We start from the raw sequence: 274,382 nt of genomic DNA, 5'->3' as shown, positions 1-274,382 counted from the left end.
AATCCCTTAAAATATGTAAGTGTATATTTATATTTTTCCTTTTTAAAATAATGTTATTATTATTTTATTTTATTTTTACATCTGAGCATGTTTTTCATTATTTATTTCTTAACTTTTAATTACTTTTACAAATTTTCTTCATTTTTTTACTTTCAATTTAATTTTTAAATAACTTCTATTGATGTTTATTTTCCTTCTCTTTTTTGTACTTTAATTAATAACCTTACATTTAATGACTTTATAATATGGAAACTTCACTGGTCCATTAGAGTTAAGTCTAACTGTGTAAAATAAAAAAAAACTATGTAACTGTACTGTGTGTTTCCTAAATAAAAGAAAATAAAAATAAATAAAACAAAATATGGTGAAAATGAACGGTAACGTGAGACGAGGACGACCAAGGAAGACGTGGCATGATCAGATAAACCAAAATCTCAAGTCTGGTCATGTCAAAAGCAGACAGTACCGAAGGGCATGTATGACAAGATGTATGAATATGGAAGAAGCTAGGAATGTATGTCAGGATAGACGTGTGTGGCGGTCCATTCTCTCTGCCTATCCCTACGGGGAATTGGCGTGATGGTAGTAGTGGTAGTAGTAGTAAATAAATATAATTTTGTACTTGAAAGCAATTTTTTTTAAACCGCTCTCATCTAAAGTTGAAGAAAATCACATGCTTGTTCTACGATCGTAACGATCTATCTAGGTAATTCGGAATGTAGAAGGGGATTCATAAAAATATTAACAATGTTCAGAAGAGTTGTGTTTTATCTTGTAATAGTGTTCAAGGTTCGATTACCAGTTCATCGAGCAATAAAATTACTTTAAATAATAATACAATAATGTCATTATAATATGTCAATGAAGAGTGTAGATATATCTATTTTTACTTAAACTGTAATTTTTTTTGCCATCAACGACGTCTACAAAAATGCACCTAAAAAAAAATTGCTCATAAAACTAAAAATTTAGCTAGTGCGCCTTCTGTTTTGCATTAAAAATTACGGCAAAATCACATCGTAATCGGCTGTTATTAATTTAGTTATTATTGTCGTTTATTCAGATTATATAGAACCAGCTCAGAGTAATAATGCGTAACCTAGAGAGAAGCCCTATTACTATATTTCATAGAACGCAAGCGATGTTGGTTTGTTGGTTAGCAACCATTTTGTTTTGTTCGACAACAAACACATAACGGTTCTGTCGGATGCTTTTGTCGGTGTACTTGGCTTTGTATGTGAATAACTTGGATATTTACGTTATAATAAATATAAATCGACTATGGTGAATTGCAGTATGTTTGGTTGCAGCAGTAGGAGGGTCAAGAGTGTTCAAGGAGTCAGTTTTCACAGGTAATTGATTCCGAATATTTTCCTATGATTTACATTGATTTTTGGCGTTTATTGTCCCGACACGTGTATTATGTTGCCTAAAAACTTTCATATCATATCAATGTATTTACTTCAGATACATTCTTTTTTCAGAACACATTTGTGAATTAAAGTATGTTTACTGTTAGTAATGACAGTTGATTAAGGGTAATATGTCAGGGCCGCACTAGACATCCACATAAAGTTTGAGTCTTTATCGAGTAGAGGTTGATTCAAATTTTACTCGAAAATAGCAACGTTAACCTTGAAATCGCATCTTAAATGACATGTTCAGATTTCAGGCCGCTACGACTCGCTGTTTCGGAGATGTGACGGACAAACAAACAAACTCAACATCGGACTTTGGTTCCATGGAGCTGGGATTCATGTCTCAATAAATGTAACATAAGTATATTGTGAATAAAATAATAAATGAATAAAAAAATAAGCACACGCGTGTATTTTCAGTTTTATAAAATAAATATAGGCGAATTATAGAAAAATAAATTGGAACAACCCTGCAATAATAAATACACAGGTACATAATATGCAAAAAAGTTTGTATTTAAAAGTATTTACAATGCAAATTAATATCCATTTGGCAATTTTTGACCCGAGTACGGCCCATTGTTTTGCTGCGAACTGTAGATAACTTAATACCCAATAGTCAAAGAATGGTTTTTCTACGTTTGGGCTCCTCTATAGCTTGGCGCATTATTACTCTGAGAGAACCAGCTTGTCTTCGTGTTTTTTTTCTGTGGAAAACGTAACATAATTTCCATGGATAAAGTATTATAGCTTTTTGGTATATTTATATAACTTAATAAATGCATACTCCTACGATCTACGTATAAATGCCAACCTTATACCCAATAGCATAAAAATGATAACACGACATGTAATTTAAGTCTACAAACACGAATGTTTACTGACGTACGCGAGTAATATTCGTCATCATTATTATTGATAGCGAATGTCTACATTGTACATGATTTATATATCTGCTCGTGTGTGTTTAATATTTACGATCCACTTCGGTACTCGGTACAGACTACAGTGACGGCCAAAATAATCAAGTGTGTTGTATGTTGTAGGTAATCTATATCTCGGTTCGCGGCTGAAACAGCTGATTTGTGCCTACGAGCCGAAGCTTATTTTAAATACTTCTGTTGATAATCTAAGTGCCCCCAGTATAATATGTCCGTGTATTGCGGCTGGCATATATTAAAATATTTATCAAGTGTCCCGAGTACCTACTCAGAAAAGTAAACCGAAAAAACACGTATTCAAATCTTCGGAGGGACACACTTACACGACACCCGTGCGCGCAAAAGAGAAACAACACCAGAAAGCAGTCCACGTGGACTCGAGGAACAAATTTCATACAAAACCGACCAATAGACAGTCACTTTACTAATGTATTTCTCACCTCTTCCCATGAAAGATAAATATGAGTCTACGTGTGTCGGAGCGAGACGCCACTTCTGGGAAGAATGATTTAATGTAGGCACGGCAGAAAGAGACGGAAGATAATCCTAAAGACGTCTCTACACGTTGGCCAGTACGCTGGCGTGCGTAATGGTAATGAAATAGCTAAACTGCTTACACGTTGGCGAGTTATATAAATATGTAAATATATATATATATAGAGTTGGATAATTTATATAGCGCCATTTTTGTGAAAATCTCCTCAAGGGCGCTGTACAATTAATAAATATCCAAGTACGTCTTGCAGCTACAGAGCGCATGGACGATTGGGATTCTAGTTCCTCGTTTTCAATTAAGATCAATAAAAAATTATAACAGATAGGAGCTAGATTACAGGACGTCTTGTAGCTACAGAGCGCATAGACAGTTAGAAATTTAGCCCCCATTTACACATTTAAAAAATTGACAAATATATTTAGTGTATTAATGATACTAAAAAAATGATAATATGAATAATAAAAAGTTGTTAAGTATCTCTCGGTGCGGTCAATAGCGCGCAACAAATCACGTGCGCAGTTCGTAGCGTACTAAAAGTTGAGCCAACGTGTAGATGCGATGACATGCGTGTGTTGAAAAACCGACAACAAACCGATCGCGCGCCAGGTTCGCCAGCCACAAATTTAATAGCCCCCACTGCACGCTTGCCATGGTATTTGCCGACGTGTCGGCCAGCGTGTAGAGGCACCTTACCTTCGAGTAGCGTGAGTGCGACGGAGCAGGGGGATATATTTTTCCTTGTTGCTCAGGTTTATAGTGTATGCTTTTATCTCTTTTTTACATGGAAAGAGGGCTCCCACCTTAATTATATAGCATTTAATGGTTACCCCGCGCCCGGCATGGCTATTGAAATTTCTTCACGGAAATGTTTTTGTTTCCTTTTTTTCCCCGAGCAGTAAAAGGGACTAATAGTCCCGCCATAACTTATCCTGTTTTCCTGAGAAACTAAAATCTCGATATTTATCTTTAAATCCAAATTTCTGAAAACATTAACGAAAAATTACTCCTATATTATTTGTATCCGTAGATTTGTCACACGCCACGCAATAAATTTACAAAAATATATTTTTTAAATTTTTTAATTCATAAATTTCATAAAAAGTACAAGTTTTTGTAAAATTCTAAACATAACTACTTTTACACATCTAGTAAATTTATCACTGTAACTCTCTAAAAAAAGGGACTAACTCTGAGGCTTGGAGAGTGACTTACACTGTTTTAGTTGTTTATTTATAAGATTTTATATAATTTTAATACGAGTACATGAAAAGAAAAATAATAACATAGGATATATAAAGAATAAACATAAAACAATAATACATTCATACTAATTAAAATTTAATGTCGTGTTTACACGAGTTCAAAAAATTTCTTCAGATTAACATTAAATTGATTTATTGATATATTATTTTTAATAGTTTTTAGTTCATTAGGAAGATTATTATAATCTTTTAAGAACTTTTTTTTTTTCACCTTTGAAGACAAAGCTATTTTGACCATGACTTGTATGGAAATTAGGAATTTTGATATTATGTTGGTATCTGAGTGACTTATTCATTTCAAATTCTTTTAATTTTTCTTTTTTATATATTTTTATAATAGAATTTATTTTATAAAGAGTGTCTACTGTATGAACCTTAAATATTTATTTATAATTTTAAAACTCGTTGGGGTTAATAAATGCGTTTGTAGTGTGAGTCGATTATTATAATGGTATCTACGCAGGTCTACAAATGAATAAAATGACTAGCTTACAGTCTGTATTGAATACCGCAGCGAGATTCATTTTTGGAATCTCTAAGTTCAGTCATATTACTCCACTACTTCGGGAATTACGCTGGCTACGCTTACCACAGAGGGTGGAATACAAAATCTGTTGGCATATGTATAAGTCACTGCACAACTCTGCTCCAGAATATCTAAGGGAACTCTGCATTCCAGATGAACTAGCTGATAGACGTCTTACGCTTAGATCAGTTACATCAACGTTGAAAGGAAAAGTTATTATACCTCTACGCAAACAGCGCACTACATTTGGCGAACGCGCATTTGCGGTCGCAGGCCCTACGGCATGGAATGCTCTCTCAGCAGAAGTCCGAAACTGTGAGAGTGAAGTGATGTTTCGGAAGAAACTTAAAACCCACTTGTTCTCTAAATCATTTGAATAAATTCTTAGCATGTGGTGACAAATTCATCAACATTTTCTTGTATACCCACGAACAGGCCATGCCTTTGTGGGATTTTTTTTTGTTTACTATTTTTACTATAAATATGTATTTCATTGCTATGTAATTATGCTTTATTTTTTAAATACTCTGTTTCATCATTTATGTTTATTGTAAAAAAGTACATTATTTTTCTTAAATTTAAAAAGTTAAAATTAAATTTATATGTTTATATAATCACTTTGTAAAGCGACCTTGAGGTATTATATTAAGAAAATGGCGCTATATAAGTTATCTATAATTATTATTAAATAAACATATTGTAAGGCCAAGTCATGTTATCTGGTCTGGTTAGTGTAGTCATCATGTATTGTGCTTTTTATTGTTGATTTTAATTTTGTCTCTAAAAAAATTGATTTGTAAAAAACTACATTTTGAATTCTGTATCATCACTTTTTGAAAATAGATTCAGGTAGGCAGTGGGCACCTACTATTCAAATTTTATAAAGTTGCAGCACATTGCACTATTTTAAAAATATTTATTTAGTAGCGTATAACGAGGATGGCCAAGGAAGACGTGGCATGACTAGATACATCAAAATCTTAAGTCTGGTCATGTCAATAGCAGACGCAACCGAAGGGTAGGTATGTGTGAGAAGATGTATGAATATGGAAGAAGCTAGGAATGTATGACAGTATACGCACGTATGGCGGTCCATCCTCTCTGCCTACTCCTACAGAGATATGGCGTGATGGTAGTGGTAGAAGTTTATTTATTTCAAGATTACTGAACGTTTAATAAACCTAAAAAATAAATTCATTTTAATAATTTAAAAATATTTATTTATTTATTTCAATGTTTTATTAGTATAAAAATAATTGTACTTAGGCGGGCTTATTGCTAATAACCAACCAACCATTACCAACCAAAAACAATGTCATGAAAATTCGTCATGGTTTGTACTTTTCTTTGTTTTACATTAATATATTTTTTTTCTTTATTTTTTTTTTCTTTATTTTTTTTTTTCTTTATTTTTTTTTTTCTTTATTTTTTTTTTAGATTTATTTATTTTTGCATCACAACAGGCCAGGAGGGAGGCCCAATTACATTGATGAATTACATCACAGAACACCCAGTTTTGGGAAAAATCACATATTATTTTTTGTGTTCTCACCGGGAATCGAACCCGGAACCTTCCACATGTGAGTCAAGCGTGTTGACCACTACACCACGGAGGCCGCCACATTAGAGTTGGCACTAGAACTCCATTGTAAAGTGCTAGTTTAGCCTCGTGCGATAAACATTTGTTTGCCAAAGTAGATTTCAGTGCACCGTTCACCCTGTTCCTGGCACTCACCCTCCTTTCAATATCTTTGTCGGTCTTCCATCCCTAGTAAACATTCTTCCCAGATACACGAATTCTTCTACCTGATTCAGAATATCTCCGTTCACACTGATCTCACATTTAGTTATATTTTCATCCCTTTCAAAAACCATCACTTTCGATTTATCAACATTCATAAGCAAATCGCATATAAATGACAAAATTCATATAGCCTATTAGTAAAATAATTTTCCCAATATTAAAATACGCCTCCAACTTTTTTCCTTTATATAGTTATGAATATTTTGTATCTTAACGTGACATTTATTTAATAATTTGTTTTTGCGTGCATCTGATTCGATTTGTTGTGTTGCGCGTCTAATTTTCGGTTGAAAGTTTTTTTTTTAATGCTACATAATTCCGTTCGATTGGTTGATGGACATGGTTGACATGAAATATTTATTTCAAAGGGGTGTTTTTACACAAGGATATTTCATAGTCCCAGGACTGACATCTGAAGCGTAAGAATGATCATATGACAAAATGATCAAGATACGTTGCGATTGGTGTACCAATGCAATGCCCTATGCACAATGAAGTGCGAAAGGAATGATAATAATTATCATTAGATATTTAAAATTACAATTACCTGACGAGGAAGTTCAGCGCTACGGGAAATTAGATTTAAAAATGCTTTTTTACACGCGGTAAAAATAAGAGTAAAATAAAAATGGTATTGTAGGATGGGGTGGTGCATATGCAAATATATTGAACCCTCTTAAAATAGTACAAAGATTAATTATCAAAGACATTTTAAAGAAACCCTCAACATTCAATTCGGAAAGTCTATATAACATATTTAAGGTTCATACAGTAGACACTCTTAATAAAATAAATTCCGTTGTTCAAATTTATAAAGAAGAAAAAATAAAAGAATTTGTTATGAATAAGTCACTCAGATACTAAAATAATATTAAAATCCCTAAATTTCACACAAGTCACGGTCAAAATAGCTGTGTCTTCAAAGGTGTCAAAAATTAAAATAATCTCGCAAATGAACTAAAAACTATTAAAACTAATATATATATCCATAAATAAACTCAAAGAAAATTTAAAGAAATTTTTTGAACAAGTGTAAAAACTGAATTAAATTTTAATTAGCATGAATGTATTATTATTTTCTCTTTTTCTTTATACATCCTATGTTTTTTTTTCTTCATGTACTCGTATATGAAAAATTATATAAACTCTAATAAATAAATAACTATAACAGTATAAGTCACTCTCCAAGCACAAGAGTTAGTCTCTTTTATTAAAGAGTTAGAGTTATAACATTTACTAGATGTATAAAAGTAAATTTATGTAGAGTAAAAAAAAAAAGTACTATTTATGAAATTTATTTATTTACATACAGAAGTTTAATATTATTAATATCATGAATAACTTATATAGCGCTATTTTCGTAATATAATACCTCAAAGGCACTTTACATAGTGATTCTATAGATAAATAAATTTAATTTATTTAATTAAAACAATTTATTTTGTTGTCACAAGCTACGGATTTTTTTATATTTTTTTATTTATTTATTGGGGATATCAACAGTAATACATGTAATACAAATATAACAAATAACATATACAGAGAATAAAACCAATGACAGATATCCACAGAAATACATTAAATACACGTACAATACATACTAGTGTGTTTGTGTGAGTGTAAGTGAGTGAGAGGGTGGGTGTGTGGGTGTTATATTGGAAAGAGGGTGTCAGGTATCGAAAATATAAATATATATAAAATATTAAGAAATAGAGATAAAATTTAATAAAATAAAATAAAACTTTATTATTGAAACTAAGTATAAGACAAAAAAGTATGTTTTAAGACGCGCATTTTAAATGTTATTTTTTTACAATCAAATGGATCAATAAGGGGAAAGTTCAAATTATATTCACTAGCAAAACGTATAAGTGGAGAGTTCTGGGCATAGTTCGTACGAACTGCTGGCACATGAAATAGAGAGCTCGACGTGTGACGGGTGCGGTAGCTGGGGACATTTAATGATAACTCTGACAAAAGAGCCGGACTATCAAGGCGTCCACTGAGTATGTCATGAAGCACCCCCATGTCCAACAGTAGACGGCGATCTTCTAAAGTAAGCAAGTGGTGTTTTTTGCAGGAAGACATATAATTGAGATCGGTATACCTGCATCTCCAGTTAAGATGTCTAAGAAATGTCCATTGAATTTTCTCAAACTTTTCTTTATGTGTGACATATTGTGGAGATCAAACAGAAGAGGCATACTCGAGCAAACTGCGAACATGAGCAAAGTAGACCATTTTAATACACGCGATATCTTTAAATACCTGACATGTACGAAGTACAAAACCAAAGTTTCTATGTGCACGGGTCAGTATGTCATCGAAGTGATTCTCAAATGTAAGTTTGCTATGAAGAATAACACCCAGATCGCGTACGGTATCAACTCTCTGAACAGGTTGGTTTGATAATATATAATGATATGGGATTGGATGTCGACCTCGCGAAAAAGAAATAAGCAAACACTTTGATACATTGACGTTAATACGATTTTTCAAATGATTTAGAGAACAAGTGGGTTTTAAGTTTTTTCCGAAACATCACTTCACTTTCACAGCCACGCACCTCTGCTGGGATAGCATTCCATGCCATAGGGCCTGCGACCGCAAATGCGCGTTCACTAAATTTAGTGCGCTGTTTGCGTAGAGGTATAATAACTTTTCCTCTCGCCGTAGACGTAGCTGATCTAAGCGTGAGACGCCTGTCAGCTAGTTCATCTGGAATGCATAGTTCCCTTAGATATTCCGGAGCAGAGTTGTGCAGTGATTTATACATAAGCCAAGAGAGTTTGTATTCTACCCTCTGTGGAAAACGTAGCCAGTGCAATTCCCGAAGCAGTGGGGTGATATGACTGAACTTAAAGATTCCGAAAATAAGTCTCGCTGCAGCATTCAATACAGACTGTAGGCGAGTCATTTTGTGCATTGGTAGACCTGCATAGATACCATTACAGTAATCGACTCTAGACACTACAAACGCATTTATTAATTGACGGGCGGTATCAACCGGCAAATTTTTGCCTATGCATTTGATTTGTCTAAGCTGGTAGAAGCAGAAGATGATAAAGTGTATTGTACATTATTTGAAACATAAGTCCTAACTCCATGGGACTAACAGTCCTGTGTTGAGATGGGACTAAAAAAATATATTATTAAATTATATAATAAAAAAAACCTTTACTGATTGAAATATTTTATTTTATTTTATTTTATTTTATTTTATTTTATTTTATTTTATTTTATTTTATTTTATTTTATTTTATTTTATTTTATTTTATTTTATTTTATTTTATTTTATTTTATTTTATTTTATTTTATTTTATTTTATTTTATTTTATTTTATTTTATTTTATTTTATTTTATTTTATTTTATTTTATTTTATTTTATTTTATTTTATTTTATTTTATTTTATTTTATTTTATTTTATTTTGTTTTATTTTATTTTATTTTATTTTATTTTATTAGGTAATTCAACAAAGATACATCCTAGAAAACGCACAATTTGAAAGCATTCGTCGATACAATTTAACATGCATATATATCTTTGATTATAGAATTACACAAAATAGATTTATACATTAAGTTGTAATACATATTTTTAAATATTCTTTTAATACAGGATACAATGCAATAAAAAATAAATCGTACGTGTGTTCTTATTGAATGAGATTTATTCCTAAGAGATTATTCGCAAAAGCTGAGAGAGTATCATGAAAAATGTCAATTTTATTGTTTCGGCAGTGTATATTATATTCCCGACGCATGCGGGCCATAGGTGTGTGGTATGTAGCATTATTTGAAATCAAAGGCAGTTTAAATATTTCCCGATGTCTGAGTGTTCTCAATCCCGCATTTATTTGTATTTTATTTAGGAGGTTAGTATCTACTTTGTAGTTTAATATTTTATACAGAAATTTTATATCGAAAACAACATTTCACCTGCATACTAGGGCAGCGCCTGAAAATATTACTTAAACCAGTCAATGACAGCTCATAAGCCATGTAGATACCTAGACTTCTATACTACCTTCTCTAAAATGTTCTCCGTCTATGTTGTCGTATGTTAATATCAACAGCTCCCTGAGGGGTTGAATCCAGTTCATGTCTACAAAATTTGGACAAACTCAAAACATTGTTGATAAATTGAATCACTTAGGTGTAGTTATTAATGTTCAAAAACATTTTTTCTCGTTGCATCTGGCGCCATTAAAACTCACGCTATAAATTATTGTAAGCATTCCCGCCGATACCAAATATTGATACAGAATTTACAAAGCGTTTATGTTTTATACCCGCTAATTATATTTTATTAATGTCTCTGTCATGTTTTAAAGCCGTGCCTTCGCGTCGCCGTGTGGTATTTTCAAGGAATGGCGGGAAGAGAAGATCGTATTACAAGCAAACAATGTCATTTTTTATTATTTTTTTATCGATATATGCTACATTATCTAACACTAAATCACTCGAAAACAAAATACATAGCATTTAAAATTAATAATAAAACTATATGTAATCCAAATATTTCCTTAACTATTCACAGCTGTAATTATAATAACCAAATTCCGAATATTGAATGTATTTGTAAATCGTTGGACAGAGTAGATTCAATTAAATATTTGGGAATTTATATAGATGGGAATTTAAGATGGACTCATCAAATTAATCATATTGAAAATAAATTGAAAAAGCAAATTTACTTTTTTAAAACTATAAGAAATATAATTAGCCTAAAAGAACTTGTAAAAATATATTACGCCATTACTCAATCAGTTTTGGAATATGGGATAATTGGATGGGGATGTGCGAATGACACACTGATCAAGCAAATAATAATTGTACAAAAAGCTTTAATAAAAATTATCCTAAGAGTCCCAATCAGAACTAGCTCCCTCGGTATATTTGAAAATCTCAATGTAAATTCTATAAAACAACTTTATGTAAAAGCTTTACTATACGCACGTTAACATTATTCTCTACCTTCCGTTACAAATACAATAGTTACTAGATACTCCACCCTGATGCTGCAAAAAAATAAATACAACCTTTGGTCAAAGAGGATTGACCTACTACTCGGTTAAAGTGTACAATCTACTTCCATTATCCATAAGGACAATTAGTAAGTTCTCAAAATATAAAATTGCTATTAAGAAATGGATAGTGGAGGTGGGTTGCGCACGGATCGATGAGTGGATCAAGCCAAATATGTAAAATGTATGCACCGTTTATGAATTTTATTAATTAGTCTATATAATTTGGTTATATTTTTTGGGAATATTTTTGTTTTTTATTGTTTATTATGTTAATTATAATTAGGTTAATTGGTTTATTTTTTTTTTTTTATTGTTATTATTTTGTTAATTTTGTTAACTTTGTTAAAAAGCTAATCTTAGGCATGTTTCACATTTTGTAAAATGTTTCCCTCGGCACGGGACATCCCAGTGAGGGAACATTATTCTGTATAAAAAAAAGAATACAAACAATGTAAAAGTACAAATAAATAAATATTGCATTATTTTATTTAGTTACAAGTTACTTCTTAATTTATAAAAAATAGTATTTGTTCAGACCCATTCTCAATCAAATCCATATCTACCGACCTGTCCTTCCCATTTCCTAGCGCACTCCAGGTAACAATAATTCTACGTGTGAGTGCCGGAAAAAACATTGTATTATCAGTACACAATCTAACATCAACCGAGTGAAGTGCTTAACTTATCTTTCCTCAAGCGAGCTGCGCCTGCGTCCTTTTAGACCGCCAGATCCATACAAGCTGTGCCAGCGTCTCACGACCGCTAGCTTCACCAGGGTTCCAGCACACGTCACGCCTCATCATCAGCAAGTTAGTGGAGTTGCGCAACCTTCCTTTCCCAACAATACAGTCCACTCCTCAACAATATTTATACATATATAAATGCCTTGAGCCCTCAAAAATTATGACACTTAACTCACGCCCAAACGCTTATACCCGTATGCAGAGACAAAACTTAAGGTGAGGAAAGTACATTCCAATCTCAAATGTGGAGAATAACCCGAAAGTGCAAACAATAGAATGTACTTTCCTCACCTTAAGTTTTGTCTCTGCATACGGGTATTAGTCATGCCCAACGCGTATTTTGTTGTCCTTTGACCGCCAGGCGTGACGTTTGGAATCGAAACCAAAATACCTGCTTGTGTCATAAAATGTCATGAAAATATGTCAATTGAGCTAAACTGGCAGTGCACAACGGAGTTTTAGTTCCAACACCTTTGTCTGGAAGCGAAACATGGAACTGGCAATAGCAATGTTTTAAATAATCCCACTTCGCCTGTTTATCCGAGAGAGCTCTTCCAAGCTCTATCACAACACGGACTATCCCTTCGTTTTAGTAACGAGAGAACCCTTTTAATACCCTTTCGTTGCTCTGATTTTCTTGCCTCCTCTTTCACAGTAGCAGCTGCTCGATTGTGGAATAATCTACCCACTAATTTTACCCTTCTTTATTTACATTTTAGTCAAAATTAAAATGTCACTATCTAAATATTTAAGTTGTTCCTTTATCCATCTTCTTTCCTTTCCATCCCCTCTCCTCTCTTCATACTATAGCGTAAATTTTTTACATTTTTTTCTATTAATCTTTGTTTTTAATTTTGTATAATATCGTAAGATTCAATATGTCCATGTACTTACAATTTTTTCAAACTGAACGGTTTGGGTAGATAGGAAGAAATAGCCCTAAGGCAATATGCCCGCCCTTACAGGTATATTTATTGTATATTTATGTATATATAGTGTTAAATAAATAAAACTGGCAGAGGAAGGATTAAAACCGAGTGAACGCGGTTGAAATGCGATCTCTTAGACTATTGTGTGGGAAATCGATGTATGACAGGGTTACGAATGATGAAATCAGGCGAGAGTGTGAATCTGAGTCAGGTATAATCGATAAGATTAAGAAAGGGTCTCTGAGATGGTTTGGTCATGCAGAACAACGAATGGATCACAAAAGAATGGTAAACATATAGGCGAATGTGTATATTTTAAATTATGTAGTGTCCTGCCGGTAAAACAACTTTGTGACTACAAATTGATTGTAGATCACTTTGTTGATCCGGAATATAAAAAAAGAGTTTCTCACACTCACAACACTAGATTAAAAACTAAGGGCTCCCTGTTTGCTCCCCGAATTACTAATTACTTCGGAGAGCGAACATTAAATTGCGTTGTTCCCATATTTTTCAATGATCTCCCACAAACCATCATTAACACGAAAGACCTTCAAATGAAAAAAAAAGAACTGAAGAAATATCTTCTAGATACTTTATAGTGCCTGTTTATAAATAAATTTGTAAAATATAAATAAAATAAATGTAATATAAACCTGTCATAAAAATATTTAAAAAATGTGTCCCACCGAAAAGTCTTTAGACTTAGTGGGTAACAAATTCTTATGTGTATTTTTAAAAATTAAATAAATGCTGCTCTGCAGCACTGAAACTGACAAACAGATATATAGATGGCGAAAATGAACGGTAACGTGAGACGAGGATGACCAAAGAAGACGTGGCATGATCAGATAAACCAAAATCTTAAGTCTGGTCGTATCAAAAGCAGGCATAACCGAAGAACATGTATGATAAGATGTATGAATTTAAAACAAGCTAGAAATGTGTGCCAGGATAGACGTGTGTGGTGGTCCATTCTCTCTGCCTACCCCTACGGGGAAATGGCGTGATGGTAATAGTAGTAGTAGTAGTCAATAAAACGTGTAAAACCCTTTCGGATAAATATTGTAAAAAGGATTAGGTAACTTTTCATTTGTAAATATTTGTTAATGAGTGATTAACAAAGCTGAAAACAATTACGAAGTTCAGTGTCTTTTTAAATTTTTTTAATTTGTTAACAAACTATTTAACTAAGCCATTTTTTTTACTTTTATATATCGTTTTATCAGCTCTATGATTTTTTTAAGTTTTGTATTTCTGAAATAACTCCGCGTGTGACGTCAGAGGTTCTTCTATATCAGTTCTCCCGATTGGTTCATTACGGTAACCAAACCGGATATCCTTCACAGCTTTCATGTCAATGGTTGGTTCATATGAACCAATGACGTCATACAAAGTAGTGCGTTTTTATTATTTTTTTCCTACATTTTTAAGAAACTTTGCAGTACAATTTACTACTCTAATTTTTACCGCGCGCAAGAAAACATTTTTGTATCCAATTTCCGGTAGGGCTGAAGTTCCTCATTGATATTTAAATATAAGTATTATTTTTTGGAAACGTCAAACTTCGGCCAGCGGCGCAATTGCGAAGCTCTTCTTAGTAACAGTGATGCACTGATAGGAATACGTTTTTAAAATATAATAAATTTGAGTTAATATTGTTTTTACGTTCCCCGAAATCCGGTGAAAAGTAATAAATGAGTCGAAAATATTAGGAAATTGAGGAAATAATCTGATTGGGATCCACCGAAAACTAATGTTGATTTATAACATTAAAAAACAAACTTTTTTATATCCCAAAAATAAGTAACCTCCAATTTTTGGTACTATGCTCGTTGAATGCAGCTCTAGTATAAGAAAAACTTGGGAACTGTGGGTACGTTTTCGTGTCGCTAATTTAAAAAATATTTTTCTCTATTTCTCGTACGTCTATGTCTTAATATGTCAATGGTTACATATTATATTATTTTATTTAGTTACTTCTGAATTTATAAAAAATAAAATACAACATTTGAAATACTAAAACGCAGTGTTGCCAACGTCTATCAAGCGAAAGTCGCTAGATTCTGTGGCTACGATTTTCAACCGTTCTATATTTGCTGTCCTCCCAAAAACCGTGAGCGGGAGGGATGTAACTGCTTTTGTATCATAAAAAATATCAATTATTCAAAATTTAATAGATGAAATCATTGTTACATCGAAATTTTATTTTACGACGAAATGTTTAAAATTCGGCAGATCGGTAAATTGCTCCCAAAATCGGTAGATCCACCGAAAAATCGGTAGGGTAAGTAACGCCGCTCTGTAGCTCAAATACGTGCGTAATATTTATTTTATGGAAATATACAGTCAGCAATGATTAAATTACTACATATTGTTGTGTTATATTTAGTTATAAAGGTGCTAAACTTGCTTTGTTTCTTTGTTGTTCTTAATATGTGTTTTTTGTTTTAAAAAAATGATAATTTTGCTTAAACATATTACAACAGGGGTGAAGAATATTTTAGAGAAGGTAATATGGAAGTCTAGGCATCTACAGGGCTTATGACCTGTCCTGCTGCTTACTGCATAACTACGTTAAATTATAATTACACATTACTAGAAAAAAAAAAAGGCTTGTTAAAAAATAAATTTTCTTGAATAATCTTTTATTCCAAGTGATAGAGTATTGTTATGACTTAATGCATTGATACATAACATCATAGTAAGGTTCTTTTTACACGCAAAAGTCACATAATAAAGTCACTTTGTGTGACTTGTTTTGCTTTATAAAATATTTTAAATGTTGGGTTAGTAATAAATCAATAAAAACAAAGAAATAAGAAATATTAATTTTGCCATAACAATTTTACCATATAATAAAACAGAGTTTTACGTGAATATTATTCATTTTCACTCTGTTTTCATCCGATTCCGTATTGTTTTCAGGAATATCAGTATTCTTGACAAAATGGATGCAACTTTGAAAGAACCGATTCGATTTATTATATTCTAGTATGACCTATCACGAAAAATAATTTGGCCTGTAGTGTGCATGGGCACTTTTTGTAGATTAAAGAAGATTTGCTGAAAGACATCTTAAAGTCAATACAGCAAAATTTTGACATAATGCTTTTCGTAAAATGCCCACGGTATATTTGATTTTCTTTTGAAGTAGGTACCCGCTCGCGTTCATTGTCCTTTCATTCCGCTGGCAACATTATGCGAGTGCATGCTTTCCCGCAAAAAAATATGCGGACATTTTAAAACAAAATTAGAACACGCGTAATAGCGGGAACCGCAGACAAGAGATTTGTTGTTTGTTTTTTCAACATATGGGTGTTGGTTGAGTTAATAACAGGCCAGTGGCGTTGTTGAGGATTTCCGCCTCTAAAGTGCTTCGGGGTAATTGCCGCTTCCCCCATATCATCACGGAAGGGAGGTATTTTACCTTTATTATTTTATATTCTGTTAGGTTAATTTATGGGTTATCGATATGACAGATGGCTTACTCCCGCGAATTTCCAACAGTCAAATAAAATTAATGGGCAATTTATACATCGCCGTTTTAATGACAAACTTCGCTTATAGGATTTACAACTAAAATTACTGGTTTGTCTGGTGGAAAATACCTACGGAAAAAAGTAATTAATTCAGATTTTTTATAGTAATTAATACTAATATATTCAGAAAGTATGCACGGTGGCCTCCGTGGCATAATGGCTGAGACTCTAGACTCACACACAGAAGGTTCCGGGATCGATTCACGGTGAGAACACTATTTTTTTTTAATTACAACTCTTAAGTGAGGTACGGTTTCAGAATGAACTACGTTCCATTATATTTTTTATAAAAACTTTCTTATTATACTTTCTTTGAGATAATATTCAACAAAGGGGTTTTTTTAGAAGTGTTAATTGCCATCATTGAGCAAAAAAGCAGTTAGCTATGGTCACAGGTTCAATTTGTGTAGATTCTGGCGAATAGCTTCAAATAAGCGAATGATAACAAAAGCAAATCGAGGTCGAAGAATGGTCACGAAATATCAATCACGAGTTACCAACAACCAATGTTCGTGTTTAATGATAATGATGATGGGATGAATTCATCTCCAGTGCCTAATTTGTTGCATTTAAATTGTTTATGCTCATCTCGACTCTCAGATTTAAAAAAAAGATGCCGGACTCGATCAAATTAAAGAAGATATGAACTCATCATGGCTAAAGTGTCGCTGAGTACCGGAATTTAGTTACCGTGTATTTAATACGTAAATACGCGTTAAAAATGCGTTTTCTACGCGCGCTTTACCACCCCTGCGGTGCTATTCTAAACCGCTCTCGCGGCCGTAGTTAAAATATCACCCCAGGGGTGGTATTCTGGATCTTCTTAACCCCCTAGAGAGTGATTAATTTGAAGATTTTTTTATGCGACGACACTTGGCTTTATATAATGGCCACACTGATGATTAAATGTCAAATTGTGTATAAAACTGCTTTCAAACAGCAATAAAACGGATACGATTTGGCTAATTTAACCTAATTAAGTGTTTTGGGTAATGCTTAAAGTTGCAATAATGTTTTAAATGAAAATCATCATGTTCGATTTCACGTGTCCATATTTTTTGACGTTTAACAATCAGTGTGGCCATATATGAAGCAAAAATTGGTTGCATGGGAAAAATAAATATCCCTAAACTAACCACTCTCTAGGGGATAGAGAAGATTCATAATTACACCCCTGCGGTGCTGTTCTGAACCGCTCTCGCGGCCGTAGCAAACACGTTTATCTCCCGTATTTTGTATGCATATACGCGAGATAAAAGCTTTTTCTACGGCCGCGAGAGCGGTCCAGAATAGCACCACAGGACTGGTATTATGAACGCATTCATCGCCGCCTTATACATGCGTCGTAGCTTAGTTGGTTATGAGGCCGACTGTGAAACTGGCGTCGCGGGTTCAATTCCCACCAGTTACAAGAAAAAAGGATCCAACAAAGATTTTTTTATCTGTTGTGGTGTATAATTCATAACTTCCTTCCATATCCTTTCTTTCCTTCCTGGTGACAAGCTTCTAAAATAGAGGCTCCGCTGGTTATTTCTTTAATAAAAAAAATATGTAGCGCGTATTTAGTACGTAAACGTTACTGTCTAGGCAGTTCATAAATGTTTTGCCTCTGTTGCAATAAATTTCAATTCAATATTTAATTAAAAAATATTTCTCTCTCTCTCTCCGATGGCGCTACAGCCCATATCGAGCTTTGGTCTCCAGCAACTTTCGCCTCCAACTCTGTTTGTCCTCAGCCGCCGTCTTCCAATTTGCCACCAGGAGAAACTGCGCTACATCCTTTCTCACTTCATCCCCCCATCTCAGTCTGGGTGTCCCACCAATCTCTTTCCACCCGGGTGTCCGCTCATTAATCTTTTAGGGACACGTGAATCCGGCATTCGCTGTACATGTCCGGCCCATCTTAATCTAAGCAACTTCGTATGTGCTGAGATGCTCGGGGCCTGGTATATATTGTACAGTTCTTCGTTATACCGAATACGCCATTGATTATTCTCTCTCACTGGTCCGCAGATTCTTCAGAGTACTTTTCGTTCAAAAGTTTTCAGCATTTCAGCCATCTTTACTGTCAGTGTTAGGGCCTCACATCCATATGCCAATACAAGTACGTATAATTGTTTTGTAAATGGTAATTTTAGTTTTTCTGTGGACGTTACGTGATTTGAACACTGGCAGCAAAGAAAAGTATTGCTTTTTAGCTGCTGTGATTCTTTTCCTGATGTCTGCTGCATCCTCATTGTTTTCAGTAATACTGGAGCCCAGGTAGGTGAATTGCTTGACCACTTCGAAGGTGTAATTATCTTTGTATTGGACACAGCCTTTTGCTCTGTGCAATGGGTTTCTGCTCTGTGTTATCATTTTTGCTTTCTCAACATTGATTTGCAGTCCCACATCTCGTGCAGCTGTTTTCAAGGGATCAAAGACCTCTTTAATGGCTCTAATTGATCTCCCCACAATGTTGATACCATCCGCATATCCGACAAGTTGGCTACTCTTATAACAAATATTGGAGATAGAGTCTATCAGAGTTCTTCTTATGTCATGTTCGAGCACAATATTAAAAGAGATGGGGCCAGGCCGTCTTGAGTCTGACATGATTGATTTGACAAGTCTATTCCGTTTTGGGGGATTTGAAATTGTAACATTATACCGTATGGACACTCCCGATCTATGCTTTCATATGCTTGTTTAAAGTCTATGAATAGTTGGTGTATACCTATATTAAACTTCCAGAATTTTGCCAAAATATGTTTTTAAACACGTTTAATTGTAATCAATGTAATCAGGGCCCTGAGTACTGGCTACTGGGCCCTTATTACAATGGGAAGTCAACAGAGTTATCTTCAACAATCAATAAAGTAGAATCGAAATTTATGAACGAAAATGTGCACATTTGTACAAAAATTTTAAGTATCTTTGTCGTTAATCTGTAATTGAACATTTTTATAAATAATTTTATATTCTATTTTTCGCCTGAAATCTTTTTTTTTAAAGAAATATTTGCGTTCTTATGATTTACCCAAATATTTAATTTTGAGGGCCATTTTCAACGAGTTGTAAATAACTCACTATTAGAAAACGGGAATAAATAGAACGGCGTTACGAACCTTGACGTCACATTTGTCAAGACCAAACATGTCGCATTTTTGTTGTGACGTATTACCAATTTATTAAAAAAATTATTAATAAAATTATTTTTCCAAAATAACCCACATTGATTTTGAAGATACAATTAGTTTTTATAAATGCATTCAGCATATTTTTATCGGTATTCGTAGTAAGTGATATTTCCATATTATGATGGTTTAAACACGTATTACGAAGGGACAGTGAGAGATAACCTAAAAATATTTTACAGCTTATTACTCATTTTCTAACATAGATATTTACGAGTTACAGAAAATGGTCCAAAATAGATATTCGGGTAAATCATAAGACCACAATACATCTTTTTTCAACTTAAGTTGTAAATGTCAGAGAAAATCTAGACGCCCGGTAACTTGTAACATCGTCTGTCTGTGTAGCGTACATCCCTTTTATTTGTAGTTAACGAGACGTGAGCAAGGAGTAATATGTACTAATACTACTAATGTTCCGGGAAATGTGTAGGTGCAGCTTTTGGTTAGCGCGATTGATTGTGTGAACGCTGTGAACATCCAGCTCAGTGCCAAGAATTCACACTGTCATCTAACTACCGATATTAGTATCATGAGATATATCTGAACCCTTAAAATACCGTGTTAAAACTTGAAACACTCTTTACCGGCAAGTTGTGAATTTCCAAGTCTTAAAATATACAAAGTATATCAATGTATATTGTTTTTCTTTATTTTATTTGTTTCTCTTAAATACACTATAGTCCCGTTTAATAGACTCCCGTTTAACCGAATTTCATCAACTGGATAGCCGAAATACTTTTTGTATTACTGTTAAGTAAATAACAGCATTTATCAATGTTTTTTTCTGGCTAATTACCTTTCTTTCCCATCTTTCCCATGACCCATCCTTATGGTAGCTACTTAACATCAAGATAGAAGAAATTCAAAATTAGAAGATTTGGATTTCGAACAAAAACAAAACAACTTTTTTGACAGGACGTTACATTGCATAAAAAGATCGTCGCGCGTCGTTGTAAACATCGTTACATTTCATAGTGCTTTTCGTCATACGGTGCCCAAAATTGAAGAACATTCACATCATATCAAAGGTAGGTGTCCATTCCATGTTCCTATCCTTTCTTCAAATTTACCCAAAACTATCACAAAACTGAATGAAATTCGTTTTTCCATTACAGTCCGCGTTTTTGTTAACAATTACCATATATAATATAATTCTATACTGCTTCCATACAGTAAACGTCGCGAAAAATGAGAAAAGAAAGAGCCAAACCGTTCGTTGAGTCCTGGGGGTCTCTCGGCCAGCGCATAGAGGAAAGTGATTATAAATATTCCTCAGGAATACAGAATCTATGCAGATTAACGAGGGGGAAGGAGGATGTATAGACAAAGGCCAATACGTCATCCCTTACCCTCAGGATCTCCTGAATGCCTCTGTTTTTTTTTATTCAAAAATATCGATTTCTTCAAACCATTTGCACAAATATACAAAAATAATGACTTAAAACTATAGCAACACAAAATATAGTAAAAATGTGTTTTTATTTAAAAACAAAGATATTCACAATGAAAGAGCGGCTTTGAATAAAGATGGACTCCCTGGGTGATCAGAGGCAGATGATCCAAATACCACCCCCGTAAGGACAGGACAAAACAAGAGAAGGTGTGCGTTCCGCTCGGAAGGAAGCACAGTCCCAACTGTATCAGCACCATATTTTGTCCCACCATATTTTACCCACCTAGGCATCCGCGCATCTGAAGAGCTCCCAACGCGATACCCAAGTCCGGACAAACCGACGAAAAATTGTAGAATTTGTTATGTTGGCCATCATCAATACATCATTAAACAATTTAAAAAAACATCTGTAATTTTTAATAAATTAGGTTTTTTTATTTAAATTTTTTCGTTTTTTAGAAAAAAATTTGACTAGCCTATTTTTTGGTTGGCTGGATGATACTGCTTTTAGCAATAAGTACTTGAAGATTTGAAATAAATAAACAAGATAAAAAATGTAAATATAAAGTGAAAAGTATTATGCTTCAGATGCAGTCCAAAAGCAATGAAATATTACAGTTTAAAAAACTTTTCAAATCAATATTTTCAGTCACGAATCGAACCCAGGATCTCAAGAATGGTAAGCAAACACGTCAACCACTACACAACGAGGCGGACTTATTTCCTCTCGATTTCCTTATTCAGAATTTTTACCTGAGAGCAACCTTCGAGTCGAAAGCACTTGTCCTGGGTTTTGGTTCTGTTTCACATATATTATTTATTCACCTGGACGCAGAGAAAACTATCAAGTCTAGGTATATATAATCGTACAGCAACATACTATCGTACACGCAATTCGACATGCATCTAAAATTCAGAGTATCATTATGTTTTTGATATTCTGAAGCAGAATATCTGATGAGGATTTCACATTGTTGGTTTGTCAGGACTATCGAGGAATACTTGGACAGCCCTGGACAGCAGACGTTTGTGTGGATAATCCAGCCTCGGACCGCGAATTGCGGTTTGAAACACGGCTGCTATACTGCAGCCAGGTGTTCTCAACCGTAAAGAGAATAGCTTATTTATTTATCTAGTACATGTAAATTACAAATATCCCTAATTTCAGGGCCGCGATTATGAACGCTATCTTCATCGGTTCATATCGGTTCAAATAGGACCGATTCATATCGGTTCAAATAGATACCGTATTAAATAGACTTCATGAACTCGGCAATAGTTATTCCCACGTATCTGATATATTTAGTGTAGGGTATTGTTCCTATTGAACAAACCTTGTAAACTTTTTCAAAGATGGTGAATAGTTATTATATTAATTTATTCATGCATTTCATAATATATATACAGTTTTTTGTTCACTTTGCCTAGCTGTGTGAAACAGTACTTATGATTTTCTCGTTGTTTTACTGTAGAATGTTTTATTATTTAAACTTTCTACTGAATATGCTGTATAATTTTTAGGTAATTTTTTAAAATATAAATCTTGTATAATTTTTGGTTTAATTTTTTTTTTATAAATCTTGAGTATAAGGTAATTCATGTTTAAAAAAAATAAAAAATATATAAAGCTAAATATGTTAATATTATAAATGTTTGTAAAAGGCAGATTTGCCGTTTATGTTTATAAAATAAAATAAAATAAATAAAATATCGAGACGGTATAAAGTAACATCGATATTTAAATACGAAAATTTGCATATGTATTTATATGAAAATTTAAAGTATCTTCGTCAGTAACCTGTAATTGAACACAATTAGAAAAAAAAATTGTAAACATACATATTGTACTTTTCATACTGAAAATTTAATTTTACTCTGTAGATAAAATTGAAGATAAATTTAAACTTCACATTAGAGTACGGGCGAGTTTTGGCTCAATCGATTGTGTCCTAGAATTGATATCGCATTACGTTCTTAAATAGCATTGATGTATATAACTAGAGTAAGCATAGGCGTTCGAAATACGGTCCCTTAACCTGCAGCCAATTGGCATATGTTTGACAGAACAGGCTTTAGTCTGTTGCGAGCATTCCTTGGCTACTTTTGAACTTTCGTCTCTCTTCGCTATTACTAAAATGCCTACATTTACGCTAAGATACTGCACAAATCGTTCCGGAAAAGATAAAAATAAGTCGGGTTGTGATCCCGTGGCTAGTGTCTCGGACTCACAGACCAAAGGTCCGTGATTTGAATCCCACTCTACCCCAACTTGATTCCATTTTCTAATAGTGAGTTATTTACAACTCGTTGAAAATGGCCCTCAAAATTAAATATTTGGGTAAATCACAAGTACGCAAATATTTCTTTTTTATAAAAAAAAAAGAACAAGTGGTGGTATAACCTTTCACCGGTAGGTAATGTTTTTATCTTAATCAATATTTATTTAAAATAGCTATTTTTATGTTGAAAAACGTTTTATTGACTTGTTACCAGTTAGTCGTGAGCTATTTCTTGCCTTTGTCCTTCTCAGCTAGCCGGACGTAAATGAAAGTTTCCGGGAAGGGAGCGACATACTGAATAGAACTCACAGTAGACCGATAATAACAGTCCGTGCTTTTTACTATACTACGTGTTTTGCTTGCCAAAGTCTATGTGATATGATGTCATGACACTTGCGCCCCCCGCTGGCCATTCCTTATCCTTTGAGGACAACTTTTATCTCGGGTGTGTATGGAGTGTCATCTCTATATATTATATCTTAATGTTAAATACGAGTAGTTAATTTTCTAGCATAAACGCTACTTTTCTGCAGTATTTATTAGCCTCTTGTCTACCAAAACAATCCCATCTAAAAGCAAGAATTTTCTTTAGTTTGTATGGGTACTTGAATAAGTTTTCATTATTTTTTCGTGAAAACTAGTGATTTATCATCGGTACATCAGGTACATCGATCATAGTGTAACATGATATTTTTTTGTTACATGAAGGTAAGACGACCAGTTTCACGCTTCAGGTGTCAGTCCAGGGACAGGAACATAAATATCAAGTAAGAAAAAACAAATAGCTATGGCTGCCATTTCGTAAAAAGGCAAAATCACAGAACTCTTTGATACACCGATCTGTACATATATAAAAATGTAAACTAGAAGAAATAAATAAGAAAAGAAAAAGATAAAATTTTAATAAAATAAATAAAACAAAGTTGTTTTATTATAGTTAATAACCACAAAGTTAGTGCTTCAAATAAAAATAAAAAAATTATAAATTATTATTATTATATTTTATTAATTTTTGTAATTATTATTAATTTGATTTAAATTTAAGTTTTCAAAATAAATATTTGTCTAGCAAATTTTTTTTAAAACATGTAGTGTATTTATATCTATAGTTTATTCTCGTTTACTGATAATTAGATTTAAGTTTCTATTAGGACTTTCATAAATTATGTATGTACTGGTTTAAGATAACTTATATTAATTGGGTAGATATATTATGTATTGAATTGGAAATAAAATTACGCAATAACATAGTTAAGATTATGAAATAAAACAATTTGTTAAGAGTCCACTTGAATTTACTTTGATTCATACGAAATCAAACTTCTTCATTCTATAACAGTACATATTATTTAAAGTTTACTTTTCACCAAAAACAAGATTTTTGCAGTATTCATCAGCTGCTATTTTGTAAAATGTATCTAAATCTGAGAAGTTTAGAGCTGTACTTATTCATAAATTTTCGTGCAATATTTGAGAAGCGCTGTTTGTATGACCGCCGCCGGCCGTGCCGGCCACAGTGACCATGACCGCGAGTATTCACCACTCGCTGTGGACTGAGGACTGAGGACCAGACACCGGGGGATGCAGAATCGCAGAATGGTCAATAATAAATTAACTCAGCGGAGTAGTTACTCCGAAATCGCGTATGAACCTAATATTACGGAACACGATCCAAGAGACAAGCTAAACGAACTAAAATTTTAAATTAGCGAATTGCTACTACTACTACTACTACTACCATCACGCCATTTCCCCGTAGGGGTAGGCAGAGAGAATGGACCGCCACACACGTCTATCCAGGCATACACTCCTAGCCTCTTCCACATTCATACATCTTGTCATACATGCCCTTCGGTTCTGTCTGCTTTTGACATGACCAGACTTAAGATTTTGGTTTATCTGATCATGCCACGTCTTCCTTGGTCGTCCTCGTCTAACGTTGCCGTTCATTTTTGCCATATATACTTGTTTTACCATTCTCTCGTCGTCCATTCGTTCTACGTGACCAAACCATCTCCAGAGACCCTTTCTTAATCTTATCAATTATACTTGTCTCAGATTTACACTCTCGCCTGATTTCATCATTCGTAACCCTGTCATACATTGATTTCCCACACATTCGTCTAAGAGATCGCATTTCAACCGCGTTCACTCGGCTTTCATCCTTCCTCTGCCAGTTCCATGTTTCACTTCCATACATAAGTGTTGGGACTAAAACTCCGTTGTGCACTGCCAGTTTAGCTTTGATTGACATATTTTTATTAGAAATTACTGTGCTTAGTGCTCCGTTCATTTTGTTGCCCGCATTCACTCTTCTTTCAACATCTTTTTCTACTCTTCCATCTCTTGAAAACATGCTTCCCAGGTACACAAATTCTTCTACTTGCTCGAGACAAATTGGATTTCGAAATTCTGATTTGACCATCTCAAGTTTGGATTTTGCTTTATTTGTCACTTGAATCATGTTCGCAGGCATAGAATTACGAATAGTCCAGAAACCGCATACGCACATCAAACAGAAGGCGACTAAACTACTCATAAATGAGTAGGTTTACGTTTGGACCCATTCGTTTCTTTATAAACGTCACTCAGTACACAACTCGAAGATGTTGGGATTCGTTCTGCGTACTGCCAGGGTTTTTGAAAATACCCGCGTACTGAGAACTCTTTACAACTCCTCGGTGCGAAGTAGACTCGAGAGTGGCTCGATGATTTGGGGCCCACATGAACTGAAGTACTCTCTTATGATAGAGAAAATCCAAAAGAAGTTTCTGAGATATCTCTACATGAGAGATTGCGGGTATTATCATTGGCTCTACCCGACCGAGTTTCTCCGGGGTATGCTTGGCTACAACAGTTTAGAGACTAGAAGGAATGTGTATTTGACTACACATTTTTATCGATTGTTGCGCGGTATGGTCGATAATTCTGAAATGATGATGAGCATTGGTTTGTATGTTCCTAATAATTACCTAAGACAGCGTCAGCATAGATTGTTTCATATTCCGATATTCAGGACCAACCTGCCTATGATTATGCCTGTTGGAAGGGCTACCGCTATGCTGAACAACATCGCTCTGGATATTGATCTGTTCCATGTTCCATGTATCCGAAGGGGTTTTCCGGAGCAGGATTCTTCTACTACTTTGACATGAGTCTCTTTCGTGTATTTTTTTTTCTTTTTTATAATATGTACGTATTGAATATATTTTTGTAATGTATATGTTATATTTAAAATAAATTAATTGAATTGAATTGAACTTCTAAGTTGAATTCAACTATGCCGTGTTGCGTCCTTTCAAAGTGTAGAAATACTGCTAGGATCTTAAAGAAACAGGATGGTATCACATTTCATGTGTTATTAGCAAACAAATGTTTAAGTAGCAAATGCATTACTTAAAAATTGAATTATTTTTCCATCTGTCTGATTGTCGAAGAAACAAAATGGAAATTTCGTTAGTGATGCCAGGGTAGTAATTTTTTTTACACTACCTTGCTCATCTTATAAGAGAAACAATGAAAATTGGACCTCGGATTAAACAACTCTGTGGTGGACATTTGACCAACATTATCTTCAAAACATCAAATGTTATTTAACATGATATAAAAATATTCGTTTTATGTAAAATAAAATTTGTTTTATATTTTAAGTTCAAAGTTCATTAATTCAATTACTCTTATTAAATGACCCTTTACTTATCTACTCTGTTGTGTCAATCAATATTTCCGCGTGCACAATAAAATTTTTGAGAAATTAACAGATTGCTTTTTTTTTAACCTTACATTTGTGTCATGATTATTTTTTTCCCATCGTGCAACGAAAGTAGGGCATAGTGGGGGAATGATTGGACACAATCGGATATACATAATATTTCAAATATCTGCCTTCTAATAATATACAAAATGATAAATCAAACCGCTCATACACGCGTTTGTGTAATATTCATGTAAAAAAGTGAATTTGAACAGGAATGTTGCATCTCATAAAACGAAATAATACGGACCAAAATGGACACCAAGTCATTGGAACAAAAGGCATAATAGTACTACACACGTGCGTTTCCAGAAACGATCTACCAGCCAGCGGGCCACATGGCGACGATGTCTACCTACTGTCTACAAAAGCTTCTCTTCGGACATCTATCTCCCTTTGTTACATGGAGTTGAAACAGTGTTTGATTTATTTAGTTTTTTATTGCTTACTTCTTGGCATGAACACTTGACCAATTTACTACTATACTCTATTTTTTATAAATTTATTAATATTGTTTTAACTTTGCTGGAATTCCTCTCGTCCATTCGCTTTGTAGCTGCACGATGATTGGTTATCTAGCTTTCATATATCAACTTTAAAATACTTAAATTTTGTAAACGGGGTCTAGAATTCCAATCGTCTATGCGCTTAGTAGCTGCAAGGCGTGTTGTAATCTTACTCCTTTTTATTATTCATATTATTGTTATTTTTTAATACACTAAATTTATTTGTCAAATTTAAAATGTGTAAATGGGGGCTAAATTTCTAACTGTCTATGCGCTCTGTAGCTGCAAGACGTCCTGTAATCTAGCTCCTATCTGTTATAATTTTTGATTGACCTTAATTGAAAACGAGGAACTAGAATCCCAACCGTCCATGCGCTCTGTAGCTGCAAGACATATCGGGACATTTATTAATTGTACGGCGCCCTTGAGGTGATTTTCACAAAAAAGGCGCTATATAAATTATCCAACTATATATATTCAAATATGATTCTACGTTCCTTCTGGACTATTCTTAATTCTATGTTCGCAGGGTACGCAATCTTGCTATCTACATATATTATCTTCTCTCCTTTGGGTAGTCCCAATGATGTATTTGTTTATTTAAAAAAAATCATTAAAAAACTTACAGTTGATAATTATAATTATATATCATCGGGTAAGTTTATTGGTTTTTATCATATTTTTAGTTCAATTTCAAATTTCTGTGATGTCGCAGTTTTAATATTGTGAGATAAGTCATTGTACATTTTTAGTCCATTGTTTATAAGTCGGTATTGGCCTATTCATGTTTTGGCTCTTTGTATGTGCTCAGTTTTGTTATCTGCTCGTGTTGTGATTGTGTGTGTCAGTTATTCTTGTCAGTGAGATGTCATCGTCTTTGATGTGTCCTTGTGTTATTTTGTGGATTAGCTTAAGTGTTCTAGTTTTTTTTCAGGCTGTCCATGTCAAGGTGTTTTACATTCTTATATGTTTATATGCTTATGACATGTTTTTATCCTTTTACTGTGCGTTTTGTAATATAAATAATAAAGATGTACATAAATTAATAATAAACATATACGTAGTGTTTAAAACTGTCTGAACATTTTGTTATTTATCTCTGGTTATTAAGTTGGTCTTCTTTGTTTATTCTCAATGTATATTGTTAAGTGTCCTCGGCACGGGTAACCCCACCCCAGTGAGGTCACATTGTTTTTATTATTAATTATAGTTTGTAAGATAAAATATATGAATGAATAAATAAATATAGTTCTACAGGTGGCGTAAGGTAGTCTAGATTACATGTGTTTTCAAATATAAAAAAAAATTGTCGTTTACTATTGGATACTGCTTCCTGTCGCTAGGGTAGCTTTGGAACATTTTCAGTGGAAATAGAGACATTAACAAGGCGTAATTTATGGTATTTCAATTTGTAGGTAGTTAGTTGCATTCGTTGCATCTCTTTCTCACATCAATATTTGCATGTATATCGTGATTTTATATATATTATTTCCAAATTCTTGAGGGCAAAGCTATATTTGCTATATCGCGTTAGACAGCTCCACGGCCTCCATTCTTTGAGGTTTAGGTTTGTACTGTATTTCACCACTGTTGATAGTGAATGAAATATGAAAAAACAAAACGATGCGTTGCGGATTACACGAAAAGATAAATATGATGTCGGATATTTCACTAATGACAATTTAAAAAAAAAAAAATATTCGAAGCTACCGTGTCCGGCGCTGCCTCCATCCTCGCTACTACCGTCCGATGCTACCCGTATCCGGCGCTACCCCCATCCCCGCTACTACTGGTCGATGCTACCCGTGTCCGACGCTGCCTACCCTGGCTTATAATGACTGAGTTACATGTATGTAGATATGGACATATTACTACGAATATAATCATATATTAGGTACACCTTTTACAAGTAACTTATTTCAGCTTAGCCTTCAATGGGCTCACATCCATAATCCGGTCTAGGTATTCTCCCTTTTGTACGGTTTCTATTTAAATACATTATACATCCTATTTACTGAGCCGTTGTACAATAAAATAGAATCATTGAGATTTTTCTTTGTGGGAAAATTCGATTGTCAAGTCGCGATATAACAAAAAACATAATAATAAGTAAATTGCTAATTAATTCAATAGGTATCTACAAACATCATCCTCATAATTTTCATATCTGTACCCAGTGGTGCATAGGGCACAGCGTATTTTGGCAAAAGCGAGGCAATATGCCAGCCCTTATTAATTTTAATTTTAATTTTGTTTATTAAGAAAAACAACAGCAATACAAAAAAATATACACAACATTATAAAAACAGCATAAGATAAAGCCAAATCAGTTTTCCACATAAATACAATTATAAAAATCCAGTTCAGTTAGATATAATTCATAGAAATGCATGTGTGCGAGTTTTTTTTTTGTGTGAGGATGCGTGTGTAAAAAAGTGGAGTGTGGTTTAGGTAGGTATATGAATATGTGTGTGATTGTATATGGGTGTGAGGGTAGGTTTAGGGACAGGGTAAGTGTGTATTTGATATGAGTGAATAGAAACAATTTAAATTTATAATGTAAAAATATATTTTTTTTTTAAAACGAAACATATTTTTTTTCAAATAATAGTTTTTTAATTTCGGTTTTAAAAGTGAGTTTACTGTAGTTAAATATGTCTATGTTATTGAAAAATAAATTATAATTACGCGTCAAGCGAATCAGAGGAGAGTTCTGTGCATAGTTGGTGCGAACTGTGTATATAAAGTTTATATGTATATAAAGTGTTAAATAAATAAAATATTTTGATAATCTGTTAACGTAATACAGCAGAGATAAAGAACATTTTAGAGAAGGTAATATAGAAGTCTAGGCACCTACAGGGCTTATGACCTATCATTGGCTGGTTTAAGTGGCCACTTTACACACTGCGCAATATTTACCATTCTGCCAATATTTGAATATCTCTATTCCTTCAATTTTTTCATCTGTTGATGTTTGTGAAGTTAAAGAGCTGAAACCTTTATTTATGGGGGTGAGATTCATCTAATTGAATTATATTACCTATTATTTATATGGATAACTTATAAAGCGCCATATCGTATAATACCTGAAGGGCGCTTTATATAGTGATTCTATAGATAAATAAGTTTAATTGAAGAATTAAATTTGTAATTTAATTAAAACAATTTATTTTGCTGTCGCATGCTACGGATTTATTAAAAGGATTTAGAGAACAAGTGGGTTTTAAGTTTTTTCCGAAACATCACTTCACTTTCACAGCCTCGCACCTCTGCTGGGAGAGCATTCCTCGCCATAGGACCTGCGACCGGTAATGTGCGTTCGCTAAATTTTGTGCGCTGTTTGCGTAGAGGTATATAACTTTTCCTCTTGCCGTAGACGTAGCTGATCTAAGCGTGAGACGCCTGTCAGCTAGTTCATCTGGAATGCATAGTTCCCTTAGATATTCCTGAGCAGAGTTTTGCAGTGATTTATACATAAGCCAACAGAGTTTGCATTCAACCCTCTGTGGAAAACGTAGCCAGTGTAATTCCCGAAGTAGTGGAGTGATAAGACTGAACTTAGAGATTCCAAAAATAAGTCTCGCTGCAGCATTCAATACAGACTGTAGGTAAGCCATTTTGTTCATTGGTAGTATTGGGCAACGCCTGAAAAATTTATTTTTTCAATTTTTATACTTCTTCTTGGACCAAGTGGATTTATCAACAATATTTTTACCTACCTTCCTAAAATACCTTTTCTAAAATATTATTTATCTTTGTTGTTATATGTTAATGTTAACAGATCCCCAGGGAGTTGAATCCAATCATTGTCTACAAAAATTTGGACAATCTCAAAATTTTGTTGATAATCTGTTACGTGGTGGTAAGGTGATCAGTTTCGCTGTCCAGGGACAGTGAAATAGAGCAGCGCTAAAACAACATAAAAACAAATATTTCACGTCGACCCTGCCATGAACCGAACCCGGGACCCCAAGAATGGTAGACGAATGCGCCAACTACTCAACAAAGAAACTAACTTATACCCACTCGATTTACTTTTTCAGGATTTTTACCCGCCAGCAACTATTGAGTCGAAAACACTGAATTCTGATTCTATATCACACACAGAACTATACTCTTCTTCAGCCTGGACACACATTTGGTTTACCAGTGCAGCGAGTGGCCTATGAACCATAGGGCGAGAAAATGTAATAATTGTGATGATTCTACAGAGCCCTGAAGGTGACTTTCACATAAATGGAGCTTCATAAATGAGCCTATTTCAGGAGAAGTAAACTCTGCTTGTTTAGTACAATATTTCAGTAATCAGTCTTATCGAATTTTGATAAACAGGAACAGGTGATTTTTCACAAAAATGGCGCAATATAAATCAGCCAAATATGAAATATTATTGAATATGGTTTTTCTGCCACTCTCTCGCTTATGCCTCCCAGATACTGTGCGAAAAAGACAACTGCACCAATAAGATACAGAAAGCGGCTGGGTGGGATTTTAGTTACTGTAAAAAAACTAGGTTACTAGGGATGGAAAGACCGAGAAAGATATTGAAAGGAGGGTGAGTGCCGGGAACAGGGTGAACGGTGCACTGAAATCTACTTTGAAAAACAAATGTTTATCGCAGGAGGCTAAACTAGCAGTTCACAATGGAGTTCTGGTGCCAACTCTAATGTATGGGAGCAAAGTATGGAATTGGAAAAATGATGATGAAAGTAGGTTAAATGCTGTCGAAATGCGATCCCTCAGGTGAATGTGTGGTAAAACGATGTATGATAGGTGCACAAATGTCGAGGTCCGTGAACTGTGTAAGGCTGAGATATTTATTATGTCAAAAGTATCATCTCGAAGAAAAATAGCCCCCAAGAAATAAGGTTTGAAACACTGTTTTCCAAATCGAGAATCTTCAAATAGTTTTTGCAAACTTTAAGTTTGCTCTAGTAGAAAAAACCGCCACTAGATTTAAAATGATCCAAATATAGTATACTGTATACTTATTTGTTTTAAGAAATTAGCTGGAATAATTAACTAGTTCCTTGGCTCACTGCTGGCGCTGAACGCGTTTTGTTAATATTTTTATTTATATTTGTAGAAAAATACAAGCAGTGGCAATGATGTATAAGAAATAATAATTATTCGTTTGTTTTTTGGTAAATAAAAATACCGCAAAATATTATTATGGATAGCCAAATATAATGGTAAGCTGCGCATAATCGCTTCTATACACGATTCGCCCCTGCAGTATACTCGTATAATATCCCGCAGATAGAGAGATATGGAGACTGGTAGCAGTTGAATGCAATGGCCTGATATGGATCTTGCTGCCTGAATACATATAATGAGACTATTCAAGGCTTTCTAAAGAAATGTGTACCTATTCGGACGGAAAAAAATCGCAATCTTTTTGAAGAGGCTGTCCATTTCCGAGCCAAGTTTTTTCACCGTGTGTACCTAGATTTAATTGTATTTTATCAGAAACCAATCAAAACATTAAATTCCTTTGATTTTTACCACCGTTTAGATACTTGGTGAGATTTTCTGAGTTATTATGCATTGATACATGGTCTTTCAATCGGTAAAAAAATACAGAAAATCGATGCTGTGAAAATATTTCAGATTAGCAAGCTGCATAATATACAAGAGTGATTTAAATTTGTGACAACAGAGGGAAAACACTTTTGAGAAGGGAATATGGAGGTCTAGGCATTTACAGGGCTTATGACCTGTCATTAGCTGGTTTAAGTGCCTACTTTCCACACTGTGTAACATTTACTATTGTGCCGATATTTTAACATTCACATTTCGTCAACTCATCCATCTGATGATTTTTGTGAAGTAAAAGAGCTGAAACCTTCATCGTGTGGGTGAGATTCATCCGGCAGAACCAATTCACCCACTAGGCAACAACGCCTGAAAACAATTTTTATACTTCTTCTTTTACCAGGTAGTTAATTCACCATGAGTTGAGGAAAGGTGGATGTTCAAACATAGGCAGAATGGTGAATGTTACACAGTGTGTAAAGTGGCCACTTAAACCAGCCAATGACAGTCACAAGCCCTGCAAATGCCTAAACTTTCATATCCCTTCTCAAAAATGTTTTCCCTCTTTGTTATCATAAATTTAAATATGAATAACTCCCTGGTGAGGAAATTCAGCCACTCTGCAAGCATTTAGACATACTCAAAACATTGTCGAATACAAGAAGGTGTTTATATAATACGAGCTGAACGGCAATGGTTCGCTATAGATAGATTTGAGTATATAGATTAAATTAACACAATCCAACGTTTGATATCAATAATTATTGTATTTAGTTCAAATTTTTATTTTTTTTTTTTTTTTTTTCTTATTTAAATCTTAAAGTAGGGCACACATATCATACATATTGTTATGTGTGTTCTAATAATAACATTTCAAATATATTTAATTTATAAATTGTTTATCACATATGTCTTGACCATTATTTTAAATTTTGATATGTTTTTTTCTTCATAAATATTTTTTTCCATTTCGTAATACTTTTTAATTGCTTTAAATAAAATTGAATTTTGTGACTTTGCTTTTTCCTAAATGGAAGTCTAATTTTGTTCTTTTCTCTAGTATTGTGATCGTGTTCATGCTGGTTCCGATCAATTTTTTTCCAAAATTCTGTTTTTTTATTAGAGTTTATAATTTTATGAACAAATATCAATGTATTGTAAAATATTCTTTGTTTATATGTTAATAATTTCATTTTCATTTACCATCGACTTTACCCTCGTATATCTGTTTTTTTTCAAAATGATTCTAAAGGCTTTATTTGTAATACAGTTAATTTATCTATGTTTTCTTTGTTTGATAAAAATAAAATGCTACTACAGTAGTTAGTTAGTTAATTTGATATACCTACCTACATTATTATTTGTGTGTTTCGGATTACATTAATTGTGAGAATATGCGGTGACAGGGAATATGGAATTATAGGTATTTGAACATTGTCTTTCTCCCGATGCTGTGCGAAAAAGACATCTGTAAGTTGGACCTTTTATGCCTAACTAAAATAGACAAAGTCGGTGTTTCTTCGTCCTGTTTTCCGCACCTCAAAACTGAACTGAATTTGTTCTTTTTTTTAGACAAATTATCGAAGTAAAAATTTCCTTTATCAGTACGTTTTGAATTTTTCAAAAATAGTTATCATATTTTTGTACCGTGCGTCCGCAGAAGACAGCAGATAAAACTTTGCGTTTTTACGGCTTTTAGGATGGTTCTAGTTTCTAGTGCTATAATCCTATATAATGAATCGGATTGTGGTCCTGTAGCTAGTGTCTCGGACTCACGGACCAAAGGTCTGTGGTTCGAATCCCACTTTACCCCAACTTGATTCCCATTTTCCAATAGTGAGTTATTTACAACTCGTTGAAAATGGCCCTCAAAATTAAATATTTGGGTAAAATCATAAGAACGCAAATATTTCTTTTTAAAAAAAAAAAAAAAATCCAGAAAAAAAAAATGGGAATACGTTTGTATGAAGAAAGAGAAAATTAGTGTATCTTTATGATCGTTCGGAAGAATTTATCTTCAACTATGACGTCTTAGTGAAGGTATGTCACTTTAGTGCGTAGATATGTATACCGTGGCGTTCGCGTCCCCTTGGTACATTGGACTGACTGAACTGAACTGCTGGGCGTGTTACTACGCCCTGTGGTCTCTTTATAGGCCACGTTTCTTTGTTGTTCATATCTCCATGGTAGGGACGATGTTAATGTACTGCAAAACGTTGATCTCGTGTTTCGCAGAATGTAATGAATTGAATTCGATAGAAAATGCTGACAAATGATAGAAATGCCGTTTTTGTGATCGATTTATTTTCAGAAGGTTATTTATTATTACAGGTTTTTGTATGAAAGTGGTCTGGCTTTAATGTATTTAATGCTAGTCTTTGTTTGCTCTTTCTATTTGTGTTATTTTTCAATGACTGTACTATTTTATGTATTGTACTGTATCGTTTAAATTAAAGTATATTATTCATTTCAATTCAACACCAGAGTGCAGCCCCATGTAGTTGGGACTTGGATCTCAATAAATTTTGAATGAATAAAATAAATAAACATTGATAGCTTTTTAAAAAACTGTTTTCAAAGTTTAAAAAAATTATTTATTATTTTAACATAGCCGTTTGTGTAGTGATTTAGCTTAGTTTTTAATAATGTTTATTTTTCAAGAAAGCTGCGTTTGTTGAGACTTGTGGAGCGAATGGACGGCGGTGGAACGCCAAAAATTTTTTACGATGGTAATGTTGATGAATGCAGGAAACGAGAAAGATTGAGAAAGACATGGCATGATCGAATTCAACAAATACATACTTAACGATGAACAAGTTCAAAGTAGGAACAATCGGCGTGCGTGCATGAGAAGATGTAAGGATGTAGAGGAAGCGAAGTCAGTAAGCAAAGACAGATTTATATGGCGTTTTATCTTCTCCCTACCCCCACGGGGAAACGGCGTGATGGTTTGTTCGTCTGTTTTTTTAAAACTAGAACTGAAAAACGGACCTTTAAAGGGTCGCTAGGATATTATTGTAAAGGACTTAGAAAGGTCCTGCGGGTAATGTAATAACAACAATCCGTACAATAAAACCTTTATTTAATATCATTTAACCTATAATATTACCTCATACCCAGATATTATAATTCTTTTTTTTTTGCGCGACACTGAAGGGCCTATAAAATAGTGATGATTTAGAGCGCATGACATGAGAAAAATCACATTTTGATAAGAAGGTTAGTGTATTTTTTTCCTACGATTTTATAAGGCATTTTTTTTATATTCCTATGTGTTTTTGACATTATGATTTTTGTATTTCATTTTATAAATTTTTTTTATTAAAAAAAAATCAAGAAATTGCGAAAGTGAGGGGCGGCAACGGGATGAACGGTACACTAAAATTAACCTTGTCACATGTTTGTTGTTGCAAGAGACAAAATTAACCGATCACAATGGAGTCTCGGTGCCTACCCTTATGTATGGTAACGAAGTATAGAATTGTAAAAACAAGGATGAAAGTAGGCTGAATGCTATCAAAATGCGATCTTTCGAGCGAATGTACGGTCTATGTACCTACGACAGGTGCACAAATGTCGAAATCCGTGCATTATGTAAGGCTGAGATAAACATTTTCGACAAAATCAAGAAAGGAGTTCTGCGTTGGTTTGGACATGTAGAGAGAATGGACGGCGAAAGAACGACTAAAAAGATTACGATGCATGTTGATGGATGCAGAAAACGAGGAAGACCGAGAATAACACGACACGACTAAATCCAACAAATACTTGGTCTGTATGCAAAGATAGAGTAGTATGGCGTTCTATTCTCTCTGCCTATCCCTACGGGTGGTCTAATGGGTAGTTTTGTTTGTAAAATAACGCTGCAAATATATTTTCTTGCTGATTGCACAGTGGCTAAATTAATTGTTATATGTCACTCAATTAAACGGCGAAATAAACTGGCAAGACAGGCTATGAATAAATAAACTGACCGCCATCGACTCCAACATGGTCCATTGTGCTAGAAACATTAAATCTGCAAGATCAGGGGAACAAAACATTGCTGGATACAATAAAAGTTTAAAATTTAATAATTATATGCGCCTCGTGGGTTCCGTTTACAATAGGAAGTTTACAGAGTTATCTTTGACTGTCTATGAAGAAAAATCGATATTTGTGTACGAAAATGAGTATTTTTGCATGAACATTAATTTAAAGTATCTTCATCAGTAACCTATATTGAACATAGGTGCGAAGGTTTTCACGGTCACTGTTGTCAAAATGTTTCTTTTTTAGGTGATACTGTGTGTGTTGGATTTGTTCCGACGTTTCGGCCACTATTGCAGGAGCCATCTTCAGGGTAAACTGTGTGTTTTGTAGAAAAAAAAGTAAGTTTTTAAGTACTAGTAATTTGTGCCGTGTTGCAGTCGGCAAGAGGCACACTTCTATTAGTTTTTGTAGTATGTAGTGCTGGAAACCATGTTGACTTTAATTTAAGCCCGTCGTCTTTGTTTATGTTGTTTGGGTATCTGTGTATTTAAATAGTCTCTTTTATTATGTGTGCACTGTAATTACTGGGTTTCTGTATTTTTATTTTTTTTTGTTAAAAAGAAAAAAATGTACTTATACATAGTCTGCTTTTCACACAGAAAACTTAACTAAACTTTGTAAATAAAATTGAAGATAAATATTAACTTTACGCAGGCCCATGAAAAAAATGTGCAGTTCATTGTTACAATGCTCTAAAAACACGTGTAACACAATAATGGTTCAAGCGGTTTCTTTCGAGAAATTTCAATGTTTAAGATGCACCTCGCTCTGGGCGGCCCATCACAGAAAAAGTCGACAAAATAATGGAAAAAGTCTATGAAAATCCACATCCGACCACTCGTCAGATTTTTTAGGAGTTAAGCAATAGCCATGTAACTGTTTCAAACCATTTTCATTCCGCTGAATTGATCAAGAAGCTCGATAAGTGGGTGCCGTGTGAACTGAGTGCAAGAAATTTAATGGACCGAATTTCCGCATGCAATGAGCTGCTGAAAAAGTAAAAAAACAAACAACTGTTGAAACGAGTGGTCACTGGAGATAAGAAATGTATCACATATGACAATGTGCAGTGGAAACAGTCGTGGATAAAGCGATTAGAAGCTTCAGAAACAGTAAACCCAGGATTCACGAATATGAAGATAATGCTATGCGTATGGTGGAACCACAAGGGTATCATCCACTATGAGCTGCTCCAGCCTGGCAAAACTATTGATTCGGATCACTACTATTAACAACTAGTGAAACTAAGCGAAGCAATTAAGAAAAAGCGACCAGAATTGATGAAATCCCGTGGCGTCTGGACACACATCTTTAGTTATCCGACATAAACTGGAGGAGCTTGGCTGGGAAGTTTTGATCCACCCACTGTATAGTCCTAACCTTGCGCCTTCAGAATATCATTTGTTCCGGTCTCTTCAAAACTCTCTACGGGGAAAGATATTGAATTCAAAAATTGACTGAAAATCACATGTCCCAGTTTTTGCCCACAAACCACAGAAGTTCTATGAGAATGGGATCATGGCTCTACCAGAAAGATGGCAAAAAACCATCGATAATAATGGACAGTATTTGGATTGATTTTGTAAATTTGAACAAATAAAAAAATACATTTAAAATAAAATGAAAAATAAGAAATTAATTTTTAAACAATCTATTATAATACATAAATATGCGAGCGGCGCGGCGTGGTGCAGCCGGACTCATTCGGGTTTTGCCTTCTTAGTCAGTCGAACTTCCTTGAAATTATTTTGAAGTCTGATTAAGTATTAGATTACGAGTTATCAGAGTTTTCATTATTATTCAACGTACATATCGAACTTCAAATTGTGATCACTTGCGCTCGGTGTAAAATAAGGACAAACGCCCAAGATTTCACACTACGCTTTCATCCTTCCTCTGTCAGTTTCCCCTTTCTCTTCAATACTTACACTAACATCGTGATCAAGGTCAAAGCTCCTCCGATATTGTAAATAAAATAATTAGTATGGATTCGCGTGTGAAAGGTTGACGTGACTTTTGTAGAAGTAGATGTCACAAAGACCTGTCGGATACTCCAACACATTCATGTAATAAAAAAAACGTTGTGAAGTATTCCCAGTGTAAAGAACGTGCCGACGCATAACATTTTTCCATAACAAAGGCTTCTCTTTACACTAGTCAGAGGTTTCTCCTTTACCTATAATAACTTTAATATTGATTTGTAAGGTAAGTAATAATAACCATAATTAATGTTGTTAAATCCCATAATTTATACGTAATGGATTTTTTGCAACTAGATTATACAAGTGATTTAAAAAAATTAAAAAATACAGTTTTAAAATATACAGAGGTTCTTTGTTTTAGGTCCCGCCTAGCTAGGAAATTCCTGTGTTTATGCATGACCTTTTTTTTACGTGTGTTTTTTTCATTAAATGATGCTTAAAAAATTCAAATAATAATAATAATATCGATATTGAAAGGAGGGTTAGTGCCGGGAACAGAGTGAACGGCGCACTTAAATCGACCTTGGTAAATAAATGTTTGTCACAAGAGGTGAAATCGGCAGTTCACAACGGAGTCCTGGTCCCGCCCCTGATGCATGCGAGCGAAGTATGGACCTGGGAAAACAGGGATGAAATTAAGCTGAATGCTGTCGAAAAGCGATCTCTCAGGCGAATGTGTGGTATAACTGTGTACGATAGATGCATAAATGTAGAGATCCGTACTATGTAAGGCTGAGATAAGCATTATCGACAAAATCAAGAAAGGAGCTCTGCGCTGGTTTGGACATGTAGAGCGAATGGACAGCGAAACGGAAATAATATTTACAACGCGAATGTTGATGGATGCAGAAATAGAGGAAGACCGAGAAAGACATGGCATGACCAAATCCAACAAATACTTGAAGATGGACATTTCAAAAGTCGGAATAATCGGCGCGCGTGCATGAGAAGATGTATGAATGTAGAGGGAGCGAGATCTGTATGCAAAGATATAGTGTTGTGGCGTTCTATCCTCTCTGCCTATCCTTACGGGGAAACGGCGTGATGGTTTGTTGTTGTTGTTGTATATCGAAAAATGGAAAATAAATATAAACTAGAAAACATACCATACAGATAATAATAAAAATTGAAGCATAAATATAAATTAGAAAATTTACCTTTTTTAACGAAATATAAATGTAAATACTAATAATAATAAGAAAATTAAAACAAATATAAATTACAAAACATGTAAAATAAAAATAATGTATAAATAAAAAGGACAAGGCGATATTTGACAATTAAAACCAACACAATTTTTAGTAATATAAATAATTTACAGGATTTTATTGATCCACAAGTACGGTAAAATTAGTGTTGATTGACATTACTTATATTATTTGGTATTTATAAAATAATATTCAGCGTTCTCAGGTAAAAATCCGAGTAGAATAGAAATCGAGTGGAGATTGGTCGGCGTCGTGGTGTACTGGTTATTGCGTTTGCGTGACATTACATTAAAAAAGGATAAATATTATGCAATACATATCAATCCACCCTATCACTATTTCATCGTGCCGTGTGGATTTTTACCATGGTGTGGAATGAGCCGAAGAACAACAATATCCGACAATTTAGTAAATGGGGTGTAGAATTCCAACCGCCCATGCGCTCAGTAGCTGCAAGACTTGTTGTAATCTAACTTCTATTTTTATATATATATTTTTTAAATATCACTATCAAGAGTTAGCTGTTTAAGAAATTGAAATTGAAAAATGAAATTATTTTTATTAAAAAAAGTATTTGTTTTTCAAACCAATAAGAGGACCCTCTGTCTTACAAACGGATTTCGGGTATGTGGAGAGAGTGCTTTCGTTGTTGAATTAAAACATGACTGTATTGAATATTAAAAATTTTATAGTAAAATAAATAAAACAACTTTGTTTTTAACCACTAATTTAAAGCTTTAAAACCGGTCGGTAATAAATAAAAATTAGTGGTTTAAAACAAAGTTGTTTTATTTATTTTATTATAATGAATAACCACAAAGTTAGAGCTTCAAATATAAACTTTATATTAAAAATTTTATTAATGAATAAATCTTTTTTTTATGTTGTCTGTTTCCGGGCGGATAACAAATACAGTTCTGTGTGTGATATAAAACCATAACGCCAGCCTGTCGAATATTTTCGATTCGATGGCCACAAATTCTGAAAAAGGAAATCGAGTAGCGATAAGTCCGCCGCGCGGTGTAGTGGTGGGCGCGTTACCTTACCGTACTTGCGTTTCTAGGTTCGATTCCTGCCAGGGAGGACGTAAAATGTTGACTTGAAAGATGGTTTTTCACTGCAATATTTCATTGTTTCTACAGTTGTAAAGAGTACGTGGGTATTTTCGAAAACTCTGGCAGTACGCAAAACGAATCCTAACATATTGCATTTGTGGTTATGTGGATGTTTGGATGTGGATGTGTGGTTAAATTATTATTCCATAGCTATAGTCATCCTGTAGATATTTCGCATCCGCGGATGGAAGTTTTTGCAGCCAACTGCTGAATTATTCACTGCATCTCTTATTAGGAATGAATATCTAGGTACGTACCAGCAAAAACAGACAAGTAAAACGATTTTGCAATTCGTTCGACAGTCGATCGTTTTCGTTTTTGTTTTCGTAAAGTTTTTAAAGTGTTAACTTATCAAGGGCACTAGATTTTCATTTTCAAATCAACTGTTTTTTTCTCTTTTCTCTTTTTTTTGCATTTGTTTTTATTTAAGGAGGTAAACATGAACAGAAAAATATAAAAGGAAAATAGTGAAACCCACCAAACCGCGAAACCGGCTTGTCAGCAGGTTTCTTATTTTTCCTTTACAAAGACAAACATTAGAGAAATTATATAAATTTAAAAATTAATTAAACATTATAAAGAACTAAAAGCATACGAATTTTTTACACAAAAAAATAAATAGATGACTGTTAACATAAAATAATAATCAATATAAAGCCTTGTTACATATAAGTCATTTAATTATATTTTTCTTAAAAGCTTCTTCAACATTTTCTTTTAAGAACTGCTCGGGAATCTGATTGAAAATTTTAGTAATTATATAATGAAGTGTTCTTTGTATATAAACTATGTCAAAAGTGATGGTATAAGGAAAAGTGAGGTTGCTGATTACTTAATATATGTAAAAACCAAATGTCTTGACTAAGTAGAAGAATTTGTGTACCGGGAAGCATGTTTTCAGGAGATGAAAGAATAGAAAAAGATGTTGAAAGGAGAACACTCTCCTATACGGGCAACAAAATGCACAGCACACTAAGCATAGTAATTGCTGATAACAATCGAAGCTAGACTAGCAGTGCACAACGAAGTTTTAGTCCCAATAAATATGTATGGAAGTGAAACATTGAACTGGCAGAGAAAAACAATGTATGAAGGTTACGAATTATGAAATTAGACGAGAGTGCAAATCTAAGACAGGTGTAATTGATAATATTAAGAAAGTATCACTGAATTATTTTGCTCGTGTAGAACGAATGGATGACGAAAGAATGGTAAAACAGATATATATGAGGAGAGTGAACGGTAACGTATGATGAAGGCGACGAAGGAAGACGTGGCTTGATCAGATAAGTCAAAATCTTAAAACTGGTGGCAAGTGTGACAAGATGTATTAATGTGGAAGAGGCTAGGAATGTATATCAGGATAGACGAGTGTGGCAATCCATCCTCGAATTTGAGAGAAATTAATGTATGACAGGGTTACGAATGCTGAAATCAGGCGAGAGTCCAAATCCGAGACAGGTATAATTGATAACATTAAGAAAGGTTACTGAGATGGTTTGGTCATGTAGAATTAACGTATGTAGGACGAGAATGACCAAGGAAGAAGTGGCACGATCAGTTACCAAAATCTTAAGTCTGGTCAAGTCAACAAGATGTATGCATGTACAAGAAGCTAGAATGTATGTCTGGATAGACGTGTGTGGCAGTTCATCCTCTCTACCTACCCCTACGGGAAATTGCATCATGGTAGTTGTAGTTGTGATGCAGGTATTATTAGGACTGTTTACTCGTACTAACATTATATTTATTCCCTTATTTGTACCTAATGGTGCATAGGACAATGCATTTGTCCACCAATTACAAGATATATTTTTTTAACATGGAGGCATGTGGATCACTGACGAGTTTTGAAATAGGTAGCTCTAAAATCTGGAGTCCAGATGTTTATTATAGGTGTTAGTTTACGCTTCCATACACAAGATTTTTTTTAGTCTGTCAAAGTCAAAATATTTTTTGAAATTTTATTATTGCTGTCCTTACTAATTTGGAAGACTAAAAACATTGTTAAAAGTTAAATAATATTTAGGATAGGTACACAAATGTTATAAACCTTAAAAAATTCAAGGCGGAGTCAAAATTTTTAGGGAGGGGGCGACTAAATGGTTTCAAAAATTACTATTTGAATATTGTTGATGAAATTGTATTTAATTGATTGTTGAAGAGTTGTTGAAGAGACATTGTAACAAAATTATACTTTATAGGTTTGCTTTTATAAGCTTTTTTATTAATTATGGTACGGTTATCCGTACAATACTTAATAAATAAAGAATAAATAGGTATAAATCTAGTAAGAACCAGGAAGTCAAAGGCGTTACCAAATGAGGAAGTTCCGTGGTTATATTTTTTTTAATTTGTCAATAGACTATCAAAGTAAGGCAATTTCTTTTTAGAATATTTTTATGCATCGTATTACAAGCGCTATGATTTTTTTAAGTTTTTCAATTTCCCCCCGTGTAACGTAACAATTTCTCTTCGGTGAGTTCTGCTGATTAATGAATTGGCTTCCCGTAAACCGGAATGATATGATTATGACCTTAGAGTAATAATACGCCACTCGCCAATAGAGTCACTCATACTGACTATAACCATTCTATGAACCACAAAATTATCTACAGTTTACAGCAATAAAACGGGCCGTAGATAATCAGGTCAAGAATTGTAAGTGCAAACCAAAACCCTTCGTTAAACGCTTGTTGTTAAAATAAAAACAAATACAAAAAGTTGAGACGCTTTTGTTCTATGCTATGGAGCTAAAGGGCTTCTCCAGTAAGTTATTACTCCGAGGTAAGGACATGACGTTCTATCATCTCTATCTTTCCTTACGGAAAAATGGCGGGATGGTTTGTTTGTAAATAATTTATAATTTTCGTTTAAGAAAACAACAACGATATCGTTAAATTCGTAGTTTATGCTTTCATCCCAAGTTAGTACTTTGCGGTGGTCGACAAAGCAAAAAATGCAGCAAAATCTCCATTGTCCGGGAGTCTGCGCTGTTGCTGGTTGATAGTCCATCGTATTGCATAATATGGATGCGCCTACCTTATGAATATGTTATAGCCAAGTCAATATCAAATACACATAAAGATCTACGTACAAATCTAATATTGTAATGTGTAATGTTACCTCGTAGATACGCGTATTTAATAGGTTGAGTTTTCCTACCGATATGAATACTCTGGATGCTGCACTAAGTACTCGACATGTGTTCCATTCAACGTAGGTTCCGGAGCTTATCTAGTATTTCGTGGGAAATAGTGTTTTTCCTTGTATACGCTAAGCAAATGTGAAGCCGTGCTGACATACAGCTTAGAATTCAGACGACATATGCAGTTAAGCTATGGTTTCCTGGGAAAGCGGTGCTATTATCTAGGGACTATAATATGCCGTGATTCGGTGGCCGTCATAGGATGCGCGTCTTAACGGTGTCCAGAGATCTGGAACTAGCTTTTAATTTTATTTAGTTTTATTTTATTTTATTAGTGCCTGTATTTATTATAAGAAATTGTATTTACAATCGTTAGAATGGACTGCATAAGTCCTTCAAATAAATAAATAAATTTGTTAATCTTAATAACCCTTGGGGGTGAAATTCAATCTTTGTCTAAAAACATTTGGACAAACTTAAAATATCTTTTACGTAGATATTATATGTCTTTTTATGCACATGGGTTTGTAAGTAAACATATACTTTTATGAGTTTTAATCTTCGTGGTCTCATCGTCAGAATGAACTTTAATTCGTTCGTTAAATAACCAATAAAAAAAAGACATTCCGGCCAATAAAACTTAACAAATTAAAATGCATTAAAAAGGGTTGAGAACAATACCGTGACATCGCCAGAACTTCGAAACGCTGTAAATGACAAATTAAAAACCTAGTATAATGAAATAAATAAAAACAACTTTGTTTTTAACCACTAACATTATTCAAGAAAGTTTTAAAAATATGTACTTAGACAGTTAGACACGATGCGCGGTAATTTGACTTCTATGTTTCAGGGGTCAGACCGTGAAACTTCAGAGGAATATTCCTCATAGTAAACTTTAAAAAAAACCCTATTTTTTTTTCCAAAAACTCATTTCTTTTCATTGAGGTAACTCTATATTATATCTCAATGCTTTTATATTTTTATTTTTTAAATAATTCAAAAAAGTAGTAACTCCTTAATTTCTTGGTCTAATTTCAGCCTTATCAGATTGAACGAAACGTCTTTATTAAGGTATTCCTCTGTTGAAATTCGAGCCAGCCTGTTATGGTCACAGTTTACAGTACACTTACTTTCGTAACATACCTCGTATTTTAATATTTCTGTTGCAAAAAACACAAACTAATAATTTTTAACATCAGATAACAAGCGATGTTTTTTATCACTACTACCTACTGCTGTCAACCAAATGCCGCCTATATAACGCCTGCATAACACCTATTCTCATCTACGGATGCAAATCAAGATCTTTCCTAACACTCAGATTATAAGGACATTGTATAATTCCTTGGTAAGAAGTCGTTTGGAGATTAGTTCCATTATTTGGTCGCCACATGAGATTCGATACTCTTTGATGGTGGAGAGAGTGCAGAAAAAATTTCTGCGCTATCTGTATCTAAAAGAGTGTGGATATTATCCTTGGCTCTTCCCAACCGACTTTTTACTGGGGATGCTAGGCTATCAGTCATTATGGAGGAGGAGGGACGTTCATTTGGGTGTTCACTTTTTCCAGGTGATCGGTGGTCGCATACATAACTCAGAAATTCTGATGGATGTAGGTCTGTTCGTACCTGATGACTATCTTCGACAAAGACAGCATCGATTGTTTTACCAACCACGATGCAGAACCAACCTGCCAATGGTTATGCCGGTTGGTAGAGCAATCTTGCTACTTAATCGCATCGCCTCGGAAGTCGACATATTTCACGACAGTGGGTCTTCCCTTAGGAAAGCACTTTCTAACTTTTAATTTTTCTTTTTACATTTTGTTATATTATTTTAATAACATAACTATCTGCTGTAATTTGTGATCTATTATTGTATTTAGAATGAATTGGGTTTTTTTTCTGTAATGTTCTAAATATCTGAATAAATAAATTAAATGAAATGAAATCATGGCACCTCACTAGGGCCCAAAACAGATACATTCTGAGTTTCGAGAATAGATTCTTGGGTGTGCGGCTGTTTGACTTTGTCAGGAATGAAGTAATAAGAGAACGGACGCAGCAAACTCCGGAGACAACTGTCGTCAAGCGGAGGCGATACGGTTGGCTAGGCCATTTACTGCGGATGCTTCCTGAATGCCTTAACCACGCTTGCCTACTTTACAGGGCATCATATTCTCGACGCCTTAGACGTCCGTTGTCCGCTGTTATGTAAGAACTTCGGGATGAGAACCTGACTTGGGAGGACGCAAAAGAGTTGGTAGCCGATAAAGATGAATGCAGGTTCTTTGTGGATACCATGTGTTCCAACTAGGGAGCGGACATGGAATGATAATAATAATAATAATAATATAAATATATATTTGGCTGATTACATAGCGCCATTTTTGTAAAAAATCACCTCAAAGGCGCTTTACAATTGTATACCTAAACTTACATTGTAACTAAACTATAGTGATAACGCCGGATTTCGACAAGTTTTCCTCTTCCTGAATGAAATGCTGACCTAAGAGTAGATTTTCTTTGATATGTATTTTCCCTAATACAAAATTCCGATAGGTATTTTGGAGCCATTTCATGAAGGGATTTGAATACTGTCCAGCAAAACTTGTATTTTATTATCTCTGGGCTTTTTCACCAGTGCAAATCTCGAAGATGTTGTGAGATGTGAGAATATTTTTTACTCCCGTAATAATAAGGCTTGCTGCTGCATTGAAACAAATTGGAGTTTATTAGTTTGATATTTGATGAACTTCTGCTACCATTATGTCATTTCCCCGTTGGGGTTGGCAGAGAGGATGGACCGCCACACGCGTCTATCCTGACATACATTCATACATCGTGTAATACATGCCCTTCAATTGTGTCTTCTTTTGACACGATCAGGTGGGATTTTAGTGTATCTGATAATGCCACGTCTTTTTTGTTCGTCATCTTTCGACGTTATTTATTTATACATTAACGGTTCAAAGAACCTTTAATTAAAACTAAACAATTTAGTAAACATATAATACCAAAAGTTAAAAAGAAACATAACATTCATATCTTAATAAAAGAAAGCAATAACTATGAGAAAATCTTATGTACTAAATATAAATATAACACAGTAAAGTTGAGAATTACTAGAATATAATAATAAAAAAATTAATACAACATAAGTTCTTAAAAAAATAAAAGTTTTTTGAGCAATAAAACAAAAATAAAAAATAAAAATAGTTAAATTACTAAATAATAATACCTCTGTTTAGTGAAATCATCATCATCAGTTGGTTGGAAGAAGTTGCCATTTGGCAATAAATCCACCAATGTACAATTTAAAATTATGTCGAACATGTTAAATAAAGAAATAAAAAATCACGTATTCCAGGAAACAAAGTAAAATTTAATAATATATTTAAAAATAAATCCATTCATTTTCTAAAAAATAACGAGTGAGAATTCGTTTTAATTCATGAACATATCATATCATTTATTCCCGCCATATGTATACTCGTATGTACACCTGTGTTTCAATTCTTTCGAGATATTGAAGAAATTCACTAAAATTTTATATTTTTGAAACAAAATTAAATCATCTCCATGTACCTATTTAAAGCATTGTTAAAGGTCGCCATCCTGTTCTTTGCCAAAGGTTTTTTGCCGTTTTTTTATTTTTTTTGTTTGCCTTATTTCGGCGCATGTTTTGTTGTGATCGGCAAGTATCTTCGTGAGAATTTATTACAACGGAATCGTGAACGGCGTTTATGTGTGACCAATAAAATTATGCGCTTACAACTTTTCTCAATGTCGGCTAATAAACGCGGAACAATAATACTTTAAGGCGGTAATCAATCGTTGCGGGTGTCGTAAATCAAAATGGGTCATTTTTAAATCGAGATCGGTTGATTATTTTATCAATTTGAACGAACGAAAATGGAATTGGTTTTTTAAAATTTTAAATAAAATTGTTTAAAAATTATCATAAGAAAATATTTTTCTCACTCAACGAACTTACCAAACAAAAAACAAATGATACGAGTAGTTTATCGGTGAGTTGCTAAAACAAAAAAACAGGAAATTGACATGAACTTAAAAAATAATAAAATAAACAACAAAAAAAACTACGAATTTGAAAACAATACTACGAATTTAAAAAAAAAGGGAAATAATAGTTAACAACAAACCATGCATCTTCTCACGCACAAGCGCCAATTATTCTGACTTTTGACATTTCCATCTTCAAGTATTTGTTGAATTTGATCATTCCACGTCTTTCTCAGTCTTCCTCTATCTCTGCATCCATCAATATTCGCATTGTAAATATTCTTAGCCGTTCTTCTAGCCGCTGTCCATTCGCTCTACATGTCCAAACAAGCGTGGAGCTCCTTTCTTGATTTTGTCGATGATGCTTATCTCAGCCTTACAAAATCACTACATTTGTGCATCTATCGTACATAGTTTTACCACACATTCGCCCGAGTGATCGCATTTCGACAGCATTCCGCCTACTTTCATCCATGTTTCTCCAAGTCCATACTTCGCTCGCATACATCAGGGTCGAGATCAGGATTCCATTGTGAACTGCTTATTTTGCTTCTTGCGACAAACATTTACTTGCCAAGGTTGATTTAAGTGCACCGTTCACTCTGTTCCCGGCACTCACCCTCCTTTCAATATCTTTCTCAGTCATTGCATCCCTAGTAAACATACTTCCCAGATACACAAATAACTGTACTTGTTTTAGTATAATAAAAGTTGAAAACCTTTTTTCATTTTGGAGTCCTAATTTTTGGTCCTCAAAATTCATTATTTGGGTAAATCATAAGAACGCCAATATTTATTTTTAAAAAAAGATTTTGTATTAATACCCGAACATGCCCGTGTACTTCTTTTTTCTCAAATTGAACGATTAGGGTCGGTAGGAAGATATAGCCTTAAAGCAATATAACCGTATATATATATATATATATATATATGTATATAAAGTATAAAAAGACAACAAAATGAACGGCGCACTGAGCGCAGGAATTGCTAATAAAAATATGTCAATCGAAGATAAACTGGTAGTGCACAACGGAGTTTTAGTCCCAACACTTATGTATGGAAGTGAATCGTGGAACTGGCAGAGGAAGGATGAAAGCAGAGTGAACGCGGTCGAAATGAAATCTCTTAGACGAATGTGTGGGAAATCAATGTATGACAGAATTACGAATGATGAAATCAGGCGAGAGTGTAAATCTGAGTCGGGTATAATTGATGAGATTAAGAAAAGGTCTCTGAGATGGTTTAGTCATGTAGATCGAATGGATGACGAAAGAATGGTAAGACAAGTAAATATGGCGAAAATAAACGGTATAATGGGATGAGGACGACCAAGGAAGACGTGGCGTGATTAGATAAACCAAAATCTTAACACTTTGTATCCCGGAGTCGTGTAAACACGTGATTATATAACCACGCGTTGTGTTTCGGTCCCGTGTTTTCACGTGATTTACCAGCTGTTCAAAAAAGTGCATTTTATTGACATCTAGTGACTTTTATTAGTAATTTTTCGCTGCTGGTAAACTACGTGATCACGTGTTTACACGGCTCCGGGATACAAAGCACAAAAAAAGGAGTGAGACGCTGTAGGTATATGTGCGAACATTGCAATGTGGCTCTCCATAAAGGCAAATGTTGGCAAAACTATCATACAAAAGTGATTTATTAAATTGTTTAAAATAAAAATGAAGTTACAATTTATTTAACCCAGTATTTTTATAATTATGACACGTTTAAGAAACCCTTCACAAAGCATGAAATTTCACAAAAATGGACCGAGCAGAGGGTAAATTCTATGTGTATTCGGCCGGTGCTCAAAGTGTTAAGTCTGGTCATGTCAAAAGCAGGCAGAACCGTAGGGCATGTATGACAAGATGTATGAATGTGGAAGAAGCTAGAAATGTATGCCCGGATAGAGGCGTGCGGCCTATCCCTTAGGGGGAATGGCGTGATGGCCTTCACTGCGATTAAGCGCCCTATGCACCATTAGGTGCGGTCTGATGATAGTGATTATGACCTACGCTCGATATTATCTTCATCATTAGTAAATTCTCTCACGACGCTAATGCTAGCCGATCAAAACAAAACACGGACCGAAAAAAAGCAAGCAAAAGGAATTGAAAAAGTATACACACTTACACACGTATGGCAAAGCCCGGGGGATAAAAAATAACAGGCATTTCTGAATGTCGTTTTTACATTCTAAGAATGCGACCAGTCGCAGTCGCTTCCAGGAAAAGGAACCCAACAATGTGTGAAATCGGAGAATGGACCCTTTTTTACGGCGTACCTACCCAACGTGCACTGATTTGGGTCTCGAGTTCTGACAGCCTATTATGTTTTGATACGTGTGTTTTATTTGTGAATAGTTCATTAATTCCATTTACGTTTTATTTACTCGGAGTATTAATATTCGTGCCTGCCTTTCGGAACTATTCAGAGCGGATGCGTGTTACAGAAATTGAAACAAAGTAGTGATGAAGTGTTAGCCATAAATTATGATCGAAAAGAGAAAGTATAATAATTTAAGATAGGTACTCGCTTCGTATCTGACGAATGTTCTTATATTTTTTATCATTTTAAAAAATATATTTATTGAAAAAATTGTTCGCAAAATAAGAATAAAACTGCAAATTTTTTGTACATATATAATTATGTATTATTATTATTATTATTATTATTATTATGGATAACTTATATAGCGCCATTTTCGTAATTATATAGCGCCATCCCTCAAGGGCGCTTTACATAGTTATTATATTGTTAAATAAATTTAATTAAAACAATTTATTTTTTTGTCACATGCTATGTAATAATGTTTGTACCTCTCTAATACAGTAAAAACTCTGTTTCGGAACAAACTTAAAACCCACTTGTTCTCTAAATCATTTGAATAAATCCGTAGCATGTGTCAACAAAATAAATTGTTTTAATTAAATTACAAATTTAAAAGCTTCAATAAAAAAAAATTAACTATGGAATCACTATGTAAAGCGCCCTTGAGGTATTATATTACGAAAATAGCGCTATATAAGTTATCCATAATAATAATAATAATTAAGGTGATTCTAAACGAAAATACGAAATTAATTATTCATTAGTGGCGCTTTTATCATTTTTATTGAAAAATGCCATTTTTACGTTTATTTTCAATGGAAATTTTACAAAACTAAGATAATTTATTTTTTGTTTTGTACCTACACCATGTTGTGAAAAGGACCTAAATTATATTGTTATGGTATTTGTTACAGTCAATTTAGTGTAAAGTTTCCGCAAACCAAGTTTTGTAAAATTTCCATTGAAAATAAACGTAAAAATGGCATTTTTCAATAATTAGTTTCATATTTTCGTTTTTTTTTTGTTTTTCCTCTAGTTCCCGTTCATATTTTCATATTTTCGTATTTTCGTTCATATTTTCGTTTTTTTCCCTCTTGTTCCCGTTCATATTTTCGTATTTTCGTTCATATTTTCGTTTTTTTTTCCTCTTGTTTCCGTTTATATTTTCATATTTTCGTATTTTCATTCATATTTTCGTTTGGAATCACCTTAGGGAGTTCATTTTTCTTGTACATTATTAAATGTATATACTCGTCTGTGTATATATATATATATTTATTATAAATGGCCACCAAAACTTAAATATTTGGGTAAATTATAAGAACGCTGATATTTCTTTAAAAAAATAAGGATATGCATATATTTTATGTTATTTACATTTCATTTTTATTATCTAAAACAGGTTCCTTAAAATGAGATATTAAATTCTAAAATATATTTAATTTTCTACTGTATGGAGGGAGTTTAGGCTATCCTATGGGGGGTCTCGTGTATTTTTTTATTAAGATTTAAATGTTTTTATATGTGATATTGATTTAAAGATTTCTGAAAGACCATTAAAGTTTTTTCTCAACATATGTACGAGTATAATGATTTAAAGTAGCAGTTTATTGCATCCATGTAAAGTTAAATTATTTGGAAATCGAGGGTTACGAGAATTTTGTTAATTTGTGGTTTGTTTTTCTTTAAAGGTTTGTATATTAGATGCTTTTTTTAAGATGTCGTCAATTGAGGGTACAACTAGTTTTAATGGATTTTAACTTTTAGGGCGATAGGAAAAGTAATTTTACCTGTACACAACCAGCGTACTATATTCGGTGATCGCGCAATTGCCATGCCATGAAATGCTCTCCCTGTAGAGACGCGAAGCTATAAGAGGGAAATGATGCTTCAGAAAAAAACTTGAAATCCACCTGTTCTCTAAATCATTGTAATAATTAAATTGTTCTAAATTAAATTATTATAATTTTCATAGAATCACTTTCTAAACACCCTTAGGGTAATATATTACGAAAATGATATTGCATAAATTATCCAAAATTATAATTATTATTATAAAAGGTAAGGTGATAAGTCTTGCGTTTCAAGTGCCAGTCCAGGGATAATTAGAAACTAATTTACAATAAGGAAGTTCGGTGTTACGGGAGATTGGGTGCAAAAAATGTTTTTAATTGTACTGAGAAGTTTCTCTAAAATGGATGAAAAAAGTAATAAAACATTTTTTTTAATGAACTAGGTACGTTAAATGACTTTACAAGTTCTTCTAGATCGACCAATGATAGAGTGTTGTGATAGATACTCGGTTTCCGGGAAGCCAACTCACCAATCAGGACAACTCACTGAAGAGAACTAGTGACATCACTTGCGAAGTAATTTAAAACAATTAAAAGATCGTAGCGATGATAATACGATACACTTAAATAAAAAATAAACAATTTTAGCTTAGTTTATTAACCAAAAAAAAAAATTGAAAAAACCACTGAACTTCCTCATTGCGTATTTATTTTCTTTTCTTTCTTTTTTGTGATGCCGTTATTTTGTAATTTATGTTTTTTGTTTTTTTTTTAACTATGTTTAAAAACATATTATTCATATTTCTATTCCATTATAACGTGCAATTATTATTTATAATAAGTACTACATTTTTCCCTTATTAATTATTATTAATTAATAATCGTAGCGACGTAGTACACGGTCATTCCCTCAAAGGCCATACCAAAGTTCTATCTGAAAATAAATGAATAAATAAGATTTAAAACCGTTTTTCAAATTCTTTCTTTTATCTTGGCATAATAGTCCATTATGGTCTAAAGCTTTACTATCCTCCATAAATCTTAATAACAAATCTAACCATATCATAATGCATTTATATTTAACTACCCGTCGTATTTTTTAAAACAGGGTTTAAATAAAAAATGGGAAGGAAAAGAAAAAAAAGGTAGGTATACAACCTTAATTTACTTCAAATCTGTTTTTCAAGAGATGAAAGAGTAGAAAAAGATGTTGAAAGAAGAGTGGATGCGGTCAACAAAATGAACGGCGCACTAAGCACAGTAATTGCCACTAAAAATATGCCAATCAAAGCTAGACAACGGAGTTTTAGTCCCAACACTTTGTTGAGGGAATCCTTAAGCACACCACCCACCCCGGCTGATATAGTCCTGGGGTCAGCTACGCTTAGAGGAATTTTATTAAAAATATTCCTTAAGAATACAAACTCTTTGTAGATTAAGGAGGAGGGAATGGGATGTATGGACAGAGGCCTACACGTCGTCCCCACCCCCCGGGATCCCTCAATGGTGTAGTGGTCAAGACGCTTGACTCACGCACAGAAGGTTCCGGGTTCGATTCCCGGTGAGAACACAAAAATTAAAATGTGATTTTTCTCAAGCCTGGTTGTTCTGTAATATAATTCACCACTGTAATTGGGCCTCCTGGCCTGTTGTGGCGCAAAAAAAAATGAAAAAATGCTTCTGTTTTTTTAATTAAAAAATAAAGTATCTACAAAATTTACGAACAATGTCCAAATAAACGTTTACAAAAATAATGGCTTAAAACTATAATAACTCAGAACACGGGAAACATATATTTTTTTAAATGAAATTAATGCATAAAATAAAAAAAAGTACTGCACAGTTAGGAACTAAGGGATTGCCTTTTTAGATTTGTAGAATTTAGATTGTTAAGGGTTGGAGTTCCTACCCCAGTTAGAGATTGACAGAAGACACGAGGTTGCTGATTGAAAGTTATTTATGACATGGCGAATAAATAATGAATTATGTCGGACGACTGTTACGTCGACGATGGGTTGAAGAGACTGCACTTGAACTACGACTACATGCTGGAACTGAGTGACTTCATCGAGCTGGGTTGACTAACTGAAGTAAACTTGTTGGGCTGACTGACTGGCGATGCGTCCTGTGATCTCTTTATAGACCACGTTCCTTTGTAGTACATTTCTTCATGATAGGGACAATGTGAATTATCGGCAGAACGATGCTACCGATTTTATGTGCAATACTGATAGAGTTGCATTAAATGTGATATTGGATTCTATAGAAAATGATGATATTGCTTTCTTTGGTCATCACACTATTTCAGGTGAAACGTTTTAGCACGTGTTTGTCATCGATGATTATTATTATTATTATGGATAACTTATATAGCGCCATTTTCGTAATATAACACCTCAAAGGCGCTTTACATAGTGATTCTATAGATAAATAAATTTAATTGAAGCTTTAAAATTTGTAATTTAATTAAAACAATTGATTTTGCTGTCACATGCTACGGATTTATTCAAATGATTTAGAGAACAAGTGGGTTTTAAGTTTTTTACGAAACATCACTTCACTTTCACAGCCTCGCACCTCTGCTGGGAGAGCATTCCATGCCATAGGGCCTGCGGCCGCAAATGCGCGTTCACTAAATTCAACCCTACGGATTTTTTCAAAGTTGAAAGTTCAAGTCTGACTCGCTCGAACTTAAACTCTGCATTTTAGGTCAAAACTTTTGTAGCTTGCACTAATGTTACGTAGCTGATTATTTTATGCGTGAAAGTACACATTAAAAAAAAAAGTTTTTAAAAAATCCTGAAAAAACTTTCCAAAAAAAATTTTATCAAAAACCGATCAGGTAGAAAATTTTCAAAAACTTGAAAAAAAATCATAACTCGAAAACTACGCAAAATCTCGGAACACACATGCGGGTGATTCGGATACCCCGCAATATGAAGCACCTACATTTTACTTTTGGATGTCACTTCTCCGGCCAAACTGTATTACAATGATCCACAACTTTAGTGCTTCAAACATCCTAAATATGAATTATTTTTGTCTGGAGGACCATTTTACAATATGTGCTACGGGGTAAATACAAGAGATTATATAAATAACAATACAAACTCTTGTGTTAACCCCGTAACACTTTGTTAAAAGGTCCTTGAGACAAAAATAATTTAATTAAATTACCGTTATATAATTTTAAATTCTCTGTTCTAACTATATTTTAATACATGCAAGCGATGAAACCTGTCACCAGTTTTTCTACAAGTGTGGATTTAAATATTACTCGTCTTATTAAATCGTATTATTATTTAAACAAATTTGAAATATATTATATTTAGTGTACCAATGCAGTAGTAATCTACTAAAATGATTAATTTGTATCTACATATAAGTACATAATATGTAAGTAATATAATTATATATTATAAAATATCTGTTTTTTCTGTGGTTATTCGAAAATCAACTTAAACAACAATTTTTATTGACTTCGCGATATGCGTAGAATTATTCTACACTATTTTTATACGACTCTTGTAAAAAAAAAATACCACAATTATATTTAGCAGATATTTCCATTATGATTGAAATGTCAACACGGAGCAGTCTGAGCACTGGCTGATTCCTTTTGAAATGAATAATGCCAAAAACGGCCACTTCGAACGCCACATGTCCTATGTGGTACATAATATGTCAACGGTATCCTACCATAGAAAAATACTCCTTTGGAAATAATGTTCGAAATACTAGTTTCCAAATAGAGAATCTTTAAATAATATTTGTAATCTGCAACAACAACAACAACAAACCATCACGCCGTTTCTCCGTAAGGGTAGGCAGAGAGGATAGAACGCCACATCATTATATCTTTGCATACAGATCTCGCTTCCTCTACATTCATACATCTTCTCATGAATGATATGTGCGCATTTTCGGGGATTATGATCGGTCATTGGCTGATGATACATTATTATGATGACCATCATATCTGTACCTGTGAGGATAAAACACGGGACTTCTCTTTTTGCCGGTTTAAAGTAAAAAATGCAGAAATTATAAAATCACACCAAAGTCCACTTTCGTTGTAAAAATGCTTTTTTAATTTGAAATAAAAATCTGAAGTCCACTTTGTTTTAATAAAAAAAACATCAGTAGTCCAAGATCATCATCATCATTCCATGTCTACTCCCTAGCTGGAGCATGTGGTATCCACAAAAAACCTCCATGCATCTCTGTCGGCCGCCAACTCCTTTGCATCCTCCCGAGTCAGATTCTCGTCCCGAAGTTCTGACATAAACTGCCGGTGAACTGTCAGCAGTGGACGTCCAGGACGTCAAGAACCTGATGCCTTGTCAAGTAGGCAAGCGTGGTTAAGGCTCTCAGGAGGCATCCGAAGTATACGGCTTAGCCAACCGTATCCCTCCGTTTGACGACAGTTGTCACCGGAGTTTGCTGCATCCGTTTTATTATTACCGCAGTCGAAGATACAAGTCCAAGATACACTATTTTAATATGTACCTACCATTATTTTTTTGAAATCGTTATTTTGCATTGAAAGTTCTTTATAGTAGATTGAGTTTTTCTACTGATATTTCTTGGTGAAACTGCATTTTAATTATAATAATAAAAATACGTATACAGTTTTTACCAGTGACCAGGTTTCGTCGTGACTGAAATCGTCAGACTGGGCGCCACTCGATAGCCTCGAAAGAGTTGAATAAAATAGAAATGTAATAATTAATAAAAAAATTAAAAAATGAAGAGAGTGGAATAAAACTATTTACGTTTTTTTATTATTAGATATTAGTTCTTTATAGGTTGAAATTATCTCATTTGGTCAAAAAGTTATGATGTTTTGGAAATCACATGATTAAAAATATTGTTTCCTGGACATTTCGTTCAATGTCCGAGGTTCAAATTCCACTCTACCACAACTCAATTTCCATTTTTCCAGCACAAGTTATTTACTACTTTTAGGGAATGGTATGAAAATTTATGTATTTGAGTAAATAATAAGAACTCAAATATTTCTCTTTTTAATAAAAAAAATAAAATGTGACTCCCGTGGTTTATTGGATGTTATAACCGAGAAATCTGTTATAAGTAAAAAAAAAATAAGCCTACATTTTTACATGTTTTTTGTAAACTACTTTGATTCCTGCAATGAAAAAAATTAAGCCATGAAATTTTATCCCCACTTTATAATTAAAATATAACATTAATCATAATTCAGTACCGTGTGGTCCTGTGGAAGTGTTGTGGACTCGCGGTTCAAAGGTCCGAAGTTTAAAAACCACTCTTTCACATCTCGATTACCATTTTCCAGATCGGGATTAAAAAAATGGTTAATAGTCTAAACAAATTTAATAAAGTGTAAAGGGTAATAATAACTAACTTATCGGGTGACTAAAATATTTCTTTTATTGTAAAAAAGTTATGAAATATACCAAAATAACCCATAAAAACACCTTTGTATTATGATGTCCATGCTCTTTCTGCCTACTATCAAAACCGTTGTAATTTGAGAATAAATTACGTATAGATGTTATTTATATTCATGTAACGGATTATCAATATACGGTGCATTTGGTGTACCAATAAAGCGCCCTATGCTACATAGGGTGTAAATAGGGACGTGATAATATAGAAGATTTACATGCTTTTAAAATTAATTTAGGTACAATTTTTTTTTTTTTTTTAAAATACTTGCGTTTTTATGATTTACCCAAATATTTAAATTTGAGGGCCATTTTCAACAAGTTGTAAAATACTTACTATTAGAAAATGGAATCAAGTTGGGGTAGAGTGGGATTCGAACCACAGACCTTTGGTCCGTGAGTCCGAGACACTAGCCACAGGACCACAACCCGATTTAATTTTAAAAATATTCTTTTGACCAGTTTATTTTTTCAGAATGTTTAATGTTCTGAGTGCGTCCAATTTTTTGTAAACATGCTGGATTGGTAGGCAGAAAGGCCCTGTAAATGCCTAGACTTCCGTAATGCACTTCTCAAAAATATTTTCCCTCTCTGTTGCAATAAATTTAGTCTGTTTTTTGGTTAGCTGGAAAATATTGCTTTTAGCATAACCCCGCGTATGTTTTTTAAAACTAAGTTTAATATAATATAATTTAATGTAAATGAAACATGCTACATAGTACATTAACATTTTTTGCATTTTTTTTGCTTCTCCATTAAAATGAATTGATAATGTCCGTTAATAAATAAATCTTCATATTATTCAACGCACGAAAGTCATGTACCTTAACAATTCTTTTTTTATTTGAACATTAATTTTGACGTGTGGGATCACCTTAGGCAAGCAGTAATCGCAAGAGAAGGTACACGCCATCTTGGTGTCTGTAATTTATTGTAAGAGGTTTAAAATGTGTTTTATTTGTTAGCCAGTGGGTCATTAAGGACGGCCGATACGTACCCGGTACTCCGCAGCAGTGTTTTCCAACCTGTGGGTCACGACCTCCAGGGGGGAGCAAAGCCTTGCTTGGTGGGTCGCGGTCACAAGCAAGGCAAGAGTTAAGAGCAAGGGTTTTAAGGCCTCAACAATATTAAAAACAACAATTTCAGTGAGAAAGCTGTGCCTATTTATCAACAATGTTTTGAGTTTGTACAGATTTTTGTAGACAACAATTACTCCTACACTTATACACATAAACACATATCTACACTTACTCTCATACAAATACACATAAACACACCCTTTTGTTGTAACACAATTTAATAATATGTATGATTCTTATTTAGAAACTTTGCTGGTCTGTCTTTAAACGGTATTTTTTTTAATGTTACCATATCATTGTCGACTGTTTGTTTCTTTAAAATAAATCAATATGAGTCTAAGGATCAACAGATTATGACCAGTCATTGGTAACATAATATCATTGTGTAACATTCATGATTCTGCCTGTATTTGAATATCTATATTCCTTCAATTCTTCCATCTGTTCATGTTTGTGAAGGTAAAGAGGTGAAGCATTATTGATATGGATGGGATTCATCATTGAAGATAAATCCACCTGGTCCAAGAAGATATACAAATAAATATTATTTTCAGACGTTGCCTAGTATTTATGTGGGTGAAATAATTCAATTCGATCGTATATCTTTTATCGCTTCTTTCGCTGTCCATTTGCTCTACATCTTCAAACCAACGTAGAGCTACTTTCTTGATTTTGGCGATAACCCGTAATTCAGCCATAATATACGGATTTGACATTTGTGTATCTACCGTACATAGTTTTACCACACATTTATAACAATTAAAATAGTTATCTTCAATAGGGAAATATCACATTCTACGAATACCGATAAAAATTATAAAATGTGTAGCTAACGCGCTACCGGCGTCGTGTTGTGATTCCGCTGCAGCCACTAAAGCACGTCATCGACAAAAAGATGTCATCAGAAAGGCCTCTTACTTCAGGTTGAAGTTTTCAGTTCGCCGTGGTCAGGAATCCGTAAGGAAAGAAGTCCAAAACTCAAGTCCAGGGTGAAGTGAAGGTGTCAAGCGAAGTGTATTAAAGTCGAGTAAAAAGCCAGTCGGGGAGTAGCGAGTAGAGTAAACGCCAAACGTCAGAGAAGAAGTGATCAATTATTTTCAATGTTTATCCGAAAAATTTTTGGACATTTTCATGGTACAAGCAGGTATTTTGGTTTGGATTCTCATCGTCACTCATGGCCGTCGTTTGAAAAACGATTATACGCGTTGGACATGACTGGGCGTTTGGGTATGAGTTGAGTGTTATCATTTTTGTAGGCTCAGGGCAGTGTATTAATATGCCAATGGGTATATTAGTAGTATAGTAGTATTACATACCAATAATATAATTACTAGATCCTCAATGCAAAGACAACTTAAACAAATAGTAACGAGAAAATGTTCAAAAGGGCTATAAAAAATGGATAGTGGAGCTGGGTAGAAGTAAAATGGATTGTCTCATTCGCCCTAACCAATTTTGAATCAACTGCTCCACAAGTGTATAGGTTTTGTTCTTTCATTGTGCGTTTTGTAATATAAATAATATAGATGTATGTACATAAATCAATTATAAACATAAATACGTAGTGTTTAAACCGTCTGAACATTTTGTTAATTATCTCTGTTTATTAAGTTAGTCTTCTTTGTTTATTCTCATACGTAAAAGTATTTTTTTTAAATATATCGTTAAGTGGCCTCGGCACGGGTAACTCCACGGGTGAGGTCACAATATTTTTATTATTAATTATGGTTTTTAAGAGAAAAAATATGATAATAAAAAATATATTACAGTGTCTAAATTAAAACAGTTTATTAAATTATTGATTTGGGGGGCCGCCAAACATTTATAACGTCGCGTATTCACGCGACCCCTTCACGCGTTAAAATTTTTTTCACACTTTTGAATAAAAGGTTGAAAAACTCTGCTCTACAGCAATCATCGCGAAGTGGAGGACGAAGAAGGGCGAAAGCGCCCATGGCCACCTTTGGCGTTTACGCCCTATTGGTGAGAAACTTCTACGGACAAAGCTGCAACATAATAATCTTTTGAATCGAAAAATGAGGTATGTACTCACTTCATTATGTTCAGTGTGAGATACTCATTTTTCTTTTTGTGTTTTATCTGCGATCTAAACACATGTTTTAATTGATTTTTAATCTTTATTGAGATAAGATGAGCTATATCATCTTACGAGAACACCTTTCTCGGTATTTTGAACGGTGTTATTTTTGTTATGCGCTGTTCATTATTAAGGATAAGTGTACCTATTATGAACAACAATTTTATTTTATTTATTTAATATTATTTTATTGAAACAGCATAGAACAAACTATGGCCTTAAATCTCCAATGACCCTTTGTCGTATTATTAAGTCAAGACAAGATCTGGACTTTTTTGGTTTAAGTTTACAACGATTTAAACGAGCACTAAATAAATAGTCCAGATTTTGCCTTGATGTCCCTTATGTTTGTCAATGCTTCTTTTCTTTTTTCAAAATGTTTTTAACTATTCTTTTATATTTATATTTAAAACCTATAAATTGTATACATGGACAATGTGCGTTAATAAATAAATATAAATAATAATAATAAACGGCTAATTTATATTGCGCCGTTTTTTGTGAAAAAATCATCCAAGGAGAGTTTGAACCCTGTCACATCCGAAACCACGATGATAAGTATGAGCAAGAAGACATATTGGCACATCAAAATATTTTTTTGGAACGAATGAAATTTCATACAATAAAATATCAAAATAAGCAAATGGTTGCTTACTTCTGCAGGGGAGAAGGGAGGGGGGAGTCTGAGACGCCGACGACCGCACGGCCGCGCTCCCCTCACTTCTCCCCTGCAGAAGTAAGAAACCATTTGTTTTATTTATATTTTATTTTAAAAAATTTACTTTGTTTTAAATATTTTTTTTAATATGCCAGTATGTCTTCTTGTCTATACTGATCATCGTGGTTTCGGATGTGACAGGGTTTAAAGGACATCCTGTATAAATGTATATATATATTAGGATAATTTATTAAAAGGGCGCTGTACAATAAATATCCCAGCACGTCTTGCAGCTACAGAGCGAATAGAAAGTTGAGATTCTAGTTCGTCGTTTCCAATTAAGATCAATTTAAATATAAATTTTATGTTTGAAGCACTAACTTTTTTTTTCCACCGGCCGGTTTCAAAGTAAACAAGCTTCTTCGTCAACTTAACTAAACTTATTTACGTAAGCTTTTACGAAGAAGTTTGTTTGCTTTAAAACCGGTCGGTGGAAAAAAAAATAGTGGTTAAAAACAAAGTTGTTTTATTTATTTTATTACAAGATCATTTTAAATTATAACAGATAGGAGCTTGATTACAGCACTTTCAGCTGCAGAACGCAAGGACGGTAAGAAATTTTGCCCCCATTTACACAATTTAAAAATTTACCAAGAAATTTAGTGTATTAATGAAATTTAAAAATAGTAAATAATAATAATAAAATGGAGTAAGATAAGTAAGCACGTCTTGCAGCTACTAAGCGCATGGAGGGTTGGAATTCTTGACCCCATTTACAAAATTTTGATATTTTATAGTTAATGAAATTTACATATGGGCTCTGTAGCGACCTAACGTATTTTTACCAGCTCCTCAAAAAACAATAATTTTTTTAAAGAAATCAATTTTTTTTTAATCCGTATTTTGTATTAAATAATTCATTAGCTCAAAACACCAAACTTCTGAGTTTTGAGAGTAAGTGCTTAAGAAGAATATTAGGTAAAAGGTGGTTCGATTTTATAACTAACATTGAAGTCCGAGAACGCACGTAGCAGCCTCCTACAACGAGCGTCTTGAGGATGCGGCGGTGGTCCTGGCTTGGACACGTGCTGCGCATGGCTCAGGAGAACCCAAACCCAAGTTGCCTCTTCTTGGGATCACGCCGTGCTGGAAGGCCGTAAATGACGATCTTTAGACTTCGACGGAATTAAGGGGCGCTGGATTGACATGGGAAGAAGCGGGAGTGCTGGCTGGCGATAGGGTCTCCCGGAGGCAACTGGTTATGTCCACATGCTCCACTTAGGAGCGGCTGAGGAAAAGAAGAAGAAGAATTAATTAGCATTTAATAAAAATAGTATATTTTGTTTTTTACATCCGCGTATTTTGACAATATTTTAAAGTAAATTATAAAATCGCTAGTGTTAGTTTCGTTAAGCGTAATATATTACGAAAATGGCGCTGTATAAGTAATCCATAATAATAATGGAAGCTAGATTAACAATCGTCGCGTCGCGTCGTGCAGTTACAAAGCGCATAGACGAGTGGAATTCTGGCGACTTAAAATGATATCAAGTTTTACTCTATAGGTACATCCACCGCAAGTAACTGTTTCAGATCTGAATTAATTCCCGAGGACCTAAAAAAATTATATTCTGTGTACATATACCTACTTAAGGAATTATTTAAAAAATATATATTTTTAACGTTTTTTTGTCTTTTTAACATTACAAATTATTTAACGATGTAATAACTTATATTTAACTAACTAACTAACTAACCATCACGCCATTTCCCCGGAGGGGTAGGCAGAGAGGATAGAACGCCACACCACTCTGTCCTGGCACACTTCCTTTGCTTCCTTCACATTCATACATTTTCTCATGCACGCACGTCGATTATTCCGACTTTTCACATGACCACTTTCAAGAATTTGTTGTACTTGATCATGCCATGTCTTTCTCGGCCTTCCTCGACTTCTACAACCAGACACATTCGCATCATAAATCTTTTTAGCCGTTCTTTCATCATTCATTCGCTCCACATGACCGAACCATCGCAAAAGACCTTTCTTAATTTTGTCGATAATGCTTAACTCAGCCTTGCATTCTGCTCTAATTTCGACATTAGGGCTTATATTTACATTTAAGTTATTAATTTAAAAAATACGTGGTTCACTTCCACTTATTTATTTTGACAAATTAGCGCTTTCACCCTCTAATGGGCATCTTCAGACTGGTAATAAATATGTGGAAGTGTACCAAGTATTTTTTTAAATTAATAACTTATATGTAAATATAAGTTATTACATCATTACAATGGAATCTCATCAAGAATTGTCAATAAATAATTTAAATAATGTGCTGTTCCTCGATCAACACAGCACAAACTATGGTTTGCATGCACCAATGTCCCGATTGTGTCGTATTGTAAACTCGAGACAAGATCTGGACTTTTTTGGTGTAAGTCTTAATAGTTTTAAAAAATCACTAAGATATACCGAATCTTCTCTTGAGGTAGTAATTTTTATTTTTTTTGTCCTAGCTTTAATTTTATTTAGTTGTATTTTATTTTATTAGTGCCTGTATTTATTATAAGAATTTGTATTTACCATCGTTAGAATTGACTGCATAAGTCCGTCAAACAAATAAATAAATGAAATTATTTAACGTTCATTTTTTATAGACAATGAGTCTCAAACTGATATCATATATTTGTCTATACAGTGAAATTAATTTAATTGAACTGTAAATGTTTCCTTACATATTACATACTATATCATTAATTTATAAGGACCACAGGAATTCGCTCCAAAACAAACAAACTCGCCTAAATCAGCTGTCAAAGATAAAAATGAACTTTTCTGTATAATGAGGTAGTTCAGTGTCTATTTTTATTTTTTTTATTTGTTAATATACTATTAAACTAAGCTAATTTTTTATGTGCACTTATTTTATACTCGTATATCGTATTATCAGCGCTATGATTTTTTTAAGTTTTGTATTTCTGAAATAACTCTGCGTGTAATGTCAGAGGTCAGTTCTTTCGATTGGTTCGTTTACGATAAGCCAACGAGATATTATTCACAGCTCTCATATCATTGGTTGGTTCATATGAACCAGTGACGTCAATCAAAGTAGTGCGTTTTCATTACAATATGTTTAATTTTTTTTTCGTACGTTTTTAAGAAACTTTGCCGCACAATTTATTGCTCAAATTTTTACCGCGAGCGAGAAAACGCTATTTGTATACAATTTCCCGTAGGGCTGAAGTTCCTCATTCTGATTACCAACGCATACAAAAAAAGTTGTACTTAGAGGTTCCAGTAAATAAAAAATGAACCTGCCGCTTTTGAATTTCGGTAAGTACGAGAGAAAAAAAATCCTAAAATTCGGATGTATTTATTTTATTTTATTTATTTTTTAAGGACAGTGTCCATTTATACAACTCATAGGGTATTAATATAACAATGTAAGAATAGTTAAAAACATTTTTTAAAAAAAGAAAAGAAGCATTGAAAAACATAAGAAACATCGGGACATTATCTGGACTATTTGGCGGCCTCCGTGGTGTAGTGGTCAAGACGCTTGATTCACGCACGGAAGGTTCCGGGTTCGATTCCCGGTGAGAACACAAAAATTAAAATGTGATTTTTCTCAAGCCTGGGTGCTCTGTGATGTAATTCACCACTGTAATTAGGCCTCCTGGCCTGTTGTGGTGCAAAAAAAAAAAGTATTTATTTAGTGCTCGTTTAAATCGCTGTAAACTTAAACCAAAAAAGTCTAGATCTGAACACAGATTTAAATGAACACTCGGGATGAAAGGGTTAAATTAATATTAACGTGTAAAATTATTAAAAAAGAAAAAACTAAATAAATAAAAAAACAAACCATAACGCCATTTCTCTGTAAGGATAGAACCCCATTTCACTTTGTCTGCACACAGACCTCGCTTCGTCTACATTCACTCATCTTCCTATGCATACGCGCCGATTATTGCGACTTTCTACGTCCGTCTTTGATCAACAACCATCAACATTCGCGTCGTAAATCTTTTTAGCCGTTCTTTCGCCGTCCATTTGCTCTACATGTCCAAACCGACGCATTACTCATTTCTCGATTTTGTCGATAATGCTTATCTCAGCCTTACGTTACCTCCCTAAAAAATCTACTCTTATCAGTTCATGGTTTAACTCTTCGTTCTAACTCTCAAAGCACCCACTTAATTCCCACCCCCAATTGGAAGTAGTTATGCAGAAAGCAGCCAGTCCACAATTTTGGAAAATTATATATTTATGATATATTTAGGAAGGTCAACTCTATGGTCTGCCTAAAATAGCCAAGCCGCTTTCATACAGTAAAACTGCAATAATCATCATATATTTTTTTATCAGTATGTATTTATATGTATATTTATATTAGTTACCTAAGTAGTAGTTTTAAATAATAATGCATGTAATTTAAAAAAGAAAAATCTTCGTTTAGTGTTATTCAAAATTGTTTGAATTTTTTTTTTATTAATATATGTTGCTTTCTTAGTTTTTTTTTTTAAAGGTTCAAAATATTTCTATCACCAAAAATTTAATTTTTCAAGTATTTTTATAACTTGTATCTAATATTATTTTTAAACAGTGTATCTTTTTTTTTGACTCCTTCATTTGTAAATAACTGTTTAGTAATAATTTCTTTTAAATACTATATTTTACTTATTTCACTTACATGTATGTATTTTATTATATGCAACTTATATGTAAAAGGCACTAAGTGCCGTTTATTTCAATAAAATAAAATAATCAACTTCTGAAAAATTCGTAATATTAAGATGACATGAAAATGTCACATCATACATTCAGAGTTTGTATGAGGTTTAATTTAATATAAGTTCTGTCTGTTTTCTGCAAAATGCATATTTTAGGTTGTTTATTCAGCCAGATTAAAAAAATCATCGTCAAGCGGAGGCGATACGGCTGGCTAGTCCATATACTACGGTTGGATCCTGAGAGCCTTAATCACGCTTTCCTAATTTCCAAGGCATCAGGTTCTCGACGTCCTGGAAGTCCACTGCTGACTCTTTGTCGGTAGTTTAAGTCAGAACTTCGAGACGAGAACCTGACTTGGGAGGGCGCAAAGGAGTTGTCAGCCGATTAAGATTCATGGAGGAGGCTCTTTGTAGATACCATATGCTTTAACTAGGAAGCAGACATGGTGAGAGAGACAAGGATGAGGTATCATAATATTTAATGTTTAATAATATTTGGCTGATTTATATAGCGCCATTTTAGTGAAAAATCGCCTCAAGGGCGCTTTACAATTGTATACCTAAACTTACATTCTAACTAAACTAAAGTGACATTTTATATTTTCAGATTTAAAATTGAGGGTATGATTGTCTAAATAAGATTTAGGATTTTCGTTGGAATCTAAACTGACTGGGACTGTCGATGATTCGTAAATTTTAAGACAATTGGTTCCAGGCAGAGGGGCCGGCAACAGCAAAAGCACGATCTCCAAATATAGTGTTTGGGGAGCGCCGGATTTCGACAAGTTCTCCTCTTCCTGAATCAAATGCTGACCTAAGAGTAGATTTTCTTTGACACGTATTTTCCGTAATACAAAGGACCGATAGGTATTTTGGAGCCATTTCATGAAGGGATTTGAATACTGTCCAGCAAAGCTCGTATTTTATTCTCTGGGCTTTTTAACCAGTGCAAATCTCGAAGATGTTGTGAGATGTAAGAATATCATAGTTACTGGCTAACAGGCTACTCGCTGATTCATGGAAGATGGTAGATGCACATATGTTTTAATATGTTGGTTTTTTTTTCTCTTTCCACTCGGTATTTTGCTATGTTTTTTTTTTCTTTCTTTAAATATGCTTTTTGCTATACAACATACATTCATTTTTTTATTATGACTTTAAATATGTTTCTTACTATGTATTCTGTTTTTATTTCGCATTTTACTGAGTTTCAAAATATTTTTATAGACATATTTATATATTTTAATGATTTTTACTATGTTTTCACTGCATTTATTACTTTGTTTTTATTGTTTTTTTTTCTACGTTTTTTTACTACATTTTTGCTATGTTTTTACTACATTTTTATTATGTTTTTGCTACATTTTTACTATGTTTTTATTACATTTTACTATGTTTTTACTACATTTTTTACCATGTTTTTACTCCATTTTTTACTTTGTTTTTCACTTTGTCCTGTATCTTTATAGCTGTTTCTATATATTGATTACTGTTTTTTATATTTTTTTGACTGTCTTAGAACGGGGTAAATAACCCTAGTTTCCTAGTTAGACAGTCAAAGCAACTTTACATAAATTATAATTTTGTGTATGTAATATTATGATAATAAATAAATAAATAAATAATATGTGCCGTTACCGAGAGATGGGGTTCCATCCAATCTATGGACGGATCGCGCATGCTAGAGAGTGAAATCCAGCCTTGTCTACAAACATTTGAACATATTCAAAATGTTGTTAAAATTTTATAAATCACACGTTTTATTTTATTGGTTGGTTGAAAGAAATTGGCAATAACCCCGCCCACCAATGCGAAAAGTTTAATAAAAAAAATATTCGCTATTTATTTATCTTTCTCGTGCGGTTTCCAGTGTCAGTCGGTATCTGCATCACTGCTCTACCGGGCAGACTATTCATAATGGATATGGTACCTACCTGCCTATTGTACCTGCTCACCCTCCCCACCGCGACCCCTTCCAGTACTCCTCCCCTACAGCGGACGAAACGACTCGAGTCGCGCCCGATTCACGGTCTTGTCGAGGGAACAAATCATCTGGCAATAAATAAATAAAAAATAATATTTTAGAGAAGGGAATAAAAAAGTCTAGGCTTATAACTTATCATTGGCTAGTTTATTTTTAAAAAATCATACATAAATATAATAACGTATCCCTAACTCCACGAGGCCAAGAGCACTGTCATATTCAATAAAAAATCAAAATAAAAAAAGCTAAAGATGTTGTATAAAAATAGAAATAACTGTATTTGCATATAAATTACCTCAAAATAATACTATTACTCAATGGGAAGAAGGAAAAAAGAGAAAAGAGGAAAGGGGGAAAGATTAAGCAAGACATATTTTATAAATTTATTGATATAATTTTAAGTTGCTAGAATTCCAGTAGTCCATGCGCTTTGTAGCTCCAGGACGATTGGTAATCTTGCTTTAATATGTAAATGTTATCAACCATAAATTTTGTAAATGGGGTCTAGAATTTCAACAGTCCATGCGCTCAGTAGCTGCAAGACTTGTTATAATCGAACTCATAATTTTTAAAATGAGTTTTTTTTGTTTTTATTTTAATATCATTCAAACACTTTACTTCATTGTCAAATTAAAACAAAATGTGAATGGGGATTACCTACCGTCCATGCGCTCTGTAGCTGCAAGACGTGCTGTAACCTAGCTCCTATATGTTAAAATTGAAATATATCATAATTGGAAAGGAGGAACTAGAATCCCAATCGTTCATGCGCTCTGTATGTGCAAGATGTGCAGGGATATTTATTTATTGTTCAGCGCCCTTGAGGTGATTTTCACAAAAATGACGCTATATAAATTATCCAAACATATATATATAACATAATATTTATATGACTATCCTCAATAAATTCTCAGATTCTTTACTTAGATTCCAGATTAGATGCGGTTGAGAGAATGATGAATACGATTAATGGAAAAAATCTCAAACTAATTCGATGTATTGGGTCTTCCTAACATTTATCATTGATTCCCCTTTTACTACATTTGTAAAACAAATGTGGCGTATTTCGATCATCTGTTGCGTGAAGGTAAGGTGAATTAGTCCTACGCTTCAGGTGCCTTTCCAGGAACAATGAAATATTCCAGTTTTAACAAAGTTTGAAAAAGAATCGAAACCAGGACCTCAAGAATCGTAGATGAACGCGTCAACCACTGCACAACGAGTTAAACTTATCTCCACTCATTTTTTTTATTTTAGATTTTTACCAGAGAGCAGCCATCGAGACGTTTACACTCGTCTAAGGTTCTGGTTCATTTTCACACACAGAACTGTATTTTTCATCTGTCTTGACACAGATTATAAACATGAAAGCCAAAATCGTATTTAGATTAACAAATTTACAGTAAAAATATCCATAAAAATATTTTATTAAAATATTCCTTTTACCTGCATATTTTTCTGTAATAAAAATATTCTTTTTTTTTACCTGATAGACGGTTAATTAGTCAGATGTTTCAAAAGTCATAAACCCACGGAAAATCGACTGAGAAATGTGATAAAAAATGAATAGCAATAAATTAAATAATATAATATTCTGTATAACGATGCGACGAGCCATCCTAATAACCAGTAGGGAGCAATGGGCCATGTCTTTAATGTTGGCATCTATGTTCATATCGGATACTCACACATTGCGCATGAAATTGGCACACTTTTTTATTTTTGTTTTTACTTGAAATTCGAAATAATCATTATTACTGATAACTTATACAACGCCATTTTCGTAATATAATACCTCAAGGGCGCATTGCCAAACTGATTTGGTGAAGTTTTGAATTGAATTAGAATTTTCCTTCTTTTAAAAAACATGCACCATCCTGGATTCAAACTAATGATATGAACTCTTTTTTTCTATGATTTATTTTGTTGCCCTTTAATAATAAGGAATATTTTTGTGGTTTTTTTAAATATTTTTTATTTCCTTTTTTAAATTCTATAAAAAAAATACCATATTATGCACGCTAAATTCGGTGAGCTCGAATTTACGGTCGCTTGCCCTAAAATATGATATGCTCTCCTAGCAGAAGTGCGAAACTAAGTGTTTACCTTGATTACCTGTTATCTTAATAATTTTATTTGATTTTTTATTTTTTTTTACTTATTTTTTTTTTTTTTACAATAAATATAATAATAAAACAGAGTATTAAAAAAATAAAGCATAATTACATACCAACGAAATACATATTAATAGAAAAATAGTAAACAAAAAATCCTACAAAGGCATGGCCTGTTTGTGGGTATACAAGAAAATGTAAATGAATTTTTGCTCCTATAATAAATAATGGACAGTTATAATATTTTTGTATAACATAAGAAAGAAAAAATAAAAAATAATATCATCCCTTTTATCCACACCCAAAGAACGGTTGCGAAACAAACAAGTATGTAATGTTACAAATACATGAAAAAATTTAAATTTTTACTAAAAATAAATATTAGCGTCATACACAAATATACACAAATATTTCAATTTTGGTGGCCATTTTCAACGAGTTGTAAATAAATTATTATTAGAAAACGTAAGTCAAGTCGGAGTATAGTGATACGTGAGTCCGCAACAAGCCACGGGACCACAACTCGATTTGAATTAACAAAAAACATAATAAAAAGCACCTATATATAAGTTAAAAGATATACCATCAACATCATCATCCCTTTGTATATTTGCATCTTCAAATGCTGCATAAACCCTAACGTGTTTTAAATATAGGCTAGATCATCAGTCTTACGCTTTAGTGCCAGTCCAAGTACCTACTAATTCATTTTGCAGTAAAACCTTTTTAATGAACATCTCATGTCGATCTTGTCGGTAATCGAACCCAGATTATCAAGCATGGTTGAGAAAGGCACACAAAAAGCCGAAATAATTATTGTGCTTGCATAAAATGCATGAATGTAGAAAAAACAAAATATGTAAGCATGAAAAGTAAAGCGGAAGTGGAGGGGCGTTCTATAATTACTGTCAAACCTTAATTTCAACAACCTAATGCAAAATTACGTGTACGATATTACCAGTTCGACTCAATTGTTATAGTTGACTTAAAGCATGTTAGCTATTTTTCAACTCAAATGTAGTCGGGCAACTTGCACAGTTAATAAATAAACAGAATAAACACATGCGTTTGGTCAATAAGGTTTAACCAATGAATTTATTAGCAACCTGCTCTTTCACGCCTAAAAAAAATTACATTGACATAAATACGTATTAAGTGTACCAATCTATTTGTGTTATTTATTGTTTCGTCATTTACTTTGTGAATATATCGAATATATATACATATATACATTTATATAAATATATATATATCGATAGGGGGAATAGCAAAGTAGGACGAAAATGAGCAAGAATGTCGTGGCGTAATCAGATAGTCGTGTCAAAAGTAGACACAAGCGAAGGGCATATATGGCTAGATGTATGAATGTGGAAGAAGCTAGGAATGTATGTCAGGATAGACATGTGTGGCGGTCCATCCTCATTGCCTACTATGCTTGCGTGATGGCAATAGTCGCTCCACCTGTTCTCATATCAATTTACATTTTTTTAGTAAAAATTAAATTAATATTTAAAGAATCACTTTGGGAAACGCTCTTGAGGTATTATGATGCGAATATGGCGCTGTATAAATTATCTACTATGATAATAATAATAATAATAGTCAAAAGCAAACTTCGCGGAATAAAAATTGTACGCCGTAACGAAACATTTAATAAAAAATGTGCTATAAAGTTATTTTGTAATTATGTAAAAAAATAATATTAATTTCTCACGATCATTAATTACAAGAAAGTAAACGGGCATATTTTTTATTAAGTATAAAAATTAATATTGTGTGTCAAAATTGGTGCGCATCGGTATCAGCTCGTGAAACTCTATTCCCTCGCCGGCTTGTGCGGGGCCCCCACTAGATTTTATCTCTCTACTCGAAAAATGTACGTAAACACGCACACCCATTCAATCTGTAGTTGTGTGCGAGCTCGGCAATACACATGTACACACTTGTACAGTCAGCCGCCGCGGTTGTTTTTTTTTATACCATTTTTGTCGGTAACCTATACAAATTTATGTTCTGCTCGCACACGCTTCGACCCACCGTACGTTCGTGACTAGACCGCACCAACGCCTTCCGCAGAAATGCGACTAAAAGTAAAAATCGTTCTAGCCACCCAAGACCCGTGTATAAAAATGCGCGTTATTTTTACGTAATGCCGTATATTGCTTGTGTAAAGTAGTAACTCTGAGTGCGGTCGAGACGGGGCTTTCGCCCGCTCGCTCGCTAGTCCACGTGGACTGAATCGAAAACGCTACAGTTTGTATGAGAATGAAAGATTGTGCGATTTTGGACCTTCCCATTGGCTGAAAAGCGAAGAACGCTTATTAAAGGCGTGGTTTAGTCGATTTGGACCCTCGGATTGGCTGAGAGAGTGTTGTACCGTCTCGCGGTTGGTTTGTACGATTTTTGTGAGATGTTCAGTCCACGTGGACTCGTTTATCTATTCGTGTTGGGTTTGGGGATTGGTTTGAGCGTGGGGTGAGGCGAGTGGAGTGCGGAGCAGGGAGGTGGGGTCAGGGGGGAGTATAGGGGCAATCAGTATGTGCGCGCCTGTGTGGGTGCGGCGGCGCTGTGTGAGTATAGAAATGTATGGAAGCTTATAGAAGGCGACCATATTTATAGGGGTGCAATCAGGAACGCGAGAGTGAGGGAGACGCGGCGTATTTTTTTTACTCGCTAGAAAGAGAGGAGCGGTGCATATTCGCTCGGCAGCCATTTTGAGGGGGAATGTTTTTTTTTCTCAGCACTAGGCCGGGCCGCGCGCCTTTTAGAAAATCGAGTTTTCATATCAAACGTAATGCATTCAGGGTTCGGTGTAATAACAGATAAATATGGCGGCGGGCGTAGGATGGGGACGGCCCGGGGGGGAGGCGGGGGGGTGAGAATCGCGGATTGTGAGATGACTTGTCGATAATTGATTGGTCACCCATTTCCCTCCATAAGCGTCAAGATAACAAAGATCGCGTTTATTCTTAACTTGGCGCGAAGAAATGCACTTTCAAAAGACATCGATTTTGAAAATGCGTTTAAAAACAAAAAAATGGAAAAACTTATGTGTTATTTAGAGAATTTTTAAGTATTTATTAGTTCTTTGTCAAAAAACATTAAAATTGAAAAAAAATATTTTATGTACTGAATTCTATATTACCAATATGGTATCCGTGTCTTAGGTCTAAAAGGGCCAATATAGAATTTCTTTTTTTTCTGGCCAACATTTTGTAGGGGAAAGTCAATTAAAAAATACAAATATTTATTTATTTTATTTGGGAAATCAACAGTTCTACATACATATTTATAGTAAACAAAATAGTGTATAAACTCAGAACTAATAACAGATTTCCACATAGTATACAAAGATAGTAAAGAAAATATATCACATATCAAATAAATACATAAAATTTATACATATAAAAATGTTATTTTCATATAGGTACTCGTAAATATTTTTCAATAAACAATTTTTTTTAAATATTTATTTTAAGAACATTAAGTTACTGTAAATTGGGCGGGATTAGGACAAGAATGCTTGAAGAGAGGATAAGGTGGGGAAGGGAGATGTACATTTTTATTATTATAATGTCTACTAAGTTACATATTGCATTTTTAGTGTAATTTTTAATCCTGACAGAGTGATGTTTGTGTAATCTAATATATTAAACTATTTTATTTTATTTATATTATTTTTATTAGGTAATTCAACAAAAATACATACAATTTGAAAGCTTTCGTCGATACAATTTTACATGCATACCTACATAGAATTAAGAATAGTCCAGAAACCGCATACGCACATAAGCAGAAGGCGACTAAACTACTCATAAATGAGTAGGTTTACGTTTTGACCATTGTAACTTCAGGTAACTTATTGTACAGGGGATTGAAGCTGTACATTGAGTTACCTGAAGAAATAAAAGAGATAGAAAAGATCGAAATATTTTAAATTAATTTTAAAAAATATGTTATTGAAAAAGTTTGATAAAAAATTGTAATGTTATTAAAAGTTTATATTAGTTCTTAAGATGTTATGAACTAATTTAATAGAGCATAAAATAAAATTATTTCAGGGTTGTCAATAATACCGTGCAACAATCTAAAGAAAATAGGTACATATATGTTTACATATTTATTACCAGAGAATCTATATAAAACTAGTGAATTAATCCATCTTTTTCTAATTTTTCTACATCCGATCCTAATTGGAGTATGTGGACATCACCAGACCCAATCGCCAGCCAGCACTTTCGCCTCCTCGTCAATCCCGTAGTTCCGCCGAATAAAGCCGACAGATCGTCATCAACGGCCTTCCAGGACGGCGGGAGCCCGCAGGTGTAAAGAAGAGGCAACTTGGGTTTAAACTTAAGTTTCTGCGTCCGTTCTCGGACTTCAATGTTAGTCATGAAATCGAACCATAATACGTATTAACTCTCCCTAGCCGGTAATGTGTATTCAGTACACATTGCATCTAATAACTTTAATTAATCTCCATAAACATAATAAATTCTGGGTTAAGATTTTCGGTTTTCCTCCGTTATGCATTTATATAATTAAGATAATATTAAAAAAACATAGACTATTTCCTAGTAATGACTCCTTAGTTATAGAAAATTATATTTATGCCAGTGCCTGAAATATGTTCATTTAAATAGGGAATTATTTAGTAATAATTTAAATCGTACTAGCAATAGATCCGATAGTGTACTGTCAGTTCCAGGATGCAGAACTTAGTTGCACAGAGGCACTCATTACACGTTGGTCCAAGATCCTTCATTCTTCTAACTAAGGAATTACAAAACACTGGTACAGTTTAAAGTAGGTTTGAGGTCTTGGATTAGCATGCAAGGAACAGATAGACTCCTTTTTATAAAAAAATAATTAAAGATAAAATGCACACTGCAAATAAATCCTGTTTTCATAATATCAGCATTTGTTAGTTTTCTTTTTCTTTTCTTTTCTTTTTCTTTTCTTTTCTTTTCATGGTTATGTCATACCATATTTATATGCTATTAACTTATTAACAATTAAAAAAAGAATGGCCTACGCTCAGACGCTGAAGTGTTTGTGGGCATTTTTTCCAATTTGTGTTATAGCTTATTTTTAAGATGTATTTTAGTAATTAAAATTATATGTAAATATGTATTAAAAATAAACAAATAAATATATAAATATAAATTCTATCATTTTTTTAGAATAATTATTACTTACTGGTAACAGAAAATACATTTTATCAAAAATCGGAGATAAATCACCAATACATTAGAAACTTTACCTATGTGTCGCATGTTGCGGATTATGAAGTAAAAAAGTATTGAAAAAAAAATACCCTTAGAAATACTTTATTCTATTGCATCACATGTTATTATGATTTAATTTATTTTACTATGTATTTTTTATTCTTGTCAATTATTAAAGCTTAACACGGGCGCAGCCTAAAAAGTCTTAATAAGTTCATGAATCTGTAAACGAGTGTAATTTTGAATGAATAAATAAATAAATAAATTGTTACACACACTCCTTACTTTTCATTTTCGATACTACAGGTATATTCAGGAACGAGAGAGGCAATTTCACGCGTCACGAGTGCGAACAGTAAAGTTTCCAGTAATTCTGACAGATGCTAGTTAGTTCGTTCTTAATATTTGAGTTGTTCCTTTATCCTTCTTCTTTCCTCTCCATCTCCTCTCCTCTCTTCATAGTATAGTGTTAATTTTTGTTTTTAATTTTGTATAAAATAATAAGATAAAGTATAAGAATATATCCATGTACTGGTAATTTTCTCAAACTGAACGGTTTGGGTAGGTAGGAAGAAATTTCCTTAAGGCAATATGCTCGTCCTTATATGTATATTTTTTTGTATATGTATAAAAAGTGTAAAAATAAAAATTAATAAATACGTGAGTAGCTCTCAGAGTTTCATCAGAAGTGGTTTTTTCGCCCTTGCTGCGAACATGTGCTAATGTTTTTTGAATTTTTTTAGCAATAAGTTTTAAAATATTATCACCTTTGACTTCAGCTATAAATAATTGAAGCAATTGCCTATGAATATTTCATTTTTTCGATTGTAAATTTTTAATTTTTTGCATGTGTAATGAATTCACAGCATCGTAACGCGCGGATGTTTTTGGCACAGTAAGGGAAAGATTAATTAAATAAATCAATTTACTATATAAATTGGGAAATAAATACTAAAATACATAGGGTAAGCTTTTTCAATCTCTTTATCCCCCTGTTTTGTCACGCAGCACCGAACTATTGGAACCATAGTATAACTAAGTGGAAATGAACTTCAATTAGGGAGATGTAGAAAGGTACCTTATACCTAGATAGTAGATAGGTACCTTTATAAAGGTAATTTATTTCTCATTAGTCCACCAGGCTATTTAACGGACTTTTAAACCTACCCTAATGTGCCAATGCCATAATTCAAAATTTATTAAAATGCCAAGTTAAGAAAAATCGAAAGTTCACCGTCATAATCTACAAATACAAAGAATAAGTAATTTGGCGGACTTATTACTTAAAGCAATATCTTCCAGCCAGACAAAAATTTACAATATGTGTACTACGAGAGAGATGAAGTACATTTTATTGAAGGCAAGGTCATTTACAGGGCTTATGATCTGTCATTGGCTGGTTTAAGAGGCCACTTTACGCATTGTTTTACATTCACCATTCTGCCATTCTGTTTGAACGTCCATATTCCTTCAATTCTTCCTTGATCTTTCTTATATAGGTTTTAAGGTCCTGTCGGATATACAGATCTGGTTGCTTCCAAAAAGAATTTCAAGGCTTTTAAAAAGTTTTGTAATCAATTTAATTCCAGTCAGTGAAGAATTAAATTCCCTCTTTCCTCAATCCAATGAAGTGCATATTGTGTACTTCTGGATCACCTTTATTAAGCACAATGATGCTTTGGCTACTAGATTACAGAGAGCTCTTTCGGGTAGCTTTTCTCGTTCGGCAACGAGCAATTTTTTCGTGCATGTGGAATCCGCCAAGGAGACTCATGACATGTCCTCAGATACGGTGTGCGGTATGTGGTGGGCAAGCTGTTGATCTTTGTCTTTTAATCACACACGCGGATGATGGCCTTCTCTTTCTGTCAGCAGACAGTAGAAGGGGGCTTGATATCAAGAGCACAGTCAATGGTGATGGAATGGTGTGCAGAAATAAACTAACATTTTCACCACAGAAGACGATTTGCCTAATGGTAAAGGGTAACCTTGACAGAGCAAGGAATTCACCAGGATGGGTGGCCAGGGGGTTCGGTTTTTTAGGGATAAGATACCTCGACGTCCAGCTGGCTACGACAGGTTCGTTTCTGGCGCAAGCAAAATCGTTTTCTCCGAAAGCTTGCTCCCTCTTCATGAAAATGAGAAGGAAATTGTTGTATTAAAGGTCTTGACATAAGCTGCAGCAGTGTAGGTGTACCGAATCTCTTCGGGGAATGTGCATAGAACACTTTTGAGTGGACAAAGGCTACCTCTGTTAGCCATAACGTTGCCTACAAGTTCAGAACCGTATCCACTGCCACTCCATCGGTTTTAGCTGAAGAACTTCCCGCAGATCTCGAGCTGATGGAGTCAACGGCGGTGAAAGTACTGAAAAAAGGTGAGATAGTCAAATACTTTGACACAACTTTACAGTTCCGAGGGGGAGAAAGACTAACATCATTGATTCGACAAATCTAGATGAGGACGATGGAGATCTGCAGAGTAGATGGGAAGCTGCCATCACGGCAAGGTGGATATTCCTGTTTTTCCCAGACATCTCGATGATACTGAAGTTAGGTACGAGTTGCTTGAACCACAACATGGTTCAGACGCTATCAGGACACGGGAAGTTTGGTGCAAAACTTTTTAATTTGGGACAAGCACATTGTGCAGCGTGTGCTTGCGGCGAATCCCGTCAAACAGTGTCCCATATTATGTAGGACTGCCCATTTTAGACACGGAGAGGGACAATTTGGTGGTAAATAGGAGCAACTCGAGAGCATTTCCTGAGGGGTGGGATTGTAACGTGTCGGGGACCCCTTGATCTCGACCAAGGTAACCCCCTGGCCTACTATTCCTGTAGATAACAGATATACGCGAGGACTAGATCCATGCCGATCGAGGTGCGTCTGTGCCGTTTTTATCCCGATCTAAGGGATAATGGGGTAAAATAGATTCTTTACTTGATTTATTTAGAGACAGTTTTACGAAACAGTTTAATTTGTGAAACGGTTACGATTTCTGCTACTTCTTATTCCATCTCACACACATAACGTGTATGTGTGCGTGACACCACATGCGCATAACAACATGTGGTCCCTTATACAGCGACCGAAAGTCGTAAAATTGTATTCGAGTCACATAATTATTCAATTATTTTACCGTTCAGCTTGTCTCGAGACATTCCCGGGAATATTATCATGTTTTAATGAGACAGTTTAATGCGAACGAGAATTGGGTTACTTATGTGAAAAATGCGCCTATAGATGGGTACTTTCGTTGCTTTCAGCATCATAATAACTGCATGTATACGTAATTAATTATCATTAGCATCCTCTTATCCGCTCTTAAAAGTGCATAGGGTATAGCCAAAGAATGAATATACTCTTCGGGCTTAAAAGGACAATCAATCATTTGCAATTCTTAAAACTAGACGACTCTAGTCGTGAATCCTTTATTGAAATTTATTATTTTTTTCATACATTTTTTAAGAAACTTCGCCGTACAATTTAATGCTCTTATTTACTGCGTGTAAGAAAACATTTTTAATGTCCAATTTTCTGTAGTACTGAACTTCATCATTACACGAACGGTAAGAAAAATTGTGTTTATTAACTTGTGCAATCCAGTTACAAAATCCATTAGCATTAGCATTATCACTATCATCACGCAGCCATTCCTGTCCACTGCTGAAAAAAAGCCTCCCTATTATCCTCCATACGTCCCTGTCCTGCGCTTTCTGCGTCCAGTTACCAGCAATTCTCTTTGTATCATCTGACCATCGTATGGTGGTCTCTCTCTACTTCTTTTGCATTCGCGAAGTCTCTACTCAACTACCCTTTGAGTCCATCTTCGGTCTTTTAATCTGGCAACATGTTCAAATGACCATTTAAGCTAAGCTAATCTTTCGCTACGTCCGTTACTTCCGACCTTTTCCGTATCTTGGTGTTTCTTATCCTGTCAGAGAGTTTTATATGTAGCATGGCTCTTTCATGTTTACTCTATGTTACTTAGAGCTTCCTTGTAGTCAATTGGGTGAGTGTAAGTGATTCTGCTCCATATGTTAATACTGGAAGTACGCATTGGTCATACATTCTGCGTTTCAGACTTTAGGGAATGTTGCTTTCGAAGTACTTCTTCAGATTGCCATGTGCTGCCCACCCAAGACCGATTCTCCTCTGAAGCTCAGCGGTCAAGTTATCTCTGGAGATTAAAATGTTTTGGACGAGATATTTGTATTTATTGACTTCTTCTATTAGATGATTTTCGATATTTACAGCACCACTGAGGATCAGATTCGTCATTAATTAGGTCTTACTAATGTTAATGACATTAGCATTATGGTAAGTATTTAAAATAAAATTAAAAACATTATCAACAATGTTTTGAGTTTGTCCAAATTTTTGTAGACAAGGACTAGATTTAACCCCCTAGGGAGCTGTTAATATAAACATATTACAACAGAGATTAAGAAAATTTTAGAGAAGGGAATGTGAAAGTTTAGGCACCAACAGAGTTTATGACCTATCATTGACTGGTTTTAAAAAAATTAAAATAATAAAGTTTTATTTTACAATATACATAAAAGGTAAAACAGAGTATTAAAAAAAAAAAGGTTAATTACATAGCAGTGAAATACATATTAACAGTAAAATTAGTAAGCAAAAAATCCCACAAAGGCATGGCCTTTTCGTGGGTATACAAGAAGTCTTTATGAATTTTCGCTCCTATAATAAATAGACAGTTATAATATTTTTGTGTAACATAAGAAAGAGAAAATAAATTATTCTGTAAAAGATTAGAGGGTATTTTTTAAACATTTTTTAGTAATTAACTAATTAAGTTAACTATTATAATATATTAAAATGTAATTGCCTAGCTTGGAACGAGGTATGTACCCTTGTTAGCTGGGCAAAGTGAACATGGAATTGTATTTTGATAAAGAGTGTGAATAAATAAATAAATAAATTAATTAAAAAAGGAAATATAAAATATATAAAAAAACATAAAAGTATTCCTTATTATTAAGTGGCCACTTTACACACTGTGTAACATTCACCATAATGCCTATAATCGAACATCTATATTCCTTCGACTTTTCCATCTTTTGACGTTTTTGAATTTAACAGCTCCCTAGGGGGTGTAATCCAGTCCTTGTCTACAAAAATTTAGATAAACTCAAAACATTGTTGATAAATTCACCTGGTCCAAGAAGACTATAATATTTTCAGGCGTTGCCTAGCATGTCGGTAAAGTAATAATTCAATCACATGAATCTCACCGGCAAAAATAAAGGTTGTCAGCTCTTTAACTTCACAAACGTCAACAGATGGAAGAATCGAAGGAAAATAGATGTTCAAGTATAGGCAGAATGGTGAATGTTACACAGTGTGCAAAGTGGCCATTTAAACCAGCCAATGACATATCGTAAGACCTGTGGATGCCCAGACTTCTACATTACCTTCTCTAAAATGTTCTTTATCTCTGTTGTAATATGTTCATAATTAAAAACATTTATTTGGATTATTATTATCGTCACTTTGAATGATTGCTTAATGTCTTGAAGCAAAACAATTTTTATTTTTATGAGATTTAATCTGTGGAATGCGATTGACAAAACGTCATACATATTAATAATTATATATTGGCATTAGTCATCTTAGCCAAATTCGATTTCATATCATTATACCTCGTCTACTTTGTGCTGATTATATCATGAAGGTGGCCATAAATTAATTCATTCATTCAACATGATTATTAAAGATTACCAAATTTAAAAAATTAAAAAGTTACCATGTAAATTACACCGCTAGGTTGTGGAATAGGGAGCGATAGTATTCGAACCGGAACACATTAAATTGTTTTAATTATCGTACCTTGTATTAACTCCTTTAGTCCCGAGTTAAACGGTGGAGTTACCTACATTTGTTGCAAAAGAGAAGAAACACGCGTTTGAGAAGAGGACAATGGAAGTCTAGGCGTTTACAGAGCATATGACCAGTAATTTAATTTTTTTATTTGTTTATTTTTCCATACATATATATTTATATGGATAATTTTTATAGCGCCGTTTTTGTGAAAATCACCTCAAGGGCGCTGTACAGTAAATAAATATCCCACCACGTCTTGCAGCTACAGAGCGCATGGATGGTTGGGTTTCTTGTTCCTCGTCTCCAATTATGATATACAGGAGCTAGATTACAGCACGTCTTGCAGCTACAGAGCGCATGGACGGTTGGAATTCTAGACCTCACCTCCATAGAGTTTTGATTACAAAACACACTTTAAAAAAAAACATCTTGAATTAAGCTATAACATAAATTGGAAAAAATGCCTACAAAAACTTCAGCGTCTGAGCGTGGGCCATTCCTTTTTTAATTATTAATAAGTTTATAGCATATGAATATGATATGACATGACTATAAAAGAAAAGAAAAGAAAAAGAATACAATAACAAAATTAACATTTGCTGATATTATGAAAACAGGATTTATTTGCAGAATGCTTTTTTTTTTTTTTGAAAGGTGTCTATCTGTTCCTTCCATGCTAATCCAAGACCTTAAACCTACTCTTAACTGTACCAGTGATTTGATGTTTTGTAATTCCTTCCATTGGCTGGTTTAAGTGGCCACTTTACACACTGTGCAACATTCACCATTCTGCCCACGTTTAAACATCCAAACTCTTCTATCTGTTGACTTTTGTTAAGTAAAAGAGCCGAAGCGTTTATCATGTGGGTGAGATTCATCTGGCCGAACCAACTCACCTATTAGGCAACGCCTGAAAACAATTTTTTAATGTATATACTTCGTATACCAGTTAGTTTAATAAACAATGTTTTGATTATTTACTTTTTTTTTAGTGTGCACGGCACAAATGCCTTTTATAAAAACAAACATAAATACGTATTTATTACAACAGAGATGAAGAACATTTAAGAGAAGGTAATATAGAAGACTAGGCATCTACAGGGCTTAGGACCTGTCAATGGCTGGTTTTTAATTTAATTTTTTTTTTTTAATATTTTTTTTTTTCTTACAATAAACATAATAATAAAACAGAGTATTAAAAAAAATAAAGCATAATTACATATTAATAGAAAAATAGTAAACAAAAAAATCCAAAAGGCATGGCCTGTTCGTGGGTATACAAGAAAATGTCAATGAATTTTTGCTCCTATAATAAACAATGGACAGTTATAATATTTTTGTAAAACAAAAGAAAGAAAAAATAAAATATTCTGTAAAAGATAATATGGTATTTTATTTTATAGTAATTAAAAAAGGAAATAAAACATATTAAAAAAAAACACAAAAATATTCCTTATTATTAAAGGGCAACAAAATAAATCATAGAAAAAAAGAGTTCATATCTTTAGTTTGAATCCAGGATGGTGCATGTTTTTTAAAAGAAGGAAAATTTTGAATGTTTGGAATCAATGAAATATTATCAGTAAAAAAAGAATTAAAAAATTTTTGGGCCTATAAAATATGCATGTCTCTGTGCGAGCCTCGTTTTTACAATGTTTCTAACACACGATTCCTTCTTTGACTTGATCTATTTGAGTGTTTAAGTGGCCACTTTACACACTGTGTAACATTCACCATTCTGCCTATATTTGAACATCTATATTCCTTCATTCTTTCATCTGTTGATGTTTGTGAAGTTAAAGAGCTAAGAGAATTCAGTCCTTGTCTACACAAATTTGGACAAACTCAAAATATTGTTGATAAATCCACCTGGTCGATGAAGAAGTATAGAAATTGAAAAAAAAACATTTTCAGGCGTTTCCTAATGAATCTCACCCACATAATTAAAGGTTTCAGCTCTAACACAGTTGTTTATACATTGTACTATGTAATAACTTTGCGATTTTGATACTTAAAATACATAGATAAAAAAGTAATTATAACAACAACAACAACAACAAACCATCACGCCGTTTCCCCCGTAGGGGTAGGCAGAGAGGATAAAACGCCATAACACTCTATCTTGGCATACAGACCTCGCTTCCTCTACATTCATACATCTTCTTATGCACGCACGCCGATTATTCCTATTTTTGACATGTCCATCTTCAAGTATTTGATGGACTTGATCGTGCCATGTCTTTCTCGGTCTTCCTCGTTTTCTGCATCCATCAACATTTGCATCGTAGATCCTTTTAGTCATTCTTTCGCTCTACATGTCCAAACCAACGCAGCACCCCTTTCTTGATCCTGTCAATAATGCATGTCTCAGCCTTACACACTTCACGGATCTCGACATTTGTGCACCTATCATACATCGTTTTACCTCACATTCGCCCGAGGGATCGCATTTCGACAGCATTCAACCTACTTTCATCAGGTTATTATAATAAAAAAGTAATTATAATAAAAATAAAGTTAACGCAGTATATTTGAAATAGCAAAAATTATAAATTACTGATTTATTGGATTTGTTGCAATGTATATTGAATATCCTAGGTATAATACTAACTGTCCCTTGCTATAAGCTCAGGAGTTCTCAACCGTTTTTAAAAATATATATATAATAAAAAATAAAATAATAATCCTTTTAAAAAATAAAATAATAATCCTTTTACAAAAGTAAATTTAAAATTTAAAAACTATTAAAAACAAATATCTAGTTATACGTTTATATAAAATTGACGTGTATTTATTGATGCATTCCTTTTTCTCTTTTTACAAATTAACATAAATACTTAAACAGCAGTCAGAATCCTAAACTATTTCTTTAAATAAGTTTAAACTTCATTTGGCTAATTTGAAAAATGTCAATACAACTAATCTGGTTCCGACTTTGCAATCTTGGAATAGGTGAATAAATAACATAATTAGTAACAGCAATGTATATATAAAATGGCACATTATGTCTAGAAGTCTTAACAGGTATTTGGAATTGAATCTTATTAAGTCTGGAGAATCCAACGTGCCATTTACTATCTTAAATAGAAACATTAAATCACTCCAAATCCAACAATTTAGAATTTCAAAAATGTTATGAGTATGTCCAAATGCTTGTAGACAGCCTGTACCTCCTCTCTAGAGAGCTCTTTAGATCCAAATTTATTGCAACAGAGAGGGAAAAAATATAGGGCGTATGACCAGTAATGTTGAATGAATGAATGAATGTTACACCGTGTGTAAAATTGCCACTTGAACTAGCCAATGATAGGTCAGAAACCCAAAAATGCCTAGACTGCCATATTCTCTTATAAAAAAATCTCACTCTGTTGCAATAAATTAGGATCTAAATAGTTCCCTAGGGAGGTGATCCCGCCTGTCTTCAAGCATTTGGACATGCTCAAAACATTTTTGAAATATAAAATGGTTAACCCAAAAATTTTCCCGCGAGATCAAGAGGTTGAATAAATATTCCTTGTGCTAGATACTAGATACCATCAAACATGGTAACACTGAACCGCGGAGAGATTAATTCTAATAAAACTGACTAATTAAGAGATAAAAAACACTCCACATTTTTATAAATACGTATCTACAAAGCAGCCACAATTTTAATAGATGATAGCATTATCAAGCGTCCACAAAAACAATACAAAAAACATTAATTTATGTTGATAATTTTAATATTAACATCCGTTATCCACACATGTCCTCCACCTAGCGTTGCCACCTATACCGGTTTTTCGGTAGATCTACCGATTTTGTGAGCAATCAACCGATATACTCAATTCGAAGGTAATAAGAAAGTTTAGTGGTTTCTTAAAATGTTTTTTTTGTTATGTTGTATTTTTGAGATTACTCCGCGTGTGACGTCTCCAGTCCTCTTCCCATTCTTCTCGGTCAGTTCTGCCGATGTGTCAGTTGACTTACCTTAAACCAGAAATTCATCTCAACTCTCTTAACATTGGTTGATGCATAAGAACTAGTAACGTCGTTCAAAGTAGTTCGTTTTTATTAAAACATTTTTTTTCATACATTTTCAAAAACCTTTAATTCTACTGAATTTTAAACATATTGAAGAATTTGAATTTTTGTTTGTGATATATACGAAACTGTTTCTTAAAAAAACAGCAAAAAAGTTTTTAAAGCAGTGTGGTAAAATCAAATGGGGATTCGGATAATAAAAAATTCGGGTAATTGGATTTATTATAAAAAAAGGCTGTATTTTAATCAATTTACTGTATGTATGTTGAAAATGAAAATGAATGATAGAAAATGGAAAATGAGCTTTTAATTAATTCAATGAAAAGGCAACACTTTTACATGTTAAGCGTAGTTTCAAGTGCTGTACATTTTACAACTTTTCCAATTCATTTATATCAAATTCTTTCTTGTACAAATTGTTTATTGTTCAATTCTGTTTATATTTTTTTTATGTTTAAACTGTTCCTTTTTATGATTTCTAATATTTGTTTCATTGAAATAACTATGTATAAATTAATTATTTATTTTTTACTACAAATTTATTTTACATTTCAAGGTTTATATAAAAGAATTAATCTATATTATATAATATAGATTAATTTATAATACATAGATTATATTATGAATTAATAATAATAATAATATAGATTAATTCTAATAAATAGTTCATATTTATCATTATTAAAATTTTATGTTTATAATATTTCGATTATTTTATTGTAGATTAATTCTAATAAATAGTTCATATTTATCATTATTAAAATATTATGTTTATAATATTTCGATTATTTTATTGTAGATTAATTCTAATAAATAGTTCATATTTATCATTATTAAAATATTTCGATTATTTTATTGTAATTTTTCTAGTTATTGAGTTCTATATTTTACTGTAAGTTTCTCTTTTCTGATAAATAGGCGCTATCAGGTTTTGGTAGATTTTTTCTGTAAAGCTAGGGTTTCCTAGGACAGCGGTGCCCGTATCTTTACGGCCGTAGTGAACGGTGATGCGGTGGACAGCCGTCGTAGAGGTTGCTAGAGAGTGGTTTTATTTTTTAACGGTGTTATCAACACCGTTTTCCTAGGAAACAACTCTCTAGTCACCGTTACGACGGCTGTCCACTGCATCACCGTTCACTACGGCCGTTAAGATACGGGCACCGCTGTCCTAGGAAACCCTAGCTTTAGTGTCTGTTAAAATTATGTTGAAATTTTGTTAGTTTAGTTATATGTTTATTATTAAAATTATTATTTCATGTTATTCTTGTACGTGTATTTTTGTTATCTATTATTTGTATCTATATTGTTATTCCTTTCCTTTTTGTGTTCTTATATTTATTGTAAATTTATGTAACTTGTTTTTGGCCGATGTTATCATTTTTTGGTAGAAGGCCCTACTAAAGGAAAATAAAGTGCTGTACGTACCGTACTGTAAATAAAAGCCATTGCTTGCTGAACATCTCGGTCAAAGTAAGCTGTTTGACTATCATCATCCGTTTTCGGGCAGCCAAGTCGTTATTTTGCGATTTACAGTACGTTTTCGTCTTATTTTTTTTCTTTGATTCTGAAAGCGATTCAGATAGTTGGAGTACGGATAATTGAAGTTCTACTGTACTTTGAACGACGTCACTAGTTCATGTGAATCAACCAATGATAAGAGAATTTTTTTAATCTTATTTTATTTTATTAACATAAACGGAAAATCTGCCTTTTACAAAAAATTATAATACTAACATATTAGGCTTAATATTTTTTTTTTAAAAAAACGAGATTTATAAAAAAATTAAACCTAAAAATTATACAAGATTTATAAAAAAATTAAACCTAAAAATTATACAAGATTTATAAAAAAAAATATCTTAAAAATTATACAACATACTCAGTTGAAAGTTTAAACAATTTAAGAATAAATGAAAAAACAAATTTAATTATAAAATATTTTAAAGGAATATAACAACAAAATCGTAGGTACTGTTTCATACAGCTGGGCAAAGTGAACAAAAATTGTATTTATTATGAAATGTATAAATAAATAAATATAATTACCATTCGCCATCTTTGAAAAAATTCAAGAGGTTTTTTCTACAGGAACAATACCCTACACTAAATATATCCGATACGTAAGAACAACTATTGCCGAGTTCATGAAGTCTGTTCAATGAGTTGTGGAAGATTTCGGGTTTACTCACCGTCAAATGACTAATCGGCAAAACTAACTGAGAAGAAGCGAAAAAAACTTGGGTACAAAAAATGTTTTCTTGCGTGCGGTAAAAATTAGAGCATCATTGAGCTTACGGCAAAATTTCTTAAAAATGTAAAAAAATCAAAATATTTTAATAAACAAGCACTACTTTGAATGACATTACTGGTTCATATGAACCATCCAATGATATGAGAGCTTTGAAGGATTTGTCACCGGTTTGGTCACCGTAAACAACCCAATCGGAAGAACTGTCCGAGAACAACCTCTGACGTCACACGCGGAGTAATTTCAGAAATACAAAACGTAAAAAATTATAGCGCTGATAATACGATACATAAAAATAAAATAAAAAACCTTTTGGCTTAGTTTGATTGTCTATTAACTAGTAAATAAATAACAACCAATGAACTGACTCATTGCACGATATGCTTGTATGACCCTGTACCGCATTATAGACATTATCAGGTATTATAATGCAATTCGACCGCGGTAAGCGCGGCAACCTTTTACGAAATCCAACTGTCACAGTCGGTTGTGTTATTTACAAAGCAGTTCTCTCATAAACAAAGGGGACAATGTGACCGCTGGACTGGCTTCTGATTCCCGGCTGCCTGTCGAGGAATGGCGACACGGCGAGCAGCGACAACTTACATTGCCCGCGCAAGCGGCCTGATTGAATTAGCGGGGCTCGGCCCGTGTAACGTGTCGATGTCGCCTTGATTGGCCACACCTGGCGACTGACAATCGGCGATTGGCGACATCGGTTCCAATGCACCTAAAGAGGAAACTTCCGTCAACCTCGCTGCACTCTGTTCATTGACGTGATTAACCGAAGCGTAATTAGGACTGAACCCGATGTATTAAACTATTACAACGCTTCTAAATTATTATTATTCAGTAGCTCAATCATGAATAACTATCGACGTGCTTAAAAACATGCTAAGCATTTGAGCGATCACAATTAACAATAATTAACATGCTTAAGTTATCGCAGGCATAAGTCAACGCGTGTGTACTCTCTAAGTCAACGCTCGCGTCAGTTTGTTCTTTGTTTTCCTCGTAAATAAATACAGTTCGTTGGCGAAAAATCGACGTTTACTATAAAAAAGAATACAATATATTGCATTTGCACAATAGTAAGAAGTATTTAATACAAAAAAGTGAAAATTAAATTACATTTACCATGGCGACTGCTTTTCTTGACATTTGGCTCGCCAACCGCCGATTTTATCCTTCTACTTTCCTTCCCATACCCTATCCTCTCTTCATAGTAAAGTGTCCATTTTTTCTATATTTTTATTTTGTTAATCTTTGTTTTTCATTTTTGTATAAATTGTAAGATTCAATATGTCCATGTATTTGTAATTTTCTCAAACTGAACGGTTTGGGTAGGTAGGAATAAATAAGTATACAATTGTAAAGTGCCCTTGAGGTGGTTTTTCACAAAAATGGCGCTATTTAAATCAGCTAAATATTATTATTATTATTACGGACAGGGAGAAGCTTCTCGATAATTTACCACAAAATATACGGGAAGAAATAAATTACCAAAAGTTTAAGAATAAATTAAAGAAAAGCTTCCTTCCATAGTTTTAAGGTTAACTGTATTTTTATCAAAAAATGTATATATGTAACGTATGAATTGTATAAGTATGTATATATGTATATTATGAACACATATATGAATATCAATAAGAATATATAGAACACATATAAGTCAATCACACAACATAACTTCCTTCCATATCCTATTTCCTACCTGCTGACAACCCTCTAAAAAAAGAGGCTTAGCGGGTTATTCCTTTAGAAAAAATAATCCTTTCTCCTCCCTATTTCCTTACATCTTTACCCAATGCTCTCTTTATAGTATAGTGTAGATATTTAGTCAATTTTAATTTCTAAAATATATCAATGTTTTATTTTATAATAAAAATATTATAATATACCGACAATAGGTTCATATACCACTGATTTTCTCGAATTGAACAGTTTTTGTAGTTAGAAAAATATTGTCCCTAAATTGTTGTTTGTATAGAACGCTGGTTGGATATTGGGGGGGTAAGAATTTACTAAAGATATTGAACCAGTGAATATAATTTTTTTCCAGCATTTGTTTTCAGTTTTTATATTTTTATTTGCAGAATGTAAGTATTTTTCGATAAATTTATTTTTATTTTTATTCTTTAACATTTTTTTCTATTAAGTCACAATCATATCCATTGTTATTAGCTATTTCTTTAATTATATTTAATTCTCGATTATAATTGACTTTACTAAGGGGGATATTCATTAATGTGTTTAACAAAGAGTGAAAACTAGCCATTTCATGTGCAATAGGGTGTAAGGAATTTGCAGGAATTACAGTGGCCGTGTGTGTAGGTTTACGGCAAATACTAATATCTAATTTACTATTGATAATTTTTATAGAGAGATTTAAAAAAATAAGGCAATTATCCTTATTTTTTTAAAATGTAAATTTGATGTTTTTTCCAATATAAATTAATAATGATGATCTTATGTGGTAAAATTAAAAAGTGTTTTATTTTAAATAAATTCAGGAAGAAATTGTATTTGGGGAATATGCCCTTATGCATGCGTATGTAAACTGTCTGTTTATGTATATAAAGTATTAAAATAAATAATTATCTGTAAAAGGCGCCGTGGCGCAGTTGATTAGACGGCCAACCGTGTAACTGGCGTCGCGAAATCAAAGAAAGATTTTTTCTCAATTGGTCTGGGTGCTGTGATGTATTTTTCATTACCTTCTTTCATATCCCACCTGCTGACAAGCCTTAAAATAGAGGCTTAGCGGGTTATTCCTTTAAAATACAAAAAAAAATACACTACGTAATATATATTACACATCACGTTATTTTACTATTAATACACCTGTAATCTATAATCAAACCCGGAACTCCCGCGTGCTAAGAAAACGTCTTTCTCATTTTACTTGGGGGATGTCTGTTGATATACTGGATGTTAAAATAGGTTTTATCATTTTTTTAAGAAATGAAGAGAACAAAAGGACCAAAAAATATAATGCAATGAATTAGTCAATTATGTATTCTCCTTCATTATTTTACAACAAATTAATCAATAATTCACGGCTTATTTACCAAGCATTAATATCTTCGCAAGGTAAGTTTGGGAAGGATCGATAAACAAAACTTAATTTAAACATTGGACGCGTTTGTCAAAAAAAATGCCTTCACAAAGCTGCGATCCTTCTTTCACAAAACCAGCCGCCACCGACTAGGCCAAAACGTTAGAGCATGTTTAACATAAAACACAGAAAAAATATATTGCGGACAAAATATCTGAAATACAACACTTGCTTTGCAGTGTGAATTTAGTACATAATCATAAAGTTTACACGTTTAATACTACAATAGGGCCAATTTAATAGGTCACATTTGACACTTCATCGAAATTCAACAACATAACCTTGTAAGGGCCGGTAATAAAATATTATTTATTTTTTCGAATTTAGAACTGCACAATTGCGATTACATATTTATTGTAATAATGACAAAAGAAGGTAATTTTACGATTTACTTTCACTAATAAACCATTCTAAACATAATAAACTTTTTCTGTTCTAAACGTCGTTACAATGTTGCATCAGTGAACCCTTTTTCTTTTTAAACACTAGGGATGTTATCCAGAAAAATCGAATGTTGATTATTTTGTTAAATAATGTACTTATCTTATTTTGTTCCTTAAATTTACGATAGAAAATAATAATGGGACAGGGATTAGACTTATGATTTTAAAAATAAAATTACAGTACCTATGAGTACTTTTTCATGGTAACTGAATTCAATTCACATATATTATGTTTGATGTACGAATCGATTCATTCACTTTAATCGATGTTTTTAAGCAGGTCACCTCACTATGAAGCTAAAACAGACAAATGTGACCTATTAAATTGGCCCTACTATAGTACCTACTTTTCCTAAATTTCTTTAAATATCTTGAATAAACTACCTTTTTTTACAAATTTTTAAGATTTTCAATGTTAGTTATCTTAACTGGCAAATAAACGATTACTCGTGATAAAAAATCTAAGTTACAAAATCACTTCATATTCAGCCTTATTCGCGTTGTAAATGCTTCTTTTCGTCTACTTGACATTCCATTTTAAAGGATTGGAATCAAAGAAAATAATATATGTAACGTAGAAGCAAACACAATATCTTGCAGAGCAGAAAAAAAATCTAATGACGTATTTATTTATTCATATTTTTTGCTTACAAGCTATAATTAATAATGAAAATAATGTGACCTTACTGGGGTTTCCCGTGCCGAGGACACTTAACAATATACTTTTTTAAATTACATTTGACAATAAACAAAGAAAACTAACTTAGAAAAACGAAATAATTAACAAATATTTAAACAGTTTTAAAAACAAGGTATTTATGCACATCTATATTATTTATATTACAAAACAAACAATGAAAATAACAAAAACCTAACATAAGCTTTACACTTGTGGAGCAGTTGATTCAATATTGGTATGGGCGAATGAGACAATCCATTTTGCTTCTACCTAGCTCCACTATCCATTTTTTTATAGCCTTTTTAAACATTTTCTCTCTACTAATTGTTTTAATAGATAGTGGAAGTAGATTATAGATTTTAATTGAGTAATTCTCAAAATCCCTTTGTCCGAAAGTGGTTTTAGTTTGTATTTGTTTAAGTTGTCTATGTATTGAGGATCTAGTGATTATATTATTTGTATGTGATGTATTGTGGGGGTTATGTCTTTCATTTGAGCAAGAGTAGTTTTTGAATCTATAAGCGAGTATTGTATACCTTAACCGTTCTGTTACTACCATTCTGGATATAGTAGTTTACTTCCTTGTCTGTTTATTTGGTGTATCTATCTACGGAGAGTGATTAGGTATCGCTTCGAATCCTTCAGCGTGTACGAATACATCGGTGTTGCGTTTCTGAATCCAATCGATTCCGGGTTTGGCCGCGGAACGGGTCGTCGCGCCGCGTGACGGCCGCTGGATGGACACTTTGGGCGTGAAATCGGCCGGCGAGGAACAACTCACACCGTGGAACCGCGATCAAACAACCAGCGTAACGGATGCTCGAGGCATGAACTGATATACCTATTTATATTGTACAGGAGGTAGTGCTGGGTACTGGGGACTGGGTGCCGAGTCAAATGACCTTGTCAGTAAATTTGTTTCAACAGAGAGGGAAAAAACTTTTGAGAAGGATATATGGAAGTCTAGGCATTTACTGGGCTTCTGACCTGTCGTTTTATTTATTTTTTATTTATTTTATTTCATTTTTATTCATTCATTTAAAATAACACTAGTTTATATTAAACTTATTAAGGCTTTTTAGGCTATGCCCGTGTCAAGCCATAAAAATTAACAATAAAAATACGTAGTAAAATTAATCAAATGAAATCATAATGACATGTGATGCAATAGAATAGCAATCTAGAAAAAAAAGTTAAAGTAATAAATAATAAAATTCCAAAGAATACAATTCAAAAAAGATAATGAAAAATATTTTTTTAAATATACATTATACTAATTAGGATTCACACATAATCAAGTCAAATAAAGTAGAATTAAAAAAACAAAACAAGAGTGTCATTGAAATCAACAGAAAAAGAATTTATATTGGAATGATAATTGTTTAATATGTTTTCTAGAAACTCACTAAGAAATATAAGAAATAGGATTTGGCATTAGCTGGTTTTAGTGACCACTTTACACAATGTGTAGCATTCTGCCTATGTTTAAACATCCACGTTTCCTCCACTCTTCCATCTGTTTACTTTTGTGAAGTTGAAGAGTTGAAACCTTTTTCATGCGGGTGAGATTCATCCGGCTGAACCAATTTACCTACTAGGCAATGCCTGAAAACAATTTACTAATTTTCATACTTCTTTTTTTACCAGGCAGTTAATTCAACAATGTTTTGAGTATATCAAAATGCTTGCAGACTGGCTGGATTTCCTCCCTAGGGAATCATATTTAAATTTGTTGCAATAGAGAGGGAAAACCACCGTAAAACTACTGGGAGTCAGTGGCGGTATTTCCATAGAAGCCCATAAGCCGGGCTTGCCTATTAATTTTATTTCAAAATTACCAAATCTGGACCAAACGCTTAAAAATAATTCATTTCGTTGTTTAAATTTCGCGCCAAATAAGAATTAGAGATCTGTTCGACGTTGGTACTGTACGCGTCCCGAGATCCGAACCGTATAAAATCCGTGTGCGCGAACGACACCATGTCTACTTATCTCGCTCACGCATGTGGGGTTCTTATGGGGCTTATTTCACGGTGCAATTCGCATGTAAACAAACAGTAAACTCATAAAACGTTTGTCTGTATATGTTGAGTTTTATATGGGAATCTGAAGCCAGCTTCTTTAAGGTAAAGTTGGCAGTGAGCGCCTCTTGTATTTCGGATCGAACAAACTTTACGATTGTTTATTATGCTCTTTTTTACGGAATTTGATAATTTTAAACGGTTATTTTTATCTTAATTGATTGAAGACCCGTACTAGTTAAGATTTATGATAATTTACTTCATTTTGTGCAAACGTCAGATATAAAAAGAATTCGGAGATGGCCGACGTTTCTTTTTTATTTGCCTATCTACTTTCCTTTTCCTTTTCCAATATTCTATATCAATTATAATTTATCTTTATTATATTTATGTATCTATGGGTTCCGATGACTATTATTTAACTCTACGCATGCTATATTTTATTAATGTTACTTACTGGTAATGGTTGATATTTAAGGAATTACTTTATATTAAATAATATTGTGTTTTCTTTATTTGATTTATTTAAACGAACTCAGAAAGATTATCCTATGCATATTTTCATAAAATATTGTTATTCGTCATAATATACCTTTTGGATGCTTTGTAGACTGTACAACTGTAGTGAAGAAAGCATACATCATGTTTTCACAAAAGTGAATTCATCATCATTCCTTTTCCGCACCTAATGGAGCATAGAGCACTGCAATCGCAGTGTATCTTGATCATTTTTGCTACATGAAGGTAAGATCATCAGTCTGACGCTTCAAGTACCAGTCCAGGGACTATGACACATTCTAGTGTAAAAACACCTTTTTTAAATAAATATTTCAAATCAACCATGTCGGGAATCGAACCCGAGACCTTTTGCATGGTAGGCAAATGCGCTGACCGCTATACTAGGAGGCCGTCAGGGAATTACATCACATGTGAATTAAAAATATATATATGGGCTTGCCTTACTCGTAAACCCTAGGCACGCTACTGCTGGGAGTCATCCTCAATTCTGAGCTTTCTCTTGACGCTCAAATTAGTAGAACGATAAGTTCATGCTTTTACCAGCTGAGACAGATTAAATGCAAACGCATAAATTTGCCAATTGATGCCGCTCGTCAATTGATAAATGCGTTTGTAGTGTCTGAAGTCGATTATTGTAATGGTATCTACGCAGGTCTACCAATAAATAAAATGACTCGCTTACAGTCTGTATTGAATGCCGCAGCGAGACTTATTTTTGAAATCTCTAAGTTATATCACAGTCATATCACTCCACTACTTCGGGAATTACACTGACTACGTTTACCACAGAGGGTGGAATACAAACTCTGTTGGCTTATGTATAAGTCACTGCACAACTCTGCTCCAGAATATCTAAGGGAATACTGCATTCCAGATGAACTAGCTGACAGACGTCTAACTCTTAGATCAGCTACATCAACGTCAAAAGGAAAAGTTATTATACCTCTACGCAATCAGCGCACTAAATTTGGCGAACGCGCGTTTGCGGTCGCAGGCTCTACGGCATAGAATGCTCTTCCAGCAGAGGTCCGAGACTGTGTGAAGTGATGTTTCGGAAAAAAATAAAAACCCATTTGTTCTCTAAATCATTTGAATAAATTCTTAGCATGTGGTGACAAAGTACATTATTTTTCTTAAATTAAAAGGTTAAAATTAAATTTATATCTTTATATAATCACTTTGTAAAGCGCCCTCGAGGTATTATATTACGAAAATGGCGCTATATAAGTTATCTATAATAATAATAATTATAATTTTTGTTATCAAAACATTTTTGAGAAGAGAATATTGAAGTCTAGGCATTTACAGGGCTTATGATCTGTCATTGGCTGGTTTAAGTGGCCACTTCACACACTGTGTTAAATTCACCATTCTGCACGTCCAACAAATCGTTGCAACAAATTTTAATATTTACAACTCGTTTGAAATGCGTTTAAAATTTAAATATTTGGGAAACATAACGCAAATATTCCGATGAAAAAAAAAATTTACTATTGAATAAAAACAAATCATTACGATTTCAGACTGTACTTTCAAACATTTAGGTAGGCACCTTTTTTTTTTTACTGTCATTATGAAGTCTACAGAACATCTAGTGACGTTTCGATTATTTAGTAAAATGTGTGACGTTCGACGTAGACTACGCTACGCGTGAAAATAATTTTCAGATTTTTACACTTCTTCTTATACCAGCATTTGGACACACTCAAAGCATTGTTGATTAATTTATTTAGACTATATCTACGCTCTAAAAGGATTGTATTAAATGTTAGTTTACTGATAGCGCGGAAGTGTATGTAAATGCACTTATGTAAAAAGTTGTTTGAGTTATGCCACTGTTATTCCGGGGTAAGAGGATAGGCGGTGTCTGTATTTGAACAATGTTTTTCTGACACTCCCGCAAATGCCCCCCCGACACTGTGCACTTCGCCTCGAACTGATTTTGCCTAAATAAAATCAACAAAATCGACGTTTTTGTGTCCCGTTTTCCGCACCCCAAAACAGAACCGATTTGGTTGTTTTTTTAAGAAAAAGTATTAGAATAAAATTTTCTATGTCGGTACTTTTTTCGTTTTTTGAAATTATTAATCGTGTTTGTATATCGTACGTCCGAAGACGGCCAGAATGCCATAATCTAGGGAGAAAATACGGGAAAGTATCTGTGCAGAGAAAAGTCAGACTGCCTTTCCTCTTAATAGGGAAATATCACATATTACGAATACCGATAAACATAAATATATGAAATGGATTTAGAATAATTTATTTATTTATTTGTACTTTTACATTGTTTGTATTTTTTTTTTATACAGAATAATCCCTCACTCGGGTGTCCCGTGCCGAGGGAAACATTTTACAAAATGTGAAACATGCCTAAGATTAGCTATTTAACAAAGTTAACATAATAATAACAATAAAAAAAACGTAATTAATCTAATAATAATAAATAATAAACAATAAAAAAACTAAAATAATCATAAAAAACATAACCAATTTATATAGACCAAAAGAACAAATTTCATAAACAGTACACACATTTTACCTATTTGGCTTGATCCACTCAACGATCCATGCGCAAACCCACCTCCAAAATTCATTTCTTAATAGCAATTTCATATTGTAAGAACTTACTAATGAGGAAGTTCAGTGGTTTTTAAAAAAAAAAAAATATTTGTTAATAGACTGTTAAACTAAGTCAATTTTTTTTTTTTTAATTTTTATATTTAGTATTATTGGCGCTACGATTTTTCAAAGTTTTGTATTTCTGAAATAACTCCGCGTGTAACGTCAGAGGTTCATTTCCGCTTATTCTCATTCAGTTCTTCCCATTGGTCCAGAAGCGACAAGCAGACCGGAAATCTTCCATAGCTCTCAGATCATAGGTTGATTCACATGTACCAGTGACGTCATTTAAAGTAGTGCGTTTTTATCAAAATATTTTTTATTATTTTTTCTGTACATTTTCAAGAAACAACTTATGCCGTACAATTTAATGCTCTAATTTTTACCCCGCGTAAGAAAACATTTTTTGTATCCAATTTCCCGTAGGGCTGAAGTTCCTCATTGTCCTTATGGATAATAGAAGTTGATTGTACACTTTAACCGAGTAGTAGGCCAATCCTCTTTGACCGAAGGTTGTATTTATTTTAATTTTTTTAATCAATGTATTTTCAAAATCAATATGGATATTGTGGAAAAATGTTTTCATGCATAAATGTAAAAAAGAAATAAATAAAAAACGCGACGTGTTTGGCCTTGTTCTTAAAAAAATCTATGGCCAGAAACCAATAAACATGAATCGTGAATTCAAAATTACAAATTTAAATTATTTTTTTATGCTACTAATAATTAGCAAAAAAATATTTTTGTTACTGGACAGTATTCCACAGACCTTTATTACTTTAAAAATGTAAAAAAAAGTTATATTTCTCTTTTATGATGCAACTAGCGGACCCGACAGACGTTGTCCTGCCCGAACGTTGGCTTGCCTGCTATCATCTTGGAAAAATACTTTTCATCTAGGTACTTGTTTGTGATTAAATTCCAAAACTAAAAATTGTTGCTATTAAAAAAATATTGAATTTAAGTAGGTACTTGTTTATGGTTGATTTCCAAAACATAAAATAAATATTTTTTCATATATGGCATTCTTTTTGTAAACGTCAAACTCCGGTCGTCTCACCAACAAAGTGGTGTACTTATGTAGGAATACGATTTTTAAAAATGTATTGAATTTAATATTATTTTAGTGTTACCAAAAATCTAATAAAAACAATTAAATAGGTAGAAATAATAAGGAAAGAATCTAATTGAGATCCACAAAAAACAAATGCTGTTTTTAAATATTCAAAAACAAACTTTTTTTATACACAAAAAAACAACATCTTGCTATTTTTTTGCAAATGCATTCTCCTCGAATGCAACCCTGGTAGATCGATGAATAAAACATTTATGCTTCTAACTTTTTATTTACATATTCGATTAAAAATTTTCAAGCAAAGATCTATATTTCTCTGAAAACCGCACGTAAATCGGTTAAGCCGTTTAGGAGGAGTACGGCGACATCACACGTACAGAGAAAATATATATAGAAATATGTAAAAACACGTGCGATTGATTAGGTTTAAGTATGCCATATTTGTACCGTGTCGCAGTCACTACACTGTGTGACGGATCTTAGTACTATTTCAGAATATCATCCAATTAGTCGTGACTCCTGTTAGTTGTACGTGCATCTTTAAAACTAGGTATTACCGATGAATATTCCCATAACGCCTTTTTCAATCACAATTTGTCCAAATTCGTATAATTTGCAATTACGGTCGGTATTTATTCGATGCGAGGCAGTAAAAACTGTAATGGAGTGTAATTTGATAGTCGCGTGATTATTGTGGATGATAATATCGTGTATTATCTATTGAGAACATCTTAATTAGTGTGGATTCTCTGAGATTGTTTAGTACGTGTCTTCTAGTATGTTTGTTACCGCATCTACCTGAAATTACCGTAAAACATTACCGATAAACACCATACTACATACTACATGTGTTGGGTGTTAACATGTTTCGTGTATGTTTTTTTTACAAATTTAAAAATGAGCACCAAAATAAAAACAAAATGGTAAAGGTTGTACGTTATTCGAAAGAATGCCTTGCAAGATATTGTGATTTCTTTTAGGTTACACATATTATTTTATTTAATAGGGAAATATTACGTTTTTTTTACAATTTAAAATTAATAAGCGTCCATTAAATACTGTCAAGCAAAAACAATTCTTTTTGTACTTTTTTAAAAATTTATAATTTTAAATTCCCGCAAAAACGGTTCATTGCATTAGCCACCCCCCCTAGTATGTCACGATTCGGTTCAATTTTGAACTTTGTTTATGGCCGTTTAAATTTGAATAGAACATCATCACGAATGGTTATGAACGCCCCGACTCAACACGGATTTTCCAGCGAGTCGGAGCAAATTCAAAGGCATGGGTCGTTCCTGATTGTGTCACTATAAACTGTGTCTCTGTCCCGTATAAATGTATGTAAAATGTTATTAGTAAATATATAAATCTTGACGTCACAATTCTCAAGCCTAAACAAGTCGCGTTTTTGTAAAAACATATATTTAACATTTTTAATTTTAAAATCAGGTATGAAAACATTTCTCCACAATTTCCATATTGATTTTAAAAATACAATTAATTTTTCTAAATCCGTACTACGAATACCGACTAAAAATGTTTTTATCGGTATTCGTACTACGTGATATTTTCCTATTACAACATTACAAACCTTCAAAATGGAATGCCAAGTAGACGAAAGTGAGCATTTTCGAAACCCCCCTCTATTCGCGTTCAATCGAGGGATTAGATCTGCCAAAGCTGGTCGCGATATTTGTGCAGTGTACGGCGAAAATGCCATGAATGAAAGGACAGCACGTCGATGGTTTACGAAGTACCGGACGACCAGTGGACTTCGATGAGAATCGCTTAAACCATATTTTTCATGAAGATCCTCTTCAAACCACCGTAGATTTGGCTGAGCAGATGGTTTGTAGTCACATGACTGTATACCGCCATCCTAAATCGAAGTCTTTGAAACGCATTGACCATCAACGATTGGGTTGTGGTCCCGTGGCTAGTGTTGCGGGCTCATGGATCAGAGGTCCGAGTTTCGAACCCCACTCTACCCCAACTTAAATAACATCACAACAAACCCATTTCCCAATAGTGAGTTATTTACAACTCAACAATGTTTTGAGTCTGTCCAAATGCTTGGAGACTGGCTGGATTTCCTCCCTATTCATATTTTACTTTTTTCCAACAGAGTCGGAAAATACTTTTGAGAAGCGACTATGGAAGTCTAGACATTTCAGGGCTTATGACCTGTTCTTGGCTGGTTTAAGTAGCCACTTCACACACTGTGTAACATTCACTATTCTGCCTATGTTTGAACATAATTTTTTGCTATGTATTTATTTATGTATTTTTTTTTTCATATTTATGTTCAATGTACGTTAAAGGCAATTTATGCTGATTATGTAAAAATAAATTAATTAATTAATGAATAAATAAATATTAAAAAAAATAAAAAAATAATAATAAATTAATTAATTAATAAATAAAAAAATAATTATTAAAAAAAATGAAATAAACATCCACGTTCCCTTAACTATTTCATCTGTTGATTTTTGGGAAGTAAAAGTGCTGAAACCTTTATCATGTGGGTGAGATTCATCCGGCTGAACCAATTTACCTACTAGGCAACGCCTGAAAAGAATTTTCCAATTTTTATACTTCTTCTTTTACCAGGTAGTTAATTCAACAATGTATTGAGTATGTCCAAATGCTTCTAGACTGGCTGGATTTCCTCCCTAGGGAGTTATACTTATTTAAATTTGTTGCAATGGAGAGGGAAAACATTTTGGAGAAGAGAATATGGAAGTCTAGGCATTTACAGGGCTTATGGCTGGTTTAAGTGGCCACTTCACACGCTGTGTAACATTCGCCATTCTGCCCGTTTGAACGTCCAACAAATTGAAATATTTACAACTCGTTTGAAATGCGTTTAAAATTTAAATATTTGGGTAAACACAACGCAAATATTCCATTGAAAATAAGAAAAAATTCTTACAATTCAATAAAATCAAATCATTACGATTTCAGACTGTACTTACATATATTTAGTAAGGTACTGTTGTTTTTTTTAATGTCATTATGCAGTCTACAGAACATCTAGTGACGTTGCGATGATTCAGCAAAATGTGTGACGCTCGACGTAGAATTGGGTTAGATATACAATTAACTACCTAAGCAACCAAATATATCCAGATAATTGGGCACTTCCTTATCTTAATTCCACTGTTCTCTTTTGCAGAAATAAACTCATATCTAATCGAAAAATACCACAATTGGGTCGGTAAGTTTGAATGAGTCGGTCAATAAATCTCCCTGAATGGAATATGTGAGTGTAATTGGAAAAATAAATCAGGGACTGGTCTTAGCTAAGTTGGCCAGTGCCTACATAGCTAAATAGCAGTGGCGAATGGTGATTTTATTTAGAGGTAAGCTATAAAAAATATCGTATATTTGTACCTACATAGGAGGTACATAATATAATATTAGTAAAATATACTATAAATTGATATTTTTCTGTGGTTCTGTGTGATACAACAACTCTCATCCATGAAATCAACTCAAACGATGTAACTTCGTGATATATTATATTATATAGATATATTGATTAAAAAATAACACTATGAATTCAGTCGATATTAGGTATTCAATTAAAATGTCAACTGGCCGCATTGTTCTAGTAATTACTAGTGCTAAAAACGGCCGCGTGGAGTGCTTTATGTCCTGCAATATGACGCATGAAAGTAATTATGGTCTTATGTCAAAAGTACCATCTCAAAGAAAAATGGTCCTTAAGAAACAATGTTTGAAATACTATTTTCCAAATCAAGAATCTTCAAATAATTTGTGTAATCTGCAAGTTTAATCCAGGAGAAAAAACCCGCACTGGGGTTAATACATTCAAAATATAGTAAACTTATTTGTATGAAAAAATAAGCGGGAATAATCGACTAGTTTCTTGGCTCACCGCAGGCGCGCTTTATTTAAATTTATATTTATATTAGGATAAAAATACAAACAGTGGAAATGATTTAAAATAAATGGTAATTTTTTATTTGTTTTTCTGTAAATAAACTAACAATAAAACATTACTATGGTTAGTCAAATATAATGGTAAGCTGTGCATAATCGCTTGTATACACGGTTTGCCCCTGCTAAATAGTCTAGGCAGGGGTGACCTAAATTTCAAAAGGAAATTGGGAAATTTCCCTTTTTTTTTACAGTTTTAAAGTAATAAAGGTCTATGAAATACTGTCCGGTAAAAAAAAAATTTCCTTGGTAGCAGCGTAAAAAATATTTTTTAATTTGTAATTTTGAATTCCCGCAAAAGCGATAATTCCATTGGCCACGCCCCTAATAGGTCACAATTCATATTTATTTGTTCTTAACCATTCAAATTTGTTAAGAACATTGTCACGAATCTAGACGTCACAACTATCAAGGCCAAACATGTCGCGTTTTTCTAGGGACGTGTTTAAAAAAAATAAAAAAATTAAAGTAAATGAAAATATTTCTCCACAATATCCATATTAATTTTGGAAATACAATTATTTGAAATCCATTTCATATATATTTTCGGTATTCGTAGTATGTGATATTTCCCTATTTGTGTAACTGTTATAGCTTGCCCGTCCATTTTAAATAATTTTGAACTAATGGACAGGTTTTTTAAATTAACACTTATATACATGTATTGTTATATTAATACCTTAATGACGCTTTACAAAGTGATTCTAAGAATATTATTTAACAAAAATGTTTGAGAAAAATGATAAAAATTTAATAATTGCTTTCAGGCGTTACCAAGTAGGTGAAATGGTTCGGCCGTATGAATCTCACCCACATGATAAGATTTCAATTCCTGGTTTAAGAAGCCACTTTACACACAATGTAACATTTATAATTCTGCCTATGTTTTGAACATGCACATTTACATGACTCAACCATCTGTTGACTATTGTGAAGCAAAAAGGCTGAAACCTTTATCACGTGGGTGAGATTCATCCGGCTGAACCATTTCACCTACTAGGCAACACGCAACGCCTGAAAACAATTTTTAGATTTTTACACTTCTTCTTATACCAGCATTTGGACATCCTAAACATTTTTTTTGATTAATTTCTTTAGAAATTAAATTTTTCTACTTCTTATATTTTAAATATGTCCAAATGTTTATAGACGGGCTACTAACATTTGGACATTTTAAAACATTGCTGGTTTACATATTTTTCGGTAATATCATCTTCACTCTCTGAATCTATTTTATCATTTGTGATTTCCGCCATCTTTAAAAAGTCTTTGATTTTGGTTTGCTTGCTGTCCCTTTAAAGGTCGTTGTAGATTTTCTGCTACGTAATCAGGAGCTGCCTTTCAAATTTTGGGCTTCTTTTAGCGGATAGATCTGAATGAAAAAAAACTTATTGTAATTTTTTTAAAGCCACTTTTATTTTATAATTTTCATCACTATTTTTCTTCTCGACATCGATTTAAAAGTCTGAAGCCATTTCCAGCAAATCTACTTCGCCAATTTCGTATTCCATCAATGAATCTTAAACGTCAAAACCGTCGCCTTTGAACGATTTCGCAAGTTTTAATATGCCAACAATATCATTTTTTGATGATTAGCGATCATTTTCTGCTTCAACGGACAGTTGCCAAATATATAATTTGCTCATCCGTGTTGTAAGAAGCTTTGTTGTAGGGGGGTTTCTGCACAATTTTATTAGTGTTAGAGTGAAACCGTGCTGCTGGAGCCCGTGTTATAGGTCACCTGTATAAAGGGCCATTTACATATCTTCTTATTTCTGTGCCATATCAGATCCCCCCGACGTTGGCGATCACTCTAGAGCAGGCATTCCGGTCCTGCGCCAACTGGAACAGCGCCTCAACCTCCGCACTCCCGTCCAGTCGCGGATGTTCCTCAGCCAGGACATCTTTAGCCTTTCAACTCCACGCTTTCTCTCGATCTTCCCCATCATGATTAGTTGTAGAGCGCATATTTGCTTTCGTGCATGATATGCCCCGGATATTTTCTCTGTTTTATTGAAGACAGTAGTTATTTTTCTTTTCCGCTTGTCTCAGCACCGCCACGATGGTCACTCAATCTGTCCACGGGATTCTCAGCATTCTCCGGTGAAGCCACATTTCAAAAGCTTCTAATCGGTTTATGGAGTTCACCATGAAAGTCCATGTTGCAACCCCGTAGAGCAGTATTGATATCGTTTACATATGGACAATAAAATAGATATGACAATATTGTGATGTCCCAGCTCCGAGATTAGCCTTGACCGCGCAGGACATAACGCTAGGACAATGCGAAAATTCGGCCGCAGTTTATACGTGAGCGCTGCGAAAAAGAATACACGACACCGTAAGTTACTAGCGAATTTACGAAAAATATTTTTGATTTTATACCAAGATATATTGGAATTATTAAAAAACGAACTGAATAACAAAAAAGATTGTTTTCTGCAGCCATTTTCGGCAGATTTTTTTTGGGGGCGACACGTTCACGTCAAGCTTATCGCTATTGTCACAATGTCCTGTCTGTGCGTGTTCGCACGAGGACAATGTGGCTGCTGGCGGCCGCACGCGGTGGTGGGGTAATCATTGTTTCGCGGAGATAGCCTGCCCGTCTATCTCGGTGGCGATGTTTCGTTTCAATTTTTGTCCGACAGATTGCTGTTTACACGTGGACAATGGCCTGGGAGGAAACAATATTGTATTGTCTACGTGTAAACGGCCTTTTAAGAACCGGAATCCTGAACGAGTGTTTGTTACACGATGGCTACTCTCTACTGAAAATTAAAAAAAACAGAAAATCGATTGGACTTAAGTCCTCCTAAAGGTTGAAAAGAGCTTATGCCTACAATATCTTAGGTCCCAGGTTCGATTCGTTTTTACACTAGTACCTCTAATATTTCACTCTTTTTAGACTGGCGCCTGAAACGTAACACTGATCACCTTACCTTAATATTCTGATTGAGATACGCTGCGTGTGGTGTTCCGATGCAGTGCCTTACACATTACACACATAGCAGAGTAATAATGAGAATGTTTACTTTATGTAAATAGATTTGCATTTCCTGCAGAAGAATATTGAACTGCAAAAGCTATTAGACTGGGTTGTTAGTCACACCGTCTAACTACAAAGTTAACATGGCTGTCTATACAACATTACTCGTTCACTATAGATACATTACCCTCGGTACAATTCCTCCACAAACATGCGTGTTAACAACATTAACACAAGCCACACGCACTACACACGCATAGGTGGACTGGGTACTAACACTAACTAATAACACGTGTTGATAAACCTCAACTGTGTGAATGTAGTTCACACACATATAGACAACAAAAAAGAAGAAAAAAAATGTGGTGTGTAATTTATTTATTTGGTCTTATGATTCACTCAATTATTTCAATTTTACGGTCCATTTTCACTGAGTTGTAAATAATAAACAATTCAAAAAATGGGAAACAAGTACTGGTAGAGTAGAGTTCGAACCTCGGACCTCTGATCTGCGAGTTCGCGACACTAGCCACGGGACCACAACCCGGTTATTATTTTTGGTTTTCTTCTAGAAAACAATGTTTTTTTTATTTAATGTTATGTAAAATGGTTTTAGTGCTTTATTTATTTATTATGTTAACTTTTTTTCTCTCAATTTCATTTTCTTTCTCACATACCTAAATCTTTTTTTTTGCAATATTTTCATTTATCTTTTTTTCATTTTTAAATGTGTTACACGTTTTACGTATTTTTAAATTGCTGGTTTAAATGCTGGTAACTGGTACAAAACATAATATGACTTGAATGTATATTTGATAGTTTTTTTTTCATCTTTCATTTAAAAGGGGCATATAGCCGTTAATTTTGATTAAATAAAAATATTGCTATTTCGAATGTATAATAAAAAAATATATATATTTAATTATATTTTTAAAAGATGTTAAAAATATTATCATTAAGAATAGAGCATGAATTTAAAATATTATATTGTTAAATGAATGTAATCCGTAAGGGTTTATAAATGAATAAATTTTAAATAAAAATGATTATAAATTCTTAAATAATGCTTTTCCGCGCAATGAGATTTTTAATCTAAATAGTTTATTGCGCTTAACCCAATAAAAATATTTTATTATGTAGGTATGTGTATATATATATATATATTTTAATTAAAATAAAAATTTGCGTTCTTATGATTTACCCAAATATTTCAGTTTTACGGCCATTTTCAACGAGTTGTAAATAATTCACTATTAGAAAATGGGAATCGAGTTGGTGTACAGTGGGATTCGAACCACGGACCTTCGGTCCGTGAGTCTGAGACACTAGCCACAGGACCACAACCCGACCATTGACACAAATAAATAAATTGTAACACAAAAAATCTTGTTATTTTTAGTAATGAAATAAATAATGCCTATGGCGTCCTATCCTAGGATTTTTTATATGAAGGCAAGATAAACATTTACAGCAAAGGGAAAATAAAGGAAATAATCATGCACAATGAGTTTGTCTGGGTTATTATGCCATGCGTCGAAAAACTCACTGTGAATATAAACGGCTGTAACAATCTAAAGAATGTACCAAATCATTGGGAAATTAGTTTTTTTAAAAACAAATGTCGAACCTGTTTGGAATCGAGCGACAGTCTTCGTGTTTGGTAGCGAAGCGCGATAACCACAACACAAAGTGGAAAAACCATGAAAAATACAAATTAACAAATATTATAAAAGTTCACGAGTACCAAACTTTATTTGCTAATTACTGTTTGCCTAAGAGTTATTTCAAAGATTTCTCTTTACCACTTAGTACAGCGGTGTGTGCAAATATTGAACATAGAGATATTTTGAAATGAATTTTTGAACATTTATCATCAATTACCTTAGTCATGCGCTTTGAGTGCATTGTCGAACGAAGGTCTATCCCAAATATTTTCTAGTTTAAAAAAAAAAAAAAAATATTTTTCATTTTCTTTAGTTCCATGATTAACATAGTCTAATACAATATTTAAAACACAATATTTACATCTATACTTATTTCGACTGCATGAAACAAGCGATATTTTTTTCAACGCCCTCTTTAGTTCTTAACTTTTCTTAAAAATTATATGCCCCAGATTCGAAATTATTTATTTATTTTTGCACCACAACAGGCCGGGAGGCCCAATTACAGTGGTGAATTACATTACAGAACACCCAGGCTTGAGAAAAATAACATTTTAATGTTTGTGTTCTCTCTGGGAATCGAACCCGGAACCTTTCGTGTGTGAGTCAAACGTCTTGACCACTACACCACGGAGGCCACCATTCTACTTTTAATTTTTATTTTGATCTATTTTAAAGTTTTTTAAAGTATGGAGATTAGTATTTTTTCTTTCTTGACTATTATTCGTTTATTTTTTTTTGTTTAAATTTATTTTCTATTTTTTAGGTAACACCGTTGAAACATCCGAATAAAAAGTACATAGAAACACTCTTCTGCTAAAATGCAATGTTCTGTAATTTTTTAAAAATAAATCCATTAATTACTTTCCGAGGTTTGCGGCCACAAACATATGGAACCTAATTTTTTTATATATAGATTTGAAAGGTTTATTTTTTAAATAAAAGCTTAATGTCTCGCAGCGGTCTTATGCAATTATATTTTCCGTTAGATAAAATCAAGGTATTGATTCCTCTTGAAGATGCCTTTAGTTTTGGAGAACTTAATATGGACACTCTTTAACAACGAGATGTAAATATCATAATATAATCGTTAGAAAATTTAAGGAAATGCGGCAGACCGGGGTTTAAACCTCGATTCCGCGACATTACTACGGGACCACAGCTCGTTTTAATTTGTCGCGTATTCACCGGTCCTAAGAAGGACGTTACCTTTATTTAAAAGTTCCTAACCGGGAGAGAGGAGAAAAATACGACGCACTGTCATGGAATGTTATTCGTATTTTTGTCACAAATGTACGAGGATATTTGCGTAGTTGATCAAACATGGCTTTGTTTGTCGAGCAAAGTATGATCGCTGTTAACACGCGACCAAATAAGGCCTAACACGCCGTGTTTACTTCCAATTAGGTAAAATAATACAGGGACTTTAGCATGCGGCCGAGTAGACAAATCTGCCAATTTTTGAGAAAAGGTTATACAGACATGCGGCCAAATTGACTAATCGTCAAATAGGCTACCTTCAACGATACATCGAACAAGACCTGAGCATACGAATTGTACAATTAATAAGGTTTCATGTACCACGAAGACGTACAAGGCAACAAATATAATTTCTGAAAGAAAACTGCAGAACCGAAGTCAATTATAATTAAATTATCAATAGGTTGGCAATTATTGCCAATAAATATATAATATTGTTGATATTTTTAACGGGAGTGATTCACAAAATAAAAAATATCTATAATCTCACTTTTTGCTTCAAATTTACCCTAATTATGTTAAGTTTTCTCTTCATATACAATTGAATTTTGTATCTTATCTTTATTTTTGTTTTCCATTTTAATTTTGTTCTCCAATTATATTTAGTTTATATGATATAATGTACATGTATTAATGTAATTTGTTTTATTTTTATTTTATCATAATGTGAACAAATGTAGCATGTATATTTAATTTTGTATTATTGGGTACAATAAAAGGCAGCAAGCAAATTTTTAAAAAAATATTTTTTTTACATGTTTCTAAATCAGCAAAATATTTACCGATTTTTTGGGCGATCGGCCAATCTTTTAGCATTTTTTTTATCATCTTGATCGGCTTGTGTAGAAATCCGCCAATTTTAATCCATTATTTGTGTCTTAAGCTTGTATCCAAATCGGCTGACAACTCGCTTTTGCTTGTTAAGCTGGTTTCTAAATCTGTCATTTTTATACCCATTATTTAGACAGTAAACATTTTTCCAAATCTTTTATTAACTTACCATTTAATTATATAGAAATGCTGTTTTGTGTTTATGTTTTCACTAATTATTATTTGCATAATGTTTATCCAAAGTCTCAAACAAGCCAATGAGAGGTTTATAAGCCCTGTAAATTATCTAGACTTTAGATTTACATATTATTTTCAGAAGTTTCTTCACTTTATTTAGATATCTGTGCATATTCGCGATATGGCTCCATGCCGAATATCTGTGTAAGTCCCAATCTGACGAAAGATAGTAATTTGGCGACCTTTTACGTTTTGTGCAATTACTGGCATTTGAAGTGATTCGGTCAACGTTTGGCTGTAATAATGAATTATTCATCCACATAGTTTTTATACATAATCAGATAATATACCTAATACTATAGAATTAAGAATAGTCCAGATGAGCGTAGAATCATATTTGAATACATCGGACTGTGTCTAATAATTCCCCCACTTAGACACACTTTCGCCGCGCGCATATTTGAAGTCTCCGAAAAATATAACCATAACACAAATGTAAGGTAAAAAAAACAATTTTGTTAATTTTTCTAAAATTTTATTTTGCACTCGGAAACATTGATTGACATAACAGAGTAGATAAGAAAAGGGTCATTTAATAAGAGTAATTGAATTAATGAACTTTAAACTTAAAATTAAAACAAAATTTATTTGACATAAAACTGATATTTTTATATCATGTTAAATAATATTTTATGTTTTAAAAATAATGTCGGCCAAATGACCACCACGGCGTTGTTTAATTCGAGGTTCAGTTTTCATTATTTCTCTTATTATTTAAGCAAAGTAGGGTAAAAAAATTTACTACTCTGGCAACACTAACGAAATTTCCATTTTTTTCTTCGACAATCTGACAGATAGAAAATTAATTCAATTTTTAAGTAATGCATTTGTGACAAACACATTTATTTGATAATTACACATGAAATGTTATTGCATCCTATTCTTTAAGATCCTAGCAGTATTTCTACACTTTAAAAGGACACAACACGGCATGGTTAAATTCGAATCGGGAGTTGCGTACTGAGCGACGTCTACAAATAAACTAATGGGTCAAAACGTAAACCTACTCATTTATGAGTAGTTAAGTCGCCTTCTGTTTGATGTGCGTATGCGGTTTTTGGCCTATTCTTAATTCTATGCCTAATACCTATCAATTATTATAAACCATTAGCGTTGTACATAATCGGAAATGGAATAATAAAATCATTCATAACAGGTTATCGAAATGTATTTTTGAATATTGTTTAAAGACGGTTGCTCTGTTTCCGATATCAAATGTCTAATATTTATTTTTGTATGCGCAAATTATCTTTCTTTAAACTTAACAAATTACAACAGGGATGTAGAATACCTTGAAAAAGGGAATATGGAAGTCTAGGCATTTACAGGGCTTATGTCCTATCATTGGCTGGTTTAAGTGACTACTTTACACACTGTGAACATTTACCATTTTTCCTATGTTTGAGCATCCGTATTTCTTCAATGCTTCCATTTGTTGATTTTAATGAAGTCAAAGAGCTAAAACCTTTATTGCTGTGAAGAGATTCATCTTTCTTTACTTTAATTTCTTCTTATTGTTTTATTATTATTAAACTGCCCACTTATCTTATTTAATTTATGTAAGTTGGTAGATTTCTAAAATGAGGAAGTTCGGCGATTTATTAAAATATTTTTTTATTTGTTATAAAAAAAGCCAAAATCAAAAAAAAAATTGCGGATCGTATTTTCATCGCTGTGATTTTTTAAAGATTTTTTATTTTGAAATTACTCCGCCATTGGTGAGTTGGCTTCCTGGAAACCGGAAATCTATCACAACACTATCATAAGTTGATTCGGAAGAATTTGTGACGCAATTCAAAGAATCCAAATTTATTGCAACTGAGAGGGAAAATATTTTTAAGAAGGGAATATGGAAGTCTATGCATTTACAGTGGCTTACCTGTCATTGGCTGGTTCAAGCGGTCACTTTACTCACTGCATAACATTTACCATTCTGCCTACGTTTAAACATCCACATTTCCTCAACTCTTCCATCTGTTGACTTTTGTGAAGTAAAAGAGCTGAAACCTTTATCATGAGGGTGAGATTTATCCGGCTGAACCAACTTTAAAGTAGTTTATTTTTATCGAAATAATTTTTATTATTTTTTTCTTACATTCTCGAGATTCTTCGTTGTACAATTAAATGCTTTTTTTTTACGAACAAACAAACAAAAAACAAAAATTATAAGTCCAGAAAACAAAATCATCACTGTTAACAATAAAAACATCAAAATAGTCGATGAATTGGGCATAAGATCAAACCGGGCAAAGAAAATCAAACAGCGGAACTGCCAAGAAGAATAGGAATAAGCAGCTTACTAATAAGCAGAAAACTTAGAAAATAAAGAGATTCCGATTTGTCTGTGAAGGAAAACATATGAATCATGTATACTGCCAGTGACTACATACGCATTAGAGACCATGGCCCTTACATAAAGAAATGTCGAAAAGCTCAAATGCACACAGCGATCCATGGAAAGATCCATGCTTGTATTGCTTTATATAAGCATAAGAGACAAAAAGAAATTAGAAACAGAACCAGAATAGCGGATATCATGGATCGCGTGGCAAGACTGAAATGGCAATGGGAAGAACATGTTGCGAGACAAGACCCCACAAGATGGACCCTTACAATTTTAAGATAGAGACCGTGGGAGAATAAGAGAGGCGTCGGAAGACCTAAAAATAAATGGTCTGACGACATAGCCGCCGTTGGTGGTAAAAATTGGCTGCAAGCAGCAACCGACCGAAAGAAATGTAAGGGTATGGAAGAGGCCTTTATCCAGCAGTGGAGGACAGAAGGCTGAAGAAGAATATTTTTTCCGAGTGTAAGAAAACAATTTTTAATCCAATTTTCCGTAGCACAGAACTTCCTCATTGATTTATAAGTAATTTATGCGTATCATTTATAAGTAATGGTTCTAATGATTTCTTATTTATTTTTATTAATTTATTTGACTCTTTATGTACATATACAATAAATATATATATAAGGGCGGGCATATTGCCTTAAGGCAATTTCTTCCTACCTACCCAAACTGTTCAGTTTGAGAAAATTATAAATACATGGACATATTGAATCTTACAATTTTATACAAAAATTAAAAGCAAAGATTAACAAAAATAAAACTATATGAAAAAGTATTAACACTATACTATGAAGAGAGGAGAGGGGATGGGAAGGAAAGAAGAAGGATAAAATAACAATTTAAATATTTACATAATTGTGACATTTCAATATTGACTTAAATGTAAATAAAGAAGGGGCGTCTCTAACATTAGTGGGTAGATTATTCCACAGTCGAGCGGCTACAACTGTGAAAGAGGAGGCAAGAAAATATTATATACAGGGTATTAAAAGGGTTCTCTCGTTACTAGAACGAAGAGATAGTCCGTGTTGTGAAAGAGGTTGGATGAGCTCTCTCAGATAAACAGGCGAAGTGGGATTATTTAAAATATTGTGAAGAAGTGATAGAATGTGAATGTTTCTTGTATGCCTGATACTGAGCCAGTGTAGTTGCGTGCGATACTCTTTTTTTTCTTTCTTATCCGATTTCTTACCCGTTAGTTGTATATATTCTTGTAAAACTTTCGTCAATAAAAAAAAAATAACGTTCATTCTAAATAATGGCTTTTCCAAATAGTCCACATTGTGCCAAAAAGTATCTGTTCTTTTGTAAAGATGTTTTTTCCATAGTTAGTAAATGTATTTATTTCACCGGTGTACCTAACTCCGTAGTTATTATGCCCTCCATAAAACGTTGGTAATGGATCCGCACTAAATAACGTTGGAAAAGAAAAAAACAATAGAATTTTTATTTAAAGGTCAACCAACCTCATTAGAATTTGATGAATGCTTTTTGTATGTATATTAAAACCTCGTACAATGTATATTACATATTTATAAAGCGGTAATTTATTTAAGTATAAAGCTTTCTTAAAGGGCAGAAAGTAGTGTGTTTCTTGAAGTGTGAAGTAAGTAGATTAAATAAATGAGTCCATAAACCAAAAATATTATTAATCGCACATACTCGTATCTTATAAATTTGCTTTAGGAAAGTGATTTCCTAATTAGACCAGCTATTGGATATAATTAGCGCTAACTAAATTTTAGTTTATAAAAAAACTAGATAATAATATGTATCTTTTTTGGGTGATCCCGTGTAAGTTGGATTCATTCCGACGTTTTGGCTACCATTACAGGATCTTTAGGGTAACCTGAGTGTTTTGTGGAAAAAAAAGGGTTTATGCACTAGTAATTTGTACCATGTCGCAGTCGGCAGTGCATGTTCCGTGTCATTTTTGTAGTCTGTAGTGCCCCGGGAACCATGTTGAGTTTAATTTGAGCCCGTCGTCTTTGTTTATGTTACTTGGGTGTTTGTGTATTTCAATTGCCTCTTTTATTATTCGGGCACTGTAACTTCTCTTTATATTATGGAACAATTGGAGATAACTGGACATACATTTATGAATTACATACAAAATATTGAAAGACCCGTCGGCGTTTATAATTGTTCATACCATTGATTGCGTGACAGGTAATACTTAAATAAAAAAGGAATAAAGTAGGAAAGCTAAAGAAACCAGTTTAAAAATACTGAAAGACGAAGAAAAAGATTCATAAAAAAAGAAAACTTAAAGTAAATCTAATAAAAGAAAAATAATAAAATAATAAAATTGATAAAAAAGTGATAAAAAGCGTAGGAAAAAATGACTTGTATGAAAGCAGATCAACAGACCAATCTCGTGTGTAACAAAATTAATATTCGCCTGTAATATCGCATTTCGATAGCATTTAACCTATCGTCGGCCTAACTTGTAAAACTCGCCCCGACATTCTATTTTACTTCAGTAGCAAATGGTAGCAAAAAAAAGTTTTTTTTTTTTAAATAATGGACTTTGCAAGATTACAAATTTTATAGACATATATAACATTATTTAACGTCCTAACAGAAAACGCCGAAATAAATTTTTGACCATTTGTGGACGTAGGGGTTTTGCAAGTTAGGGTGACGATATGTACTTTTATACTTCTTTTTTTAATACATACATTTAATTTAAAAGGATATTGTTTAAATTGTTTGTAAGGTATCCAAAATAAAATAATATTATCGGATTAAATTCTTGTCTCGGAGTCGTCGGAGTCTTGTTAGGACATTATAAAAAAAACAAGTTTTTTAAAAAAATATTTTTATTTGGATACCTTACCAACAATTTAAATGGAATTGTACCAATTAACCGCATTCACACTAAATAAGATATTGTTTTAAGTTAAAGAGTTAAGTTTGAACATTAAAATACACAAGTTGTTGTTTTTTAATTCTAAGTTCTCAGTTTGCCCTCCCAGGAGTCCTGATGCTGAAGTGGTTTGTCTAGAGTAAATGATAATAAATCGCAGAATACGCGCTAATGAAGGGCCAGTCCCTGGTACTATGGATAACACGCTTGTTCACCGTCCCAGCTGCGCCATGGTGTGAGCCGCAAACATTACTAAGTGCTGTACCGTGTATAACCTCTTAAGACCTGATTAACTTAATTTAATTATTTATTACAACGCCAACGCGCGAAGAGGAACAAATATAACAAGTTAAGTTTCTAAAATGGGGTAGTACGGTGTTAATAAAGTATTTTAGTAGTTTATATTAAAAAAAACCAAATGCATCTGCTTCAGTATCACAAAAAAAGCAGAACCTGTCATTTTTTTACTCAAGATCCATTCGTGCATACCTAATACTTTGTGCGAATGTAAAAATTTGAACAATTAAATTTGATGAAATACTTAAGGGTCATAATAGATTCATTCTAAACTAAGCTGGAAAGATCAAATTATAGAAATATCTAAGCAAATACGGAATCAGCATACATTTATAAAAGCCTAAAAAATATATTGAATGCTTAACTTATAAGACAAATTTACTTTGCTTTTTGCCAAAGCAAACTATCATATTGCAATTAAGCTTAGGGAGGTTGCTCTCGTTCAATCCTTGAACCAGTAAAAATAGCACAAAAATGGACCATGTAGATCATTCTCAAAAAACCCTTGAGGTATCCAACGGAAGATCTATTCACTGAGATAAGGATATTGGATGTAAGACAATTGTTTGGAGGTGCCTACCACTTAAATTTTATGATAAATTTAGTGCGGTCAAAAGAACCCAACAAAATATAATCACATGTTTAGCAACACAAATTAACTGTATTGTCCCATTTGTAACAACCGCTTTTGGTAAAAAGCAATATAATGTAATTGCTCCAAAAAATTTTAATGATTCATTGCCAAAAATAAAAGACTCAAAATGTAAAACGATTTTTTTAATAAAAATTATTAACAGTCTAACGTTGGTCTAACAAGTGGTTATATACAAATATTTAATAACATTTATTTAAATTAACTGTACATCACGTGGCCTACGAAATCACCCAACCTTTCGAATACCTAGCGTCAATACGAACTATTGTCAGAATTCGTTTTTACATTGATCGTGTTCCACTTTTAACAGCTTTTTTAACCATGTAGATATCCATCATACAGGATTACAATTATTTTTAAATAGTGTATTGAAAACTTTTGAATAAAACTCCCGTTGATCCCTTTTCTCTTACATCACTTCACATTACATACATTCATATTTTTAATAAATTTTCTTTACTGAAATTTTTATTACTGCTTAAATCGCTTTAATGAAATTTTATTCACTACCTTTGGTTTAAAATCTTCTCCTTATATTGTTCAAATTTTAAAGATTACTTGGTGTACCTGTTATTCTATTTTTTCTTTTTTCTCTGCTGCATTGACATGTTTTTATACTTTTTAACTACTTTTAATGACTTATATTGTATATGTATATAAAATCAATACATTGCTGCTCTTACTATAATGTGTCATTAATTTTGAAGATGTTTTTTAAATTGATTTAAATTTACTGTCTTATATTTAATTTAAAGATTCTTCTCATCGTTTCTTTTAATTCCATAAAATATGTTTGTGTATATTTTATGTTTTTTCCTTTCTGAAAATGTGTTTTTTTTTTACATCTGAGCATGTTTTTTACTTTTTTATTACTTTTACAAAAAAAAAATTTTCATTTTTAATATAATTTCCATTTGTAAATACTAACTACAAACTTTTAAATGACTTTTTTACTTTAATTTTAACAACTTCCATTTACGTTTTTTTTCCTTCTCTTTTTTGTACTTTCATTGATAACCTTACATATAATTATTATATAATATGAAAACTTCACTGGTCCATTAGAGTTGAGTCTTACTGTGTAAAATATAAAATTATGTAACTGTACTGTATGTTTCCTGAATAAAGGAAAATTAAAAAAAATAAATAATAATAACTGCACATATAAATAGTGTAGCGAGAGATTTTTTGAAAAATATATATAAATAAAAAAACGTAGTACTGTATATTTGGTACACATATTATTAATATTTTTATATATTTATTGCTTTGTATTTGTTTTTTATTACATATTTTACAATATTATTTATGTTTAAGTAACGTGTATTCTTGGCACATGTATATACTTTATATTTGTATAGAAACGATTTTTAATTTCTTACATTTGATTAGCTATGCATTTATAGTTAAGTAGTTTTAGTTTTTTTATGTTATTGTTTTATCAGTATAGGACTACTTATGCTCTAAAATATAAAAAAATCTGGCTATCATAAACAGGCTATCATAACAGGCTATCATAAACAGAGAACACTACGTTTTCATTTTATATTAATTAGTTTTATATAGATTCCCTGTTTTTAAATATGTATACTAATTTTATGCAATAAATTAATGAAATAAAATAAAACAAAATAAGTAAAAAATATAAAAACATTGGCAGAATACTAAATGTTACTCACAATCAGAAATTACATGTTTTTATGTGAATCGGCAGTTAAAATAATTTGATAACTCTTTCACCTAAGAACCAAGAGGTTATCTATCATTAGTATTGTAAAATGTGGCTAGTATGTGAATATAGTCGGGGTCTACGTTCAAGGTGCGCGGAAGGAATGCGGTAGTATGTTGTGGCGCTGTCCGGTTGAGTTTTATGAAAAATTAGCTGCTTGGTAATCACGATGATCGGACCAATTCTCAACCAAATCCATATCTACCTACCCGTTCTTCCCATTTCCTAGCGCACTCCATGTAACAATAATTCTCCGTGCAAGTGCCAGAAAAAACATTATATTATTAGTACACAATCTAACATCAACCGAGAGAACTGCTTAACTAATATTTACTCAAGCGAGCTGTGCCTGCATCCTTTAGACCGCCACGCCAAATCCATGCAAGCTGTGCCAGCATCTCACGAGCATCAGCTTCACCAGGGTTCCAGCACACGTCACGCCTCATCATCAGCAGGTTGAATTGCGCAACCTTCTTTCCCCAACAATACACTCCACTTGAATTTTCCTCCTCCTAGGACGATATATTTTTAACACCTCGTGCACTCTTCAACACACGAATATAATAAATTATATTCTTGAATATCGATGCGCTAATTTTTATTGAAACTCAACCGTGCAGCGTTAAAAAACATTATTGCTTTTATTCCGTGCGTCTTTAACGTAGACCCCGTCTATGTCTATATCCAAGTACATGATGTACTCGTATGAGGAAATGTACCTAGTACCTACATACATACAATTTTTTTATGCGTGTGTACCTAATTTGTCTGTGTCCGGGCGTATTAAGAATACAGTTCAGTGTAGTAAATAGAACCGAAAACCTTTACGGGTGGTTTCGACTCGATGGCTGCTCTGGGGTGAAAATCCTAAATAAGGGAATCAAGTAGAGAATGGAAATACGCCCCAATTACAATGGTAAGTTAAAATTTATCTTTAATTTTATCTACAAAGTAAAATTAAGTTTTCTGTATGAAAAACAGAATACGCATGCAATTTTTTTCTCGTAAACATGTTCAATTATAGGTTACCGACGAAGATACTTTAAATTTCATTGTTTATGCAAATATACTCATTTTCGTACAGAAATATCTGTTTTTCTTTATAGACAGTCGAAGATAACTCTGTTGAATTCCCATTATAATCGGGGCCCTGGTTCGATTCCGGGCAGGGCGGACGTGAAATATTGATTTTAAAAGTTTTTCAAGCTGCAAAATTTTACTGTTTCTGTACTGGCATTGGAAGCGAAGGACTAATCACCTCACCTGTATAAAACAGATTATCAAGATACTTGGTTCATTCTCTTGATTATTTGGTTTACAAATGCAGTGCCCTATGAACTACTAGGTGCGGAAAGGGGAGTGATAATGATGATTATCACTCGGCTCCTTGAGTGTGGATCTCTGATCTGAGCGCCTTCTGAATTGAAGAACTCTGTTATGCTGGAGATGGTTCAGAAGAAATTTCCGAGATATCTTTACTTAAGGCAGAGGATGGTATCCGCTCTCCCGGAGAGCGGATACCATCCGTGGTTGTACCCGTCTGACTTCATACTGGAAATGCTTGACTACAATAGTTTGGAGAAAAGAAGAAATGCATAGGGTAAAGTAGACAATGATTGCCCACCCTACAGAGATTGCCCACCCTACAGAGATTGCCCGCTATCACTTTGATCGCTCTTTTTCCAAAAACGCATTTAAACAGTTGACCAAAATATTAAAAAATGACTATATTTTTTAATACAAACACAAAATCTACATTACTGACTAAAAGCGTGACGTTGCTGAGACGTGAAAAAATATTTTGTATAGCTCGCCGTCCTTTTTTCAATTTATCAAGTATTTCTTACGGAATTTGTTAACGTTTTACTTTTGTAAATATGTTTTGTGTTTCTTAATTGTGTTTTTTTAATGATAAATTCATGTTTTTACTGTTAGATAAATAGTACCAGGGGGTAGTCAGTTGATTTCTAACCTATATACCTATCTTACTTTAGATTTTACTTGGTGAGCAACAACTGTCACATAAAAATTTTCAGAGTTCAATGATTGCACAGCCGGCCAATCATTGAAATTTGTGGTGGGCAATCTTTGGATATTGATTTTTATTTCTTTTTAAGAAGGCGATTCAGAGTCTGTTGAAGAGATGTATCAAAATGATATAAATTCCCTTTTATTGAAATTTTAAATGTTAACTAATATTTGAAAAAATATTTTTTGTTAAAAAAAAGTTATTGTCAATCTTATTTATGTTTATATGTATTTGAAAAAAAAACAATTTTTAGCTTAATGTAATAGTTTTTTTAATTCATAGTTTTTTAACGATAATACTAAAGTGGGCAATCACTATCTTTAGTTGTGGCAATCACTATAAAAATCACTGTGATTTTATGAGCTTTATTTTTATTGTTAAAAAAAAATATTACTATAATACAGTGGAAGCGATTAAATGCAAAGGTATAAGAGATAAAAAGATAAAGATTTGATGCTTAACTCCTTTATTGTTATTGGATGAGTACGGTCAAACCTACAACCATTCAAAGTAAAAAAATCCTTAAGCGGGCAATTATTACCTACTTTAAGTGTAATGGATAGTATTTTTCTTTATGTTCCTGATGACTACCTTAGACATAGGCAGCAAACTGTTTTATCTTCCTACTTGCAGAACCAACCTGCCGATGGTAATGCCAGCAGGAAGAGCAATGTCTTTACTCAACCGTATCTCTTCGAATATAGACATATTTCGTATTAGTGAAAAAAAGTTCAATGAGGATAGCATAATTTTTTTATAATTACTAAGTATTTTTATTTCACCATATTTTTTTAATTTAAATTTTAGTATTAATTTTTTCGTATTATGTATGCCTTGAAATATTTTTGCAATGTTCGTAAACGCATGTAAAATAAACAAATTAAAAATTGGTCTATTTTGATTTAACATAATATATAATAGGTACTTCAAGTGAAGTACTTCACTATCTTCCAATTACGAGTACATATATCCCTTTAATATGTAGTGTTACCGCAAACTGTCTGTAAAACTAGAGATTTTCTATGGCGTGATGTGCCGGTGGTGTTAGCGATATATATGTGTACTGTGTACATTTATATCATATCATGTAGGCTTTACCGCGTGTCTGTTCCCTAGGGACATGTAGTGGTTTCATGGCGAAACCTGACTGAAATCAAGAGTTCGTATTAGTTTATTAATCAGAGCGATTAGCACAATAGGGAAATATCACATACTACGAATACCGATTAAAATATATGAAATGGATTTAGAATAATTAATTGTATTTTCAAAATCAATATGGATATTGTGGAGAAATACTTTCATACATAACTTTTTTTTTAATATGTCGCTACAAAAACGCGATATGTTTGGCATTGATGATCGTGACGTCAAGATTATTTACGATGTTATATGAAAATGTAAACGGTGGGGAACAAAGTTCAAAATTAACACGAATCGTGACGAATTAGGGGCGTGGCCAATGCAATGACCGTTTTTGCCGGAATTCAAAATTACAAATTTAAAAATATTTTTTATGTTGCTAATCAGAAACAAATATATTTTTTTTTTACTCGAACGTATTTCATAGACCCTTATTACTTTCTTATTTTCTTTTAGTGCCTTGCCGGGTCCTCCCGACGTCGGCGATCACTACAGCGAAAGCATATGTATCTGTCCTCAGCTAATTTTACATTTCGCACCCAGGACCACTGCTTATGATGTACTCGCCGTAGAGATTCTTGGGAAAATATGACCAGAGTGGTTCACCGTTGCCTTCTCTGGTGGATTTTCGGTCGGTGTTACCTTCCCTTAGCTGGTTGGTTTTGGTTTTGAGGCGCCAAAAACTCGCCTTTCATCCTCTCGTTATCTGCTGTGATCACACCGCTATGAGTGTGATCCCATTGCCCGGAGTTCGCGGCGTGGACGCTAACGAGTTGGACTAGTCAGTAGTGCTGCCGTTGGAATGCAACTAGGCGTTTGCAGTATTTTATAGAATCACATATTCCAGCAAGATGTGACTCACTGCAACCCTACTGACAGTTCGAACCCCTTATTACTTTAAAAACGTGATATTTCTCAATGGTCACAGTTCGTTCGTACATAATATACACGGTGTTTTAGTACCAGATTGCGAAACTTCAGAAGAACATTCCTCGTGGTAAACTTTTTAAAAAATCGTCGTAACTTTTTGACAAAACATTTTTTTTACTATTAAAACTTGATCATGGAGAAAATCTTTAATTTCTCAGACTCTAGCATCCCTTTCACAAACCCCCACCTCTCCCCTACAAAAAAGTCCAACGAAGCGATACGCGAACGAGGGAAGCGGTTGGGTAGCGGAGGGTTTAAGGTTTGTGGAAGGGATGCTATTCCGAGAAATTAAGGATTTACTTCATTTCCAGATTACAAAAAAAATCCTTTTTTTTTTTTAAATTATAGTTTTCTTAAAAAAGTGTACCATGAGGAACGTTCCTCTGAAGTTTCGTGGTATGGCCCTGAAACACCGTATATGTGGCCGAAACGATTTTAACCACAAAAAACAACATTTTTAAATAAATAAATATAATATTCTTAATGTTTGAAATACTACCTTTCTGAAGCATTATTAATCAATAGATTAGAATAAATTTACTTAGGTATTTAATTATTTTTATTATTTATTTATTCAAATCTTGAAATAGAGCACACATGAACATATTCTTGTGTGTTCTCTAATAATGACAGGTCAAAAGCCCGCTAAATCGCTAAACTTCCATATTTCCTTCTCTAAAGTGTTTTCTCTCTCTGTAGCAACAAATGTTAATGTCCAGCACAGTTGATTGCTTTGACGAAGAAACTGGTTTAACCTTTTTATTTGTTATTATAACATCTCCTTTATTATTTATTTCCTGATTACGATCCGGATATTTGGCAATCCGGATTACTGGAATTCAAATAAACGGTATTCTACTGTAATAACAAAAAACGAACAATGAATAATTTTTGCATTGATCATAAACAATCATAAAATGAGTTAGAAACTAGCTTAAATATATCATCTCTTCAAGACCGTCGAAATAAATCCGACCTTCTATTCCTATTTAAAATTCTCAACTCGCTCTTTGATGCGCCTGAACTACTGAGCTCAATAAAATTAAATATCCCAACTAGAAACCTCAGACAAAACGTATTTTTTCATACCGATAACCATAGAACTAATTATGGTTTTCATTACCCTATGTCCAGAATTCTTAGGTCTGCCAAAAAACATACCAGTCTTGATTTCTTTGATAACAAGTTGTCTTCTTTTAACGATCACTGAATCAAATTCGATTATAAACACCTCTCTCCCGCTTTCACTCCCACAAAGTCTGCTATTTTTTAAAGCTAATCAACAAGCTTAAGTAAGCCCTAATAGATTGGCATTAATGAGTAATACTAAATCAAAATATTCTTAAAATCTACTTAAATTAACAAAGTGTATAATTAACAAAAGGTATGTATGCAGCATAATCTAGGCGGAAATGGCAAGTGTGACATCGCGAGTCAGAAGAGACAACACCGCTTGCTTCTTAAATGCCTGCCCTTGTTGTAGGAACACATCGACAGCACCGTTTAGTGAGATTTCGTTCACTGTTCTGAGGATCCTTGACAGAGGGGAAAAGAATCCGATGTTAGTTTTATAATTTCCCTGTATACCATTGAGTCTTTCTACTTTTCTTTATAATAATTTTCTACACATAAATATGTCCTTAAAAATGCCCATTGGGCGTATGTATAAATAAATAATTAAAAACGCTAACAGAAATGAAGTTTTCGAACATTTTGAAGTTTTACCTTCGCTTTGTTCAGAGTCTTCGAGTTTAAATTCATGCGTGGTTGAAAACAAACCATCTGGTATCTTAAGTATAAAGATTTAAGAGTGTCGGCTGTTGGCACTGCATACTGTGTTATGTTTGGTATCCAGTATCTGCTTTATACCATCTTATCATTCCTCGTGTCGTAAAGAGTGGCTCCCTTTTTTGGCGAATGGTTTCGATCCGAGCCAACCAGTTTAAATCACGCAAAAAGTTCTGATTTTGGCAACAAAAGTGCTTACGAAATATTGTACGTACATCTCGTAAATGGAAACGCGATAAAAATTGATTGTATTAACTCGAAACAAGTTACGAAATTTCCATAACGATTTCAAAATTCAAAATGTTTTAACCGGAATTTCAAATTTTTTATCAACAATATTACGAGCATTTATGATTCAAAATTGAGAATTCTATTAAAATCATCATAATCATGATTTATTTCATTCAAATTCTGATAAATTTATTTTACCAAAATGACATTGCAAATAACGTAAAATATTTAAGCCGTTATATAAGATTCAACCAGGAACCCTTGAGCAATGGTTCGATATGATTAAGATTTGTCGGTTTCGTGGTGTAGTGGTCAGTACGCTTCAGGTACCCTGGACTGGTACCTAGACTGATCATCTCACCTCCATGTAATAAAAATGATCAAGATACGCTGCGATTGGTGTACTCATTATTTTATTTTTTAAAACCAATCAACAGGCTTAAGTAAGCCCTAATAAATTGGCACTAATGAGTAATACTTAATCTAAACCGTCGTAAAATCTACTTAAATTTCCAAAATATATGATTAACAAAAGGTATAAGTATGGCATAATCTAGGTGGAAATGGCAAATATGACATCGCGAGTCAGGAGAGACAACACCGCTTGCTTCTTAAATGCCTGCCTCTGCTGTAGGAATACATCGACAGTACCGTTTACAGTACCGTTTACGACAGTACAGTACCGTTTAGTAAGATTTCGTTCACTGTTCTGAAGATCCTTGGCAGAGGGGAAAAGAATCCGATGTTTTTTTTTTTTTTAATAGGACAGAAATATTTGAGTTCTTATGGTTTACTCAAATATTTAATTTTTGAGTTGTAAATGGAATCAAGTGGGGTAGAGTGGGATACGTACCACGGACTTTTGAGACGTGAGTCCGAGACACTAGCCACGTGACCACAACCCGATGTTAGTTTTATAAATTCCCACAGTAAAGACAGGATTCGTACGCAAGTTACGGCGAGGTACATTAATGTTTATTTGAACAAGAATATCATGGGCATCTATACAGTTAGACCCACTCCATTACTTCGGGAACTACACTGGCTACGTTTTCCACAGAGGGTCGAATACAAACTCTGTTGGCTTATGTATAAGTCACTGCACAACTCTGCTCCGGAATATCTAAGGGAACTATGCATTCCAGGTGAACTAGCTGACAGGCGTCTCACGCTTAGATCAGCTACGTCTACGGCGAGAGGAAAAGTTATTTTACCTCTACGCAAACAGCGCACTAAATTTAGTGAACGCGCATTTGCGGTCGCAGGCCCTATGGCATGGAATGCTCTTTCAACAGAGATACGAGGCTGTGAAAGTGAAGTGATCGGAAGTCGGAAAAAACTAAAAACCCACATCAAATCATTTGAATAAATCCGTAGCATTTGACAACAAAATAAATTGTTTTAATTAAATTACAAATTTAAAAGCTTCAATTAAATTTATTTAACAATATAATCACTATGTAAAGCGCCCTTGAGGTATTATATTACGAAAATGGCACTATAATAATAATAATGATAATAATAGATATTAAGTTAGATATTACTAATGTAATGTATTTTTATTTTATTTATTTTTATTTTGGAAACATAGTATACAGAAAATAAGAATACATATGAACGAAAATTGTGAAAACAGTCAATAAAAAATTTCCACAGCGGTGTTAGCTATTGATTAAGTACATTATTGGTATCAAAATTAAAGCAATTTAACAATTGAGAAATGTTAGGCACTTAAAATTTGCAAATAAAATAAAAATATATATGCAGTTATAAAAATAAAGTAAATTTAAATTTAAAGAAAAAGAAAAGAAAAAAGCTATGTAGAAGGTACAAAAATATAATAATGAACATACGAGTACATACATAATTACATATTTATTTAGATAAAATAAAATAAAATTTGGATTAAGATTTTATCGATAATGCCTATTTTAGCCTTACAAAATGTACGGATCTCGCCATTTGTGCATCTATCGTATATAGTTTTACCACACGTTCGCCTGAGGGATCGCATTTCGACAGCATTTAGCCCACTTTCATTCCTGTTTTTCCAAGTCCATTTATATATTTACTCTACTCCTTTGCGCTACTTCCCAGCCAGGACAACTGCTTATTAGATGTACTCGCCATAGTGATTCCTGGGAAAAGATGACCAATGTGTTTTCTCTGGTGGATTTTTCTGTCGGGGTTACCTTCCCTTAGTTGGTTGGTTCTGGTTTGGAGGCGCCAAAAACTCGCTTTTCGTCGTAAATTTAAAAAACATGTTTTATAAATTGTTTGAGGTGTTTTTTAACGTATTTTGTTTTAGATTGTGGTAATTATTTATGCCTTTTTCTTTTAAAAAAAAAAACACTTTAAAGCTCTATTTCAACAGATTTGTGTTTTGTGTATTGGTCTGTTGGACACAAACGAACTGAAGCAACGATAAGATGTTTATGTGTGCACTATTTGAAGATTAAAAATATTGTAAAAATGTTTTTTTTCAAAATCTTTGCAGATAAATATTATCAACCGTCGATATTTCATCAGAGATACACATTTTGTTTAAGAAGGAAATAACTGCCTTTCACTCGCTGGTTTAAGTGTTTCTTTTCTCATCATAACGAGTATTCAGCTCTGGTATTTTTCCTTAAAATTAAAAGCAATCGTTGATGCATTTTAATTATATTCCATCTCATTGATTTCTCGGATATCTGACTAGTCGCTGATCGTGGAAAAAATCAGAATTCCTGGCGTTTCTCGGCGTTCTCACGTTCGCCTTCGGAAGCGTCTCTCGACACGTAGATACCTACAAGCTACGTGTGCACGTGACGGGAATGAGTAATCAGCTACAATTGGAGAATCCGTCAATGGGGGAAGTGGGTAGCACAGGATGATGATAAGAATAACCATTTAAAGGCAAACCCCGCATTAACGAACGCAATCTTTCAAAACGTGTTTGCTGGAAATATCATAAATACTGAAAATATCAAATACCTTCTATATGTATGGTCTTTTTTAGGCTACCGTTGCGGAGGCCAATTCAGGGAAAAAAATGTGTTTATTTACTAGTTGTCTGTACCGTGTCGCAATCGGTAGTGTAATTTTGTTAATTGTCGTATAAATTGTCGGGAACTCTGTTAAGTTTAATTTAAGCACTTCGTCTATATTTATGTTATTTGAGTGTCTGTGTATTTCAATAAGGAAGTTCAGTCGATTTAAAAATAATAATATTTGTCAATAGTCAAACTAAATAAAAATTTTAAAAATTAATTTGTAACTTTATCCGTGATTTTTTTAAAGTTTTGTATTTTTGAAATTCCGTCTCAAGTTCTCTTCCCCTTCTTTTCGGTGAGTTCTGCTGATTCGTCAGTTGACTTACCGTAAACCGGAAATCCATCACAACTCTCTTATCGTTGGTTGATTCGGAAAAACTGGTGACGTCATGCAAAGTAGTTCGTTTTCATTAAAATCATTTTTCTCATACATTTGCAAGAAACTCTGCTGTACTAATGCTACGGCTACCAGATTACAGAGAACTCCTTCGGGCAGCTTTCCTCGTTCGGAACGAGCAACTTTTCCGTGTATTTTGGCACCGTCAAGGAGTCTAATGTCCTCAGATGCAGATGTGCTCCCTGTTTGCCCGAAATACACTTTTATTATGAAAAATACATTCAAGCCATAAATAAGACGAAAAAAAAATTCAATTTGAATGTGAAACAATTGTAAAACAAAAGTACACAGTAATTAGAGTAAAAGGAAGCTATCCTCTCTGAACTTTCTTTCAGTAACATGAAAGATGTCGACATCCGAAGAGAAACGGTTGAGTAAAGACATTGCTCTTGCTACTGGAATTCCCATTCGCAGGCTGGTTCTCCAAGCAGGAAGATAAAACAGCTCATGCCGCCTATGTCTAAGGTTGTCATTAGGAATATAAAGAAAAATACTCTCTATTGCACCTAAGTTCTCGGGAGTTCTTATCAAAACGTATTGAAAACATTGACCGTGAAATTTTACGCGCGTAATATAATATATTTTGTGTTTTAAAAAAATCAAAATCATCAAATTCAAAACGTTTCCGAATGGTTTTTTTTATTAATTTATTTCACACTTTATATATCATACGGGACAGCAAATGCCAAGAACTCTACAAGAGAATCGGAAGGTCTGTTGACGAATAGACGACAACAGTCCGCCTTCTCCTGACGAGTTTTCTGTGCTTTTCTCGTCACTAGGGCAAATGCGGAGAAGCTCCTGAAACAGACCAGAGCCGAAACATCACACCCGATCCTTTCAAATTATATGCACAGAGACATGCGTATTTTATAGGCCCAAAAATTTTTAATTCTTTTTTTATTGATAATATTTAATTGATTCCAATTTTAAAATTTTCCTTCTTTTAAAAAACATGCACTATCCTGGATTCAAACTAATGATATGAACTGTTTTTTTCTATGATTTATTTTGTTGCCCTTAAAAATAATAAGTAATATTTTTGTGTTTTTTTTTTAAATATTTTTTATTTCCTTTTTTAATTACTATAAAAAAAATACCATATTATCTTTTACAGAATATTTTATTTTTACTTTCTTATGTTATACAAAAATATTATAACTGTACATTGTTTATTATAGGAGCAAAAATTCATTAACATTTTCTTGTATGCCCACGAACAAAGCCATGCCTTTGTGGGATTTTTTGTTTACTATTTTTCTATTAATATGTATTTCGTTGGTATGTAATTATGCTTTATTTTTTTAATACTCTGTTTTAGTATTATGTTTATTGTAAGAAAACAAAAATATATATATATATATATATAAAATAAAATGATTAAAAAAAGAATATATCAACTAAACAAAGTTTTTCATTCAAGTAAATTTAAATAAATAACTATCCCTTTTAAGTAAATACAATCCTTGAACATTACAAGCAAGGTAAAAAAATAACGCAACTCACATATTAAGAAAAAAAAAACCTTCCTTACATTGGGAGCTTGATATGTTATTGTTACAGGTGTAATTATTGAGTGGATGTGTATTATATGTGTATGCGCCACCGAGGGCGGACAGCAAAATGATGATGATAAAAAAAGACGTAATTTACTAAAGCAATGAATGTCAATGAATGTTCCATATGAATTTCCGTGACCCAACTATGTCGTAGTATTTGATGATTTTACCTTTTTAATGGATTTTGTTTTACGTGCCTCTTTTGAGAATGACTAATGGCTCACTAGAATCATTTTTAATTAATAAGATTTTCGATAAGATACGACTCAATATGATGAGTTGGGTATGTTCCGGGCGGGGTTTATGTGTTGAGGTAGCAAGTCTCGATATCTACCTGCCTTTTGTTTAGGGTTTCCAATTGTTATAAAAATATACACCGGAACCTCTTTTTAAAAGGTTTTTGGACTGTTTCGAAATAACACGGTGCAAAAATGAAACGAAAAAGTTTTTAAACATTCATTCAACAATGTGGAAAAGTAATATAATTATACTCTTTAAAACATTTAAGTTTGTAATTGAAAATTCTTGATGAAGGTTCATTATAATTTATTATAGAAATAAAAGACGAGTGATACTTTAAAAAATATATAAATATATACAACACTTAAACTCATTAGAATATCATTATATCAATTCATTAGTTAACCTGAAACACTTTGTTAATGATTCTTAAGACAAAATTTGAAAAATTTAATTTACTTTCATATCATTTTAAATCCTCCATCATTACCTTCGTTTTGTATAAATACATTGAATTCCTTAATAAATTTACCAGTCTCAAAAATGTCGCGAAAGCGATAAAGCCGGTCACTGGATATTCCAAATTTGTGGATTAAAGTATCACTATTCTTTCATTTCTATAAAAATGTATACTCTTTGTTATTGAAATGCCCTCTATCGCTTTTTTACTAACTTGGAGTATAATATTTATCGTGAGCATACAAGGAAAACTGTCCAAGTCAGAATTCTTGTTTGTTGTTTGTTTGTAATAGCTTATGTGTAAATATTTAATTTTTTTATATACTTTCTTGTATTAAAAATAAAAATTTATATATTATTATTTGTATATTCATGTATATTCTGATCTTTCCGGCTGTTAATTTTTATCTGTTATTCATTGTTTTTATAAATGTGATAGTTATACAGTTTTAGTAAAAATATAACAATTGACATTTTTAAACATTGTAAAAATGTATAATTATATTATTTAAACATTAAAAAAAAAAGATTGAAGCCTAAATCCAAGTTTAAAAGGGAAAACACTTTTGTGGAGGGAATATGGAAGTCTAGGTATTTACGGGGCTTATGACCTGTCATTGGCTGGTTTAAGTGGCCACTTTACACACTGTGTAACATTCACCTTTCTGCCTATGTTTGAACATCCACATTTCCTCAACTCTTCCATCTGTTAACTTTTGTGAAGTTCACACGAGATTCAAGTTTTTACATAACCACAAACCAATATTTTGGTATTTAGTACCTACACTTTTGGTTTTGCTTTTCATAGAAAAAGGATTAGCAATCTGTTGTGTTAGTATGGAAGTGTTTTGATTTTGTCAAAATTTCCTGTAGCTGATGTTCACAGACTAACTTGATCAATATACAATTATTGATGTTGCAAAAAAACTTTGAGATATAGGTAAGTGGACTTATATTAGCCAAAGTGAATAATATTTTTTACGATTTTTTAAATATTTTGTTGACATGCTATATTTTAAAATTAAATTAACGTGACATCATCGTTCCCTTTCTGCACCTAATGGTGCATAGGGCACTGTATTGGTACACCAATCGAAGGTAAGATGATCAGTCTTACGCTTCAAGTACCACCAGTCCATGGACTATGAAATATTTTAGTGTGAAATCATCATCACCATTCCATGTCCGCTCCCTAGTTAAAACACATGGTATCCATAAAGAGCCTCCATGCATCTCTATCGGCTACCAACTCTCTTGCGTCCTTCCAGGTCAGGTTCTCGTCTCGAAGTTCTGACATAAGCTGCCGACGAACAGTCAGCAGTGGACGTCCAGGACGTCAGATCCTGATGCCTTGTAAGCGGCCTCCGTGGTGTAGTGGTCAAGACGCTTGATTCACGCACGGAAGGTTCCCTGTTCGATTCCCGGTGAGAACACAAAAATTAAAATGTGATTTTTCCCAAGCCTGGGTGCTCGGTGATGTGATTCACCACTGTAATTAGGCCTCCTGGCCTGTTGTAGTGCAAAAAAAATGTAAAAAAAAAAAATGTAAAGTAGGCAAACGTGGTTAAGACTCTCAGGAGGCATCTGCAGTATACGGCCTAGCCAACCGAATCGCTTTCGCTTGACGACAGTTGTCACCGGAGTTTGCTGCGTCCGTTCTCTTTTTATTCCCCACAAAGTCAAACCTCCGCAAACCCAAGATTCTTCTGAGACACTTCTTCTCAAAACTCAGAATTTTACTCTTTTGGGCCCTTGTGAGGTGCCACGATTCGGATGCGAATCGTGGCACCTCACTAGTGTGAAAACACCCTTCTAAATAAATATTTCATATTAGCCATATCGGTAATCGAACCCGAGACCTCTCGCTTGGTAGGCAAATGCATGGTCAACAGGTAAATTAAAGTAAAATAAATATTTTTTTTAAATTTCAATTACAAAATTATTTTTATACAAGGAAACCTATCTATAATACCATTGTCCTTTTTTGTAAGGATAAGTCCGCCTCATAGTGTAGTAAATGGCGTATTTGCCTATTAATCTTGAAGTCCCGGGCTCGATTCCTGTTAGGGTTGACGTGAAATATTTGTTTTAATGATGGTTTGGCAGTACCAATTTTCAATGTCACGGGACTGGTACCCGAAGCTCAGTACAAATCACCTTACCTTTCGTGTAACAAAAATTATCTAAATACGCTGCGATTGGAGTGCTTATGCAGTGTACTATGCACCACTTAGTGCGGATAGGGAAATTATGATGATATTTATTTTGTTAAAGGAGTCTGCGATTTTAATGAATATTTTTAGAAATGTTTTTACATGTCGACGTTAGAAAGGCAAAATTTACTATTGTTATTATTATTATTATCACCCCAAGGGCACTGTACAGTAAATAAATATTCCAGCACGTCTTGCAGCTACAGAGCACATAGACGATTGGGATTCTAGTAGCTCGTTTCCAATGAGGAAGTTCAGTGTCTTTAAAAAAAAAAATATTTGTTAATAGAGTAGTTGACTAAGCCATTTTTTAAATTAAGTATCATCAGCGCTATGATTTTTATTTCTGAAATAACTCTGCGTGTGACGTCAGAGGTTGTTCTTTGACAGTTCTTCCGATCGGTTCGTTTGCGGTCGCCAAACCGGATATCCTTCAAAGCTCTCATATCGTTGGATGGTTCATATGAACCAGTGACGTCATTCAAAGTAGTGCGTTTTTATTTAAATATTTTTTATTATTTTTTTCGTACATTTTTAAGAAATTTTGCGTACAATTTAATGCTCTAATTTTTACAATAAAACATTTTTTGTATCCAATTTCCCGTAGGGCTTAAGTTCCTCATTGTGATCTCTTTACATTATTACAGATAGGAGCTAGATTACAGAAGTCTTGCAGCTACATAGCGCATGGACGCTAAGAAATCTAGCTCCCATTTACATAATGTTTGATTGGACTATGAAGTTTAGTTTTTGAATGACATTATTAAATATGTAGCAACTTTACAGAAGAACCAATTAAACATTTTTTTTATTGATAAAAAATCTCATATAGATAAGTACCTATTATTTATTTTTATTTGGGAAAATAACAACAGTTTTTACATATATTGTATACAGAAAATAAGAATATACATAAACGAAAATTGTGAAAACAGTCAATATAAAATTTCCACAGTGGTGTAAGCTATTGATTAAGTACATTATCGGTATCAAAATAAAAGCAATTTAACAATAAAGAAATGGTAGGCACTTAAATAAAATAAAATAATAATACACAGTTTATGTACAGTAATAAAAATAAAGTAAATACAAATAAGAAATTTAAATTTAAAGAATAAGAAAAGAAAAAAGTTACATAAAAATAATGTAAATGGTACAAAATATAATAATGAACATAAGAGTACATACATAATTAATTAGATCGTATTGTTATATAAACGTGTGTACTGTTATATTGAAATAGTTCCTTTCATTAAAAATAAAAATAAGATATTCTTTATCAATTGAAAAAAACTTTAATCGGCTCTTCTATAAAGCTGGTTACATGTAGCTTAGTAAATTGTGCTTTTCCACCGTCAGTATGTATTATTTATATCATTATTATTTTTAAGTCTATTTGGTAGCCCTGTATACAGTCTATTTCTTTATCTTTTTCTTTCTCTCCCTGTATTGTACAACTTCCAAAAGGAGCAAAACGTGTCACGAACCCAAAGTCTTCTCCTACCTGGGAGTTTATCAGCTATTTAATCACTACTAGGTGTTTGGTGTTTCTCCGTCGCCTTCCTCACTGCCTGGTACCATGGAATCCGAACATTTTATTTTTCTTTTATTCTCGCCAACGAATACCCTAAAGTCCCGTCTTTTTTAAGAACGTACAAATATTTGTAGACAAGTAAAGTAAAGTAGTAAGTAAAGCGAATACTAAAAAAAACATTAAAAAAACAGTCCTTTTGAATGCGTGTCACCATTATTTGTGTACAGCAGTAACATCAGATGGGTCTGCATTTAAGAGAATTCTAGAGAAATAATAATATAGATCTCAACATTTAATACGGAAAGTCTATTTAAAATATTTAAGGTTCATACAGTAGACACTCTTTATAAAATAAATTCTATGATACAAATTTATAAAGAAGAAAAAATAAAAGAATTTGAGATGAAACTTAAATACCAACATAATATTAAAATTCCTAAATTCCATACAAGTCATGGTCAAAATAGCTATGTCTTCAAATGAGTAAAAAATTATAATAATCTTCCGAATGAACTAAAAACTATTAAAAATAATATATCAATAAATAAATTTAAAGTTAATGTAAATAAATTTTTTGAACACGTGTAAAAACAACATCAAATTTTAATTAGTATGAATGTATTATTGTTTTTTCTTTATATATCCTATGTTTTTATTTTTCTTTCTCATGTACTCGTATTTAAAATTATATAAACTCTTATAAATAAACAACTAAAACAGTGTAAGTCACTCTCCAAGCACAAGAGTAAGTCTCATTTTTTCAAAGGTTACAGTAATAACATTTACTGATGTGTTAAAGTAGATATGTTTAGAATTTTACAAAAACATGTACTTTTTATGAAATTTATTAATAAAAAATATAAAAAAATAATAAAAAAAGATTACAGATTTTTGAAGGGCTTATAACCTGTCGTTGGACGGTTTAATAGGTTTTTTACTCACTATGTAACTTTGTTTACATGGATAGGCAGAATGATGTCTACATTACAACAAAGAGCATGAAGTGTTTTTTTATGGTACGTATATATATATTTGGAGAACATGTATGTTATTAGGTGCGAAGGTTTTCACGGTCACTGTTATCAATATTATGTATTATAAAACACACAGTTTTCCCTGAAGATGGCTCCTGCAATGGTAGCCGAAACGTCGGATCAAATCCAACATACACGGTATCACCCAAAAAAGATACATAATATTGATGTATGTTATTGTTTTTATTTTTTCGATTTGATGCACAGAGAATTTAATTTAGTACAACGAAGATTACCATAAAAACCGATATTTTCTAATTATTCTAAATTGTCCAATTGATTGTCCTGAATTACTACCCAAGCCTCTATTAATGTTCCTCCAAAGTTCTTAAAAATAACCTCAGAATCATAATACGCTCCCTCTTAAAGAGAATCCTATTGCATAGAACAAAAGGGTTCTAAATTTTTCATATGATTTTTAATTTAACAACAAACATAAGAGCGGGCATATTGCCTTAAGGCAATTTCTTCCTACCTACGCAAACCGTTCAATTTCAGAAAATCAGTGGTATATGAACATATTGTAAGCATATTACAATATTTCCATTATAAAACAAAATATTGATACATAAACATATTATTTTTCAAGAAATAAACATTTACTAAATATCTACTCTATACTATGAAAAGAGGGGGAAAAAGAAAAACTCAAATATTCAGGAAATTAATACGTGATTTTAATGTAAATAAAGAAGGGGCGGGGCGTCTCTGATATTAGTGGGTAAATTATTCCATAATCCAGCAGCTATTGTTGTGTAATAGGAGGCAAAAAAAGCTGTGAATGGGTATTGAAAGGGTTCTCTCATTAAACGAAGAGATAGCCCATGATGTGATAGAGGTTGAAGGAGCTCTCTCAGATAAACAGGCGAAGTGGGATTATTCAAAATATTGTGAAGAAGTGATAGAAGGTGAATGTTTCTTCTATGTCTGATACTGAGCCAGTGTAATCGCGTGTAACTGCGTACTTTTAGAATGCTAACTGTATCCTTATGTATATATATATATATATATGTGTGTTCATAAAGAGGCATTTTTGCCGTGTACACCACTGACGTTGGTATACGTTATTACCGTACCAACCGATTCTTATACATAGTAAATATTGCGTTACCGATAACGATTCAAAATAAAACGACAGCAAATCACGGTACACATGAAAACATTTATGTAAGAAATAAATTCACATTTTTGTGTAACCATAGCAACGACATTGACTGTCAGTTAACTTAATATATACAATTTTTTTAAACATTACTAATATTTCTTTATCTACGCAATTATTCATTTAATTCAATTGAATTCTCGTATGAAACGATATATCTGTTCTATTTTTCACATTTGCATTGTAATTAAAGCATTTTCTCATCACGGGGGGCGATATTTTCATTTGTAGCGTCACGTCTAATCACGATGTAGGTCCGTGGGGAAATGGAGGCGAGGAAAGCGATTGCCCACGAATCTCAATACCATTTTCTTCGCGCTTATAACGTGTCTATTTAATTGAACATCACGATCTACAAGTGTACACTAATAAAATAAATAAAATTTGTACAACTGTTCGAGGTTCAAACTCCGCTTCCCACAATCAAATTGTTATTTTCTTTGACGGTTTTTATTATTACTATCAAAAAAATATTTATTGTTATTATTTTTTTACGTTATTTTTTAGAAAAATAATGGACTTATTTAAAAATACATTATTAAATTTAACTTTTTAATACTATATTTATAATTATTTTTAAAAAAATATATTTTTTATTTAACATGTTAGACATAATTTTAAATTGTACATTGGTGGATTTATTGCCAAATGGCATCTTCTTCCAACCAACTGATGATGATGATTTCACTAAATAGAGGTATTGTTTAGATTTTTTTTTTGTTTTATTGCTCAAAAAGCTTTTATTTTTTTAAGTGCTAATGTTGTATTATTTTTTTTACTATTATTATTTAGTTATTCTCAACTTTACTCTGTTTTATTTTTATTTAGTACATAAGATTTTCTCAAGGTTATTGCTATCTATATTTAGAAATGTTATGTTTCTTTTTTAATTTTTTGTATTATATGTTTACTAAATGGTTTTGTTTTAATTACTCTATTATTTCATACTATGTACTACATGATTATTGTGCACTGCTGTGATTATTTCTGTAATTTATTATTTTTTTGTAAAAGGTTCTTTGAACCGTTGATGTATAAATAAATAAATAAAATGGCCGTAAAATCTATTTTTAAGGCAAATAATAAGAACGTATCTTAAAAAAATACAAATTTATGTTCAAAAATCTCACTTCACTTCTCGAAAATGCACCTTCCTTGGCCACTTATAACAAACGCCCGTAATATAAATTTAAAAAAAAATCTTTCCTGAATTCTTCCAAACTTATTACCCGGGGTCAATTACAAACGCTCTCTTTATCGGTACATATCGAGATGGTATAAAGTAGAACAGGTATTTATCTACAAAAATGTGCATATTTGTATGAAAAATTAATGTGCCTTCGTCAGTAACATGGAATTAAACATGTTTAGAATATCACATTCCAGTGGTGATATTTCAAACGCTCTCGCAGCCGCAGAAAAAGCTTTATCTAGCGTATTTTGTTCGTGTGTTTTCTACGGCCGCGGGAGCGATTCAGAATAGCACCGCTGGGATGATATTCTGAACGCAAAAGCGCGGGTAGAAAACGCATTTTTAACGATTAATTTTATAATCTGGTTGTGGTCCTGTGGCTAGTGTCTCGGACTCACGGACCAAAGGTCCGTGGTTCGAATCTCTCTACTACAACTCGATTCCATTTTCTTATAATAAGTTATTTACAACTCGTTGAAAATGGCCCTCAAAATTAAATATTTGGATAAATCATAAGAACGCAAATATTTCTTTAAAAAAAATATATTGAAAAAAACGTGTATTTACGTACTAAATACACGCTAACAGAGCGATCTCTTCGCACGCAATTCCGTTCAGAATACCACCCCAGCGTAGCGGGGCTATTCTGAATCGCTATCGCGGCCGTAGAAAGCACGCGAACAAAATACGCGAGATAAAAGATTTTTCTACGGCCGTGAGAGCTTTTGGAATATCTCCCGTGGAAGTTATAGCGTATCGTTTAATTGATCCTGAAAGAGATAGAAAAACAGCGGTAAACAGAAAATAAATATTTGTTTTTATATAATTTTTATTTTTAAATTGACAATTGGAACCGATTTTTCTTTTGACTGGTCTGTTTTTGGTTGGCTGAAAGATATTTTTGAATAAATAATGAAAATGATCAAGATGCGATGCAGTTTTTTATTTTTAAAAGAAATATTTGCGTTCTTATAATTTACCCAAAATATTTAATTTTGAGGGCCATTTTCGACGAGTTGTAAATAACTCACTATTAGAAAATGGGAATCAAGTTGGGGTAGAGTGAGATGCGAACCACGGACCTTTGATCCGTGAGTCCGGGACACTAGCCACGGGACCACAATCCGATTATGTACAAATGCAGTGCCTTATGCGCAATTAGGTACGTAAAGGGAATGATGATTGTTATTATGTCCAAAAGAACATTTTTAACAACAATTTCAGGTAGCTTCCTAATTTTTTCACTTCCGTCAATTATCTACATATTTTGGTATGTAGCTGAATACGTTTGGTGTGTATGGGTGTTAGCTGTTAGCAGGGTGTCGAATAGACAAGTGTGTTAGTACATACTTGGAACTCGGATCTTGTGACGATCCGTGACTGAAGTACGAAGTGCCTAGCCTACACACCCTACCCCGTGACCCCCAGTAGAATACACTAGAAATGCGCATAACTGGTTATTATAATCGAATAATTTGACAACGTAACCTTTATACCGTTTTGCGAAAATCAATTAATGAAAGATTTTATTTATTTATTTATACTTTTACATTGTTTGTATTCTTTTTTTTGTGGGGGTGTCCCGTGCCGAGAGAAACATTTTACAAAATGTGAAACATGCCTAAGATTAGCTATTTAACAAAATTAACAAAACAATAACAGTAAAAAAAACGTTATTTAACCAATTAACCTAATTAAAATTAACATAATAAACAAAAATATTCATAAAAAACATAACCTATTTATATAGACTAATTAAAAAAAATCATAAACAGTGCACACATTTTACACATTTGGCTTGATTCACTCATCGATCCGTGCGCAACCCACCTCCACTATCCATTTCTAAATAGCAATTTTATATTGTGAGTACTTACTAATTGTCCTTATGGATAATGGAAGTAGATTGTACACTTTAACCGAGTAGTAGGTTAATCCTCTTTGACCGAAGGTTGTGTTTATTATTTTATTTTTTATGCAGCATCAAGGTGGAGTATCTGGTAACTCTTGTATTTGTAACGGAAGGTAGAGAATAATGTTAACGTGCGTATGTAACAAAGTGTTTACATAAAGTTGTTTTATAGATTTGACATTAAGATTTTCAAATAAACCGAGGGAGCTAGTTCTAATTGGTACTCTTAAGATAATTTTTATTAAAGCTGTATGTTATATGGATAAAATAGGCAAACAGATGCAGAATGGTTAATGCTCGCATTGTAAAGTTCTATGTCATGACTCATGAGCTCCGTCAATTTCATCCCTATATTCCTCCCTCCAAGGTTCACTCTATATTTTTTATTGTTTAAAACCATTTATTTATGTTTCCATAATCATTAATGCAAGAAATGAGCCGTTTTTAGTATGAAAAGTTTTTTTAAACGAATAACCCTCAAGCCCTAAGCCTCAGAAAGAGAGAATATTTATTTATTAATTACACCTTTTTAAAAAATACAATTTTACGTTCACTTTACTCAGCTAACAAGGGTACATACCCCGTTCCAAGCTAGGCAATTATATTCTAATATATGATAATAGTTAACAAATTAATAGAGAGCACAGACTAATCAAATATAAGCTTACTCGTATACACATTTTGATACATATACATACACACATACACATATATACACACATATACATGGTGTTCTTTAAACCCTGTCACATCCGAAACCACAATGATCAGTATGGGCAAAAAGACATATTAGCATATTTAAAAAATATTTAGAACGAAGAAAATTTAAAAAAATTAAATATTAAAAAAAAAACAAATGGTTGCTTCCGTCTGCAGGGGAGAAGCGAGAGGGGCGCGACGTGCGGTTGACAGTGTTTCAGGCTCCCCCCTCCCCCCTACCCGTTTCACCACTGCAGGAGTAAGCAAACATTTGTTTTTTATTTATCTTTTATTTTTAAGATTTTAGTCGTTGTAAAAATTTATTTTAATGTGCCAATATGTCTTCTTGCTCATACTGATCATCGTGGTTTCGGATGTGACAGGGTTTAGAGGACACCTGTATCCGCATGTTCATACACACACACGTACATACACCCATGCGCATACATATACATACATTCATAAAACATAGACAATTTATTTACAATGCGAAACTTCATAATTGCCATATGTTTATATATATTTTTTAATTATTCTATATTTTAATATTTTATTTCGAAGGGAATTGTGAAAAATACTCATCACCCATCACCCGGTTCAATTAAGATTTTTTCCAACCCTCGACGCCATATTTTTACATATTACAACTTTGATGGAGAACTTTTTAACTGAAATCTAGGCATTTACAGGGCTTATAACCTTTTTTTGTTTAACTGGCCTCTAAACACTCTGTGTAACATTGTGGCGTGGCGCAGCTGTGAAACCGGCGTCGCTGGTTTGATTCCCGCCAATTGCAAGAGAAAAATTCAAGAATTTTTACCTTAATTAGCCTGGGTCTTATGTGTTTTTCAAAACATTCTTCCAAATCCTTTCTTTCCCGCCTGCTGACTAGCCTCTAAAATTGAAGCTTAGCAGGTTATTCCTATTAAAAAATATTTTTTCTTAATTAACCATTCTGCCTATAATTGAGTATGGGATGCTCAGTAGATAAATCGAACATCATAATAACGGATTATGAAATATTTATATTTTTAACCAATCGGTTATTCGCACCGCTACTGAGACGACGTGATCTTGTGAAGAATTTAGGGGTGTTGTGCCCCCCACAGCCCTCGGGGGAGGGGGCGAGACCTGAGCCTTGTCTCGAGCTTCGGTCTTAATTGCATGAGTTTATTGAAATCTTGTCTCGGCGGCGGAATGCGTGATATGAAATTCTGAGCAATATGTCGATCGAATTTTGAATCGTGGTATGACTTTGAAAAAAAATAATTTATAACCGTAACACTGAAACCATTTTTAAAATTTCTTTGTCCTCCTTTCAACTATTAGTTATTCGAAATAGTGCATAGAGCACTAAGTTTTTGGATGAATGCGTGATATGTAATTCTGAACAATATTCCGGGTTCGATTCTCAGTGGGAACACAAACATTGAGTAAAGTAAAGCGAAAATAAATAAAATACCAAAAATACTATTTTTTCTTCCAATTTTGGCTACCGTCAGCATTATATAGAAATTTCGTTTTCATGTTTGACAGCCGGCTTGTGGCTGATTGTTTGTTTGGGAGCGAATTCCTAGCGCCTTTATTAATGATAATAAAGGCAACTTTAGTCAATATTTTATTAAAATTAAACTAATTTGATTGAATATACATTTATATTATTTTAAGATAATAACACGTGTTTTATGAAGTTTATATATTTATAATCAGATTGAGAACCAGCGTTTATTGAAAATAAACATTAAATTTCTAACAATGTTTGTTTATGTCCAAATGCTTGCAGACTGGCTGGATTTCCTCCCTAGGGAGTTGTTCATATTTAAATTTATTTCAACAGAGAGGGAAAAAAAAATGAGAAGGGAATATGGAAGTCTAGGCATTTACAGGGATTTAACCTGTCATTGGCTGGTTTAAGTGGCCACTTTACACACTGTGTAACATTCACCATTCTGCCCATGTTTGAACATCCACAATTCCTCAACAGATGGAAGGGTAAAAACTTGAATCTCGTGTGAACTTCACAAAAGTTAACAGATGGAAGAGTTGAGGAAATGTGGATGTTCAAACATGGGCAGAATGGTGAATGTTACACAGTGTGTAAAGTGGCCACTTAAACCAGCCAATGACAGGTCATAAGCCCTGTAAATGCCTAGACTTCCATATTCCCTTCTCAATTTTTTTTTCCCTCTCTGTTAAAATAAATTTAAATTAAATTTCATAAATTATAAATGAAAACTTGTTTCGAATGCATTATTAGTTAGAATCATTGGAATCGTAAAAATCCGCTTTAAATATATATGATATTTTTATCGTTATTTCCGACTTGTGAAAATACCATATTAAGGGCTTCTTTAGAGAATTATTACTTCGAGGGTGTTAAAATAATTAGCCGATGGGTAGGTTCATAGATTTTTCGCTCTCGTATTCTGACTAGTAAGTGAACTCAACGATCAACTTACGATACATTTACATATTTTGTGTAAGTAGTTTTTTTATAACTTATTAACTTTCCACTTGAAGATACTTACGCGTTAGTAAAGTAATATTTTACATAGAGTATAATATACGCTTTACTCCTCTACTGAGTGTAGGTCCTCGACATTAATAGCTGTATAAGTGGCTACGTATCTGTGAGTGCGTGCGAGCGAGACACCGCATCCACCTAACCTCTCGTGTGAAAGAGACACCACTAGCACGTAACGGCCGACCCTTGTGTTTGTGTTAAAAAATGAACAAAAAGCACGAAGCGAAGCAATGATAAACACCAGAGACAAAAATACTTGGGTCGTCCCTTTTAACTATGTGGCGAATATTACTCGTACAACAGTGAGTTTTGACGGCAGAGTCCGACACCAATTTTATTTTATTTATTTATTTTCTACGGAAGCAGATGGTTTATGATGTGAAGATTATAAAAGTATGTATGCGAGTATAATATTGAAGTGGACACGCTCAAAATGGATATAAGTACCTGAGTAGACGCTTTAAATATTAATTACCTGTTGGCATTATTGATTGTCCGGACGTATAAAGAATACAGTTTTATGTTTTGAATATGAACCAAAACCCGAGACGAGTCATTTCTACTCGATGGCTACTCTCAGGTAAAAACCCTGAAAAAAGAAATCTGCTTTGTAGTGTAGTGGATGTTGAATTCGATTTCAATGCTTGAAGTCGACGTGAAATATTTGTTATAAAGGTGGATCTACGCTTCGATTTTTCATTGTCCCTAAACCGGCATCTGAAGCGTAAGACTGATTACGTAACCACATTTCATATTCCAAAAATATCAATATACGCAACAATGAGGAAGGTTAGAGGTTATTTTTAATTTAATTTTTGTCAATAGACTATCAAACTAAGTAAAAGAGAATATTTTTATGTATCGTATTATCAGCGCGATGAATTTTCAAAATTTAGTAATTTAAAAATTACCAAGTCGCAAGTCCTCTTCGTGAGTTGTGCTAATTGGTCAGTTGGCTTCTCGTAAAATATATCATTGGTTGATTCACAAGAACTCTTTGCGTCGCTCAAAGTAGTTCATTTTCATTAAAACCTTTTTTTTCCGTACATTTTTAAGAAACTTAGCGGTACAATTTAATGTTCTAATTTTTACCGCTCATAAGAAAACATTTTTACATCCAATTTCCCGTGGCACTGAACCTCATTGGAGTACCAATGCACAACGGGGTGCGGAAGGGAAAATTATGATATTATTATTATTAATATGGATAACCATAGAATTAAGAATAGTCCAGAAGGAGCGTAGAATCATATTTGAATACATCGAACTGTGTTCAAAAATTCCCCCACTATGCCTCACTTTTACCGCACGCATTCGTGATGCAGCCGCGTAATGTTGCACGATAGGAAAAAATATAATCATAACACAAATGTAAGGTAAAAAAAATAATAAAAGGTATCTGTTAATTTCTCAAAAATTTTATTGTGTACGCGGAAATATTGATTGACACAACAGAGTAGATAAGTAAAGGGTCATTTTATAAGAGTAATTGAATTAATGAACTTTGAACTGAAAATATAAAACAAATTTTATTTTACATAAACTAATATTTTTTATGTCATGTTAAATAATATTTTATGTTTTGAAAATAATGTTGGTCAAATGTCCACCACAGAGTTGTTTAATCCGAGGTCCAATTTTCATTAGTTTTCTCATTAGATGAGCAAAGTTGGGTTAAAAAATTCACTACCCTGGCAAGACTAACGAAATGTCCATTTTGATTTTTTCTACAATCTGACAGATGGAAAAATATTTTAATTTTTAAGTAATGTATTTGCTACTTACACATTCATTTGCTAATCACACATAAAATGTGATCCAACCCTGTTTCTTTAAGATCCTAGCAGTATTTCTTCACTTTGAAAGGACACAACACGGCATGGTAAAATTCAAATCAGGAGTTGCGTACTGAGCGACGTCTACAAAGAAACTAATGGGTCCAAACGTAAAACAACTCATTTATAAGTAGTTTAGTCGCCTTCTGTTTGATGCTCGTATGCGGTTTCTGGATGATTCTTAGTTATATTTGAATAAATTATATAGCCCTGTTTTCGAAAAACAACACCACAAGGGCGCTTTACAAAGTTATTATATATGAATATTGATTTTATGGAAGAAGGGCAAGAAATAATATAATTGGCAATATTCCTCCCTCTAAAACAACATTTGGTCAATGGTGCAAGGATTATTCATCTGCCAAACTATTTCATGTGCTTTCCTATACAACCGAGTAAACAGATAACAAAAAATAAATTTAAATCTGTCTGAAGTAAATTAGCATACAAGAAACAAAAAAAATTGAGTGACATGTGAATAATGTAAATTATAATTTCAACACTGTATAGTCCTACTTAGAACAGGTTTCCCTAGTAAAGAGGACGCTCGAATTAATTTTGTAGAAAAGTATTTTATCAGATAATATAATTAAAAAAAATACTGAAAATTTGAGTAAAACAATTTATTTTATTATCAGATGATCAGAATTTATTCAAATGCTGATGGTGTTGAGTAATCATAATTTTAAATTAACAAGATACCAGGTCAATTATTTGCAAAAGAAATCGTAAAAATTGATATATTTAACTAAAAATATAGATAACATTAAACCAATAGAGAAAAATCAGAATATTTACTCAAAAACATTCTTAAATAATAAACGGTATAAATTGACGTTGTATAACTGTATAATAAATTAACTAGTAGATAGTATTAAAATATTTTATTTTGCATAAAAATATCTGCCTTAAAACAGGTTGTTACAATTTAGGCAGACTAGACATTATCCAGATAAATCTAAATCGATATGCAGTAGATAAAGAAATTGTTATTTTTGTTGATAAACCATAATTATTATTATTATTAATGTTAAAATTGAAAAATTTAATCTTTACCCTAAAAGACAAATCAAATCACATTAAACGAAATGTTTCGAAAACAAGATTTTGTGATTGTGCGATTTTCAAAACAAAACCTTTGACACAAATGAGCTTGTCTATTAAAAAAAATATATAATATAAAGATTATTGTAGTAACTAGTACATATTAAATAGCACATCTTGGACTACTGATGTTTTTTGCATTAAAAGATTTTAAAAATCATTTACGTATAATGACGAAAGTGGGCTTCGGTGTTTTTTTCGTGTACAAAATAGCGTCTTGTGATAAATTCAGCATTTTTTACATCATCAAACGGCTAAAAGTAGACTCCCGTGTTTTATCCTCTAAGGTGAAGATAATGATAATCATACAATTATATATAATTAACTACCTACAAAATAAAATTATAATCTGAGTAGGCACTTGATTAAAACATTTTATTTCTCGATTCCTACAAAATTTTTAATAAGATCCTTAAAGTCGTTATGTATTATCGTTTTCTTAGAAGACTAAAAAAATATCTACTCATTTAAACTCCTTATAAACTAAATGTAAAAATTTACTAAATGTTTTCAATTATGTTGAAAGCCGTTTGAAAAATATTCCATTGCACGTGGATACATCGTCTTGTTCACAACCGTTAGCAGAAACAACAATAATTAATTACAACATTTATTTATTTTTTAAAGCGTTCTATTTCCATTTTCAAATCCGTCCCACAATATTATTACACAGCTTGGGGGCTACTGGACTTACACTGACAGCTACGAGCAAGCGAGCAGGCAATAGTGTATCAGTGCGTTAGAGCGAGAGAGAATCATGAAACAAGCATTTCCCAACTTCAGTTGGTGTCAGATCGCAGAGGAGAGAGTACGTCGCGTCGCTTACAAGTTAAATTCGCGCGTGTGTTAACGAAGTATCAATTTTGTGGTGAATATTCAAACTGAATGACTATTATTCGAGTGTTGCTGAGGATTGCCCATTCGTGTTAGTTTTTCTTGCTTTTATAACATGTATTTATGACGTCTGTTCATTACAAAATGTATCTTTGTTGATGGTTTTTTGTGGTAACGCGCAGTTTATTATTTTGTTGTGCGGTTTCGAGTGTTTATGTGGAGTTGTGGTTGCGCCGTGCATAGCTAATTTGCGAATGCATTTTTCTCGTACAAGTTGTTATATTGTGTTATATTGTTTTTAACGTGTTGTGTGTTGTGGTGCCTATTTTGGATTATTTCGCTGAAGGATACCAATAATACAAGTATCTATGCACCAATAACATCTTTCTTTACGATTTTTTCCTTGCATTCTCACTAACAATATCCACAAAGTTATATTTTTCACGTGGGTAGGATGGCGTGGTAGAAATATAAATACGTACTTGATCAAAATAAACATAATTAAGTAACTCTTTTGTGCGGAATAAAATGTTACATATTTTCTTTTAAGTTTATTTTGTTTATGCAATTAAAATTCAGAGAATTTGATTTCAGAACGCTGTCAAAATTCGACTTGAATTTTATAAAAACAGCAATGACTTCCATCGCATTTTATTGGTTGAAAAACATTCCGTCGCGTCGCCGACGGGAGCTTGTAAAAATACAAAACACAAGTCTCGTCTTCTGTTGGCGGCTAATTGCCGAATGTTTTTTCTTAATTCATTTTGTACCAAACAAATGAACAGTTCGAAATTGCAATTTTAGTAAAGTAGCGTTCTGTAAAATCAATCACACGGATGCCGGTAGTGATCCGCAAAATGGTTGATAAACAATGCAAAAAACTTATATTGTTCCCAATTATTACTTAATTTTTACTTAAAATTACGAATTGTTTTATTTTCCGTGTTTTGACGGACGCATAATACATATTTACTCGCGTTTATTTGTTATTTGTAGGTATGTATGTACGTTCGGATTTATACTGGGGTAATATTTAAGATACGGGTGTTTTAAGAGACATGGCTTTTAGTTTTTGTGGTTACAATGAACTGCCTTAATTTAAAGCCCCTATGCCCGGATACCGAGATCGTTTTAAGATCCCATTATTTTAAGGCTCAAGCGCAGACTAGCCGGCCGCCGACGTTAGGTATTTTATATACTTCACAGTCCCACATCCCGTCTTATGTTTAAAAAAAATACAATTCATACCGCCGTGCGTCCAACATAAAATAATTCTCCAAACTGACATATAAATTAATATATCGTTAGAATTATTTCGGCGCGCTGCCGCCGGCCGCGGCGACTGAGACCGGCGGCTCTAGAGTTATAGAGAAAAGGTATTTTTTGCATATTTTTACTCAAGTTCCTGCATTTATTTCTCGTACGATTTTAAACATTTTGTATGTACCTGACTATTCGTATAGAATTAGCAGTTAAATCATTAGTTATATTGCTTTATTTATTTATTCCGGATAATTTTTATAGCGTCATTTTTGTGGAAAATCAACTCAAGGGCGCTGTACAATAAATATTCCAACACATCCTGCAGCTAGGTACAGAGCGCATAGGCGGTTGGGATTTTAGTTACCCTCCAATAGATTATTTTTAATAAAAAAATACATAGGAGCTAGATAAAAAAACTAGTCTTGCAGCTACAGAGCGACGGACAGTTACAATCTAGCCCCCATTTATATATATATATATATATATATATTTTAATGCTTCTGTTGCAAAGTGATGTTTCTAATAGGTATTAAACCTTAAAAAAAACTAAACCGATTTTGTTTTTTTAAGAAAGAGTGTCAGAATGAATTCTTCAGTACCTTTTGGGTTTTTTAAAATTATTATTATATTTGTATATCGTACGTCCGAAGACGGCAGATAAAACTGACCGCTTTTTGAATCCTTTTTATCTATGGTGTGTTAAAGAATCACTGCCTAGTGCCATAATCCAGGGAGAACATAGGGAATAAGTTTATATGAAGAAAAGTCGAAATGCAATCCCTCAGGCGAATGTGTGGTAAAACGATGTATGATAGGTACACAAATGTCGAGATACGTAATCTGTGTAAGGCTGACATACGCATTATCGACAGAATCAAGAAAGGGGTGCTGCGTTGGTTTGGACATGTAGAGCAAAATGGACAGCGAAAGAACAGCTAAAAGGATCTACGATGCGAATGTTGATGGATGCAGAAAACGAGGAAGACCGAGAAATACATGGCACGATCAAGTCCATCAAATACTTGAAGATGGACATGTCAAAAGTAGGAACAATCTGCGTGCGTGGATGGGAAGATGTATGAATGTAGAGGAAGCGAGGTATGTAGGCAAAGATATAATGATATGGCGTTCTATCCTTTCTGCCTTCTCCTACGGAGAAACGGCGTTATGGTTTGTTTTCTTTTGTTTTGATTGTTGTTTAAAAAGTCAGACCGCGTTTCCTCTAAGACGAAAAACGTTTATCGTCTAAGCGCGTGAAAAATGTGCGTTCGTGCAATAAATAAGTTGTCATTTTCACGCTGTTGTGAAATAAGTGTCTAATATTCAGTAACTATCTACGTATCTACCTAGTAACTACCTTCCGTAGTATTGTGGAATGTAATATTTTCAAATGACAAACACGTAGAAGTGTTATTTGTGTACCTAACAGAACTTTACGATTTTATTTGTCACTCTTGTCTGTCAACGGAATAGATAATAGATACACAGTACCCATACTATAGATAGGGGGTTCATATGTCAATACTTAGTTACCTTTATGTGTATATGTGTATTCGGTATTCGGAGTACCTACGCTTGTGTGAGTAAACAGAACCGATTTCCGTTCACACCTTTTCGCGGTAAAACTTCTTCGCGTTTAGCAAAAGCCATTATAGCTCCCACACTAATATTCCTCGGGTCGTCATTGTGCGCTGTACGTATTCGTACGGCTGGTGTATGGCGCCGAACACGAACGAAAACACCAATAATACAGAGACACCGACTCGAAAACGCGCGTTAATTCTACGTAATCGCCCGGTCGAGTGTACACTTTGTTACTTATTTCCAAGCCATTTTCCCGATACTGCGCCGCGTCGGGCGGGTCTCGGCACTTCGGTTCAGTCCACGTGGACTACGGCGACGCTAAATATAACCCGAGTTAAACACGGGGTCGCTTTAAAGCGATCGCGCAATCTCATCGCTCGTCTAGAGCTCTCGCCCTATAGTGTTTACCTTGGAATGTGACGCTCAATTCAGCCGGCGCTGTTACCGGCATTCGTGAATGTGAATACGGCGCGATTTTTTCGTCGGCGGCGACGAATCGCGTGACGCCGTTCTCAGCGCGTTCTGTTTTTTTAAATTATACGCTACCAAGACCCCTCCCTCGGCATAATTTTTAATGTAGGCATATTTTGTCCGGTTCAATTCGTCTCTGATCCTAACTAAAGTTAGTACGATAATGACTACCCGGGTTGGATTTTGTATTAGGCCCTTTTTATTTCTTTTGTTCTGAAAGGCACGAAGTTAGGTGCAATATAATAGCCATAATGTACCTGTTCCTGTACTGTGTCTTGTGCCGAAGCAACCTTTACGATTTATGACCCCAACATACCTGCGCTGCGCCTCGCCTCGACCGTTTTCGAAGAAAATAAACAACTTTGAAACATGCAGAAAAAATGCCCTATTACGTTGTTATCCCGCCTTTTTATTTTAAATACGTTCGAAATGTGTCTTCATAGCTAATGTAAAAAATGAAAGCGACCTTGTGAGATTTAGTTCATAATTGTTTGCATAATGAACTGTATTTACGGCTCCTGTAACTAATGGTTAAGATGCCTTTCCTCACGCACAGGGTTTTGTGTTCGATTCCTGGCGGAGCCACAACGAAGTAATAAAAAATAAAATTTTCTCTACTCATTCATTGCTTATTTTCAAACCTCCTAAGTACCTAATGCAAAAAAATAAAATTATTGTTAATTTATTTTACATCACCTTCCAGTTTTAGTGCTACAGAACCGCTTATTTTAAATTTTTACATTTGAATCAATAAGTCTTAGAACTTCAGAGGAATATGCGTTTAAAACTAGGTTTTTTAATGTTATTATTTATTGGCGGCCTCTGTAGTGTAGTAGTTAAGACGCTTGACTCACATACGAAAGGTTCCGGGTTCGATTCCCAGTAAAGACACAAAAATTAAATGTGGTTTTTTCAAGCCTCACTGTTCTGTGTTGTAATTCACTACTTAATTGGGCCCCCTGACCGTTGTGGTGCAAAAAATAAATTAAGATCTGCCATTAACTTATTAAACATCTTTTTGTAATAAATACCTCAAGGGCGCTTAACCCTGTATAGTTGTAAAGATCGTATCCATCTCACTTCACATCAAAAACAACATGACAAAAAGACTTTGCTTATTAGCTCCGAAACATGTTTCGATGTAATATTTAGTAAGCACTGTTAAAATAAAATAGGGTTCGATTCATTATTCGTTTATTAAACCTTGATTAAGAAGCTGGTGTAGTTTTGAAACCGGTCGGTTGAGAAAAAAAAAGTGATTAAAAACAAAGTTGTTTTATATTTACGAATAATAAAAGAGGCAATAGAAATACACAGACACCCAAAAAACATAAACAAAGACGACGGGCTTAAATTAAACTCAACATGGTTCCCAGAACTACATACTACAAAAACTAATAGAAATGTGCCTACTGCCAACTGCGACACGGTACAAATAACTAGTAGTTAGACACGTATTTTTGCATACAAAACACTCCGTTTACCCTGAAGATGGCTCCTGCAATGGTAGCCGAAACGTCGGAACAAATCCAACACACACGGTATCACCCAAAAAATAAACATATTTATTTATTACAAACTTAGTTCATAACATTTTAAGAACTAATACAAATTTTTATTAACTGTAATATTTTTTAGCAAAACTTCTCAAGAACATATTTTTCAAAATTAAGTTCCTTCCATTTCTCGCGGTAACTCTTTGTACAGCTTCAATCCCTTATACAATGAGTTTTGAGATTCTGTTTTTCTCCTCATTGTTAATCTTGTCTTTTTTTTATCCCTTGTTTCATATGTATGACATTGTTGGATACATTTTAATATTGATTTTATTTTATTCATCGCCTTAATTATTTTATGCATTCAAATTGCTACATTCTATTTTATTTGCTGCTTTACTGTGAGAATTGCTAACAGTGACCGTGAACACCTTCGCACCCACTGTTTTATATTTATTTTTTTATAACTATATAACCAGTAAACTAGTGCTTCAAATATAAATTTTACAAAAACCTTAATTTAAAAAAAAAAAAATCTTTCAATATATCTGCATAATTATAATCCGAACGCTTCGTACGAACATTCGAACAGGGTAAAAGTTTTGTGTGTTAAGACTATCTAGAAACTGCTGTATTTATTGTTTAGACAGGTCATATTATTGTTTTGACAATCTGTTTTCAATGCAGCAGCGGCTTATACGGGAGTAAAAAAATATTCTCACATCTTCGAGATTTGCACTGGTTTAAAAACACAGAGAGAATAAAATACAAGCTTTGCTGGACAGTACTCCATCCATTCACGAAATGGCTCCAGGATACCTATCGGACCTTTGTATTAGGGAAAATACTAAAATCTTGCTTCTTTAGATTATCATACTCTTAATTGAACGTAGTTATGCAGAAAGCAGCCAGGCATAGAAAAGCAAAACTGAAATAATAGCACTTTTGTGAAAAGAGTGAACAATAAAATCTACAAACAGTTGGAATGTTTTTGACTTAACAAATGATAAACAATAAATACATTCGATTTTTTTTATATTACGAACAAGAATCTAATTACTTATCTAATTACGTATTTGACCGGTTTTAATGATTTTTGAAGACCGTAAAATTTTTCTAGTGCTGTGGGTGTTTTTTGCAAATCAAGAAATGCCATTTTTGTGGTCGACACCATTTTCAGAAGGTGACTATAATTATAATTATTGATAACTTATACAGCGCCATTTTCGTAATATAATACCTCAAGGGCGCTTTACAAAGTGATTATATAAATCTAATTTTAACTTTTTAATTTAAGAAAAATAATGTATTTTGTCACCACGCTAAGAATTTATTCAAATGATTTAGAGAACAAGTGAGTTTTAAGTTTCTTCCGAAACATCACTCTCACAGTTTCGGACTTCTGCTGGGAGAGCATTCCATGCCGTAGGGCCTGCGACCGCAAATGCACGTTCGCCGAATTTAGTGCGCTGTTTGCGTAGAGGTATAATAACTTTTCCTTTCAACGTAGATGTAGCTGATCTAAGCGTAAGACGTCTGTCAGCTAGTTCATCTGGAATGTTAGAGTTCCCTTAGATATTCTGGAGCAGAGTTGTGCAGTGACTTATACATAAGCCAACATAGTTTGTATTCCACCCTCTGTGGAAAACGTAGCCAGTGCAATTCCTAAAGTAGTGGAGTGATATGACTGAACTTAGAGATTCCAAAAATAAGTCACGCTGCGGCATTTAATACAGACTGTAGGCGAGTCATTTTTTTCATTGGTAGACCTGCGTAGATACCACTACAATAATCGACTCTAGACACTACAAACGCATTTATTAATTGACGGGCAGCATCAACTGGCAAATTTTTGCGTATGCATTTAATCTGCCTCAGCTGGTAAAAGAATGAACTTATCGTTCTACTAATTCAAGAGAAAGGTCAGAATTAAGGATGACTCCCAGTAGTTTACAGTTTTTTGTATGAAAGTGGTGTGGCTGTTTTTAGCAGAACATAGAATCGACTTTACTGCACCCGATAACATCAATTTATATATTTTTCAAAATTGTCGACTGCCTGCGTTCAATTTTAAATCAGAAAATATAATAATATGTCACTTTAGCTTAGTTAGAATGTAAGTTTAAGAAGTATACAATTGAAGAGCGCCCTTGGGGTGATTTTTCACAAAATAAATCAGCCAAATATTATTATTATTAATATTATGATTATATTTACAACAGAGTTTAGATTATCGCGAAGTATTCTAGGCAGGCACAAAACACCCCTGTTCGCAGTACTGTAATGTACCTCTACAACGTACATAAATATTTGATGTAGGTAATTTATTTTCGCTCTAAGCAGAAGTAAACCGCTTTCGAATTTTTAAGCCGCCGCACCACACGTGTTGATAAATACGTTGCCGGGTAAAAGTACAAACACATCAGAGCCCTTATTCTGTCACTACTTCGTTTGTAAGTTCGTTCGTAACACATGTCGCACCCCTCCCGTCTAGGATGCCACATGTTAAAAAAACGGTGTTGTGAGTTAAGTTAATTAAATAAAATTTATCAACAATGTTTTTAGTTTGTCCAAATTTTTGTAGACAATGGGGAGCTGTCATTACCAACATGTTACAACAGATATCAAGAGCGTTTTAAAGAAGAGAATGTTGAAGTCTAGGCATCCACGGGGCTTATGTCATTGGCTGGTTAAAGTAGGTATGTGGGTGAAATAATTCAGTCGTAATCTCACCCGTCACAATTGAGGTTTCAGCTTTTTAACTTCACAAACGTCAATGTAGATATTCAAATATAGGCAGAATGGTGAATGTTACACAGTGTGTAAAGTGGCCACTTAAACCCACCAATGACAGGTCATAAGGCTTGTGGATGCCTAGACTTCTACATTACCTTCGCTAAAATGTTTTTCATCTCTGTTGTTATATGTTTGAAATAAAATCAAATGAAATTGATCAAATAAAATTTAATTTAATTAATTAAATAAAATTTTGAATCTAGTACACTGTACCAGACTGTCATAACTGTTCATTATAACGAGTTCATAATGGCACTTTTAGATGATATTTATATTTAATCTTTTATAATTTATCAAGACTGCCATGATACGGAACGTGGCAGTCATAATATATTTGTTAAGTGTCAAAACTAACAATTAAATAAGTTGTCTATTAATTATATTTTATTCAATGAATGCTATAGTAAAATGATTTAGAGTAAAAATCGTGTTATATTAAGGAAGACCGAGAAAGACATGTTTGATTAAATCCAATAAATACTTGAAGATGAGTCTACCCTTGCGGTGAAAAGGCGTAACGATTTGTTTGTTTTATGTATTGATATGTGGTCAAATAGACGTTTTTCTTAGTTTGACGCATTTAGATTTGTGGCACTCCTATCAGACTAGAGCCACAAAAGTCGTATTTCGCTCTCGTTTCGCGACATACGATACGAACGAACGAACTTACGAAACCAAGTAGTAATAGAATAAGGGCTCTGATCGTACCCCACGTTTGGCGATTCACAGATTTTCCTTTTTTCCCCACGAAAACGTGTGTTTTATTGCGCATTTTTATTGCTGAGGGTCGCCCGTATATTTATGTGTTCCCGGCACCTACTTCCACGTGGTGGCATCGCTTCCCCCACTCTGCACACTTAACAATATTGAGGAGGGGGCCGAATCTCCTCCCCTCCCCAGAATTAAAACATTACCATTCGGATTGAGTTCGACAAAACGATTATTGTGTATTTGTTACTCAGGCGCATTTTTTATAAAATATTTTTACTCTAAATTATTGCAACAGAGAGGGAAAACATTTTTGAGAATGGTTTATGGAAGTCTAAGTATTAACAAGGCTAATGACCTGGCATCGGCTGCTTCTACTTTTCAAGTACGAGGGTCCGTATTCTAAAAGGAAGTTCATTTACTTTCAATTTCCTCGCTTTGCAAAAAGAATGCCATATTTGAAAAAAATATTTATTTTATGTTTTGAAATTTAACCATTAACAAGTACCTACTTAAATTTAATATTTGAATATTAACAATTTTTAGTTTTGCAATTTAATCACAAACAAGTACCTAGTTATCAATAAAAAGTCTTTTTCCAAGGCAAGCCAACGTTCGGGCAGGACGTTTGTCGGGTCAGCTAGTTACATATATAAAACAAGTATTTGTGTCTTGTTAGGATAGGAAGCGTAATGTAAGATGGATACGATCTTTAAAACTTGACAGGAGTGGACTAAAAGAAATATGGTTTATTTGTTTTTTTATTATTTTTTCTTATTATGAATCGCTTTTTTAATTTCAAAGTTGTCTAATTTTAATATTTTATTTTCAACATGAAGAACTTTTTAAAAATTACTAATACTAATAAGTGTCGGGACTAAAACTCCTTTGTCCACGCACTGCCAGTCTAACTTCAATTGTTTATAACCGATCTAAAATATCGTACGTAACATTCTCTGACCAACATTTTAAATCTTAAATAACCCCTCATTTCTACAATCTTTATTACACTTTAATTAACTATACAACTTCATTATCAACCCGAATTAATTTGATATAAGTTGGATTATCAACCCATTTTATGTAAGGTATTTATTAATTAAGTCCGCTATAGATTAGTTCCCCTCGGCCCATTTCACATGTATCGTCCAAATATTCACGGCACGGTAAAATTAGGGTGGGTGGATACTTATTTATTATTAAATTTTTTCGTTTTATTTATTTATTTTCTATTCTCAGGTTGAAAAAAATGCAACAAGAAATCGAGTGGACGTGAGTCACCTCGTGGTGTTTCCGTCAGTGCGTTAACCCGCCATTAAATAAATAAAATAATTATAATCCAATAAAAATCAATTCACCCTGCGTTATTTTATCGTAGCGTGTGGATGGTGAGAAAACGGCCTTTTACGTATATATTATTTCGTTCCATAATTCGAATCTTTCCCGCCCCGAACACGCTGTAATCAATCATAGCGCCTGAATAAAATATAATATATTAACTACAAAGCTGTCGGATAGAATGTCGTAAGCGACAGGGCATTCGATGGCAATTAACGTCAAACTTTCAAACTACATATTACAACTACAAATTTAAGTTATTCATAGCTATGAACCTGCAATTAATATTGAAGAAAAAACCTGTTATCCTCTATATTCATTAAGCGTTTTTTATACTTACACAAATAGCTACACGGCTACACGATTAGGCACATATAAAAATGTATTTACTATAAAACCGGATGAATTTATGATTCATCATCTTAATTCTCCTTTTCATTGCATTGAAACACCAATCGCAGGGTAAATTGATCATTCATTAGATAAACGAACGCAATATTATGATCATTCTCAAGCCTCAGGTGCCGTTTAGGGACTATTAAATATGTCAGTGTAAAACACCCCAAATAAATATTTCAAGTCAACCTCGCCGAAAATTGAACCCCAGCCCTGTTGTATGGTAGGAAAACGCGCTAAAACGGTCGAGTCTTTTTTAAAATTAGTGTTCGTTTAAAAATTAACTTACTTAACCAGCTTGATTATTTTTTATTTCAGTTCAGTGCCAACAATCGGCGTTTATTATATAGTAAATGGTATTTTTATTTTATTTTTATTAAATGGTACGTTTATTATAGCGTATGGAGAGAGGACCAGGGCGTATATACTCCCTCGCATAGTCAATAGACTCCCGGACGAAATAAAGAATAGTGATATAAATAAAAATTAAGTAAAAGTAAGTTTAGTGTGTAAAAAAAAAGGAAAACAAACAATTTAAAACAGTGTTAAAAAAAGTGCTTGTTTATTATTTTTTATATATTTCGGTATCAAAAAGAACTTAATTTGTATGAAATTTTTTTAAACTTTTGTTTTATTGATATATTTAAGATTTTTTATATTTTTATGTAAACATTTTTTATATTTTTATGTTGTTTTACGAAAATGTTAAAAGAGAGAAATCCCTGCAAAAAAACTGCTTTTACAGTTTGGCGGGAATTTAAAAGTTATTCAAAAGATTGCTTATTTTTAAAAAAAAATAATAAAAAAAACAATATGTTCTGTTTGCAAAGCATTGAAAGAAGGGTACAATTAAGTAAAATTATATGTAGTACAATTATAATTAAATAAAATTTAAATTATAAGCAAACAAATTAGAAGATACCTACTGTCTATCTTCACTGGCATTGTAAATAAATACCTGTTCTGAGGTACGCGGCATTGATTTCTTTTTATATAGGTATTTAGTCTTATTAATGTATAGAGATGCTTTAAATATGTAAATCTTGTATAAGATGAAATAATATTAAAATATGAAAATCTTACAAAAATGGTGAAACTGAAAAAATATGTTTAAAAAAGTCCAAGAAGGTAAAAACTGAAAGAAAAATAGTAAAATCCAGGGAATTATAATAATATTTAAAAATTGACAAAATAGCATTTTTTAAAATACGACACAGACAAAAAAAAACATGAATCAAACACTAACTCATAATTGCTGCTCTAACTGGCAAGGAGCCATTTGGAGCAGCGATTAAGATGTTTTTAAGAGCCCATTTTTAAAAGCCACTATGTGTCTATATTTTTTTTGCCACTTTTCTTGTTCGGGTTTTTTAAAAACTTATTTGTAAATGTATTTACAATCAAATCCGACTTCCCCGTCTCGACTGATAAGCAGTTTCACTTTTTTCTCCATAAATTTCCCACTGGGGAAAAACGATTTTCTTAAAAGCTTAATTGATGGGGATTGAGAAAAAAATCCATTAATTTTCGGTAGTTTTTCGAAATTCGCGACTTTCACTAACTGAATCCAGTGAATCAACCGACAATGTTAAAAAATCTAACTGTACGAATTGAGAGAATATTTGCTCCAATTTATTGGTCTCGTCGTAAAGCCGATCCCCGTCTACATTTTTTATATAGAGTGATTCAACAGTTTCTGAAGTATTTTCGTAATTTATTGAACTTTTCAGATCTAATTTTAACAATATTTTCAATTCGTAATTCTCAAAATCATAATATTTACGCCATGTCAGTTCGGACCCGGAAACTCCGGCGACAATTGCACTAATGCGAAATATAAAGGCAACTTATGAGAGCAAGTCAGGGCTCGTATTTCAAAGGAAATTTTAAACGTTAACTTCCCATTAATAGTTAAAATTTATCTTGAATTTTATCTACTAAACAAAATTAAGTTTTCCGTATTAAAAATGTTAACATGTTCAATTACAGATACTGACGTGACGAAGATACTTTAAATTTTCATACAAATACACACATTTTCATACATAAATATCGATGTTTTAACCGTCTCTATATGTAGCGATTAAGGTAGCTTTTGTTTGCGACCCGGGGCCTCGATTATGATGAGAAGATAAAGTCGTCATACCTCGACGGTATAGTTGAAGATATATTCCCTCTAGCGATTATAAAGATATACTACCGAACCGCCACCTTCAAGTTTCGGGTAGGTACATCGATATGAAACAAGGGGAAGCGTACGTCGCGGTACACGTATCTACGCTCTAAAATTACAAAGCTTCAGTATGACGTCATAGTTGAAGATAAAAGTCTCCCGACCAACTACAAAGGTACACTACCGATACCGCCACCATCAAGTTTTGATGTAAGTACATCGGTTTATACCGACGGGTCTAAAACCCCTCGATACGTTTATCTACGCATTAAAAGTGTCAAAAATTTTGTTCCACCGAGCAATTTTCCCTTTAATTATGATTTATTGAAAATTTTCATCGTTTTGAGGTTGGCACTTTTTTTTCTTAGAAACCTATCAAAAATATGAGAGAGAAATAAGTAAGTTTCGAAGTCGAATTAAATTCCATCATAACTGTCACTTTAATAAAGCGAACGCCTAGATGTGAAAATAATGTCGCTAGGTTCTTTCCTATTAACAAATGAGAGTATCTAGGCGTTAGAAAGTTACCACTTTAAAAAAATAATTAGTTATTATATTTTTTCCACCTGTTTTACTATATTTCCGAGTGTATGTATCGAGGCGTTAAAGGAGCCGGCTTTGTAGTCGATCGGTAGATATATACAGACGATCGTTAAGCGGATTTCCTAAAGTCATACAAAATTCATGTTCAAGCGAGCATTTTTTGCTTGAATTGGGATTTATTGGAGTTTATAATCGCTTTGAAATGAGCACTTTTTATTACAGAAGCCTATTTAAACTATAAATGAGAACTATTTGAAATGTTAATGACGTAAGGAACGCGGACTAATTGTTTGCGGTCATTCCATTGGCTTGTTTCGATCATATGATGTCGATATGACAAGTAGGTAGAACATACCGAGGTAAGATACAGATAGTACAGAAGTTAGTATTCCGTCTCGATATATACAGATGAAGATAGCGTTCATAATCGAGGTACTGGTATACCAAGTTTAGTGCTATCCCAGTTGTCTTTCGCTCGCACTGTCTGATCCAAGAAAAACGACGCTGACCCGTAGGCACTGATATGCTATATTTAACCTCGCAGACTCCGGTTCAAATCTGGAGAGGTGGCAGCCCAGTAAGGTGTTCTTATAGAAAAAAAAGTAAATTTTTTATCATTATTATTAAATTAGATTATTTATATGGCGTCGTTTTTGCGAAATCACCTTAAAGGCGCTGTAAAATACATTTGAAAAAATTAGTGTTTTATTTCGAATTCGCGATGCTAATACTAATTATTCCTTCGCCTCCCCGAGCCCAGCCGGCCCGGCTGCCAACCCGCTCGCCCGCCCCGGTCACCCACAGTCACCCCACGAGGGCGGCCGACCGTCCCGAAATTAGGACGACATTCCACAGTTTTCGCAGTCCCGTTCATAAAGCGCCTAATTTCCAAGCATCTTGGGAATTTGACAAATGGTCTTATTTGCCCAATCCCTTAACATTTCCTGTTCAATTAAAATGTCTGAATATTTTCACTTAATATATTATCACTTTCGTTTTCGTAATTACATTCCAACCGGAAATAGAGATTTTGTCGCTTTTTTTTAATAAACCTACGTGTGAACATAAATCTTATACATAAACAGTTCGTTTCAAAGTTCAATGTAAACATAATTTTAACATTTAGCATATTTTTTCCCATCATATTAATGACATACTAATTACACAACGTACAGTGTTTTTACCTTTACTTAATGGCTTGTCTAAAGATACAAAAAAGGAAATGTAATTATTTCAGATTTAATAATTTACCGAAATAAGTTGTAAAAAGTCTAATAGCGATCGTTGCAAGACATTCATAACTGAAATTTTGTCGACGACAACAACCATGGAAAGTTGAATGTAAGCGAGAGATATTGAAGGCCATTACGAGTAGAGTAAGAAGTTTGCAAGGAATTTTATTGGATGTTTTTATTATTTTTTAAAATGATAATTTCCGTTCTTATCATTCACCCCGATATTGAATTTTTTTATGTAATTTTTTCCTTCTTAAATAACCGTGTTAGAAAATGGGTAGTTAAGGTAAGGCGACATTTAAACCTCGGATCTCCTGCTCCAGAGTTCGCGACACTACCCACGAACCCGACTAATATTCTTAATTGATACTACATATAATATAAAAACCTTAGTTTTAAAATATCAGAAAATTTGGTATGCTTAAAATATTGCGATAAATTAATCAACGCTTGATTAAAATTAATTATAAAAAATAAAGTTTAACAGAAACACGGTCCGATTCTTAATAATAATCTAATCTACCTAATCTAATTCATATTAATATTAATTTATTTTAAACACCTGTAAAAAATATGCTCACTTTAGCGGACTCATTGGTAATTTCACAATAAATTAATTAATAAGTAATTATACAATAAATTATTGCGATATATTTGTTACAGTTTTAATTTTCAATATTTAATGTAGGTATTGCACATATTTACGTTATGTTTTTTAATGCTGTTTCCACTCAAAAAAAGAGGCAAGCTCTCGTGCTTAATAGCTCTTAACTGTAGACGTATTTTTTTATTGATTATTCATTAACCATTATAAATACAAAATTATTTATGACTCAATTAATGATTTTGCATTTAATAAAAATATTTCTGTCTATAGTACATATTGACCATATAATGATGAAAGCTATGCATATTTGTCGACCGGGTAAAAAATTTGGAAGAGACGTAGAGTAAGTAATCCAGGAAAGAAATGCAATAAAAAAATACGGAAAGATTAGTGTTTTGAAGTATAATATTTCAGGCGTTTCTTAAACAAGACAAACATGTATTATTAAAAGTTACAGCATATTATCCTAAGGTGGTCTTTATTTCTGTATCTTCTTTTGAATTGCTGTACATCACATGGATCGCTTTCATCCATTCTTTCGTCCCGGCTGATGATTTACTTTGACACATAATACTCATAATTAATCCTGTCATTCGTTGCGTGTCCGCCCTGGGCAAAGTTGGAACGTATCGAGTTGGTCTGTTAGATCTTGTAATTATTGCGTGTTTGGATGGCTGGCGATGGTTACGCGGATACTCGTTATTTCATTTAATAATTCCAAGTGCCAAACAACAGATATAAATGGACTACTTTATCTTTAGTCGGGTTGAGTTGAATTGCGCTGCGAGGCTTAACGATACGGTAAATGATTTTGTATATCTGACTGTAATTTGCTTGGGTGATTTTGAAATCAAATACAGACTTGTCATTTTCAAATATCCGCAACTATGAAGCGTAGCGTAAATGCTATGCCTACTTTTATGCATGGTGAATATTACTTATATCTTCTATATTACCAAATAAAATCAATCACCTATGTACATGTTTACATACATATAATAATTTTGGTTGCTTTGTTTAGCGCCATTGTTGTGAAAAATCACCTCAAGTGACAAATTTTACTCTTTAAATTACACTTTAGCTTAGTTAACACTACATATTATATTTTAAGATTTTTAAATTGAGGGTATGATAACGAAAGAATTGCGATTTCAGTTGAGATCTGAACCGACTGGGACTGTCGATGATTCTCAAGTGTGAAGGCAATTGGTTCCAGGCAGAGGGGCCGGCAACGGCAAAAGCACGATCTCCGAACCTAGTGTTTGGACAGCGGAGTTCGACAAGTTTTCTTCTGCCTAAATCGAATGCTGACCTGATTGTAGATTTTCTTTGACATGTCTATAGGTATCTTGGAGCCATTTCATGAATGGATTTGAATAAATAGTGTCGGGTTGTGGTCCCGTGGCTAGTGTCTCGGACTCACAGACCAAAGGTTCGTGGTTCGAATCCCACTCTATCCCAACTTGATTCCATTTTCTAATAGTGAGTTATTTACAACTCGTTGAGAATGGCCCTCAAAATTAAATATTTGGGTAAATCATAAGAACGCAAATATTTCTTTTAAAAAAAAAAAAAAAATGCTGAATTTTATTATCTCTGGGCTTTTTAACCAGTGCAAATTTCGTAGATGTTGTGAGATGTGACAATATTTTTTTTACTCCCGTATAAGCCTTGCTGCCGCATTGAAAATCGATTAAAGTTTATCAGTTTGGGATTTTGGAAGATTAGCGTATATTCCATTACAGTAATCCAGACGCGAAACGACGTAAGCATTCACAAGAGCTTTGATTGCGTCTATTAGATGACATACTGAGTGCAACGCAATCATCATCATCAGCCGTCTCTTGTTTAATGGTGAACATAGTCCCCCCCCCCCTATAGTCTCCATATCTCCCTATCCTGAGCCAACCCCATCCAACGATCCAACCACTTCCTGCAACTCGTCTTATATCATCAGTCTACTTTGTCTGAGGTCTGCCGACACTTCTTCTATCCGTTCTGGGTCGCCATTCCAGGACTTTTTTGGTCCATTTAGAGTCTGTGGTTCTGGCTATATTATCAGCCCAGCTCCATTTCTGATTGGCAGCAATGTGGATCACATCGGTGACCTTTGTTTTCGCTCTTATCCATGCATTGGTTTTTCTGGCTCAACGAAATACCCAGCAATAAAGTGCAATAATTTTAATGATCATCGATAATACCCAATATGCACCACACGTATTGCAGCATCTCGATATTTTTCGTCACACGAAGGTACGATGATCAGTCTAACGTTTTAGATGTCCAGGGACTACGTAGTACCTAATATTTTCCTCAATCCAATGAAGTACATGTTATGTAGGTACTTTTGGATTATTTTTTTTTTCTACAAAGTTGCCGAGGCTCCCAGATTACAGAGAGCTCCTTCGGCAACTTTTCTCGATTGGCGACAAGCCAGTTTCTTTCTCAATTTTTGTAATAGATTTATTTATTTTTTATTTTTAAAAATAAATAAATATATATATATATATATATATAATTCGTATGCTGTAGATTCTTCACCCGGCCGTCTTATTTTACTTGGTACATAGATAGTAGCATTATTTACACTGCTCCTCACTTTGCTCCTCGCGCTGCCGCTTTTTTGCCCGATGTTGCCCTCTCCGCCCACACACTGCTCTACTCGTGCAATTAATCGCGACGCTCCGCACTTGTCATTTGTCTTTCTATACAATGGACGATGAAACTGTGGCAGCGTGCGCTCTATGCATTTTTAGTATAGCTAATTATATCAATGTCATACCAAGAAATATACATAATTCAAAATGACGCGAGTGTCTTATGTGAGCGCTCGATGCGTACTGCGGCCGCGCGATTATGTGGCCAACCACTCGCGCTCAAAAACCGAGAAAATAGGGAGCGGCGGGCACGACGAGGAGCATGACGTGCGGCATGACGAGTAATGTTGCCACACTACGTCTCTGCCTCCTTTCCTCGCTACTTCCCACGCCACTCATTATGCACAATTTTACGCACCCAGAGGTGCTATTCTGAACCACTCTCGTGGCGCGAGAAAACAGTTTTTGTCGTGTTTTTTGTTTGTAAATATACGAGATAATACGGCCACGAGAGCGCGAGCGTTTGGAATACCTGCTCAGAAGCCTTACGAATACAAGTCAGAATTTACTCTTTAAAAGGACTATTCGCTATAAGGTACATATTTTTCTGCACATATCGGCAGTTTAGCAGCAGCTTTCTATTCATTATATTTTGATTCGTCATGTTATTTTAATTTCAAAGTCTACATTACGTAACTGTTTAACCCGGAAATTTATGCTGTCTTCAATAATTGTTAAATAAATACATTATAATAATTAATATAGTGTCAAAAAAGGCCACCTCATCGCCTTCTAAGAAAAGCGGGCTTTTCACGGCAATTAACCGATAAAGATCACTTATTCTGGACATTTTGCTCGCGCCTTGTTCGAGAATCCTGACCTTTAGGCGTCGGGCATGCAGCTGTCCCGCTGGTAACTCGCCACCGGAATAGGGCGCGTTGGACGGGGCGGGGACAGGAGGGGGAGGCAAGGACGGTGTAACCTCCCCCCTCCTCTCCGACTCCGCACCCCCGCGGGCGAACATTCCCCTACACGCGGTTTCCTTCTCGATACATTGCCACGGCTAACCGCGACATGCAAGCCACGGTCAGGTTTTTCAATATTATTTTTAAAGCCAATAACTATAATTGTTGACAAATATTCACAGAATATTATTTTTGGTATGTGTATATATATTTTACATATTTATACACACACAATTCTGGGTTTTATCCCAAGGGGGAGTAGGTATATGTAACCTCAATATCAAATACATAGATGGCGCTCCAAACGCGCTAGCGAAAGCTTTCCTTGTTTCATGACATATATACAAAAACCAAAAATGTCACCGATATGGATATTCGCTAATAAGCGGAATGGGGAATGTTGTAGTATCTACATAAAAGTGGCCACTTGAACCCAACCTATGACAGGTCATAAGCCCTGTAAACGCTCGAATATCGATAATCTTGAAACAAAAATTCTACCCATCTCTGTAGTGATATAAATAAAAAAAATATTCACAGATTTCGGAAAACCCCACTAATGTCAGAGACGCCCGCCAAATTCTTTATTTACATTTAAATAAAGATTGAAATGTCGATATCTACAAAAATATTTGAGTTTTTTCTTTCTAATTATTATTTTCTTCCCACCCTCACTCTTCCCTTCATATTAAAATGTAGATTTTTAATTTATTTTTATTTTAAATTTTGTATAAAATAATAAGAAAAATAATATACCTATAAAATGTTAAAGAACAACAACAAACCATCACGCTGTTTCTCTGTAGGGCGCTAAACAATAAATAAATATCCCAGCGCGTCTGCAGCTACATAAGGATAGGCAGTGAAGATAGAACGCTATATCGCTCTGTCTTTGCATACATACTTCGCTTCCTCTACATTCATACATCTTCTCACACACGCACGCCGATTATTCCAACTCTTGACATGTCTATCTATAAGTATTTGTTGGATTTGATCGTGCCATGTCTATCTCGGTCTTCCTCGGTTTCTGCATCCTTCAACATTCACATCGTAGATCCTTTTAACCGTTATTTCGCTGTATTTATTTTTCATTCCAAACCGACGTGTATTTGTATAAAATGAATATGTATTTAATGCGTAAAATAAATAAATAACCCGTTTTGAAAAAGGAATATGGATGTTATAGCATCTTAAAGAGCTCATGACTTGTTATTGACTGGTTTAAGTTATAAACTTTTTACACACTTAAATTATTTTTTTAAAATTCTTTAATGTATTTAGAATATTTTTGCACCTTTTCCTAAGTTCTTACCGTTAAATCGTTGCTTTAAGTACGTGTCATTAAAAATCAACGAGAGTATTACTTATGACATATTAAGAGCAATGTGCATATGCAAATTCATTTAAAAATACACTTCCTTGAACCACGCGCTACGTCTTGCGTATGTTTTAAATATTAAATGATTTAATACATAAAATAACAAAAAAAAACGAATTCATTCTTTATTCATGTTACGTTTTTTGTCTGCTATAATTTGAACTTTGCTGCTTTGCCTCAACATCTCTATTCAGTATTTAAAATAGTCACAATATTTTTATTAACTACCTTCGTATGAAAAAAACGGCATAATTGAAATGAACTGACGTAGAAAATTATTTTGCCAATTTTAAATTGCAACAACAACAACAAACCATCACGCCATTTATCCGTAAGGGGAGCAGAGAGAATAGAACGCCACATCACTATATCTTTTCATATATATCTCGCTTTCTCCACATTCATGCATCTTCTCATGCACGCGCGCCGATTCTTCCGACTTTTGACATGTCCATCTTCTAGTATTTGTTGAATTTGGTCATGCCATGTCTTTCTCGGTCTTCCTCTATTTCTGCATCCATCAACATTCGCATTGTAAATATTCTTAGCCGTTCTTTCGCTGTCCATTCGTTATACATGTAAAAACCAGCGCGGAGCGCCTTTCTATGCAAATTTATATGAAAATTGAAAAAGGCAAAATCAATGAAAATAAAGAATGTTAAAATAAATGATGACTTTAACATTATTTTTGGTTTTTAATGTTCTTCATATTTTTAGTATTAAATATAAAAAAAGTTTAAGTGCTCGTAAGACTTTTAATTGTGCCTACATCTAAGGCATTTTTTTGCGCTTTCGTCCATTTTCAGGTATGATTATCTGTGTTCACGTATAACATATAGAAATAATAGCTCTTCTTCATTTTCTTACAGAACATATAAATAAAAAAAAACGTTTTAATATTTTACTATGAACCAGTAGTTACGCCCACAATACCTTGTTTGCCCATTTTGCGCCCAACTCTTTTGATTTTATATGAAAACTATAAGTATGTACATTGTTCAACCAACTGTTGGTACTTATGTTAAAAAAGACGCATCATTCAAAGAGATTTATGCTCGATGAGAATTTCTTTCTTTTAAGTAGGGGTATTTTACCATTAGTATATTGTATTTGTTTATTATAAAATGTTAATTCTATTTAATTGTTCTGCTATGATTTTTTCTTAAAAGGTGATTTATTTATTCATGCTTTTTTAAGTCAGATGATCACATCTAAGAACTTATACAGGGTGTTCTTTAAACCCTGTCACATCCAAAACCACGATGATCAATATGGGCAAGAAGACATATTGGCATATTAACAAAATAATTAAGAACAAAGAAAATTAAAAAAAAAAAATATTTGAAAAACAAATGGTTGCTTACTTCTGCAGGAGAGAAGTGAAGAGAGGGCGGCGCAGTATCGTCGCAGTAGCTCCCCTTTCTCCTCCTCGTTTCTCCCCTGCATAAATCAGCAACCATTTGCCTTTTTTTAAATATTATTTTTCAAAATTTTGTACGTTCTAAAAAAATATTTTAATGTGCCAATATGTCTTCTTGCTCATACTGATCATCGTGGATTCGGATGTGACAGGGTTTAGTGAACACCTGTATAATTTTTTTGTAACAATGCATTTTATATCGAGACTTATTAATAACATATTTTTTCAAATTTATTTAAAATATTTCAAAGCTTTCCATTTCTTTTATTCCTTCAGGTTAGTTATTGTACAGTTTTAAACCCTTGTACAACCAGTTTTAAGACTCTGTTTTTCTTCTCATTAGTCACCTTATTTTTTTTTTATCTCGTTTTGTATCCATGGCATTGTTGCTTTAATTTTAATAAGTTTTTTATTTGATTTAACTCCTTAATTACTTTATGAATGAAACTTGCAACATTAAATTTTAATTGACGCGTTGTTTCTTTACTAGAATATACGTATATTTGTGTTAAATGTTATTCTGTAGAATTTGAATGTTTTTGATTTCTCTTTCATTGCATAAAATCAATAATTTACCAGTACTTACTTATACTAAATACTATTAAATATAATATGGTATTTGTTATTATAAAAATAACTGAAATGTATATCAAGTTGGGGTAGAGTGGGGTTCTAACCTCGGACCTCTGATCCGTGAGTCCTCAACACTAGCCACGGGACCACAACCCGATTATATATATCATAATATTATCAACAATATTTTGAGTTTGTCCAAATTTTTGTCGACAAGGACTGGATTCAACTCCCCGGGGAGCTGTCAAATTAACATATTACAACAGAGATGAAGAACATTTTAGAGAATGTAATATAGAATTCTAGACATCTACAGGGCTTATGACCTGTCATTGGTTGGTTTAAGTGGCCACTTTACACACTACGTAACATTCACCATTCTGCCCGTATTTAAATATATATATTTGATATAATCAGATGAATCTCACCCGCATAAATAAAGGTTTCAGCTCCATAACTTTAAAACATCAACAGATGGAAGAGTTTAAGGAATATAGATGTTGAAATACGGGCAGAATGGCGAATGTTACATAGTGTGTAAAGTGGCCACTTAAACCGGCCAATGACTACACTGGCTCAGTATCAGGCATGGAAGAAACATTCACATTCTATCACTTCTTCACAATATTTTTAATAATCCCACTTCGCCTGTTTATCTAAGAGAGCTCATCCAACCTCTTTCACAACACGGACTATCTCTTCGTTCTAGTAACGAGAGAACCCTTTTAATACCCTGTCATCGCTCTAACTTTCTTTCCTCCTCTTTCACAGTAGTAGCCGCTCGATTGTGGAATAATCTACCCACTAATGTTAGAGACGCCCCTTCTTTATTTACATTTAAGTCAATATTGAAATGTCACAATTATGTAAATATTTAAATTGTTATTTTATCCTTCTTCTTTCCTTCCCATCCCCTCTCCTCTCTTCATAGTATAGTGTTAATACTTTTTTTATATATATTTATTTTTGTTAATCCTTGCTTTTAATTTTTGTATAAAATTGTATGATTCAATATGTCCATGTATTTATAATTTTCTCAAACTGAACGGTTTGGGTAGGTAGGAAGAAATTGCCTTAAGGCAATATGCCCGCCCTTATATGTTTATTTATTGTATATGTATATAAAGTGTCAAATAAATAAATGACAGGTCATAAGCCCTGTAGATGTCTAGAATTCTTTATTACTTTCTCTAAAATGTTCTTCATCTCTGTTGTAATATGTTAATAATATTATTATGATTTAATGATTTAAATAGTCTTCAGTAAGTATGTATTCATTTTTAGTCGAGCGTTTTTAAACACACGTTCTTTATTCTCCCCGGCAAATCTTTATTTATATGGATTAACTACTTGGAAACGCTGCTAACTTGTTACGTGTTACCGCTAACTCTATCCATTTTTGCCGTAATTGCCAAGGAGTTAATGTTGCATTTATACAGTTGACTTAAATGGTAACATAAATTTTGACTTTGTTTAATAAACCTGTTCTAATCCTGTCGCGTTGATGTTCATACTTCGGTACACAAATGGTGTTGGCCATCGGCTATAAAGTGCTGGAGATAAGATCTTGCGGTTTCTACTTCGTAATTCCAATTTTATTATCTGCATTCTTTGTACCAACTAGGTACTGAAAGGAATTCGAATGGGCAGTGGGAACTAAGGAAAACTGGCTTGTTTCCTTTCAAACCAGATTACTCAGACAGTTACTTTGCGATTTATGTACAAAGTCATCGGGCTTACGCTAACACAAATAGCTCAGAGGATATATATCATCAAGATAAATATTTATGTAGCTGTTGTCTTATTAATTAACAAACAACCAGAATATGTTTTGGTTGTAATACAAATTTTCTTCCTTAAATCATTTTAATAATATCAGAGAACTATTTATTCTCCTTTCTAAAACTGTAAATCAGCCGCAGTGCCTACTTGATTGTTAATTGTACAAATCGTCGTGATCGTAGAACAACGACGGATGTGCAAAAATTGCGACATTGACTTTTTTATATTTGATTTTGATGAGGTTTTATGAAGGCTTTATACTCAAACTTTGAAAAAGAAAAATATAAATAAATAAAATAAAACAAACCCGAATATCAAAGGATAAGCTTTTACACTTATCGAGTTACGAAATAAAGTGTCAAAAAATAATTAAACCGCTCACATGTTAAGTTGAAAAAAAAACGGATGCGTCGCGTCGTTTTTCTACGGTCATGGTGAAATATATAATGAATGTATGAAGTATGCAATAAAAAGTCACCTTTTATTTATGGGCCTTTAAAATAGGATATTGGCTACTCAAAATGATAGGAAGTTTTCAAAAATATTTTAGTCTGCCCGAAAATATAATATCTACAATATATATGGTACAGCATCTCCGTTAAATTAGACCTACTTAATAAAATAGACTAATAGACCAACTTTGTCATGTTTCAGCTTTCAGAATTATAAATAATAATTAGGCATTTATGTACCTCTTTTTTATTTATTATTATACAAAAAAAAATATTTTTTAACAAGTTATTTAATTTTTACCTCTTAATTCTCAATTTTCAGTAAAATAAAACCTTATTTTATTGGCCTTTTAAAAAACAATAATACTAACACAAGAAATAAAAAAAAATAGTTTTGCCCATTACTAGACTAAAAAAAAATGTTTTAAGGGAAACTGCATGCGCTTCTACAACAAAATACCGATAAATACACAAGCTTTTTAGAAGTATACAAAAGGTTATTATATAATATTTATAAGACAAAAGAGCTTGGCAATGAATTTATGTTTATAATTTAAATTAAAGTATAAATAATTGATGTTTGCAGGATATTCTATGAATCCTATGTTTAAAAAAATAGGTTAAAATCAATAACGTTCTTAAAAATTTAAAATACATTAAGAACAATAAAAAAAAATTGTTATTGATTCAGTTAACGCCGGTTTCCCCTACATCACCTCCCCTATTTCAAACATGTTTTTTAACTTTACGCCTTTTGCCATAGATGAGGCAGTAATGTCCAAGTATGAACTGTGTGCTACATAATTTATAATTCATTTGGTTTGAGGTAAGCAGTAACGAGATAGTCCATTACGTACGGAATAGCCTCGAGCCAAGGTACGTAGAGTAGATATACTATAAATAGGTGTGGGTAGGGGCAATAGCATTCTAGGGGAATGATTACACATGATTGTGTCATGAATTATGATTATCCGCTTCAAATTACCGCCATTCTTGGTTCCATCAAAGTCCCATCAATATTGCAGACGTTATTCCGTATACATCCACGTCATTACCACATTTATTAGATACTTATAAAAAAGTATTACTGTTTTAATTGTGAATAATTTAAATGGCGCCATTATTGTGGCATCTTTTACGTCTTGCAGCTACAAAGCGCATAGGCGGTTAGAATTTTAGTTTCCAATTGTAAAAAAATTGACTTAAACAAAAAGGAGCGAGATTCCAGCACTGCATCAAAACGCATGGACAATTAGAAATCTAACCCCCATTTAAGTGTTAGTTGTTAACTTAAGTTGTGTCCGTTTTTATCAAATTGAAAAATGAGCACCAATAGAAAATCATCATTCGAAAGAAAATTTTCTGTTCTACAAGATTCTGTTTTTGCTTTTACGTTAAATATATTATTTTATTACAAACCGTCAAAATGGAATGTCAAGTACACGAAAGTGAGCAATTTCGACACTTTCTGTCACGTTTAAACGGAAGAATAAAGCTGCTCGCGTTATTTGCATAGTGAACGGTAAAGATGCTATGAATCATTGACATTTATTTAAAACATTTAAGCATGAAATTAATTGATAATAAGTAGGTAAATAAAATCTATATATGGCAGCTAGAAACCAAACGAATGGAAATATAGCAACATAAAAATTACTATTGATGTTTCTTCTTGCCCTTAAAAATAAACAACAAAACAAACAATCACGTCGTTTCTCCGTAGGGGTAGGCAGAGGGGATAGAACTCCGTATCACTCTTTATTTGAATACATACCTCGCTTCCTCTATGCATATGTCTTCTCATGCGTGCACGCCGATGATTCCGAATTTTGACATGTCCATCTTCATCTTCAAGTATTTGTTGAATTTAGTCATGCCATGTCTTTCTCGGTCTTCCTCGTTTCTTGCATCCATCAACATTCGCATCTCGAATCAAATGGTGCATAGTACACTGCATTGATTCCTCAATTGTTGCTTGTCTTAATCCTTTTGTAATATAGAGTAATGACTATCGAACTCGCAGTAAAATATGTATATTTTTGTCTGATGTTTGTACTATCTACCTCATCATTTGATTATCTGCACTCGTCGGTGCATAGAGTATTATTGCATTGAAAACCAATTGCAGCTTGTCTTAATCATGTCCTGGACCATTGGAACAGAATTCCCGAGAATCTGGTCAATGTGTTGAAAAATCGATTAGAAGACTACATTAAAAACAACCTTAAAATAAATATATATATTTTTTAAATAAGTACGTGCATTAGATCTATGCGCATCGTGTTAAGCCGTTATCTAATAATGATAATAACTCAACTAGAAAATTGAAAAATGTGTATTTTACGTTGATTGCATTATGTGTGTACACAATAGATTTCTCCTTGGGTACAAGTTACCTAACTATAATATAATGGTTTAAACACTGCATGGTTTTATATATACACACCAATATGTAGTTAATGTAACAGTATAATAATTAGATAGCCATTATTGTTGTAATAATGATGATGTCCGTAGTCTGAGTAGTCCCCGTGCAAACTGATAATATAATTATGTACGCCATTTGCGATGATACGGCATTAGAAACTTGATGAGGTGAGATGTGTTAATCAGACGTCGATGCGATTGCAGGTAATTATGTTTTAATGTTATGTGTTTATATATTAAATAACCGTCAATATGGAATGCAAAATCTTTAGTTTTAAATCCAGAGGATATTGCCGTTGAATTTTATTACCTAGTACATATTAGTAAATAAAAATTTGCATACCAATATAAGCGTGCAGTCATGCGATCCGTATGGGTAGGCTGATATTATGGAATGTCACATGTGTCTATCCTGACGGACATTTCTAGCTTCTTCTACATTACATCTTGTCATGTATGTCCATTAATTGTGTCTGTTTTTGAATTTTGACATGAACGGACGTATTTTGGTTTATCTGATCATTCTACGTCTTTTTAGGCTGTTTTTGTCCTATGTTACCATTTATCCTCGATGTATATATGTTTTACTATTTTTCCTTCGTCCATTGGTTACGCATGACCAAACTATTTTGTAGATATATATTTTTTTAACTTTAGGAACCTAAAACTTAGTTATATTATTGTTTTTTGTCCTGTTTGAAAGGACCAGATAAAAAAAATCGTCCATCTCAATATTTTGCACATTATCTAACATCGCCTCCATTTTGCGTGCACTTACGGATCTTAGAGATTACTCGTCTATATTGCATTTACTTTTGGATATATCTTCACACTTCGTGGATTTAGGTCTACCAAGACCTTTTGTCCACGTTTCGTGCCCTTTTCGATCAAACAACAAATCTTTTACTTTTGTATCTTAACAACATATCCCTTGTATTAAGTCTGCTTTCAAATCTAACAGACGTCTTAGTCCAAATTATATGCACTTTAGATCAAATATCAAACATATTCTTCTTGTTGCGTGATCTAACAAACATGTTGTCAATATTGCATAGAAATGCGCCGCAAATTTGCGAATATAACACGATATTTATTTCAATTACTAGGATAAGTAATTAAAGTATGGTTTCCCCGGTTCGTGCGTCCATTTCCATAAGAAAATCTGGCGTGGAACATGTAATGGCGGCTATAAAAATTAATGACACGGAAATTTAGTATTTCAACACTTTATGGCTACTGATAACAATGCGCAATTATAACATTTAACAAACTAAGTACCTCTCTATTTCATATTCACCCTCCTCAAGTGGGAAGGCCTTCAGCAAAAAAACAATTGAAATGGTATTAAGTATTAAGGTTAGTGGATATTGTAAATCTTAATGAAAGCAAATTTGTTTTTAGGGTTTAGAACGTGTAGTATATTCACAATTACATCGGTAGTCGGATGGCAGAAGGGACCATCTGTAATTTTCAAAAATGTTCAGGAGAGCAGAAATACGTCTCAATTTCAAGACTTTAATCCACAAACTAAATTATTTAAGTGTTGCTTTTCAACAATAAACTACCATTCTAAATGACGCTGACTTTTAAAAAAAAAATCTGCGTGTATTTACTGAAATATTAATTAAAACTTTTGAAAACTTAAACATAGACAAAAATACAGATGGTCTTTTCTGCCATCTGACTACCGACATGTAATTTTAAGAGAAATTTTATTTTTTTTCTAATCTTTGTAGAAAAGGTAACTACAGAATTCTAACAGTACTTATGAGAATGTTTCACAAAATTTTAAGTGACTCTTAAACTAGCTTTCAGCTGGTCTCGAGCCCTTGTTATTTGACTTCCATATTCCCTTCCTAAAGTTTTCTCGGTCTCTGTGAAATTCCACTACATTTCCAAAGTTTTTTTATACACGGGACCCTTGAAAATGCCTAGACCTTTATTTTACTTTTCCTAATGATTCCTTCGACTCCGTTGAAATGTTTGTCTATAAATCGTATCGATTCTTGGAATAATGACGATAGACGATGGCATTCATTCTTACCTCTGTTCCTTGCCAAAACTTTTGGTTCGTTGACCGAAGGAGTGGCGTTTTGTTTGTTTGGCCGTCCGCGCTTCGCATACTGCGCGAGTTACATATGGCAAGCACGTAACAATCAAACGGAAGCTTCTGTGCCACACATTCCTGTTTGTAGTGATTCGCGAATTATTGGGGACATCCAATAAACCTACAACCCACATCTATTGCAGCTCAGCTTCTTTGGAAACAGTCCGATTTAAGGTGCCTACAGAGGTGCACACACTCCATTAAGATATAATATGTAAAGATGACACGCCATTCAAACCCGAGCTAAAAAGTCGTCCCCAAAGGAAAGGGAATGACCAGCGGAGGGAGCTAGTATCGTCACGTCATTTGTCCTATTATGTCGACTTTGACAAGCAAAACAAGTAACACAGTAAAAAGCACGGACTGTTTACATCGGTCTACTGTAAGTTCTATTCAGTATGTCGCTCCCTTAAGCATACGCATCACTTTTGTTTATCGTTTCACTATACGCCCGACTAACTGAGCAGGACAGAGACATGAGATAGCTTACGACGAATAAATAATGGTAACATAATAATAAAACGTTTTTTAAACATTGAAATAGATATTTCTGACTTAAGTCTGATGCGAGCATTCTCCGGCTAACTCGCGACATTTGTCGCAGCTCGACGGCCGACAAATCGCGAGTGTGTGTGTCAAATTGACAATCATGCTATGCTGATTGTTATAATATTCTAATTTCTAGTCGCCTATACAGTGTAGATGTCAGGGATTAGGTGTACAATACGGCCCCACTGCTGCATTCCCCCGATCCTGGGCCAAGTTAGAGAGAGCGTTTAATTAGGACTCCATTTTTTCTTTTTTTTGGTCGGTCCTCGTAGAAGACCATCTTCTTGCTCGCTTACCCTAAACTGTCCCTGTTACTTCTAAATTTTCGAGACTCCTCGTTTTCCTCTTTTTATGTCAACAAAACAACAAATTATCAAACGATATTATGGATTTTACCCACATTAGACATTGATTATGACTACTACAGTAGAATGGAACTCTACATGCGTCTATTTTAGCATACATTCCTAGTTTCTTCCAAATTACATCTTATAATTCCCTCCGATTATAGCTGCTTTTAACATGACCTGACACTGATCACCTTACCTCGCATGTCACAAAAATTAACTAGATTCGCTGCAATCGGCGTGCCAATGCAGTGCTTTATATAATGGATAAGGAAATGCATTATTGAATTTCCCTTTCTGTTGCAATTAATTTAGATCGGAATAACTCCTTAGGGAGGAAATCCAGCCTGTCTGCAAACATTGGACATACTCAAAACATTTTTGAAGTACATATATATATCTTAGCAATCTTTTCTTAATATTATGAATTACACTTGTTTAACATTTTCATTGCTGTCTGATGATATTCGAATCAAACGACTACCGAAGTATAATCTTCCAGCGTTAATAATCACTCAGAAGTACGATGAACAACTAAATGTCTATGAGGAAATAAGTATTCTCTTTGGCCAAAAGAAAAAACTTTAAACATTTTGAAATTACGTGCCCTTCGTCATCGTTTTTTGTTGCAAATTGGCATTCTTTTCTGTCCACAGAAGCCGGTGTGCAAAATAATTAAGTAATAATTTATCTTCGAGTCGTGCGTGACGAATGCGAGTTAGTCGGTCTTCAATACCGTTCTCTGGTTAAAAGGAATCGTGAGCTACCTGATTTTTTTGTTCTTTAACAGCACTATTTATGTACATCTATTGTTGGGCTTTTAATGCATCGCAGTAAATGGATGCAAATTCGTAAGTATCCGGAACCACTTGTGTGTCACTGCTTTTATCTATTAAAGAAATTGGCATGTGAGGTTATTTAAGTTCAATTCGGCAAATTATATTTATTCATTTATTTTACTTTCAATCTTGAAATAGTGCACACATATACAATATACATATATATTCTTATGTGTGCTCTCTAATAAAATCGTTACAAATATAATACCGAAAACGATAAGGGCAGGTCTGAAGGTTATAAAAAAGATGTTGTTATAAATTAAATATTACAACCAGAATTATCTTCTTTAAAAAAAAAACAATACAATTCTATAAAAAAGGGTTTCAACTGGAATATTTCTTTTTTTTTAAAGTATTACCGAAGGCATAAATTTACGTAGAAATAAAAGAAAATGTCAAAAAATACAATTTTGCTTCGGCTACTTGTTCATGTTCAATTTATTATCTTAAAATTATTAAAACAAATTTATATTCCATACTTAGTCTTCATTGAAATCCCAGATACCTAAGTTTAGTAAATTTGAAATGGCGTAATTTGCAGTAGGTAATTATGTTTTAGTGACGCAAAACTTTTTAAACAGAAATACCTTTAAAAAACATCGTTTTTATCTCATTTATGTTTTTTTTTTTTTTTTTGTTATTGCGCGATTAAAAAAAAACATTCGTTTTAAAATGGCAAAATCGTATGATTTCCTAATTTTGCGTTCGTTTTATTTATTTATTTACTTATTTTTATTTTATTTGGTATTTTTTCAGCTATTACATAAACAAAATAAGTAGAAAAATCTTAACAATGCTAAAGCCAATTTAAAAAATCCACTGTAAATATAATGACACATAATATATAAGAAAATAAGTTTAGTAATTGTATTTGTGTGACGTTTGTATTCATGTGTATGTGAATGTGTGTATGCGTGAATGAATGAGGGAGAGGATACATGTGCGTGTGGGAATGAATGAGGGAGAGGGTGCGTGTGTGTGGGTGCGTAAGTATAAAACAATAATTGTTTAAAACTTGTAATTGTATTAAAAATAGTACAATAAAGAGCTTAGTAAAAAGTTAGAAACCTTTTTGTTAAAATTCAAATCAAGAAATGATATAAATTGTTTTTTTTTTAAAGTATGTTAAATTTCTAAACCGTATTCTGAAAAAAAAAAGCATTTTATTTTTAAATTTAACTGATACACATCGAATAAATAATGTGCGACGAGTCCTATACAACACGGTAGGTAACCACAAAATGCAGTTAATACGAAATAATGACAACAATAAAATAAGGTTTGACAATACGCGAACGTTGATTCAAAACGAACACACAAATGCATATCATATGCACCTACATAATATATAAATAAGAATAACATATAAGTTTGATAGAAATGATTCGGATTATAAAAATCAGGTGTCACAAACAGTTGGCCCGCAGTACGGGGATACATAATTGTATTAAAAGATCTTCTCACTATAAAACTTATATTTGTTCAGGGATAGAGAGCAACGGAGAGGAGGATGCGGACAAAGACAATTTTCAAGTCAAGTTTTACCAGACTACAGCCTTAACGTCAAGTTAAAATTCTTTTTTTGTTCATCAAAAATGTTTTTTTTTGTTTCATAATGTTTTTACCGCTTTATATATAATTGATTGCTGGTAAAATAATAAGTTCATTTTTTTTTTCAAAATTTAAATGTATAGTATTATAAGCGCTGTCTTTTAAAAGTTTGGTATTTTTGAAATTACTTTGCGCCTGACGTCTCCAGTTTTCTTCCCCTTCTTCTCGGTCAATTCTGCCGATTAGTCAGTTAAAAATTTACCACAACTCTCTTATTATTGGTTGATTCATAAGAACTAGTGACGTCGTTCAAAGTAGTTCGATTTGTTTTTTTTATTTTAATTATTTTATTTAGATAATATATTCAAGAAACTTTGCCGTACAATTTAATGCTCCGAGTTTTGCCGCGAGTAAAAAAAAATCAATCCAATTTCCTGTTAGACTGAACTATGAATTGATGATTTTTTTTCCAAAATTTTTGTTGAAATTAACGCTTTTATAAACAAATATCATAGTATTGTAAAGAAAAAATTAAAATAACTTATCTTATTTTTGTTTTGTACACCATTTTGTGAAAAGGGCCTAAATTACATTGTTATGGTATTTGTTACAATCAATAAAGTGTACAATTTCCGCAAACCAAGTTTTGTAAAATTTCCATTTAAAATAAACGTAAACATTGCATTTTTCAATAAAAAATGTCAAAAGCGCCATCTTTGAATAATTAGTTTCATATTTTCCTTTAGAATCACCTTAAGTCCTGCGTAGGTAATTTTTTATATCTTAGAGATCGTAGAACAACGATGGATAAGCTAAAAATGCGGCGTCAACTTTCTTTAAATTTAACATTGAAAAAGTTAAACGGAGGCTTTTTTTCCAGGTTTGCAAAAAAAAAATAGGTATAATTAGTTATTAGGTTAGCCAAAGTACCAAATAATATACTTTTTTACTTATCAAGTTGTGACACGAATTGTCGAAAAAAAAAACATGCGTCGTTGTTCTACGATCATGACGATATGTTCCATTTTTAAAAAATATATATTTAATTACTTAGTTACTAATTTATTTATTGTATTTAATCTTATGTAATCCCGCTATCCTTCTATCAATCTTTACTCAAAATAAAATGATAATTCTGATATAATCTCTTGTTCATTGATAGTAGGTTCCCAGAATAACCTAATTGGGCAAAATGACGTATTTATTTGTAGGACTTCGACCCTCTTTTAAGCAAAAGAAAGAAAGTGACTTATGCCAGGTACCTACTCAAATAATGAAGTATTCTAAAGTAATTTGTTCTACGTGACAAACATACTGTCGAACTACCGGTGACAAAAGTGACGTAAGTAGATAGTGACAGAATTACGAAAGTGGGGTAAAATAAAAACCTCGTAACCATCGCTAACCACAAAATAAATATATTTAGATTATTTTTTGGGAATTAAGGTCAAATATTACGGTTGATTCTTGTCACATCCGAAAAAGTTTTATCTTTTTTACTTCATAGAAATCAAAAGATGGATAAATTGAAGAAATATTTTTGTTCATACATTTACTCATATATTTCAATTTTCTGACCATTTCGCACGGACATATTTTCATGGACACGGAATTATATGAAAAAAGAAATATGTATCATCATCATCATTTCCCTTTCCGCGTATAATGGTGCATACTGCACTGCATGTGTACACCAATTGCAGCGTATCTTGATCATTTTCGTTACATGAAGGTAAGATGATCAGCCTTACGCTTCAGGTACCAGTCCAGGGACAATGAAATATTTAAGTGTAAAAAAACCATTTGAAATGAATATTTTAAATCAACCATGTCGGGAATCGAACCCGATATCTCTCGCAAGGTAGGTAAACCCACTTTATTGCGCAATTAAAATGTTATATGTTATAATACAATAAATTCCACAAAAAAGCATACACCTATATGCATTTCAAAATTCGATATGTATGTATGTGTATAGATGACTTTTTCTTTTTTTTATGTTTTAAACTATTCTTTTATTGTAATATTAAATCCTATAAATTGTATACATGGACAATGTCCGTTAATAAATAAATAAATGACCCAGTAATGGAACAATTTTTGTATATTCTTAATAATTACCCACGTAGAAGTCGAAAACAAATATTTTTATTTTAGAATTTTTCGTCAGCTTCGTCACATTTAATATTTAGATATATATTTTACTAAATCTTCGCCTTTAAAGCAAAAGTCACTAACTCTATTATAAGTATTTTATAAGTGAAATTATATTAAATAGAAATGTACATAAATATAGGACAAGAAATAGAAATAGGATAAGACTACCACTTAAGAAAAAAACAAAATCACAAAATAGCTTAATGTATAAAGGGTTTAAACTGTATGATGAGATGCCTGAAAGTATGAAGAATGAAAGAAAACTTACGGATTTAAAAAAAATGTTATGTTAATTGTAATAATGTAGTTATGTAAGAAATATTTAATAAGTATTTGTTATAATTGTAAATATATTAGTTAATATACAATGTAATATTAACTAACTTAAGTAAATAAATAAAATAAAATAAAATAAAAATCGCAGTTGAAAATGACATTCAAAGCTTGAAATTGTGTTCTTTAAGTGACAAATTCACTAAGGTTGGTTTAAAAAAAGTTACGTCAATCGAAATTATTTGTTGTAAAATCAGTAATGGGAGATTTGTTGACTGTTTAGGCAGATTTTAATATTTTTTAAGTGTGGTAGTTTTCTTCCTAAAAACAATAATTAAGTATGTTTAATATTTCCTTTCCGTCACTAACTCTTAGGATTTCATTGTCCAGATTATAACAAGCGAAAGTCACTAAACGAAATTTTAGTCACCTTGCAACATTAAAAATCTTCCATATATCTAAAAATGCATCTGAAAGAAAAGTTACGAATTGAATATATAAAAAAAATACACAAAGAAATTGTGTTGTATAGAAACTTCCAAAACACAAAAATCAGATTTTTCCGAGTTCTCTAAACACGAATCACGATTTCTCCAAATGGTCTATTTTGGGTTAGAGACTTTGATCTGAACCCAACGAAATATAATTTTTCTTTATGATATTCTTCTTCTTGCGGTGCCGTGTCAGGTCTCCCCGACGTTGGCGATCACTACAGCGAAAGCATCTCGGTCCTGCGCTACTCTTATATTCCGCAGCCAGGACAACTGCTTATTGGATGATTGGATGTGAAAAAATATAATCATAACACAAATGTAAGGTAAAAAAAAAGCAATCCGTTAATTTCTCTAAAATGTTATTGTGCACGCGGAAATATTGATTGACTCAACAGAGTAGATAAGTGAAGGGTCATTTAATAAGAGTAATTGAATTAATGAACTTTGAACTTAAAATATAAAACAAATTTTATTTTACATAAAACTGATATTTTTATATCATGTTAAATAATATTTGATGTTTTAAATATAATGTCGGTCAAATGTCCACCACAGAGTTGTTTAATCCGAGGTCCGATTTTCATTAGTTCTCTCATTAGATGAGCCAATTAAGGTAAAAAAAATTACTACCATGGCAACACTAAAGAAATGTCCATTTTGATTTCTTCGACAATCTGACAGATGGAAAAATGATTCAATTTTTAAGTAATGTTTTTGCTACTTACACATTTTTTTTCTTAATTTACATGAAATGTGATTGCATCCTGTTTCTTTAAGATCCTAGCAGTATTTCTACACTTTAATAGGACACAACATGGCATAGTTAAATTCAAATCAGGAGTTGCGTACTGAGTGACGTCTACAAATTAACTAATGGGTCAAAACGTAAAACTACTCATTTATGAATAGTTTAGTCGCCTTCTGTTTGATGCTCGTATGCGGTTTCTGGACTATTCTTAATTCTATGATTATATGAATAACTATGTTTTCCAAATAAAATAAAGTCAAAAATCAAATTAGTTTGGTACGAAAAACATTAAATATTTTAGATACGAGATTTTGTGACTACAATGAGTAAATAATGAGAAACACACGCGATTGTAGAAAGTGTTACTATAATGTTTCATATCACTTAAAGATCAAGGTTCAACGAGCGCCATTGCCTACTCGAAGGCAGACACTTACATGCGTATCCAATGAATAGTGTGTTGTAATTATGACTGTTGTTTGATTGGAAAAGTGGATAATTTATTACACGACACTTATCGTAATGACGGATCACAATTTCAATAAAAACATGGACACATTTTTTACCGATTTAAATTATTTGAATAATCAAGTATAAGTAATTTAATAGGATTTGAAGATAATGTAAAATATCCACAATAAGTAGATGCATAATGGATACACTCACACCGGTAAACACTCAATAATGATATTTTTATTAAATTGCTATTTTTTATTTCAATTCCTGACATGAAATATTTATTTATTTCTAATCAATGTTTTTTTTCTTTCTTAATATTGTATCTGTATAATAAATCATAAATCGAGGAAGACATGGCATGACCAAATCCAACGATCCAACAAATACGACTACCGATAAAAATATATGAAATGGATTTAGAATAATTAATTGTATTTACAAAATCAATATGGATATTCTAGAGAAATTTTTCCATACATAAATGTAAAAAAGAAATTCAATAAAAATATAGAAAAACGCGACGTGTTTGTTTATTTCATCAATAATTGTACTGGCGTTCAAAACATTAACCCCTGATATCTCTGCTTTTTGTTTTTATTACATAACATCTTTATCCATGTCTGTAATTATTAAATAAACTTAAATATTTATATATAGGTATTATGTATAAAAGATAATTGTTCGGTACATTAGAAAACAAACACAAATATTATAATTTATAATCTCCGCATACGAAGATAAAACTTCCTACAAAGCAGTTACAACTAGTTATAGCGTGTATAATGGGTCCGAGACTTGTAGAGTTAATATAAATTGTAATAACATAATCGCAGCCAGATACAGAGGTACCTAATATGTAACGAATTTCCTATTTAATCCCATCGCTATGAAATGGTAATTATTTTGGATAGTGAAAGTTCCCCGATACACGTTTTGTGTGTTTTGTGCAGCGTACATTTTATGTTAGTGATGTAATAATAATATAATCCTCACCATATGCTAATAGAATATTTTGGGATTCTTAATAACAGTATTATTCGGTTGTTTTTATAACGTACCCTTTTTAAAACAAGTACACTCAATTAGATTGGTATTTGTAGTGACGTTCTTGTAATAAAATAAATTTCATTGTAGTAATTTTTTGAACACATGCAAAAACTGCATTAAATTTTAATTAGTATGAATGTATTATTATTTTATGTTTTTTTCTTTATACATCCTATGTTTTTATTTTTTTCCTCTTGTACTCGTATATTCAAAATTATATAAAATCTTATAAATAAACAACTACAACAGTGTAAGTCACTCTCCAAGCACAAGAGTTAGTCTCTTTTTTAGAGAGTTACAGTGATAACATTTACTAGATGTATAAAAGTAGATATGTATAGATTTTTTTTTAAATGTACCTTTTATGAAATTTATTAATAAAAAAAAAATATTAAAAAATTACTTATATTTGTACATCAGTTTTTCGTTTTTTTTTTTAATATAAAGAAAACTGATTTTGAATGGTCGTCCCGAAATAAAGTAATGAAATACAGGTTTTTGAAAATTGTTAATTACATCTTAATAATCTAATATATAAAAAAAACAAACAAACAAACCGCCGTGCCGTTTTCCTGTATGCAGACCTCGCTTCTCTACATTCATACACGCACGCCGATTATTCGAACTTTTTGACATGTCTTTCTCGGTCTTTCTAGTTTTTTGCATCTATCATTCTCTCTACATGTCTAGTCAATTAATAAATGCGTTTGTAGTGTCTAGAGTCGATTATTGTAATGGTATCTACGCAGGTCTACCAATGAATAAAATGACTCGCCTACAGGCTGTACTAAATGCCGCAGCGAGATTTATTTTTGGAATCTCTAAATTCAGTCATATCACTCCACTACTTCGGGAATTGCACTGGCTACGTTTTCCACAGAGGGTGGTATACAAACTCTGCTCCAGAATATCTAAGGGAACTCTGCATTCCAGATGAACTAGCTGACAGACGTCTTACGCTTAGATCAGCTACATCTACGTCGAAAGGAAAAGTTATTATACCTCTACGCAAACAGCGCACTAAATTCGGCGAACGTTCATTTGCGGTCGCAGCCCCTACGGCATGGAATGCTCTCCCAGCAGAAATCCGAAACTGTGAGAGTGAAGTGATATTTCGGAAGAAACTTAAAACTCACTTGTTCTCTAAATCATTTGAATAAATTCTTAGCATGTGGTGGAAAAGTAATATGAAAAAGTACATTTTTTTCTTAAATGAAAAAGTTAAAATTAGATTTATATCTTTATATAATCACTTTGCAAAGCGCCCTTGAGGTATTATATTACGAAATTGGCGCTATATAAGTTATCCATAATTATTATAAACAATCGCTAAAATTCTTTCTTAATTTCGTCAGTATTTTAGTTCGATTCAATTACTTTTATACGGTAATGCTTAGGATCTCGACATTTGTTCATAGTTTTACCTCACAGAGATCGCATTTTTACAGCATTCAGTCAACTTTTATCCCTGTTTTTCCGATTCCACGCATTGATCCGTACATAAGGCTCGGCACCAGGACTCCATTGTGAACGGCTAATGACGCCCCTTGCGACAAACATTTTTTATATAAAAACAACTTATATGATTGTAAGCGTGTGTTTTTGTTTGAGTCGGAAACGTGTGCATTGGTTTATCGAATTCACTACCGGTTTTGCATACGTAAAATGTTTCTGATATTGTAATAACCGGTAATGAAATATTGGATTGTTTCCAGGAATCGGTTAAGCGCATCGCTAATAATTAATTTTGATCGACTTTGCGAAATTAGTAGCGGTTCCGGAAAATGATATGGTTGAGTTTAGTTGTTGGAATTAGTTGATGGTTTGGTCGTGGTGTGGTCATTTTCGTTTAGGTTGTTTAATGATGGCTACTAAACCAGCAATCTCCCGACCAGAGGTGCACATTGCACATTGCACATTATACTCACGTCACAGATATATTTGGTAGCCAGATATTTTCAGTGTGTGTTTTGTTCGAAATTATGAATAAAGCAACGGTGTTTGATGCTTTAAACGAACGAACAAACAAACCATCACGCCGTCTCCCCGTAAGGGTAGGCAGAGAGGATAGAACGCTACATTACTGTATCTTTGCACACAGATCTCGCTTCCTCTACATTCATACATCTTCTCATGCACGCGCGACGATTATTTCGACTTTTAACATGTCCATCTTTTGTATTTGTTGGATTTGGTCATGCCATGTCTTTCTCGGTTTTCCCCTATGTCTGCATCTATCAACCGATTTGGGCTATAACTGTTTTTATATTTCTTCAATATTATTTTTATTTATAGGAAACATATAGCCGCAACAAATCGGTTTCGCAGAACAGGCATTTGTCCACATAGGAACCGATTGCAACATTAGGCATACTCAGATTTCTGGCTTGCCGACCCTTTCATACTGAGCCTATTATTATTATTATTATGGATAACTTATATAGCGCCATTTTCGTAATATAATACCTCAATGGCGCTTTACAAAGTGATTATATAAAGATATCAATTTCATTTATTTTTTTTAATTTAAGAAAAACAATTTTCTTAGTCATCACATGCTTAGGATTGATTTAAACCATTTAGAGAACAAGCGGGTTTTAAGTTTCTTCCGAAACATCACTTCACTCTCACAGTTTCGGACTTCTGCTGGGAGAGCATTCCATGCCATTCCAGTCCATGATTATATAAAGATACCAATTTTTTTTTTTTTCATTTGAGAAAAACAATGTACTTTATCACCACATGCTAAGGATTTTTTTATTTATTTTTTTATTTATTAAATCATACAAATTTTTTTTTTGTACTCCCAGGAGTTACAACAAACTCATTTTGGGACAGAAAAATATTTACACATAGGTATGTTAACAACAATAATACAGCAACAAATAGTAATAAAGTAACAAGTAATAATATGTACATAAAAACTGAAATAAGATAGCAAGCAAATATATGATACAAAATCATACATCCGCTTGCCATCCTTTAAACAATCCATAATAAAAATTAAAAATAAAATTGTTATATTTACATATTGCAAGAAAGAAATATTTAAGGGAAAAAATAACTTAAAACTAAATTTCACCCTCATGATTTATTCAAATGATTTAGAGAACAAGTGGGTTTTAAGTTTCTTTCAAAACATCACTTCATTCTCACAGTTTCGGACCTCTGCTGGGAGAGAATTCCATGCCGTAGGGCCTGCGACCGCAAGAGCGCGTTTGCCGAATTTAGTGCGCTGTTTGCGTAGAGGTATAATAACTTTTCCTTTATACCTACTCCTAGTACAAGCAGAATTTTCCAGAGTGTTTTTGTGTCATTATGTAAAATATGAAATGTATGTATAAATTTATAACTAATAAGACAGTTTTTGTTTGGTTATCCAAAATTTTGTAAAAAAATATGACTAGGATGATATGGCGGCGGCGCGGCGTCGCACAGTGTTTCGTTTCATACAAGCTAGAAACTAAAAATTCTGAATGTACTTTTAACTCACGTATGCGATTCATTTAATCCTAAAAAGAGGTTTTTTTTATTAAATATGTAATAATAATTCATTTTATAAAAAATATGTCACATTTTGTTATTTAATAAACGAAATAAATTTTCTGGAAATTGATATCTGCATCCAATAATGTATTTAAGGATCATAAATAATTGAAATTATTACTTTAATTCTATTGACTGATAAATCGGTCAACCTATAAAATAAATCATTGAAAATTATATTAGATACTTAGGCATAAAATAAAGATTTCACCCGAGAGAACTAATCTGCCTTCACTTGTTTTGTCAGAATAACCATTTTACAGCTGATTTTAATATGTTAAACATGATAACTGAAAGGGTTTAAATAAACTTAAAAGTTTGGCATTGTAAGGAACACAGAAGTGAGGCAACGGACACAGCAACCCTTGGTATCTACTGTCATCCAAGGCGTTTTGGCTGGCAAGGCCATGTACTACGTATGCCTTCCGAGAGCCTTAACCATGCTTGCCTATGTTACAAGGCATCAGGTTCTTGGCGTCCTGGTCGTCCACTGTTGACAATTTGTGGGCAGTTTGCGTCAGAGTTGCGGTACGTGGACTTAACTTGGGAGGATGTACGGGAGGTCGATCGCTTGGCCGGAGGCAGATTATGGAATCCATATGCTCCACATAGGGAGCGGATATGGTATGATGATGATAAAACTTAAAGGTTTTTAAATAAAAAAAATGTTATAAGTGATTTTCAAATAGATGTGTTTTGAGAAATATAAAAAGAGCATGTAATGTAGATAAGCCAAAGGAATAAAATTCTTGTCGAAAAACTCTATTAATACTAATAGAGTTCATTTCACTGGGTTTGGCGCCACAAATATAACAGGACATGGTTGACTTATTTTCAGCCAAAACGTTGCAAATTTTACCATCTACCATTGTTAAAAGCATTTTAAATTTTATGGACAATACTACACCTCCAATATTAACATTAAAATTTTCAAGTTTTTTAATTGCATCTTGAAGTTTTTCGATTTCAGACTTAGTAAGAATATCAGTTTCTTTGGCGAAAATAAATTTAATAGGACGACAACAAGAGGTTGAGGAAGGGCTTAAATTTTGCCAAATTACTATATTAGGGTCATCATTAAGCCTTAGTTGTATTGGAACGAATGACATAATAAATAAAAATTCATCTATTGCATGCTCTGTGTGAAATTTCTGTTTATAATTACTATGTCCCGAGCTTCCATCTCCACCCCACTTGCATATAAGAGTCAGTACAGAACCTGAAGGAACTCTTTCTTTTAAGACTTCTGATTCTACATTTAGCAATCGTTCCACCGTATGATTTAAAATCACTTGTAGCTGGATTTCTGCACTAGTTTCCGTTATTTTGACAAATTCCTCGCTCAGGCAACATGCTTTTTTTGCATTTCTTAAACTATAAAATGCCGGATATATGTTGTGTCCGGTTTTTATGGCATTTTTACGCATAACTTTGTAGGAATGCGAAGATAATTTACAGTCAACGTATAAACTTAGCGCTTCCTCAATTGTCAATGCCCGCTGTTTGTTTACTTGTTGACGTTCCCTACGTATTTTTACTACTTCATTGGGAGTAGCTTTCAAAATTTTCTTAAGGAGATCGGCAACTGTGCGTTTTCCTGATGCTCGAATAGATACCTGCGTGGCAAACGAAAGTTCTTCAGATGTCTTCGTACTCACTAAATCACGCACTTTTGTCCTTTTGCCCTGATCACTGCATGCCCCAAAATCCTTTGCGGGCCTTCCAGTAGACGTAGATGGTTCATTCATGTCTACTGAAGGACTTTGTCGAAAGTTTTCACATATCCAGAGCCACTCAATTTTTTTTTTTAACAAATCTATATAGTTTACAGCCAGATTCGGTCCATTTTCTGCTTATATTTAAACAAATAAGCTTAATTTGATTTTTTAACAGTTTTTCACCACTTGCACCGAGTTCACCGACATCAAATTTACTAACAATATTATTTAACACTCCTTGAAGCCTTTCTTTCTTCGTCAAACTCTTCCACATTACGTACAATTCTTGCCTGGAAATCTCGTATCTGGTACCTGTAAAATAACAAAATAAGATAGATGCAACTTCGTGCGGTAAAATATCGAAACTGTAATGAATTAACAATAAATTGGTCTATTGAAAAATAAAAATAATATTTTGCTACTTTGATATACTCTCCGAGATAAATTCTCGAGAAGTTAGAAATTGATATTTTTTTAACTACTGAAAAATACATAAGTTAAATTATTGTTTTTTTAAATACCTAAATGAAATACATTAAAATATTTAAAAAAAAACCATACAACATACCTTCCAAAATAGCTTCCATTTTTTTTTAAATCGAAATAAAAAACTTTAAACTTGATAAACAACCGTTACACGTCGGACGCCAAAATGTAAATAAATGTAATTAGGCTTTCAAAAACCAATTATCCGACTTTCATATTCTGGTATGAATCACCCTAAGCATTATTCACCCCAATTAGGCTTACAATCGTCACACTAACTATCTGGTAATGCCCCCATGACGTCATCGTTTAAGAATTCAAAAGTGACTTTTTATCTTGTAGCTTGTATGGGTCAAAACACTGTGCGTCGCGTCGTACCGTATTTTTCTCGTCGTCAGTTTTTGAGCTCAATTGTTTACATGATGAGCAGAGGCGGTTCCTTAGTATGTGCATAAGTGCAGTGCACTGTTAAGTAAAAATATGTGCAAATAAATTATTAATTTTATTGATAGTAAAAATATGTTATAGGTAGCTACAAAAAAACAGGGATTCGTTGCAATATTATACTCGCAAACATCATAATATTCAATACTAGCGCCGAAAGATCTAGTGAGATCGACTCTAGCGGACGATTTTCATATCTTGTCTACGCATGCGCAATCGTCCCTGTGCATGTTCTGTTTTGCACAATTCTTTACCCCGAATTTGTATGAAATATGTAATTTCTCCTAAGATCGTCATTTGAGCGAGATAGACAACGCTTCATACCGGTGAATCGTGCGTTAGAGAGAGAAGATAATATACACACTCCGGGCATTGTCAACGCATGCGCACATTTGAAATTTAAAGTGCGGTTGCAATGTCACTTTGAACATGCGTAATGACATGATATTAGTACGAATTTAGTTGATTTCGTATCCTATAACGTGCGTATAATGTTACGCGAATTTAGCGTTCCTGGTTCCTATGCGCGGGCTGTCATCTGTCATACTATTGCCCGTTTATCATGTCATATTGTTATAATGTTATTGAACTTAATATACAAGTTACAAGTTGACAAAATGTAAAGAAATGCACTGCCAATGTTTTCGGTCAGGAGCCGCCAGTGATGATGAGCATAATCAATACTTTCTTATCATATTTATATATTTTATACTGACGTCATTTTTTTTATTTGCAGAAGACATTTATGACGTCACCAGATAAGGCTAAGACTTATCGCAGCGAATCGAAGTCACCATTCATTAGTAAAGGAAGCCTTTTCTCCGAGCTACCGAATGCAACTTTCCAGGATTAATTAGTGCGAGGATTACGACTGTGAAGTGAAAAGTGTGCAAAATGCTAATTGTGAAGTGAATATCAGTGAAAGTGTAATCAAATAGTCGATCTCGGTAATCGAGACTCCATTCTGTTGTAGATTTTAGGTTTTTTTTGTCGTTGTTTTGGCAAAGTGGCGTCGGAGTTGTGCGAAGTGCCGCGGGCCTGAGTCGCTTAGCCCATGCGGGATAGCAGGGTCGGGTAGGCGTCTCTGGAGACCAGATCCTCGTCGGAGCCATGTATCCGAGCGCTGGTGCCATGAATGCTGCGGCGGCCGCTGCAGCAGTGGCCGCTGCAAGGCATCCGGTAAGTTATCGTTTTCATATTTAAGCGTTTATGTATTTGATATGCACAATAAGGTTTTCTTTATTACTATGCCGTGTGTCCTTCGTACTGTTTACCGACGTTTCGGCAACCATCATGATGTTATTTGAGGAATAGATGCGTAACCTTAAGTTATTTTTTATTTACATTAGTATTTTTTTTTTTGCTACAATAACGAAAATCTCACCAAGCGCCTTGCTTTGGCTTGTTGTTGGAGATTTTAATTGTTACTTACATATAAAATTTATAAAATCAATGAATTTACAGATATACATAATTAACAGCCGGAAAGATCAGTTTTATAAATACAAAAAAAGGTTTTTTTTTTGGATAGTTTAATAACTATTCATATATAAACTTTTGATCGAGTAGCCACTCTCTTATTTTGCTTTTGTTACTTTGTGTGTTAAATCTTCTGTTTAAAACACTTCTGTTTTAAATTTTGGTATTCCGGTTTTGTATTTATTTTATAATTGCGATATCATAACCTTTTTTTTTGCTTTTTTTTCATTTTTCTAAATATTATTTGAAAACATAAATTATATGTAATTTTTTTTTCGTCCCTTATATTTAAGTTAGCCATAATTGTTATTAAACAACTATGTAGTATTATCAAATGTTTTCATGTAAAGGATCTTTACCGACAAGCCATATTAATTGGTAATCCCGAGTCAGTTTTTAAAAATCAGTGCATAGGTACACAGTGAACCAACTGCGTCACGGCGCGGCGCCTGTCAATTTATTTCATTTTATTCTCTGTATTTAATTATTAAACACATTAACTATTGTTTAAATAGAAGTCCCGACATGTTTACATCCCACGCTTAACTTTTAAAAGATAGTAGTCGGCAATGTTTGCAGAGCTAATATTTTGAATACATAAAGTCTTATCAATGTTTATGTTTGCATTTCGACATGACTTTGTTATACATGTTACACAAACGGGATGCAGATAAACTCCGGTTATGGAATAATTCGCACTAACAATTTTAGATGCAATCGTGATGAAATGTGATTACCATTAACTAATGCGAGCTAAACGAAACCGCTAAATTCAATGAAATATTAATGTACATAATATTTCAATGCAGGAATATTGAAAGTAACAGAGAAACGCAATAACCAGTGCATCACGCGACCGACATGCACTCTGTTTATATTGTCCGGATGTTTGTTGATCTTGATCGCTTCTTTACCAATCGAGTTAGGGACTTTTTGGTAACCCTATCCCTAAGATTATCGGCTCGATGGAAAACTTATGCCCCGTTTCAATGTGGATTTCGGTCAAAGCCGATTATTTGGAGTAGCAGAGATAATATGATGCGTTTAAAATCATCCTGGTACCCAGTTATGGCCCCGCCACACTATGCTCCTTGCGCTGCTCCTCCCTTTGCTCCTCGCGCTGCCGCCCTCTCGCCCGATGTTGCCCTCACCGCCCACACACTGCTCTACTCGCGCAATTGATCGCGACGCTCCGCACTTGTCATTTATCTTTCTATACAATGGACGATGAAACTGTGGCAGCGTGCGCGCTATGCATTTTTAGTATAGCTAATTATATCAATGTCATACAAAGCAATATACATCATTAAAAAATGACGCGCACGTCTTTTGTGAGCGCTCGATGCGTACTGCGACCGCGTGATTATATGGCCAGACACTCGCGCTCATACTGCCGGTCCTTTGACTCGCGCTCAAAAACCGTGAAAATAGGGAGCGGTGGGCACGACGAGGAGCATGACGTGCGGCATGGCGAGTAATGTTGCCACACTACGTCTCTGTCTCCTTTCCTCGCTACTTCCCACGCCACTCGTCGAGTGTGTGGCAGGCCCATAAGATAAATTTGGATTATGTTTCAAAATATTTATTTTGGAATGGATACACAAGAACACTGTTGAATTAACCCCTCAGTACCAGCGTTATTCCTCAGGTACACGAAGGAAAATAATCATATCTCGTTATTATCTTAACCAATCTGCCCTATTTTTTGCATGCATCTAGCCAAATATATATTCTTTACAAAACTATATCATTTTTATGTTGGTAGCCCACGCTTGTTCTGGCGTTTGGGTTTTATAACAATTGTTTTCTTAATTATTTTTAAATAAGTTTTTTTATTTTTTATACTTATAACTTTTATGCACTGGAACCGGGCTGTGTGGTCAGGGTCAGGAAGGTCAGTCTGTAGATAATGTCGCGATCGTTTCGAGTTGCGTTGGAGCGTCGGATCGGTGTTGCCACGCTAGGAAGTTCAGTGGTTTTTTATTTTTATTTTATTTGTTAATAGACTATCAAATAAAACTATTTTTTTATCGTATTATCAGCGCTATGATTTTTTAAAGTTCAATGATTTTTAAATTACTCCGCGTGTGATGTCACAAGTTATCTTCAGTATTGATTTATTTTACAGAAACAAACAGTCGACAATGATATAATAGCATAAAAAAGATACGGTTTAAAGATAGACCAGCGAGGTTTCTAAAAAAAAATCATACATATTAAATTGTGGTACAATAAAAGGGTGTGTTAATGTGTATTTGTATGAGAGTAAGTGTAGAGGTGTGTTTGTGTGGGAGTAAGTGTTCAGATGTGTATAAGTGTGAGCATCATTAATTAGCAAGTGGAATCGTATCGCAGCCAGAATTAATGAGTTAATTTATTTTTAGATAAATTAAGGGGCATGTAAAATATATCAATAGATGAACAAAAAGCATTATAGTTAGAGCAAGAACAATGTTCTGCCGATTGGTGAATTAGGTTTCCGTAAACCGGAAATCTTATCACATCATTATCATCGGTTGATTCGGAAGAACTAGTGACGTCGTTCGAAGATGTTCGTTTTTATTACAATCGTTTTGTAAATATCATTAATTTTATCATACATCAAGAAACTTCGCCGTATAACTTATTGCTCTAAGTTTTACCGCGCGTAAGAAAACATTTTTCACATTAAATTGCCAGTAACACTGATCTTCCACATTGATAGTGATCACTGGATCGCGTTTTAATCCTCCACGAGAGGGCAAACTGTGAATCTGGCGTAGCGAGTTCGATTCCCACCAGTTGTACGGAGAAAAAAAACTGGTGTGGATGTTGTGGAGTTTTCATAACTTCCTTCCTTTCCTCTCTTTTCCACCTGTTGATAAGCCCCTAAAAAGAGGCTTAGCAAAATATTCCTTTAAAAAAACATTTATGAAATATTATATACAAAGTTGATTTCAGAGCCCTTCTCACTAGAAAAACATGCTCCGTGAAGGATTCTACGCTATTCAGTGTTTAATTATTTTTTCGTTGTTCGAATCTTATTCCTATAATAAGCCAAATTTCGTACAATATTTTACTTTCCAATATTTATATGTCTTTTAAAATTGCCAGTTTCTGTGAAATCAAACCTCCCCCAATTTGACTGAGCATTATGTTTGTTTGTCTTCGCGTATAAATAATTATTAACCCCTTTCGTGCGTGCCTACCCTCTCTGCTAGTCACGTGACCGGAAGTGGCATGACACGTGCAGGCTTTCATGTGCCTCCCACGTGGGTTTGTAGCTCAGGAGAACCTCTAGGGTGCCACACTTCCGCTTCTAGAGGCTTGTCAAATAAATAATATTATTTGATAATTAAGTTTGCCAAAAGGTACAAAAAAGTATTTAAAGAAAATGAAATGTGGAAGTTGTTTGCTGTTTAAGTGATCCTTTTACACTGTTACATTTTCCATTCTGCCTATTTTTAAATGCACGTGTTTTTTCGATTCTTGAACCTGTTGATTTTTGTAAAGGGATAAATCTGGAACCTTCAAAATATCGAATAAAAAATATCTAAACCTAGACTAAGTGTTCAATTTAAAGTAGTAAATTTGATTTATTTTATGTCTTTCAATGATATTTTCTTAGATATGCATTTTTTCTTTTAAAATACTTTTTTTAAATACCGTAACCCAGGGTGACTTCGCCATAATAAGCAATGATCGTGAATATTAAAAAATCCTACTCAATGATAAAACACACATATTTAAATTGAAGAGAAATGTACTATTTCACATTAATTGAGTAAAAAACAAAAAAATACGAGCAGAAAGAAAAACAGAAAAATTCAAAATTTAAAGCAAAATAATATAAATAATGTTTTGACGTAATGCATACTTTGTGTCAAAACATATTCTATAAAAAGGGAGCACATGTAAGAATGTCAATGCAATAATACTTTTAAAAGAGAAATGTCACGTTGACACTAATAACCTCAGGACAGCTATGGTAAAAAAATATTCTTCCAAATAATTATTGTTTAGTGTATTTGTGGTCCTTTGGTAATGTCGCGGACTAAGGATCAGAGGTCCGAAGTTTGAGAAAATAGTAAAAATATAGAAATAAAGCATAAGCTATATCGAATTCGTACCGTGTCACAGTCCTCGTCTTATTTACTACAAATTTAAGATAATCTAAAGATAGCTTATTTTTTTCATTTCACTGCATCTCTTAATTGTACTTCGGATTTTAAATTATTACCTAACGCTTGAATTCCCCTCCGAATTGCTATTGTTTTCAATAAAATTGATAGCGGGCTATTATTCCGTTTTGATCCAAACGCAAATCACGTTATCGTGGCAAAATCTGATTTAAAGCGATTACAGAATAATCAACATTCAACCCGCTCGTGAAAGACTCATTAAATTTTTATTTGTCGAAGTTGTTTAAATTTAAAAATACATCCAGCATCTCGATTCACAGAAATGTTGCCAGATAAATAAATAATCGTCCCCCTACCCCCGGCAATTCCCTTAATGGGGTTGCCCGCGCTAAAAAAAATGGGGTGAAAAGGGACACGATAAATTTTACACTGTGTAGGGTGGAAATGGATTAAAATGGACCGAAAAAATCGGTGGCACCGGCTCGGACTAAGATTAAACATAGCGAGAATTTCTGTTGACATTTGGGGTTCGCTTTGCTTGATTAGAGCTCTCCCTCCACATAAGGGTTGTTAGTCGTTGTTGCTAGGCGCTGTATTGAACGACATGCTGTAGTAATTATTGTATAGAGCAAAGGGTGAGCAAATCAGTGTAAACTGCATTGCAAATCCTTGTTTTCGCTTATTTTTAGATTATTCGTTTTAAACAGTAATAAACGACTGATGTCTGCCGTCATTGAACATTGTTTTACGAAGAGATGAATCACCATGATAATAATTTATTCATTACATTTTCAAAACGTTAAAATCACTGTGTACTTACTGTAAAAAAAATGATTAACATTCTTAATAATATTATATAATATGCATTGAAAATTCTTCCATTTTTTAGTAATTTATTTTATAATTTAGAAACAATATTTTGAGTTTGTCCAAATTTTTGTAGACAGGGATTGGTTTCAACTCCTCAGGGAGCTGTTAATATTAACGTATTACAACAGAGATGAAGAACATGTTAGAAAAGGTAATATATAAGTCTAGGCATCTACAGGGCTTATGACTTGCCACTCTACGCACTGTGTAACACTCACCATTCTGCCCATATTTGAACATCTATATTCCTTCAATTCTTTCATATGTAGATGTTTGTGAAGTCGAAGAGCGAAACCTTTGGTTATGCCTGTGAAATTCATCTGATTGAATTATTTCACCTACACACTAGGCAACGCCTGAAAAATGTGATTAGTAAATGTAATTTCCTTCTATTTTTTTTATTTTTCTAGTTCCTAGCGGTGCCGATGGACTAATTAAAGTTAAAATAATTTTGAATGTACTTATGGATAGTATATTTTTATTATTATGTATATTTTCGTGCATTGCAAGAAAGACAACAAGCTTATTAAATGTTTACCGTACAATAATTTTATAGATTCGGTTATTTGTATTTATCAGCAGAATAACACAGTAATCGTGTAAATTTATTTCTGTATTATGTCTTTACCTTAGAGGTTGTGAACGCCCTTCAGTAATGATAAGAACCTTCATAAAACTGCGAGGTAATTTACCTGATATAACTAGATGTACCGAGCGAGGATACCTGAAAGAAGATTTTTCTTTTTTTCACATCCCTTCCAGCAAATTAAGTTAAATAATATATTGTACGTATCTGTTAACAAAAGGTTGAGAGTTTGTGTTGCGGATATAGGGGGAGACTCCCTGTCGAATTTTAAGGGTCGTATATTTTCATTTGCTCCCCCTCAAGGGTGGTTTTTTCTATAGAGCGCTACGAATAAATTGGCCCTGAGAATTTATATAACAATTTCCTGGGATTTTAGTCATTGGAAGGGATTATGGGATCTCAAACGGACACCGTGCGGACTGGATGACGCGCAGATGTCGTTTTTTCCATCACGTTTTTTTTTCTCTGTGAATATCAAAGTTTCATTTAATTATCTAGGATTTTTTAAGTATTATCTCCCGTTTTTATTTTCAGGATTCGAAACGTCAATACGGTTAATACCATTATCTTTTATAAATTAATTAATCTAAGGCTGCTTAAAATTTCGTGTTAAAACGTTTTATTCCAGACACTTATAATTTCAATTAGTTGCTAATAAACATTTATTATTATAGAGTCTTTATTCAATAAAATACACATGTTATTGCAATATTAAAGTATAAAAACATATTTTTCCCGATAAACTATTAAATAACAGTTTGTTATCGAGTGCTCAGACATAATGGTGTTAATTAAGATTAAAATAAAAGAGTACAGACATTATATTTTACATATTATATTTTGATTTAAATGCTTTAAAAAATAAAAATAGTAATAAGAAGAAAAAAGACTCAACAAAACCAGATTAAATGGGTTAAAATATTTTTTTTTATTATAAAGGAGCGGAAAATACAATTTAACTAAACAATGAACATGTGCATTACGATTTTGTAACTTTAGAAAATAAATAGTAGCTGCTCATAAACAACAACAAAACAGCAAAAAAAATAACAAAAATTTAAATTTTTATCTGCTTTAAAATTGAAACTAAAAGTACGTAATAAAATTTAGACCTAAAATGTAAAATAAAAAAGAAATAGTTAAATAGAAGAAAACATGTATTTAACGAAATGTATAATATATTTATGACATTACTTTAATGGATACTGTTTTTGCTACAATTAGAGTTTACAATATGGTCATAAGGATTAATAACAATATCCGACGAAGGCCCTTCGCATATATATAGCACAAGTAACATTAAAAAAGGCAGTGTAAGTAGTAAAGTTAAATTGAATTAAAATCGTTTGAAAATTTCAATCTAGTAACTCGTTTATTCATAAAAAAACCATTGCTTTTTTGCATGAGCGAAACCGATAGGAAGACCCACAGTCTTTAAAACGGTTTTGGGCATGTGGAGGAAATACTTTCAATTGCAATATGTATTGTGAAAAATGTAATTATTGGAATTTATTTTAATTTAATCATGTGTACTGTGTAATACCCACTTACGTCCTGATATTTTATATACATTAAACGCCAAAAGATCATTTTAAGAGACAAGTTAATCATAAATTAGGTAGTAAAGTTTACAAACAAAATTAGTCGCAGTTATGTCTCCTGCAAAATAAAGGTTAAATATTAAGAGCATCTAATAGTGTCTAATACAATCGCAACGTGTAAATTAGTTATTAGACCTGTTAGAACTATAATATAATCAGAACAGATTAAAAACAGTGACATTATTCTCATTTCTAAGTTGCGACCCATTTACTCAAAAGTTGCTATTTAAAATACTGAATCCTAGTGAGCCTTACTCATAATCTTGGCAAAAGGTTACGCCTAGGTAAAGTGGTAGAATACGGATAAAAATACCATCCTTTTTACATTGGTAGAATAAGGATGGTATTCCCATCCTTATTTTACCACTATGCCTACACGTAACTTCATACCAGGTTTATAAATAAGGCCCACTATGTATTTTGTTGATATTTTTTTTTAAATGGAACATTAATACTCTTATTTAAAAAAAAAAATTGATAGGAAAAACAATAGAAATAACATGAATAAAAAAGTGTAGAATGGGTAGTTGAAATTGTTTACATGTTACCAGTTAAGTAGCGAGCGGTGATTTTTCTTCTTACAAGAAAATATTTATAAATTTGTACCTACATACATAAAGGTGCATATAAGTAACATAATTATAAATGGCTATTTTTTCTGTGGTTTTGTGAGCATCATTTTTCTACTTCAGCTGATGACACCGAGAGATTATTACCCTATCAAATCAGCTCAAACAGCAATTATTATTACTTTAATTACTATTATTTTGATACAACAATTGTACAAAAGTGTATTTGAAAATACTACAGTGAGATTCAATAAACATTATTTTCATTTTGATTGAAATGTCGACACCAATGTATGTGCAGACTCCTAGAAATTAATAATGCCAAAAAGGGGCGCGTCGAGCGCCACGTGTTCTATGTCAACTGTATAAAATTAAATAAATATAGGCCTCAGGAAATCTTCTTTGAAATATTATTTTTTAAATAGGCAATCTTCAAAAATTATCTTTAATCTGCAAGCTTACTTAAGAAAAAAATAACAGCAACTGGGTTTTAGGAATATAAATACAATACATACATATTTTTATGAAGAATCTGCTAGTTTCTTCATTAACTGGGAATGGGCTGGGCGCTGGGCGCGCTTTATATTTACTTTTGGACGAATATATAAACGGTGAAGATAATTTCTGCCTAAAGTCGGCCTCGTGGTGTAATGGTTAGCGCGTTTGCCTACCATGCAAGAGGTCTTGGGTTCGATTCCCGACATGGTTGATATGAAAAAATATTTAAAAGTGTGTTTTCACACTAGAATATTTCATAATCCCTGGACTGGTACCTGAAGCTTCATGTAACAAAATTGATCGAGTTATGCTACGATTGGTGTACCAATCCAGTGCGGAAAGTGAATGATGATGGTGATAAAGATAATTTATAATAAATAACATTTTTTTTTCGACGATTCGCGCCTGCATGTTACTAAGGAAAAAATACAAGAAAATAATAAAATAATATTGTAAGAAGGTTGAAGATAGGGTAATAAAGTAGAGTAGATCGATTTTGAAGTATGCTATATTAACAATTGTAATGATATTTTATTATTACCAATGCCTAGCATTTCATTAAAAGAAAGTACATATTTATCTAGGATTTACACGGGTATTTTTTGTTGCTATTGCTATTTTAAATTTAATTTAATTCACAATTCTAATGCTAATCATTCCATCATCGCTTACCTACATTCTACCCTTGCTGATTTTATATCTCTGGGGATGTTTCGTTTGCCTTTTCTTAATGTTCTTTTGTCCGACTGCGGTAGGTTGGGTGAATTGTTCTTTTGTTGAAAAGAGGCAGTTTTTACCGTCTAGAGAGTTGGTTATGTTGATTCCAGCTATTTTGTTTTTTGTTGATTTTTTTTGTAAATATATCGGCCGTAAATCCAAAATAAGAATACATTGTTAAAAGTCAACGTTCTGCTCTTGAATAACAACAATCATATTTAATTGCTCGTGTCATAAATCATAGACTAAAACTATTTCGTCCGTGGAATTTGTCGTAAACATTATGAAAATTACAAATCTTATGATTACTATTAATAATATACTATTATTATTCCTTTAGCACCGTCTGTAGCTGTGAAATCACTCCCTCCACATACATACATAAGTACCTGAAAACCGTTTTAAAGACGGAGGGTCTTCCTATCGATTTCGCTCATACTAAAAAGCTTTTTTTCGAAAGTGTATCAGAATGAAATTTTATTTATCGGTACCTTGTCTGTTTTTTTAAAATTATTTCTTATACAGGGTGTTCACTAAACCCTGTCACATCTGAAACCACGATGATCAGTATGAGCAAGAAGACATATTGGCACATTAAAATATTTTTTTAGAAAGAATAAAATTTTGAAAAATAAAATATTTAAAAAAGCAAATGGTTGCTTACTTCTGCAGGGGAGAAACGAGGAGCAGGGAGGGGAGAGTCTGATACTGCGCCGCGCTCCCCTCACTTCTCCCCTGCAGAAGTAAGCAACCATTTGTTTTTTTTTTTAAATATTTTATTTTTAAAACTTTTCTTTGTTCTAAATATTTTTTAAATATGCTAATATGTCTTCTTGCCCATACTGATCATCATGGTTTCGGATGTGGCAGGGTTTAAAGAACACCTGTATATACCGTACGTTAGATAAATTTGTGCGCTTTTTGGGTGGTCCTAGCTCACCTGAGAAACAATTTATCAACAAGGCAAAACGATAGAGACACGCCAATGATAAAGATATCTAAAGTGTGTTGAAAAATCACTGCTCTAGTGCCATAATCTAGGGAAAAAATACGAGAATACGTTTGTGTGAAGAATAGTCAGACCGCATTCCTCTTAACAAGGCCACAGCCGACTATTTTGCCATATTCTCACAAAATAGTTAAAGCAGTTATAAGGAACACCTTATACAATAAATATAAGGCTCGTTTATAGTATATAAAGCAAGGAAAAATGTCTCATTAAAAAGTATTTCCTTATCTACCGAATCATTGCTTTCATCAATACATGCTTTGAATGTATTAGCGAAAGGGTTGAAGAAATTCTTGCCGAATTTTTATATAAAGGACTTAAATAAATTCCTCAAAGCTTTTATTTTGCGTTCACCGCAAAAATTCAATATCCTTCACAGGGAACCTCAGTAGAATAAATATTTAATTCAATATTAATCTATTCAGTACCAATATGTTTCTTACCTAAATACCACACTTACCTTTTGGCATATATTTTCTTGCGCAAACCCTCCAATATTTTTTTCAAATAATTTCTTCGCTTTGAACATTTGCCATGGATTTATTAAATTTCTTCTTCAAAGAAAATATCTTTAGAAGGGAGAACATGTTTTCTGATAGAAAGATCATAGTGATTTGTTTGAACGTGATTGCTTCCTTTGTCATTAAATTCTGAAATAAAAACATGATTTGGTACAAATATCTGTAAATTCCAATAATGAGTTATATTTACAACTCGTCGACAATGGCCCTCGAAATTGAAATATTTGGGTAAATCAAAAAAAAATCTCAATAAAATCGCGAAGCATGACTAAATGAATTTATCTCGACCCACTATGGATAATTTTTTAACGATTCCCGTTTTGCTTTTAAGTGAACAACTGTTATGTTCTTTTAGGTAATGCGCTGTTAAAAGCGAGTTCTGTTTTATGCTGCACTTCGGGCGGACATGATTGCAATTTTATTATCTCGATCGTATAATAGTGGCTTTATGGGTGCATTGCTTTTAACGACGCGTTACAAAAATATCTACGCGGGGCCAACGCAACGCGCAACGCGCAGCGGGGCGAACAGTAACGGATTTGAAGATTCAACGAAAATATCTTGATATATATAATTCTTCTGTACGTGTGATGTCACTAAACTCCTTCTAAACGGCTTAACCGATTTATGTACGGTTTTCAGCGAAATGTAGATCTTTGCGTTGCGCGTGTTCGTAAATAAATTTTCAATCGAATCTGTAAAAAAAAAGTTAGACGCTTAAATATTTTTTCATCGACCTACCAGGGCTGTATTCGAGAAGAATGCATAATATACAAACAAAATTAAAGACTGTTGTTTTTTTGTGTTTACAAACAACATTCACTTTTTATGGATTCTAATCTGCTTCTTTCCTTATTATTTCTTCCCACTTATTTATTTTTACTGGATTTTTGGTAATACTAAAATAATATTAGCTGACATTCAATACGTTTTTTAAAAACCGCATTCATGAATAATGTGCATCGCTGTTGGAGAGAAGAGCCGAGTTTGACATGTGCAAATAGAATTCTATATTTGAAAATTAATTATTTTTTGTTTTGGAATTCAACCATTAACAAGTACCTAGGTACCTTCATCAATGAAAAGTCTTTTTGTAAGCTAATGGCAGACGGGCAGGACAACGTCTGTCGGGTCCGCTTGTCATACATAAATATAAAATCATTGACGTACATAGAATTATAATATACCAGAAGACGCGCAGAACCAAGTTTGTATACATCGGAATTTTACTTTTATAAACTAAATATATTACATGTTTAATTTCACAGTTTTTTTTGTTTATAAAAAATAGTAATATTGTGTCTAACGGAGGGTCATGCTCGTTTTAAAATAATTGTGATTTATATATATTTTTCTGTAATCTATTTTTTCTTGGATCATGCTGGAAATAAACTCCTCTCGATCGAAAGTTGATATTCTCGTGGTCCAAGTAATTAAAGGCTCACGAGATCGTGTAGACGCAATAATTGCTTTTGTGTGGGTAATTAATTAGTAATTTAATAACTTCAATTTATTATAAATGAAAAAACACACGATAACGGAACTAATTCGTAAAAAATATTGTTAGATTTATGACCGACATCGGTAATATGAGAAACCTTTTCGAAAAGGGAATTCAAACTAGAATTAAGGGAAGACAGTCGAGATCAAACAAGTATTAAGAACTTTTGAGATGAAGACGCTGAGGATGATAGCAGACAAAACACCAGAATAAGAGATACATGTTAGGCTGAGAAACTAGTAAGCTGGAGTAGACAGCAAAGAAGGGATTGGTTACGTCATGACCAAATTATGGACACCACCATACACCCGTACATTACACTACATTCAATAATCAGCCTCTCGGGACTCGTCCTCGGGGAAGACCTCCCAAAAGATGGAACGACAGCTGAGAACCTGCAACTAGCTGGAGAACAGACCACATAGGTAGAAGAAGAATAATTTAGTCTTAATATGTTTTAACAGAGATGAAGAACTTTTTAGAGAAGTGAATATAGAAGCCTAGGCATCCCCAGGGCTTATGACCTGTCATTAGCTGGTTTCAGTAGTCACTTTACACACTCTAGACGTTGCCTAGCATGTAGGTGAAATAAATCAATCATACAAATTTCTCCCCCAACAATAAAGGTTCCAGCTCTTTAACTTCACAAACGTCAACAGATGGAAGAACCGAAGGAATATAGATGTTCAAATATAGGCAGAATGGTGAATGTTACACAGTGTGTAAAGTGTCCACTTAAGCCAGCCAATGGCATGTCATAAGCCCCGTGGATGCCTAGACTTCTATTTATTTATTCTTTTTTTTTTCCATTATACACTATGATTAATAATAAAAATAATGTGACCTCACTGTTACCCGTACCGAGGACGCTTAACAATACACTTTTTTTAAAATATTTTTACATGTGAGAATTCACAAAGAAGACTTAATAAACAGAGACAATGAACAAAATGTATATTCCCGTCTCTTAAAAGTTCTTCATCTCTGTTGTAATGTGTTAATATTAACAGCTCCCTAGGGGGTTGAATCCAGTCCTTGTTTACAAAAATTTGGACAAACTGAAAACATTGTTGAATAATTTAGTCCACTAGTCACCTGCAAGGCTTATGCGAGTTTTATGTGTAACATCCACAGTTTATTATGTTCATGCATTAACATCCATAACTTACCAAGATTTCTTAAATACTTACCACGTTGGCTATATGTGGCTAGCAGATGAATACAAAAAATAGCGACCTCAGGGCTGGTATTCCAAACGCTCTCGCGGCTGTATTATCTCGTGTATTTACCGCGAGAGTGGATCAGAATAGCACCCCTGGCCTGTATTCGTAGATATAGAAAAGGCCTTGATATAGATCACCTATGAGCCTTACAAAAAAGCTATCGGCCATTTTCCGTATGTAGGTGTAGGAAAAGGAAATACTCTTTTGCTTCGCTTTTCGCGGTTTGATCGTGCATTGTTACGGGTATAAAAACAAGCCATTACTTAAATAGTTGTTCATTAACGCTTTCCTGTTTTCTTGAACCGAACAATAGGTTTCCTCCACGCCAATCGATTGACTATTGCGCCAATTACTCATGCTTCGTGATACAATATATTATTATAGCAGCGTGTCTATCTATATCTCGGTTCGTATAGCCGCAGCAGAACGCTCACCAGAAAATATACCCATTCGCCATGCAATTTCTGAGATACAAAAAACCACCAAGCTTAAAAGCGGCACGCCACAACATGCAAAAAATGTTAGTATTATCTACCGCAAAATACTACAAGCTATACAATTTTTATCTTTATTTATTTATAGCCCACATATACAGAGTATTACATTCGCAAGAGTAGTAGAACTTATTTTAGGACAGCATTAAATCAACATTGTTCCATAAGAATGGAGCAGGAGATGCAGACGTTTGCTGATGCATACAAAATTACAGGATTCAAATAAAAAGATGATGGTTCGTGGATAATGAAACGCTACACCCGATTCAAAACATTAAAAAAATTAATATTCCGTCATTTTTTATAATTAATATTAATATACCAGGAGTATAGTATTGAAAAATTTAAATTTATGTTGCTTCGATAACGATTGAAATTATTTCCACGTGTCCTGTCCATCGCAACCTTACATAAGTATCTCGGCCACAACATTTTACTCTTCAGAGATAACCAAACCGCTGAGCTTCAGAGGATAATCGGTCTTGCGGGGGCGGCGTAAGGCAATCTGAAGAAGTTCTTCGACAGCAACATTCCTCAAAGTCTTCAACGCAGAATGTATGCCCAATGTGCACTTCCAGTATTGACTTACGGAGCAGAAACACCTGCACTCATCGAATGTAAGGAAGCCCCGTGTAGCACAGAGAAAACATGAAAGAGCCATGCTACTTATAAAACTCTCAGACCGGATAAGAAACACCGGTATAAGAAGAAGGTCGAGAGTAACTGGCGTAGTTAAAAGGGTGGCTAAGCTTAAATGGTCATTTGCGGGACATGTTGCCAGACTAAAAGACCAATAAATATTAAACTTTGTAACTGTACTGTATGTTTCCTAAATAAAAGAAAATAGAAAATAGAAATATAAAGATAGACTAAAAGCTAGCCAAGACAATATAAATAGAGGGATACCCCCCACACGATGGTCAGATGATATTGAGAGAACTACCGGTGAATGGATGCAGAAAGCGCAAAACATGATCAGCAGTGGACAGAAATGGTTGAATGACGATGGTGATTTTTTTCATTCTTATTTTGTTTTTGACCGTTCTTTATATTCCAATTTTTATGACGCGCCTCTCGTAATTCGTGACGTATCCTTTATAACTTATCGAGAATCTGATCTCCGACGTGTTCTTATTTAGACTTTAACAGAGGTCACAAAACCACAGTGTATTGAGAATTGTTCAAGAACATCAATTATCATAACTCAGGTCTGCGGTTAAGGGTTTTAGTGAGGTGCAATGATTCGCAGCCTTTCAGGAATACGTGCGATTGTGACGAAGCGGCATTAATATAAAGTAGAAACTTATACGGGACCCGATGCAGTGTTGCGGTTTTTAAACCCAATGTCCGATAAATCAAAATCCTATTTCGTTCCAACTCAATTCGCGTCGCAGGTTCGATTATCGCTAGTTAAAATAAAAAAAATCCAATTTTTTTTTGTCATTTGCGTATGTATAAGTATATGTGAAAAAAAACCAATTCAAATTGATTCTACATAGAACTAGCGATCTGTGTATATAAATGAATTATTATCGATAGTAGTCATTAATAGGAAAATTGGAAAAAAAAGAAAGGAAGTGAGGAGAGTTTAAGAAAGACATCCCTTGCGCTAAGCAACAGTGAGTATCTCTGACGAACATATTCTGACTTTGAGGTGAACAAAGTGCTGAATCTGAAGTGACTGAATCAATTTTTTTGAAGTAGATTATGAACAGCACATTTTCACATAGGTTTACTATCTAAAATTAATATTTTTTCATTTGAAAACATTAATAATTAAATTTATTAACATATCTGAATGTGTATCTCAAAATCGAAATTTCGGGTTTATCTCACTGTTGCTTTAGACTTGTAAAAGTTTTTTAAGACGTGATTTGAAACAATTTAAATGACATTTAATAATGTTTAGTACGAATATAATATATACATATTTTTTTGGAAATTTACTTTTTTGGTGTTTATTTTGTAGAACTCAGTATTATAATCTTAACCTTTCAATCTAACACTTATTTGAATCTACTAATTTAATTTGTTTTATAAATTTCAAAAACAATTGCCCGAAATTTTGTTTAAACTAATTAACTGACTTAAATCAATATTTGATTTAAATATTAAGATTTATAATGAATATTTTTTTCATTCCACGCGTATTTTTTAATCAGTAGCGAAGAGTTATTTCGTACTTATTCAATTTCGTGATTGTAATTCACAAATACGCTACTATAGGTATATAGTAAAGATATGCACGTGCATATTTCTGTGTCATTATAGACACGTTCCTTTGTATATTTGTGTCAGAATACCCATAATTAAGTACCTATGTTATTACATTGATATACAAATGATATTTACAGGTATTATGAACTTTGCACGTGTGTGTGTGTGTAGTAATAATATGCGTGAATGTACATAATCCAATTCGTGTTAAATACCTGAGCTAACCTATAGACAGGAAACCGCGTTAATTTATGTATGTGTTTTAAAACCTGCGTGACTCGCATAAAATAAACTCGCATACATATATTATGAATATGTAGGTATGAACTGAACATTAAGAGGATGCGTGGTCTGACTTTTCTTCATACGAACGTATTTCTGTATTTTCTCCCTGGATTTTGACACTTGAGCGATGTTTTTTACACATTATAGATATCCACAATTAACGTGTCAATATCGATGTTTTTTTTGTTGATAAATTCTATTTTATAGGTCCTTTCAAAATCTTTGACGTCTTCGGAGGTACGGTATACGAGTACAAAATATGTTAATAATGTTTTTTTTAAGCAAAACGAGCCGATACAGAAAATTTATTTCTGATGAAGGGAAGTACCCATATTTCTGATACCATTTTTCTTTCGTGATTCAAATTCAAAATATGAAATTTATGATTTCCCTTTTTAAATTTATTTCAACAGAGAGTTTGCAGACTGGCTGGATTTCCTCCCTATCCTATATTTCAACCGAGAGGGAAAACGTTTTTGAGAGAAGGGAGTCAAAGGAAGTCTAGTCATTTACAGGGCTTATGAGCTCTTATACGTCACAAAAGTTAACAGATGGAAGAGTTGAGGAAATGTGGATGTTTGAACATGGGCAGAATGGTGAATGTTACACAGTGTGTAAAGTGGCCACTTAAACCAGCCAATGACAGGTCATAAGCCCTGTAAATGCCTTAAAAATGTTTTCTCTCTCTTTTGAAATAAGTTTAAATATGAATAACTCCCTAGGGAGGAAATTCAGCCAGTCTGCAAGCATTTGGACATACTCAAACATTGTTATGATTTCCGATTTGACATTCAATAATTTATTCTTTTTACTTAACTAGAAATGAGATATTTTGAGTGGTGACTATTTGCGATATGTATTGCGGACTCAAATATTTATTTTCAAAAAAATATCTGGTTCACCCACGTTTAGATGCAGCTCTGATGTTTGCGTATGAAGACTACATATCTTCTTAATGGATATTGAACACGGCATGTTTGCATTGTCTCGACGATTCTTTTGTTTCGTCTTTTGCATTTCTGGATGATGGCTTATTGAAACAGCAGTTCGCATCCATCGGTATGTAAACAGCGCCATTAGGCTGGATAATGTTCAATTGGGCACTAATGTAAGCGGTCTTAAGCACCATACAAATATGTAATTAAAAAGGCAAAAAGCACACACGATGAATGATGCAGTAACAAATGCAACTCAATGTATCTGCAATCAATGAGAGTGGCTGAATTAAGTTATGCATTATTTTAATATATTTTTTTCTCTGTTTTTAATGTGCATTATCTTATACTCTTTCTGAAAGTATGTGTAGTTTAATTTTTATTAATTATTTTTAAAAAACATTGTTTATACCATTTTTTTGTATTTTTTTTACAATATGTTCAATTTGCTTTTTAATTCTAGTATTCATCTTATTTACTTTATATACCTTTTTTTTTCAATGCATATTTTTATACTGAACTCATAATGTTTTATACCTATCCATATTTTTCTTTTTTTTTTTTATTACGCAAAGTTTTACTTTTGATTTTGCATTGCAGTGTGATTTTTTGGTCTACATGTCTTTAAAAACACCCTATTGTTGCGTATTTAAAAAAAATACTATGTTTGTAATTAATTACCAGCATTATTTTTGTAAATGCCCCTTGGGCGTATTATAAAATTAAAAAAATAATTCCGTCTCGTAGTGTAGTGATCGGCGCGTTCGCTTACCATGCTCAAGGTCCCGGTTCGATTCCTGATAAGGTCGACATGGGATATTGGAAACCTATTTTTGGTTCTGAGTTCATGCAATATTTCTGATTGTTAGCTATAAATATGTAGGTTTCTTAAATAAAATACGAAAAAAACGGAATTTTGTGTTTTGGAAGTTTTATGTATACAACACAAGTACTTCGTGTCTTTTTTTATATATTCCATTCCTTACTTTTTCTTAGAGATGCGTTTTCATATATCTGTAAGATTTTTAGTGTGGCAAGGTGGCTAAAATTTGCCACCCAAAAGAGTCAGTATCGGGTAGGAAATATTACAAATAAATATGTTTTTCAATGTTTATTGTTTTACTATACAAATATATCGCTAGTCCAATGAAGGTCTACCAATGAACAAAATAATTCGCCTATAATATGTATTGAATGCTGCAGCGAGACTTATTTTCGGAATCTCTAAGTTTAGTCACATCACTCCACTACTTCGGGAACTACACTGGCTACGTTTTCCACAGAGGGTCGAATACAAACTCTGTTGGCTTATGTATAAGTCACTGCACAACTCTGCTCCGAAATATCTAAGGCAACTATGCATTCCAGATGAACTAACTGACAAGCTTAGATCAGCTACGTCTACGGCGAGAGGAAAAGTTACTATACCTCTACGCAAACAGCGCACTAAATTTAGTGAACGCGCATTTGCGGTCGCAGGGCCTATGGCATGGAATGCTCTCCCAGCAGAGGTGCGAGGCTGTAAAAGTGAAGTGATGTTTCGGAAAAAACTTAAAACCCACTTGTTCTCTTAATCCGAATAAATCCGTAGCATGTGTCAACAAAATAAATTGTTTTAATTCAATTACAAATTTAAAAACTTCAATAAAAAAAAAAAACTATATAATCACTGTAAAGCGCCCTTGAGGTATGTATTATAATACGAAAATGGCGCTACATAAGTTATCCATAATAATAATAATTAGTGCGATATCTCGGAAGAACATATTCGGACTTTGAAGATTGCAAAGGGTCTGGCTGAATCGAATTATTTGAAGTAGATAATGAATACGGTAATTTTTTTAAATTAATGACATATCTGCGTGTGTATCTCAAAATCAGAAATTCCTGGTTTATCTCACCGTTGCTTTGGGCTAGCGATATACAAAAATCTGCCTAAACTCTGTCAATAAATTATATCTGCCTTTAGTGATTGATACTTGTTAAGATTTTATTAAAAGGCACACCACTGTTTTTCACAAACAACAAATAATTTAGATTTACGCAACTTTTTTCTAAGTAACCTTAGTGACTTTTGCCTCTTAAATTACGTAATTTTACGCTTTGAATTGCATATTTAACTCAAGACTAACTTTTTTAGTGTTAGTGACTTTAACCTGAACGGCGACGATATTTTGTATTTATTTTGCTGGGAGACGTCCATTGCCTAAAGTTTTACACTTCTTTTAGTTAATGTTATTTAAATATATATATTTTTTTAAATATTCATGTCAATGTAACAAATCTAGTGTCACTATCCTTGCAATATTTGGTGTGTGTAAATGACTCAATAGGAAATGGCAAGCAAATGTTTTCCTAAGCAGTGCTAATATATTAGATCTACAATAGTTTGTCACCTAACGGTGGAATAATTTACACGTCGCCGTATGTTAAAATCTCTCCAGGATGTAAATACTATCAGAATCCACAAAAACATAGAATTTTTCAGATAAAAGTTAGAAGATGGTTGAAAATATTGGAAATGTTTGAGTTAAATACTATATCATTAGAATTAGATAGGTACAATAATGTTTTGGATTAGATACCATAACATCGCTTGTATCAGAAACCGTAATATTGTTTTAATCTAAGACCACTTAACATCGTGATACTTTTAAGATGTTCTTATTCTCGAAGCAGCCTCTTTATCCAGCCACCACGAGGAAGTTTATTACAGATAATTGGATATAAAAAATCTTTTCTTTCACAAGTCACAAGTTATTCTAAATCAACCAATGCTAGTGTTGGGAAATATTTCTAGTTTCCGGAAAGCCAACCCACCAATCAGGACAAATCACAAAATGTAAAACTTAAGAAAAATCGTAGCGATGATAAGATGATACATAAAAATATATATATGTTTTTTTGGGTTAGTTTGGTATGATAGTCTTTTTTTAAAAAAAAACACTTTATCGTGGAATTCGGATGTGACAGGGTTTAAAGAACATCCTGTATATTTATGGAAAAGGCAGTATATACTGAACTGAACATTTAGTTAATTATTTATGTTTATTAAGTTTATTATTTAAAAATATTTTTTTAAAAAAAGTATATTGTTAAGTGTAATTATTTTTATTATTAATTATAGTTTGTAAGACAAAAAATATGAATAAATAAAAATAAATGTCTCTTTGTTTTTTTTAAATATCGAAACATTAAATATCTAAAGAAGAGAAATAAAAGAAAGAAGAAAAAGAACGTCTTTGGCTTGTGGTAACACGAAGTTACATCACCGCGCGCAAAGGGATTATTAACCACGGTCTTTGAAGAGTGAAAGAAACGGGCTATTAAGTAGGGGGCGAGTGCTCTCACACCCTCAGGATTGACCAATGATGCGGCTTCTTTGTGATATAGCATCACCTTCACATTGCACGTGTAAATGTGTTTCATAATCTAATGTGCAGAACCTTCTTCTAGAAGTTTAGGTTATTTTACCGCTTAGGTCGCTGACCTTGCATCGATTGGATTGAAAAGCACAATATTCTTTACGTCAGCGACCATAATTTCGTTTGGATTAGGTCAGTATCATAATACGGGCATCACTATTGCACGTACATATCTCAATCACGAATCCGTCCCGAGTTGATTAGTTAGATGTGGCGAGTAGCGAGCAGTATCGACTCTGACGCGTGTAGATTATGTGTAGGTGGATTATTAGCAGGGGCGAACCGTGTATAAAAGCGATTATGCGCAGCTTACCATTATATTTGACTAACCATAATAATGTTTTATTGTAACTTTATTTACAGAAAAACAAATAAATAATTCACATTAATTTTTGATCATTTCCACCATTTGTATTTTTATCCTAATATAAATATAAATTTTATTATAGCGCGCCCAGCGCCTGCGGTTAGCCAAGAAATTATGCGTTTATTCCAGTTTTTTTTCATACAAATAAGTATACTATATTTTGAATGTATTAACCCCAGTGCGGGTTTTTTCTCCTAGATTAAACTTGCAGATTAGGTACACAAATTATTTGAAGATTCTTGATTTGGAAAACAGTATTTCAAACATTGTTTCTTAAAGACTATTTTTCTTTGAGATGGTACTTTTGACATAAGAACATAATTACTTTCATACGTCATATTGCAGAACATATAGCGCTCTACGCGGCCGTTTTTAGCACAATTAATTACTAGAACAATGCGGACAGTTGACATTTCAATTGAATACCTAATATCGACTGAATTTATAGTGGTATTTTTTATTTATTTTTTAATGAATTATATACCAAAGTAATGGATAATATGTCTATACAATATAATATATCACGAAGTTACATCGTTTGAGTTGATTTCATGGATGAGAGTTGTTGTATCACACAACCACAGAACCACAGAAAAATATTAATTTATAGTATATATTACTATGTAGGTACAATTCATAGTGGTATTTTTTATTTATTTTTTAATGAATAGTATAGTAAAGTAATGGATAATATATCTATATAATATAATATACCACGAAGTTACATTGTTTGAGTTGATTTCATGGATGAGAGTTGTGGTATCACACAGAATCACAGAAAAATATCAATTTATAGCATATACTTCTTACATTATATTATTTACCTCCTATGTAGGTACAAATATATGATATTTTTTTATAGCTTACCTGTAAATAAAATCACCATTCGCCACTGATTATTAGGTATAATAATATGTACGTGGTGGTACTCGGTTGGTGAGTACTGGGTACGCAGAACGTGTGCGCTCACATGTCCATAATGAAAACACTTAAACAAACATAATGCCTCGTGTAAATATTAAACCTTAGTGCAAACACACACACCGCCTGCCTCCGCGCTGTATACTTTAGTGGTGCTAAACCATTTTCTATGGGGTCTAAATAATTTCGAATACAATATCGGATGCTCATTATAATGAAGTAGATGCACCTAATTAGCTGCGCTGTTTTCGCATTGCCAATGAGGAAGTTCAGCCCTGCGGGAAATTGGATACAATAAATGTTTTCTTGCGTGCCGTAAAAATTGGAGCATTAAATTGTACGGCAAAGTTTCCTGAAAATGTACGGAAAAAAAAACTTTAATAAAAACTAACTGCTTTGAACGATGTCACTGGTTTATATGAATCAACCTATGATAAGAGAGTTATGGAAGATTTCCGGTTTGCTTGCCGTGAATGGACCAATGGGCAGAAATGATCGAGAATAAGCTGAAGAGAACCTCGGAAGAGACGTCACACGCGGAGTTGTTTCAGAAATACAAAACTTTAAAAAATCAAAGCGCTGATAATACGGTTTGGCTGAGTTTAATAGTCTAATAAAAAAATAAAAAATCCACTGAACTTATTCACTAACGCGACTAGATAAACATCTTCAATAAGCAAGTGCGAAAAAGTTCATGGAAACGTCTACAGTTCAAATGAAGAGAATACATTTGTCGGCCTCGTTGTGTAGTGTTCAGCGCGTTTGCCTACCACGAAAGAGGTTTCGGGTTCGATTTCCGACACGGTTAACATTAAATAATGATTTGAAAAGTTGTTTTTAAACTAAAATATTTAATAGTTCCTGGACTGGCACCTGAAGCGTAAGACTGATTATCTTCCCTTATGTAAACAAAAAAATTCAAGATATGCTGCGATTAGTGTACCAATGGAGTGCCATATGCACCATTAGGTTCGGAAAGGGAATGATGATGAACACATTTTCAACTAGAATATTTTGGTGTAAGATAACTTATTTATTTAGTTTTTAGGCTTTCCTGGTAATTCTGTTTTTTTTAGTTATGGCTATATTTATCGGATGTGCGAAATATAGTTATAAACTATATTTATATGCTCCAGGGCCGCGATTATGAACGGCTGTCTTCATCGGTAATATTCTGAGATGGTATAAACTAATATCGATATTTATGTACGAAATAGTATATATTTGTATAAAAATTCAAAGTATCTTCGTCAGTAACCGTTAATTGAGCATAGTTAGAAAATAATTGTAAAAGTGTTATATATTTTAAACAGAAAACTTAATTTTACTTTGTAGATAAAATTGAAGATAAATTTTATCTTCCCATCATAATCAAGGCCCAGAGCCGCGGTTACAAACGCCATCTTCATCATAACATTTAGAGACAGTATAAAATAAAATTGAATATATTCAAAATAATACCTCAAAATGTTATTCAATGACATTTACTAAAAGTAAAAACAAATTTACGCACAATTATACGATCAAAGATTGCTGTTTGGGTCTCACATAAATTCTATTGTTGGAAAAGCTCACCAAATAATGCTGGGCTTCAGTTTAAGAATTTCCAAACCCTTTAAAAAACCAAGCACATTGAAAACTTTATACAACACTTTTGTACGCAGTAACTTGGAGTTTGAATCCGTTGTGTGGAGCCCACAATACATAACAAACATAGTAAGGATTGAAAATGTTCAACGAAAATGTTTAAAATACCTAGATTATAAAAACAATAAAACGCTTTGCACTTAAAGCCAACCTGCTAAACAAGATGGATTTTTTACCCTTGAAAATAGACGCACTATATCTGAATTATGCTATTTATATAAATTCTGAAATAATAAAGTAGACTATTTTAACCCACTCTCCAAAATTAATATTAATGTCTCCTTTCGCTTGACAAGAAATAAGTATTTATTCCATCTACCAGTCTGTAGCACTGACTATGCACAACACTCTTTCCTCTATCGTTCTTGCTCCAACTATAATTCTTTTTTTATCTATTGATATATTTAACACGCCCCTTAATTTATTTAATAATAAATTAAGACTCGTTCTTTCTGGCTGCGATACGATCCCACTTGCTATTTAATGATGCTCACACTTACACACACCTAAACACTTACTCCCACATAAACACAAACACACCTATACACTTACTCTCATACAAATACACATAAACACACCCTTTTGTTGTACCACAAATTATTACGTATGATTTTTATTTAGAAACTGCGCGGGTCTGACCTTAAGCCGTATCTTTTTTATGTTATTTTATCATTGTCGACTGTTTGGTTCTGTAAAATAAATAAATATATAGTATAAAAAAAGTATCTTCGTCGGTAACCTGTAAATGAACAATGAACATGTTTAGAAAAAAAAATTGTTATACATATAACTTTTATGTGTTACAGTTTTTCAATTTACGCCATAGGAACTTTAACTTATTAACGACAAAAGAATAACAAGAATATAAATATCATAGATCTTAGAACTCAGGAATTATAAAATGCACCCGAGTGCATCCGAACGTAATCCGACATAGTCGGACTGCAGGTTTCAGCTGAGACATCGGTTGGCGGTCACTAGTATTTTGCCAAAATGAATTGTATCTTTTTTTTTAGAATGGTACAAAGCTTATATTAACTAAAAATGTAAGTTTCTTCTAACTACTCTTACTATAGTGTGAGGATCTGATGGGGTGATTTACTGTGGCCTTGTAAAGAACTTTTCCGCATTTGTTTTAAGAAAAGGAATCTGAAAATGAATTTAACGAAAGTATTTTTTTCCTCTTGTCCCTTGCTTCGCCACCTCTGCTCAGTGTTTACACCGCTTGGCATATCCCGTCTATTGGTATAATTTTAATACACGTCCATGTTTGTTCAGCAGGGGATACAAGAGATACTGTTGATGACGAATGGCTGACGTACCCAACGGCGGAGAAAGAGAAGACGAGACGAGATGAGATGTGAAATTGCAATGTGAGCGAGGGAATGGAGTGTGAACAGATGTGGAAGACGGTTAATAAAAGATTGCCAGACCTTTTTTCTTTTTTATTCTGTAGATGTAGATAGATGCAACGGAAAATGACAATAATTAAAATGGTTGATATTTTACAACAACTTTCAGACAGACCAAAAAGATAAAACGCCACATTGTTACGTGTCAATTATATATTAAATTTCTTCTACTTTGTATCTAGTTACGTCTGATTACAACGTCACGATTTATTCTAATATTTCAATTATAAGGCTGTTTCCTAAAAGCCGTAAATAATATGTGCTGGAAAAATTGGAATCGAGTTGTGGTGGAGTGGGATTTGAACCTCGGACCTTTGGCCAGTGAGTCCAAAACTACATATTACCACGAGACTACAACCCGGTTTTTAGTATTACTGCTATTTTTATTTTATTTTGTAAATAACCGGTGAAACATCAATATTAAAAGTAATCAAAATATGCATTACTGAAAGTAATTAAAAAAATTGACTTATCATAAATAAAAATAAGGAATAAGTATCTTTGAAAAAATGTGTCCAGGCGGATAAAGAATGCAGTAACTTGGTTCTGGGCGTGAAATAGGACCAGAATCGTGATCGGGTGTTTTCGGCTGATGGTGGCTTCTCTCGGGTAAAAATCCTTAATGAGGAAGACGAATGGAGATAAATCCGCCTCGACGTGCAGTGGTTGACGTGTTCGCCTGCCATTCTTGAGATGCTGGGTTCAAATCCAGTTAGGCGGACGTGATATATTTATTTTAAAGTTTCTTTTTACCTTCGATATGTTTTCCCCTCAACTGGCACCTGAAGCGTAAGACTGATCACCCCACCTTCATGTATATATGATCGAAATAAGCTGCATTTGGTTTACAAATACAGTGCGCTATGCACCACTAGGTGCAGAAAGGGAATGATGATGTACTATTTCCATCACGCCAAAGCCTCTTCAGGGTAAGCAGATAGGATGGGACGTCACATGGTCTATAATGATTTATCTGTATATTCCTAGCTTCATCGTCTTAAAGATTACATATTTCATACGTAGGTACCTCTTGGGCCTTACTTATAATCCTAGAATAAATTTACCCCTAGGCGTAGTGGTACAATAAGGATGTGAAAACCATCCTTATTCCACCACTCTAATAACGATGATATTCCCATTCTTGTTTTACCACTATCCCTAGGCGTAACTTTAAATCGGGTTTAAAAGTAAAGCCCTTGATTGCGTAATTTTTTTTTGTGACTTAAGATTTCGGTTCGTGTGATCCTAAGCGAAATACGTTTTATTTATCTTGTAGATGGTTGAGATTGCCTTTTAGAATCTTTGCGTGGGTCTCATCAATATGCTAGCCAGGTCGCATAACATGCTATTATAGTTTATGGGATAAATGCAGTGTTTACTATTAATAAACACCATAAACAGGGGATATGTATAATTATGAATTGTTGATTAAAAATTGCGTATCTACTGCTACTACTGACTCTTCGAAATAAATATCAAAAATAATTTACATTTAATTGTAAATAGAGAGTCCCGACTTAACACAGAATTTTCTAACAAGTCGGGACATAAAAAACATAATTGTGTCTATGTAAAATGGTGTATTTTGTGCGTTAAATAAATAAAAATAAATAAATTGATGAGTCAGTTCGTCGGGCTGAGGACAGCCAGAGTGGAACAGACTAATCGTACGAAGTGTTCATGGTGATCACGATCCTCAGCATTAGGGGCCCACTGAAAAAAAAAAGATTGTGTGCCTTTACGCCTTCTACAAAAGGGTATGTTTGACGTTGATGCGACTACTGAGCGTCAGGGCTTGCTAACTATATATAGGTATACTAGTCGTTAGTTCTTCGTATGTTTTATTAGTCAATTTACTAAACTACTTCCGTTAATATTCGATACCTTCTCTCTCGTAGGTTTAAATTATCATTCTAAACAGGTTGTATGTCTCTCCTGCAGCTAATTATACGGTAGTTGTTAGTTCTTTATCTCTTTTATTAGTTAATTTACCAAACTACTTCCGTTTGTCTTCGATACCTTCACATCACCGCACCGGCGTAAATTCTCCTCTTGTTCACACAAGTTATCAGACCGGTTGCGGTTGTCTGTTATTCGCTCCTCTTCCCACGCGCCTCGGTTTCTCGCATTCTCACTCACCTTTGTAATTTGCCACGGTTTATGTATCATTCATAACTCTAATCATTCATTTATATTCAACTATTATCATTTCATAAGTGTGGGTAAATAACTCGTCGCAAACATCGGTAGGAGTCTCGCTTTTATTTATGTGGGTAGTTTTACGTCTACGATACGATGTTTTGTATTCTTATTATTCATATTATTGTTCTTAGAGTTATGTTATTTTTAAAACACAATTAGTTCATTTTAGAAAGCGTTAGCAGTCTAATTTTTTCATGTGTTTAATTTAATGTTTCTACGCTTGTTTTTACCGTGATGCCTCTTAAACAATAACTTCTATAAGCGGTATTCATCAAGTTATTTTAATGACAATGATTGCTCGGCACTGGAAATTTCAAATAATAAAAAAAATGGTAAACGTTAACAATAAATAAGGTTTGTTGCAGATGTCGGTTATAAATATGTGGACCATTTAAAACCGGTCATAAATACCTGTGGTAGAAAAACCGCGTACCTATGTTCCTCGAGTTTGCGACACTGTCACGGGACCAGAAACCGATTTGCAATTCTAGTATTTATTTAAGTAGAAAGCTTTGTCGCGCTATCGAGTAATGACATTTATAATTTATAGCATTGTGGAGCTACAGGAATTAGAAATAATCAAATTTTCTTCGGCATATTGCCACATCTATCATCCAATAATCTAATGGCCCGTTTCCGTGTATTCTCCAAATCCATACGACACAGTAAAATATGGATGGATTGATATTTATTGTATTCGTTTTCTCTTTTGGTTTACTGGGTAGTACGTTTGTCTACCTTAAAATATATAAATATATTTCTTTAATTTATTTAATATTAAACTAGTACACACATACAAAATCTAAACATATTAGGAATTTCCTGGAGAGACCACATCACTAATGACGAAGTTCTCAGTAGAATTGAAGAAGGGAGGCGCCTAATCAAAACCATCTCAGCGAGGTGAGCCCAATGGATCGGCCACATTATGCGCCGCGAGGGCCTCCTGGATGATAATAGAGGGAATGGTTGAGGGGGCAAATCACAGAGGGCGTCCCCGACGGGGGTATTTGGGGCAAGTGTGCGACGACTTGATCTGCGCCTCATATGTTGAGCTGAAGAGGGCTGCGGAGAGTAGAGCGCGGTAGAGGACGAGATGCGGGACTAAGCTGCAAACCAATCCCCAGGGTTGAGACTGAGAAAGACATCATTTATGAATTTCATAAAATATTAATAAACTTATATGATTCAACAATGTTTGAGTATGTCCAAATGCTTGCAGACCGGCTGGATTTCTTCCTTAGGGAGTTATTTATATTTAAATTTATTTCAACAGAGAGGGTAAATATTCCCTTCTCAATTTTTTTTTCCTCTCTGTTGAAATAAATCTAAATATGAATAACTCCCTAGGGAGGAAATCCAGCCAGTCTGCAAGCATTTGGACATACTCAAACATTGTTGAATTAACTACCTGGTAAAAGAAAAAGTATAAAAATTGGAAAATTGTTTTCAGGCGTTGCCTAGTAGGTGATTTGGTTCAGCCAGATAAATCTCCCCAATATAATAAAGGTTTCAGCTCCTATACTTTACAAAAGTCAGCAGATGGAAGAGTTGAGGAAATGCGGAAGCTTAAACTTGGGCAGAATGGTGAATGTTACGCAATGCGTAAAGTGGCCTCTTAAACCAGCCAATGACAGGTCATAAGCCCTATAAGTGTCTAGACTTCCATGTTCCCTTCTCAATAATGTTTTCCCTCTCTGTTGAAAGAAATTTTAACTTATATGATATTAATTATCAATATCAGAACATTATTCACAATACACAATACATTGTACATTTTTTATGTACTGCTTATTTGCTACACACGTATTTTTTTAACTTAGATTTAAATACAATTACGTTTTTTTCTTCTTATATTTTTTCTGGCATTTCTTTATATATACATATGTATATCTCATTACATATACGAATTCTGTGGTTTTTCCTTTTTACGATTTTTTTTCGAATTTTACTTTTTAGAAATCAATAAACATTAATCAACGTAGGTAATTTTTTCGTAAATTTGGACGATGCGTATGAAATGACCCTATACCTACTACTACTACTACTACTACTACTACTACTACTACTACTACCATCACGCCATTTCCCCGTAGGGGTAGGCAGAGAGAATGGACCGCCACACACGTCTATCCTGGCATACACTCCTAGCCTCTTCCACATTCATACATCTTGTCATACATGCCCTTCGGTTCTGTCTGCTTTTGACATGACCAGACTTAAGATTTTAGTTTATCTGATCATGCCACGTCTTCCTTGGTCGTCCTCGTCTAACGTTGCCGTTTTTAAAAATTTCTAACAACATTTTTAAAAATTTCCTTTATGTATCATTATTAACGTCTCGCAAACAAATATAAAGAATGCCATAAAAATAAATAGCATCAATCCGATTTAGGCTTTCCCCGTTCCGTGATTAGATTTTGATATCATAATAATAATTCATACGAACAAAACCGTTCCGACAATGGTATAAAAGGCAGCTTTGTGGCGCTTAATTGCCAATTGTGTTAACAGATATAAATCACGTTGCACAAATTCATGCCGCTCGATCGCGAGGTACAATCGCAAAACAGTCATTTGGTAATAAAGAATTAGCGAAACGACCGCCCCTTGACAGCCGAGCGGCGCGTTCTATCCGCCCATGAAACAATTGGCATGACGAGTCCCGTATCTAATAAACATTGAATAAAGAAACATATCAATTGTATTGTCTTCTTTTTAATATATTTTACTACTTATCGACCTCTTGGAATAACAAGGTTCCATCTGACTCTGATATTTTATTATTTTATACAATTGAATACAACAATAACAACAACAACAACAACAAACCATCACGCCGTTTCCCCGTAAGAGTAGGCAGAGAGGATAGAACGCCACAACACTCAACAATTTGCAATAATTATTAATGAATAAATAATCATATTACATGAGAGATGGAGAACATTTAAGAGAAGAGAATAGAAGAAGCATATTTATTCTAATTTCAATTAATTTTCATTTTCAATAATATAATAGATACGAAATCGATAAATATTTTTACTGTACCTATGGATTGAAAATGTAGAAAATGAAAATAAAAATGTAAAATACAAAATAAAATAAAAAACTGAAGAAATCCCTTTCTAAACACGAAAAGTTTGGTCACTTAGAGAGGCAGTAACGTGTTCAATAATATGTGATTGATTTTTTATTACGATTTTATCTTTTTATTTTGTTTACAACAACAACCACAAACCATCACGCCGTTTCCCCGTAAGGGTAGGCAGAGAGGATAGAACGCCACAACACTATCTTTGCATACAGATCTCGCTTCCTCTACATTCATATATTTTCTCATGCACGCGCGCCGATTAATTCGACTTTTGACATGTCCATCTTCAAGTATTTGTTGGATTTGGTCATGCCATGTCTTTCTCGGTCTTCCTCTATTTCTGCATCCATCAACGCTCGCATTGTAAATATTCTTAGCCATTCTTTCGCTGTCCATTCGTTCTACATTCGTAGCTCCTTTCTTGATTTTGTCGATAATGCTCGTCTCAGCATTACATAATGTACGGATCTCAACATTTGTGCATCTATCGTACATAGTTTTACCATACATTCGCCTGAGAGTTCACATTTCAACGGCATTCAGCCTACTTTTATCCCTGTTTTTCCAAGTCCATACTTCGCTCCCATACATCACGTTCTAAAAACTTCACATCTCCAAAATTTTCCATAACTATATTATTGGATTTTATTTTTCTCTGTCTATGAGTCCATACAATCGTCTTTTCAAATATTTCTAAAAAAAACACATGTATTTCAAATTCACTGCTAAAAAATGCGATGTTTTTGTGAAAATACCAATTTATTGTCCACTTTAGATAGTCAACTCTCCCATCGTGAACACATTGATAATATTGTAAACAAATCTCTCAAACTTCTTGGTTTTATCAATTTAATGACGACGCACTTCAAAAATATCAATACCATCAGGGCCCCGATTACAATGGGAAGTTTACAGAGTTACCTTCGACTGTCTATAAAGAAAAATCGAAAAATTGCAAGAACATTTAAAGTATCTTCGTCGGTAACCTATAATTGAACATGTTTAGAAGAAAAAATGTATGCATATTCTGCTTTTCATTCAGAATACTTTACTGCTCACTACTTCGACCCCATCTAGAATATGCTTCTTCAATTTGGTCTCCATTCTATAGGACTCATATTGACAGTATCGAGTCTGTCCAACAGCGTTTTATAAGAAAAGTAGCATGGTTCCTAGGATTGCAAAGGGGTAATTATTATTTTGAAATAGAGCAATTTCTTAATCTGTCTTCATTGGAGAAACTTAGAAGTGAGATAGACCTAATATGCATTTTTTAAATACTTAATGCCAAAAGTGATGTTCCATCTCTGTTGCAATATTTTTTTTATGTTCCCAACCATGTCACCATAAGTCAAAATCTGCTATTTATCAAATCTTGTAAAAGCACCTTTTATTTTTATGCCCCAATGTCCAGAATGTACAGATAAGTAAATTCGTCACATAACTTGGAACTCTTTGGGATAGATCTTCCGGCTTTTCGTAGATCTCTTCGCCACTCAATCAAAGTGGGGTGAAGATGGATTGGCATGGTTTAGCTCGAAGGCTTATATGTTTATCGTGTTTACGAATATATTGAATACCATTATTTTATTGCCCTTGTTTGTATTTGCTACATAGTTTTATGTTCTTTTTGTTCAGTTTTTTGTATATATGTTTCTTCATATAACTGGAATTGGCTTAGGCCGTATATGTAATAAATAAATAAATTAGTTTTGAAATCAGAAAATGTCCTTTAATAATTAGCATTTGTACTACTATGAAGCGCCACTATCACTCATTGGTTAATAGTTAAAAAGGTGTTCTGGATAATCTGTCAAATACGTTTTTCGCAATGTTTACTGAATATTTCGACAAATCCAAATATGGCTAGTTAAACTAATGTAGATGTTTCTGAAAAACGACTGTTTTTATTTCTACCATTCATACCAATTTCATAGTTTGCTCTTAAAACCACAAACGTCCGAATATTGTCTAAAAACAGAAAATGTCACACTCACATTTTATTTAATTTTGAAATATACGTACAATACGTACAATATTTATAAAATTTTCGAGTTTCATACAGTGTACTAAAAGTATATCTATGATTTTATTTTATTAAAAGGCATAAAAACCATAGTAAAACCGCGGTATTCAATTTAGACACTTCCTGAAAAACTGTTGGTTTGTGACATCTGAGGTTTTTAAAACAAGCTCTTCAATTTGCAAACCTTTTTCATGAATGTAAAAAAATGTATTTTTTGCAAATAACCATAATAAAATAAACACTATATAACTAATACGTTGATTTTGTCTAAATGTTTGTAGACAAAGACTGGATTTCACCCCCCTACGGAGTTATTAAGGTGAACATATTATAACTGAGATGCAGATCATTTTAGTGATGGAAATATGAAATTCTTGATATTTACATAGCTTACGACGTGCCATTGGCTGGTTTGAGTGTCCACTTTACACATTGTGTAACATGTACTATTCTGCCTATGTTTGAACATCATTTCTTAAATTCATCAATCTGTTGATAAAACCGACCTTTCTAGATGAAGTATAACAATTGAATGATATGTTCAGACGTTGCCTCCTAGTATAAAGGTGATGTATTTTACCCCCGTGGTTTCTTCTTTCGTTTGGAATTTCAGGTATTATTTTACGAAAGTGGCGCTATGTAAGTTATCCGTAAGAATAATAATTGATACTTAAAATTGCACTCGTATCAGAGAAAATGTAAACGTGATTTTACCCAGTTGCGTCGCGTCGTACCCTTTCCTTATTTTTTTATTCAACGATAATAACACAGAATGCATTCTAAATTATTTCGCTGTATGATTGCAGTGGGCGTGTGCACTTAATGTCTTTTAAGACGCCATATTTCCTGTTACGTCAATGGTCTTTGTAATTCGAAAAATCGCAATAATAAAATGAAAATAAAGGGAAATCATTCGCACTCGGAACTTAAACTACCTTCATTATAATATTAATGATCAAAGAGATTTCTAGGATTTCTTATTTTTGTACAAAATATTTCATTTCACCTTCGTTTGCCCAGAAATTATACACCTAATAAATTAAAATTTCATGTGCCCCAACGATTTTTAAGGCAACAAGTATTATTTTAATGCATTCAGTAATTATCATTAAATAAATGTAAACAACATCAAATGACATTAAAACATGACAATAGTACATACTACTAGTATTAAAATCATTGAAGATCGTATAAGTTAACTTTTATATAATCGATGATTAATGACTTCTTATCAATATTCTTACCTAATCATTGTATAAATAAATAATACTACTACTTTCGCACATAAAAAGCCGTGATTCAATCAAATATGTACACTATAAACTGCATCAGTTTATTATTTATATAAAACGAACTCTTTTATCGTTATGACATTGATATCTGTCAAATTAGTTTATAGGATGTTCCAATAATGCGCAAATGGTTGTGTCATGCATTGAAATAATTCATTATGCACTACAAAAAAGCCATATAAATACCGTAAAATCATTTTATGTGTTTTTGACTTTATATGGAGCATTGAACAGTACATCGTGCATACTTTGTATGTGCTTCTAAATCACGGTTTTTAAGCATCATAGATTATAAAATATAATATGTAAAAGAAGGCTGTCCGATAATTTTCTAGAATGACACATAGATGGCGTTGATAAGTCCGCATTTTTTTTCAGTTGGCAGATCTTTCATATGAATACATGCGAAATGTCATTAGATGTACGTGTCAATTCATTATTTGTTTACAAATCAGGTAGTCTCGATGTGTCACTGTATTTTTTACTATGGAAAAAATCAAATATCATGTAGTGATTGAATTCTTATTTTCTGAAGGTGTTAATACAAAACAAATTCATGAACGAATATAAGAAGTGTATAAGGACTCTTCACTTTCACTTGCAACAGTATGGGTTGCAGAATTTAAACGTTGTCGTACATGTCTTGAAGATGATCTACACACTGGACGTCCAAAAACTTTCACAACACCAGAAATTATTCAAAAAGTTCATGATATGGTGATAAATGATCGAAGATTCAAAGTGCGTGAAATAGATGAGACCCTGGGCATCTCAAAAGACCGAGTGGGTTATATTTTACGTGAAGAAATAAAAATGAAAAAGCTTTTTCCAATATGGGTGCACATTTGCTATCTATTGATCAGAAACGCATTCGAATGGTTCTTTCTCCAAGCTTGTTTGGATCGTTTTAAGCAAAATAAATTGGATTCTTGAGTCCATTTCTACACACCAGAATGAAAAGACCAGTCAATGCAGTAGATTGAAGCAGGTGGAAGTACACCAAAGAAGGCAAAGACGGTTACATCAGCAGGAAAGGTTTTGGGAACAGTTTTTTTTTTAAAGAATTTTGTTGATCGATTATCTTCAAAAAGGTAAAACAATAAATTCTGAATTTATACAAGCCTTTTGGATAAACTGGATGAAAAAACTCGTGAGCTTACCGGGGTAAGCGAAGAAAAAATTTTTTTTAATCAAGACAACGCATCTGCTCACAAAAGCGTTTTGACAATAGTTAAAATTAATTAATGAAAGTACGAATCGCTTGACCGTCCACCGTATTCGCCAGATTCGGCCCCCAGTAACATATCTATTTCCAAACCTGAAGAAATCCTTGCTGGAAAGCGTTTTACATCGAATGAAGAAGTCATTGCAGCCATGGATGAGTATTTTAGAGACATATCGGAATCTTTTTATAGTAAAATAGTGTTATTGGAAAAACGTTGGGCAAAGTGTATTGAAGTTGAGGGAGATTATATTGAAAAATAAAACTTATTTCATGCCAAAAATAATTGTTTTTCATTACTATTCCTAAAAATGATCGGACAGCCCTTATCATCATCTATCGTACTGATTTTTTCGGTAAAAGTCAAAAAAGATCGTGGACGGACGACTATGATGATGATGATGACGATGGGTACGACGATGACGACGATGACGATGATGACGATGATGACGATGATGACGATGATGACGATGATGACGATGATGACGATGATGACGATGATGGTGGCGAAGACGACGACGACGATAACGATGACGATGGTTGTTATTATAATGAAGATGGTGATTACGTTGATGATGGTGATAATGTTTAACAATAAATAATTAAAATTCAATTGAATTGTTTTAAAGAAATCAATTAACCTGGGAAATATTCAATAAATACTTACAAAAATGTATGCATCAGGTCATATTTGATCCGCTTACGCTGCGCTAAGCGTGTTCTATCCTTGACCCCCGCACTTTAACAATAAAAACGTGCATCGGACAATGGCTAAGTGTCAGTTTAAAATTTGAGTAGGCGTAGACAAGACAATAAAAATAATAACATTATGTAGATTAAGTTATATTTATCTGTGGTAATTTGTTTGAACAATGCTTTCTAAAAACCGTGTATAGACATGTAATGTGCTCAATTAAATGTATCCGCGTTGGCGTTATATCGATGTTGTATAAAAATACTTGTCATTAATTCCAGGGGTTTTCAACCATTTTTTATAAGAACCAACTTTTTTTTTTTTTTCACGAAAACTCGTCAGACATACTAGGATTCCAGGTTCGATCCCCGGTGAGATCTAAATAATTAAAAAGATTTCTTTCTGTGCCGTTTTGTTTTACCCATGCAATTCGGACTCTTGTCCTATCGTGGTACAAAAACATGCCTACGCATGCGTTTGTTAAGAGGAAGCACGGTCTGACTTTTCTTCATACAAACGTATTCCTGTATTTTCTCCCTGGATTATGGGGATTGAGCGATTATTTTTTTCACACTATTTTTTTTCATTGGCGTGTCCTTATCATTTGTTTTTTTGTTGTTATTGATACATTGTCTTTAAAGGGCTAGTATTATCTAAAAAACCTTAAGAGAATATGCGGTGGAAGAACGATTTGATGAATAGGTATTTGAATACGTATTGTTTTTCTGTCACTCTCTGACAGAAAAGCTCTCTCGCAGATGCCTCCCCGAATACTGCGCAAGATAATCACAAGTCGGACTTATTATGACTAGCTAAAATCGGCAAAATTGAAGTCTCGTGGTCCCGTCCCCAAAATTGAACCGATTTAGATTTTTTTTAGTTTTATCTGCCGTCTTCGGACGTACGCTATAGAAATATGAGAGCTGTTTTTGAAAAAAGCAAAACGTGCCGTCACATTTTTTTTTGCTGATACTCATTAAAAAAAAACTGAATCGATTCAGTATTGAAATACAATATTTAAATACCTGTTCATTAAACTGCTCCCCAGCCGCATATCCTTTAATATAAACAAATTTGATGATTTTTTGTAGTAGGTATCTAACACAAACTTTTTAAAGTTGAAGAAAAAATTAACTAACTTATTTTATAAATATTAAACTGTTGTATGGTTACAATCGAATTTCTTCTCCGCGTCACCCATTTTCATTCATCTCAAGATGGCCGCGCGATCGTGGGTATTCCGCACGAAGATCATAAATTTAGGCGGGAGAATGTAATGGAATAAATTGGCACACTCTTGACTTAATTGCGACAGATCACGAATCCGTAGGCATAATCTTCTCAGTTTCTCTTCACTAAACTCCGCAAACCTTTCCACGGAGCCAACCCAACAACACCGCGAGTAGGGTTGCCAACCATATAATGAACAATACTCGGACATGAGTTTGTGTTTCTTCAATCCGAATCATAGTTCCCTTAAGCTAGGGTTTCCTAGGACAGCGGTGCTCGTATCTTAACGGCCGTAGTGAACGGTGATGCGGTGGACAGTCGTCGTAGTGGTGACTAGAGAGTGGTTTTATTTTTAACGGTGTTATCAACACCATTTTTATAGGAAACCACTCTCTAGTCACCGTTACGACGGCTGTCAACCGCATTAATGTTCACTACGGCCCTTAAAATACGGGCACCGCTGTCCTAGGAAACCCGAGCTTTACCTGCATAAGATGCACGCGTTGAATGATGAAATACTGAAAAAACATATTTTATTTTTAACGAAATATAATATGTGTATAGGATCAAAACGTTGAAGAAAGATGATACCAAAATACATTTCTTTTGTAAATAACTGTCCTTGAAAATTTATTTAAATGTTTTTACAGAGGTGCTTTGTATTAGGTCCCGACTAGCTTAAATAATTCCTGCGTTTCGACAGGACTTTTTAGTTTCAATTATAATTTTTTTCTCATTGACTGGTGCTAAAACAATTAAAATCAACACTTATAATATTAAACATTAAAACACAAATATTTTTTTTTTCATTTAAATTATTTACTGACAATTCTTGATGGAATTCCAGTGTAATGATGTAATAACTTATATTTACATATAAGTTATTAATTTTATAAATACTTGGTACACTTCCACTTATTTATTTTGACCAATTAGCGCTTTCACCCTCTAATGGGCATCTTCAAATTGGTGAATATTATACAGTGTAAGGATCATTTGTATAAAACTTAATATTATCATAAGTGTAGGTAATCGCTAATTGGTAAAAATAAATAAGTGGAAGTGTACCAAGTATTTTTTAAATTAATAACTTATATGTAAATAGAAGTTATTACATCATCATAAATATTAATAATAAAATAATAAACAGAAATATAAATGACAAAATAAAAAAATTACGAGATACAATTAAAATTAAAACCGCAAAATTTAATGCCAATGAAACAATTTACAGGATATTACAAGGTCTTCTATCCATCTGCTCTCCATCTTTTTATATGCATTGTAACTGACAGACGTCTTCGGGGTCTAAAATAAATAAAAAACCGGGGGCTAAATACCGTACAATCCCTCTGAAAAAGCATTTCTACTTTGAGGTACTCTGAAGTTAATGCTCGTTGCACGTCGTGTTTTAATGTTTTGTTTGGTTCTATCCTTTATTGAAAACCAGAAGTTAGTCAGAACCGCCCTGACATAAAGCTGTCTGACAGCTAGCCAATTATTTTACTCGAATTGAATGGCTATCGAATGGCGGTAGAGTAGAGTTAATTTTTGCCGTCTGATCCAAGGTCCGCGACACTTGACTGAATTTACTGAATAAATCGTGTTTTGTGTAGTGAAATACATTTTATGGTTAACTGTTAAGTTGAGTTGGTCATGCAAATCATGTATGATACATATTTATCTAAAAGAGACATTGTATACTTAGATGATATTGTTTGATTTTCACCTAAGTTCATAGACGCTGTCTGTACTAGGAAAATTCTAGCTAATTTGGAACAGTGGGCAACCCTAATTACTAATAATTACATCTTCCATGTTTCATCTTCTAAGTCACGAGTTCTGAGAGAGACTACAAATCTGTCTCTTCTGAATTGAGATAGATAGATTGTGTTTCTTCATTCTAGGACCTTGTACGTTTCATAGTCAATAAAATAATAAATCTGCGTTACAGTTAGGTATCCAGAAGTAAATGAAATATTTTGAAAAAAAAAAATATTTTTAAAATGGATAACTTATATATCGCCATTTTCGTAATATAATTCAGTATAATATAACTCAGGGGCGCTTTACTAAGTGATTCTATAGATAAATATGTTTGATTGAAACTTTTAAATTTGTAATTTCATTTCATTTATTTTTATTCATACAAATACATACACATATTACAAAAAAAAAACCTATTCCAAAATCTATGAGGCCGAAGGCCCTGTGTTTAGTTGGGATACAATACAATGGAAAGTGGAAGCATGTACATTATTAAATAATAGCAAAAATAAAAGATCCGTGGTTCGAATCCCACTCTACCCCAACTTGATTCCCATTTTCTAATTGTGAGTTATTTACAACTCGTTGAAAATGGCTCTCAAAATTAAATATTTGGGTAAATCGTAAGAACGCGAATATTTTTTAATTTTTGTTTTTTAATTTTTGAAATAAATATTATATAAATATACATATATTTCAATAAACATCTAGACAATCCGCTTAGTAGTATATAAATCTATACAATATCTCGCAGCAGTCTCCTGCAATTTAAGTAAAACAATTTATCTTGTTATCACATCCTACGGATTTATTCAAATGATTTAGAGAACGAATGGGTTTTAAGTTTTTTTCGAAACATCACTTCACTCTCACAGCCTCGCACCTCTGCTGGGAGAGCATTCCATGCCATAGGGCCGGCGACCGCAAATGCGCGTTCACCGAATTTAGTGCCCTGTTTGCGTAGAGGTATAATAACTTTTCCTCTCTAATCACTATATAAAGCGCCCTTTAGGTATTATATTACGAAAATGGCGCTCTATAAGTTATCCTTAATAATAATAATTATAATAGTGAGGTGTTTATATAGAAAATAAAATATATAACTTTTCTTAAAGAAATATTAGCGTTCTTATAATTTACTCAAATATTTCAATTTTGGTGCCCATTTTCAATGAGTTGTAAATAATTCACTATTAGAAAAAGAAAATCAAATTGGGGTAGAGTGGACCTCTTGCCCGTGGGTCCGCAAAACTAGCCGTGGGACTACAAACCTATTTATAAAAACAAAAAAATCCCACATAAGCATTCCCTGATTCCTTAATATTTTTACGTAGCTTGTTTGGCATCGAACCTAGCACTTCATGTATGATAAATAAATACGCTAACCATTACCTGACGGTCCGATATATCAAAATCACATTGAGAAAGAAAGCAAATCTAAAAATAGCAGTGTGTCAATCAGTTAAGTTTATTACGTGGTGTTTTATAAAGTCCCGTGTAAATTTACCCGAACCGCGGGAGACAAGCTTCTAACTTGGTATGTTTCATTTTTTAAATTTTATTTATTTATCGTCGCGTGAGCCTGACGCGTCACACGTCACGTGATCCGTCACGCTCTGCTGGGTAGCCCGTAGATACTAGATACTATAGACTTGTGTCTATCTGTACACTCTTTTATCCTTTTGGGGCAGACAATGGAGCGGGTCTGGCACGTATATGATGCATTTATCTATCAGTGAAGCGGGCAACCAGATCGACGTTTTGTTCGGTTTTATTGCCTCAGAATAGGAAAAAGATTTTTTGTTCTTTTTATTGTGTTTAACATATCTGTATTAAATAGATACAGCGTTATTTATTTATTTATTTATTTATTTTATTTATTTAATTTTACAATACGCCCAAGGGGCATTTACAAAAAATATACAGTTAAGTACAAACATAGTGCGTAAAAATTTAAAAGATAAACAATACATTTAGAAACAATAAGAAGCATACTGCCATGCAAAATAAAAAGTGAAACTTTACATAGTAAAAAAGAAAAAAATAATTTTATATGGATATAATAAAAGTAATTGAATTAAAAAGCAAATTGTAAGTAACTTGTAAAGAATTCAAACAAAAAAATAAATACATTTTCATATACTTATAAGTATAAAAATAAATATACAGGTAACTACAAACAAAGAAAGTAATAATTTTATAAATACACAACACATTAAAAGAAATAAAAAAAGATTTTATATACATGTAGAAACAATAAAAAGCAAACTGCAATGCAAAATAAAAAGCGAAACTTTGCATTAAAAAAAAGATTAAAAATATGAATATAAGAACAATGTTAAAATTAAAAAACAAATTGTAAATAACTTGTTAAGAATTCTAAATATATATATACACACATATATACACATATATACGTATAAAAAAAATGTTATTAACAAATTAATCTTAAAAACAAATAATGAAAATTAGTTAACGGTAAGTATATATGTGAAAATAATATAATATACGGTACACAAAAATATTTGATAAATTAATATCAGAAAGAGATAAGATAATAATAATACAGTTATATCGATCTATGTAAACGATATGATTAATCAATAAAGGCATTTAGTACCTACTATCGTGCATACATCTATGTGTTTAAATCACGTCTGAAGAAACATCTCCTTTCTCTTCCTTTTTCTCTCCTCCTTTCCCTTTTCTCTTTTTTCCTTTTTCCCATTGAGTAATGGTATTGATTTAAGGTAATTTATACGCAAATACATTATTTATATTTTATAATATCTTTATCTTTTTTATCTTTATTTTCTATTGAATATGTTTTAACATGAATTATAAAAACAAAACTTTTATTTTATAGGTTGGTTGGAAGAAATTGCCATTTGGCAATAAGCCCGCCAATGCACAATTAACATTAAATATGTATATAATATATATATAACATTATTTATATATATCGCACCCCCAGAAGTACACTGTCGTAAATCTAAATGTGACTGATTGGAGTTATGCATATGCAGTTCAAACCCATTTTTTTCCCACTAAAGGAGTAAAACTCATCACTGGAATAATTTGGAAATTCTTTTTTTTTTATTATAAATAATCACTTAAACGTTTGAATATTTAAACATCCACATTTACTCAACTCTTCACTACTTCACAAAAGTCAACAGATGGAGGAGTTGAGGAAATATCGATGTTCAAGCAGAATGGTGAATGTTACACAGTGTGTAGGTAAAGTGGCCACTAAATGACAGGTCATAAGCCCTTTAAATGCCTACAATTCCATACTGCCTTCTCAACAGTGTTTTCCCCCTCTGTTGCAACAACTTTGAATGTGAATAACTCCCTAGGGAGGAAATCCAGCCAGTCTGCAAGCATTTGGACATGCTCAAAACATTGTTGACATTACTATTCATTTACGGTTATTTTGACATGTGATTTTTGAATCCATTTTTTAAGACTTTCATATAATATTAAATAGATATGGATATGGCGGCCTCCGTGGTGTTGTGGTCAAGACGCTTGACACACACGGAAGGTTCCGGGTTCGATTCCCGGTGAGAATACAAAAATTTAACGTGATTTTTCTCAAGCCTGGGTGTTCTGTTATGTAATTCACCACTGTAATTGGGCCTCCTGGCCTGTTGTGGTGCAAAAAACAAATAAAATAAAATATATCTCTTTTAGTTTTGTATAATATTTTCATTAATTTCTAAATTTATGGAACTGTTTTTTCATCTTCTATCTCTGTAAAAATAAAAACCCGCTGATGACAAGCCGGTGTCGCTGGTTTTTCCTTGTCCTTTATTTTTTTATGTTTTTTTTATTGATACATAAAAAAAGAAGAAGAATGTTGAAATAAGGATTTGAAATCTACGAAATAACGAAAATAACTAGTACATGTATGTACAAATATCCATATATTATAGGACAATCAATTTTTTTACAGCATCAGCTCGCTAATATTTTTTATCGATTAAATTAGTAATATATTTTCATGGAATAATACATCCACCGATGATGGATGTATTCAACTAAGTCTACACCACAACTTTCTCAGTGGGGTTCCTGGTCCTCACCCATACAAACTTGCAATCCAATTAGTTTCTTTCTTGGTAGTTGTATAAGTTTGTATACACATTCGACTCTCACCTGTTATGTTATACTGCACATAAAATCATATAAAACCAAATTATCGTCATATGTTACTTACATTATATTTAATAGCTGCATTTAAAACAAATTATTTTAATGATGATGAAATAAAAATAGATTTGTGAGTAAAACCATATTTTTTATTATATAAATAAAAGACGAGTGATACTTCAATCCACAAATTTGGAATATCCAGTGACCGGTTTCATCGCTTTCGCGACATCTTCGAGACTGGTATCTTTATCTTTATGTATTTATACAAAACAGAGATAAAGATAGATAATTCAAAATCATATGAAAGTAAATTAAATAAAGTTATTTTTATCTTAAGGATCATTATCAATTTTTTTTCGGGTTAACTAATGAGTTGATATAACGCTATTTTAATGAGTTTAAGTATTTTATTTTTAGTGTCCCATCCTTCGTGAGTGTGATTTTTGCCAATTATGATTTCTGAAAAACAAAGGGTAAAAAGTCATTAGTAAAAATATATTACAATGGGTAAAGTAATGGAGAATGCACGTGTGTTATCTGTTCATTAAGTAATTCTACGTCGGGTTTATTTTTTAATCTAATAATTTCGAGAATTTCTAGTTTGTCAAGTTTATGGCCTTTAGGTGCAATATGAATTATTTTTGAATTCAAAGAAATGTTTATTTTCTAATAAATGATTGGCAAAATTTGAATTATCTATATTAGACCATGATAGTATGTGCTCTTTTATGCGTGTTTTAAAGGCTTTACCCGTTTGGCCCATGTAACATGTATTTTTTACAGTCGTTACAATTAAGAAGGTAAGTTCCTAAGTTTAAAAACTTATCTTTTTTGTCTTTAGTATTAACCAACAAATTAGCTAAAGAATTATTATTGTAAAAGGCTGCGGTGCATTTATTTTTATTTATTATTTGTCCAATTTTATCACTAGTTTTTCCAATATACGAAAGTTTTGCCCAACGCTTTCGATCTTTATTATTATTATTATGATTATTTGTTGTCAAACTTTGGGTTAATTTATTATTTACGAGACGTTTTTGTTTCTTTCTTATTAGGTTATCAACTAATGTATTATTATATCCGTTATTTACCGCGATAGATTTAATTATGTTTAATTCATTGCTATAATTATGTTTGTTAAGCGGTACGAATAACAGTCTATGGATTAAGGAATGAAATACAGACAATTTATGTGAAATATGATCCGTACAATAAAAATAACTTTATTTAATTTGCTTTCATGATTTTGAATTATCTATCCTTACTTCTGTTTTGTATAAATACATTGAACTCCTTAACAAAGAGACCAGTCTCGAAGATGTCGCGAAAGCGATGAAACCGGTCAAGTATCACTCGTCTTTTATTTATATAATAAATTACAATGAACTTCCATCAAGAATTTTCACTTACAACCATATTTATTAATTAAACCCATATAATTAGGACTACTTCGCTCCCATACATCAGGGTCGGGACCAGGACACTCCATTGTGAACGGCTAATTTTGCCTCGTGCGACAAATATTTATTTGCCAAGGTTGATTTTTAACCCTGGAAAAACAAACCCATCGCTTTATTTATAAGCCGGCATAAAAATGCAATAAATAAATTTAAAATATAATCCAGATTAAGTCATTGAATAGGTCAGTATTACAGCTGTTTACCTTATACACCTTTAAAACTAGCAGGTACAAGTGTATAGTATATGTATCTTTAAATAATGTTGTGTATGTGTTGTACACAGTACACGCTTCTCTATATGTCAATATGAGTGATAAATACAACTTTTCTACCGCATTTAGCTACACAACGCAACGGTGAAATGGGAGTGCTTTGTGTTGAGTTGAGTGTCAGCGGGTTTATCTCTAAAGCGTTAATTTTTTATTTACACTAACCCACAATACGAAGAATCATACTCGTAAAACATATTTTTATCTATTAGCACTTCAGTGTAACATTAAATATACAGGTTGTTGTATTTTGAATTGTATGATCGTCTCATTTTACAATATAATAAACGTGCCGTTTACCACGTTAACGCTGTACCAATTATTATTATAAATATAAACGCCACAAGAGAAAAGTTATGCTGTGCCTAAATTATAATTTTAACAATTTTGAGTATGTCCGAATGTTTGCAGACAGGCCGGGTTTCCTCCCTAGGGACTTATTTAGATTTAAATTTGGTGAACATAGAGGGAAAACATTTTCGAGAAGAGAATATGGAAGTCTAGGCATTTACAGGCTCTACTACCTGTCATTTGCTGGTTTAATTGGCCACTTTACATACTGCGTAACATTCATCATTTTAATTATTAAATTGTATTAAAAACAATTAATGTAAGCAATAGACACTATAATATTGTATAATGTTTTAACTGTTTCTGTTTTCTAAACTTTTTTATTTATTTGCTTTTTTAATTTTTTAAATTAATTTTCATCGTATTTTTCATTTAGTTTCGGTTAAACTGCAAGAAATTGCTTCTGTCAATAAGTCCCCCATTTAACTATGTATATTTTTGTTATTATTTTTGTATGTATGACATTGTATACTATGGGAAATAAAGACTTATTATTATTAAAATGTTTAAACATTCACATTTCCTCGATTCTTCCATCTGTTGACTTTTGTGAAGTAAAATAGCTGAAACCTTTATCACGTGGGTGAGAGACTCATCCGGCTCAACCAATTCGCCTACTATGCAACGCCTGACAACAATTCTCCAATTATTTCCTTCTCAAAAATGGTTTTTCCCTCTCTGTTGCAACAAATTTAGATCTAATATAATTTGAATTAAATTATTACAAAAAATGATTAGGAGTATATTATCTACACCCGATTAATGATACCTCTCAAATCTACCTCAGTAAACTTGTACTTACGTATACATCCGATGTATTACAAGTTTTGTTTATTTATAGGTATTCAACAATTTCTACAAAAAAAGAATCCAGCTTTAATTTATGCCCGTATTAAGGAGGTAATGACAGCAAAAAATGACTGCACCGTGTTATTAGCGCTGGGAACAAGTTTGGTGATTATAAAGTCCACTCAGAATTCAGACAGCTACAAAAAAAAGGCATTGAATTATTCAGGCTGGCGTATTTTTTGTCCCGTATCAGCAGCCTTACCAGGAATTGAGAAAATTTTGGATGCAAATTAGTAAAATTCTTGTTATTCAAGAATCGACAAACCTTCAAGGGGCAAATAATTTTATTTATCAACTCATTATTTTATTTTCTCCCTGCAACTTTCACTCAGTAATTAAAGGGATGTTATAATATACCCATTTTACATAGGTTCCTTATTTAAATATAATTTAGTAAATATCACTCAGTTGAAACACGTGTTTTAACCCACGTTATTAAATTTATTCAAATTCGTTTGATTCCACCTTTGATGATAAAAATACTATACATGTTTTTTCTGTTCACAATGAATAATTATCCGCTCATTTCGTCTTATTTTTCTTCGAGTGTTTTAGCAATTTTTTAATCAATTATTTAGCGGGGGTTAGTTTGGACATGCAGAGCGAACGGATGGCGAAAGAACGGCAGATGATAAATGTCGATGAATGCAGGAAACGTGTAAGACTGAGAAAGACATGGCATGACCAAATCCAACAAATACTTGAATATGGACATGTCAAGTCAAAAGTCCGAATAATCGGCGCGCGTGCGTGAGAAAATGTATAAATTTAGAGGAAGCGTGCTCTGTATACAAAGACAGAGTGATATGGCGTTCTATCTTTTATGTCTATACTTACGGGAAAACGGCGTGATGCTTTGTTTTGTTTTTAATTAAATTAGCTAGTTTTAAAAAATAACATTAAGGTTTTATAACTAAGTCCGTTAAACCGTTTGCACGATCTGAAATTTCAGCTTTATTTCGGTATATATTAATTACTTCGGGTCATTGTTTTAGATGATTTATTTATTAAGATTTACATTGGCTTATTACGGGAGTAAAAAAATATTCTCACATCTCACAACATCTTCGAGATTTGCACTGGTTAAAAAGCCCAGAGAGAATAAAATACAAGCCGTGCTGGACAGTATTCAAATCCCTTCATGAAATGGCTCCAAAATACCTATCGGACCTTTGTATTAGGGAAAATACATGTCGAAGAAAATCTACTTTCAGGCCAGCATTTGATTCAGGAAGAGGAAAACTTGTTGAAATCCGGCGCTCCCCAAACACTAGATTTGGAGATCGTGCTTTTGCCGCCGCCGGCCCCTCTGCCTGGAACCAATTGCCTTCAAACTTACGAATCATCGACAGTCCCAGTCAGTTCAGATCCCAACTAAAATCCCACTTCTTTAAACTATCATACCCTCAATTTTAAATCTGGAAATATAATGTATCACTTAAGTTTAGTTAAAATGTAAGTTTAGATATACAATTGTAAAGCGCACTTGAGGTGATTTTTTACAAAAATGGCGCTATATAAATCAGCCAAATATTAATATTATTATTATTATTATAAATATTTGTATATATTGAAGAGAAGAGAAACCAAAGAAAGAAAAAGCATTAATCATTTCACCTATAGATTTAAAAAAAAAACACATTCCATTCACAATTTGCCGCTAATATTCACATATATATATTTGATAATTTGAGTCGTGTCTTTAATGCGTTAAGAATATAGTCAGAAAGGTATTTAATTTTCAGTGATAGAATTCATGTTGAATAATCAATTAATTTTAGAGTACCTGCTGTCAACACTAGGAGTACTTTATTGTTTCATTGCTCCAGTACTTCTTCCAACCAACAAAACAATTCATTGATACCGAGACTGCATAGGTTAGGTAACACTTATGGAACGGCTGCAGACATTCTGTCCAATTCTTTACCATCTTATAAGTCCACAATATCAAGTTTATTTGTAGCTGCTCGTCAAACTATTATTGACAATTCAATTTCATAAATTAAAAAAAAATACTTACTTTTTATTTTTATTACCTTATACTTGTTTTTTATTTTTTACTATTATATCAAATTGCACTGTAGTATTGGCAAATACGCATTTCATAGATACATATTTTTATTTCTTATTTTTTCGTGATAATATATGCTTGCTTGTTTATTAATTTAACTTAAAAATGTTTTTCTTGCTTACCGTAACACTTTATTCATTGTTTGCTTTACAGAATTTATTTCAAAAGCTTATATCTTTGCATTTTTTGTTTATATGCTTACTGTTTTTTCTTGCATACCTTTGTTATTATTGTTTTTTTTTTTTTACTTTGTAAAACCTTTTATCATATCCTTTTTAACTAATTTCACAATTTTTTTCTGTATATTCTCTTTATTATTTAGTATGTTAGCATGTATTTCATTTTTATTTTTTGTAAATGCCTTTTGGGCGTTAATGAACAAAATAAATAAACAAATAAAATGTCCGTATTCGGGATTAAAGTCATTAGTCAATTGTGATTAATCAATTTCACGATCAAGTGTACCAGACCGTTTCGTTTATTAGTTAGACCAGAACGAACTTTTGATTTAAAACATCTAATTCAGTATGGTACTTCTTCCAGTTTTAATGATTTTGATGAGCGGTATAATGTGTTATATAATATTGTTATCTGCAAATTATTTTTCTTCCGCGGATTAGTGAACATATTTTAATGCTGCATTTTTTTATTTTTCTCCGGTTGCCACAAAACCTACCAATTAGATACGTTTATATCAAGCCTGTGTCTAAACAATTTATGTATCAGTAAAAAGGCGAATAGTCAAAACAAAAAGGGCTGATTTATTCGTTTAAAAAAACAGTTATGCTACGTATAATATTAAAATCACTAAATATATATTTTTTTTAATTCTGGAGGATAAAAGATTACTAGAGGTATTAAAGAGTTCTTCTTCTTCTTTAGCCTTATTCACTCCACTGCTGGATAAAGGCCTCTTCCAAACGTCTCCATTCCTTCCTATCACCCGCTTTCATCATCCATGTTTTACCGGCAATATAGGCAATGTCGTCGACCCATCTTTTCTGTGGCCTTCCAACACTTCTTATGTTTGCTCCTGGACTCCACTTTATTATTATGGGTGTTCACCTGCCAACCATTTTGTCTCGCCAAGTGTCCTGCTCACTGCCATTTCAATTTTGCTGCACGAACCATGATATTCACGACTCCGGTTCGGCGCCTTATTTCTTCATTTCTTACTCTGTCTCTTAGACATACACCGAGCATCTGTCTATCCATGGATCGTTGCGTGCATTTTAATTTCTGGCTACTTTTTTGCGTAACAGACATGGTTTTTAGTCCGTATGTTGTCACCGGCAATATGCACGATTCATATACTTGTCTTTTAAAAGAGTTATTTAATTTAAAAAGGAGGAAAAAAATCACTAAGGATTTTTATGTAAACACAATGAGGAAGTTATACAAGTTGAAAAATGTTTTTAATAAAAACGAACTACTTTGAACGACGTCACTAGTTCTTATGAATCAACCTATGATAAAAGAGATGTGGAAGATTTCCGGTTTACTTACCGTCAACGGAACAATCAGCAGAACCGACCGAGAAGAAGCGAAATAGAACTTGAAACGTCGCACGTGGAGTAATTTAAAAAATACAAAACTTAAAAAATAAATATTTTAGCTTAGTTTAATATTCTGTAAACAAATAAAAAAATACTTTATTAGACGGCAAAAAACAGGCTTGTTTTTTTACAGGAGAGCAAATAGAAGAATCAAAACCTTATTTGTGGGACACCGGGTTCATATATTTATGTAATAGGTTTTCAATAAATGTAATGTATATTTGTGTTATTCAATTTTTACATTGTTTTTTGTTTTTGTGTTTATTTGATATTTTGTGATAATTTTTTATTTGAAAATAAATTTGAAAAAACAAATTAAAAATTGTATTTGAAACGCGCCGATAAACTTTTAGTTATTATTTAATTGCCGCGATCTAGATTTTGTTTACTTTTGTACATTATTTTGAATATATAATTTTAAAAAAATATAAAAAACTCCTTTCTTGAAATGACAAAATGGAGCTTGTCGCATTTTGACTGTTTCTTTGCCTGCCGTGACCCCGTATTTATTTCTTTCAATTTGTAAGACAGGAAGCCATATTTTGTTCGTTAATTCATTCATGAGAAAAAAGACGAGATTAATAGGTACCTTGAAAATAAAAAAATAGCAATGAGCCCGTTTAAGCCGTATACCCTTTGATTTTGTTCCGTGTGTAATTTAAAAATTAATCAATTAATCTACAATTAGCGAAAAGGATAATTTAATCATATTTTTTCAAAGAATTGAATTTCTCATTCAGTAAGCGTATTTATAGGAATGTCTGTGGATATTTGGCCCAATACCCACAACTCGCATGTTTGTTTAACGTGTAGAATGTATTGTTAAATCGAGAAGTGTGCAAACAGAGGATTTACTTTAATAAAGAACTGATCAAATCCAAATATTTGTACATTGATGTGGCCTACCATTAATACGTTAGAGATGTTGACTTTTCGTTCTAACAGGTGATATCATATGCAAATATTGCCTCGCATAGCTCACATTATTGAATTAAATATGCATACCCTCGACAGTGTCAATGTTCGATTAGAAACACTTAAATCCCATATAGATATTTATTTATTTATTTTATTTAATCCAATATAAAATACAAATACATAGTTAACAAAAATGTTTATACAATAGGTAGTTACATTCAATATATATATATATATTATGGATATAGCCACTCCACTGGCCCACAGACACGTTCCGGAGTGTCAGTGTATTATTTTTTTATACATAATTTCACATCAATTGTGTAAAAATTCAAAAGAAATAAAAAAAAATAAAAAACTAAAACATACCTACATCAATAAAACGAAAAAGGATTTTCAAGAAACTAAAATTATATTCTTATATATGAAACATGTTCCTCAGCTTCTTCTCTAGTCTTTTTAGCAATCCATTTATGTACTCTAGCTTTGAAAATATTGTTTTTCATTTTGTTCGCCAATATGTCCTTACTTAAAAAGTTGTATAGCTTAGGGGCCAGAAAAGTATAATGCCTTTGACCGTAATTTGTTTTTTTCTTTGGGAGCAGAAGTATTGTCTTTTGTCTTTGCCTAGTGTCGTAAATTTGTTGTCCGTCATTATGTCTGTCAGGATTTTGATGGAAATGTCTTAAAATTGTCTTTATGTATATTTATCTTATGTCTAGTACTGGAAATTCTGTAAAAAGTCTGTATGTAGAGTATTGGTAAGGCTTTTTGGGCTTTTATTAATGGCTCTAATGTAGTTTTATTTTTTCCTCCCCATCCTATTATTCCGTAACTAATAGTTGATTGTGCTAGAGCATAGTATACATTAATTAAAGTTGCTTTGTTTAGGACGTTTCTAATGTTTTTAAATAAATATATCATTTTTCTTAGTTTCGTTGCTGTCTTATCTACGTGTATGTTCCACCTTAAGTAACTATCAATGTGCATACCTAGATATTTTATATGATCGACCTTTTCTATAGTTTGGCAGTCGAAAGATATATGTATATATATTGTCGTCGTCGTGGAGTAGTGGTCAGCGCGTTTGTCTACCATGCAAGAGGTCTCGGGTTCGCATGAAATATTTATTTGAAAAGGGTGTTTTTACACAAAAATACATCAAATTCCCTGCACTCGCACCTCAAACCTAAGACTGATCATCTTACCTTGATGTTACAGAAATGATCAAGAAACGCTGCGATTGGTGTACTAATGTAGTACCCTATGTACATTAGGTGCGGAAAGTCAATTATGATGTTGGTAATGATGATGATGATGATGATGATTTAAATGAGGTTAAGCATTACTTCGTCTTCCAAAAACTGACCTGCCCTGTAAATGTCTAGACTTCCATATTCCTTCCTCAAAAATTTCTCTCTCGGTTGCGACAAATTTAGATCTAAATATCTCCCTAGAGAGGAAATCCAGGCAGTCTGTAAACATTTGGACGTACTCAAAACATTACTGTATTATTCAACTAGCTAGCAGCTATCACGTAAGAAAATTAATAGCAACCAGTTAGTAGCTGTCAAGTTGGTAAATTTTGAGATTTCAAAACCAGCTAGCATTCGTTACTCAAGTAAACTTAGTGTAAAAAACATTGTTGTATTATTCAACTAGATAGCAGCTATCACGTAAGAAAATTAATTGCAGCCAGCTACTAGCTGTCAAGTTAATAAACTTTGAGATTATAAAACCAGCTAGCTAGCATTCGTCACTTAAATACACTTTGTGTAATAAACATTGGTGCATAAAAGCAATTTGCGTGTATGATAAAAATTATAAAAATCCTAAATTTTGATATTGGTCATCTAACTAATATAATCTATCGTAATTATTTAGCGATAATGTTAACTATTTCCAATTACTTCCGTCAATATGTTAGTAATTTGTAGTGGATTTGAGATTATGAGCAACCGGTTTGTATTACACAGACCTATTAGTTCGCTGGTCGCCGCCCACTGGCATAAGCTTTTTCAATTAGACACTCGCGCAATTACGTGGGATGGGCTTTAGCTCACAGAGATAGCTCACAGAGCGGGACAAGAATTTAAACTGCTTTGGATTTATCGTGTTCATAGATTATTTGAATTAATAAACTTATCTCGGAATGCTAAATAATAACCAGCTTTGCAACAATTGCAAACATACACCGTGTTATTTATAGCAATATAGATAGATAAATTTGTGTGGGTTATGTGGGAGGAAATATTCATTACTCTTATTTTATAATGCTTATTTATAAATAATTTGTAATGTTAACGACCTAAGCCAATTATTTTATTTATTTAAATCCTCGAGTACAAATAATAAGTACTTTGGTGGACAGCCAACCAAAAAGCAGACTGGTCAAAAGAAGAGTTGGTCCAAAATTTGTAATAAAAAAACGAAAATATTTATCAAAAGATACATTCGTGAACAAAAAACCTAATTAATTAAAGATAACATCTGTTTTTTTAATAGGGACATAAGGCTTGCACATATTAACTGAAATAAAAGTACATTATGTTATACATATTAAAGGATGAGGAATGTGGAATCAGATAATGAGTTTGGAAGGAGAGAGAAAGTGGAACCGAGGAAAAAAGAGGATTAAAATATATATTTTAAAAAACAATAAAATACAGGAATGTCAGAATTCTACGGATATATAGTAATGTTTCGGGCGTTTCTTGAAAGTAGCTAGGTGCATTTTTTTATATGAAGAGGTAGCTTATTCCAAAGTCTAGCACCTTAACAGAAAAGGAATAGCTGAAAAACAATGCGCCATGTCGAGGAATGGAAAGTGTTTTTTCCTGAGAAGAGCGAAGCGAAAGACCATGATCAGAAAGGTAAATGAAATTCTCAGCCAGACATTTTGGAGCGCAAGGGTTGTGGAGAATATTATAAAGAAGTGAGAGATATTGAAAGTTTATGCGCTGATAAAAACGAAGCCACTTAAGTTCGGAGCGAAAGGGTGATACCATTGCCCATATGTGGTTATAACAAGCTCTATCGTCCTCAATTCCACCTCACTCCCAAGAAACACTCCTCACTCCTTTCCAGCAGGGTAGGTTCAGACTGGAATGAATTTCCAAGCTTAGTTGTCCATTCTCTTTTGGTCAACCAGTTCAAAACCCTTTGAATGTTTTTTTGGAGGAAGAAGAACGCGGACAAAAAGTAGTACTAAAGGAATTGACAAAAAAGACAAACTTCGGAAATTTTGTCCTTGTTTTGGAAAATTGACTACGTTTAAGAAACCTTTATTGATGTGGATGAGATTCATTTAACAGCATTAGTTTACCTACTAGCAACGCCTGAAAATATTTTACAATTAAAAGAGTATTTTTTTATACAAAAACTGCATAACTGAAATCGGAATATTTTTTCATCAACTGCAACAAATAATCTTTTAAAAAATAACGAGACATTTAGATAGTTTCGTTAATTTTAAATTTATGTATTTTGCAGTTAATGAGAAAACATTCCAATTTTAGTTGTGCAGTTTTTGCAAAAAACCGTTCAATTTTTACATTATTTATTCTCAGTCAGTTGAATTAGTGTGAAACATGGAACTGGCAGAGGAAGGATGAAAGCAGAATGAAAGAGGTCGAAATGCCATATGAATGTGTGGGAAATCTATGTATGATAGGGTTACGAATGTTGAAACCTGGCGAGAGTGCAAATCTGAGACATGTATAATTAATAAAATTAAGAAAGGGTCTCTGAGATGGTTTGGTCACGTAGAACGAATGGATGATGAAAGAATAGTAAAACATATATTTAAGGCTAGAATGAACGGAAACGTGGAACGTGGACGACCAAGGAAGACGTGGCAAGATTGGATATACCAAAATCTTAAGTTTGTTCGTGTCAAAAGCAGACAGAACCGAAGGGCATGTACGACACGATGTATGAATGTGGAAGAAGCTGGAAATGTATGCCAGGATAAACGTGTGTAGCGGTCCATCCTATCTGCCTACTACCTACTTATAATTTATCTCAATTCTTGATGGAATTCCATTGTAATGATGTAATAACTTATATTTACATATAAGTTATTATTTTTTTTTTTAAATACTTGGTAAAGATGCCCATTAGAGAGTAAAAGCGCTAATTGGTCAAAATAAATAAGTGGAAGTGTACCAAGTATTTTTTAAATTGATAACTTATATGTAAATATAAGTTATTATCATTATAATTTATCAATTTATGTATGATTTATAAACTTAAGCTGGCGTTGGGAATGTAACATTGTTTTTTATTTCCGGTTTGGTCATCATTGAATAATCGTTTTTTTTGTTGGGTATTGATATTATTAGTTATCACAAAGTAGTTTAAAGAGTTTCGTTATTTGTTAGGAATGTAAAAAACTCGTCCGATATTTTTCATGTCTGGGGTTTGCTCACCACAAAAACAAGGCAAATTTAATTTGTAAGGTCGAATTTCCAAACTGATTTTACTGTGCGGTTAACCGCTAACATACTGACTTATTTATTTTACTTTGTACTAGGTATATTTTTATTTTATACGCATTACACATCTGCCTATGTTTGAATATCCACACATTGAAAATAGTGAAAGTTACTTGGTAATCACTGAAACCAGGCGTCTACGGCGCGGCGATAGGAAAATTTATTGTACCTGTACCCAACCACCGTACTAAATTAGATGAACGCGCATAGGCCCTATGACATGGAATGCTCTTCCAGCATAGGTGCGAAAAGAAACTTAGAACTCGCCAGTTCTCTAAATCATTTTAATAAATCCGTAGCATGTGAAGACAAAATAAATTGTATTACTTTCATTAGAAATTTTATGCGACGCATGCCTGTAAACTTACCCGTAACTTAAACAGCCAATTTTTATCAAAACTTAACCGGGCAGCCTCATAACACACAACCGCATTTATTCCGTGCGCCTTGAATGTTGACCTCCTCTTCCTCTTTCTCCATATAAAATCAGCTTTAAAGCTAAAAAAAACGTCTCTACATATTTTTTTGGCAATATTAAAACTGATATAATATGATTAAAATTCTATGAAACGACTTGACATTTATATACATAATATAGATAATGCATTCGTGTTCGTAGCTGGAGTTGTCAAATCTCGAAACTTCTTAAGCGCCTCGCGGGTCAATTGACCCACCACTTAACTCTCGAATGACCAGTGAAGGATTCGAATCCGGTAGCTGCTTCAAGCCACTCAGTCCACTTCACTCACCACTTGTGCCCCTGAATCACACTACACACCCAGACTCGTGCACCGTGCGCTGATACACGCTAGAATTTTTTCGGGCCCGCCGAGCCGTGTGTCAAAACTAAAATATAAATTTATGTGGCGTTTATTATTTGTTTTATTCTTTATTTATTTATAAGTTAGCTTATATAACAATTAGTTAATAAATTTATATTTACACTTACTTCAATAAATTACACATATATTTACATCATCTTACAATAAACACAACATTTCTTTTTGAATTCATTGAAACTCTTTTCATTCTTCATACATTTTGGAATTATGTTTTTTTCCAATGACAACCCTATTCTATTAATATTATTACATAATTTTAGAGCGTTTAGAAATATTATCAATGTTTGATTGAACTACGGTGAAAATATCATTACTTTGGAGTGGTTTCATTTTATTTAGAGTATTATTTACTCTATTTTATCTGGGATTTTAAAAGGATTTTTAGTAAAATGGCGCACGAAGCATGACAGAAAGGCCATTTTAGCGAATTTTTACCTAAGTTCCTGCATTTATTTTTCACCTGACTATTCGAATACAACTAACAGTTTTATCATCAGTAATATTGCTTCTATTGGAATAATACGAAGTGAAATTTCTACTATCTTAATGTCTTAAGATCTGACCCTTAAAATAATGCCTCTTTTCTTGATATAATGCACTTTATCCCCTTTTGTCATATTTTTTAGTCGTATCTGTGATATTTGATAATCTACGAAGCTGTGTGCTTGTTGCCCAAAGTTTCCTTTTATCCCCTGTCTTTTCCTGCTGCATGTTTGTGGATAATACGTTCTAAATGACTTTGCTAATGTTTTGTTCCCTTTGTTTCAGGGTCCACCACAGCCTGGACAGCCTTTCAAATTTACAGTTGGTGAATCGTGTGACAGGATTAAAGAAGAATTTAATTTCCTCCAGGCGCAATATCACAAGTTAGTATCATTCTTTTTACCATATTTTATATATTTTTAAATAAATATGAATTTAACTTTTGTTTTTGAAGGCTCACCCGAAGAACCAAAGTCAAATAAAGTAGATTGAATCTGATTTTTTGAACCTTTAATAAGAACAGCAAACATCAATTCTTGTTTTTTACATCGGACCACTTGGTCTTTTTTCTTTTGTAATAACTTTTAATCAATATACGTCTGGTCACATTGTTGACCTAAACCTCAGGGTAATATTGCGCCACAGCTGTAGAGACGGCATTTCGCTCCATTGCATAGAACAAAAGCGTTGCGAATTTTCGGCTTAAAGGTGCGCTTGCGATTCTGACCTGAGTACCTACGGCCCGTTGTTTTGCTGTAAACTATAGCTATCTTCGAGATTAATAATCCTAAAATGATTTTTGTCCATATGGGCGGCTGTACAGCGGTAGCGCCTCATCATTCTGAGACCTAACCAAAGGTTCAATAACTAATAAAAAGTGGAAGTATTCTATTTGATGTCTCTATTGATGTTTACTTAGTGATACCAAATGAAAACAAAAACGGCGTTCTTTAGTTAAATTGAAATTCGTAGTAATGTAGGAATTCTTAAAATACACATTTTTACGTCCTTATCGTCCATGTTCATTATTTAAAACTTTTATAATTTCAGGTTAATTATTTTTAGGATTGCTGATTTGGAGAAATCTGTATATTAGTAAATGTTTAAATATTTGCTTAAAAAGGTACAAAGGGCACTGTATATATTTTACTTAACTCTACCTTAAAAACATCTCCCACCAAAGATGTTACTAAAAACCGTTAAATTTCTATTTAAATAGACAAATTATCGCTAATTCAATTATTTTTTAATCATCGTTAATATATTTTTTATGATGAGTGATAATGCTAATTACGATAATTGCACTTTTAATAATTTATAGAGCACTGTGCTTTCATTCATAAAACAAAATTTCTTTGCTATACTTACATAGAGGTATGCATTACCCATTGACTACCTACTTATTTTTTTGAATATCCTACATATTTTGACGTTGTATTACCAAAATACTTATTTATTGTGGATAACTTATATAGCGCCATTTTCGTAATAAAATACCTCAAGGGCGCTTTACATGGTGATTCTATTGTTAAGTTAATTTAATTTAATTTGCATAATAGATGATTACAAAAAATGACTTTTTTATTACAGGCAGTGCTCATATTCTTCCGAATTGTCGTTTTTTATAAAATATTTCAGCGCCCTATGTCCCTTTAGGCAAGGTTAAGAACAATAATGAATTTTGTTCAATAATTTTATCCATGTCTGCAGAACGACGCCAACGTCGTTACATCGTCGTGGCTTTCCATTGAATCCCCCTGTAATATTGTTCTTGAAAGTTTGGTATGTTCTTCGAATGGCAACTCGCCATTCGCCACCCACCCGTGATGGTATGTATGAATAATTCAGAGTACACACTGCGGGTTGTGTATCAATACTCCGTTGACACAAATATGTTATTTATGCAAAGCGTTCGGCGCACACGGCCCCGGGTTCTGGCTTGTCCTCGGCCATTTCGCAGGTCCGGTCTGCCATTTGCATTTTAATGATGTTTTCCCATTTTCAGCCTCAAATTGGAATGCGAGAAGTTGGCCAGCGAAAAGATCGAAATACAAAGGCACTACGTTATGGTAAGTTGGAATAAGGCGTGTTGGTTACCTTCGGCGTGTAAATACATGGATGAAGCATGGTGTAATCGCTTTCGACGTTCGTCTAAACAGACCAACAGAGGGACTGCAAATACTAACTAACTTTGTTTTTTTCATGAAAAATTACCGATTTATTAGTCTTTTCGACTGTGACCTGTTGAAGTTGCAATTTTGATAGCTACATCTTTTGTAAGTGTTTCTATCAAAACGCGCGCGGATCGCAGACCGAAAATAGGCTTAATAATGAATCATACCGTTCGCGGGTGCTTTAAATTTAACCTTGGACGAATGATTGGTTTGTGATCCCTCTTTTGGTCGCAATAACTTGTATGTAATGTCGTTCCTAACTATTTACATTTCAGTTGCCGCTATGCCCGCATGATTTCTATAACATATTCCTTCCATTCTGATTGGCGTCTCATTCCTTTCATTACCAATTTAAATTCCTCTTCCAGGGAGCCTAGAAACAAATGCCAGAGCAAAGCAAGATCAACTTGTTTCGCGTCATTAAAATAATTTATTAACCTCTTCTACCTTTCTGGTCTCCCTGGAATGAATTTACAATTAACTCTTCTTTGTTCCGATAACATTCCATTATTAATTCATTTTTTTCTCTTTTTGTTTTATACCCATCTCGTGACGTCGGTGCACATCATCAAAACAAACTCACACATAAAAAAAACCCAACCAATTGTATGGATGTTCTCACAACCCCGCCTGTTGTCTGTCACCATCATTGCTATGTGTCTGCACGTTGTCATGTGTCACATTGTAATCGCATCCGCTTAACGTAACTGTGTACAGTCTCAAGTTGGAATGTGAAAAACTGGCACAGGAAAAGACTGAGATGCAGAGGCACTATGTCATGGTAAGTGCCTACTATTGATGTCTTGGTAGACGTAGAATTGCATGGACATTTTGTGTAATTTAGTTTATTATTTCGGCATTGTAATCGTGATATTTTTTTAGAAATTTCAGTTCGTAAATAACTGTAGAAATATACACATCACATCCCATTGTTTGAATTTTTTACTGGAATACTATCAGAATACGATTTTTATTTATTTATTATGGATAACTTATATAGCGCCATTTTCGTAATAAAATACCTCAAGGGCGATGTCTAGATTATTGAGCTAATAAATCTAAGAAATCTACGGTATATCCGTTTGCATCGAAAGCTAATTTAATATCCAAATGGTAAAAAATATAAAAATGTTAGGTAACTCATATAAAAGTTCTTTATTTCTATGTATTTAAAAACCCTTCTTAACAAAATTATGGAATTGGGAAATATTTAAATTTATACGCAATTTTGTGTCTCTTTTTATAATATCTAATAACGGTTGCATTAACTTTCTTTTAACCTCACCGTTGTAATGCCGAAAGTAAGCGTACGTTATTTTAAAAATCACCTTTCAAAAATAATACAAGTGTCTATTTTTTTTATTTTATTTAGTTAACTTTTTGTACATAATGTTATTTGTACATTGGCGGGCTTATTGCCAAATGGCAATTTCTTCCAACCAACCAATAAAATAAAAGTTTTATTTTTATAGTTCAAGTTACATAACATATTCAATAGAAAAAAATATTAAAAAGCTAAAGACATATAAAAATAGAAATAAACGTATTTAGTTATAAATTAACTTAAATCAAACCTATTACTCAATGGGAAAAAGGAAAAAAGAGGAAAGATGAAAAAGGAAAGGAGGAGAGATTAAGGAAGAGAAAGGAGATGTTTCTTCAGACGTGATTTAAACAGAGATAATGTAGTAACATCTTTGATGGTGGATGGGAGATGATTCCACAGTCGAGCCGCATGGACACTATATGAGTTAGAGAAGAAAGAGGAATTGTTGATGAACGAAGAGGTAAACCATGAACTGATAAGCGTTGAAATTTTTCACGCAGGTATATAGGAGCGTTAGGACTATGAAGTACATTGAACAGAAGTGAGAGGGAGTGATAGTCTCTCCGCTGTCTAATTTTGAGCCATTTCAGTTGCCTACGATAATCAGAAATGTGGTCATATTTCCTAAGACCAAAAATGTACCATATGCATGTATTCTGAAGTCGTTTAAGTTTATCGAGTTGCTCACAGCTTAAATCAGTCATGGAAACATCAGCGTAATCTAGAATGGGTAGTAGTAATGCTTGTACAAGGGTGCATTTAGTATTGATGGGTAAGAATTTTTGCAACCTTCTAACCTCCTTTTTTTTTGTTCTATTTTTGGCAAATTTAAACGGGCGCTTATTTAACCCATTAACATAAACCTTTTCAATGTTTGTATTTGCATGAAGTAAGTTCTGCTCTCTTCATCCTTTGCATGTTTGAATACGCAATATGCTATCTAGTCATCTTATCTGGTGTATATCTATTTACCATCGTTGCAAAGCCACCGGGTTGAAATATTCCATCACGAAGCGGCATAGCTAATAGAATCATGATAGTTGTTTACGCTTATTACGTCAAGGGATCATGGCGTCCTAACGTGACGTGGAAGTAGGAACAACTGTACACCTAGGTAATTAATACGTAATTGTTATCAGCAGTAAAGTAAAACACTTTATTATCAGTGTAACTGCCATTTTTATTATTTATTTAAATAAACATAAAATTATTGGTAACAAAGGTCTACGATGTATGCGAGGGAAGTGATTTGCTGATGAATGTCGATAAATCGAATGTGATGGTTTTTAAAAGAAATGAAAGTATGACTAAATGTAAAATCACTGTGAATGGAGTTATACTAAAACAAGTAGAGGAATTTGTGTATCTAAGAAGTATGTTTACTAGGGATAGAATGACTGAGAAAGATATTGAAAGGAGGGTGAGTGCCGGGAACAGAGTGAACGGCGCACTTAAATCAACCTTACTAAATAAATGTTTGTCGCAAGAGGCAAAATTAGCCGTTCACAACGGAGTCCTGGTCCCGACCCTAATGTATGGGAACGAAGTATGGACTTGGAAGAACAGGGATGAAAGTAGGCTAAATGCTGTCGAAATGCGATCTCCCAGGCGAATGTCTGGTAAAACTATGCACGATAGATGCACAAATGTTTAGATCCGTGCATTATGTAAGGCTGAGACGAGCATTATCGACAAAATCAAGAAAGGAACTCTGCGCTGGTTCGGACATGTAAAACGAATGGACAGCGAAAGAATGGCTAAGAATATTTACAATGCGAATGTTGATGGATACAGAAATAGAGGAAGACCGAGAAAGACATGGCATGACGAAATCCAACGAATACTTGAAGATGGCAGGTCAAAAGTCGGAGTAATCGGCGCGCGTGCATGTGAAGATATATGAATGTAGAGGAAGCGAGATCTGTATGCAAAGATATAGTGTTGTGGCGTTCTTTCCTTTCTGCCTACCTTTACGGGGAAACGGCGTGATGGTTTGTGGTTGTTGTTGTAAAATACAAAATATAAACATTAAATCGTAATAAAAAATCAATCCCATATTATTTAACACGTTTCTGCCTCTCTAAGTGACCAAACTGTTCGTGTTTAGAAAGGGAGTTCTTTTCAGATTTGTTTTATTTTGTAGTTTACATTTTTATTTTCATTTTCTACATTTTCAATCCATAGGTATAGTAAAATATTTATCGATTTCGTACCCATTATATTATTAAAAATGAAAATTAATTTAAATTAAAATAAATATGCTTCTTCTATTCTCTTCTCTTAAATGTTCTCCATCTCTGATGTAATATGATTATTTACTAATTAATAATTATTTCAAATTGTTGATGGGAACGCAGTAAATGTTAAACAAGACATGCGATTAGTACAGGAATAACGTGTCTATTTTACGTCAGTGGCCTCCATGAGCTATATAACTAACAAATATTTTCAATTAGACTCAGATAGACCGATACTTCAATTCTCAATAGCGTCCAATTCAAATAAAAGTGTAAATTTAGCGTCAAATTGATACGCCTTAACAAATAAATTGTGTAATTTGAGTCTTACACGCATCATGGGGTCTTCAGTGAATCACTTCAATGCTTCGGAAACTATTTGTGTTGAGAGGAAGACTTTACTCAGGGCTGCCAAATTTTACATAATAAAAAAGATAAACGCGTTGACCACTACACCACGAGGCCGACAAAAAATAAATAGCGGTACCTTTTTTTGTAAGAAATTGCCGTTTGACAATACGCCTGCCACTGTGAAAATATAATTGTGCGAGAAGACAAATATATTGAAGAACAGTTCCTTTATTCAGTTTTAAATGTGAGAATTCGATAAGTGTTCGAGAATAATTATTGATAACTTCCTTTTCTTGAATTTAATTAAAAAATATTCAATTAAATGGATAAAACCGCAGTGACGTACAACCTGTCACACTAACATGCATCGTCCACCGCATTGTGGTGAGATAAATGTCTTTTCTACCGTTGCCGTTGGTTGGTGCCGCGTACTGGCGAAGCATGGCGTGAAAACTTCAACGCGGCATCCACTGCACGACCAGTATTTATGCACTGGGACCTCTATTTACACGGGAGACACGTTCCACGCAGAACCGGGGAAAATAGTATACTAAAAAATAATCAATGTTGGATAGGTAGAATCATTTCGGGATTTAAAAAAAAAGAAATAGTTTACTATTTATTGTACCTTAATTTAATTTTAATATACAGGGTGTTCTTTAAACCCTGTTACATCCGAAACCACGATGATCAGTATGGGCAAGAAGACATATTGGCATATTTAAAAAAATATTTAGAACGAAGAAAATTTAAAAAAATAAAATATGAAAAAAAACAAATGGTTGCTTACTTCTGCAAGGGAGAAGCAAGGGGGCGCGGCCGCGTGGTTAACGGTGTGTCAGACTTCCTCCTCTCCCCTCCTCGTCACACCTCTGCAGAAGTTAGCAACCATTTGTTTTTTTTTTATATATTAAAAAAAAATATTATTCGTTCTAAAAATTTATTTTAATGCGCCAATATGTCTTCTTGCTCATACTGACCATCGTGGTTTCGGATGTGACAGGGTTTAAAGAACATGCTGTATAGCATGGCAACAAAATACTTTAAAAAATTACCTATAAAACAAATCACGGCTCGCCACTGCTGTCTACATACATACATACAATGTCTGTAACCTGTCAATCCTGTCATGGGGCATGGCTGGTTCAAACGATCACTTCAACACTATGTAACATTCGTCGTGCCCACTGCTTATTGTTAATGCCTGTAAATGTTACACAGTCTGTGGAAGATCGCTTAAACCAACCAATGACAAGCCGTAAATCCTGTGAATGTCTAGAAGTCCCGCGTTCCTTACTCGAGGTTGTTAATTAAAAGGGGAAATGTTTTCATACATAAATTTTAAAAATAAATTCAATAAAAATACGTTCGTACAAAACCTGACGCGACGTGTTTGGCCTTGGCTGTTGTGACGTCAAAGTTCGTGATTGATACATATACCCATCTTTTTTTTCGCTAAAAAATATTATTGATATTACTGTTAATAATTCAACGCAATGGCTTTTGCAAATTTCCACTTCAATTTCATTACGTGTTAATCATTTAGTTTTGTTGTAGTTGAAAAAATATTTTCCATCTGAATGATTTTTGAATCGCTTCCACGATTTAATTAGATTTGTTTTCGTAATAACTTTTATGGTGCGTCCGATCAGTGCTTCCCAACCTTTCACCTTTCATTAGTGTATGACCTTCTACTAAACATTTAACGATTCAAAGAGCCGAACAAATAAACCACTAGGACTATGAACACGAATGAACTAACGCTTTATCTACTTGATTTCTGTATAGATGATTATATTTTATTGTTATTTATAACTGTAGCATTCTACCATAACTTCTGCTACTACCATCACGCCATTTCTCCGTAGGGGTAGGCAGAGAGGTTGGACCGCCACACACGTCTATCCTGACATACATTCATGGCTTCTTACACATTCATGTATCTTGTCATCCATGGCCTTCGGTTGTGTCTGCTTTTGTCCATCAGTAGATTTATTTATAGCTTATTGGGTCCGGGGTGCGTATTCGTAAAAAATATACTTTTAGCCTTCTTATAATTTACCAAAATATTTCAATTATGGTGACCATTTTCAACGAGTTGTAAATAACTCACTATTAAAAAAATTAATCAAGATAGGGAAGAGTGGGGTTCGAACGTCGGACCTCTGAAATACGTCTCTCATTCGAAATGTTTCGGGGTCACTCGGGCGCTTGCTATTTATTAGCACTGTTCAATTTCATGACACCACAAAATCGCCCCTGAGTAGCGCCTGCTAACGTCACTTAACACGAACATTCTCGTTTTCATTGTAGAAGTAAAAGTGTTTGGTTTGTTTCTGTTGTTATTAGGGAGTAACGCGTGAGGTATCTTCACCCGACACGTTCGCTATTTATTTATACCTAAAGCCACTTCGGATGTATTCCAAACTTTCCAAACGGATGACGCGTTGGGTATTTACGAATATGCGTCCGGGTGTGATATAAGTACAAATGGAACAATAGTAAACTTACCGATTTAGCTTATTTTTTGTATTATAAATTCTGTTTTCCTTTTCTCAACACAGTATTTTTCAAAGTCGGAATATTAATGTATTATTCAATCGTTTTCTAATCAGATGATCGAAATTTTGTCATTACAGTAATAAAGTACTTACTTGACCTAATGTCTGCACAGTAGTTAAGCACGCTAGCTGTACTAATATATATAAATAAAAATAAACTATTATTTATGTATATATATATGTGTGGATTTAAGTGTGAGTAAGTGTGAATATGTATAATTTTATGTATATTTTTTAGACACCATAAGTATATACTAAATCATGTAAATTAATGCCTCGACACAGGTTGTGTTCAGTGACGGATTCATATTTTTAAAAAATGTTATGTAAAACGTGAAATAAAAAAAATAAAAATAAAGAAGACTAATTAATCCCTTTATTTTTAAATATTTTTAAAGAACGCTTTAGTACCTACTTTTTAAAATATATTTTATCTCTGTAAAATAGTTTCTATTTTTTTTTTATTAGTAAAGGTTGGGAAATTCTACCTCTGTGTGGTGTGTATTTTTTCACTATCCATGTGGGGGTTTTTGTGTATAAGTAATTATTGCATGTGTTGTGTTTTTATTTTGTGTTTGTGTGTGTGTGTTACGATTGAATAAACACGATTTGATTGCGTTTTTCAACTTGCATAATGATTTTTCGAAATCCTTGTGATTAATTAAAATTGTTTGTTTGAATTTAAATTCAACCTTTTGCATTTTAATTCGTCGCTTTTGTATTTGTCCACGAGGATATTAATAAAATAATTAACTTTTTATACTAGTTATAATTGATTTCTTGCTATAAAATCCCATTTCAAAATTAACATTCAAACGTTGAAATTGAAATTGAAAAATTAATATATTTTTGTATGTTTCAGTACTACGAAATGTCATATGGACTAAACGTGGAGATGCACAAACAGGTAAGATTTTTATTTTATTCGTATATTATTTCCTAACAATAATACATAACGATATTTTTATTTTTATTATTGGTAATCGTTGAATTGAATCCAGTAATAATATTTTATTTTTGGATACCTTACCAATAATTAAAATGGAATTCTACCAACTGCATATTGCATTCACAATAAATTTTTATTTTAGTTCAAAAGTAAAGTTCAGATCACTTGAAATCTCATAAAAGTGCTTTCCTCTGTAGAAAATATAACGAACTTCATTGCTGTTCTAACAAACTTTTACAAAACAAATTTTCAACAAAATGTACATACCTAGACAAAGTAAGTATCTCCTTATACGGAATATGGACAGTTTCAAACAGTTTTCTAATTGCATATGCTGTTTTTCACCAGAAAATAATTTTACAATTCACGAACCCTTTAAACTGACTCAAGTATTCAAATAATGGAATTTGGAGAGTTGTATTAAGAATTTCTCTATGATATTCTATTCCATATCAAACAAACACATAGTTAAGATTGATTTAACACATTTACCAACACTGTTTAAATTGCATCACTAAATTAATTAAAAATGAAGTTTAATCAGTTACAATGTTTATAAGAAGAAGGTGAGCAAGTGGATTAGGGGTAGACCTTTTTATATCCTGTAATTATTTTCATGACTAAAAATTGTGTTGCTTTTAATTGAAAAAAATCTCTTATTGTTTTTATGTATATTTCATTTTTACTTTTTATGTTTATTCATTTACATATGTTTTTTTTTTCTTTTTAAAACTAGTATTTTAACCGTATCTTATTTTTAAAAAAAAATTATAAATGGTATATTCTGTAATTTATTTTTGTTCTTCAATTTTTATTATTATCGGTATGTTTTCCAATTTATATTTTTGTTTAATTTCTTAATTACTCATTTTATATATTATAATGTGTATTTGTGGTTCAATTTTTATTATTATCGGTATGTTTTATAATTTATAATAATTGTGTCTCATTTATTTACTATTAATGGCATATTTTCTAATCTATTTTTATGATTCAATTTTTATTATTATTACTTGCATGTTTTCTAATTTATATTGATTTTTTATAATGTTATTATTATTCTTTGAATTTATTAAGCATCATTTAATGAAATTAAAAATAATAAAAAACACATGAATAAAATAAGGTCCTTCCTAAACACAGGAATTTCCTAGCTAGTTGGGACCTGAAACAAATAAACTCTGTACATTTTAAAACTGTGAAATGCTAAATAAATAAATAAAAATAAATAAATAAAATAAATTGAATTTTACACAAATATTTACAGTTTAAACAATTAAAAATGTGTTGTATGTATTTTTTTCAATGAATGTATTAACGCATTTCTTTATATATTATCTGACTCGATTCTCAAGATGTTTATTGTCAAATTTGTTATTTATTAATTCCAAAATGTATATTGCCAAATTAATTATACGTAATGTAATGTAGGTACCCAATTTTATATGTTGAATAATCATAAATGAAATAGTTATATCGTAAATGTCAAAAAATAAAGTCGGGTCTTAAAAATAGTTGAATATTAAGGCGAGGGGGTAGATCTGAAAATAGAGGTCTCAGATACTAAATGCACTATTTTCGTACAAAAATAATTTGAATTTCAAAATCTCGGTGGTCCTCAACCAGCGATATCAACCCCTCCGGTAAAATAGGTACGCTAATAGCGACATTGGTCTGCAGATGATGATGCCTGGATGATAGTCGGAGTCCGCTAAATTAGATCTTATTAGTTGCATTTCTCCGCTATCATTCACATGCCGAGATCTCTAGCCAATTTGTTCTGGAGGTGGAACCATAATAACTAACAATCATTGGATTTATGATTGGTTTCTTACATCAAGTTTCCATCAAGTCTCTCCATCTTCCGAATCACTACAGAATCAAAATTGCCAGCGGGCAGATTGTTTAATGCATTTGCCTATGCAATTGAAACCCAATTACAGTTCGAATGTATTGCGAATGCATATTAGCTGCCGTGTAGCAGTTTCGAGTAGGGAAGACTATATTCTGAAGAATTTCTTTTTCTCTCTCATGTGATGATACTTTAACCATAACATACATGTTTTTTGGAATGTTTTCGTTTTCTCAAATAATTTATAAGCATATTCAAGGGGTAAAATGTATAGGAAAAAACTTTTATAAATTAATGTATTTGTTGTTATTCGTAAGTCATCGAATAACATTTAAATTTAAGGACAGCTTCACTTGTTTTTTTAAAGGTGTAAAGGTTTTTTTAAAATCTAAACGTTTAAGACATAACTAAACGAAATTATACCATAAATATGTTTATATTTTATTTATTAAGTTCAATAATCTAACAACAAAATAAACTATTTAAGTCGATGATGTATAATAAATGGCATGATATATGACATTTCAATACAAACGTGAAATAAAAAATTCCGTTTGAAAATTTTTAATCTATGTATTTAATATCCAATAGATTTTTTTTTATTCAGAATACTTTTATAATTGTTTTGTTTACCGATATTTTAGATAATTTTAATCAGATTGTACGTATGAATCTTTCCTTAAATTAAAAGCGTTAGAACATTCAAAGTAAATAAGTATAATAAAACGTATACGAATATAAACATGAAATGAAATATACTTAAAATATAATAGAAAAATAAAATAAAACTTTAATTCGAGACGAATGTTAATATGGTTGGTAATAATGGAAACGTCTCACTTTTTTATCTTTACGAATTTTATTTGATACCGAATATTTTAACGATATTTCTATATCTCTTAATGTCATCAAATCTTATGGTAGCATATTTGTTTTTTTAATCTCAGTACTTAACTGCGCATTGATATCGAAATTCGATATAAATCTTTTGTTTTTATTATATTATAATTATTCTCGATTGAAAACTCGATTCCACGTTCAAAGTTCGCACGGATCACAAAATAAAAATTATTCAGTTTTATAGAAACTTGATTATTAATTTATATTGAGATTTCGAAGATTACCCATTAATTAATAAATGTAATCAAATAATCCAGAATAAATATAAATTATGATCAATAAACATACTGGAATTAAATTGTTATTTTGATTTACAAAAACAATCGGACGATAAAAATAGAATTGAATAAGATAGTTCTAGAACAAAAAAACTATTTGTACATTTCATTACTGATAACTGATAACTAATATTAACCCTTTATTTTATACAACAGCAACCTACACGATTTTCAAAAATATCTTTTAAGATTTCACTTTTAATTTATTTTCAAAACGTGAATAGAAATTAGTGTCATTATTACTCTTTCTATTAAAATAATTCTAAGAATCCCAATTAGTCATTTTATTTAAGCGTATTTTTCGCCTTAAGGGCACTTGACAAAATGTTTTTTTTAAAAATAATTATCATTATTTTATGAAATTTGTTTATCAATGTTATAAAGTTTTTTTTTATATTATTGATTATGCGCAGTTAGTTATGGTTTATGAAACAATTTATTCTTTATCACACTAAATTGTTTATATGTAATTGAAATTCATCACCTTAACAAATGCACCCAATATTCCAAAATTGATATTTTCTATTTCTATCTATAAGGCTGACAATTTCCTTTACATAATATGAAGTACATTGGTCGGGTTTCTGGCACAAGTTGGTAACTACATTTTACTAGTTGTAAGATATTGCTAAAAGCTTATTTCAAATCAATAAATTCAAATAAAACTGCAAGTTGAACATTATAAAATATTATTATTGGTTTTTATAGAATATAAACATAATTCCATTATATGAATTTAGAATTTCTTTTAAATTAAAACTAAAACAATTTATTTTGTCCAATCGTACGTGTCACCAAACATTTGCTTAAAATATAGCATTTCGACAGCATTCAGCATTAGAAAAAGCAACATTAAAAAAATAATATTGGTAACTAAATTTCGTCATTGTTTTAATTTCTGTGTTAAGTCTGTAACATTGTGTATAGAGACTTAGTACAACATTCCTAAATGTCGGTGTAATAATATAGTTTTTACGCTGTTGTAATCAATAGTCTTAACCACACTTACCCACAGATGACTACGCTCGGTCTGCGGTCATTTCATATCACCAATCATGTTCGTTACATATAAACTACTGTTCGAATTATGATTTGAAAAAATATTCCGTATTAATTTCGTTTTGACGATAATGACATTTTGTTACATCACTGTCAATCTTCTCATGCACGCACGACGATTTTTACGACTTATTTTAGTCCCTCTGTAGGTGTTTGTTGAATTTGGTCTCGCCACGTCTTTTTCGGTCTTTTTCTGTTAGCCTATAGGGTGGGTGCGCGTGAGTTAATTTTGGGTTAAATGAGAAAGATGGATTACAGTTGAAGTCATTTATTAAGTAGTTACACATGGGTTACATCCTATTATTTCGTACAAAAGGAATTTACAAAATTAACCACTGGCGGAGAGCTGGTAGCCAGGCAACACGAACTGTCAAGATGAAATGCGTCGAGTACTTTCGATGTTCGGTATTTAGTAGCCTCGTCCAGGCTGACGTTGCAGCGGACTACGCGTTGCGAGTTAAAGCAGGGTTCGGACCTGCCAACCTCACGGCTGTTGGTGTTGTCCGCCACAAGCAGTTCTTTCGCTGCCCGTTCGCTCTAGACTTAACGATAATAGTGTCCTAAGACAGCTCGGTCGATGTATTCCTACAGCAAAGAGTTATACAAAAGATAAATAATTAGCTCACCTTTCTCACAAAGAAATAAATATAATATTATCTCAAAGAGACAAGTCTCTTTGAGATAATATTTATTTCTTTGTATATTTTGTTGTTATATTGTGTATTTTACAATATGTAACTTAATGTTTTGAACATACTTTCTATGTATTAAAACAATGATATATTTATATACCAATCCATAAGGGTTTATTCAATTACTTGTCGATTGGTCTGAATAAAAAAAAAAATGTTAAAAATTATTACTCCTCTTTTGATTTTGTCGTTAATAATTTTTGCAGCCTTACGTAATGCACGGTCGACAGTGCATCTATGATAAATACCTTAGCCACACGCTCGCTTGAGCAATCGAATTTTGACAGCACTCAGCATACTTTCATCCTCGTTTTTACAAATCCATACTTTGCTCCCATACATAAGGGTCGGCACCAGAACCCCATTGTGGACTGCTAATTTTTCCTCCTACAACAATCATTTGTTTAAAATATAGATACAATTTTATTTTATTTATTTATTTTTTTATTTATTTAACTTTTTGTACATAATGTTATTTGTACATTGGCGGGCTTATTGCCAAATGGCAATTTCTTCCAACCAACCAATAAAATAAAAGTTTTATTTTTATAATTCAAGTTACAGAACATATTCAATAGAAAAAAAAAAAAAAGATTAAAAATTTAAAGATATATAAAAATAGAAATAAACGTATTTGTTTATAAATTACCTTAAATCGAAACTATTACTCAATGGGAAAAAAGAGGAATGAGGAAAGAGGAAAAAGGAAAGGAGGAGAGATTAAGGAAGAGAAAGGAGATGTTTCTTCAGACGTGATTTAAACAGAGATAATGTAGTAACATCTTTGATGGTGGATGGGAGATGATTCCACAGTCGAGCCGCATGGACACTATATGAGTTAGAGAAGAAAGAGGAATTGTGTATGGGTATTAAGAGAGTGCCTTGAGAATGAGAACGAAGAGGTAAACCATGAACTGATAAGCGTTGAAATTTTTCACACAGGTATATAGGAGCGTTAGGACTATGAAGTACATTGAACAGAAGTGAGAGGGAGTGATAGTCTCTCCGCTGTCTAATTTTGAGCCATTTCAGTTGCCTACGATAATCAGAAATGTGGTCATATTTTCTAAGACCAAAAATGTACCTTATGCATGTATTCTGAAGTCGTTCAAGTTTATCGAGTTGCTCACAGCTTAAATCAGTCATGGAAACATCAGCGTAATCTAGAATGGGTAGTAGTATTATATCTAAGTTTTATATCTAAGTTCAGGCTGTATTCCCTAAACTGTTCGTCATTAGTTTGTTATTTTAATCTTTTTAACTGTTTTTAACCAATACAAAATATTACAATTTTTGTTACTTGCGATAGAAAATAATTTTTTTAAAACATTAAAATGATGTACATTTTCATAATCCTCATGAATATGGTCCATGTTCAAGATATTTTACTAAAGATTTATTCATCGTGTGTTAGAACCTAACTTCGCAAGTAAAACAACCCTATTTTACCCTCTCAGAATTTATCACGTTTCTCATTTACAAAACGACGCCTTAAATCTTTCACGCTGCATTTGGCATTAGCTCATGAATGAAACATTATTCGGCCATTGAGGGTAGTTTACTCCATCCCTCCGTGAGGCTTTCTCCTAATTGTGTTTCCCGGGCCCTTTGATTGTCAACGTTACCCCTTTGTCGGGTTGGTTGGCCAGGTGCGCTGTTATTTATTATGATATTACCTTATGCACCATGCGCCGCAGGGAATATTCATATTGCATTAAATGATAATAACAATTGTGAAATGCAGTTATGAATATTTACTTAAAATATTCATCATGCGAATGTTATTTTGAAATGGTGATCGAATTGTATTAAAATTATTAAAACATAAATTATATTGTTTACCATAGTTTTAACATTTGAAATGTTGTATACACGTATGTTTTTAAGCTAATGATTTTTTTTTCAGTTGCAAATACTAAAGGTATAAATATGTATTTTTAAATGAAACCTTTATTCAACAACAAAAACATACACAACGAAAAATAATAGAACGATTCGGCTTTTTAAAAAAAAAATATTTTTCAAAAGCATACAAAAATGAATATACGAATTATCAAGTCCTTCTGAACTGCATAAAATGCAGTTCGTCAGCAGGGGCTTAAAGTTAAGTTCTAATATATATACATAATTTTATCTCTAAAATTCTATCTTTATAAATATATATCAAATTATCATAGAATCAAATTTCTGCGTTAGAAGTAGCAATACAAATTTATTTATGTATGTACTCGTAATTAGTACCAAATGATTGCTTCCCTCGTAAACCTCACCGCACGCCCCTGGTTCAAACATTATCATATATAATACTTTCGTAATCTTGCACATCAAATATAATATTATGGATGAATTCGATCTATTTAAAATTGCAATATTTTTAAATATTACGAACAGCATAAATTCAAATCCTTTTTTAGATACCATAAATTTGAGGTCAAAACAATAAATCTGCGGAGAAAAGGTCAATTTATTCGCCTGTCTTACTGCAATGTTTCGTAATAAAAATAATCACCTTTGCTATCAATTACATCAATTTTGTATTCCCTCATTGATTTAATGAATAAATAATTCTTTTCGGTATCACATTATGTTAAACTTTAAACGTGTTGACCTCTTATTATTATTATGGATAACTTATATAGCGCCATTTTCGTAATCAAATACCTCAAGGGCGCTTTACATAGTGATTCTTTTGTTAAATTAATTTAATTGAAGCTTTTAAATTTGTAATTTAATGAAAATAATTTATTTTGCTGTCACATGCTACGGATTTATTTAAATGATTTAGAGGACAAGTGGGTTTTAAGTTTTTTCCTAAACATTACTTCACTTTCACAGCCTCGCACCTCTGCTGGGAAAGCATTCCATGCCATAGGGCCTGCGACCGCAAATGCGCGTTCACTAAATTTAGTGCGCTGTTTGCGTAGAGGTATAATAACTTTTCCTCTCGCCGTAGACGCAGCTGATCTAAGCGTGAGACGCCTGTCAGCTAGTTCATCTGGAATGCATAGTTCCCTTAGATATTCCGGAGCAGAGTTGTACAGTGACTTGTATATAAGCCAACAGAGTTTGTATTCGATCCTCTGTGGAAAACGTAGCCAGTGTGCAGTACAAGGTTATGGTTTTGTAATCAGATGTTATTTATTTAAAACTTTAAGTTCATAAATATATGCATTTTGGATTATTGCTATTTGATTATTGTTATTTGATTTTTTTAAAAAGTATTTCGCTAAAAATATCTCAACTTAAAATTGCAAATCCTCTATTGGCGCAGTGTTCATTGTGTCGCAAAGGGTTTTGGTCCTTATGACCCCCCTTTGCTTATAATAATCGCAGAAATTTGCTTACTGATGTTCAGTGAGTTGTACATCTGCCGCTGTCATCTGGAATTACCTAAATCAACCTTTACCTACCCATATCTACTATAGGTACTTTCCCGGTCACTTAACACCTTTCCAACCCTATACCCTTATTTAAAAAAAATATATCAATGTTTTTTTTACAAGAATGAATTAATCGCTTTAAAGTGGTTTTATTTTTCTTTCTCTGGCTAGTTGCCTGCTTAGGCGTTATTTTTTTTTACATTAGCATTTAAAATAAATATATATGATTTACAAATATCTGTAAACAACTCGATTTGATTGTAAATAAGTATTGTTTATGTATTTTTAAAAAAAGAACTGATTCTTGGTGTAAATACCTAGATTATAAAAAACAATAAAACGCTTTACACTTACAGCCAATCTGCTAAACAAATGGATATTTTACCCTTGAAAATTGACGCACTATATCTGAATGATGCTATTTATTTAAATTATTAAATAATAAAGTAGACTCTTTTAACATACTCTCCAAAATCAATCTTAATATCCCCTTTCGCGTGACAAGTAGTTCAAGAAGTATTTATTCCATCTGCCACTCTGTAGCGCTAACTATGCACAACAGTCTTTCCTCTATCGTTCCTGCTCTAACTATAATGCTTTAATTTATTTAAAAATAAATGAAGACTCATTCTTTCTGGCATATAAAAACTCGTATTACTATGGAAAAAAAGAAAAATATGTACATCGAAAAGATTTTTTTTTTCAAAATAAAAAAGAAAAACAAAATAAAACCTTAATATAAAAAACCACGTTCTAAAAGCCAGCTTCTCAGCATCAGATACGATAGAGTATGAAAAATCTTAATGGCAATGCATTATTTATATCTATGTAGCTATATCAGCTATATACATCTATATATCATGATTTTATTATTTTAGTTTCTACTGCAAAAATTTGGTATTCAAATTCAACATCTTTCGATTTCAAAATACCCGTGTTATGGTATAAATTTACATAAAAATCAACGATTTTTATTCCATATTTTCTGATTGATTCATGGCACCATTTTTATCGCTGTAAAAAACGAAAACCTGAATTTAGAAGGCAAATGAGGAAATAATAAATAATTCAGATTAGAATCGCAGTTTTGTATTTATAGCCTATTATCCCTTGTATGGCATCGATGACATGTCACGTTAGTATGCCGACCAAAGGTAAATTGTATATTGTAGCTTTAATTCAATTCTAACATGTTAAGCTCAGTATCAGAATCGGATTTGATTAAGCATACGCGCTCGGGTTCGAATTCACGAAATGACGGATAGTTTTGGCAGTGTACTGCTTCAAATTGATTTATTTCAGTATATTATGTCGGTTATTGTATTTAACAAACCGGGAAAGAAAAATCAGTCTAAAAAAGTGTACCTAGTTACAAAAAAATATTCTGAAAAAACTTACATCGTTTTTCTGCCGGCCAGGTTCCGTTGTCTTTTGTTTATTTTTCGAAATAAAAAATACTGTTCTTGCTTAGACGTACGTTACGGGCACGTAAACACCTTTTGGGCAATGGTGCGTTTTATCGTAGTGATATTTTCTATTTTTATTTCAGTACCATGAAATAAAGCATTTAATCATTGCCTTAACGTCATGGTCTTTGAAAGAAATGTAACTATGACTGAATGTAAGATTGTAGTAAATGGAGATAGTTTGAAACAGGTCGAAGAATTTGTATATCTGGGTAGTATGTTTACTAGAGATGGAAATATGGACAAGGATATTGAAAGGAGGGTTAGTGCCGGTAACAGAGTTAATGGTGCCTTAAAGTCTGTCGTAGCAAATAAGTGTTTATCGCAAGAGGCTAAATTAGCAGTTCATAATGGAGTTCTGGTACCAACCCTAATGTATGGAAGCGAAGCATGGAGTTGGAAAAAAAGGGACGAAAGTAGACTGAATGCTGTTGAAATGCGATCCCTCAGGCGAATGTGCGGAAAAACAATGTATGATAGGTGCCCTAATGTCGAAATTAGAGCAGAATGCAAGGCTGAGTTAAGCATTATCGACAAAATTAAGAAAGGTCTTTTGCGATGGTTCGGTCATGTGGAGCGAATGAATGATGAAAGAACGGCTAAAAAGATTTATGATGCGAATGTGTCTGGTTGTAGAAGTCGAGGAAGGCCGAGAAAGACATGGCATGATCAAGTACAACAAATTCTTGAAAGTGGTCATGTGAAAAGTCGGAATAATCGACGTGCGTGCATGAGAAGATGTATGAATGTGAAGGAAGCAAAGGAAGTGTGCCAGGACAGAGTGGTGTGGCGTTCTATCCTCTCTGCCTACCCCTCTGGGGAAATGGCGTGATGGTTAGTTAGTTAGTTAGTTATTTAGTTCTTATTTTTACGGTATCGTACAATGTCTTAAATTCGCCAAAGTGGTTTTCTTTTCTTCATTATCTGATTCGTATACTATTTCGCATAGTTTCAGGACCTTGCGTGCAACCACCACTAAAAAATTGCTCAGATAAAACATATGTTTATAACGGATGCCCCAAAATTCACGCAAAAAGTCATTTTGATAAAAAAACACGGGTTTTTATATAAAAAAATGTTTATTGATTCATAAAGTATACAGTGTGTTTATGGATTAGCACATCGGACCACGCACAGCGAAGAGAGTTTATTGAATAGATTATAGAAAAACAATAAGTTATATAACAATAATAACAAAAAGTTAACAATTGGATTAGCAATAGATCCGATAGTGTACATCCTGTTTTTGTACTATCAGCATATGTCATACCATATTTAAATCATTGAAAGAGGAATGTCCCACGCTCAGACGCTGAAGTCTTTGTGGGCATTATTTCCAATTTATGTTGTAGCTTAATCTTAAGATGTATTTTTTGAGATGTATTTTTGTAATTAAAATTCTATGTATGGAAAAAAAAGTGAATGCGGATTTTTCGAACAAAATCCATTTCAGCGATAAGGCTCATTTTTATATTGATAGTTCCGTTAATCCGTAGCTTAGTTCGGTTTTGCCTAACATAACATTTTTAACGAAACTGAGTTATGTGTACAGTAAACTGAGCAAGCCTTTATTAATAAAATTCAAATCATATTTTTTAAAAACTGTTTATCGGGTTTTTTAACGAGTTTTGTCTTAAGTTATGGTCATTGTTTATGCCTATTTCGTAAAAAAAACTTTAAAGCTCTATTTCTGCAGATTTGCGTTTTGGTCTGTTGCACAAAAACGAACTGAAGCGACGAATCGTCAAAACTGTCACGTTTGGGGTTCAGAAAATCCACGAGTGATTGTTGAGAAACAACTGCATCTACACTTGTGACTGGTGCGGATTTTGGGCTGGAGGCGTCATCAGACCATTCTTCTTCGAAAATGCTGCAAAATAACAACTGCACGCTTATTTTTTTTTTTTTTTTTAAAAGAGTATCAAAAAACAATTCTCTCTGTAAACAGTTTTTTTTTCTTTTTCAAAATTAAGTATCATATTTTTATTCCGTACGTCCGAAGACGACAGATAAAACTAGGAGCTTTTGACAATTTATTATAAAAAAAACAAATGATAGGGACACGCAAATGGTGGTGTGTAGAAAAATCGTCCCAGTAGTGCCATAATTTTATTTATTTTGGATAATTTATATAGAGCCGTTTTTGTCTCTCATCAAGGGCGCTGTACAATAAGCTTCGCAACACGCCCTATATGTAGCTACGGAGTGCACAGGCGGTTGGGATTTTAGTTCCCCATATCCAATTTGGTTAAATGTTAATAAATATATAGGAGCTAGAATGCAACACGTCATGTAGCTACATAGCGCACGGACGTTTAAAAATCTAACACTCATTTACACTGTAAAAAAAAAAAAGGGTCAGAAGTGTTTTTAATTTATGAATAATCGTTTACATTTGTTTAGAATCTAGATTACATGTATTTATTTTATTTTATTTCACTGGAAAGCCAACAGACATTTATAAATTTATAAGATACAATTATACCATAAATACTTATCAAAAAGGTCAATTAGAGGGTTCCACATAATATTGTAATTGTAAATGTTGTCACATAAAAATAATAATAATATTACTAGAAATATGAATGTAAATGTAATACATATTATTAAAATTATATCTACTATTGAATACTGGTCACACAGTTGCACATTATAATAATTAATACAACTATAGTTGACCATACAGTGTTAATTTATTATGTGCCTACATACAGAACTGCACATAACCTGCATAATATAGGCTGCGGATTCAAGGCGCAACATCATGACTGTTGCAGGTTTTATTTACAAATGAATTTTGAAAAGATTTAGTGGAACATTTAGAAATTTTAAAATGAGATTGGTTGAGTCTTGCTCTTAAGGTACAGAGCGCATCGGCGTTTAAAAATCCAGGGAAAAATACGGGAATACGTTTGTTCGGAGAAAAGTCATACCGCGCATCCTCTCAATCCGATTTTACAATTCCAAAAGAATAACCAGTCGGAAATAAAACGTTAGCGGATAATTCGTTATTTTTATGTTATTCCAACGGCCTTTTCTCTCCTGTCGGTGAACTCTTGACCCTTGTATGATCGCGCGCTCGTCTTGCCTTGGTCCACTGGTCCCTGACACGGAGGTCGGAATGATGAATAGGTTGCGAGGATAAAAAACGCCACCGGTGGTCACTCTTTCACGGTCTGCGGAGCCTTCCCCTCCCAGCACACTCCGCCTACGGCGGGGGAGACTATCAAGCGGTCGTTAGGGGCATCTGGCCACATGTGCTATCACATCCCCCTGTTTAATTAAGGTCGGGGTGTTGTGAGCTCTCCATAAAAACGATTTATAAAATTCAAACAAATAGAGGGAGAATAACTGCCCGAAACATCAATTTATTGTATCGACAGTCCAATAAAGCGGTTATCATGTGTCAAGCTTTGTAAGTGTTATAGATATAAATTTTATAAATCTAGGGCCCCAAATTCAATGGAAAATTAACAGAGTTAGTTATCTTCAGTTGTCTATAGAGTGGAATGGAATTTTCTATTCGAAAATGCGTATATTTGTTTGAAAATTTGAAGTATCTTCCACGGTAATCTAAAAAAAAAATTGTATCAGTATAGACAATTGGAGATAACTCCTTCCCATTGTTATCGGGGCCCTGGAATTTTTTACAGTTTGCTTACGATTCATTATTTACCAAAAACATATTTATAGTTTCCGATTGCCAAAGTTCGCCCTGACCGGAGCTAAATAATATATAACAGCCTTAATGTTATTATTATGTTATTGGTTCAATCACAATACCAAAGCCAAAAACAAAGGAACCCAGGAAGCCATTGAAGAACTGCAGCCGGTGCCGAGAATGAGAACATCTTATGGACAATGTTCCCACTTATATCTTGGACCCAAATCCTTCAACAGTCTGCCAAAAACTGTTTGCGACACGTCAACATATTCAAAATTCAAAGAGAAAATAAAAATTATGTTAATGGACAGAAATGGAATCAACCTGGAAACTATGGTCATTCTATAATTCCGATAATCCAAGCTAAGCTACCTACACTTAGTTGATACTTGTAACAATGTGTTTGTATTTGAATTAAATTATTTTCTGTATATGCATATAAAAAATCTAAAACAATTCATTAAGTAAAAAATATGTATATCACACTAAAATAAAATTGTAAAATGTCTTCCTCGGCACGGGTTTTCCTAGTGAGAAATACATTGTAAATTCAATTTTGCAATATATTTTTGTGAAGTTTCAGATTTAAAAAAATGTTTTTTTTATATTTATTTTATATTCTCACTATTGAAAAATATTCAATGTTTTTATTTTTAATCAATATATTTTTAATTTCGTAAATTTATTTAAATTCACAACTTCTGCCATAACTACGTAAACCTTTATATTTTATGTAGACGGCTATTCTATGATAACGTGTCATTATTGAAGATGTATTTTATTTGATTCAACTACACCTAATTACAATAGGTTTACATGAGAACTTATTTATTTTCTGCGGGGATATAGTAATAAAATGTCTGTTTTTTTTTACGCCACTCAGTTTATTTTCACTGGAATTAGTTTAAGTAAAAATTTATCCCACAATCTAGAAATTTACATCTCGTATCTCCCGACCTTAACTTTCCCGCTGTCAAATCTAATTCAGTTCCTCGTAACTCGTAACTCAGAAGCCCTAACGTTAATTGCTACTAAGTTTTCACGTGATATTAATATGCATGAGGCTTTGTGGGTTTAGCTGATTACCACGGAGCGGGGGTAGTTTTAAAACCCCGACTTAATTTTTATTTAAATCCGATTGTGAAGTTCGGCGCAAACAACTTCTAGTACCAACCATTTATCGCCGAATCTAGATTTTATAGAAATAAATTTGATTTACAAATGAACATTAAGGCCAGTTTAGAGGGATGGGATTTTAATTTTTATTGCGTAAAATCTTGCCTCGCGAACGCGAGACAGGCGAAATTTGCATGTCACTAAAATATGAGTTTTATAGAAATTCTACTGATTTGTGACTAACGCATCGATAGGAACGGGGTTATCAATTTTTCAAAGATTAGCAATTAGCAAATATTGTCATTTTTATTAGATATTTTTATGTTTTTTTATCATATATTTTTTATTATTAATTTAGTACTCACTCTTATTTGACATACTATTCATTACTTCTATTTCTTACTATAATATAGAGTGAGTTAGAAACCATATCTCAATTATCATTTAAATTATGTTTTTATATATATTTCTTTTTCTATTGATTTCAATACTATTATTTTTTATATTTGATTATGTATGAATCTAAATTTGTATAGTTCATATTTTAATATTTATATCTGATTATCTTTTATACATTGTATTATTTGGAATTTTATTATTTATTACTTGTACTCGTACCTTGTTTTTCTGGATTGTTATTCTATTGCATCACATGTCATTATAATTTTATCTAATTAATTTTACTACGTATTTTTTATTGTTAATTATTATGGATTGACACGGTCATAGCCTAAAAAGCCTTAATAAGTTCATTAATATTTAAACAAGTGTAATTTTGAATGAATTAATAAATAAACGATTGGACCAACGCGCAACGTGTCGTATTGAACTAATAATTTTTCCCCTTTTTAAAACTAAAATGTTTTGATTTATTATAGGCAATCTCAGCATAATGTTCGTTCGATGTTTTCCCAGAGTATGAATTATGTTATACTCAAAGCCTGAGCGACTTTTGCTCAAAGGCATCTCTCCTTTATCGCACCGAGAGTGTATGACATTTTTAAAGAGCGTATTAAGCTCTCAAGGAGTAAACCTATTTTCAAGAGAGGGGTTAAGGACTGGGTTTTCCTTGGGCGGAGAGATTTAAGTAGGAAAATCCTTGATAGTTTTTCTAATTTGTGATTTAGTTTGTTTCGTGTAAATCAAATGTTTCGTCCCAACTCAACACAGGACTTTGGTCCCATGAAGTTATTGTCCCATGACTTGTATCTCAATAAATGTAAATAAAATTGATCATGTGAATAAATAAATAAATCGATGCACCATTATAATATATGGATTGTAATCGTGAATGAAACTAAATATCAACTCGTATAACAGTGCTTCGGATTTGCTAAGATTAACAAAATTTATGCACCTATAAAGAATGTGCATAGTATATGGAAGAGTAACGCTATAGAACACCTTATTCAAACGAGCCAATAATTATTAATGGATGGTGAGACCCATTTATCTTTCTTTGCTCCTCATTTCTAGGCATTGTTTAAACTGGTTAATACGTATGTTGAAATTCGCGGCGCAAGATTATTTGGAATGAGATTTTTAATGTAAACTCGACCTTGTGTTTATTTAAGCCCTCCAGATTATCACAGGACAATTTACATCTCCGGATGAGTAAGTAGCCTAGCACGAGTCCGCTACAATAATATTCCGAAGTGACATTGTTTATTCCTGTTTACACGGCCATGCTGTGGTTATCTGGGCTGGGCGATGGTATGGCTGAACCAAATTATACGAATTTATTCATGGAAGGGTTGGGCTGTATGGATAGACCAGTGGCGTGCGGGTCTTTTTCCAATAGGTGAGCTATCTATATGGCAATGATTGTGCATTTTTACAATGACAATACTGCAAATAGTGTTACCGCAAACCCATGCATATACGAGTAATTTTAGTATTAATTTAATATTGTCACGAGGGTCAAATCCCTTCAAAAGTCTTAAAATGTTTATAAAACTACGACGCAATATCTAATACAAACTTTTGCAAAAATCTGAAGATAGTGAAAATACTTACGATCTTGATTTTACGCGTGCTTTGGTCCTGAGCTTTTTTGAAAAATTTATGCATCTTTATTAAAAATTAATGTTTTCTCAATTTTACGTGAGCACTATGCAATGTAGATTTTACTTGTTGACAACCTAGATACAACCTATTTTAATTCAACGATAGAAAATTCAATAATATTTAAGTGTCACGAAATTGCCTATTTATCCAAAGCTTCAAATAATAATCGCAACAATCACGAAGTTACGTAAATATTAATCCTTTAACACGGTCACTGCCATAAAAAAAGTGTTTTTTTTTTTTTAGAAATGCCTCTCATATACTTTTATAATTTTTTATCGTCAATTTGTACCGTTATTACGATTTTGTTGCATTCTCAATTATACATATTTCTTTTACATTTATAAAACAACTGCTCACTAGCAATGCCACCGGCAAACTGTTAGTTTTTATAACACAGTAGTGCACCACGGATCCGTGTAGGCGGCACGCTGTGTGAGATTTTCGATACACGGATAATTTATTTATTTATGCTTTATTCAGTTAGTTCATAACATCTTAAGAACTAATATAACTATATAAATAACTATTTCGATCTTTTCTATTTCCTTTATTTCTTCAGGTAACTCATTGTACAGCTTCAATCCCCTGTACAATAAGTTTTGAGATTCTGTTTTTCTTCTCATTGGTAATCTTATCTTTTTTACCCCTTGTTTCATCCGTATGACATTGTTGGTTAAATTTTATTTTTGTTTTTATTTATATTGTGAGATAATGCGTAGTGATAATCGTAGATGATCTCAAAATTGACCACTTTTTCCATTTGCGCATTAAAGGATCGCGACAACTCAACGACTTGTGGAATTCGAGATTCGAGAACTTCACTAGTGCTTCTTGTTTGTTAGCGTTAAAAATATTGCTTGTTTTCATTGTTCACCTCCTGGACAAAGCCCGCCCCTGTGTTAGTTACTTGTCCCTTTGGCTTTCTCTCCCCCTCTTTGTAAAATCAAAAGGGTTTATTGTCCGGGGAGATTTTTATTTGAGAGCTGAAATAATCTTTTGATTAAACAACGCGAGCGGGCGCGTGCATGTTTACCGTTTGTCCGAAAACTGACTGGCTTCGGTTTTAGGGATAATTCTCCCCTCTCATTCTGATTAACATCCGAATCTCGTTGGGTCCTTTATTGGTACTCATTAAAAATGTAACGGCGAAAGTCGTAAAGTAAAGAGCATATCGATTAAGACCATTAGACATTACTGGGAGATCAAATCGTTGCATTTTCGTCCATTTTTTATTTGATCGCCGAGGAAACAGAAATTAATACGCGCGTTGTGTAAAGGAAACATAAAAATCCGTTAAATCGAAATTACTAGAGTTATTAATGATTTTTATAAAATTATCAATAAAGTTATCAATAAAACTTGGTTTAGTTCTACTTTTTTATTATTTTGACCAACGAGCGCTTTCGCCTAAGTAGGCATATTTAAGACTTGTAAATGTTTTACGACGTTTACAGCTATTATAATATTTCTAACATATTTTGGAGATAAGGAGATGAAATAAGTATTTTAACAGGGGACAGAAAACTAAACCAAGAAGTTTTATTGAAAACTTTATTTATAATTTTATCAAAATCTTTAACTATGGAGTTTTATCAAGAAATATCAACAACAAACATTAATATTACTAGTTATTGTTTTTTCTATAGTTAAGAATTTTTTTTATACTTGATTGACTTAAAAATAATTATATTCTTGATAATTCTTCTAAAGAATCTACAATTGGGAGCTACAAATATGCCAAACAAAAAGCTTATTTGATAAGGGGCTCTTGTCCACATCTGTTCCGAACTCTGGGCAGAAGTGTGTATAAATAACCTTAAAGTTTTTTAAAACTGAAAAAGATCTTCGGTTTATCTTGAAATTTGTACGTACATATGTGATGATACCTATTAAAAATGAGATCATAATAAGTATCCAATATTTAGTATAAGTATCCATCATTGCCTAAAAAGGGTTAAATTTATGTAACACTTTGTCCTCCTCGTGATAGAAAAGCGCTTTTGCCTGCTAGACTAATCATCTTACCATCGCTATCATGTAGAAAAAAGATCGAAATACGCCCTTATGCACTATTAGGTGCAGATAGGGAAATTATGATAATGAAATAGGAAAGAAATATTTTAATCAAACTGGTCGATCATTAAAAAAAATACTGTCGAGTATTATTCCAATTTTGATACTTTCACTCATAAATATAATTAAAAAAATAATTTATTGACATATCCTTTATTTTATTTCTACCCTGATTAATTGGTTATAATGATTATCCTGTTATGAAATATTAACAGAATTGTACTTTTTTCCGACGGCTTTCATTATCCTTCATGGGTCGTCAATAAAAAGTCGTTATCCTTCCAACCCC

The 274,382-nt window shown here is 33.0% G+C and overlaps 1 protein-coding gene across 1 annotated transcript; it reads left to right on the top strand.

Annotated features, from left to right (window-relative positions):
• Positions 1–145,541: 145,541 nt before the first annotated feature.
• Positions 145,542–255,501, top strand: LOC148280254 (TLE family member 5-like; the record flags this gene model as incomplete). The annotated part of the gene is made up of 5 exons (XM_088228661.1): positions 145,542–145,685; positions 189,303–189,745; positions 246,230–246,327; positions 247,950–248,013; positions 255,457–255,501. Coding segments are annotated over exons 2-5 (276 nt in total), but the record flags the coding sequence as incomplete, so codon positions are not given.
• Positions 255,502–274,382: the final 18,881 nt, after the last annotated feature.

The sequence above is a fragment of the Micrasema longulum genome, unplaced genomic scaffold, assembly GCF_059751315.1.
Source record: "Micrasema longulum isolate JH-2025_06_02 unplaced genomic scaffold, ASM5975131v1 h1tg000600l, whole genome shotgun sequence".
Taxonomy (NCBI): domain Eukaryota; kingdom Metazoa; phylum Arthropoda; class Insecta; order Trichoptera; family Brachycentridae; genus Micrasema; species Micrasema longulum.
The sequence above is the reverse complement of the archived record's forward strand: the minus strand, read 5'-3'. Positions and strand labels throughout refer to the sequence as shown.